This window comes from Anticarsia gemmatalis, chromosome 30 (genome assembly GCF_050436995.1).
Source record: "Anticarsia gemmatalis isolate Benzon Research Colony breed Stoneville strain chromosome 30, ilAntGemm2 primary, whole genome shotgun sequence".
NCBI lineage: Eukaryota > Metazoa > Arthropoda > Insecta > Lepidoptera > Erebidae > Anticarsia > Anticarsia gemmatalis.
This window is the reverse complement of record NC_134774.1, coordinates 4,631,160-4,874,952: the sequence shown is the minus strand read 5'-3', so window position 1 is coordinate 4,874,952 and position 243,793 is coordinate 4,631,160. Positions and strand designations below refer to the sequence as shown.

General features: G+C 35.8%; 6 protein-coding genes and 1 long non-coding RNA gene across 20 annotated transcripts; 2 read left to right on the top strand and 5 right to left on the bottom strand.

Annotated features, from left to right (window-relative positions):
* Window positions 1-279: 279 nt before the first annotated feature.
* Window positions 280-2,896, bottom strand: LOC142985494 (uncharacterized). Its single transcript, XM_076133705.1, has 2 exons — window positions 2,750-2,896; window positions 280-2,668 (listed from the first exon to the last, which is right to left on the bottom strand). The coding sequence occupies exon 2, from the start codon at window positions 2,594-2,596 to the stop codon at window positions 737-739; it is 1,860 nt and encodes a 619-aa protein (XP_075989820.1). The 5' UTR covers window positions 2,597-2,668; window positions 2,750-2,896; the 3' UTR covers window positions 280-736.
* Window positions 2,897-6,359: 3,463 nt separating this feature from the next.
* On the top strand, window positions 6,360-7,982 carry LOC142985468 (partner of xrn-2 protein 1-like). Its single transcript, XM_076133663.1, has 2 exons — window positions 6,360-6,627; window positions 7,163-7,982. Exons 1-2 carry the CDS (start codon window positions 6,464-6,466, stop codon window positions 7,314-7,316), a joined length of 318 nt encoding a protein of 105 aa, XP_075989778.1. The 5' UTR covers window positions 6,360-6,463; the 3' UTR covers window positions 7,317-7,982.
* Window positions 7,983-14,739: 6,757 nt separating this feature from the next.
* LOC142985443 (uncharacterized) lies at window positions 14,740-175,925 on the bottom strand. The gene is made up of 2 exons (XR_012960207.1): window positions 175,892-175,925; window positions 14,740-19,578 (listed from the first exon to the last, which is right to left on the bottom strand). It is a non-coding gene; the product is annotated as an uncharacterized LOC142985443 (long non-coding RNA).
* LOC142985437 (segmentation protein cap'n'collar-like) lies at window positions 14,740-200,153 on the bottom strand. Of its 11 annotated transcripts, none has more exons than XM_076133624.1 (22): window positions 199,916-200,153; window positions 172,085-172,195; window positions 116,039-116,113; window positions 114,988-115,131; window positions 113,905-113,950; window positions 84,309-84,442; window positions 83,242-83,346; window positions 56,432-56,574; window positions 55,903-55,988; window positions 55,145-55,227; window positions 53,942-54,050; window positions 36,608-36,688; window positions 32,893-33,004; window positions 28,424-28,523; window positions 27,818-27,929; window positions 27,361-27,458; window positions 26,666-26,792; window positions 25,660-25,764; window positions 24,381-24,511; window positions 23,455-23,628; window positions 22,587-22,692; window positions 14,740-22,018 (listed from the first exon to the last, which is right to left on the bottom strand). In XM_076133624.1, the coding sequence occupies exons 2-22, from the start codon at window positions 172,175-172,177 to the stop codon at window positions 21,954-21,956; spliced, it is 2,229 nt and encodes a 742-aa protein (XP_075989739.1). In that variant the 5' UTR covers window positions 172,178-172,195; window positions 199,916-200,153; the 3' UTR covers window positions 14,740-21,953. The 11 variants fall into 11 exon arrangements, with proteins under 11 accessions (XP_075989739.1, XP_075989740.1, XP_075989741.1 ...); XM_076133625.1 differs by having other exon boundaries at window positions 53,942-54,047; XM_076133626.1 differs by having other exon boundaries at window positions 25,666-25,764; window positions 53,942-54,047.
* Window positions 200,154-202,788: 2,635 nt separating this feature from the next.
* LOC142985628 (uncharacterized) lies at window positions 202,789-208,613 on the bottom strand. The gene is made up of 3 exons (XM_076133913.1): window positions 208,493-208,613; window positions 207,510-207,624; window positions 202,789-206,524 (listed from the first exon to the last, which is right to left on the bottom strand). The coding sequence occupies exons 1-3, from the start codon at window positions 208,536-208,538 to the stop codon at window positions 206,128-206,130; spliced, it is 558 nt and encodes a 185-aa protein (XP_075990028.1). The 5' UTR covers window positions 208,539-208,613; the 3' UTR covers window positions 202,789-206,127.
* A 514-nt stretch (window positions 208,614-209,127) lies between these two features.
* Window positions 209,128-219,623, bottom strand: LOC142985584 (uncharacterized). Of its 4 annotated transcripts, none has more exons than XM_076133841.1 (3): window positions 219,472-219,623; window positions 211,052-211,241; window positions 209,128-210,568 (listed from the first exon to the last, which is right to left on the bottom strand). In XM_076133841.1, the coding sequence occupies exons 2-3, from the start codon at window positions 211,230-211,232 to the stop codon at window positions 209,160-209,162; spliced, it is 1,590 nt and encodes a 529-aa protein (XP_075989956.1). In that variant the 5' UTR covers window positions 211,233-211,241; window positions 219,472-219,623; the 3' UTR covers window positions 209,128-209,159. The 4 variants fall into 4 exon arrangements, with proteins under 4 accessions (XP_075989956.1, XP_075989955.1, XP_075989953.1 ...); XM_076133840.1 differs by lacking the exon at window positions 219,472-219,623 and adding an exon at window positions 212,542-212,748; XM_076133838.1 differs by lacking the exon at window positions 219,472-219,623 and adding an exon at window positions 212,086-212,213.
* LOC142985582 (uncharacterized) lies at window positions 212,391-219,027 on the top strand. The gene is made up of 4 exons (XM_076133837.1): window positions 212,391-212,523; window positions 212,997-213,149; window positions 213,721-214,857; window positions 216,284-219,027. Exons 2-4 carry the CDS (start codon window positions 213,110-213,112, stop codon window positions 216,901-216,903), a joined length of 1,797 nt encoding a protein of 598 aa, XP_075989952.1. The 5' UTR covers window positions 212,391-212,523; window positions 212,997-213,109; the 3' UTR covers window positions 216,904-219,027.
* Window positions 219,624-243,793: the final 24,170 nt, after the last annotated feature.

The window sequence follows — 243,793 nt, the reverse complement described above, 5'->3', positions numbered from 1 at the left end:
CACCGGTCGGTAAACGATCAGTGTGTTAAGTAACATTACATAGATGTATGCAGTGTTTGAGCTGAGCGTCTCCGTGCTTCAAGTCACGGTTGTTGTTTAACATAACAACAGTTAACTCATGTCAAACGTACCAACTACTTTGACACTAGCTAGTAGCGCTCACCGGTCGGTAAACGATCAGTGTGTTAAGTAACATTACATAGATGTATGCAGTGTTTGAGCTGAGCGTCTCCGTGCTTCAAGTCACGGTTGTTGTTTAACATAACAACAGTTAACTCATGTCAAACGTACCAACTACTTTGACACTAGCTAGTAGCGCTCACCGGTCGGTAAACGATCAGTGTGTTAAGTAACATTACATAGATGTATGCAGTGTTTGAGCTGAGCGTCTCCGTGCTTCAAGTCACGGTTGTTGTTTAACATAACAACAGTTAACTCATGTCAAACGTACTATTTTGACATTAGGTTGATAAATAAACTATAGTAATTCTATCCCTTACTGACAGTTGGAAGCAAAGATAGTTTCAAGAGTTTAAATATTAAATAGTTTTCAGACATGAAAGGAAAATAGTTATATTCAATTCACATTTTGTTGAAGAATCTTAACTTAATCAACACATTTGCAACTGAAAATTTTCATTTCATTCAAAATAAAATTTTTGAGTAAAATTTTAACTAAAATATCCACAATTTTATATCAACAGACAGCATAAATGAAAGACTGAATAAAGAAAAATCATTCGAATATTTCAAAAAGTTTCTCTTTACGTTCCAAATGTATCGGTTCACCGCAATGGGCCATTAGTATAGATTCTCCAACAATCAAGTTTTCAAAGCACAGCGAACAAGCGTACATAGCATCACCGAAACACACAATTTTATTATCATCACGGTACAATCGCATCGGATTTAAAACAGTACTAGGTTGTATTTCTTTACCAGACGCTACACATTTCTTAATATACGCAGTTTTATACAAAAAGTGGACTTTTTCACAATGTTTTTGACTCAAAATGTGTTTAAGAAGACCGTCTTCCTCGTTTTCAGTACTTTCACAAGACGGACAGAAGAAAGATATCGCGTTTTTCGATTCATAACAATCGGTTACCTCACATTTTAGTTGTATACTGTGGACTTGCACGTAGAAAGTAATGCGTTCAATGGCTGGTTTTTGCAACAGTGTATTTAAAAGGCTTGTGTCTTGAAAACTGTTGTAACTTATCACTTGATCTAAAGACTCTGAGTACGCTGATAGAGTAGTGGAATCCAAAGTAAAGTTACCGATGGAAGACGTAATAGATTGGTTTGAAAGATTTTCTGTCTTTGTAGTGAGACCGGAATCGGACTGGTTTAAAGACTGGTTGTGGCAACCACATGAACATTTTTGAGTTTCATCTTCAAATGGTGACTGGTCGGTTTCATCGGTTTCCATTTCAAATAGGTTGATAAAAGCATCCCTATAGTCCGGAAAATCAAAATGTTTTATACGTTTTTTGATTGACATTTTAATATTCTTATGCATACGTTTTCCTTTATGCATTTCGAAAGTGATACTCCTTTTAATTTTTCTGTTTTTCGAAATTTTCGATTCCGTATTCTGCAAATGATTTGCTGCGAAGTTGTCCAAACAGTGTTTTAAGGATAAAAGCTGTTTTCTAAACTTTAGTTTCGTTGCTGTATCCTCCTTTTCCATTATGATATTCCAGGAATCCGGGCTCTCTCGGTTCATATTATCCATATATGTAACTTGTCCCAACATTTTAGGGATATTGGTCACGTCAGTACCAGGTAAAGCGGTCACAATGGATCTCCCATTAAATATTTTAGACACTTCAATATGAAATTGGAACTCAGACAGTAATTTTTTCAATACACATTCAACCTTTTCGAATTTCATTTGGTAATTTAGCAGTAATGAGATTCTTTCTTCTTCGTTTCTATCCATTTCAACGTCTCCGAATGATTCTGGAGTAACCGACGGTACAAGTTGGTTGTCACACCGAGATTCTACTTTTCTACACATTTTTATTTCAGATTTATCATCTTCTTTCACCGAGATGTCTGTATCGGAACATTCGGACAATGATTCTATGTCCAAATCATCGTCTGAAGACTCTGAAGTAGGGTCGAACTCAAATGACCGACTGAAATTCAATTTCCTGAATTTTTCACTGAATAAATCTGCACTTTTGCTATCCAATAAGATATGTTTCGGAGTATTTTCTATGTAAGCACTGCTTGTATGAGAAAGACTGTCCGTCATAGACTGACTTGCTTTTTTAATATCTAATTTTAAATTTTTCTTCATTCTACGGTTCTTAGAAACATCGCTAATACTAAGTAAGTCTGTATCGGACAACGAACCTTTTTTCGCAGTAAATTTTTGTACAGAAACTGGCAATTTGAGACTGGTTGCAGATAATTTTGATGTTGAATCAGGTTCTATGGCTTCGAAATCGATGTTTTGTGATTGCTGCCGTGGAACAAAGCGACGGTGAGAAAGCTCTTCATCAGGATAATCGCCAGGACTGCCCTGATCACCAGATTTAGAAAAGTATGATATATTTGAAAACATCTTACGCAAAGAAAACGCCATTTTTCTGGGCTTGTACTCGTCCGCCCACCACTATAACGACGTTTATCTCTTGTTTACAGCTGTACCAGTTATCTGCAAGACAATTACAACACTTTTATTTCAATATTTATAACAAAGAACTACGAACGAAGATATTTATTTGCATATTTTTACCGTTTCTCTCCAGTATCCGATGGATTCACGCACTTTTCTACATGTCATGACATATTGGGAAAGAAATTTTGCTATTTTTGTAACATATTACCCACAATATAACGAATAAATAATGTTTTGGTGCAACAAAAAACTTTGATTTGACAACATGAAAATCTACTTTGTGTATTACTGTGGTTATTTTAAGAGTATGTCATATGTTACAATATGGCAGCAGTTGTCAAAAGAATATTCGAGATGATTCGTTTAAAAAATGTTAGTAGCTTTTTTTCACCGCGACTCTTGCATTTGATAAGGTAATACGTCAATATTACATGCATTATAATGTTGCTATAGTAAAAAAACTGCATAAAACTTATTTATTATTTACTTAAACGGTAATTAATATGTTTATGCAGTAGGTAATTATAATTATTGTACACATATTTTAATAATTGCTCGCAGTATTTCTTTTTTTACTTGCTTAGAACGAAATATTGTGATCAACTTATATTCGAGGATAAAATGGCAGCACTAAATGTCGTTCCTTTATGCTGGGGCAACACTACCGGGAAATGCCATTAATTACCGTAAAACGGGGTGAATAGAAACGATTTTCAACTTTGGCCTAAAAATTTGTTGCGAATAACTTGTTATTTTTATTGTCAGGTTCTTTTATATCATGTCCGGCGCCATGAAGAAAGAGCTAAAACCATATTTGTCCAAAAATATGCATAATTTTACGATATTTCCTTAAAAAAATGGTCATTTTCTATTCACCCAGCGATAGGGGTTAATCGAAACGACCAAAGGGGTGAATGGAAAAACAGTTAGGGCTGCCAAAGACGACTTATCCAACATACTGGAAAGGGAGGTTGTGTGTTTAAAAATTTAAATAACCGTTGATAATTACTTTAACTCAAAAAATAAAGCAAGATAACCTAACTAACTTTCATACTATATGCAGTAGTTTGCCGTTATAACTTTGATACAATGATAATTGTGATGTTCAGAAGATTAATGACTATTAATTTTTCATTGTTTATGTTAGTGGCTTAGTTAACAACAGCCGCGCGGATCGATCTCTGAGGTTAAGCCATGCTTGCCGAGGTTGATTAGTGGATGGGTGACCATCTTATACATATCGAGTTCCTCCGTGTTTCGGAAGGCACGTTAAATTGTGGGTCCCGGCTGTCATTTTCGAAGATCTTTGACAGTCGTTAACAGCATTCAGAAGCTTGAAAGTCTGACAACCAGTCTTACCGAAGGGTATCGTGTTATCCCAGGTAACTGGGTTGTGGAGGTCAGATAGGCAGTCGCTCCATGTAAAACAATGGTATTCAGCTGCATCCGGTGAGACTGGAAGCCGACTCCAACATAGCTTGGAAGAAAGGCTAAGCTGATATAATATGTTAATTTAGTTTACAGTTTTTGACAACCCTATTTATTAATCTCTATTGACCCCTCACTCGTTTCTATTCACCCCTCACGCGTTTCTATTGAACCCTGCTATGTTTCCATTCACCCCATACTGTAGTTCTATTCACCCTTCAAACGATTCTATTCACCCCGTTTATACAAAAAAATTACTATTTCCATGATTTAAACATATTTTTTAGACTTAAAAACGTTTTTTCAATTAACAATATTGTATCTTTATAAATTAATATACATCTAAAGAGATAAACACTTCAAACAACTCATTAGAAAAGAAATCCCACTTTAAATCCAAAGTTTCTAGGGTCGATATTAAGGCATTCAAGGACGGTAGACTTTGAAGCAATTTTTTGGGTATAAATATCAATTTAAACATTTAAACAATTATAACACCGCAGAGAAGTAATATCGACGTGTAATCATTTAAAATTTGAACAAAATTCTTCAACGAGAAGTACTCAAATATTAGCCTTGAAAACTTTCCTGATTTTTTTTCTATTCACCCCGCGAATTCTATTCACCCCGTTTTACGGTATCGCGTTAAAGGACGTTATCCGTAGATGTAGCCACGACTTAACGCAATAATTTGACAACGGCATTTACATTGTCGTTTGACATTAAGCGATAACTCAAGTGGCGGTACATCAAAGGGAATAACGCGAGAATTAATGCGATAAAGCGGTCACACTACGCCAGTCAGTGTGCGTCGGAAGCTCGACGGGATCGCACGTGTTTTGTGTTTGCAATACATATGCTACTAGCTGACCCGCGCAACGTCGCTTGCGTCACTTAAGAGAATGAGTCAAAATTTTCCCCGATTTTGTAACATTTTTGTTGCTACTCCGCTCCTAATGACTAAAGCGTGATGTTATATAGCCTATAGCCTTCCTCGATAACTGGGCTATCTAACACTGACAGAATTTTTCAAATCGGACCAGTAGTTCCTGAGATTAGCGCGTTCAAACAAACAAACAAACAAACTCTTCAGCTTTATAATATTAGTATAGATATATATAAAATACAGACCTCGGTCAACGTCCATCTTTGCAGTCCGTTAAGTAAATTTTACGCCGTTTTATCGCCAAACGTCAAATCACGTTGGCCGTATTAAGTGTAGCCACCTACTTTAGCGCGTTAAAAATTATCGCGATAATTACCGCGATAATGGGCATTGGACGTTGGCCGCTAATGTGGCCCCAGCATTATAGCTTTAGGCGCAGACATCCGAAGTTGAAAATAATTCCAGCTGACTTCTTTTATATTTTGTATGTGTTTTATATTTTTATATAAATTAAAAATTTACAGTATCAATTCGCCTAATTAGGTGGTAGGGTCAACCTATCAGTTTCATTTTACTTACCCTTCACTTTACCTCCATTGAGTCATTTTCTCGGAACTAGATTATTCTCTGAAAATAAAAAAAACGAGACAAATCTTTGTGTGATGAGCACGAGTATTTGTTCTGAGCCTGGATGTTGATGTATGTATATAAGTATGTTTATCAGTTATTTGGTTACCACAGTACAAGCTCTGCTTAGTTTGGAATCAAATGAGCGTGTGTGAGTTTGACCAATTATATTTATTTATTCATTTTTTATTTATGAGGACATGACCCGTTGCAATGAAGTTTGACGAAATTTGCGAACGTTGGGAGAGCGTCTTCATCTTTCTCGGAAGAGAGGCACTGGACATTAACAAATCTAGGTACTTATACAATAATGGTCTTGTTTTTACTAATTTATTGAGCAGTTCAGAGAGTTGACATTGTCGGTATCCGATGCTTTTAACACGAGATTAACCAAATACCCGGCAATTTTACAACAATTCACCCGCGGACATTTAATTCTAAACTAAACAGAGTTTATTCCATAAAACATACAGAACATATTCATATTTATAAATTAACAACAATGCTCGGAACTGATTCTTGTGTTCAACACACAAATCTTTTTCCCGGTTGAGATTAAAACCACCACACGCTACAATGATAAAAATATAATAAAATAAAAATAATTACTAAAAATGATTTATTTACTTTACATTATAGCGTAAATGAGAAAAAATTCACACAAGTAACAACAACACATAGATATGAATATCTAAAAGTGTTGTTCTCAGTTGTTCTCATGCATAAACACTTTAGAATCGCATTTTCCTACAAGTTTTGTTAAGTATTCAGTGAAAAGAAACGCAAACGTCTTTCTCATACAAGTTGTCAGAATTATCTGCCAACAAAAACACCAAACATTGCCACCTGGTTTTCATTGATTTCCTCCCTTAAATAACAAATTTAAAACCATGAAACCAGCTATAGACATAGACTCCTTACGTACGGAACATGAATCAGACGAACAGTGGGAAGTGAGGCGCAGTTTTATGGAGGAGCACAAAGATGACTTTGAAGAAAAAGAACTGATCGTTTTGGCGCAATTGTTCACTAATATCGAGTTTTTAGGATGCAGGTATGTTGATTGTGGAGTTAATTAGTTATTTTGTAAGAAATATGATAATTACTAGAGGTTTACAGCGATTTCGTCCGCGTGGAAATACTTGCCGTGTAAATCTCGATCCATCGAGAACTCTTGGATATAAAAAGTAGGCTATGTGTTATTCTGGGTCTTCAGCTACCTACATACCAAATATTGTCATCATCGGTCCGGAATTGCGTACAAAATTCCATATATATTAGGTCGGGGAAAAAGTCTGTACCTACGCATTACAGTATGTATGAACTATGAATAAAATCTCTTTGGCTTCAAGAATCACAAATGAGTACACGGTTCATTAGGTTTCTTTCAGTGAGCTTGTGAGGTACCCAAATATTAAGCATTTTTGTGTAGAGAAAAGATTTTATTACAAGTTAATACATACTATACTGCGAAAAGACTTTTTCCCCAACCTAATATAATAATTAGTGAGTAGGCATATAGCCTACTATACAAACAGCTTTGGTCTTCACTGCTCATAGACATACTGAACTTTTAATTTTATTTTCAGATACCCACCTATAACAATGAAAAGAATAGCGACACTGTCGGAGAAAGTTTCAGCCAAATACAGAGAAAGTAGGCGAAATAAACTCAAGCGTACATTTGTTGAAGCAAGTGATGCGGCTGAACAGAAGGCTAAAAGGACTTTTAATAATAAATAGTAGTTATTATATAAATAATAATAAATAAATATCATTAGACAACTCACACACTGTCATTTGATTACAAACTAAGCAGAGCTTGTACTGTAACCAGATAACTGAACATACTTATGTACTTCTAAATACCTACTTACTTATATAGATAAATTGACAGAGCTCAGAACAAATACTCGTGCTCATCACAAAATGATTTTAAATGAAAGTTTTGGTTTTGTAGCACTTTATAAATCAAAATCACATCATTTATTAATTTAGGTAAAATATTGACACTTATGATAGTCGTTACAATTACTGAATCTACCACTAGCTCGGAAAGTGTACAGCCTTATAAGAAGAGCTAGCAACAAACTCACACACACTCTTTTCAATTGCCAAAAGTTTTACAATGATTAATACAATAATTTTATTGATCATGCGAGGAGCTGCCAACAATTATTAAACTTAATCATATTTGTTATTAAATAATGTTTAGGTAAAGTTACTATGACAAAGTAAAGATGTCATGACTGTCTCATTTATATTAATAAAGAAAAAACTGTTTAAATATTTTGTAATCTATGTTCAAAAACCCACTGATCAGACTGATGAATCTAAGTTTTCTGGCCCAATAAACAATGTATAAATGAAATTTTTCTTTAATACTTTTAATAAATAAGTTTGACAATGTGTTTTAGTTTTATTATCATTTCGTGTATAGTCCAATAATTTAGTAAATGGTCTTTTAGGCTTGCTACATACGTATTCGGTTCATGAAAAGTTCAGTTTGACATTCGATTGAATAAAAACCGAATTGTGACGATCGGACCCGAAGTAGTATAGTACTTATTATTCTGTGCCGAAGGTACCCGATCGGCATAAGTTGAGTGCAGTTATTGCTTCAAGTCGGTTTAGTTGTTCGATAAATACTGCCAAATGAAAAGTGCCGCTGCGAATATGTGTGTAACAAGCCTTAGTCGTTAGTATTGTGTGTCGAAGTACCGACAATTTCGAACAATGAAAAATAGTTAACGATTTTAAACTCTCGCGACTTGTACACATAATATTATAATGGAACGGTTATTAAACTCGGTTTAAATTAATGGTTTAATTTTCAACCGCGTTTCAGACCGTTTATTACGGAATAGAAGAAATTTATTAAATAAAAAATTGTTAAAGATTATTAAAGACCAAATGAGGGTAGGTGTAGAAACTCGCACCACAAGGCGACGCTTAGCAGCCACATCAGTCAGCCCGTGACCACGGTCGATATAATTTGATATAGATATATTTGTTGTTTCTTTATGTGTAACAAAAATAAATGGTTTTAATGATTTAATTCGAACGAAAAGTCGGTCAATAAATAAGGTATTGAAACCTTTAGTGATATAACAGTTGCAGCGAGGCGGGTAGCGGGTAGCGGGTAAGTAAATTTATATTTCTATAGATAACAGGCGCCCATAGCCAGTTGCGCTCACCGGTCGGTGAACGATCTGTGGGCTAAGCAAACCTTTGCGCGGTCATTCTATAGATAGGTGACCGCATAGTGGTATTTGAACTGGGCGTCTCCGTGTTTCGGAGCGCACGTAAATAGTCGGTCCCGGTTGTTGTCAATTAAGATAACAGTCGTTAAGCCACGTCAAAGGCCTTCGGGCTTGAGCGACTTTGACACTAGGTTGACCACTAACCATACGATAAGAAAGTAAGTATAGATCTTTGGAAGTTTCGAACGGCATGAGGTAGCTATTTCGTATGCAATACTAGGAAGAATAATATGCCACTTTGGGAACCTATGCTTTACCCCATTAAAAAAGTTACGTTTAAGATTAAGTTTCTCAGAGAAAGCGATTTTATATTTTTATTGTATGTGAACCCCTCAACTTCGCTTGCGTCACAAAATAGAGAATGCGTCATAATTTTCCCCGTTTTTGGAACATTTCTCGTTGCTACTCCGCTCCTGTTGGTCGTAGCGTAATGATATATAGCCTATAGCTTTCCTCAATAAATAGCCTATCTAACACTGAAAGAATTTTTCAAATCGCATCAGTAGTTCCTGAGATTAGCGCGTTCAAACAAACAATCAAACAAACAAACTGTTCAGCTTTATAATATTAGTATAGAACATCATCTATACTAAAGATGATGTTCAGACGGCGGCCATTTTGGAAAATGTGCTGTGCTTGGAGCCTTGAAGTTAAAAATAAGGTTCTCTCTGACCACCGCATAAAAAAAATGCGTCTAAAATTTACGACTATTTTTATAACTATGACTGACTACTTTGATAACTATGACTGACTATGATTGACTATTTTGATAACTTTGACTGACTATGATTGACTATTTTTATTTCTGTGATTGACTATGATTGACTGTAGTTATTACTGTGACTGGCTATGATTGACTATTTTGATAACTTGACTGACTATGATTTACTATTTTTATTATTATGACTGACTACGATTGACTATTTTTTTATTATGACTGACTCTGATTGACTATTTTTATAACTATGATCAACAATGATTGACTATTTTTGTAATTATGATCGACTATGATTGACTATTTTGATAACAATGACGGACTATGATTGACTATTGTTATAACTATGATTGACTATTGTTATAACTATGATTGACTATTGTTATAACTATGATTGACTATTGTTATAACTATGATTGACTATTGTTATAACTATGACTGACTATGATTGACTATTTTCATAACAATGACTGACTATGATTGACTATTTTGATGACTATGACGGACTATGATTGTCTATGATTGACTATCTTTATAACAATGATCGACTATGATTGACTTTTTTGATAACAATGACTGACTATGATTGACTATTATTATAACTATGATTGACTATGATTGACTATTTTGATAATTATGACTGACTATGATTGACTATTTTTGTAACCAGGACTGACTGTGATTGACTATTTTTATAACTATGATTGACTATGATTGACTATTTTTATAACTATGTCTGACTATGATTGACTGTTTTATAACTATGACTGACTATGATTGACTATTTTTGTAACCAGGACTGACTGTGATTGACTATTTTTATAACTATGATTGACTATGATTGACTATTTTTATAACTATGTCTGACTATGATTGACTACTTTGATAACTATGACTGACTATGATTGACTATTTTGATAACTTTGACTGACTATGATTGACTACTTTGATAACTATGACTGACTATGATTGACTATTTTGATAACTGTGATTGACTATGATTGATTATTTTTATAACCATGACTGAAAATGGTTGACTATGTTTGGCTATGACTGACTGTGATTGACTATGATTGACTATTTTGATAACAATGACTGACTATGATTGACTGTTTTATAACTATGACTGACTATGATTGACTATTTTTGTAACCAGGACTGACTGTGATTGACTATTTTGATAACAATGACTGACTATGATTGACTGTTTTATAACTATGACTGACTATGATTGACTATTTTTGTAACCAGGACTGACTGTGATTGACTATTTTTATAACTATGATTGACTATGATTGACTATTTTTATAACTATGTCTGACTATGATTGACTACTTTGATAACTATGACTGACTATGATTGACTATTTTGATAACTTTGACTGACTATGATTGACTACTTTGATAACTATGACTGACTATGATTGACTATTTTGATAACTGTGATTGACTATGATTGATTATTTTTATAACCATGACTGAAAATGGTTGACTATGTTTGGCTATGACTGACTGTGATTGACTATGATTGACTATTTTGATAACAATGACTGACTATGATTGACTGTTTTATAACTATGACTGACTATGATTGACTATTTTGATAACTATGACTGACTATGATTGACTATTTTGATAACTATGACTGACTATGATTGACTATTTTGATTACTATGACTGACTATGATTGACTATTTTTATAACTATGACTGACTATGACTAACTATTTTTATAACTATGATTGACTATTTTGATAACTATTACTGAAAATGGTTGACTATGATTGGATATGACTGACTATGATTGACTATTTTTATAACTATGATCGACTATGTTTATAACTATGATTGACTATTTTTATAACTATGATTGACTATTTTTAACTATGACTGACTTTGATTGACTATGACTGACTAAGATTGATAATGACTGACAGTGATTAACTATTTTGATAACTATGACTGACTATGATTGACTATGACACTAATCATCACACTCACTCACTGACACTAATCATGACACTCACTCACTGACACTAATCATGACACTCACTCACTCACTGACACTAATCATGACACTCACTCACTCACTGACACTAATCATGACACTCACCCTGACACTCACTCACTGACACTAATCATGACACTCACTCACTCACTGACACTAATCATGACACTCACCCTCACACTCGCTCGCTCTCTGACACTAATCATGACACTCACCCTGACACTCACTCACTGACACTAATCATGACACTCACTCACTCACTGACACTAATCATGACACTCACCCTGACACTCACTCACTGACACTAATCATGACACTCACTCACTCACTGACACTAATCATGACACTCACCCTCACACTCGCTCGCTCTCTGACACTAATCATGACACTCACCCTGACACTCACTCACTGACACTAATCATGACACTCACTCACTCACTGACACTAATCATGACACTCACCCTGACACTCACTCACTGACACTAATCATGACACTCACTCACTCACTGACACTAATCATGACACTCACCCTCACACTCACTCGCTCTCTGACACTAATCATGACACTCACCCTCACACTCACTCGCTCTCTGACACTAATCATGACACTCACTCGCTCTCTGACACTAATCATGACACTCACTCACTCACTGACACTAATCATGACACTCACCCTGACACTCACTCACTGACACTAATCATGACACTCACTCACTCACTGACACTAATCATGACACTCACCCTGACACTCACTCACTGACACTAATCATGACACTCACTCACTCACTGACACTAATCATGACACTCACCCTCACACTCGCTCGCTCTCTGACACTAATCATGACACTCACCCTGACACTCACTCACTGACACTAATCATGACACTCACTGACTCACTGACACTAATCATGACACTCACCCTGACACTCACTCACTCACTGACACTAATCATGACACTCACCCTCACACTCACTCGCTCTCTGACACTAATCATGACACTCACCCTCACACTCACTCACTCACTGACACTAATCATGACACTCACCCTCACACTCACTCGCTCTCTGACACTAATCATGACACTCACCCTCACACTCACTCGCTCTCTGACACTAATCATGACACTCACTCGCTCTCTGACACTAATCATGACACTCACTCACTCACTGACACTAATCATGACACTCACCCTGACACTCACTCACTGACACTAATCATGACACTCACCCTGACACTCACTCACTGACACTAATCATGACACTCACTCACTCACTGACACTAATCATGACACTCACCCTCACACTCGCTCGCTCTCTGACACTAATCATGACACTCACCCTGACACTCACTCACTGACACTAATCATGACACTCACTCACTCACTGACACTAATCATGACACTCACCCTGACACTCACTCACTGACAATAATCATGACACTCACTCACTCACTGACACTAATCATGACACTCACCCTGACACTCACTCACTCACTGACACTAATCATGACACTCACCCTCACACGACAATGACACTGTCTACGACAATGACACTGTCTACGACTACGTCTACGACAATGACACTGTCTACGACTACGTCTACGACAATGACACTGTCTACGACTACGTCTACGACAATGACACGGTCTACGACTACGTCTACGACAATGACACTGTCTACGACTACGTCTACGACAATGACTCTGTCTACGACAATCACTCTGTCTACGACAATGACTCTGTCTACGACAATCACTCTGTCTACGACAATCACTCTGTCTACGACAATCACTCTGTCTACGACAATGACTCTGTCTACGACTACGTCTACGACAATGACACTGTCTACGACAATGACTCTGTCTACGACAATGACTCTGTCTACGACAACGACACTGTCTACGACTACGTCTACGACAATGACACTGTCTACGACAATGACTCTGTCTACGACAATGACTCTGTCTACGACAACGACACTGTCTACGACAACGACACTGTCTACGACTACGTCTACGACAATGACTCTGTCTACGACTACGTCTACGACAATGACTCTGTCTACGACAATGACTCTGTCTACGACAATCACTCTGTCTACGACAATCACTCTGTCTACGACAATCACTCTGTCTACGACAATCGCTCTGTCTACGACTACGTCTACGACAATGACACTGTCTACGACTACGTCTACGACAATGACACTGTCTACGACTACGTCTACGACAATGACTCTGTCTACGACAATCACTCTGTCTACGACAATCACTCTGTCTACGACAATCACTCTGTCTACGACAATCGCTCTGTCTACGACTACGTCTACGACAATGACATTGTCTACGACTACGTCTACGACAATGACACTGTCTACGACTACGTCTACGACAATGACTCTGTCTACGACTACGTCTACGACAATGACTCTGTCTACGACAATCACTCTGTCTACGACAATCGCTCTGTCTACGACTACGTCTACGACAATGACTCTGTCTACGAATACGTCTACGACAATGACTCTGTCTACGACAATCACTCTGTCTACGACAATCACTCTGTCTACGACAATCGCTCTGTCTACGACAATGACACTGTCTACGACTACGTCTACGACAATGACACTGTCTACGACTACGTCTACGACAATGACTCTGTCTACGACTACGTCTACGACAATGACTCTGTCTACGACAATCACTCTGTCTACGACTACGTCTACGACAATAACACTGTCTACGACAAAAAATTGTTACATGGGACTAACATTGTTAATGGCTATACGTGTAGTATTTCATTCGCTTTCCTACACTTTCGGACTTTTATAACAGGACTGATGTTATTTATGTTATAACTAGTTCTTCTGTGAATGTGTGAATATCTTATACATATCGAGTTCTTTCGTGTTTCGGAAAGCACGTTAATTTAGTCCCGGCTGTCTTAAGATCTTTGACAGTCGTTAACAGTAGTTAGAAGCTTGAAAGTCTGACAACCAGTCTGACTTAGTATCGTGTTATAAGTCAGGTAACTGTGTTGTGTAGGTCTGATAGACAGTCGCTGCATGTACAATACTGGTATTCAGCTGCATCCGGTGATACTGGAAGCTGACTACCACATAGTTGGAAGAAAGACTAGACTAATCAGGTCGGTGTTAGGATAGTATAGAAATAAAACGAACGAATTAAAATTTCAGTTTTATATTTCTTAAAACCTATGTTACTTTACTTAATTATAATTAAACTAAACTTATTATGATACAACAGTTATTCTTGCAAATGAAAAAAGCTATTTACAGCACCTACGCAAAAAATATGCAAAAAAAATTACATATGTTTCGTAACAAAAAACTGGTTTTCTATATTTAAAGACAAATAATTAACTATTTTGGGAACTATAAGAAGTAGATTTCATTCGAAAATGCTGAACTTTACACAAATATTACATATTTTTAGCATAACGCCATCTTTTGGCAAGGAAAGATAATTCGGCATTACAATTAAAAAAAAACCGAATAGAATTTTAAGCACTCTTTTTAAACAAATTTATTTTGATAACAAAATATGTAAAATTTAATTCATAAAATAATGACAAGAATACTTCATTTATAATTTTCTTTTCTGTAAAAGAATAGATTACTTTTAACTGACAAAATTACTTTATAAAAACAACATGGTATGACATTTTGTCAGTTTAATCATAGCTCTATTCTTTTCAATTATCATAAGTTAAAAAGAGATACACATATTCGAATAAACCTTATTCTTTTTGTTCTTTACATATCTACATACTGACAAAAAGCAATTTAATAAAAAAAATCTTTAAAATTTTCTACAAAAATAACTTTTAGCATAACATATTTGTACAAATTATGTTCAAACTACTTTGACATTATCGTATGGTTAGTGGTCAACCTAGTGTCAAAGTAGTTGGTACGTTTGACATGAGTTAACTGTTGTTATGTTAAACAACAACCGTGACTTGAAGCACGGAGACGCTCAGCTCAAACACTGCATACATCTATGTAATGTTACTTAACACACTGATCGTTTACCGACCGGTGGCTACAAGCACAAATTTTGATATTTTATTTGTATAATATGTTACGCTAAAGTTGATATAAACGCCAGTATTATATTAAACCCCACAGCCAAAATTATCGTATAAAGAATTTTATAACATACTTGCTTATTATAAATGCAAAACTTATATTTTTTGATCAAATCTAGACACTTTTTTACTAATAGACGTGGTGTAAAGCTCTGATGAGTTAAACAGTGTCTTCATTCCTATACAGTTACAAAATTGATTTTCTTCTTCTTCTTATCGTATGGTTAGTGGTCAACCTAGTGTCAAAGTTGTCCAAGCCGCCCGAGAGGCCTTTGACATGGCGTTACTACTGTCATCTTAGTATAAACAGCCGGGACAGACTTTTACGTGCCTTCCGAAGCACGGAGACGCCCAGCTCAAATACCACTATGCAGTCACCCATCTATGGAATGACCGCGTAACGGTTGCTTAACCCACAGATCGTTTACGGACCGGTGAGCGCAACTGGCTATGAGGGCATTGATAGTAAGTTACAAAACACTGTATAACTAATCAGAGATTATACCACGTATATTATTAAGAATGTAGTTCACATAAGCCGGTGACGAGGTGTGAGGGAACGAAAGCACGTCGTTGTTACGTCTCCGTCACACGCACTCCGCGTATACGTCTACTGTATTTACTATTTCACTTCAAAAATGGTGAAATATTAGGTCGGCGAAAAGTCTTTTCGCATTATAGTATGTATGAACTTTTAATAAAATCTCTTTGGCTTCAAGAATCACAAATGAGTACACGGTTCATTAGGTTTCTTTCAGTGAGCTCGTGAGGTCGAGCTCGAGCTTTTTTTGTGTAGAGAAAAGATTTTATTACAAGTTCATACATACTATAATGCGAAGAGACTTTTTCCCCGACCTAATATTTTGACAGAATTTAAGTGTATTTCTAAATAAATCAGTTTTGAAATAAATAACCATTTTGATAGTCGGTTATATGATTTAAGTATATCTAATAGAATGTGTCATTTAAGCTATACGTCGACTAGGTTTAAATCAAAGTAAACGGACCGTAAGGATTTGTTACTTTATATTTATTTCTATAGTACGGCGTCAACTGGATCGGCAATTCAGTGCCATTGAAGTATATCTATCTATCTATCGTATGGTTAGTGGTCAACCTAGTGTCAAAGTTGTTCAAGCCGCAGCCTTTGACGTGGCTTAACGACTGTTATCTTAATTGACAACAACGGGGACCGAATTTTTACGAGACCACCGAAGCACGGAGACAGTTCAAATACCACTATGCGGTTACCTATCTATGAAATGACCGCGTCAAGGGTTGTTTAACACAGATCGTTTACCGACCGGTGAGCGCAACTGGCTATGAGCGCGCTAGTTCATTGAAAGTTACATAAAGGATTGCGTTTTTCAGGGGGCGTAATTTTATTTGTTGTGTAGTTGACGCATCGCTCAAATAATCTGACCATATTCTATCGGATTTACTAACCAGTACTTATTTAGAAGTCTCCAATCTTCCTGATAATACTTCTAGGCGTATTTTAAAAGCATTTTAAATAAATAAAGATCACCATTTCTCCTATTTTAATAAATATAATTTATTTTAAACAAAGCGGTCTACGCGATACAAGTTTAAAAAAAATATGCACCATAGTTTTTTTGGAGACAACAAATATTTTATTAAGATATTTATTTTAGTTATTTTGAACAATTTTGACAATTTATTTTCTTTTTTATAGACAACTCCCGTACTAAGAATTGCTCTTGTGGAGGACTTTTACAAACATACAAACAACGGACACAAAGAACAACCAGACCCGAAAAAATTATTTGTTGATCGCATAAATAATTGTGAGTGAAAACGAACCCACGACCTCTCGACGCAATGGTATCGGCGTGGCGACCTTAACCACTGCGCCACGGAGGCAGTCTAATACAGGTAAGTTTTTTATTTCATCGTATGGTTAGTGGTCAACCTAGTGTCAAAGTTGTTCAAGCTCGAAAGGCCTTTGACGTGGCTTAACGACTGTTATCTTTAACGCGACTTTTTACGTGCCCTCCGAAGCACGGAGACGCTCAATTCAAATACCATCGGTCACCCATCTATGAAATGAACTTATTACAATTTCCTTGCCAAACATGTTTTGTGGAATAAATTATTTTGTTACTTTAAATTGTTAAAATTGCTCAAAAATGCCAGATTTGTTTTGTTGTCTCCCAAAAATATTACTCGTATTCAAATCTTAAATAATAAGTTTTTTTGCAATTGAAAATTTAGTTTCAAAATTGACCTTTAACCGACTTGAAAAAAGGAGCTTCTAAATTTGAATTGTATATATATTTGTTCGCGATTATCTCGCGTTTAGCTGAACCGATTTTGATGCGGTTTTTGGCGCAGTATTTAAACCTTGTATTAGGTGCATTTAGCGGTAGTTTATCTATTCAATAGCGTTTAAACTCATATCAAAAACGCAATTGAATAGATAAACTACCGGTAAATGTAATCAGAAGCCGGGAGTTAGTGAATCTTCAGGTACCGTACCCAAAGAGTAAAAACGGGACCCTATTACTAAGACTTCGTCTGTCTGTCTGTCTGTCTGTATCTCATGAACCGTGATAGTTAGACAGTTGAAATTTTCACATATTATGTATTTTCTCACTCTATGAAAGGTTAAAGGTCAAATTTTGAAACTTTTCTTCAATTGCCTATTAAAACTAGCGTTGTGATCACACACTAATGTTAAGCACACACGCTCAGGTTTAGAAAGGGATGGGTAGCCGCGAAAATTGTGTGTTTACACCACAAAGTGCAAGATTTTTTTTTTAGTTTTTATTTGTACTCGTATTGAAAATATATTATATGCACTTATGTACATAAGACGTTATTTTTTTTATTTATGTCATATTATTTGTCAAAATTTACTTTTTTATATTTTTTGACCCGAAAAGAAAAAAAAATGACCTGAAAAATAAGATGTCAAATTTTTTTGCATTTTTTTACACTATGGTAATTTGACCTGTCAATTTTGACAGTAGAGGTCAAAGTTCAAGGTCATTTATTTTGACATGACTTGCTTCCTTCATATATTTGAAACATTTTTTATTGCACTAATATACCTATAGTATATTAATTTTTGAGTTTATAAATTTGACCTTATGTCAATAATGGGTCAATATAATCACGCCTTCTTACCATAGGGGTAGGCAGAGACCCGATAAACTCAAAGAAACTTTACTATCTTGTCAAAATTGTTAATTTGACCGTAATTTTGGTATATTTTGACAAATAATACACAACAATAAATTTTTTATTATTTATAGTATTTATTTTTAACTTATGTGCAAAATTACAATTCTACCGAAATTATTTTACATAAAAAAATTGATATATCAGTATTTTTTTACAAACATACATACATACGGACATATCGAATCTTACAAAATCTATTTGCGTACCTACACAAAAATATTTTGTTTGGGAATCGAACTTACAACCTCCATAGCAGTACAAACGACATGGTAACCATTTTAACTACTGAACTATGTTGCGTACCTACACAAATATGTTGTTTGGGAATCGAACCTACTACCTCCATAGCAGTACAAACGTCATGGTAACCATTTTAACTACTGAGCTATGGAAAGCAGGCAGAAGTATATATAAACATACATATATTAATATGCCCAGTACTTCCCACTGCTGGGCAACTTTGAAAAAAGGTTTTTATTGAGAATAGCTACCGTAAACTCATTTTGCAACCAATTTTACTATTTTTTACTTAAAAAGTAAATATACCATATATGTTTTCTATTTTATCTGCAAGATAAACTTAACTGGGACATATCTGGGAGTTGACTTAAACACTGTTAAGAAAGAGGTATGTTATTAATTATGATTTTTTTAGTATGTAATAGGGGGCGCAACCCGCACTTGGCCAGCGTGGTGGACTCAAGGCCTAACCCCTCCCTCGTTTGGGAGGAGACCCTTGCCCAGCAGTGGGACAGTAATGGGTTAAATTTATTATTATTATATAATAGGGGGCGAGCCTATTGCCATATACCGGGCACGTTACCAAACTCCGGACTACTAATATATCAATCTTTTTAAGTAAAATCTTCACCTATTTAAAATATTACCTAGACACTAATATTAAAACCATAAATAGAACTCAATACTTAAACGAAAAAAAAATAAAAATAAAAAAAAAATGATATTTTTTACAAAAATCTTTCTAAAATTACTTATTGCAACATTACAATGTCATAGACATCAGGGATTTTTTTTTTTCAATTTTTTTTTACATCTATGGTATATATGATATCAGTCGTTTGTGGTAAATTTTTTATATTTGTTTTTTTTTAAGTTTTTGAAAAATAATTTCGTTGGGCGACCCAAAAGAATGATCTAGTTAGTTGAAAAAAAATTAAGTCGTATTTTTTACAAAAAAAAGTACAATCAACTACAAAAGTTGCTTTCGATAAAAATAATTTTGAAACCCTATATTCAGAAACATGAATTATTTCATTGAAAAAACATTGAAATGTTTAAGTTCCAAACACAAATAATTTTGTTCAGGTATTCATGAAAATTTCACAAAAAAATAGGCCTCAAAAATTTTAAAATATTAAGTAACTTTTGAATCTACAAAACACTCGTCTCCGAGACTTAATTTTTTGTAACTTTTCTGTAAAAAATACGTTAAAAAACACACAATTTTTAAAATCACTAATCGAAAAACTAAAATAAATGGAATCATATTTTTGTATCACAAACAATATATATTTTTTGATGTTATAAGCACAGCCATTGCCCCAAGACTATAATAATATAGCACGGAACAACTAACACAAGAGAAAGGGACATATGAGCGTCTTATATAAAGTATGTGTAGCTATATATACCCTAGTACTAACTTGTTTGTTTGTTTGTCGTATGGTTAGTGGTCAACCTAGTGTCAAAGTTGTTCAAGCCGTGCCTTTGACGTGGCTTAACAACTGTTATCTTAGTAGACAACAACCGAGACCGACTTTTAACGTGCCCTCCGAAACGGAGACGTCCAGTTCAAATACCACTATGCGGTCAATCTATGGAATGACCGCATCAAGGGTTGTTTAACACAGATCGTTTACCGACCGGTGAGCGCAACTGGCTATGGGCGCCTCATATAAAATGGCACTAAAAGCACATAGATACAATTATTATTAGTGCAAAATAATACTCAAATGTAAAGAAATATGGCTGGTCATTTTAATTTGTTATCGTTTATACCTTTTCATATTTCAGTGTGCGTTAAATGTCATCGGCTGAGTTTGGCGACAGTCATCTATACTAATATTATAAAGCTGAAGAGCTTGTTTGTTTGAACGCGCTAATCTCAGGAACTACTGGTCCGATTTGAAAAAATCTTTCAGTGTTGGATAGCCCATTTATCGAGGAAGGCTATAAGCTATATATCATCACGCTACGACCAACAGGACCAGAGTAGCAATAAAAAATGTTACAAAAACGGGGGAAATTTTGACCCATTCTCTCTTATGTGACGCAAGCGAAGTTGCGCGGGTCATCTTCAATAATATGCCCTTTTCTCTTGTGTTAGTTATTTCGTGGAATATAGTTATATAGTGGCAAAAATAGGCTTAAATTTATTAACAAAAATGTTTACTTAAAAGCTCTTAAGTTACTATTAATGCCATTTAAAAATCGGTAACAGTATTTTTCAATAATATTGTCAAGTTCGCTATTTTAAATGTCAAAATTGATTTTGACAGTTTTTTTGCAAAATGTTTTTTTGTGACTGGGTTCTGTCAAATATGGTATAAACGTATTTTTCGAGGGAAATGAGTTTTTTTGTCCAAAAATTAGAAAAATAATATTGTAATTTCACAAAAGATATTTAAAGACAGTTTTACGATTTCTAAATAAGTATTGGATAAAACTATTTGATAGATAGAGACTGATAAAAAACATCTGTCAGATTACTATTTGATAAGTTAACCAATACTTATTTGGAAATTGTGAAACTGGTAATTAAAATTTTAATCAACAATTTCTAAAATACAATGTTTTAACTAAGTCTCCTTTCAAAGCAAGAAAAATATAATTTCACACATTCTTTAAAGAAAAATACAAAATTAAAACAAAACTCATTTCCCTTCAAAAACTTTGTGACGCGACCTGTCAAAATTAATTTTGACACATTTGACAGGTGTCAAAAATGTTTTATTTTTTGTATAAACGCTTTGTTTTCATTGCAGTAGTTTATTAGTAAGTATACATAATATTATTGCGTTGTAGTCTTTGTGTGTTTGTGTGTTGACATCTCGGGAACTGTCACTGGTCGTAGTGTTTCGCTTTCCTGTCGAGTTCGTCGTCAGATGTGCGGTTCATTGGATGATCTGAAAAGAAAAAGGGTATTTTTAGTCATCATGGCTTAGCATTTATTCCAAACTATGTTGTAGTCGGCTTCCAGTCTCTCGGAGGCTTAGTAATAAGGTCCCGTTTTACCCTTTGGGTAAACCTAATTACAGCAAAATTTAAAAAAAAGTTGTTTTTAAACATCCTAGGTACAAACTCCAAGCTATTATAGAAGATTAAAAATAGTAGGAAAAACTCAATCGTACGATCCGGATATCAAACCAACGACCTCGGCTTGGACGTTAAACACGTTAAGCTCCAGGGAGGAGGGAGAGCCAGATATAACCCCGATTCCTTTCTAAAAGTCTTTTCGCATTATAGTATGTATGAACTTGTAATAAAATCTTTTCTCTACACAAAAAAGCTCGATATTTGGGTACCTCACGCTCACTGAAAGAAACTTAATGAACCGTGTACTCATTTGTGATTGAAGCCAAAGGAATTTTATTACAAGTTCATACATACTATAATGCGAAAAGACTTTTTCCCCGACCTAATACATACATACTCACAAACTTTCGCATTTATAATATTAATAGGAATATTTACCTTGATGCTGTGGCATCTTGGGCACGAGGACGACGTTGCCGTCGGCGGCTTGTTGCAGCGAGTAGTGTTGAGAAGACACGGGTCTACCTTCAGGGTCACGCAGGTTCTGAACAAAGAGATACATAGCATTAGAAATTGTTGTATTTTATAAATAAATATCATTGTACAACTCACACACGGTCATTTAATTACAAACTAAGCAGAGCTTGTACTGTAACTAGATAACTAATAACACATACTTATATACTTGTAAATACACACTTATATAGATACATTAACATCCAGGCTCAGAACAAATACTTGTGTTCATCACAAAAATATTTGTCCCAGGTGGGATTCAAACCCACCACATACGACGGTACGATTATTTGTTTCAGTTTGTGCTGTGCGTTGATAGATCACTATGTCAGTCAGTTACCTTCCAGTTTTTTTTCTTTTTTCAAACTATTTCTTTCCCACTGTAAGGCAAGGGTCTCCTCCTAAACGAGGGAGGGGTTAGGCCTTGAGTCCACCACGCTGGCCAAGTGCGGGTTGGGGACTTTGCATGCCCTCAATAATTGCATTAAACAAATTTGTTAGGCATGCAAGGTTTCCTCATGATGTTTTCCTTCACCGTCGGAACAGGTGATCATTATTTCTAATACACACATAACTTGGAAAAGTCATTGGTGTGTTGCCTCGGGTTCGAACCGTCGACCACTTGCGTGAGAGATCCCAACTTATACGTCTACGTCATAACATGTCCTTGCTTGACAAATGTCAGCTCGATCCGTCCAGTGGTTTGTGCTGTGCGTTGATAGATCAATGTCAGTCAGTCAGTCACCTTTTACTTATATAATATTTATTATTTACAGATATATATACATACTTGGAACACATGTCGATACAGGGCCGCGAACCGCTCCTTGACGCGCTGCCTCTCGGCCAGCAGCGAGGAGTGCTCCCTCTGCGTCCTCTGCTTGCGGTCCCTCACCGTGCGCACCTCGTCCGCGAGCGACGTGATCTGGTCTAGCTTGCGTTTGCGACAGTTTTGTGCAGCCACCTGGGGGGGGGGGGGGGTTAAATGTGGTGAATTTAAGGGTGTAAAAAATAAAAGGTCAAAGGTGTAGTCAAAATTGTTGATTTAAGGGTTTAAACTTTTTTGAGGTTAACAGTTTTGGTGTAAGAGTCAAAAATGTTGATAATTTGGGTAGATGATTGAGTAAAGCGGTCAAAAATGTTGTATGTTTTGGGTAGATAGTTGACTTTTAGGGTCAAAATATTTAATTTGTTGGTCAAACTTTTTTGAGTTGAGTGCTGAAATCTGTTTGTGTAAAATTTTGTATTTTTATTTGAAAAAAAAAAAGTAGACTTCATGGTTGTGGGTAATGTTGATTATGTTGACAATGAAAGGCAAAATTGAGAAAGTTAACTTAGTTAACAATATAAGTATAAAATGTTAAGCTTCTTTAAGCTGAAAATTACTTTTTTTCGAAGCTCTCAAATAAAACTTTCAATATAAGCAAGTTTTCTTGGCCAAAATCGCTAACACAGATAATTTTATACTGATTTTTTTACAGATTCCTGTAACAGGTTTAACCTTGCACAAGAGTCAGGGTTTCCAAACAATGTAACATACTTTTATGTAAATAAAGGTTATTATTATTATTTTGCCAATCAAACAACTTTGCCACTACACCCAACAATCGCCTCAACAACTTTGCCACTACCGCCAATTCTGTCACTATAGCCATCATTGCCACAATAGCCAACATTGCCCCAACAACTTTGCCACACCAAAAAATCAGTTCTCACCTTATTCTTTCCCCGTCTACGTATATCTCGGATGAGTGACAGCTGTGCCTCGCTGAGGTCGTGCTTCGACAGACGCTCGTTGAACTCGTCCATCGGCAAGTTGATGATGTCGTGGACTTCCAGGGGTATGCCTGTGTAGAGAGAATAGGTTAGTTTGTTTGGTTAATGGTCAACCTAGTGTCAAAGTTGTTCAAGCCGCCCGGGAGGCCATTGACGTGGCTTAACGACTGTTATCTTAGTAGACAACAACCGGGACCGACTTTTTACGTGCCCTCCGAAGCACGGAGACACCCAGTTCAAATACCACTATGCGGTCACCCATTTATAGAATGACCGCGCCAATGGTTGCTTAACCCACAGATCGTTTACCGACCGGTGAGCGCAACTGGCTATGGGTGCCTCCCCATATACAGATTAGTGTGATGCAGAGAGTAATATAAAAAGTAAATTATATATTTTTGTATCAATATCAAAGAGAACTGTAATAGCCGAGGTAAAAGATGGTGCCTCCCACGCATTCCACGCAAGTGGTTGCAGGTTCAGACTCGAAGCAACACACCAATGACTTTTCCAAGTTATGTGTGTATTAGAAATAATGATCACTTGTTCCAACGGTGAAGGAAAACATCGTGCCTAACTCTACTCTGGTTTGGGACACTTGCCCAGTGAGACAGTTATGGGTAAAAAAACTGAATAAATGATTTTTTTCAATAACACCAGTGTCCAGTAGTTTATAGAATTTAAAATAATGTCCTCCTAGCCGATATACGGCTACGGCGGTCAGTTTCATTGAACCTGGCCATCTGTGCAGGACTTTGTTTATAGTGTCCAAGTGTGTGCACAATACACAGGTACACTCTCTATTACATCACTCTCATAGTTTGGTGGGACGGATGACCGACACGACCAGTGAGAGGTCAGGCGCAGGACCGACGGCTTTACGTGCTCTCCGAGGCACGGAGGTCTTCGACCTCAACTTCCTTACTCCGGGCAATCTCTAAGAAATTCTTAACAGAAAATCTCAGAAAAGACTTTTTGGCCCGACCCAGGATTCGAACCCGAGACCTCTCGCACCGCAGTCGCATATACTACCGACCGCGCCACAGAGTTAAGTTAGTTTAAAATATTGTAACAATAGTGGAATAAAATAAAAGATACGTCTATAGTGAAATGAATGAAATTGAACTATGATTCGAACCCACTTCGATCGCGAGTCCGAAAATTTTAGTAATGTATTAAAATCTATGTTATTATAATAAAGTCACAAGGTTTCACTAACACACACCTAGCGCCTTCGCCCTTTTCTCGTCCCTGGTCAGATGCTGTCCGCTGCTGGTGGCTGACGAGCCGCCGTCGGACATGCTGCCGTCTGTCAGCCGTCGTACTGTGAGAGGTCAGTTGAGAGGTTAGACAACTTTGTCTGGGGGTAGCTTTGAGTATTGGACATCTTTGTCCGGTGGTGGTCAACTTTGGTCAATGGTGGTAAACTTTGCTCATTGGTGGTAAACTTTGCTCAATGGTGGTCAACTTTGCTCAATGGTGGAAAACTTTGCTCAATGGTGGTAAATTTTGTTCAATGGTGGTAATCTTTGCTCAATGGTGGACAACTTTGCCCGGTAGTAAGATAGCCAAGGTAGTGGGCAACTTTTCCTATTTTTGGATAATTTTGCCCATTGTAGGACAATTTTGCCTATTTTTGGAAAACTTTGTCTAAGGTTACTTTGCCAGGTAAGCTAGGTTTGACGATTTCGGGGCTTTTTAGTAGTGATAGGGGTTTAAATTCATTGAAGTATTCTAACAAAACCAAATTCATAGTAATTTGCCCTGTATCGTGTAATACAGTGTGCTTATTAATTAATATAATTAATTTTTAAACGAAATAAACATTTTTAAATGAAAATTAAGCCTTTAAGGCTAGCCTTAGATACGCGGTAAGTGCACCAATACTAAAAGTAAAGCCATGGCTATTTTCTGAATTTCTTATAGCTTGACAACTTAACAGAGAGCAACTAAAAGTGACGGAGTATTACAAAAAAAATATTTTCAAAGACATGCAGCGACCACTAACACTTTAGATCAAGGGATCCCAACATATTCTTAATCAGGGACCACTTTTATATTATTCTTGTAAGCAGGGACCACTAAGTAACTATATTTAAAATAAAGTTTAATAATCTTTCTGAAAATTTAACATTTTTAATCACCACTGGTTAGGAACCACTGCTATATATATATATCGCACATTTCAAAGTTTACCAAGTTGTACATAGCTACTATATATTTACCTCTCTTGTCCCTCACGGCAGCCGGTCTCTGGTCGCTAGTGGCTAGCGGCGCGCTGTACGTGTGGTTGTGTCGGACACGCTCCGGGGCCGCGTACGAGAACCGACCCGCTGAGGGACCCACCGTGCTCTGTGGAGAGACCAATATGTTAATTATATACATACATAAATAATAAATAAATAAATTTTATCGTCTATCACGGCTATTACATACATACGTAAAAATAATACATAATATATATCACTTAAATGCTCTATGGACAAACGAATATTACATACAAAAATAAATTTAACCCATTAATGTCCCACTGGTGGGCAAGGGTCTCTTCCCGTAATGAGGGAGGGGTTAGGCCTTGAGTCCACCACGCTGACCAAGTGCGGGGACTTTGTATACCTTCAAGAACTGTTCTAAACAACTCTCAGGCATGCAAGGTTGCATCACGATGTTTTCCTTCACCGTTGGAACAAGTGATCATTATTTCTAATACACACATAACTTCGAAAAGTCATTGGTGTGTTGCATCTGGCTCAAACCTGCAACCACTTGCGTGGTACCAACTTATACCACTCGGGTACCACTGCTCTTACCCAATGTTAGAATATTTTTGTTTAATTACTACAATATCAGTTGACTTTACTTAGGTGGTATTGATATGCCCAGTAGTGGGACAGTAATAAAATAAAAGGTATTATCTTACCTGCAATAGAGCATGGCTGGAATGAGCGGTGTTGAGGTCTAAGGCGGGCTGCAGACCGGACACGTGCGGCGGCGCCAAGTGATGACGGGGCCCGAACTCTGTCTCGACAATATTATATCATTAATAATAAGGTTCAACTTAGTATAAACATATACCATCTTATTCATAATCACACTATAAACCTATTTTAGTGAAAAAGCTACTACAATATGTTTTCTCTCTTTCATTTCGCTAAGGAGTGAAAGAAACAAAACACTTTATAAGCCTTTCATAACTTCATATATTTTTATGAATAAGAGGGTTTGCGTATAAATTTACTACACAATACCAACTTTGCCACACATCACAGACAATTTTGCCCACTGTTTGTTTGTGGTATGGTTAGTGGTCAACCTAGTGTCAAAGTTGTTCAAGCCGCCCGAAGGCCTTTGACATGGCTTTGCCCACTTGAACTCACCATTATGCATATGCATGTTATCATGTTGGTACGCCTGTTCGGGACACTCGTACTTGACCACTCCGGGGCGCGCCACTGGGTCTAGGGGCTGCGGCGCGGGGGCGGGTTGCTCCTAGAAATTAATAATAATAATTATTTCCTAATATAAAAGACTAAAAAAAATTTAAAAATCTACTGAACGCCATATTTTTTCATAACTTTCTAAAGTAGGTAAAATATATGAAACACTTAGATATTACTAATCTAATATTATCTAGGAGTAAACGCTAAAAAAAGTTATAAACGTAATTTTTTCCATCAAAAAACTATCTAATACACATTCATATATAAATGAATTGTTGTTCATTAGTCTGGCTAAAACTCGTGAACGGCTGGACCGATTTGGCTAATTTTAATCTTGAATTATTTGTTAAAGTCCAGAGAAGGTGTAAAAGGTGAATAAATTTGAAAATGCGCGGTATAAAATAAAAACAAGAAAGCGTGAGCAGCGCGAGTCAGCTAGTCAACAATATAAAGTTCCTAAATACCGCTTAAAATAAAGGTCGTAAACGCCACATCATCTTCAACTAAAAATCAACTCTATTCTACTAACAATAGGGTACAAACCTGGAAGCATCGTTTGCCGAACATATGGTGTTTCTTCTGAGGCTGGTGCGGTGCTGAGCGCTCGCGTGCGTACGCGGCGTCGTAGGGACGGAACTTCGAACTGAAAATACAAATTAATTAAAACATCTATTTAATAAGTATTACACTAATTATAAGATATAAAAGAGCTTAAAAGGAGAAGCCACCAACTGTATAACATTGTAAAATCGTGTAATAACGAAATAAAAACTTTTTGATTTTTTGTTTTTTTTTTTGAAAATAATAATAAAACAATAAAAAAACAATAAATTTAACTCATTAATGTCCCACTGCTGGGCAAGGGTCTCCTCCCGTAATGAGCGAGGGGTTAGGCCTTGAGTCCATCACGCTGGCCAAGTGCGGGGACTTTGCATACCTTCAAGAACTGTTCTAATAAATAAATAAATAATATAGCGCCTTATAAAAAACACCCACTATTTACGATAAAAAATGTAAGTCCTATATAAAATGGGGAGAGCAGTGCCATCTACCGGGCACATTTCTAAACTCCAGGCTACAATTGACAAATATTCTAACGTTTATTGAAGTCTTTTAAAAATAGTAAAAACCAAATGAGGGTAGGCGTAGAAACTCGCCACAAGGAGACGACGCTTAGTCACGTCAGTCTCCAATGACTTTTCCAAGTTATATGTGTATTAGAAATAAATATCACTTGTTTCAACGGTGAAGGAAAACATCGTGATGCAACCTTGCATGCCTGAGAGTTGTTCACAGTTCTTGAAGGTATGCAAAGTCTTGGTCAGCGTGATGGACTCCAGGCCTAACCCCTCCCTCATTACGGGAGGAGACCCTTGCCCATAGGACATTAACGGGTTAATTTATATTATTTATTATTATATTAAATTAGAATATATCTACCTATGCGTTGGCTTGTTGATAGTTAAATGAAATAAAGTTATCGAACTGTATACGCCATTTTATCAGAAGTTTTCAAATATACTAATCATAGTGATATACAAATTTCAATGTGTATTCATCATGACTGACATTAATTTTTTCTTAGTTGACTTGCATAAATTTATCTATACAGATAGTAGATTTTGAGGTCTGTAAAGGAGGTCCCAGGTTCAGTTACTAGTCAAAATTGTGTTGGTAGTAAAGACGGTAGTGTATACGGTTGGTGATCGTGTGGTCCAAGATTTAATTTTCGAGTCGTGCAAAGTGGTGTAATTGCCTATGTGACAGGTCGATTGAAAATATACTGACATTTACATGTAAAAAAAAGATGTAGTTTATTATTTCATCCCGATTTTTTACTTACTCTCATTTAAATTCGTTCAGCAGTTTGGTAGTAAACAGCTACAGACAGATCTTCAACTATTTCTTTCCTCAATTTTATCTAAATCCGCCCAGTAGTTATCTCGTGAAAGTGTAAGGTTTAAACTATTCTTCTGTTCAATAGCGTTTAAACTAATATTAGGGCGGGGAAAAATCTTCGCATTACAGTATGTATGAACTTGTAATAAAATCTTTTCTCTGCACAAAAAAGCTCGATATTTGAGTACCTCACGAGCTCACTGAAAGAAACCTAATGAACCGTGTACTCATTTGTGATTGTTGAAGCCAAAGAGATTTTTACAAGTTCATACATACTGTAATGCGAAAAGACTTTTTCTAACCTAATATAATAAGCCGATTAATGCCGAACCGAAAATGTTTGTAGCAAGCCAAACACACATATATGCTTACAAACTTTCGAATTATTAGGTAGTAGGATAAGAAATCTTTAAAAAGATTATAAACTCCGCCTACTTTTAAAAAAATCCTTATTCGTCGTACACAAAAGTGGGTGGTGACAATATATACTGACTGACCAATGACAGCGGTTGTTTCATAATCTATACGACCAATAAGGAAACAGCCTTCGTTACTTTGTGATAACAATCTTATTTATAGCTTAAGATATGATATGAAAATATCTAGAATAAGGGTCTCCTCCCGTAATGAGGGAAAGAGGCTTTGAGTTTATACCATAGGGTCTATCTAAAATAAAAAATACATTGGACCTATAATGTCCCAACGCTGACCAAGTGGGACTTTGCATACCTTCAAGAACTGTTCTAAACAACTCTCAGGCATGCAAGGTTGCATCACGATGTTTTCCTTGCACCGTTGGAACAAGTGATCATTATTTCTAATACACATTTCGAAAAGTCATTGGTGTGTTGCTTCGGGTACAAAAATCTTTTAAAGACTTTTATATTGTATACAATACACAGGTACACTCTCTATTCCATCACTCTCATAGTCTGGTGGGACGGTAGACACGACCAGTGAGAGGTCAGGCGCAGGACCGACGGCTTTACGTGCTCTCCGAGGCCCGGAGGTCTACGACCTCAATTTTCTATCTCTTCGAAATTCGTACCAGAAAAGCTGTGAAAATAGTTTTTGGCCAACATGTATGTATGTGAATGAAGCAAGGGAAGTTTGTAAGGATCGTACCAAGTGACGTTCTTATGTCTTTCTACCCCTATGAGAAGAAGGCTTGAATATGAATCTAACATTGTTAATGGCGAAACGTGGCTGTATTTCATACACTTAAACCTTCAAGTATAATAGTTATGATCGAAGATATAGACAGAGGTTTAATCCGTTTTTCTTAAAGACAACTCCCGCACTAAAAATCGCTCTTGTATCTGTACTTTTACAAACATACAAACAACGGACACAAAGTACAACCAGACCTGAAACAACTATTTGTGGATCGCATAAATAATTGTTTCGGGTCTGGTTGTCAGGTCGGGGAAAAAGTCTTTCCGCATTATAGTATGTATGAACTTGTAATACCATCTCTTTGGCTTCAAGAATCACAAATGAGTACACGGTTCATTAGGTTTCTTTCAGTGAGCTCGTGACAAATAATTGTTGCGTGTGGCGACCTTAACCACTGCGCCACGGAGGTGGTGTACGTGATAATAATATTTATTTATTGTTGTTATAATATATGCTGATTAATCATTTACTTAGTCTTAAACTATGTGTCATAAAAGATTAGAAATTGCTAAATAATGGTACATGATGTCATTCAGAATTTTGGTCATCCATACTAATCCATACTAATATTATAAATGCGAAAGTAACTCTGTCTGTCTGTCTGTCTGTCTGTTTGTCTGTCTGTCTGTCTGCTACTCAATCACGCCTAAACTAGTGAACCAATTTGCATGAAATTTGGTATGGAGATATTTTGATACCCGAGTAAGGATATACGCTATATATCATCACGCTACGACCAAAAGGAGCAGAGTACAAGTAATTAATGTTACAAAAACGGGGAAAAATTTCACCCATTCTCTCTTATTGGACGGAAACAAAGTTGCGCGGGTCAGCTAGTATACTACAATTGTATAATCATCAGCCTTTCTTCCAACTATGTAGGCTTCCAGGCTCACCGGATGCAGCTGAATACCAGTATTGTACATGCAGCGACTGTCTATCAGACCTCCACAACACAGTTACCTGACTTATAACACGATACTAAGACTGGTTGTCAGACTTTCAAGATTCTGACTACTGGTCGAGTCAAAGATCTTTGAAAATGAAACCTGGGACCTACAATTTAACGTACTTTCCGAAACACCGAGTCAATCATCTACAGAACAACCTCGGCAAGCGTAGCTCAACCTCAGAGATCGATCCGTGCGGCTGATATTTCTTTAGTCACTCGGTTTGTATAGTTACCCATCCAGTGACCAACCTCGACAAATGTAACTTAACCTCAGACGGTATTAATCCTTTTGTTTTGTTTACATAAACATAGTTCATTTAAAACACTTCTTGTCATTGAAAATACTACTTAAATATACTAATAATAAGGTGTATTTTAGAATGACAAAACAGAATACCTACTCCCAATAATCATGTTTATCACATTCAAATATAATCTTTGTTGAATAAATATAGAGAAATTGAAGTTTTTTAAGTATTAAACAACAAATATTTTAAGCCAATCGTATAAGCAGTTTTTGACAAAATTTGGTACAAACTAACATAGGGGGTCAAATATAGACCCCTTTAATTCTCCAATCTGCAACACACCAATGACTTTTCCAAGTTATGTGTGTATTAGAAATAATTATCACTTGTTCCAACGGTGAAGGAAAACATCGTGATGCAACCTTGCATGCCTGAGAGTTGTTTAGAACAGTTCTTGAAGGTATGCAAAGTCCCCGCACTTGGCCAGCGTGGTGGACTCAAGGCCTAACTCCTCCCTTATTACGGGAAGAGACTCTTGCCCAGCAGTGGGACAGTAATGAGACAAATCTATACTAATATTATAAATACAAAAAATTCTTATTCAATATTTACTAATCTAACTTATACTTTCTATTACTTTAACCCTGTCCCACTGCTGGGAGACCCTTGCCCAGCAGTGGGACAAATAGAAAAGCCCTCCTAAATAAAAAAGTGTCAGTATGTATGTGTGTTCTTACCTATGAAACTCCTGTGCCGAATCGCTGCCATCGCACCACTCTCCGTCAGACAGAGATGGCACTCTCTCCGAGCCCATAGAGGACACCGCGCTGTCCGATGCACTGTCTCGCTCTGTCGACAAACAATAAAAATTAATAAGTTTAACCTAATGTCCCACTGCTGGGCAAGGGTCTCCTCCCGTAATGAGGGAGGGGTTAGGCCTTGAGTCCTGTTGACAATCAATAACATTTAATAAGACATCATCTTCACCTAGCCCATAGCCAGTTGCGCTCACAGGTCGGTAAACTTTGTGTGTTAAGCAAACTTTAGCGCGGTTATTTCATAGATGGGTGACCGCATAGTGAATTGAAAAACTTTTAAAAGTTTTTTTTGCAACGTCATGGACGCCAATTTGTAATACGATACTTTAAAAAAATAAGACAAAATTAAGTTTAGACACGAAAACTGTTTACAAAAATATAGACCCCAAGAAAATCTATCAAAAATATAAACTTCCAACTTTTTTCTAGTTGACCCCCTCTCAAATATTTTGCTAAGTCATTGACCCCAAAAAATTATTAAGTCAATGACCCCAAAATATTTTGCTAAGTCACGGACCCCACTTTTTTTTAAATAGAAAAAATATTGACCCCAAAAAACAAACCCTAATTTTTTTCACAAAAATATACCGGAAAAAATAAAGACCCCAAAAACTTTACAACAAGAAAAAACCGCGAAAAAAAATCGCAAAATCATTGTCAACAGAAAAAAAATCTAAAAAAAATTCAACTTAACAAAACATAAAATAAACAAATTAAAAAAATAAATATTAAATAAATAAAATAAATTTAAATATCACCTTACACCACGATGGTTTGCTAGAGGGTGCTAATATAAAGTAACAATGTCATGAAAAAAATAACAAAATAAAATAATGTTTTTGTTTAATCTGATAAGAATATTGGTGGTCATGATTACTCACTGATAACGGAGGGGCGTGGCCCTTATCAGCGCGTGTGAAAGGTCAAATCTACGTAAGAAAGGCCTTATCTATACGAGCCCAAATTATCCCACAGCATCCCTAAAGGAAGGGTAGAAAAAATTGTCTAGCCTTTCTTCCAACTATGTTGTAGTCGGCTTCCAGTCTCACCGGATGCAGCTGAATACCAGTATTGTACATGCAGCGACTGTCTATCAGACCTCCACAACACAGTTACCTGGCTTATAACACGCTACTAAGACTGGTTGTCAGACTTTCAAGCTTCTGACTGCTGTTAACGACTGTCAATCTTTGAAAATTACAGCTTAGTACCACAATTGAAAAAGACAAATATACCTATGTCATTTTCACTCACACATGGTCATTTGATTCATACCAGTTGAATTGATTAGTTATACAGTGTTTTGTCACTTACAAACAATTTTGTAACTGTATATGAGTGAAGACAAACCACTGTATAACTTATCAGAGCTTATGCGAAGTTTATAAGCAAAACTGCATAACTACAGACTTTAAGGCGCTTATAGCTAGTAGCGCTCACCGGTCGGTAAACGATCAGTGTGTTAAGTAACATTACATAGATGTATGCAGTGTTTGAGCTGAGCGTCTCCGTGCTTGAAGTCACGGTTGTTGTTTAACATAACAACAGTTAACTCATGTCAAACGTACCAACTACTTTGACACTAGCTAGTAGCGCTCACCGGTCGGTAAACGATCAGTGTGTTAAGTAACATTACATAGATGTATGCAGTGTTTGAGCTGAGCGTCTCCGTGCTTCAAGTCACGGTTGTTGTTTAACATAACAACAGTTAACTGATGTCAAACGTACCAACTACTTTGACACTAGCTAGTAGCGCTCACCGGTCGGTAAACGATCAGTGTGTTAAGTAACATTACATAGATGTATGCAGTGTTTGAGCTGAGCGTCTCCGTGCTTGAAGTCACGGTTGTTGTTTAACATAACAGCAGTTAACTCATGTCAAACGTACCAACTACTTTGACACTAGCTAGTAGCGCTCACCGGTCGGTAAACGATCAGTGTGTTAAGTAACATTACATAGATGTATGCAGTGTTTGAGCTGGGCGTCTCCGTGCTTTAAGTCACGCTTGTTGTTTAACATAACAACAGTTTACTGTCAAACGAACAATCTTGCTCGGTGAGGATAATCTATGACCGTTGCTATCAAGAAAACTGCTTATTCAATACATTACTCATTTGCTGAGTTGACAAAATATGGCCAGTTGGCCAACTGATAAAGAAATATGGTTTACAGATAATCTAATCCGAGAATTTAAGGTTATTTACCCTAAAGAAACTGATAGGTACTCTAAATGATGCAATTGTAGATCACATTTTCAGCAAGTCACAATGAAAATTCAGTTTTTTATCTTTCACGTAGAATTACGTCACGTATGTTTATGCAAAGCTTTTTTTTAGTAACAGGAAAAACAACCATGACTTTCAAAAGCTGACTATCTTAGTAAAACTACTGATTATGAGATTCTGTTCCCGTTTCGCGTGATTCTAACTATCTATATAGTAACCTTCTTTTCACAAACACACTATAAACCTATTTTAATTAAAAAAAACTACAAAAATATGTTTTCTCTTTTTCATTTCGCTAAGGAGTGAAAGAAACAACCGGGACCGACTTTTAACGTGCCTCTCCGCACGGAGACGCCCAGTTGAAATACCACTATGCGGTCACCCATCTATGGAGTGACCGGGCCAAGGGTTGCTTAACCCACAGATCGTTTACCGACCGGTGAGCGCAACTGGCTATGGGCGCCTCGCATATATATGTACAGTACATATGTACTGTGCTTTATATATAGTCATGTTCGTTATCAAAACTTTTTCGGCACGCGCGAAACACGATATATATCTTATATAACACGATTATATCAGCAACTGTTCACGGCAGAAATAAATAAAATAAAAGTATGCATGACTTTTAAAATTTGCAGTTATTGACTCAGTGCTAGGGTGATCGAATGATGATGATTTCTGAGGTACATTTAGCGGTAGTTTATCTATTCAATAGCGTTTTTTTTTTACATGAGTTTAAACGCTATTGAATAGATAAACTACCGCTAAATGTACCTCAGAAACCGGGGGTGAGACTGCGACAACAACTCTCACACTTGACATTCCTCGTTCCTTGACCACGTTGTTATAACAACAACGTGGTCACCTCGCCGCAATAACAGAAGCGCCGCGGGTGGTGGGTTTGAATCCCTTCCGGGGAAAATCTTTGTGTGATGAGCACGAGTATTTGTTCTGAGCCTGGATGATAATGTTTCTATATAAGTATGTATTTAGAAGTATATAAGTATGTTTATCAGTTATTTGGTTACAGTACAAGCTCTGCTTAGTTTGGAATTAAATGACCGTGTGTGAGTTGTCCAATGATATGCATTTATTATTATTATTTATTTATCATTATTTCTAACTAGCTAAACCGCGCAGCTCCTCTCACGCTTTTTTCTCTCTATAAAAGCTTTCCCGTTTTTTAAATACAGTTTTACAAAAACAATTCTGGTCTGGTCAGGTTTGTTCTTCCATCAGGCACAAACGCGCCCAAACGGTTCTAAACTGCATCTCTCTCACTCTTGTGTTAAAATTGTTCAAGCCGAAGGCCTTTTACGTGGCTTAGATTAACATTACAATAATTTAAGATTAAATTGGAAAATAAAAATAACGAAAAAGGTAGATAAATATAAAGAATACTAACCTGTCATCATCATATGAGAATGATTGTGATGCGGGGCGTGGTGCGCCGCCGCCCCATCCAGCATTCGCATCGTGTACATGCCTGCAACAAACAAAACAAAATATTAATACATTATACATACTTTAATGAAGCAGTTACATCCGAGTGGTCTAAATTGTGCAATCCACGCAAGTGATCGACTATTCGAACCTGAAGCAATATACTTAGTGTATAAGAAATTCGCTTGCGTCAAGAGAGAATGGGTCAAAAATTTTCCCGTGTTTGTAACATTTTTTCCAGGTACTCTGCTCCTATTGGTCGTAGCGTGATGATATATAGCCTATAGCCTTCCTCGATAAATGGACTATCTAACACTGATAGAATTTTTTAAATCGGAATAGTAGTTCCTAAGATTAGCGCGTTCAAACAAACAAATAAACTCTTCAGCTTTGTAATATTAGTATAGATAATTATCTCTTGTTCTAACGATGAAGGAAAACATCGTGATGCAACTTTGCATGCTAAAATTTGTTTTATACATTTCTCGGGGGCATGCTAAGTCACGCTGGCCAAGTGCAAGTTGGGACCCGCACTTGGCCAGCGTGGTGGACTCAAGGCCTAACCCCTTCCTCAAATTCGGGGACTAATTAATCAGGGCTTACATGACATTTATAAGTAAGGTTGCCGGATTCAGGCTGATAATTTCCTGAACATTGGAAATGGCAAATGGAAATCAGAGTTTTGGTCCGGTCTGAGACTACACTTACATAATAATATATTATTAATATTATTTCTATAACCAACAAAAAATAAACGACGTAGTATCGTGGTTAAAAACTAGTATTTTTTCATTGCGGGACAATAAAGTGAAATTATTGGACACGAGACAACTCGCAAAATTTAACGCAACCCTAATTATATTAGGTCGTGAAAAAAGTCTTTTCGCATTATAGTATGTATGAACTTGTAATAAAATCTTTTCTCTACACGAAAAAGCTCGATATTTGGGTACCTCACGAGCTCACTGAACGAAACCTAATGAACCGTGTACTCATTTGTGATTCTTGAAGCCAAAGGGATTTTATTACAAGTTCATACATACTATAATGCGAAAAGACTTTTTCCTCAACCTAATAAGTAAGACAGTATGTTTTCAGTACGAATGGGTGTGTCCGCACCTAAAGCAAAATACCTATATGTTGCAAAATATTCCATCTGGTTACGGTCCAGTATCTTATCTAATCAGATTTATAACGCAAGGCCATTTGAGCGCTGATACGGCCTACTACCAGGTGGGACAAGCGATAGATTGCCAACTAATCGACTTTGAAATACTTTTGCTAATCGCAATAAGTAAGTCAGAAATTTTAAAAAGAAGATTTTGCATACAATATTTTCGTATTTATACATACAATAGCTGACCCGCGCAACTTCGCTAGCGTCACATAAGAGAGAATGGATCAAGATTTTCCCTCGTTTTTGTTACAATTTTTATTGTTACTCTGCTCCTACTGGTCATACCGTGATGATATATAGCCTATTGCCTTCCTCGATAAATGGACTTTCTAGCATTGAAATAATTCTTCAAATCGGACCAGTAGTTCCTGAGATTAGCGCGTTCAAACAAACAAACTCTTCAGCTTTATAATATACAAAAACGGGGAAAAATTTGACCCATTCTCTCTTATGTGACGCAGGCGAAGTTGCGCGGGTCAGCTATACTATATAAATATATCAAAGTTTATGAGAATAGATGTTTGTTCATTCGAAATTTTGCGGAAAAACTAGCAATATCGTAGGTCATTCTTAGTGCAAAAATATTTAGGAAAAACCGTTTAGCAGATGGTAGAACACAGGTGTGATATAGATAAGTTATCAGTTTGATAAAGAACTGGTTACGACATGACGACATTTAAGATTAGTATTGATAAAAACAATTATTATTTACTAGTTTGTCCACGCAATTGGTCAGCGTGGTGGACTCGAGACCTAACTGCTCCCTCATTACGGGAGGAGACTCTTGCCCAGCAGTGGGACATTATCATAGCCTTTTTTCCAAACTATGTTGGAGTCGGCTTCCAGTCTCACTGGATGCAGCTGAATACGAGTGTTTTACATGCAGCGACTGTCTATCAGACCTCCACAACCCAGTAACCCGGGTTATAACCTTCGGTAAGAGTGGTTGTCAGACTTTCAAGCTTCTACTACTGTTAATACTATCAAAGATCTTCGAAATTGACAGACGGGACCCACAATTCAACGTGCTTTCCGAAACACGGGGGAACACGATATAAGTATAAGCCGGTCACCCATCCACAGAAAAATCTCGGCAAGCGCGGCTTAACCTCAGAGTTGGATCCGTGCGGCTGTTTTTAACTAAACCACGAGCTCCTCAGCAGTGGGACATGAATAGGTTAAATTTATTATTATACTTATTTTGCTAGCATTCCATCTGCGACTTTTTTCGAAATTTCACGCCCTTCGGGGTGGAATTTACAAAAATCCTCTCTTAGTGCTCCTCTACACTTGCTAAGGAATGTTCATAGCAAATGTCAAGTTTGTACGCTCAGTAGTTTCGACTGTGCGTTGTCCATCAGTCAGTCAGTAACGGAATAGTAACTCACTAAGTCACTGATGTTCTAAATTGTGAATTTTATATACCCCTAGCCGCAAACCTTGCATACTCTCTACTAAGTTGTCAAACTAGCTCTGATTAGAATCTAGTATCCAACGAATATTATAAATGCAATCATTCCTAAGTATGGATGTATGTTTGTTACTCTTTCACGCAAAAACTACTAGACCAATCTCAATAAAATTTGATACACAGATAGCTTATAACCCATATCGACATATAGGATACTTTTTACCCCGGAAAATCTATTCACGCGGACACAACCGCGGGTCGAAGTTAGTGTATTTAAAGTGCAAAAGTCCCTCGTTGGGCGCCACGTGTAAAGTATTGGACTTTGTTTTTTATCAACTGATAAGTGATAAGACAGCACGCGTCGATACTGTGATTATCATATGAGGAAGTAATCATTGTTATTTATAATAAAACAGAATTTGTTTGTCTGTGTGTGCGGAACTACGGAACTGATGGACTGGTTTTGAAAAAAAACTTTGTTAAACGGAAGCTGTGGTAGTCAATAGTGTATGTGACTGCCTCGGGTTCGAAACCTGGGTCTGGAGAAAAAGTATTATCGGTTAAGAACTTCTCGAAAATGCCCAGAGTTCGGAAGTTGAGGTTATAGACCTCCGTGCTTCGGAGAGCACGTGTCGCCTATGGTCCTGCGCCTGACCTCTCACTGGTCGTGTCGGTTATGTGTCCCACCAGACTATGAGAGTGACGTAATAGAGAGTGTACCTGTGTATTGTGCACACATTTGGACACTATAAACAAAGTCCTGCAGTTGGCTGGTTTCAATGAAACTGGCCGTAACCAAATATCGGCCAGGAGGCCATTATTATATAAAAATAATTTAAAGATTAATTTATCTAAATCTCTTAACATTATCATAAATGTTTTAAATATTATGATTTTGCTGTTTTTTATCGAAATTCTGACTCAATTTTACATTGTTTTTGCTGCGAATAATAAATAATATAATCTATATTGCATCACAGATTTTTTATACCACATACTTGTCAAGTGCGAGTCGGTTTTTATAGTAAAAAATTACCAATATTATAAACTCTAATGTAATTCTTTTTTTTTATTCTTTCTGTTACGCTTTCATAAATAGTTGAAATGACTTGAATAAATTGTAATGCAATATATTCTGAGTAAAGATTTTGATGATAGTTCTCGCAGGTAAGGTAAGGTACCAAGCGTATAATATTTTTTTTTTGTATTTTTCCAAATAATTATCGTTCAGTATTTTTTACATGAAAGAGTAATACACAAATATACATTCATCTCAAACTTTCGCATTTATTCATCTCAAACTTTCGCATTATTCGTCCGCGTGGAAACCCTTCCCGTGTAAATCCCGATCCCTCGGGAGCTCCGGGATAAAAAGTACCCTATGTGTTATTCTGGGTCTTCAGCTACCTATATACCAAATTTCATTGTATTCGGTTCACTAATATTTGCGTGAAAGAGTAACAAACATCCATACGTATACATACATACATTCTCACTAACTTTCGCATTTATAATATTAGTATGACATTCTATCCTAGCATCCTTGTAGCATAGCTACACAGTACATTTCTAGTAAAAAAATCTCTAAAACAAACACCCGACCAGTCGCAAATCGAGAATTTTAACAATTCTTATCATACAATCAACTGACTGGAAACAAAAGACCTTAATTCCAAGTAAAAAATTGTTAATCTTAACAAAAACCTTGTTCAAATAAAACAAGAAAGTCATACATAACGAATAAATGATAAAAATATGTACAGTCAGCATTACATCAAAGAGATAAGTTGTATTTGCAAATGGCCTTAGGGACATACATATTATCACGGCTGTACAAACTAGCTGAACCGCGCAACTTCGCTTGCGTCGCATAAGAGAGAATGGGTCATAATTTTCCCCGTTTTTGTATTTTCACTGGTACTACCGTGTCCTACCTGTGGCTATATATCATCACGCTACGTCCTATTGGTCGTAGCGTGATGTTATATAGCCTATAGCCTCGATAAATGGGCTATATAACAGTGAAAGAATTTTTCAATTCGCAAATTTCAACTGTCTAACTATCACGGTTCATGAGATACAGACAGACAGACAGACAGACAGACAGACAGCGAAGTCTTAGTAATAGGGTTCCCGCTTTTAATCTTTGGGAGGTAAAAAGAGGACAATTAGTCAAATATAAGGTCGGGGAAAAAGTCTTTTCGCATTATAGTATGTATGAACTTGTAACAAAATCTATTTGGCTTCAAGAATCACAAATGAGTAGGTATTTTTCATTAGGTTTCTTTCAGTGAGCTCGTGAGGTACCCAAATATCGAGCTTTTTTGTGTAGAGAAAAGATTTTATTACAAGTTCATACATACTATAATGCGGAAAGACTTTTCCCCGACCTTATATATTATGCACTCTTATAGAAGTTCCGAGAACATTTCTTGTGACTTGTAAAAACCCATTTTATGCAAATATTGTTATCATTATTTGCTAAAAATGTAAATATATATTTTCTTTCATATCTTACCGTCATAAAATTTGTAATACTTGTTCAAATATTCCACTGGATCCGAATACATTAGCGGGCCGAGATACGGCGCCATCGCATAAAATGGCGGGGAGTAGTAACTCGCAACCGTCAAATCCATATTTAAATCTTCGAAAATCTCTTCAATCCTTTATAATATTATCTTTATAATATCAATTTATTATCGAAATAACTTTCATTTATCTATTCCGATAGGTATTTAATTGAAATAATTAAGTTTTCAATCCGCCATTTTCTTCAGATTTTCCATGACGTAGAAGTCATGCCCTCGTTGGCAAAACCTTAGGTACATACAGCCATTGTTATCTTGAACAAACGGTACTATTGATTCACGGATCAAAAAATAGTCTATATTTAAACGAATACAAGCAAAAGTTATATCTTTTCAGTACTGAAATAGACACTTTTATTAAAGATTCACAAGTCGTCCGTTGCCTTCGTAAAGCCATACAAAGTCGGCACATGCATAAACTACATTCGCTATGCACCTTTCTGCTAAACAGTGTCCTTTGAAAGTATGGCATGGGTATTCCTTTGCAAACTTTAAAAAAAAACCCAACTGTCACTCGTAAAAATAAAAAATAAAAACAACTGTCACTTCAAATGTCAAAATTTGGCGCGAAATGTCTTTAGCCAAGTTTTTTTTTTGTTGTTTTAAAAAGTTTTTATGGCACTTCACTTTACAATGCAGATAGGCATAACAAAGAGTCTGTAAACGTAAGAATAGATGCCCATGTTTAGATATAAATTAAATTAGAATTAAAAAACAGAATCGCATTATTTTTTACACAACAATTTTGAATACAATTTCACAAACAACACTCGCGAAAACATCAAATTCAAATCAAATCAATGAGCAATTGAGAAACAATTAACTGATCAACCATTTACTCTTTGAAAACGTTAAACATAGAATGACATGTTGCAGTCATATACGACTAATATATAATTTTAAGTTAAATAGTGTTATCTTATTTACTTTAGCGAACAGTAAGGTAAATACAGAAATCCCTATATACTCCATATCGCTACGTCTGCGCTATACGACGCAAAAGTAATGACTAAACGATTTTTATCAATAATTTGGAAGTCTGATAAAAAGACCCCGCGCGGTTTTGTACGTTTTCCAACCCCCTAATTTGGCCAATTAGGGGACAATTTTTTCAAAAATAAAGTAGTATATTTGACCTTGAAATTTCAACTATCTAAATGCGAAATTTCATAATAATCGGTTTACTAGTTCAGTAGTAATAGCATAGAAGACATATTTTCTTATTTATAGTATTGGTATAAGTGCCACCGCACAACTTAAACGCACGTGATTTAGAAAGCAAACTGAATGTAGGCACAGTGCAAAAGACTCTCCGTTGACTGTTCTAACAATCGAGCGATCGAAGCGCAATAGTCCTAGCCGTCGCGTCTATGTTGTAGTCAGCTTCCAGTCTCACCGGATGCAGCTGAATACCAGTATTGTACATGCAGTGACTGTCTATCAGATCTACACAACACAGTTACCTGGCTTATAACACGATACTAAGTAAAACTGGTTTTCAGACTATCAAGCTATTGACTACGATTAACGACTGTCAAAGGATCTTTGAAAATGACAGCCGGGACCCACAATTTAACGTGCTTTACGAGACACGGAGGAACTCGAAATGTATAATATGGTCACCCGGCTAGCTGAATTGAAAGATATTGTATTATTTGATAGCAAAATAAATCATATTTCCGCGTTTAAGAATGATTTGAAAAACTTTGAAGCAAGAGATAACCGAGTGGTTTAACTTCTCACGAAATTGATGGATGATTTAAATTCAAGGCTACAATGACTTTTCCAAGTGATGTGTTTGAAATAATGATGATTTGTTATAACGGTGAAGGAACGAGCAATGTCATGTGTGAGAGTTGTTTAAACAGTTGTAGTAATGTAAAGTCTACAATCTGCACTTATAGCGGGAGGAGACCCTTGCCCAGCAGTGGGATATTAATGGGTTATATTTATTTATATTCATTATTTTATTAACCCGTGATCTGTATGACAAGATGCATGGATGTGAATGAAGCAAAATAATGCTGTGGTAATCGTAGCAAGTCTAATGCCCGGTGTCTGAGGCACATTTCAGCGGTAGTTTATCTATTCAAACTGTCATGTTTATATGAGCTTACACGCTATTGAATAGATAAACTACCGTTTATAATGTCCATCAAAAACCGGGGGTTTTATTAGTGATCTCTACCAATATGGTGAGAAGATGAAGGCCTCAAGAGAGACCCAGGCGCTGGCCAAGTTTGGAAACTTTGCATACTTTCAAGAACTGTGTTGTAACTTTCAAACATGCAAGGTTGCATCACGATGTTCTTCTTCACCGTTGGAGCAAGTGATCATTATTTAAAGTATTTTTGTATTATTTACTCATAGTCATTTGCGCTCACGATCGATAACGTGGCCATTGCTATGATCCTTACAAACTTTATTAAGCTTTTAAACTTGACCTAAAAATTTTAAGTTACATAAGGCGCCTATCAGAGTATCTTAGTTGATAAACACGAATTTAAATTATAAACTTGATATTTTCGGTAATATTTGCTTTTTAATATCAGTAGGTAAATATATTTATCAGGCCTTAGCGACATTCAGATTTTTAGAGACTTAGTATTGCACGTGTTTTTACCTGTATATTGTAGTTATAATATAAATGCGAAAATTTGAATTGGATATTTTTTACTCAATCATGCTTCATTCATTCATTGTATGGTTAGTGGCCAACCTTCAAAGTTCTAAGTTGTTCAAGCCCGGAGGCCTTTGACGTGGCTTAACGACTGTTATCTTAATTGACAACAACCGGGACCAACTTTTTACGTGCCCTCCGAATCACGGAGACGCCCAGTTCAAATACCACTATGCGGTCACCCATCTATGGATTGACCCCGCCGACGTTTGCTTAACCCACAGATCGTTTACCTAACGGTGAGGGCAACTAGCTATGGGTTGAATCACGCTAAAACTACTGAATGGATTTTGATGAAATTTGGTGTGTATATCTAAATAGAATATTATATTTATTTATTTCAATATTTGTTTCTTGTGTTAATGTAGTCTTTTGTTGTTGTATATAATATAAAATGTCATAGTAATTATAGAATAAATAAAATCATATATAATTCTAATTGAGATGAATAAATACGATACTTTTAATTCCTGGGAAATCTTTTTACGCGAATGCAATCGCGGAAAGAGTTTAGTTCAAATTAACAGTTAGTAGTTTTGACCAGTGAATTCTAAAATGGAACGAAATTATACTTTTACGTTTCAAACTATTACTGGACTCTCGGACGGCTTGAATAACTCTGACACTAGGTTGACCACTAACCATACGAAAAAAAATCCTACACATACATACATAATATCACGCCTTTTTCCCTTAGAGGTAGGCAGAGACCAAAGAACACCACTTGGTACGATCCTTACAAACTTCCCTTGCCTCATTCACATACATACATGTTGTCATACAAGACTAGTTACGAGTAAAAAAATATTAAAAACTAGCTGACCCGGCGAGACTTCGTACCGCCTAAAATATGCAAAATTAAATGTATATTTTTCTTAATATTTTTCCGTAAGAACCTTCTCCTAATAATAACAAATACAACACAAAAAGAATTAGTCAAATCGGTCCAGCCATTCACGCGTGATGCCGTGACCAAGGAAAACGGGTTTCATTTTTATATATACAGAATAGTTGACCCGGCAATCGTTGTTTTGCCATAAAAATTAAATAAAAAAACATTGTCCAGCGGACAAAATTGTGAATCTTAACCATTCTTATTCCCCTTGAACACATACACAAAAATTTCATCAAAATCGGTCCAGTCGTTTAAGAGAAGTTCAGTGACATACACACTTACAGAAGAATTATATATATAAAGATATTATTTACCTGGATGGTACATTAGAGTCCCCATATTGGTGGACCCAATATCGTATGGTGCCCAAAACATATTGATTTTTGACACCTTTCAGTTCAAACTAACACAATACACATCGTAATTTTAAAGTCAAAAAGTTTTCCAACAACACTGTTCTAAAAGTTTCTCGCAGCAAATCACTGTTCAAAAAAGTTTCGCAAAAACAAACCACTGTTCAAAAAAGTTTCGCAAAAACAAACCACTGTTCAAAAGTTTTGCAAAAACAAATCACTGATCATAAAAAGTTTTTGAAAAACATTTTTTTTTCTTTCGTTATTTTTATGTAATATGTGTGTTAGGTACGATATTTATATTATTAATGTTGTGTTATCGTAAGCAATACTTATTATATTGTTACGTTTGTGATGACTCTTATATTACTTATCTTAGAGATAAACGAATTGATTTTAAAATATAAACAAATATGGCAAAAAAATATTTGTAATTTTTTTACAAATATATTTGTATTTTTTTTTGTTAATTTTTATACACCTCTGCTCACACCTTATCGAGTATAACAGTATATTTAAGTAACATAAATTTTAGTAAAAATTGAATATGTTTTTTTTTGTATTTTACGCAAAAACGGGGCGACGAATTTTGATAAAATTTGTTAAGCAGTCATTTGGTAGTATATGCGATTGCCGCGTAGAAGTCTCGGATTCGAATCCTGGGTAAGGCCAAAAAGTCTTTTCTGAGCTTTTCTGTTAAGAAATTCTCTGAGATTTTCTGTTAGGAAATTCTCAGAGATTGCCCGGAGTTAGGAAGTTGAGGTCGAAGACCTCCGTGCCTCGGAGAGCACGTGTCGCCGTCAGTCCTGCGCCTGACCTCTCACTGGTCGTGTCGGTTATCCGTCCCACCAAACTATGAGAGTGATGTAATAGAGAGTGTACCTGTGTATTGTACACACACTTGGACACTATAAACAAAGTCCTGCACAGTTGGCCAGTTTCAATATAAAAATCAGCGAATCGGTTCGGTAAGACTGGTTGTCAGACTTTCAAGCTTCTGACTACAGTTAACGACAGTCAAAGATCTTTAAAAATGACAGTCAGGACCCACAATTTAACATGCCTTCCGAAACACGAAGGAACTCGAAATGTGTAATACGGTCACCCATCCACAGAACAACCTCGGCAACCGTTGCTCAGATATCGATCGACCCACAATTTAACGTGTATTTACCATAATAATAAATTAGTGGGCGGTGTCAGGAACTAAAGTTAGTTGGTAGATATTATATCTATACCTTCCGATAATGTTTAGATAACTGATACGACTAGATTTTGCGGATGACATCATATATGGACTTTATACGTGTACTATAGGTATATAACATTACGCATGTTGTACCTGAAGACTCGACAGAGTATGAAATAGATATTGCAGTGATAGCCGAGTGGTATAAGTTGACATCTCCCACGCAAGTGGTCGCAGGTTTGAATCCAAGGCAACACCCCAATGACTTTTCCAAGTTATGTGTGTATCTATACTATAATATATAATATATACTATACATAAAGTCCGCAAACCGCACTTGGCCAGCGTGGTGGACTCAAGGCCTAACCCCTCCCTCGTTTGGGAGGAGACCCTAACAGTAATGGGTAAAAAAAACTCCAAAGGTGTAACAATTTAAGTAGTACGCTTTTTGTACCCGACAGTTTAGGCAGAATGTGTCTATCTATCTATCGTATGGTTAGTGGTCAACCTAGTGTCAAAGTTGTTCAAGCCAAGCCTTTGACGTGATTTAACGACTGTTATTTTAATTGACAACAACCGGGAACGACTTTTTACGTGCCGAAGTACGGAGACACCCAGTTCAAATACTACTTTGCGGTCACCCATCTATATAATGATCGCGCGATATGCTTAACTCACAGATCGTTTACCGACCGGTGAGCGCAATTGGCTAGTTTTAGCTCCTCGCATGATCAATTATATTGTATCAACCACATTGTAAAACTGTTGGCGATTGAAAAGAGTGTGTGTGAGTTTCTCGCTAGCTCTTCTCATAAGGCTGTACACTTCCCGAGCTAGTGGTAGATTCAGTCATTGTAACGACTATCATAAGTGTCAATATCCATACTAATATTATAAATGCGAAAGTAACTCTGTCTGTCTGTCTGCTACTCAATCACGCCTAAACTACTGAACCAATTTGCATGAAATTTGGTATGGAGATATTTTGATACCCGAGAAAGGACATAGGGTATATATCATCACGACCAAACGGAGCAGAGTACCAGTAATTAATGTTACAAAAACGGGGAAAAATTTCACCCATTCTCTCTTATTGGACGCAAGCGAAGTTGCGCGGGTCAGCTAGTAAATGAATAAATAATTTGGTGGTGAGAACTTGTGGTCACTTGAAAAGGTTTTGTGCCCTCAATCACTTAAGTGGGAGGTGATTCTTATATCAATCTATCAATCTTTATCAGTTCACAAGCAGGTGTATTTTGGTGAAAACACAACTAGAATCAATTGTCACACTTAATCTGTGAATTTAATCTTTATTTATTTGCAAATAATTAACAATTTTATCCGTATTTCCGATAAATGATTATATTTTCTGTAATCAGAGTTTAATTAAGGGCCAAATGGGGATTGGCACGCGCACTTATATACATACACTTACTTACATACATACATACATACATATATACATCATTAGCTTAGCCATTCTTCCAACTATGTTGTAGTCGGCTTCCAGCCTCACCGGATGTAAGAATACCAGTATTGTACATGCAGCGACTGTCTATCAGACCTACACAACACAGTTACCTGACTTATAACACGATACTAAGTAAGACTGGTTGTCAGACTTTCAAGCTTCTGACTTCTAGTTACGACTGTCAAAGATCTTTGAAAACTACACCCAGGACCTATAATTTCACGTGCCTAAACACAGAGAAACTCGTTATTTATAATATGGTCACCCATCCACTGGCCAACCTTGGCAAGTGTAGCTTAACCTGAGAGATCGATCCGCGCGGCTGTTGTTACCTAAGCCACGAGCTCCGACCATAATGTCAGTTAAATAATGCATTGATTATATAAATTACTCATTTTTACAATTATCAGCAGAATTTTTTATCAAAAAAATGACTTGCTAAGCTTTGCTCTACGTAATACGATAAGGGGATGAAATTTCAGTTTTTTATTCGAGTCACTCAATGGTCTACTTCCTAATAATATGACAAATTTTATCAAAATATATATAACTCAAATATGACTGACTGACATAGTGATCTATCAACGCACAGCACAAACCACTGGACGGATCGAGCTGAAATTTGACATGCAGGTACATGTTATGACGTAAACATCCGCTAAGAAAGGATTTTGATCAATTTTACCCCCAAGGGGATAAAGTAAGGGATTAAAGTTTGTATGAAAATTCTGTCTTAAGTCACAAACCACGCGGACGAAACCGCGGCTAAAAGCTAGTTTTAATTATAGCAGTGATAGCCGAGTGGTATAAGTTGGTACCACACAAAGTGACGGTTCGAACCCGAGGCAACACACCAATCACTTTTCCAAGTTATGTGTGTATTAGAAATAATTATCACTTGTGCCAACGGTGAAAGAAAACATCGTGATGCAACCTTGCATGCCTGAGAGTTGTTCACAGTTCTTGAAGGTATACAATGTCCCCGCACTTGGCCAGCGTGGTGGACTCAAGGCCTAACTCTCTCATTACGGGAGGAGACCTTTGCCCAGCAGTGGGACATTAATGAGTTAAATTTATCTCTCAATTATCCTTTAAACATGAAAACAATGATATACACTTATAAGAGAACTAGATAAAACGAGATAAAACCAGTATTTTAAACAAATAATGACAAGCTGAATTCAAAATGGCGGTCGTAATTTAATCTTATAATCTTTACGTAAATAAGAAAGATGAAAGTCATTTGCAAAGACATGTCATATGATTTGAGGCACGTAAAAAGTCGGTCCCGGTTGTTGTCAATTAAGATAACAGTCGTTAAGACACGTCAAAGGTTTGGCTTGAGCAACTTTGACACTAGGTTGACCACTAACCATACGATAAGAAAGAAAGAAGAGGCCCTCTGAGTAACCAAAAAAGGACTTTTGCTAAATAATAAATTATTTTCTTTCTTTTTTATTCAATACGCAACTCCCGCACAAAGAATTGCTCTTGCGTCGCGGGGACTTTTACAAACATACAAACAACGGACACAAAGTACAACCAGACCCGAAACAATTATTTGTAAATAGCACAAATAATTGTTCCGTGTGGGAACCGAACCCACGACCTCCCTACGCAATGGTAGCATAAATCAGAAATAACTTCCTCGCATTTATTAACTAATTAAAAGCAAAGGTAATTTACAAAAGTGAGACCGGTGACCCCCAAACATACACTCGTGGACCCCCATACAGATATGACCCCCAGCGGTTTATAGACTATAGATAAAGAACCACTGAGCTAGGATGACATACATATGTACATATATCTTCATGGGATTATGACGTGATTCTATGTATGTACGTATGACTTATATGATATAATGGCTGCCTTCGTGGCGTTGTGTTTAAGGTCACCACGTCGCAACCATTGCGTCGGGAGGTCGTGGGTTCGATTCCCACACGAGACAATTATTTGTGCGATCCACAAATAATTGTTTCAGGTCTGGTTGTGCTTTGTGTCCGTTGCTTGTATGTTTGTAAAAGTCCCCGCGACACAAGAGCAATTCTTAGTGCGGGAGTTGTCTTTTTTTAAATAAAAAAAAAACAAAAAAAATGTATGTATGTACGCGTATATGTATTGAGCTAGGATGACATATAAATTCATGGGATTATGACGTGATTTTATTTATGTATGTATGTACGTATGTATGTATGTATGTATGTAATCAACATACGATTGTCAAGTCCCATGTTTATCCTCATATCACGAAAATTATCAAAAAAAATGATGTCATAATTTTGGATGTACGAAAAATCAATAAATATATAAAAAAAGAATAGATAATATATTATCTATGTACAATGTACATAGCTCGATAGGGGATCAGTTTATAAGTAAATAAGCCGGAAATATTATTTCCGCTAACATTTTTTTCGAAAATAAAATACGCAAAGTAATGGTCTTTTATCTATAAAAAATAGATAAAATATGATAGTACGAGACCATCCTTCGCTTGAAAATGTTGTTTATCGTATGGTTAGTGGTCAACCTAGTGTCAAAGTTGTTCAAGCCGCCCGAGAGGCCTTTGACGTGGCTTAACGACTGTTATCTTAGTGACAACAACCGGGACCGACTTTTTACGTGCCCTCCGAAGCACGGAGACGCCCTGTTCAAATACCACTATGCGGTCACCCATCTATGGACTGACCGCACCAGGGGTTGCTTAACCCACAGATCGTTTACCGACCGGTGAGCGCAACTGGCTATGGGCGCCTCATGAACATAGATTCGATAAATATAGTACCGCTATTGCACGCTAGATGGAACTGTGTACTGTTAACTAAGACCGATTCTAAAATATATTTGGTAAAAGTTGTTCCGCTATCGGCCGATAGGTAGCATTGATATGTGTTAAATAAGATTATTTCTAACTAGAGGCCGCCCGCGACTTCGTCCGCGTGGAAACCCTTCCCGTGTAAATCCCGATTCCTTGGGAACTCCGAGATAAAAAGCAGCCTATGTGTTATTCTGGGTCTTCAGCTACCTACATACCAAATTTCATCGTAATCGGTTCAGTAGTATTTGCGTGAAAGAGTAACAAACATCGATACATCCATACATACATACATTCTCACAAACTTTCGCATTTATAATATTAGTCAGAAAAAATATTCGATAAAATTAGTTCCGCTATCGCCCGATAGATGGCAGTGATATGTCGTATTATGTAGCAACTATTTAGTAATCAGTTGTTATATGATCATTTTTATAACTAAATTTGATAACCGTATTTCCGCTATTTCCTACTAAGTGGTACTGATAAAATTAATATGATTACGTACTGAAGTATTTTTGTAATTTGTTTGATGGATTAGTTCCATTATTATTCGCTAGATGGCCGATTGTGATGACTGACTGATTATGTGCCAAGGTATTAGACCAACTTTGAAATTACTTTTTGATAGAGTAAGGCTTCTTTCTTATAGGATATTATTATTGTAATAATCACAGTAGTTTGTTGCACTTTATCGCAGTGGTTAACGTGGTCACCTCGCCGTAATAACCGTAGCGCCGCGTGTGGTTCCAATCACACCCGGGACTAATATTAGTGTGATGAGCACGAGTATATGTTCTGAGCCTGTTAATGTATCTATATAAGTATGTATTTACAAGTATATAAGTATGTTTATCAGTTATTTAGTTACAGTACAAGCTCTGCTTAGTTTGGAATCAGATGACCGTGTGTGAGTTGTCCCAAAATTTTTAATAATATTTTATTTATTTATTTATACATTTGCTGTCACATATTTTGGCAGATAGTTTATCTAGCAATTACAAACTGTAAATCTAGCCTTTATTTTATTATCAGCTATAAATAAGAACTCACACGTTATTATGTCATCTTAAAACATGATTGAGATAATAGTACCACTATCTGTTACTAGATGGCACTGATATCACAGTGACAATGACACGCAATTATATCATCTTTTAAAATAATTAGATTAATACCACTATCTTATAGATACTGATGATCAAAATATTTGCAAGACAATCATGATGCTACAAAAATATTGTCTTTATATCAGTCTATTTCTTCCAACTATGTTGTAGTCGGCTTCCAGTCTCATACGCAGCTGAATACCAGTATTGTACATGCAGCGACTGTCTATCAGACCTCCACAACACAGTTACCTGGCTTATAACACGATACTAAGACTGGTTGTCAGACTTTCAAAGCTTCTGACTACTGTTAACGAATCTAAGATCTTTGAAAATGACAGCCGGGATCCACAATTTAACGTGCCTTCCGAAACACGGTAGAACTCGATATGTATAACACGGTCACCCATCCAAAGTGCAACCTCGGCAAGCGTACCTTAACCTCAGAGATCGATCCGCTAGATAGCACTAATCATAATATTTGCAATACAATCATGATTCTACGGAAATACTGTCTTTATTTTTGATAAATTGATAAAATTCAGCGCGTGCGTAAATAAATTACATCATTCGCTTATTTAGATATATAGGTATATTAATAAATAATAAGATTATAAGCTTTAAATTTATCTTTTAAAAAAATCTATTTAATTCCATGTATGTTTTATAAAAATATAACAAGGATAAACGTGAAATTGATAAAATTTACGCGTAACACGTAACGCCATCTATTGCTATAAATAGACACTAATCTAGTTAGATATCTCACCACGAGATGGCGCTTAACTAAATATGTTAACCGTTCTTATGTTTATTACATAACGTATAATATTAATGTAATTATAAAATGCTTTTTCAATTAAAATTTATTATATCTGATCTTGCATTTAACTTTTATTTGAACTGCGATTCTGAGGCATTTTATCACACTTTTTCGCGAGTGTAATTCACTTGAAAACAATGTACTAACTTTATTCTTCTCATTCCTTCTACTTAATTATAAATTAAATAAATCCATACTAATATTATAAATGCGAAAGTAACTCTGTCTGTCTGACTGTTACTCAATCACGGCTAAACTACTGAACCAATTTGCATGAAATTTGGTATGAAGATATTTTGATACCCGAAAAAGGACATAGGCTACTTTTTACTCCGGGAAAATGACGCATTCCCATGGGAAAATGGCCGACGAAGTCGCGGGTAAAAGCTAGTATTCTAAAAAAATAAGTCTTTGTTTTTCAGTGGGACTTTACAGAACGCTACCAAAACGCAATTATTATGTCAGTTATCCAATGTACTATATTTTGTTTTGTGTACCTTATTACAAATATAACTGTTTTATTATATGTTTATAGATACATACTGGGCAATGGACTCCAGACCGCTCAGTTTTTAAGTCAACTCCCGCACTAAGAATAGCTCTTATGTCACGGGGACTTTTACAAACATACAAACAACGGACACAAAGTACAACCAGACCTAAAACAATTATTTGTAGATCTCACAGGTTGCCTATTTCACTTGCTATCCTTCTAGAAACATGTACAGACCGTGGCGCCATCTGTTATCAATATAAATAAACATATAAAAGACACATACCTTCGTTAACAGCCATGTCCATGAGCTGCAGGTCCTCATCGTTGAGGATAGACTGCAGAAACCCGTCCTGGTTGGTCGGGCCCGCTGCCATCTCCCCCGTCGTGTTCTGCTTGAAGATAAATGACTATTACAAATTTGTAATTAAAACTCAGCTGATATTGTTAAGACTGAATTACAAATTAAAGTTTTCGGTTTGCAATTTTGGAAATGTAACTGACCTATTAAGGTATAATAATAATACCATAATTTTTCCTACAAATGTATCATTTCTGACATAGATTAGAAATTATGATCAGATGATTAATAAATTGAGAGACAGATTTTAATAACACAAAAAAAACATACATATATAACAAATTTAAATTCACATATAGATTTCTCCTATGTCTGTCTAATAATACATAAGAAACTGCGAAGTTGGCACGCGACTACGGCGAGTGTAACCTGCGCCGAAATTTTAGGCATTTCAAGGTAATTCCCATATCCTATTATATTCAAATTCAAAATATCATTTATCGTAAGCTTCGTACAAAGTACTTGAAACGTATTTGAAATAGTCATATATTGTACTAGCTGACCCGCGCAACTTCGCTTGCGTCACATAAGAGAATCATAATTTTCCCCGTTTTTGTAACATTTTTCACTGGTACTCTGCTCCTATTGGCCTATAGCCTTCCTCGATAAGTGGACTATCTAACACTGAAAGAATTTTTAAAATCGGACCAGTAGTTCCCTAGATTAGCGCGTTCAAACAAACAAACTCTTCAGCTTTATAATATACTAGCTGACCTGCGCAACTTCGCTTGCGTCACATAAGAGAGAATGGGTCAAAATTTTCCCCGTTTTTGTAACATTTTTAATTGCTATTGTGCTCCTATTAGTCGTAGCGTAATGATATATAGCCTATAGCCTTCCTCGATAAATGGACTATCTAACACTGAAAGAATTTTTCAAATCGGACCAGTAGTTCCTGAGATTAGCGCGTTCAAACAAACAAACAAACAAACAAACAATCAAACAAAAAAACAATATTAGTATAGATAATATAATAATATTAAGTATAGATTAAGTATAGATAAAGATTTTTTGTCCGTTTCGAGAAAGTATAGCAAAGAAAAAAAAAATATAAAACATGCAACAAGATGTTATTGCATAGGAATCGTTTAACTTTTATTTGGTTGAGCATTATACGCTGTGCCGTACCTGATAGTAGAGTGCCTCGTGTTGTTGGGGGTGTTGAGCGGCCTCCACCTTGTACGCTCCGTCTAATGGAGCCGCTGCGCCCGCTGAAAACATAACAAATGTTAGTAACACAAGCGTTTTGAGATAAAACACTATGTCCTTTGTTGATCTTGAAATATATTTTACTTTTTTTTATTTTGGGACAACCGACATACAGTTATTTATTTATTTATTTAAACTTCTTATACAATTTGTATAAAGGCGGACTTAATGCCTAAGGCATTTTCTGCCAGTCTACCTTGGGGTGATGCAGAGATTAAATTAAGTAGGTGTTTAAATTATAAAGGAGGAAAATTTAGTTGAGAAAAAAGTTATCTGATTCCAAACTAAGCAGAGCTTGTACTATGCTAACCAAATGACTGATAAACATACTTATATACTTCTAAATATACTTATATAGATACATTAACAAGCTCAGAACAGATACTCGTGCTCATCACACTAATATTAGTCCCGGGTGGAAGTCACCACACGCGGCGCTACGGTTATTGCGGCGAGGTGACCACGTTAACCACTGTGACAAACGTGCAGTTTAGCGCAGTTTCATTGGTAAAATTTTCAAATTTAATAAAGCTTTAGAAAAGAGATACCCTGTTTTGCATCCTGCCATTTGTTTATTAATATATTCGATTGAAATGAGGACTTCTATATTTTTCTGCCTACCTTTATGGGCAGAAGACGTGCTTTTTGTATGTTTGTATGTGTGAAAAGATGTTTACCGTAAGCATCGGGATGTTTTTCCGGTACTGGGGCCGGGATGGCAGCGTGGTAGTTCGGAGCGTAGCCGCCTGCCGCGCCGTGAGCACTGTGGAGAAGACATTAAATATTAACTGCCATATTTATCAAAATATATGAAGTTATGAAAGGCTTATAAAGTGTTTTGTTTCTTTCACTCCTTAGCGAAATGAGAAATAGAAAACATATTATAGTAGCGTTACAGAAATATATATGGGGAGTCAAAATTTAACGAAAATTAAAACAGTTTCAAATACCCATCAAATAATGTTAAGTCGGGGAAGAAGTATTTTCGTATTATAGTATGCATGAACTTGTAATAAAATCTCTTTGGCTTCAAGAATCACAAATGAGTACACGGTTCATTAGGTTTCTTTCAGTGAGCTCGTGAGGTACCCAAATATCGAGCTTTTTTGTGTAGAGAAAAGATTTTATTACAAGTTCATACATACTATAATGCGGAAAGACTTTTTCCCGACCTAATATTATAAAGTATATTATAGTAATACTTACGAGATATTATGCGGGTGAGGATGTTGGTGGTGATGATGATGATGGTAGTGCTGGTACTGCTCAGGGGGGGGAGGAGGGGGGATGGTCAGCAACGACGCCAGGTCCTGCCAGCGTTGCTCCACCGACATGGAGCGCATTAGCGACTGTTGACAAACAAAATAATACATTAATAATTAAAATTACAAAAAAATTGAGACAGTTTTAGGATATTCTTGAACCAGTGTGGTTTATAAGCAGTATCTATTTATATATAAATATTAGTTTCTGAGTGTGATTGAAATTCATGCTGCAACGTATATACATATAAAGTAGATTATAATATATACTGTGCTTGAAATATGGCAAAAAAGTTTTATATAAACTTTTTTGTCACGCCACACTGCTGAAAATTCTTATGGACTACAATTTTAATAATATCATATCCATTTACTATTCTTTACATAAATATTGGTTTTAAATGAGATTTACTACGAATTCAACACGAATAGCGAAATAAAATAAATTTGTTAAAAAAGACGTCGTTACAAAATCACGTCATGCAGAAATTTTAGTACCGCTATTCGACGCTGCAGTTGAGTGGCGTGTTTAAAATAACTAGTCACCGATAGATGGCAGTAGTATTACATACTAAAGTAATTATCTATTTATCTTATGAACTAAAACACGTCTTATTATTGTTACATACTTAACTACGCTCGAATACTTATTTTCCCACTTTTTCCTTAAACTACCACAAAACTAATCTCATAATCTAAAAATCTCTTAAATTCCGTTAATCATAACACAATTTTTCTTTCCGTTATTGGAAAACACAAATGTTTATGTGCACATCCAATATTGACAATTTACATTGAAAGTCGAGTCCGCCATGTTTGTTCAGAGATTTCGCGCCAAACGAGCGAGTTTACCTTGTCTATGCTTTTCTTGGTTCGAAATTTGAACATCTGTTTTTTTTTTAATTTTAGTGGTAGCCAATTCTGCAATTTTATATGAGTAATATTTTAGCCGACTTTGAAAAGGAGATTTTTTAATTGACTGTATTATTAAATGTGTGCATTGTAAATGCATGTCTGCCGCAGTGTAAGCTCAGATTCGATTCCAGGGTTAAAATATAAGGGGTTTTAAGAATCATTTTTATATAAAATAGCAAGTGGCGTTTTTTTGGTCTCTGCCTACCCTTATATGAAAAAGACGAGATATTATGTATTTATTTGTATTTATCTGCAACTTCATAAACAGAAAAAAAGGAATGCAACATTCTCAAACCGGTCACCCATCTATAAAAAGTCGCATCAAAGATAACTTTACTAATAGACTTAAAAAAAGCGGGCGCCATTTTGCAAAAAATATTGACATAACCATCTGTCATGTTTTAGATTAAAACATATAATCTATATAAAAAACCTTTAAAACTACTTTCTAAGTCTATTTGATTAATGTTATAATTATAATACTTAGTTATGTAAAACTTACATCTATACTAATATTATAAAGCTGAAGAGTTTGTTTGTTTGAACGCGCTAATCTCAGGAATTACTGGTCCGATTTGAAAAATTCTTTCAGTGTTAGATAACCCATTTATCGAGGAAGGCTAAAGGCTATATATCATCACGCTACGATCAATAGGAGCAGAGTAACAGTGAAAAATGTTACAAAAACGGGGAAAATGTTGACCCATTCTCTCTTATGTGACGCAACCGAAGTTGCGCGAGTCAGCTATACATATTATCACGCTTGTTGAAATTCTAGAAAAGAATGGTATTTGAATTGGGCGTCTCCGTGCTTCGGAGGGCACGTTAAAAGTCGGTCCCGGTTGTTGTCAGTTAAGATAACAGTCATTAAGCCTCGTCAAAGGCCTTCGGGCTTGAACAACTTTGACACTAGGTTGACCACTAACCATACGACATACAAACAACCACTCGCATTGGAGGCACAACTTAAACCACTCGGCTATCACAATTCACTACTTTATACATACATAAGATAAATTAGACCATCTTCAAAACTATCAATCATTTTGCTACAATTTTAAGTAATTACTACAGCATGCAATTAAGTTTTTGCATATTGCAACTTTTAAAATTATAATTTATTCATACAGGTAACACTTGGTCAAGTGCGAGTCGCACATTAATTTGTAAGTATTAGAGGTTATGCTCGAAATATGACAGTAATTATAAAAAATAAGTATCAGTCTAGTCTTTCTTCCAACTATGTTGTAGTCGGCTTCCAGTCTCACCGGATGCAGCTGAATACCAGTATTGTACATGCAGCGACTGTGTGTCTCTTTAATCTATACTAATATAATAAAGCTGAAGAGTTTGTTTGTTTGTTTGTTTGAACGCGCTAATCTCAGGATCTACTGGTCCGATTTGAAAAATTCTTTCAGTGTTAGATAGTCCATTTATTGAGGAAGGCTGTATAACATCACGCTAAGGCCATTAGGAGCGGAGTAACAATGAGAAATGCTACAAAAACGGGGAAAATTATGACTAATTCTCTCTTAGGTGACGCAAGCGAAGTTGCGCGGGTCAGCTAGTCTGGTATATGGCTACTGATCATAAAGTCTTTGGTATGATTCCCGAATCAAGCCTTTTCTAATTTATATTAGAATATTTCTCAATAGTAGTCCGGAGTTTGGTAACGTGTCCGGTATATGACATACTCGCCCCCTATTACATGAGACTAACATTGTTAATAGCGAAACGTGGTATTTCATTCAAGTAGAACAAGCGTATCTAACAGTACATTTTAAAAGATACATATTCTTAAACGGAATTAAGTGAAAAAAGGCCCGTTTCTCAGTGAAACCATCAGTAAATATTGATCAAACACTCGACTCAGTCAACAACGTCAGTCAGGCTTGTCATATTTGCTTGACGGCACGCGCACCGGTAGCTTAATTAAACATTCTTTATTTGAATTCAAATTTGGAATTGGAAAACGTTATAGTTTCTTTTTTTTTATTGGTTTATGGTCTCTTTCTTTTGGAGTTGTTTTTTTTTTTAAAAGTAAATTTTTGCTTTATGGTTAACGTAGTTATATACACCATAGTGTAATAAGTATTATTTCTTTACGGGACTGGTATATAGTCCTACAACTTCATAGAGACCCTTAGCATGCAGAATATATCTATATTTTAATTAATTCTGTGTATTTCCAAAATAAAATATAAAGCAAAGTCGCTTCCCGAGTCTGTCCCTATGTCTGTATGTATGTATGCTTACATCTTTTAAACTATGCAACGGATTTTGATGCGGTTTTAATTAATAGATAGGGTGATTCAAGAAAAAGGACGTTTAGTCTATAGCTCCTCGCATGATCAATTATTGTATCAACCACATTGTAAAGCTTTTGGCGTTTGAAAAGAGTGTGTGTGAGTTTGTTGCTAGCTCTTCTCATAAGGCTGTACACTTTCCGAGCTAGTGGTAGACTCAGTAATTGTAACGACTATCATAAGTGTCAATATTTGACCTAAATAAATAAATGATTTGATTTTAAAGGTTTATGTGTTAAAGTTTTTAAGATTTTTTTATACAATAACAGTTAAAAAAGAAAGTCAGCAATAACTCGTTCAATGACGTGACAATTTTCAAAAAAAGTATATTCCGTAACACAAGTAGTCTATGCTCTCGTTTACCATAGACTACTTGACATAGACTAAAGACTACTGTTATGTTTTCTAAGTGTATTTTTTTTTAAATGTCATTCTGCGATTTACAGGTTAGTAACGGAAGTATGAAGCAGTGATAGCCGAGTGGTATAAGTTGGTACCACGCAAGTCGCAGGTTCGAATCCGAGGCAAAACAATGACTTTTCCAAGTTATGTGTGTATTAGGAATAATTATCACTTGTTTCAACGGTGAAGGAAAACATCGTGAGGAAACTTTGCATGCCTAAAATTTGTTTAATACATTTATTGAGGGCATACAAAGTCCCCAACCCGCACTTTGTCAGCGTGGTGGACTCAAAGTCTAATCATTGCCCAGCAGTGGGACATTAATGGGTTAAATTTATTATTTACTAGCTTTTACCCGCGACTTCGTCCGCCACTTGAATTTTCCCATAGGAATGCGTCATTTCCCGGGATAAAAAGTAGCCTATGTCCTTTCTCGGGTATCAAAATATCTCGATACCTAATTTCTTGCAAATTGGTTCAGTAGTTTAGGCGTGATTGAGTAACAGACAGATACACAGAATTACTTTCGCATTTATAATATTAGTATAGATTTATTATTTGACTAGCTGACCCGCGCAACTTCGCTTGCGTCCCATAAGAGAATGGGTCAAAATTTTCCCCGTTTTTGTAACACTTTTCGTTGCTACTCCGCTCCTAATGACCGTAGTGTGATGTTATATAGCCTATAGCCTTCCTCGATAAATGGGATATCTAACACTGAAAGTCATTGACTATCATAAGTGTCAGCATTTGACCTATATGAATAAATGATTTGATTTTGATTTTGATTTGATTTCGAAAGAATTTTTCAAATCGGACCAGTAGTTCCTGAGATTAGCGCGTTCAAACAAACAAATAAACTCTTCAGCTTATAATATTAGTATAGATTTATTATTTAATATGCAGTCCGGCCAGTATTTCTATTTAGTAAATCAGTGTGATAATATAACATTTAGAAGTACGACGTAAGAACATATACTACGACCTTGCGCGAGTCCCAAGGTGTGACAAAATGACAGACTATCATAGATAGCAATTTAAGTCACGCGATGGTATAGACTTAATTGTACGCACGTGGCTTTATACTCCTTACTTGCTATATACAATACTTGATTCTGTTTTTCCTGAACAACTTTATCTTTTACAAGCGGACTGGCCTGACTTCTTCCAGGTTGTGGTCTTATCCTGTTGATTCTATTCTTGAGGGAATTTTGATCCCATGAATCTATACTAATATTATAAAGCTGAAGAGTTTATTTGTTTGATTTTTTGTTTGTTTGTTTGAACGCGCTAATCTCAGGAACTACTGATCCGATTTGAAAAATTATTTCAGTGTTAGTCTATTTATTGAGGAAGGCTATTGGCTATATATCATCACGCTACGACCAAAAGGCGCGGGGTAGCAACGAGAAATGTTACAAAAACGTGGAAAATTATGAACCATTCTCTCTAATGTGACGCAAGCGAAGTTGCGCGGGGCAGCTAGTCCCATATAAACCTTGTCTTTACAGTTATAAACAGAATTATACAATTTAGTTTAGTTGTTGTAAAGTTATGCGCGTAGGTACATACATTTTTATTTACCTCGATATAAATATAAATATCATTGGACAACTCACACACGGTCATTTGATTACAAACTAAGCAGAGCTTGTACTGTAACCAGATAACTGATAAACATACTTATATACTTGTAAATACATACTTATATAGATACATTAACAACCAGGCTCAGAACAGATACGAACCCGCCACAGGCGGTGCTACGGTTATTGCAGTGAAGTGACCACTTTAACCACTGTGCCAAACGTGCATTCTTTTATAATATAAAAAGCGTTATATTATAAAACTAGCTGACCCGCACAACTTCGCTTGCGTCACATAAGAGAAATCGTCATAATTTTCCCCGTTTTTGTAACATTTTTCACTGGTACTCTGCTCCTATTGGTCGTAGCGTGATGATATATAGCCTATAGCCTTCCTCAATAAATGGGCTATCTAACACTGAAATAATTTTTCAAATCGGACCAGTAGTTCTCGAGATTAGCGCGTTCAAACAAACAAACAAACTCTTCAGCTTTATAATATTAGTATAGATAATCATATCATCACACTATATTCCCACGAGGGTATATAGATACTATAACATCACTTATTTTAACATACATACATACATAAAGTATGTATTTTTCAATTTAACGAACAATAACCAAAAAAAAACTTAATAAACAGTTGCATTACAAACAAAATTAGATATGTCAAACGTGTATTAGTGAAAATTATAGAGTTAACGACTCGGGAACCGAACCGAAGACCTTGACATGACCGTGACTGAATTACTGGTGTTTGTTCCGCAGTGTTGTTTGAAAATTTATGTTTTTTTTGTATTTGCGAATGGTTCGGCAAATTTTGTTTTACCTTCTTCTTATCGTATGGTTAGTGGTCAACCTAGTGTCAAAGTTGTTCAAGCCGCCCGAGAGGCCTTTGACATGGCTTAACGACTGTTATCTTAATTGACAACAACCGGGACTTTTTACGTGTCCTCCGTAGCACGGAGACGCCCAGCTCAAATACCACTATGCGGTCACCCATCTATGGAATGACCGCGCCAATGGTTGCTTAACCCACAGATCGTTTACCGACCGGTGAGCGCAACTGGCTATGGGTACCCTCAGACTGCTATTTACAATTATATCACACAATTAGATCAGTATGTATGTATATTGCGGCTACCTTTCCTTAAATTTAAATCCGGCTTTTAAAGCAATTAATAATTTAAAATCGGTCACATAACGGATCAAAATTCAACGTCAAAATTACTCAAGAAATTGTACCAAAAAAGCTCAGAGCAAAAACAGAATCTTTGCATAACGTATAGCAAAAAAATTTAAAAATGAATGTATGAAAGAGTGTATGTACTTTCTAAGATGTGTTATATATTTATTTTGTAATTGTATATAGTTAACTAGCCGACCCGCGCAACTTCGCTTGCGTCACATGAGAAAGAATGGGTTAATTTTTTTCCCGTTTTCGTAACATTTTTTACTGGTACTCTGCTCCCATTGGTCGTAGCGTGATGATATATAGCCTTCCTCGATAAATGGGCTATCTAACACTGAAAGAATTTTTCAAATCGGACCAGTAGTTCCTGAGATTAGCGCGTTCAAACAAACAAACAAATTCTTCAGCTTTATAATATTAGTATAGATGTATTTATGTAATCGGAGGAGCTTTGTGTGAGCGTACCAAGTGACGTTCTTTAGTTTATTAATACAAGTGACGATCCTATTGTCATATACCGGCGTTACTAAACTCCGGACTACTATTGAGAAATATTCTAATAAATATATTAAGTCGGGGAAAAGTTTTTTCGCATTATAGTATGTATGAACTTGAAATAAAATCTCTTTGGCTTCAAGAATCACAAATGAGTACACGGTTCATTAGGTTTCTTTCATTGGGTACCTCACGGGCTCACTGCCCGTGAGGTACCCAAATATCGAGCTTATTTGTGTAGAGAAAAGATTTTATTACAAGTTCATACATACTATAATGCGAAAAGACTTTTTCCAGACCTAATATATTAGAAAATACCATTAGCAGCAGTGTTATAGTGGTATAAGTTGGCATCTCCCACGCAAGTGGTCGACAGTTCGAACCCGAGGCAACACACCAATGACTTATCCAAGTTATGTGTGTATTAGAAATAATCATCACTAGCTCTAACAGTAAAAGAAAACATCGTGATGAAACCTTGCATGCCTAAAATTTGTTTAATACATTTATTGCGGGCATACTAAGTCCCCAACTTTCGGCCAGCGCGGTGGACTCAAGGCCTAAACCTTCCCTCATTACGGGAAGAGACCCTTGCCCAGCAGTGGGACATCAAAGAGTCTAAAAAAATATAGTGATTTTCCCGACCGAGACTCATGATTACCAGTCTGAAAGGAAGGTTATGCCATCTATCATCACGCTATTATGACCTAAGAGAGCTACCAGCCGATTGGCAATGGACACACACAATCACCGGTAGTGCGGACACAGCAATTACAAGTTTTTGCGAATCGCTTTTTTGCGCATGTGAATGTCAAAAACAGGAAAATACATTAGTTTTAAAAGTACGAATAGAATCAAAATAATTAAAATAAATTTAAGTGCTCCTCTACATTTGCTAAGGAATGTTCATAGCCAAGTTTCTACGTTCAGTAGTTTCGGCTGTGTGTTGTCCATCGGTCAGTAAAATAATAACAAACAAATTTAACCCATTAATGTCCCACTGCTGGGCAAGGGTCTCCTCCCGTAATGAGGGAGGGGTTAAGCTTTGATTCCACCACGCTGACCAAGTATGGGGACTTTGCATACCTTCAAGAATTCTAAAGAACTCTCAGGCATGTAAGGTTTCCTCACGATGTTTTTCTCCACCGTTGGAATAAGTGATAATTATTTCTAATACACACATCACTTGGAAAAGTCATTGATGTGTTGCCTCGGGTTCGAACCTGCAACCACTTGCATGGTACCAACTTATACCACTCGGCTATCACGGCCCTTCAGTACGTATAATAGTATTTTCTTATTTATTTAAAATCCGCATTGAACCTTTTTTTCAAAGCTTTTTGATAGATGTTTAAACAACTTTGATTAATGATGTTACATTATATAATTTTGTTTATAAGAGGAAGTTATTATTAATTTAATATTAATCTTGGCAAGTATAAGAAATATACAAATCTTTTTGTTTGTTTGTTCACATTTTATGTATTATACATAGTAATAGTTACTAGATAGTTTCTATTATACGTAAACTACCTAAAAATGTACTACAAAAAACCGAAACCTAATGAGAAAACCGTAAAATTTATTTAAAAATACCGTAATTCATTCCCAAAAACCGAAAAATTGCTCACCTGGTATTCAAATACATCCATATCTCAATAATTACGAATTATACACTAATTTAAATTAAAATTACACTAATTAATTACTATATTGCACTTATAAGACTGTCCACTAAGTGGTTATTATTGCACAGATTAACATTCAGGTACTAAGACTTCACATGTTGTGTCACGTCAGTTTGACATTAAATATTATTAACATTATTAATTAAATTACATTGTGTCTTTCTAAGGTCTCTGCTGGCACTCTTGAGACATAGGCGTGATATTACGCATGTAAATATGTATTTAGTTAGTTAAAATGTTGATACTTTTAATATAAAACCGAAAAATCGTAGCTTTCTTTGAAAAAATTGTGAACTACCTAAAAAAAGTCCTACAAAAAACTGAAATATTGTAGGAAAACCGTAAAATTTATTTAAAAAACCGTAATTCTCAACCGTAAATACCGAAATATTACCGAAATTTCTCACCTGGTATTCAAACATATCCATATCTCAATAATTACGAATTATACACTAATTTAAATTAAAATTACACTAATTAATTACTATATTGCACTTATAAGACTGGTTAATATTGCACAGATTATGAACATTCAGGTACTAAGACTTCACATTATGTTTACGTCAGTTTGACATTATTTCCAAGATGGCCGCCGCACGCGCGGTGCGCGTCGTTGCGCGGGAGTTACTGATGGTCGAATATCAAATGTGCCGTTTGTGGTAGGCGTGAAGGCAGTCATGGGGTTTGGTTCCGTATATAGGTAAATTTTGTTGTATTGGTAATTTTTGTAATTTGATAAGCTGCTAATAGTTTTAATTTTATATCCTAATTCTTTTGAGATTTGATAAAAAAGTGTTGTTACTAGGTTTTTTTTTTTATTTAAATTGTTTTAGTTGTAAAGTTGTATTGGTGTTTTTGTACTGTTTTAAGTTAAGTTAATTATTTATGTTAGATCGAATTTAAATAAGTTGTTTAGTTATTTAAAAAGTGTAAATTAATATCGTATATTAACTTCCCGTAGTCTTTCGTAAAGTAAGTAAGTTTAAAAATACGCTAAATTTAACCTAAAAATTTTATAACTTCAACTGAAACTCAAACATTTCAAATTATTCTTAATCTTTACATTCAAAAGTTATTATAAAACAGTTAAGATTTTTAATTATTAAAAAATATTTTAACTATTAATATTTTTTTTACTATCAAAAATAACATGATTGCATTACAGTCTCTTTTTCACAAATTTCAAAGCGTATTTTACTTAACGTTTTCCACCATGCACTACGCACCACTAAAAGCTGTAGATCTAATAGGCGAGTGTGAAATCGCCTCGTCTGGTCATTTTCTAACGGTGACGGAGCTTTAGCCATACTTTCATGTGCCCGACATTTCGTACTTACGCTTGTTACTCATTCGAAAGCTTTAGCAAAATCTTTCGAATACGGTACTAGTATAGTACATGTTTTTAAAATGGGACCTAGATTTGCTCCTTGGGGAACACCTAATACATTTCGGGAACTAAATGAGTTCCTTGGGAAACACCTAATATAAACTTTGTCAAAATCTTTCAAATACGGTACTACTATAGCACATGTACTTAAAACGAGACCTAGATTTGTTCCTTGGGAAACACCTAGTATATTTCGGGAACTAATAGTCCCTTGGGAAACACCTAATATAAACTTTATGAAAATCTTTCAAATACGGTACTAATATTGTACCTTTATACAAAACGGGGCCTAGATTTGTGCCTTGGGGAACACCTAACATATTTTGGGAACTACATTTGTTCCTTGGAAAACACCTAATATATTTCGGGAACTAAATTTGTTCCTTGGGAAACACTTAATACAAGCATTATCAAAATCTTTCGGATACCGTACTAAGTAAAGGAACTTGGGAAAAACTTTACTTAAAATGGGAGCTAAATTTGTTAGAGAAGAGCTCCTGGTTCAGTTAACAACGCGGATCGATCTCTGAGGTTAAGCCACGCTTGCCGAAGTTATTCAGTGTATGGGTGACCATCTCATACGTATCGATTTCCTCCGAGTTTCGGAAGGCACGTTAAATTGTGGGTCCTGGTGCTATTTTCTAAAATCTTTGACATTAGTTAACAGTAGTCAGGAGCTTGAAAGTCTGACAAAAAGCAATTTTCGGAAATCAGTTTAGCCTTTCTTCCAACTATGTTGTAGTCGGCTTCCAGTCTCACCGGATGCAGCTGAATACCAGTATTGTACATACAGCGACTGTCTATCAGACCTCCACAACACAGTTACCTGACTTATAACACGATACTAAGTAAGACTGGTTGTCATAAGACTTTTAGAGGCGATACGGTACCCACAATTTGACATGACTTTCCATATTATAAGTGCAATATGAGTGATATTAATTAAACTGAAATTTCAAGTGCAATGATTTCAGAATTAAGAACAGGATGCAAAATGAATAGAAATTATCTAAATCTTAACATTACTGTTATAGACAAAAAAATATAGTCTAGAATGAAAATGAATCACCGATATTATATTTTTGAACAACTAAACTTAATTGGATGATTCTTTTTTAATATGTTTGTTGCTGTCGGGACAAGTTTTGTATGGGATCAATGGGATCCAAATTCCCATGGGAATGGGATCAATGGGATAAAATTCTACTATTATAAAATTTGTCAAGATGTATCAAGTAATCCATACTAATATTATAAATGCGAAAGTAACTGTCTGTTACTCAATCACGCCTAAACTACTGAACCAATTTGTATGAAATTTGGTATGGAGATATTTTGATACCCGAGAAAAGATATAGGCTACTTTTTACCCCAGGAAAATGGCGCTATCCCATGGGAAAATTCAGGTGGCGGACGAAGTCGCGGGTAAAAGCTCGACCGCTATTCCATGGTATTTGTACTGTAAATGTCGGTCACCCATCCACAGAACAACCTCGGCAAGCGTAGCTTAACTTGTTGTTTACTAAGCCTACTAACTTATTGAACTACAGTAACTACCTAACGGTCGTTCGAAAATTGAAAGCGGAGACACGGAATTAACCCGAAATGACACGTGTTTTCAATGATTAATGATCATCTCGCAGTAATTAACGAATTTTAATCATTTCACCATTATTATTGACACTTAGAATATAATACATTGTTGCTTTTCGTACAATTCTAATTAATTTTTGAAATGAAAATAATTTTGTAATTATATTTTAAATTTTGTGGTGAAAGGCGATTACTGTTTGTACAAACATGTTTTGTACGTCATCTCAGAAACTATTGAAGCGAAATTTGGAATTTTTTCTACTTATATAAAGTTGAATTATTCTAGTTATTTATTTATTTAAAACTAGCTTTACCTGCATTTTCGTTCGCGTGCTAAAAATATAAAAACAGGTCACCGTCAGCTGTATAAGTCGAGTCACTGATGTTATACATTCTGTATGTTGTATACCTCCAGCCGCGAACTTTGCATACAAGACTCTCTACTAAGTTGTATAATTTTTTTTTGTAACCCATTACTGTCCCGCTGCTGGGCAAGGGTCTCCTCCCGTAATAAGAGAGGGGTTAGGCCTTCGGTCCACCACGCTGGCCAAGTGCGGGTTAGGGACTTGTATGCCCTCAATAAATGACAGCAAAATATGTAGATTTAGGACTACTACGATAAATAATAGTAATACTAGTAACAAACTTAGAGTCATAATAAACAGTGAAAGTTTAACTGTAGTAAGTAACGTTAACGCGACCGTCGTAGTTAACACCGTTATAGTTAACTATTACTACAGTAGTTTATTACTTGCTTACTAGAATATAATGTTAAAATACCTACGTTTTATGTCAATGGAGCTCGTGGCTTAGTTGACAACAGCCGCACGGATTAATCTCTGAGGTTAAGCTACGCTTGCCTAGGTTGTTATGTGGATGGGTGACCATCTTATACATATCGTGTTTCGGAAGGCACGCTAAATTGTGGGTCAGGGCTGTCATTTTCGAAGATCTTTGACAGTCGTTAACAGTAATCAGAAGCTTGAAAGTCTGACAACCAGTCTTACTTAGTATCGTGTTATAAGTCAGGTAACTGCTTCGGAGAAAATGTAAAAAGTCGGTCCCAAGCCATATCAAAGGCCTCTCGGACGGCTTGAACAACTTTGACACTAGGTTGACTACTAACCATACGACAAACAAACAAACAATCCAAACAATAACCTCGGCAAGGGTAACTTAACCTGAGACATCGATCGTCGTTGTATTTACTTCACCACGAGTCTATAAAGGCTATATTTAAAATACTTTAATTAAACAACTAAAAACAACGTATACTGAGAAATAAGTTAATTATTTGTAATTTTTTGTATTCTTGTTACAATGGGCTCAGAATTGACCATTAATCGATATTTTTTGTGGTCGAGGAACTACGCTGTAGTATGACCTTCAATTCAAAAGCAATGTTAAGGTTGAATTGGTAGTTTTAAAACTAACTTTACTCTTGACTTTGTCTGAATATTTGGCGTAAAAAGTGTCTTATGTGTTAATTTAGTTTATAAACTACCTCCGTGGCGCAGTGGTTTAGGTCGCCACGCCGTTACCATTGCGTTGGAAGGTCGTGGGTTCGATTCCCACACGGGGCAATTATTTGTGCGATCCACAAATAATTGTTTCGGGTCTAGTTGTACTTTGTGTCCGTTGTTTGTATGTTTGTAAAAGTCCCCGCGACACAAAAGCAATTCTTAATGCGGGAGTTGTCTTTTTTAATAGAATAGATAGAAACTACGTGTGTGCCTTATATAACAAATTTAACCCATTACTGTCCCACTGCTGGGCAAGGGTCTCCTCCCGTAATGAGGGAGGGGTTAAGCCTTGAGTCCGCCACGCTGGCCAATAGCGGGTTGGGGAATTCTTCAAGAACTGTTTTGAAGAGTTCTTGAGCATACATGGTTATACAGGGTGTCCCAAAACTCAACGATAATCTGAGACCGGATGAAAGGCCAAGTTATAACAGTTCTGGGAAAAATAAAAAAAAAAATCCATATCACTTAGTTCAGCAATAATAGTCATTTTTCAAAAAAGTGGAAATTCCACACCCTTGGTCGCATTTTCATGTCCAGTGATCACCAATGTCTCAATTCCGGTGTGTTTTTTTTAATTTCGTAATCTTAAATAAATATGCTATTAATCGTAAAACAAATTAATGCACAAAACATTGTTAATTTAATAAAAAAAGTCAAGTTTTAGTGAGTCATGGTTCTGAAAAATATCGTTAGTTAATTTTGACGCTTCATATTGAAAAAAAAATGTACTACACTACCCTTGGCAAGTTATTTCAAAAGTTGGCGCATTTAATCTAGATTTCAAAATGGTGCAACACTTGCCACTTTTCTTTCCATTAAAAATGTTATGTTAATTTGAACGAAGAGTATCCTCGCAGATGGATCGGGCGCAGTAGTTCAATTTAAAGACCTTCTTGTTCCCCCGATCAAAATCCAGTAGATATTTTTGTCTGGGAATGCATAAAAGAAAAAGTCTATTCGATATCAATACAAAATCTATCAGAACTTCACCAGAAAATTGACACAGCGTCAAAAGAAATAAATGCAAGGAATTTTACTTGACTGGTGAAAAGGTCGTTTGTAAGGCGTTGCAGAGCCTGAATTCGAGCCAGAGGGAAACAATTCTGAATTACTTTAGTTTAAGGAAAATAATAAAATAAGAACGATGGTTCGTCCATTGTTTTTTTTTTAAATGATTATTACCAATTATGTTTATTACATTAAATATTTGTTATGGACTGACTCAATTACCTCTTTACTAAAAATAATTGCTTTCCTCTGGCACAAATACAGGCTCTGCAACGGCGTACAAAAGACCTTTTCACCAGTCGTGCAAAATTTCTTGCATTTATTTCTTTTGACGCTGTGTCAATTTCCTGGCGAAGTTCTGATAGATTTTGTATTGATATCGAATAGACTTTTTCTTTTATGCATTCCCAGACAAAAATATCTACTGGATTTTGATCGGGGGAACAAGAAGGTCTTTAAATTGAACTACTGCGCCCGATCCATCTGCGAGGATACTCTTCGTTCAAATTAACATAACATTTTTAATGGAAAGAAAAGTGGCAAGTGTTGCACCATTTTGAAATCTAGATTAAATGCGCCAACTTTTGAAATAACTTGCCAAGGGTAGTGTAGTACATTTTTTTTTCAATATGAAGCGTCAAAATTAACTAACGATATTTTTCAGAACCATGACTCACTAAAACTTGACTTTTTTTATTAAATTAACAATGTTTTGTGCATTAATTTGTTTTACGATTAATAGCATATTTATTTAAGATTACGAAATTAAAAAAAACACACCGGAATTGAGACATTGGTGATCACTGGACATGAAAATGCGACCAAGGGTGTGGAATTTCCACTTTTTTGAAAAATGACTATTATTGCTGAACTAAGTGATATGGATTTTTTTTTTTATTTTTCCCAGAACTGTTATAACTTGGCCTTTCATCCGGTCTCAGATTATCGTTGAGTTTTGGGACACCCTGTATATTGGTTGGAGGACATGTAAAAAGTCGGTCCAGATTGTTGTTAATTAAGATAACAGTCGTTAAGTCATGTCAAAGTAATTTTGTGGCTTGAACAACTTTGACACTAGGTTGACCACTAACCATACGACGATGAGTTTCATACGAAAAACAGTCACGATCACTAACGATCGTTTCAAGCAAAACCGAACGCATTAACTAGTTGGCAACTATATTTGAGCAAAACATAAATAGACCTGTCACATTTGAAACTAACCAATCGCGATGTTCCTAGCAAAAACAACGATCAAATGATCCATGGATCATTTGCTATTGATCTATAGTGTTCGATATATGAATTTGTGGAAAGTTGATCGATGTTAAGTGTGTAGTGAAGAGTTTTGGAAATGGATGGGTGAGTGTTTTTAATTATTTGTTAGTTTACTTATAGTGTAGTAGTTAATGAAGTTATTTAGACTATGGCAATGAATCGCGTAATAAAATGTTTATCTATACTATCTATACTAATATTATAAAGCTGAAAAGTTTGTTTGTTTGAACGCGCTAATCTCAGGAACTACTGATCCGATTTGAAAAATTCTTTCAGTGTTAGATAGCCCATTTATCGAGGAAGGCTATAGGCTATATATCATTACGCTACGACAAATAGGAGCCGAGTACCAGTGAAAAGTGTTACAAAAACGGGGAAAATTATGATTCTCTTATGTGACGCGAGCGAAGTTGCGCGGGTCAGCTATTAAAAATAAAAATGTTACTCGAACATCGAACCCCAGACCTTGGCACACGTTTCTAAAGAGAGTTAAGTTAACTAGATTATTTTATTCATATGCAAATTTTAATTTCATGTTATGTATGGCTGAACACTAATTACTATCATATTAAATGGTTTAATTTGATTTAAAATGTACATAACTAGCTGACCCGCGCAACTTCGCTTGCGTCACTGAAGAGAATGAGTCAAAATTTTCCCCGTTTTCGTAACATTTTTCGTTGCTACTCCGCTCCTAATGGTCGTAGCGTGATGATATATAGCCTATAGCCTTCCTCGATAAATGGGCTATCTAACAGTGTAAGAATTTTTAACATCGGACCAGTAGTTCCTGAGATTAGCGCGTTCAAACAAACAAACAAACAAACTCTTCAGCTTTATAATATTAGTATAGTATAGATATCAAGACTGTTGCTTCAATCAGTCTAGTCTTTCTTCCAACTATGTTGTAGTCGGCTTCCAGTCTCACCGGATGCAGCTGAATACCAGTATTGTACATGCAGTGACTGTCTATCAGACCTCCACAACCCAGTTACCTGACTTATAACACGATACTAAGTAAGACTGGTGGTCTGACTTTCAAGCTTCTGTCTACTGTTAACGACTGTCAAAGATATTTGTAAATAACAGCCGGAATCCACAATTTAACGTGCCTTAACTCGATATATATAAGATGGTCACATTGGTCACCCATCGAAAGAACAACCTCGACAAGCGTTACTTAACCTCAGATGGACTCGATATTTAAAAGATGGTCACATTGATCACCCATCCAAAGTAAATCTTCGGGAAGCGTTACTTAGCCTCTGATGAACTCGACATTTTAAAGATGGTCACATTGGTCACCTATCCAAAGTAAATCCTCGGCAAGCGTTTCTTTAACTCAGATGAACTCAATATTTAAAAGATGGTCACATTGGTCACCCATCCAAAGTAAATCCTCGGTAAGCGTTACTTAACCTTAGATATCGAAAATAAAATTTGAAAAATATAATAATTTTCCAACACTGTATTGGCCACCTTTCTACTTTCTTGCTATTCCTTATTATCGATCAATGATCTATGGATCGGATCTATAGATCGCGGGGTCATGCGGCAATTACGATCTATTCAGAGTCGAGAGCATTATACATCATTATGTTGTGGGTAGATTGTGAAAGGAGGGAGTGTTTGAAATTACTGGATTTTCGTTTTTGTAGAGTTATTGTTTTTTGTTGTGTTATTAGGTATTTTGGTTATTTAAGTAAATTAATAATAATTTAAAGCTTAAGATTTTTATATTGAAGGTAAATTTTTGTGGTTGAGGCTAAGGTTTTATAACTGAATTAGGATTTCGGATTTTAATATACATATGAAATTGTTTTAATTTATATAATTTAGTAACATATTAAAATGTTTTTTTACGGAAAAGGACTTCGCTTAGTAGTGAGACAAAATAAAAGTTTGGACCAATTTATTAAAATAACTAATTATTTATAAAAAGTACACATTTTGCTAAAGTTCTAATATAAAAATAATATAAGAAAACATTTTAGACTTAAGTCAATATTATTACCATATTTACATGTAAATTAACGCCATTATAATTTAAATAAAAACTGATTTATTATAAGAATTACATAAGATTTTAATACACTCTTAAACTCAAAATTGCTCACACTGACTTTTGAACGTAAAATCAGTCATATTTCAAAATGTCTATTCACATTCTAACAGCCACATACGAACGGTATACTACGGTACAATTTGAACAACTTTCATCTTTGTATGTATGTATGTATGTATGTAAAATAATTGTGTACGATTGAAATTCATTGATTGTACAGTAATAATATAATCAAATAACGGGATTTGACAAATTAATATAAAAAATATTCGGAAGTAATTCTCTAACAAGGCTTTAATTTAAAACGCTATTGATTGAAGTCGTGGGTTCGATTCCCACACGAAACAAATATCAGTGCGATCCACAAGTAATTGTTTCGTGTCTGGTTGTACTTTGTGTCCGTTGTTTGTATGTTTGTAAAAGTCCCCGACACAAGAGCAAATCTTAGAGCGAGAGTTGTCTTTTTTTAAATACATAAAAAGGGTTAGAAGAAAGGCTAGGCTATCATAACTTTAACTCTTGCATTGTAAAAAAGAGAGTAGTGATAGCCGAGTGGTATAAGTTGACACCTCCCACGCAAGTGGTCGCAGGTTCGAACCCGAAGCAACACACCAATGACTTTTCCAAGTTATGTGTGTATTAGAAATAATTATCACATGCTCCAACGGTGAAGGAAAACATCGTGATACAACCTTGCATGCCTAAAATTTGTTTAATACATTTATTGAGGGCATGCAAAGTCCCCAACCCGCACTTGGTCAGCGTGGTGGACTCAAGGCCTAACCCCTCCCTCATTACGGGAAGAGACCCTTGCCCAGCAGTGGGACAGTAACGGGTTAAATTTATTGTAAAAAAGGCAATTTCCAAAAGTACTCTTAAAATGAGAGTAAATACTTCTCTCATCTCAAACTGAGATTGGAAACCATAGTCTACCACAACGAAGACAATTGTAAGTTAAATTAAGCCCGTGTTTTCATACAATTACATACTATTATGGTTCATTAAGAGGCCGCCATAGTGTTTGACGTCAAAGAAAATAAGTAGTGTGGCATGACGGTTATCACTATAAGGTAGGCAGAATAAGTGATTACTTGCTTCTGGACTTATATTCTGACAAGTGAGTAGATCTATCTATCGTATGGTTAGTGGTCAACCTAGTGTCAAAGTTGTTCAAGGCCTTTGACATGGCTTAACGTCTGTTATCTTAATTGACAACAACCGGGACCGACTTTTTACGTGCTCTCCGAAGCACTGTGTCGCCCAATTCAAATACTAGTATGCGGTCACCCATCTATTGAATGGCTGCGCCTAAAGTTGCTTACGGGCAGAGGAAGGTTTATGTGTAAAATTTGTATAGATTTTTTTGTATAATAATTGTTTGAACCGGGAGAAGACGGGGCCGGCCGCTAGACTAATATAAATTAAAAAAAGACCAATATCACTTTGATCAACCTGGGAATAGAACTCAAGCCATCGTAGTTAGCAGTCGAAAACACTACCGCGCCACAGAGGCAGTCTCACTTTAACTATTATATATATAAAAAATTATCAATTTGTCATTCCGTCTCACAGGTGGGCATCACCTGTCGTTTTCTGTCCAAACATTATCCATCACTCGCTCTTTAAAGTTAACCGACTGCGGAATAAAAGTTAATGATGTTTTACATACTTTGTTTTAAGAAAAGTAGACAATAGGTTAGTTGTCTTTCAGTCAAATCAGCTACTCTTTATGAAATGTCAAAAACACAGTATAGAAATATGACATAGTGACGTCACTATTGCAGATTTTCGTTGATATCAAATAAGTGTCTAATAAAATGTTTCAGTCTGTATTAATTACAATTTCAACATTATTTACTAAAAATACATAGTCTGAGCATTTTAGATGAACCTTTTACGAGTACGAGTTTAATAATTTTTCGTTAACCCAGTCAACTACCCAATTTGCTTTGTCTATACAAATTTGAGTGCCTCTGTGTAAGATGTTATTGGTCTTTTTCTAATTTATATAAGACCAGAGGTCGCTCGTGACTTCGTTCGCGTGGAAACCCTTCCCGTGTAAATCCCGATCCCTCGGGAACTCCGGGATAAAAAGCCTATGTGTTATTCTGTGTCTTCAGCTACCTACATACCAAATTTCATCCTAATAGATTCAATAGTATTTGCGTGAAAGAGTAACAAACATACATACTCACAAACTTTCGCATTTACAATATTTGTAGGATTTTGGATATCAAACTTCAACCTTTCTCTTTATACAAGAATTAACTAAGCAACGCAACCTCTTGAAAACATTTTCGAAATGTCAAAAAAACAATTTGACATTTTTGACAAATTATTCGATGACAGTTGCCAGACACAGGTATGTGTTTTTTTCAGCCTACTACATGACAGTTCAGGGTTGCCATTGTTAAATATATGTTTGGTTAAACCGCTAATGGTGATTTTGTGAAGTGGTAATAGTTTTGTGAAATAAAAAAATATCGTGACCGCCTTTGTGGCTCAGTCGGTAGTACATCCGACTGTTGATCATCAAGCCTCGAGTTCGATTACCAAGTCGTACAAAGCACTAAGGTTTTATCGTATGGTTAGTGGTCAACCTAGTGTCAAAGTAGTTGGTGCATTTGACATGAGTTCACTGTTGTTATGTTAAACAACAACTGTGCGTGCGGGTCGGTAAACGATCTATGGATTAAGCAAATCTTGGCGCGGTCATTCCATAGATCGGTGACCGCATAGTGGTATTTGAACTGGGTGTCTCCGCGTTAAAAGTCGGTCCCGGTTGTTGTCTACTAAGATAACAGTCGTTAAGCCACGTCAAAGGCTTGGCTTGAACAACTTTAACACTAGGTTGACCACTATCCATACGATAAGAAGAAGAAGACTTACTTGTCTGATGTACATTTAGTGGTAGTTCATTCAATAGCGTTTTTTTATATAAGTTTAAACCCTATTGAATAGGTAAACTACCGCTAAATGTACCTCAGAAACCGGGGATAACTTGTCTAATGTACATTTAGCGGTAGTTTATCTATTCAATAGCGTTTAAACTCATATAATAAATAGTTTGAATTGATAAACTACCTCATATAGGCACATAGCTCGCAGAACCGACGGCCGTTGGGGCAGAAAGGTTCTGGAGTGGCGACCACGAACCGGGAAACGTAGTGTTGGCAGGCCCCCCACAAGATGGACCGACGACCTGGTAAGGGTTGCCGGAGTCCGATGGATGAGGGCGGCCCAGGACCGGTCCTATTGGCGCTCGATGGGGGAGGCCTTTGTCCAGCAGTGGACGATTCCCGGCTGAGATGATGATGATGATGATGATAAACTACCGCTAAATGTACCTCAGAAACCGGGGCAACACACTGATCGTTTACCGACCAGTGAGCGTCTTAAAACATTTATAACCAAGTTGTTTTAAAATACTATAGTTTTTTGTTCGCTTGGTCAGTTGATATTGAACTTTGATACCAATTATAAAGGTATTAGAGACTAAATTCGTCTATTATTTGTTTTGTATACTTTTTGCGATGTGATGTCATTTTTTCTTTGAAGTTTCCGTGTATCACTACATACTAATATCCTACTAATATTATAAATGCGAAAATTTGTGAATATGTATGGATGTTTGTTACTCTTTCACGCAAATACTACAGAACCGATTACGATAAAATTTGGTATGTAGGTAGCTGAAGACCCAGAATAACACATAGGCTACTTTTTATCCCGGAGTTCGGATCGGGAATTACAGGGGAAGGGTTTCCACGCGGACGATATGGCGAGCGGCCTTTAAACTATTGCCATAACTATAGTTACATTTAAAACCAATTAGGTCGGTCTTAAATCCTTTTCAAAAGTCCCTGCATATGAAAATATGCAACGTAACGGACAGACAGATCGCACGATAGGCCCTTAATAACATCTTAAAATGCTGTATCATTCTCGATTGTGTTTCAGTCGATCGATAGCGCAGTGTCCCGTCGCGAAATTAAATGGCATATGTTTGATATCCCTTTGGAAAACGCCGGCTTTATTGATAGGTTTAGAAGTCTAAAGTTTGATGCCTGAGTCGAATTTTTTTTTTATTGGCGCAGTGGTTTAGGTCGCCCCGCCGCTACCATTGCGTCGAGAGGTCGTGGATTCGATTCCCACACGGAACAATTATTTGTGCGATCAACAAATAATTGTTTCAGGTCTGGTTGTACTTTGTGTTCGTTGTTTGTATGTTTGTAAAAGTGCCCGCGACACAAAAGCAATTCTTAGTGCGGGAGTTGTCTTTTTTCATAAAAAAAAAAAATATCGGTGATGTGTTGTAAAAAGGTCAGGTGCTACTCTTAACCGACGGTCCTGTATGACAACATGTATGTATGTGAATGAAGCAAGGGAAGTTTGTAAGGATCGTACCAAGTGACGTTCTTTGGCATCTGACTACCTCTATACGTGCCCTCCGAAGGACGGAGACGCTCAGTACAAATACCTCTATGCGGTCACCCATCTATAGAATGACCGCGCCAAAGTTAGCTTAACCCACAGATAGTTTACCGACCGGTGAGCGCAACTTGCTATAATATTAATTAGTAATCAAAAGGTCTTCTGCTTTCTTGAGTCTTTTAAAAGATTTAATACGCTCAAATGATCTTAATATTTGCATCAATGAATTCAAATGAAAGTATCAAAAATATTATAACTAGTTTCAAGCCGCGATTTCACCCGTGTGGTAGAAAAATCCATGAAAAAATATTATATCTATACTAATATTATAAAGCCGAAGAGTTTGTTTGCTTGTGTGTTTGTTTGAAGGCGCTAATCTCAGGAACTACTGGTCCGATTTGAAAAATTCTTTCAGTGTTAGATAGCCCATTTATTGAGGAAGGCTATACATCATCACGCTACGACCAATAGGAGCAGAGTAGCAATAAAAAATGTTACAAAAACGGGGAAAATTTTGACCCATTCTCTCTTATGTGACGCAAGCGAAGTTGCGCGGGTCAGCTAGTGTATTAATACAGGTTATCCTACTAATATTATAAATGCGAAAGTTTGTGAGTATGTATGTATGTATGTTTGTTACTCTTTCACGCGAATACTACAGAACTGATTACGATGAAATTTGGTATGTAGGTAGCTGAAGACCCAGAATAACTCATAGGCTACTTTTTATCCCGGTGTTCCCGAGGGATCGGGATTTACACGGTAAGGGTTTCTGAAGTCGCGGGCGGCCTCTAGTAAACTATATTTGTGCCAAATTTCATTAACGCTCACCGTTCGGTAAACGATCTGTGGGTTTAGCAAACCTTGGCGCGGTCATTCCATAGATGGGTGACCGCATAGTGGTATTTGAACTGAGCGTCTCCGTGCTTCGGAGGGCACGTTAAAAGTCGGTCCCGGTTGTTGTCTACTAAGATAACAGTCGTTAAGCCACGTCAAAGGCCTTCGGGCTTGAACAACTTTGACACTAGGTTGACCACTAATCATACGATGAGAGAGAGAGTAGTTTTGGCGTGAAATTATTTATTTAAGAAATCAGAGCATTTTCTTGTTAAATATTTCAACAAGTTCTTGTTAAAGTTAACTGTCAGTTATGTTTGTTTAACCGAGGAATTTTAACTTAAGGTAAATATTAAAATGTGTGATTAAGAATACAGTAGCCGGATTTACGAATATTTAAAACTTATTTTAGTGATGTTGTTTGTCGATAATTTGGGAATTTATCGATATAATTATACACTAACCCTCTTATTCATAAAAATATATGAAGTTATGAAAGGCTTATAAAGAGTTTTGTTTCTTTCACTTCTTAGCGAAATGAAAAAGAGAAAACATATTATAGTAGTTCTTTAACTAAAATAGGTTTATAGTGTGTAGTGTAAGAGGGATAGTAACACGCCTGTTATACCTGAAAGGAGCTGAAAGTGTAGGCATAGGTACTGAAATACATCCACGTTTCGCCGTTAACGATGATATAGGGGGCCAAATTCCGAGTAAATACTGAGAACAGTGTTATATTAATGGGAAAACACTAATAGTATATTAAATCCATATGTTTATTGAGCTGTTTTACCGATGTACATGTAAAAAAAACTATATTTAAAGTCTATCATATTTGCGTATAGCGTATAGCCCCATTGAGTTATGTTCTTTCTTATATACAGTTAACGTTATAACCAAAGTTTTTGACCAGACAACTAATCTTTTAACAATAATGAAAGCGTGATTTTATATGTGTATGCATGTAATATTCGTTAAATTATTTCTTTTCTGCTATATATTGAAACTTTCTTCTGCTTCCGCGAATTTTTGTTAATATTGAATTTTATGCTAAACTAGCTGACCCGCGCAACTTCGCTTGCGTCACATAAGAGAATCATAGTTTTTCCCCGTTTTTGTAACATTTTTCGTTCCTACTCCGCTCCTAATGACCGTAGCGCGATGTTATATAGCCTATAGCCTTCCTTGATAAATGGGCTATCTAACACTGAATAATTTTTCAAATCGGACCAGTAGTTCCTGAGATTAGCGCGTTCAAACAAACAAACAAACAAACTCTTCAGCTTTATTATATTAGTATAGATATCCCCATTGAGTTATGTTTGTTCTTATATACAGTTAACGTAATAACCAAAGTTTTTGACCAGACAACTAATCTTTTAACAATAATGAAAGCGTGATTTAATATGTGTATGCATGTAATATACGTTAAATTATTTCTTTTCTGCTATAATATTGAAACTTTAATGTCCTTCTTTGCATTTTTGTTAATATTAAATTTTATGCCAAATTTCTGCGCTAAAAATGCGGCCTTTTATTAAAATATCGATATAAGAACATCACTAAAATACAAAATACCGACATGTTCTGTTTATTTAGGGGTGCCACTTGAAATATTGTAAGTGTCCGAGTTTTTATAACAGCGAGGCAAAGGCATAAGGTATGCGGCCTATGACGTCACGGCCGTGGGCGGGACTACCTGACAATATGTGTATAATTTGTGACTCATTTCAATCGGTCTAAAACCATAACTTTTAAACTCTCGCGTTGCAGTTTAATGAATAATAGAATAGCGCTCATAGTCAGATGTGCTCACCGGTTGGTAAACGATCTGTGGGTTAAGCAACTCTTAGCGCGGTCATTCCATAGATGGGTGACCGTCATGGTAATTGAGCTGGGCGTCTCCGTGCTTCGGAGGGCACGTAAAAAGTCAGTCCCGGCTGTTGTCTACTAAAAAACAGTCGTTAAGCCATGTCAAAGGCCTTTGGCTTGAACAACTTTGACACTAGGTTGACCACTAACCATACGACAAAAAAAACTTAACTACCATAGTCAGTATTCTGCTCATCCTATTTAAATATCAGTCGTGAAACTTTCTAACCAAATACCAAAAGCTAAATAATTTCAAATATGTAGTGATGTACTCTGTCGGCAGATAGCGATACTCAATCGACTGAGATAACAATCGATTATGATACACCGATCATGACCAGAGGTCGTGACTTCAAATCCCGGCTGTTGTTAAGAATTTTGGACTAAAAAAATGGATTTGGTATTTGTAATCGTTGTTATATTAGGTCGGGGAAAAAGTCTCTTCGCATTATAGTATGTATGAACTTGTAAAAAAATCTTTTCTCTACAAAAAAAAGCTCGATATTTGGGTACCTCACGAGCTCACTGAAAGAAACCTAATGAACCGTGTACTCATTTGTGATTCTTGGAGCCAAAGAGATTTTATTACAAGTTCATACATACTATAATGCGAAAAGACTTTTTCCCCGACATAATATGTAGTTATTGTAAATTTGATATATTACTGTCCCACTGCTGGGCAAAGACATTCCTGAAATGAAGAATAAAAAAGTTAGGCCTTGAGTCCACCACGCTGACCAAGTGCTAAAGAACTCTCAGGCATGCAAGGTTGCATCACGATGTATTCTTTTACCTTTGGAATAAATGATGAATAAGTATGACCGATTAATATAATATGCAAAAAAATATTCTATACTTAAACAACATTTCACGAAAATCTCTTTTGCAAAAAAAATAGGTATCATACGAGTATCTGTATATCAAATTTCATCAAAATCCGTTCAGCAGTTTTCGAGAAATTTAGTTACAAACTTCGCATTTTCAATATTTTTATTTATCTTTGCGGTCAAAAGCAAAGAATTAGTATTCAAAAAAGAAAACCACCTTTTCGGTAGCTTTAAACAATTAAATACAAATTGTTCACAATTTGTCCGTCTGTATGTTTTTTGTACGAAATGATTGATTATTATTTGAACTGTCTGTGAATGAACGAGAATGGTCCAAGTGAATGTTTCTAATATTATAAATGCGAAAGTTTGTGAGAATGTATGTATGTTTGTTGGCCTTTTATGCAAAAACTAGTGTACTGATTTAGATGAAATTTTGCGAGGCGATAGTTTATAACCTGTTTGTTGACTGTCTATCAGACCTCCACAACACAGTTACCTTATAACACGATACTAAGTAAGACTGGTTGTTAGACTTTCAAGCTTCTGTCTACTGTTAACAACTGTCAAAGATCTTCGAAAATGACAGCCGGGACCCACAATATAACGTGCCTTCCGAAACACGAAGGAGCTCAATATGTATAAGATGGTCACCCATCTACAGAACAACCTCGGGAAGCGTAGCTTAACCTCAGAGATCGATCGATCGATGTACCTAATATATTTTTTTCATGTAACTACCCTATTAAACGCGTAATTCTTTAACTTGGACTGCTATATAACCCTACATCGTGTGTGGTAAGAGCCGTGTGACATCGCTTCATTTATCATCGTCTGTGGGACAGAGCCGAAACCTGCTCAGTTTGGGCTCAGCCGTTTTGTATGTGTGTTTATGTGGTTGTAAGAGTGCAGGCTGCAGGTGTATTATTGTATTTATAGAAGGTAATTCACATGAGAAATAAGATTACTAAGTTTACGTGAGTAGGTTAATTATTCGATTTCGATTCGACTAAGCATATGCTGTTTATGTCACAATGTTAGTTACCGTACTCCAACGGCTTGACCGATTCTCATGAAATTTTGTGAGCATATTGAGTAGGTCTGAGAATCGGCCCACGTACCATTTTTCGTACACCTAAGTGATAATGCTTGTCCAACGCTAACATTTTTTTAAAATTTATATGACAAAACAACGTTTGCCGGGTCAGCTAGTAACAAATAATTCCTTGTATTTCCAAAATAAAGTATCTGTATCAAACAGGCCACCGTCAGCTGTATAAGCCGAGTCACATTCTTTAGCTGCGAATCTAGGGTGTTTACAAAGTGGTTGTATGGACACTGACCTGGTTATGGTAGTGCGCGAGGGGGTGATGCGGCACATGCCGCATTGCGGGGTGCAGCATCTCTCCGCTGCCGCCGGCGCTGCCACTGCTGCTGCCCTCTATCGCCTGTATAAAACACTAGTATTAACATACATACAGACATACATACATACAAACAGACATAAAATCACGCCTTCTCCCCATAAGGGTACGCAGAGACCATTAATATCGCATCAAAAATATCAACCACAGGAGATATTGCTGGAAAAAACAGTTTCTTTGCTCGATTTTGGTTGACAAGAATGCTAAATAATTTAATTAAACTGAACTCAAAGCTTTTTATTTTTATAATACAAATACTATCTATACTAATATTATAAAGCTGAAGACTTTGTTTGTTTTTTTGAACGCGCTAATCTCAGGAACTACTGGTCCGATTTTAAAAATTCAGTGTCAGATAGCCCATTTATCGAGTAAGGTTATCCATACTAATATTATAAATGCGAAAGTAACTCTGTCTGTCTGTCTGTCTGCTACTCAATCACGCCTAAACTACTGAAACAATTTGCATGGAATTTGGTATGGAGATACTTTGATACCCGAGAAAGGACATGGGCTATATATCATCACGCTACGACCAAAAGGAGCAGAGTACCAGTAAAAAATGTTTCGAAAGCGGGGAAAATTTTGACCCATTCTCTCTTATGTGACGCAAGCGAAGTTGCGCGGGTCAGCTAGTCATATATATGTATCAAATATGATATAATAGATATGTGATTAAGATGAAGTCAGAGGTGCTATACACCCACGTTTCGCCATTTAAATTGTTTTTATGTAAAAGAGGTAAGCTTTTAAGGGTGTAAGCTTATTGCCATATACCGGGCACATTACCAAACTCTGGGCTACTACCTGTAGCTGTGACTCCTGGGCAAGAACCTCCTCCCAAAAGAGGGAGGGCCAATATTTAATACATGTTTGCTGTATGACAAAATGTGTGATACCAACTTATTTATTTGTATGTAAACCACGTCTTGTAACACATTGTCTGCAAAAAATATAATTTGAGTTTTAAAAACCCTTTTCCTCACCTCAACAGGTTCATTCTTAGTATCAGCCTCGTCTCCCAACTCCACGAGCTGGAGAGCTTCCTCAAGAAGGTCGAACCTCGACTCCTCACTGCTCACCAGCTCCCGAGGAAGGTCACCCTGGATCACGTACTCGCCTGGAAACAAACAACACCATGTTAGTGTTTGTTTAGTCAAAAACAACAAAATTTATTCTTATTCCTAAAGGACAACTCCCACACTAAGAATTGTTCTTGTATCACGGGGACTTTTACAAACATACAAACAACAAACACAAAGTACAATCAGACACGAAACAATTATTTGTGAATCGCACAAATAATTGTTCCGTATGGGAATCAAACGCACGACCTCCCAACGCTATGCTAGCGGCGTGGCGACCTAAACGACTGCGCAACGGAGGCAGTAAAAAAAAAACAAATAATTTTTCATTCAGGTCAAATATTGTCACTTATGATAGTCGTTACAATTACTGAATCTACCACTAGCTCGGAAAGTGTACAGACTTATGAGAAGAGCTAGCAACAAACTCACACACACTCTTTTCAATTGCGAAATTTAGATCTTTGCTTAAAAGACTTATAGAAGTAAATAATAATAACATCCTCCTGGCCGATATTCGGCTACGGCGACCAGTTTGATTGAAACCAGCCAACTGTGCAGGACTTTGTTTATAGAGCCTAAATGTCTGCATAATATACAGGTATACGCTCACTATTCCTTTACTCTCATAGTCCGGAAGAGTAGAGAAGCACTAAGAGAGGATTTTTGAAAATTCCCTCCCGAAGAGGGTACAATTTTTTATATAAAAGATCAGCAATAAAAATGACGCAAAAACGCAAAATTCCACACAGACGAAGTAGCGGGTAGCCGCTCGTAATATAATAAACGTGCAATGAAAGTTCAATAGTTAAAATCAAGACACATATTGTCACTCAGACTTAAAAAATACCAGTAGCAAATAAAAATTATTCTACCTATCAACACTCAATCGTTCAATTCATAATCCTTTCTAATCCCTACACCATTTATTGTGACCACTGTACGGTCTACGGGACCGTATAAAAACTGACTTGTGGACTGTGGTCTACCAGACCACAATAGGATTAGTTAAGTGACAATATTGTGAGACTATAAGCTTCTGGTCCCGTTATTTTTCTTTACAAACGTCAATGTGACAGGTTTTTTCAGTGATGGTACTGATAAGTGCTTTTTGTGTGCTAATTAGGGACTTTTAAAATTTAGGATTTTGAGTTTGAATTACAGAAATATGGTCTGTGTGATTAGAAAAGCGATTTAATAAAAATAAATATGGCGTTATTCCCGTACATCCATACTAATATTATAAATGCGAAAGTAACTCTGTCTGTCTGTTACTCAATCACGTCTAAACTACTGAACCAATTTGCATGAAATTTGGTATGGAGATATTTTGATACCCGAGAAAGGACTACTTTTTACTACGGGAAAATAACGCATTTCCATGGGGAAATTCAGGTGGCGGACGAAGTCGCGGGTAAGGCTAGTTATTAGATAAATGAGTACGACTGGAATGGAGCTGTATTGTACGTGAATCGAAGTTTTAGACGTATAATATATTAAAAACATGTGATTAAACTTCAAAAACATTAATTGAACTAGACTAAATTTAAACCAATATGGACAATGAAAGTTCCAGCACCGTACGTTAAGTTTTGTGAATACAGAAGTGTTAACAAAGTACAGTCAATCTGGGTAACTTTGATTCATTTGGGTTTTTAGTGTTATTCAAAGTTCGCAGAACTGAAAAAAGAATTGTAAATTGTGCTGGTTTCATAAGTAAAAATAATCGAAACTAATTCCACTGTCAATGTTACCCAAATGAATCAAAGTTACTAAGATTGACTTTATTAAAATGAATTATTAAATTCAATTGGATGTTTTATCGAAGTTCTTTGTCATTTTAGGAAACTAACGCTTAACTTTCAAGCATTTATAAATCTAGATCATAGAAAGAATATTCTTGTTTAACTCATGTTAAATTTTGCGAACACTAAAACGTAAGTTCTTGAGGAAAAACCACAATTATGCTGATGCGCATCAAAGCTCTGCTAAAAACTTAAAATATATAGGGTCTTCTCATAATAGCTAGTAATATTATAAGAGGCGATACTGCTAACAAATCTGATCAAGAATCCGCAAAAAAATATTTTTAGGACATATTTTTTTTGTGGATTCTTGATCACGGGTAGTATCGCCTCCCAAAATATCACCAACTATTATTTTCTATTTCTATTTATTCATTTATTTCAGGCAACTGAGGCCCATAGAAAATACAATAAACAAATTACAAATTTAAAGTATAAATATACTAATACATACATAATTAATATAATTTATAATTATACACGATTATGAGAAGACCCTATATTACTGTGTATTGTCTTAAAACCCCACAAACATACAGACCACAGTAACCAACAATACATTAAAGACTATCTTTACCATTTCTAAGAACAGCAAGAAAAAATCATCAATTATGATTTACGGTCTAACCCTTTGGCTACCGTAGAAAATCGTCGGTCTGCCGGACCGCATAGTAAAACAGATTATCACCGGCGCTCAAAGGGCTAAATGATTTATTATACGAGTCGTAAATTATATAAAATAAAGAACTTTTTTTTCGGAAGCCACAAGGGAGGCTTTGGGACCCGTATGGCGGTGGTTTTGCCAATTTTTTTGTGTGATTTCAAAGCCGTTTGTCGTTTTTGCGGAAGCCGAAAAGCGTGAAGTGAACCGCAGTAGTTGACTTTGTGTACAAGTTACGGTAATAAAATTAATAAGAATTAACTGTTATGCCCATAGCCAGTTGCACTCACCGGTCGGTAAACAATCTGTGGGTTAAGCAAACCTTAGCGAGGACATTCCATAGATGGGTGACCGCATAGTGGTATAATAACAGAGTGTCTCCGTGCTTCGGAGGGCACGTAAAAAGTCGGTCCCGATTGTTGTTAATTAAGATAACAGTCGTTAAGCCACGTCAAAGGCCTTCGGGCTTGAACAACTTTGACACTAGGTTGACCACTAACCATACGATAAGAAGAAGACTTCTACCTACTTCTTAGAGCATAAAAAACGTGTTTATAAGCAAGTATATATACTAAAAACTCTCTACATTTAGAATTTTACCTTAGCAAGTAAGTATATTTAACTAAAAAGACCCTACATTTAGAATTTTGCGTTGGCAAGTAAGTATAATATTTAACGAAAAAGTCTCTCCACTCAATATTTTACAGAAAAACCCACAAGAACACACTTATATGAATACAAAGAGTATTTTTTCAAACCTGTTAACCCACGCGGACCCTAAATTAAGACCCGTACAGTCTTTATAATTGCAGCCTTCTGATTGGTCGACAACATACCAATATGGCCGCCCGGACAAGGTATAATTATAATATGTTTTTTATAATTTATTACGGTCCTGTTTTTATATGATTTGTGTTCGACTCCGTGGCGCAGTGGTTTAGGTCGCTGCCAATGCGTCGGGAGGTCGTGCGTTTGATTCCCACACGGAACAAAATGATTTAGGTCAAATATTGACACTTATGATAGTCGTTACAATTACTGAATCTACCACTAGCTCGGAAAGTGTACAGTCTTATGAGAAGAGCTAGCAAGAACAATTATTTGTGCGATCCACAAAATTGTTTCGGGTCTTGTTGTGCTTTGTGTCCGTTGTTTTTATGTTTGTAAAAGTCAACGCGACACAAGAGCAATTCTAAGCCACGAGCACTATGCACTATTTTACGAAAAAACTAACAGAAGGGTTTTAAACCAATTCGGTATAATATATCTTTTATCCAAATACTTTTTATCCAGGGAAATCTCTTTACAGACACAAGTCGCGAAAAACAAACTATGCTGTAGTTTATTTAAAGTGTGTTGTGTACAATACACAGATACACTCTCTATTACATCACTCTCATAGTGCGAATGCGACTTCGTCTACGTAAAAAGATTTCCAGTGGTAAAAAGTATTCTATCTAGTAAAAAATCTGTAGTATTTGCGTGAAATAGTAACAAACATCTTCAACATCACAATCTTTCGCATTTATAACATTAGTAGGTTTCAAACAGAAGAATTAAACAACGTATTTTAAAATCGTACTACAAATTGATCTAAATTTAACCAAACTAAATTCGTACTAACAAAAATAAACTCATTACATAATATTCAGTTAAAACGTAACCTTGACAGTGACTGTCACGGGCCGAAAGTGAAGTGATCTATCGATCATAGATCTATGGATCTATAGATCATTGGCGTGTCCGTCTCGCGTATTGTCAATTACATCGGCGCTGAATCGCAATTGAATTGTATAAAAAAAATACAAGGAAAGTTTGTGTTGGTTTAAAAATAGCGTTTAGGAGGTTTTCCTTGTTTTTTGGGCATGATAAACTTATATAATAATACGCCTGTAATGCTAGAAGGTGTTGGCAGAAGTGAAATACACCCACGTTTCGCCATTAACAATGTTAGTCCCACGTAATAGGGGGCGAGTATGTCATATACCGGACACGTAACCAAACTCCGGACTACTATTCAAAACGATCTATTAAAGTTTTGTCCGACCAGGGAAATAGTTTTTAAAAGGATTTTCTTTAATAAATGTAACCCATTACAGTCCCACTGCTGGGCACGTGTCTCTATGAGAGGTAGAGTACATCACAGTGATCAAGTGACACTTTACATTACTACAACAACTGTTTAAACAACTCTCACACATGACATTGCTCGTTCCTTCACCGTTATAACTCCATTATTACACACATCACTTGAAAAAACCATTGGTTCTTTACAAACCTACGGTCACTTGCGTGAGATCCTATACCACTTGGCTGCTATCCATACTAATATTATAAATGCGAAAGTAACTCTGTCTGTCTGTCTGTCTGTCTGTCTGTCTGTCTGTCTGTCTGCTACTCAATCACGTCTAAACTACTGAACCAATTTGCATGAAATTTGGTATGGAGATACTTTGATACCCGAGAAAGGACATAGGCTACTTTTTACCCCGGGAAAATGACGCAATTTCCGGGAAAATTCAAAAAATGCAACGAAGTCGCGAAAAATCAATATTATAATGACATTGTATTAACAAAATTCCGTTGTCATGGCAACTGTTTTAATGGCGGATATGCCTTAGCGCGACTTCGTCATATGAGATATAAATTATTTTGAGAATATTTTTCGTGAAAAAAAAAACATATTTTATATCATCACGCTACGACCAATAGGAGCAGAGTAACAGTAAAAAGTGTTACAAAAACGTGGAAAATTCTGACGCATTCTCTCTTATGTGACGCAAGCGAAGTTGCGCGGGTCAGCTAGTTTCCCATAAAGATAATAAAATTAATTACGAAAGTTAATAATTATAAGAACAATAAAATTATTTTTTTATCTTAACACAAATCGTATGAAAGTTTTTAATGTATCTATGGAAACTTTTCTTTTTTATGACATTTTAAGTGAATTAACAGTGTTTCAGAAGACACGTTAAATTGTTACCGGTTGTCATTTTCAAAGATCTTTGACAGTCGTTAACAGTAGTCAGAAGCTTGAAAGTCTGACAACCAGTCTTAGTATCGTGTTATAAGTCAGGTAACTGTGTTGTGGAGGTCTGATAGACAGTCGCTACATGTACAATACTGGTATTCAGCTGCATCCAGTGAGACTGGAAGCTGACTCCAATATGGTTGGAAGAAAGGCTAAGTTGATGATGATGCTGTGAGGAGGGTTTTAGTCTAAATTCTCTAGCTTTCCCTCGCGTGGAAATTCACCTCCTTCAGACAGTTATTTCCAAGAGTCCTCTCTTAGTGCTCCTCTACACTTGCTAAGGAATGTTCATAGCAAATGTCAAGTTTGTACGCCCAGTAGTTTCGACTGTGCGTTGTCCATCAGTCAGTAATGGTAGTTTTATATTAATAATACATTAAAGTTATATATAAATTGACTGAAATATAATAATTGTTGAAAATGTCTCTACGATTTAGCTTCGAGTTTACAAAAACAATATGTCTGCCGGGACAACTAGTTTATATGAAAACAAGATGGCCGACTAACGAATGTCAATTGACAACAATTGCTCTCAATTATTAGTCTTTTACTATTGGTTTGACAATAGGGTAGTTGACCATAGTCAAATCTAACAATCTTTATAGATCTATACTAATATTATAAAGCTGAAGAGTTTGTTTGTTTGAACGCGCTAATCTCAGGAACTACTAGTCCGATTTGAAAAATTATTTCAGTGTTAGATAGCCCATTTATCGAGGAAGGCTATAGGCTATACATCATCACGCTACGACCAATAGGAGCAGAGTACCAGTAAAAAAAATTATAAAAACGGGCAAAATTATGACCCATTCTCTCTTATGTGACGCAAGCGAAGTTGCGCGGGTCAGCTAGTACATAATATCACGTCTTTTTCCTATAGGGGTTGGCAGAGACTAAAGAACGTCACTTGGTACGATCCTTAAAAACTTCCCTTGCTTCATTCATACATACATGTTGTCATACATCTTGTTATTATACTAACTATTAATAAAATACCTATTTTTGAATAAAGACTGACTTAAGATCATCGTGTGCGAAGTACTCGTAACCGACGGTCCTGTATGACAACATGTATGTATGTGAATGAAGCAAGGGAAGTTTGTAAGGATCGTACCAAGTGGTGTTCTTTCGCCCCTATGGGAAATAGGCGTGATTTAAGTATGTATGTATGTAGTTAGGCCACTGTACATTGACAAATTGAAATCAATTGTGTCCAATAAAGTTATATTGAAGGAGCAGCTATTTTAGATTTCCTGTCAATCTTAATAATTTGAACCAGAAAGGGAATAGGCATACATCCTACTAGTATTATAAATGCGAAAATTTGTGAGAATGTATGTATGTGTGGATGTTTGTTACTCTTTCACGCAAATACTACAGAACCGATTGCAATGAAATTTGGTATATAGGTAACTAAAGACTCAGAATAGCACATAGAACACCTTTTAACTCAAAAAATATTAATATTTCGACAAAATTTACAAACTAATCATTCTAAAAGTACTGCGAATTCTTTGAAATATCATAAAATAAATTCTCACGAAAATTGATGCAGCAGTTTCATACATCAACGAAACATACATACCAACAGATTTCAAATTAAGAATTACAATTTAAACTTCGAAAGCTCGACCCTAAACCGGTTACATTCCTTTGTAGTGGAAACTGTGAAACATATACCCGTCTCTTTCTCGCACAGAGCTTTTTGTTCTAGAGTGAGTGGGATGGCGATATATGTTTTTTGTTGGTATAATTCTTATTATGTGTTTTCCTTGTGTATTAGTATATAATATTATGTGTTGTTATATTATGTGCAAAAACTTGTTGAAATGTACGTCATTGTTCAAAGAAAAAACTTAAAATAATGATACGGGTATTCGTTAATTTGAAGTTTCGTTAACTAGTCATTACCCGCGACTTGGTCCGCATGTTAAGATTAACGTACATACATAATATCAAGCCTTTTCCCCATAGGGGTAGATACAGACCACGATCCTTACAAACTTCCCTTGCTTCATTCACATACATACATGTTGTCATACAGGACCGTCGGTAAAAGATTTCTTAGCGTGATGATATATAGCCTATAGCCTTCCTCGATAAATGGGCTATTTAACACTGAAAGAATTTTTCAAATAGGACCAGTAGTTCCTGAGATTACCGCTTTCAAACAAACAAATTCTTCAGCTTTATAATATGAGTATAGATTAGATACTAAAATATCTGTATATTAAATCTCCTTGGTAAGTTAGTGGTCAACCTAGTGTCAAAGTTGTTCAAGCACGAAAGGCCTTTGACATGACTTAACGACTCTTATCTTAGTAGACAACAACCGGGACCGACTTTTTACATGCCCTCTGAAGCACGGAAACACCCAAACTCAAATACCACTATGCGGTCACCCATCTATGGAATGACCGCGCCTAGAGTTGCTTAACCCACAGATCGTTTACCGACCGGTGAGCGCAACTGGCTATGAGCGCCTCAAGTATATAAGTTAAAAAACCCTTTTACATTATATAAGGGTGTGAACATTGCCCTCGCGGCGGGAGGTCGCCAGTTTGATCCTCATTCAAAGCTCGACGCCCGCTGGGTACCGAAAGGCAAAAAGTATAAGTATATAATTTAAAATGGATTTTTAATTAGTTTAGATTATATAAGTACTTTATTTAAAGACATCTACCTAATAATTTTTTTTTTGAAATTTATAAAAGCATCTCAAGTTAAATCAAAATTTAATTAAATTTGATAATATTTTTGGCTGCTTTTACGCCGCAAGGGTTAAGAGTTCGATTCCCAGACGGGACAATTATTTGTGCGATTCAAAAATAATTGTTTCGGGTCTGGTTGTACTTTGTGTCCGTTGTTTGTATGTTTGTAAAAGTCCCCGCGACACAAGAGCAATTCTTAGAATTCTTAGTGTAAAGTTGTTATTTTCCAAAAAACAAAAAAATACCCAAAGAAAATATCAAAAATTATTCACTATTTCAAAACATTGCTTCATAAGAATTACAACTAAAATTATTCGTTCAGAAACCAAACCACTTTTAAAAGACACTTTAAACATTTTCAATTCAAAAAACGAGTTCTTTCCGAACGTTTTTTCTCCTCGGCCCTTTTGAATTTCGAACAAGTGTGGGCTGTTCTCAATTTAAAAGTCGTGGTTGAGTTTTTTTTTGCTTTTTTTTCGTCCGTATTTTGATTGTATCGATATTGGAATACTAAAGATTTGAAGCTAAGGATTTTGAGTTAAAAATATTACAGATTTCGTTTCAAATTGTATTGAATTAAAGAAACAATATCAATTTATAAGCTCAAGCTAGATTTTCGTTAAAATAAGTATTATATATTTTAGATCATATCGGTGATGTGTTGTAAAAAGGTCAGGTGCTACTCGTAACCGACGGTCCTGTATGACAACATGTATGTATGTGAATGAAGCAAGGGGAGTTTGTAAGGATCGTACCAAGTGACGTTCTTTGCTCTCTGCCAACCTCTATGGGAAAAAGGCGTGATATTATGTATGTATGTATTATATTAGATCATTATTAATAGTTCGGGGTTTGGTAACGTGCCCGCTATATGACATACTCACCCCCTATTACATGAGACTAACATTGTTAATGGCGAAACGTGGGTGTATTTCGTACATCTTCGGGTATAAAAGGCGTGATATTATATCTGTCTGTCTGTCTACATATCTATACTAATCTATACTAATATAATAAAGCTGAAGAGTTTGTTTGATTGTTTGTTTGTTTTAACGCGCTAATGTCAAGAACTACTGGTCCGATTTGAAAAATTCTTTCAGTGTTAGATAGCCCATTTATCGAAGAAAGCTATAGGCTATATTTCATCACGCTACGACCTATAGGAGCGGAATAGCAACGAAACATATTACTAAAACGGGGAAATTTTGATCCATTCTCTCTTATGTGACACAAGCGAAGTTGCGCGGGTCAGCTAGTATAGTAAATAGTGCAAAAAAGTGCCATCAAACGCGAACAAACCCACATGAAAAAATACACATAATAGCATAACTAAATAAGTACAATAATATCAAAATTCCATTGAAATTTTATCCCAAGAGCCTGATCGATAATTTTATAAATATTTTGACATTTCATAAGTCAACTTATGATTGATCAGTCAGTAAACGACTACTGTTCAATAATTTAGCGGGAAAAGAAGAAAAAAAAGATGGCGGATCTGTCAAAAAGATGATTTTTGAAAATTGATTTGCCTGTACTCATGGGATTTCGATACTAATATTATAAAGACGCCCATAGCCAGTTGCACTCACCGGTCGGTAAACGATTTGTGGGTTAAGCAACCGTTGGCGCGGTCATTCCATAGATGGGTGACCGCATAGTGGTATTTGAGCTGAGCGTCTCCGTGCTTCGGAGGGCACGTTAAAAGTCGGTCCCGGTTGTTGTCTACTAAGATAACAGTCGTTAAACCATGTCAAAGGCCTTTCGGGCTTGAACAACTTTGACACTAGGTTGACCACTAACCATACGACAAACAAACATAATTTAGTTTAGTTGTTCAAAAGTAATACGCGTACAGACATGTCGGTGATTTATTTTTAGTTCTATAGTATCACTAGATTAGACCCACGGTATAATCCGCGTATCAGGTTACTATCAGTCAAATCAGCTACTCTTTATGAAACGTCAAAAACACATTTTAGTATAGAAATACGACATAGTGACGTCACAGTGTCTTATTTTCGTTGGTATCAAATAAATGCGTGATAAAATGTTTCAGTTTGTAATAATTTCAACATTATTTACGAAAAATTACGTAGTCTGAGCATTTTAGATGAATCTTTTACGAGTACAAGTTTAATAATTATTCGTTAACTTAGTCGACTAACCAATTGTTGATAATATTGGCATTTACATTATTTAATACTAGCTGACCCGCGCAACTTAGCTTGCGTCCAATAAGAGAGAATGGGTGAATTTTTTCCCCATTTTTGTAACATATTTCACTGGAACTCTGCCCCTATTGGTCGTAGCGTGATGATATATAGCCTATGTCCTTTCTCGGTTATCAAAATATCTTCATTCCAAAATTCATGCAAAATGGTGCAGTAGTTGAGGCGTGATTGAGTAAATAAATCGATAAATGGACTATCTAACACTGAAAGAATTCTTCAAATCCGACCAGTAGTTCCTGTGATTAGCGCGTTCAAACAAACAAACAAACTCTTCAGCTTTATAATATTAGTATAGATTGCACTGGCAAGGGCTTCGGACGCAATGATATTTTCCGGCGTCGCTTGTTCAAAATATTCATAAAATGTATATGCTATTGCATCTCCATACACAATGAATTCAGCAGTTTAGCCGAAACACCGTGACATAATTTATAATATTAATATCAAAATCCTGTAGGACAAGATTCTCTCTATTCTGTCGTATTTTCGGTTAGTGGTCAACCTAGTGTCAAAGTTGTTCAAGCCCGAAAGGCCTTTGACGTGGCTTAACGACTGTTATCTTAGTAGACAACAGCCGGGACCGACTTTTTACGTGCCCTCGGAGACGCCCAGCTCAAATACCACTATGCGGTCACCCATCTATGGAACGACCGCGGCAACGGTTGCTTAACCCACAGATCGTTTACCGACCGGTGGTAAATTTAACTTAGTACAGTCCCACTGCTGGGCACGTGTCTCTTTGAGAGGTAGAGTACATCACAGTGATCAAGTGACACTTTACATTACTACAACAACTGTTTAAACAACTCTCACACATGACATTGCTCGTTCCTTCACCGTTATAACAACGTGATCATAATCCTACTGCTGGGTACATGTCTCTATGAGAGGTAGAGTACATCACAGTGATCAAGTGACACTTTACATTACTACAACAACTGTTTAAACAACTCACACATTATATTTTCCTTCACCGTTATAACAAGTCATTTAACCGCATATTAGAAACTAGCTGACCCGCGCAACTTCGATTGCGTCACATAAGAGAGAATGGGTCAAGATTTTCCCCGTTTTTGTTACATTTTTTATTGCTACTCTGCTCCTATTGGTCGTAGCGGGATGATATATAGCCTATAGCCTTCCTGGATAAAAGGACTATCTAATACTGAAAGAATTTTTCAAATCGGACCAGTAATTCCTGAGATTAGCGCGTTCAAACAAACAAACAAACTCTTCAGCTTTATAATATCTACTAGCTGACCCGCGCAACTTCGCTTGCGTCACATAAGAGAGAGTGGGTCAAAATTTTCCACGTTTTTGTAACACTTTTTACTGTTACTCTGCTCCTATTGGTCGTAGCGTGATGATATAAAATATGCTTTTTTTTCACGAAAAATATTCTCAAAATTATTTATATCTCTTAATAAACCTAACGAAATCGCGCTAAGGCATATCCGCCATTAAAACAGCTGCCATGACAACGGATTTTTGTTAATTCAGTGTCATTATAATATTGATTATTCGCGACTTCGTTCGCCACCTGAATTTTCCCGGGAAATGCGTCATTTTCCCGGGGTAAAAAGTAGCCTATGTCCTTTCTCGGGTATCAAAATATCTCAATACCAAATTTCATGCAAATTGGTTCAGTAGTTTAGGCGTGATTGAGTAGCAGACAGACAGACAGACAGACAGACAGACAGACAGACAGACAGAGTTACTTTCGCATTTATAATATTAGTATGGATTGAAAATCAAAATATTGAAAGTCAACAAATTATATATACTAATATGGAGATGAAATTATTCCATAAACAGTACTAGCTGACCCGCGCAACTTCGCTTGCGTCACCTGTGAGAATGGGTCAAAATTTTCCCCGTTTTGTAACATTTTAGTTGCTACTCCGCTCCTTATGACAGTAGCGTGATGTTATATAGCCTATAGCCTTCCTCGATAAATGGGCTATCTAACACTGAAATATTTTTTCAAATCGGACCAGTAGTTCCTGAGATTAGCGCGTTCAAACAAACAAACAAACAAACTCTTCAGCTTTATAATATTAGTATAGATGGAGATGAAATTATTCCTTATACAGTATAATGTTATTGGAATGGATGAGTAACAATATTTGAAGTAAAAGTAGCCATTTTGTTTTAAAGTTGCATTTCATGCTAGAATTATAAATGCGAAAGTTTGTGAGTATGGATGGATGTTTGTTACTCTTTCACGAAAAAACTACAAGACGGATTTTAATGAAATTTGTTACACAGGTAGTTTAGAATCTGTATTAACTTATATATGTTAACATATAAGATACTTTTTACCCCGGGATGTTTTTTCACACGGACGAAGTCATGAGCTGAAGACAAGAAAAATTTGAAGCACAAGAATCCTAAGCGTTTCTATTTAGGTATTTTTATTTATATTATCGTATGATTAGTGATCAAACTAGTGTCAATGTTAGTCAAAAGTCTTTGACATGACTTAACGACTGTTATCTTAGTAAATAATAACCGGTACCGACATTTTGCGTACCCTCTGAAGCACGGTGACACTCAGTTCAAATTTGTATTTGCGGTTATTACATAGATGTGTGACTGTATAGTGGTGTTTGAGCTTAGCGTCTCCGTGCTTCGAAGGGCACGGTAAAAGTCGATTAGAATTAAGCCATTTCAAGGGCATTTCGGGCGGCTTGAACAACTTTGACACTAGGTTGACCACTAACCATACGGTGAAAAAATTCCGTCGGGTAGGGGAAGAAATTATGAAATTGTGATGAAACCTTAAATGTGTGAGAGCTTTTTAGAACAATTCTTAAAGGTATGCAAAGTCCCCGCACTTGGTTAACGTGGTGGACTCAAGACCTAACCTCTCCCTCAATGCGAGATGAGACCCTTACCCAGCAGTAGGACATTAATGGGTTCAATTTATTATTACAGTTTCAGACCTGAGAAAGAACATAGCATATTTTGTATCTCGAGGACTACGTGGCTCACGAGCTTAATATCTTTACTCTTCGCAAACGAAGTCGCGGGCAAGAAGTTTACTAACATTTTCATAAAATATAAATCCTGTATAACAACATGTATGTATGTGAATGAAGCAAGGGAAGTTTGTAAGGATCGTACCAAGTGACGTTCTTTGATCTCTGCCTACCCCTATGAGAAAAGGGCGTGATTTTAGGAATTTATGTATGTATTTGTTTAAATACATTTGACACTATAATAGTGAAAAGATAACACGCAGTTTCATAGCTTTTAAGTGTTAGATAACATAACCAAAGGATGCAATAAACGTAAATAAATTAAAAGCAATACTGCCAAAATATCTCCTGATAATTTACGCGAAACTTATTCAGTAGTTATAAAACAAACTTTAATAAAAAAGGACATACCTTAATTAAAAACAAAGCGTTCCTATTTCAAACCACCAAATTTAAAAACACACACACTCCAACTACGCACTATGACACAATTAAAAAAAAATCGCAATTGTCCATGACCCAGCAGTTTTAAGCACTATGATTTTCACTTTTTTAATATTTCGGGTCAGTAAAGGACATTATTCCTTCAGGTTCCGTTCAATAATGGGCCTGTATAACTTATGTCCCTTGCTTCAAACGTTTTTTTTTTCTCATTGTTTCGTCCAACCACGGTTGCCTACAGCGCCGGTAGGCGGGGCTTAATACGTTACAACAAATATACGTTTATCTCTGTCTTTCATATGCGTTTTGTGTGTGTTAAAGAGAGATGGATATATGTTTGTTGTTGCGGTCGGAATGTCGATTTTGTTTTTTTTATTGGCAGGATATTTGATTGTGTGTGCGGGTATTTAGGTATGGTTCGTTTTTTTCTTGTTATAAGGACTTCGATTCTCGGTTGAGGATAATTTACGATTTTATTTTAGAAGTTAAGTAAGTCTTATATATGACTACGTCTTTGCCCTTTGTTTTTTAATTAAAAATAGAAGAATATTCTTTCCTCGGTAATCTATTATCTTGATAAATTTAAGCAAATTTAAGTAATATTCACTTGAAACTAATAATATATTAAAATTACTTAAAATTTCTCATTTGAAAATAAATCTATCAATATTTGGTCCAGAAATTCCATCATATCTTTCACATAAAGATCTCTCCCTTATTCATGTAAATTAATCAATTAACATAAAATTAACAATATAAAACCTTAATGTTTTATTACACTAAAACCTTCTTCAAGAATCACTCTGTCTATTGGTGAAAATATTATAAAAATCTGTTAAGTAATTTTTGAGTTAATCGTGCTTTAATAAAGAGGGACTTTTGGGGACTTTAAATCATACGATTCTCAGGACTTATTAAATTGTGGGTGCCATTGTCGAAGATCTTTGACAGTCGTTAACAGTAGTCAGAAGCTTGAAAGTCTGACAACCAGTCTTACTTAGTATCGTGTTATAAGTCAGGTAACTGTGTTGTGTAGGTCTGATAGACAGTCGCTGCATGTATAATACTGGTATTCAGCTGCACCCGGTGAGACTGGAAGCTGACTCCAACATAGTTGGAAGAAAGACTACACTGAGAGAGAAATCTTTGACTTTTGAAAGACTTTTGAAAATGTATAGAAACTATCATTAAAAGGTCCTGTATGACAACATGTATGTATGTGAATGAAGCAAGGGTAGTTTGTAAGGATCGTACCAAGTGGAATTCCCTACCTATGGCAAAAGGTATGATTGTCTGTTTGTACATACAAGAGAGTTCAATGAACTATAATCTATACTAATATTATAAAGCTGAAGAGTTTGTTTGTTTGTTTGTTTGAACGCGCTAATCTCGGGAACTACTGGTCCGATTTGAAAAATTCTTTCAGTGTTAGATAGCCCATTTATCGAGGAAGGCTATAGGCTATATATCATCACGCTACGACCAATAGGAGCAGAGTACCAGTGAAAAATGTTACAAAAACGGGGAAAATTATGATTCTCTTATGTGACGCAAGCGAAGTTGCGCGGGTCAGCTAGTATCTAATAAAGTATATGAATCTTTATATATACGCAACTAAAAATAATTAGAATTGAATAAATATACTCTTGTTATGGACATCTAAATATATACTGACTTTCGCCACGCTAGTGATAACACACCAATGACTTTTCCAAGTTATGTGTGTATTAGAAATAATGATCACTTGTTCCAACGGTGAAGAAAAACATCGTGATGCAACCTTGCATGCCTGAGAGTTGTTTAGAACAGTTCTTGAAGGTATACAAAGTCCCCGCACTTGGTCTGGCATATTGAATTAAATAATTATATAATTCTCTCTTTAAATATGTTTGTTAATGTCGAAACAAGGTTAGTATGGGATCGATATTACTATGGTATTGGAAAAAAAAATAGCAATACCCGGACAAATTAAAATAACATCTAATATACCTACAAAGGAGAATGCTCAAAAAAAACCCAAGCTGTACACAAAAGTTATGTAACTCAAAAAATTTATTATACTGTGTAATTGAATTCCCAATGTTTACCTCTATCAAATTCGATGGCTGAACATACTATTTTGCTATAACTTTTCAGTAGGGGTTTTCAATATATTTTTATATTTTTTTAAATAAGTTACCTATATAAATGTTTAATCTTTTTTGGGTCACACATTTTTAATATAGGTATGTAACTGAGTTACAAATTAAAAATATTAAAAAATATATTTTTGAAAAATGAGTCATCATCACCAGGTCATATATGTCCCCACCGAGGGGCACGAGCCTTCCCTCTTAACAAAGAGGGGGATCAGGCCTTAATCCACCACACTGGTCTAATGCGGGTTGGCAGACAATTGGAGGGCTATTAAAAGGTAGAAAAGTGTTGTCATGGTGGTAGATTGCTAGCCTATATAGCCTATGAAGCACCAAACCCTTCCATCCCTCGACTGACTTTTGCAGTATGCACGGGAAGAAATGCAGCTGGCACCTTCTATGTACTATGTAGTGATAGAATATAATTATTTTATTGTTAATTATTTTTTTTTAATCTCAGTTCCATTAAAATTAATTATTTATTAGTATTAGATATTTGCTAATACAATTATATTATTCAAAAAATAATCATTGTGATGAATGTTTGAAAAATATTTACTTTTTAAATTCACCTTTTAAATAGTAGATAACAGCAAAAAATAGTATTTAGCCATCGAATTTGATAGAGGCGAATATCTGGAATTGAATCACTCAGTATCACTAAAATTCTGAGTTACACACCGTTTGTGTACGGCCTGGGTTTTTTTCCCATACATTTTGAGCATTCTCCTTTGAAATTGAAACGGCTTGAACGATTCTCATGAAATTTTGTGAGCATATTGACTAGGTCTGAGAATCGGCCAACATCTATTTTTCATACACCTAAGTGACACATTTTTTTTATGGCATAGCCACGTTTGCCGGGTCAGCTAGTATATACTATACTATACTAGACCCGGACGAAATCTTGCCAGTCTGCAAGTACTAGTATATATAAAACAAGTATGTCCGGCCCGGGTATCAATCCTGGGACCTCTTACTAACATTCCTATCTCCGTATCAAATACACACTCCACAATAAGAATACTTCTATCAGACGCAGGTGCGAACAAAAAGTTAATTAAAAGCGAGACAGAAATATATCTCTTATTCATTTCAATACTAACGCTCACCGGTCGGTAAACGATCAGTGTGTTAAGTAACATTACTTACTGGTTTCTGAGGTACATTTAGCGGTGGTTTATCTATTCAATATTGTTTAGCGCACCCTACGTGCCCTCCGAAGCACGGAGACGCCCAGCTTAAATACCACTACACGGTCACCCATCTATAGAATGACCGCGGCAACGGTTGCTTAACCCACAGATGGTTTACCGACCGGTGAGCGCAACTGGCTATGGGCTACTACTTGCATTCTCTTCCTCTTATCGTATGGTTAGTGGTCAAACTAGTGTCAAAGTTGTTCAAGACTGTAGACCTTTGATGTATCTTAACGACTGTTATCTTAATAGACAACAACCGAGACCGACTTTTTACGTGCCCTCCGAAGCACGGAGACGCTAAATTCAAATACCACTATGCGGTCACCCATCTATAAAATGACCGCGGCAACGTTTGCTTAACCCACAGATGGTTTAACCGGTGAGCGCAACTGGCTATTCGCCTCATATTCACTACAAACACTACAATATTTACTATTGCCAGGCACCGAACTTAGTACACTTTCACTCATCGAGTCATGGTGACTGTCCATCATGGCCGCCAGTCATCGCGTTCAGCGTTTTACATGATAGAAGTACTAATATAATAATATTTAACTGCACGTTTGGCGCAGTGGTTTAAGCGGTCACCTCGCCGTAACAACCGTAGCGCCGCGTGTGGTGGGTTCGAATCCTACCCGGGACAAATCTTTGTGTGATGAGCACGAGTATTTGTTCTGAGCCTGGTTGTCAATTTATCTATATAAGTATGTTATTTGGTTACCATAGTAAAAAAAAAAAAAAAAAAATTGTATTGTACCCCGTTTTTGTAACATTTACTACTGGTACTCTGCTCCTATTGGTCGTAGCGTGATGATATATAGCCTATAGCCTTCCTCGATAAATGGGCTATCTAACACTGAAAGAATTTTTCAAATCGGACCAGTACCTAGTTCCTGACATAAGCGCATTCAAACAAACAAACTCTTCAGCTTTATAATATTAGTATAGATTGGAAACCCACGTTTCAAACCCGGGCCAAAATATGATGTAGTGGTAAAAAATATCTATACTAATATTATAAAGCTGAAGAGTTTATTTGAACGCGCAAATCTCAAGAACTACTGGTCCGATTTGAAAAATTCTTTCAGTGTTAGATAGCCCATTTATCGAGGAATGCTATAGGCTATATATCATCACGCTACGACCAATAGAAGCAGAGTATCAGTAATAAATGTTACAAAAACGGGAAAATTTATGACCCATTCTCTCTTATGTGATGCAAGCGAAGTTGCGCGGGTCAGCTATCTTATATTTAAATGTTCCATGTTACAATATTAGTTACCGTACTCCTCCGAAACGGCTTGACCGATTCTCATGAAATTTTGTGAGCATTTAGATTCTCAATATGCTCACAAATCTTTCATTCCATAGATGGGTGACCGTATAGCGGTATTTGAACTTAGCGTGTCCGTGCTTCGGTGGGCACGTAAAAAGTCGGTCCCGACTGTTGTCTACTAAGATAACAGTCGTTAAGCCATGTCAAAGGCCTTCGGGCGACTTGAATAACTTTGACACTAGGTTGACCACTAACCATACGACAGAAAACCTAGTACTTTAAAAGACTTTATAACTAATCAGAACTCACAAGTGTATTAGTAAGTTTTGGAGAAAACTAAAAATTGCCGAAATGTGATGACTGGTCGGCCATGTTGTGACGTCATCATGACTAGCGCAGCTCTTCCGGTTACTTTTTAATTTTATTTGTAGCAAAATGTTTTCGTTAACATTACGACTGTTAAAAAGAAACGATGTAAGCAGAGGCGTATGAAATACTGGCTTTATAGTGTTTGTGAGTTAGGACAGAATGTTCATACAAATTTTCATCCCTTATTTTATCCCCTTGGGGGTAGAATTGATCAAAATCCTTTCTTAGCGGATGCCTACGTAATAACATGTACCTGCATGTCAAATGTCAGCTCGATCCGTCCAGTAGTGGTTTGTGCTGTGCGTTGATAGATCACTATGTCAGTCAGTCACCTTTGAGTTTTAGATTTCCACGTTTTGCTATTAACAATGTTAGTCTCATGTAATAGGGACCGAGTATGTCATATACCGGGCACGTTACCAAACTACTATAGAGAAAATTCTAATGTAGATTAAAAAATGCCACTTTTTGATAGCGAATAAATATTTGACGATTAAAAAGAGTGTCCAGGAGTTAGTTGGCAGCTCTTCTCATTGGTCCTACCTTCCGAACTGGCGGTAAATTCACTCTCTGTATCATTGACTATCATAAGGGTCTGTACTTAACCTAAATTATTATGTATTTATAAATTAAGTCACCAACCCGCACTTAGTCAGCGTGGTGGACTTAAGGCCTAACCCCTCCCTCATTACGGGAGGAGACCCTTGCCTAACAGTGGGACAGTAATTTTTATTATTCATAAACACGCTATAAACCTATCTTAGTTAAAAAAACTACTATAATATGTTTTCTTTTAACCCATTACTGTCCCACTGCTGGGCAAGGGTCTCCTCCCGTAATAAGAGATGGGTTAGGCCTTAAGTCCACCACGCTGGTCAAGTGCGGGTTGGGGACTTTGGATGCCCGCAATAAATGTATTAAACAAATTTAAGGCATGCAAGGTTTCCTCACGATGTTTTTCCTTCACCGTTGGAGCATGTGATAATTATTTCTAATAGACACATAACTTCGAAAAGTCATTGGTGTGTTGCCTCGGGTTCGAACCTGCGACCACTTGCGTGGGAGGTATCAACTTATATCACTGCTCATATATAAAAATAGTAATATAAATAGGAGGTATCGAAATGATACCTAAACATTATGCATCTAGAATTTCTATCCACAAAATCAATAGGGCACGCTAAATCGAAAAACCAAAATGGCCGTTGCCATTTCATTAAAATAAAACGTGTCTACATCATTAATAAAAGCAAGAAAAAGATTAATGTCGGCCTCAACAAAGCCTAATAAATTAGGTGTGTAACATTCCGTAAGGGATTGCTACCCTCGGCGGCCATCTTGTGAAACGAAGCCCTCTGATTGGTCGGCTGGTTGTAATCAATAATTTCTCTCTTACACACAAAAGATCGTAAAAACCTTTTATTTGAACACTGTATTTTCGACCTTATTGATTGGTAAATAAAGTTCAATTTATATTTTATAAGTTTCCGGGTAAAACAATAGTATTGTGAGCTTTTAGGTACGTTGCGCTCATTCCCAATGTAATAGGGATACCCATCTATAAAATATCGGTGTAGAAATTGCTTTACGTTGCATTGATAACGTGTAACCACTAGTTTGGCGACTCACAGATAAGTGTCAGGTAATCTATATGACAAGATAAAATTATTAATTAGGACTACGATTTAGGCTTTTTTACAACATATGTTTAAATGTCGGAAAACCGTATCTATACTAATAATAGAATGCTGAAATATGTTTTTTTGAAAGCGCTAATCTCAGAAAATGCAAGTTCGAATAAAAACATGAATTTTGTATTGAATAAGTATATTTATTAATATGACTAGAACAAATATGTGCAAAAATCTGTCTGATTTCCACTTGATAAATTACGCGATAGTTATTCAGAAGTCGTGAAATTGGTCCGCAAGCTATTTTTTATTTATATAATAGATAATTGGAAATTTCGATGTGTGGGTAAAGGAAACTTTGGCGCGGGCACTCCATAGATGGGTGACCGCATAGTGGTATCGAAACTGGGCGTCTCCGTGCTTCGGAGGGCACGTAAAAGTCGGTCCTGGTTGTTGTCAATTAAGATAACAATCTTTAAGCCATGTCAAAGGCACGGCTTGAACAACTTTGCCACTAGGTTGACCACTAACCATACGACAAAAAAAAGAAAAAAACTTGGCTAGCACTGCTCAACCAAATTTTGCAAAAAAAATTTTTTTCCATCTTATCTTAAAAGCATCTTTGACATACTTCATTCGACTACTGCAATGCAATTAGTGACCACAAAAACCCAAAAAGGGTTTCCCTTTTTATCTCTTTAGTCGAAGTGTTAATATTATCTACAAAAGTAGCAGTTAAGCTTTGAAAGGGTTGAAAAAAAGGGTGCAATACGGGTTTCGGAACTAATTGGTGGATTGACAATTTTATTTTACAATTTTTGGAGTACATTTCTGCTGGTAATTTTTTTTAGATTGAAGTTTGACTAGATTCTGCTCGCTATTTCGTTCGCGTGAAATGATTTGTTGCAGTAAAAAGTACTTATGCTATATGTTAATATAGGTTATAAAGTATCTATGTACCATAATTCATTAAAATCCTTTAAGTAGTTTTTTCGTGAAAGAGTAAGAAATATACATACATATTCAGAGATAGATATAGACACATTCAGAGATACATTTTCAGAATATTTCGTATTTATAGTATAATAATGAGTAAGATGAAAACAAGTACCTATTGTAATTCAGTGTTTCAGACAGTTTCAGACGAAAATTCGTCTATATTATAAAAGCGACAGTCCGTCCGTAAAATTTATACGTCTGAACCTCTAAATCGATTTCGAAGAAATTTACCAATAAGATAGTGTTAGGCCCGCAGATAAACCTAGCCTGAGATTTCTTTCGAAAAACAATCTTAAAGTACTGGTATATTGTTATGGAATAATACATTTAAATGCGAGCATTAGTTTTTATAGTATCTGAACTCTAAATTTCATCAGAATCGCTAGATCCGTTTTTGTATAATTCATCCGAACAAATCCAAAAAATATTAACATGAAATACTCAAGAGCTCTTTCCCGGATTCAAACCTAAGACTCTAAAGTTAAAACTAGAACTATAAATGAATCTAAAGTTCATTGTTATCTATTTAGATGACTAATCATTTATAATAAATGTATTATCATCATATACAAGCAGTTTTCATGGCCCTACACGATTCAAAAATGACTTGAGTTCAGACCAGGACAGACTGAAGACAGACTATTCTACTGTTTTTCAAAATTCTTTAAAAAAGCCCTCCTCCAGACTGAAGACAGATTTTGTTTTAAGAACCGTCCTTTAGGAAAAATATCATTTTATAAACACCATGAAAAAAACTTGTGCACATCATCAATGTATACAAAATTACGCATTTTTAAGAATATCTCAAAATGTAAAGCAGTGATAGCCATATGGAACCCGAGGCATCACAATAATGACTTTTCCAAGTTATGTGTGTATTAGAAATGATTACTTGTTCCAACGGTGAAGGAAAACATCGTGATGCAACCTTGTATGCCTGAGAGTTGTTTAGAACAGTTCTTGAAGGTATACAAAGTCTCTTTGGTCAGCGTAGTGGACTAAAGACCTAACCCCTCCCTTCACGAGAGAAATCAAAAAATCTTTTGGCGATTGAAAAGAGTGTGTGTGAGTTTGTTGCTAGCTCTTCTCATAAGGCTGTACACTTTCCGAGCTAGTGGTAGATTCAGTAATTGTAACGACTATCATAAGTGACAATTTTTGACATAAATGAATAGATTATTTCATTTTGATTTTGATGAGACTTTTGCCCAGCAGTGGGACAGTAAAAGCTTGTATAAAAAACATTCTTTTGTACATCAGTACAGCTGTATTTTAAATATACATATCAGAAATTCTATTCATACTCGACAATGGTTGAATAATACTATATGATTTATAGTTACAACTCAATCCCGAAGGAATATATCATTAATTATGTTATTATGCATTAGTTGTTTGTGTGTGTGTGTGTGTCAATTGTAAGGGGAGTTTGTGTGTTATTGTTATAGGGGTATATAGGTAGGTCTGTAAAGTGCCCGGTATATACCAAAATGTGGGTGTATTTTTTTTCTTTCTTTCTTTTTTAATTAGGTTTTTTAATTGTGTACGTTTCATATGATTATTTTTTATATAAAAGCAAAATGCATAATACATAATTAGTTATATCAATTAGACGCAATCAGTTTATAATAATACAGTTTCTGTATTCTTTAATTCTAAAAGAGCGAACTCCCGCACTAAGAATTGCTCTTGTGTCGCGGGGACTTTTACAAACATACAAACAACGGACACAAAGTACAACCCGAAACTATTATTTGTGGATCGCACAAATAATTGTTCCGTGTGGGAATCGAACCCGTGACCTCCCGACGCAATGGTAGCGGCGTGGCGACCTGAAACACTGCGCCACGGAGACAGCCAAATACATATTTGTAATGTTTTAGAGAAAAGCTTATTTAAATACCTAAACATTTAACTCACTTATACAGAGTTATATTTGATCGAGCAGTGAGTTTTACTCGACACCGTAGCGTCAAAATTGTTTATTCGTGTTAGAGTATTACTCGATCATTCCCATCGCAAAATTCTGTATATGAGTACTGAGTTATATTCTTAAAACAAAAGGCTTTAACAATTCAGATACAACTTTAGCTCAAAGACAGCTAGATAAAGACATTCATTTCAGATCATAAAAAATCTTAAAGTTAGCGTGATTATATCATCACCCCATTTCTTTAAAGGGTACAATGCAGGATAATTTCAACATGGTCGACAATTCAAAAATATGAAATAATACTCGCAATCGATATAAAAGGGAGAGAAAGAAATAAAAAATGTTATTAATAAGAGACCAAGCCGGCGCGATGACTTGTAGAAATGTAAAAGTTCCATCGAAAATGGTCAAGCCGAATTTGTATTCTGGCATTAGGTTCCGCATGAATTGAAAAGGTTCGAACCCGAGGCAACACACCAATGACTTTTCCAAGTTATGTGTGTATTAGAAATAATGATCACTTGTTCCAACGGTGAAGGAAAACATCGTGATGCAACCTTGCATGCCTGAGAGTTGTTTAGAACAGTTCTTGAAGGTATGCAAAGTCCCCGCACTTTGCCAGCGTGGTGGACTTAAGGCCTAACCCCTCCCTCATTACGGCCTTTGCCCAGTGTCAAAGTTTTTCAAGCCCGTAGACCTTTGACATGGCTTAACGACTGTTATCTCAATTGACCACTACAACCGGGACCGACTTTTTACCTGCGAAGACGCTCAGTTCAAATACCACTATGCGGTCACCCATCTATAGAACTAGCCGATCCGCGCAACTTCGCTTGCGTCACATAAGAGAGAATGGGTCACAATTTTCCCCGTTTTTGTAACATTTTTTACTGCTACTCTGCTCCCATTGGTCGTAGCGTGATGATATATAGCCTATAGCCTTCCTCGATAAATGGGCTATCTAGCACTGAAAGAATTTTTCAAATCGGACCAGTAGTTCCTGAGATAAGCACTTTAAAACAAACAAACTCTTCAGCTAGATGACCGTGCCAACGGTTGCTTAACCCACAGATCGTTTACCGACCGGTGAGCGCAATTTGTGTGGATCTCTAAAACGTTCAACATTTGAGATCAATGCGGCCGCTTGGTCTTTAAGACCATATTATAAAGAACTCTCATCTTTAGTACAAATGTTCTTATATAAAGATATTTTAGTTTGTAGAGAACGGCGAGGAAGGTCTTAATATAGTGGTTTTTGATGTTTCATTACAAGAGAGTGTTAGGGCTGGCAAAGTATTTTGTGAAACATAGTTTTGGAATAAGTAGACAGTAAATTTATTTGCTAGATAAAGTGGCAGATATATTATATGAAAACTATAAAAAATCATTTTATAAGTTATCTGATACATGTAATTTGAAATTTCCGATTTAAGTGCGTTAAATAAAGAAATTACGTATTTAAGTTTACAATATTAATTAGAAGTAACTAGATTTTAGTTTGGGATAAAAGCTATAAAAGAATGTCATTAAAATATATTCTAGTAGTTACTTATCCATATTTATTTTCATCTACACTAATATTATAAAGCTAAAAAGTTTGTTTGTTTGTTTGGACGCGCTAATCTCAGGAAGTACTGGTCTGATTTGAAAAATTCTTTCAGTGTTAGTAAGCCCATTTATCGAGGAAGGCTATAAGCTTTTCACGCTACGACCAATAGGAGCAGGGTACGAGTAAAAAATGTCACAAAACGGGAAAATTATGACCCATTCTCTCTTATGTCACGCAAGCAAAGTTGCGCGGGTCAGCTAAGTAATCTATATTTTGCCAAATGTAAGAGCAATCTTAAGACCACGTTACCGTTTCAATTTAATATATTAGCCTATTAATTTAATATTAAGGGTTATTTGCTTTAGTGACAACCCTACCCAAGATAAGTTAGAAACATGTCTTTTCCAAAAATTGTGAGATAATCGAGTTTTTTCAACTCAATTCAAAGTTCTCAAAGATTTTTCATTTCAACTTCCAAAATTGTATCCAATGAATATTTTAAATTTTGATTTATGATTTGTAAATCTTGATATATTATCGTAACTCCATAGCCAGTTGCGCTCACCGGTCGGTAAACGATCTGTGGGTTAAGCAACCATTGGCGCGGTCATTCCATAGATGGGTGACCGCATAGTGGTATTTAAAGTGGGCGTCGCCGTGCTTCGGAGGGCACGTTAAAAGTCGGTCCCGGTTGTTGTCTACTAAGATTACAGTCGTTAAGCCATGTCAAAGGCCTCCGGGCGGCTTGAACAACTTTGACACTAGGTTGACTACTAACCATACGACAAACAAACAACATCGTAACTCCATATTTTTCTAACAAAAATACCCATTTTTATAAAGTAGGTAAGTAATACTACTTCTGCCCGCGACTGTGCTCGCGTGGAAAGATTTCCTGGAAAAAATGGGATGTATTTCTAAAATAAAGTATCTGTATCAAACAGGTCACCGTCAGCTGTATAAGCCGAGTCACTGATGTTATACATTCTGTATGTTGTATACCTCCAGCCGCGAACCTTGCATACAAGACTCTACTAAATTATTGGACAGAAAAGAGGCGCCCATAGCCAGTTGCGCTCACCGGTCGGTAAACGATCTGTGGGTTAAGCAACCGTTAGTGCGGTCATTCCATAGATGGGTGACTGCATATTGGTATTTGAACTGGGCGTTTAAGTGCTTCGGAGGGCGCGTTAAAAGTCGGTCCCGGTTGTTGTCTACTAAGATAACAGTCGTTAAGCCATGTCAAAGGCCTTCGGGCGGCTTGAACAACTTTGACACTAGGTTGACCACTAACCATACGACAAACAAACAATCATTGGACAAAAGTCAACGGTGAATCAAACACAGAACCTAACCACAATCCCCAAAAACAAAAAAAAAATGGTATAATTTCCAATTTCGTATCTACGAAACGACTAAGCCGGTACCGGTGCGGTATAAAGCAAGAAATAGCTGCGTCATAAGAGTAATGATTGCGGCGGCTAACGCAGGGGGGTAGGTAGTTCCGTAGGGGATTGAAACAATACCAAATGTAAGAGGGTCTCGTTTGAGAAAAAATATTTTTTGGAATTCTCCTTTTGCTGTGAAATTTGGAATATTTGAAAAGAATATTATAATATTTTATAAGATCGCTAAGGATATGATGACATATGGTTAGAAGGGCCGATTCTAGACTTGAGTAAAACTTTGAAATATAATAATGCTATTTTAAGCAATTATTGAAGAAAAAAACCATTTTAAGCCCTTTCTTGACCTAACTGCTAGATAGATCTAAATCTATCTAGACAAAATAAGACATACGATAAGTAAAAAACATTTAAAAATTATAAACTTTATCCATTCTACTTCGACAGCTAAACTATTGCACCGATTAAGATAAAATTTAGCAGTATTACAGCTTTTTATACAGAAAAGAACATCCTACTAATATTATGATTGCGAAAGTTTGCAATATGTATATATCTTTGTTACTCATTCACGAAAAAACTATCAAACGGATTTTAATAAAATTTGATACACAGATAGTTTATAACCTGTATTAACACATAGGATACTTTTTACCAAGAAATCTTTCCACACGAAGTCGCGAGCAAAGCTAGTATTCCATAAAACATTGACTATATTTTACCAGGTAACTATCAAATACAAACGCACTCAAATGAAGAAACTAGCTATTGTATAAATACAATCAAACTACGCTTGCTTTCAATCGCACCCCTAAATTAGGGGTAGCGATTCCACCCTTATGTATTACTAATAAATATATAGGGGTCCCACGATATAGGTAATCGTGGAGGGTTCGAAATAGGGGTAACTTACAGTACCAGTAAACGAGCTGTGTTAAGTAACATTACATAGATGTATGCAGTGTTTGAGCTGAGCGTCTCCGTGCTTCAAGTCACGGTTGTTGTTTAACATAACAACAGTTAACTCATGTCAAACGTACCAACTACTTTGACACTAGCTAGTAGCGCTCACCGGTCGGTAAACGATCAGTGTGTTAAGTAACATTACATAGATGTATGCAGTGTTTGAGCTGAGCGTCTCCGTGCTTCAAGTCACGGTTGTTGTTTAACATAACAACAGTTAACTCATGTCAAACGTACCAACTACTTTGACACTAGCTAGTAGCGCTCACCGGTCGGTAAACGATCAGTGTGTTAAGTAACATTACATAGATGTACGCAGTGTTTGAGCTGAGCGTCTCCGTGCTTCAAGTCACGGTTGTTGTTTAACATAACAACAGTTAACTCATGTCAAACGTACCAACTACTTTGACACTAGCTAGTAGCGCTCACCGGTCGGTAAACGATCAGTGTGTTAAGTAACATTACATAGATGTATGCAGTGTTTGAGCTGAGCGTCTCCGTGCTTCAAGTCACGGTTGTTGTTTAACATAACAACAGTTAACTCATGTCAAACGTACCAACTACTTTGACACTAGCTAGTAGCGCTCACCGGTCGGTAAACGATCAGTGTGTTAAGTAACATTACATAGATGTACGCAGTGTTTGAGCTGAGCGTCTCCGTGCTTCAAGTCACGGTTGTTGTTTAACATAACAACAGTTAACTCATGTCAAACGTACCAACTACTTTGACACTAGCTAGTAGCGCTCACCGGTCGGTAAACGATCAGTGTGTTAAGTAACATTACATAGATGTATGCAGTGTTTGAGCTGAGCGTCTCCGTGCTTCATGTCACGGTTGTTGTTTAACATAACAACAGTTAACTCATGTCAAACGTACCAACTACTTTGACACTAGCTAGTATCACTCACCGGTCGGTAAACGATCAGTGTGTTAAGTAACATTACATAGATGTATGCAGTGTTTGAGCTGAGCGTCTCCGTGCTTCAAGTCACGGTTGTTGTTTAACATAACAACAGTTAACTCATGTCAAACGTACCAACTACTTTGACACTAGGTTTACATGAAAAGAGGTATTTTTGAATAGTGTAGGGCTGTAAAAACTGCTTGTATATGATGATAATACAATTATTGTAAATGATTAGTCATCTAAATAGATAACAATGAACTTTAGATTCATTTCTATGTTGTAGTACTAACTTCTTATTACTATTATCATATGGTTAGTGGTCAACCTAGTGCCAAAGTTGTTCAAGCCAAGCCTTTGACGTGACTTAACGACTGTTATCTTAATTGACAACAACCGGGACCGACTTTTTACGTACCCGGAGACGCCCAGTTCAAATACCAATATGCGGTCACCCATCTATGGAATGACCGCGTCAAGGTTTGCTTAACCCTCAGATCGTTTACCGACCGGTGACCGCAACTGGCTATGGGTGCCTCGACTAACTAACTAACTGTAGAGTCTTATGATATGAATTACTTTGACACTAGGTTGATCACTAACCATACGATAAATAGAATATAGCACTTACCTTTTCGTTGATTCTGCTTTGCTCCATAGTTTTACAAACATACAAACAACGAACAGAATATTGTCTCAACTAGGAGTCGAACCTTGTATACGTTATTTATCTATATGTAGTTTCGCCTTCCGTTGAACATAATTTAAACTTATTTTCTAAATAATTTTATTTCTTTATTATTAAGCGATAGAGCTTGGAATTACTTTTAATGGAAAATATATAAGAAACTAACTAACTGAATACGGTAGTTGCCTACCAGTCAAATCAGCTACTCTTTATGAAATGTCAAAAACACATTTTAGTATAGAAATACGACATAGTGACGTCACAGTGTCTTATTTTCGTTGGTATCTAATGAGAGCCTAATAAAAAGAACGCGCTAATCTCAGGATCTACTGGTCCGATTTGAAAAATTCTTTCAGTGTTAGATAGCCTATTTATTGAGAAAGGCTACAGACTATATAACATTATGCTGCGACCATTAGGAGCGGAGTAGCAACGAAGAATGTACAAAAACGGGGAAAATTATGACCCATTCTCTCTTATGTGACGCAAGCGAAGTTGCACGGGTTAGTTAGTATTATGATATTTTAGTTACATGTACAATATTTTAAAGTATTTAGATATAAAAATCTCATCTTACCTGTCTCCGTATCAACGGTGTAGGAAAGTCCAGCCCATGGGTCATCCTGTAGAAAACATAATTAGTTTGTAGAAACTATAATTATTTAGTAAGGTACCTGGGCCAAATATGGCCAGCCAAAATATATGCCCTTTTTCATATAGAAAATTTCGTTACGCAAGCATAAATTGTCGCTAGTCCATACTAATATTATAAATGCGAAAGTAACTCTGTCTGTCTGTCTGTCTGTCTGCTACTCAATCACGCCTAAACTACTGAACCAATTTGCATGGAATTTGGTATGGAGATGTTTTGATACCCGAGAAAGGACATAGGCTATATATCATCACGCTACGACCAAAAGGAGCAGAGTAACAGTAATTAATGTTACAAAAACGGGGAAAAATTTCACCCATTCTCTCTTATTGGACGCAAGCGAAGTTGCGCGGGTCAGCTAGTGGTAAATAAATCCGAACGGCTTAACTTTCAAACCTTTCAGTTAAATAAATTGAAACATATCTGAGGAAAGGAACATAGTTTGTGGCCATATATTTCGGCTGGCCTTATTTGATATAGGTACCTTAATTCTTAACTAAGTATTTTTAAATCAATCTTTAAAAGTTTTTGAAGTAACAAACTAAAAAAAGCAAAAATTAAGAACGTCCTATTTTTTTGAATTCAGTAAAAGAAATGGTCTTATTTATGTATATTTTCCAAAAATAAACCACGGCGTAAATATAGGAGATATAAAAGTTTGAAAACCTATGATATAGGTACAGTTTGCAACTTTTTGCACGGACACCCAAGAGATGGGTGGCCGGTTAGTATAATTTCAGCTAAGTATCTAAGTAAAAATAATATGAAACATAATCAAGAAAATTGCTTGAATATTGATATAAGCGCGAAATTTTGATAGTCATGTGGAGGAGATCATGTTCCTCCAACACAAAGGGAGGATCCTCCGACCAGGCGAGGTGATCATGCCTGGTGGGCCTAGGCTGCCCGACTGTTGTAGTCGGGAACTTGTATATATAGTCAATTGCAGTGCAAACTTTGATAGCGCGATTCAGGACTACAATAGTTAAAATATAAATAATAACATACCTCCTTTATCTCGGGGTCGAGTAGAGACGCCTTAACCTTCTCAATCTCAGCGTTTTCTTCTTTCTTCTTAACAATCTTTTCTTCTGCGAGTTTTAGTTCTTTGTCTATTTCGTCTCCTAACACCTTGGTGGCTGTTGGGCCCTCCTGTTTCAAAGAAGAATAGAAAATTAGCAGAAAGTCCCACTGCTGGGCTAAGTCTTCTCCCGGCATGAACGAGAGGAGAGTGTTTATAGACAACTCCCGCACTTACAATTGCTCTTGTGTCGCGGGTACTTTTACAAACATACAAACAACGGACACAAAGTACAACCAGACCCGAAACAATTATTTGTGGTTCGCACAAATAATTGTCCCGTGTGGGAATCGAACCCACGACCTCTGAAACAATGATGTCTTGCCTCGGATTCGAACCGTTAACCACTTGTGTGATTCTTTAAAGACAACTCCTGCTAATAATTATTTTGGGTCGCGGGGACTTTTACAAACATACAAACAACGGACACAAAATTCCCGCATGGGCATCGAACCCACAACTTCCCGAAGCAATGACAGTGGTGTTGCGACCACTGGGCCACCGAGGGCGACAATTAACAATATTTTTTACAAATAATTATATTCATTGACTATCATAAGTGTCAGCATTTGACCTAAATGAATAAGTTTTCTCATCTCACTCTCCTTCCTCTTTTAAACACCTTCACAACAATCTCTGCATCACCCTAAGGTAGACTGGCAGAAAATGCCCCTGGAATTAAGTCCGCCTTTATACAGCTCTGTATATGAAGTTTAAAATGAATATTAGGGAAAATTAAGGAAAAAGTCTTTTCGCATTATAGTATGTATGAACTTGTAATAATATCTTTTCTCTACACAAAAAAGCTCGATATTTGGGTACCTCACTAGCTCACTGAAAGAAACCTAATGAACCGTGTACTCATTTGTGATTCTTGAAGCCAAAGAGATGGTATTACAAGTTCATACATACTATAATGCGTAGTCTTTTTCCCCGACTTAATAATAAATGGTTTGATTTTGATATTTCTTAACTTACCGGTTGAACAGGGTCCTCGAGAGAGAAGCCCATATCCACATCCTGCTTCCAAAGTACTTCGATAAGGTCCATATCCTATAACAAAAAGAAAAAAATATCAATTAGTATAACTAATATTATAAAGCTGAAGAATTTGTTTGTTTGAACGCGCTAATCTCAGGAACTACTGGTGCGACTTGAAAAATTATTTCAGTGTTGGATAGCCCATTGATCGAGGAAGGCTATAGGCTATATATCATCACGCTACGACCAATAGGAGCAGAGTACAAGTTAAAAATGTTATAAAACGGGGAAAATTTTGACCCATTCTCTCTTATGTGACGCAAGCGAAGTTGCGCGAGTCAGCTAGTTTAGTATAAAAATAAATAAATTTAACCCATCTATCTATCATATGGTTAGTGGTCAACCTAGTGTCAAAGTTGTTCAAGCCCGAAAGGCCTTTAACATGGCTTAACGACTGTTATCTTAATTGACAACAACCAGGACCGAGTTTTTACGTGCCTTCCGAAGCACGGAGACGCTCAGTTCAAATCAAACCACTATGCGGTCACCCATCTACAGAATGACCGCGCGGTTGCTTAACCCACAGATCGTTTACCAACCGTAATTTAATATGTATTGTATTATAATTAAATATAGAAAAAAACTTGAGAATAAATAACGAAAATATGTATTTCAACACGCGCCAAAAATATTAAAAAAGGCAAACATAAGAAAACAATGTAAAAAATATCATTAAATAATGAGATGTCAATGGATTTAAAAACAAGATGGACACTCAGATATCCCGCGCTTTTTGTTGGCAGCCATATTTGAGATGACAAGCATAGATACGGATTTTTTTCATAATTAAAGACTTGTACCTGGAATTTCGCGGTTGAGTGTTTAAAAGGGAATCTTGCAATTTTTTTGAAAATGATTTAGCATTTTTTTGGATAATTTGAAAGATTTTTCGCTTATTGTTGTTAGTTTAATTTACTATCGAAATAAGTAATTTTGCTAAATTTAACAAAAAATTGGAAAAAATAATACTCTTTTCGCTAATTATTGCAGTAATTACTTATGTACTAATTTAAGATAGCAAAATTAGATACATTTCAGAAATATTAAGACTGCTTTAACCGGCTAAATATAAGATAATTTATTTGATGGAATTTTGTAACTTATTTTCATAATTTTTCTATAATTTTATCTAGCAGTTAGCTTAACTGACACTTCTTCATAAACTGTGAAATGAACATAAAAATTATGATATGATATTAATAAAATAAGTTCTTTGGTATCTGCCTACTACCTACGGAAAAAGACGTGATATTATGTATGTATGTGAGTTTGTATGTATTATAATACAATTATTACGCTAACATTAAGTTTTAATTTCCGTTAATATCAAACAAAAAACTATTACTCAAAATTCTACTTTAAAGAACGCCAAATAAAAATAATTAAAACGCCATCTTAATTGGCCGAATACAAAAATTTATAATCTACAGTAAACCTCTCTTACAAAAAAATATAACATACAAACACAAGCATAAATCAACTCTATTCCTTCAACATAAAGTATATTTTTAAGTAATTCGTTCCTTTAGTTACGACTTTATTCTTTTAAATCAATTCAAATATTGAATTTCTATTCTCTTAATTTTAAAAACGTCTTATGTCCAAACCTTTTTCAAACTAACATGAACCATATTTCACAAGTAATAAAATTGAAAATCGTTTGTTAAATTGTGTACAGTTTTCCCGCCCAATTTAAATTGCCGGTAGGGGTCTAGCAGGATTTTTATTGATCAAAAGTCTTTGTGAATCTTTTTTAATTAGGTTTTTTAATTGTGTGCGTTTTATATGATTATGTTTTATACGAAAGCAAGATGTTTAATACATAAGTATGTATGTTATATCATCATAAGACGTTTACTATAAAAGTGTGATATATGAGTAGGTGTATTGTTTAATCCTAAAAAAGACAACTCCCGCACTAAGAATTGTTCTTGTGTCAGGACTTTTACAAACATACAAACAACGGACACAAAGTACAACCGAACCGAGGGAAACGAACCCACGACCTCCCGATGCAAAGTAGTGGTGTGCTAACCACCTTAACCACTGCATTTTAATTTACTACAAAAGTGGTTTTTCAACCAAATATGTGCATTTGCTTCAAGTAAAATGTTATATTAGTTTTTACTACAAAACAAAATGCATACAGAAAGACATAGCGTATTTTTTTATTTATTATTTATTAAACTCAAATAACAGTAAGTCACTCTACTACCGGTCTTAGAGAGTAAAAGTACCAATTACAATAAAAAATGTGCTAAGAAAACGTCGGAAATCTATTGAAATGCTTATTCATGATGAAATTGTAAATTTCAAACATCTAGCAAGAATCTACAAAGTCAACACAGTAACGCCATCTATTGTGGCTTTGAGGAAATACGTTTCCTTGTGTACACGCCATCTATCGGTTTGAATTTGGAAGTTTTGAGTAGATGCCATCTAGCGGCAATTGTTACGAACTAGTCAGATAAGAGTAAAGCTTGGTAAGTTGCGCTACTCGACGGCAGATGGCGCACAGTTAAACAATCTTGTACGTAAGGCCCAGCGCAGACCAAGAGGAGCGCAGCGGAGAGGATATTTTTAACGCACTTGAAAATCAACTTTAAAATCATTAAAATAAAGTGCATAATTGTTTGAACCTGAAAAAAAATGCTCGCGCGTCCTCGAGGATGCGCGGGTATCCGCGCGCATACTCGAGGACGCGCGAGCATCGTACGAAAAATTTTAATGTTGTTACTGAGTTTAAAGAGAGAGAAAGTCATTTTTATTCTTCTTCAGTCAAAAGAGCAATTATAATCATGGCCCAGTCCACCATCGTTGACGAATTTTCACGAAAACTGGCCTGTTTAATGAAGAATGGTAACCTAGAAAGTTTTCCTCGCGCAGGCTCGAGCAGTCGCGAGCATGCTCGAGCATCCGCGAGCCGTAAAGAAAATGCTCGAGACCGCTCGAGGATTATTCCGGTCTGTCTGCGCTGGGCCTTAGTCATACAAGATTGTTTCTCTATTCGAGTGAAACAATCTTGTATGACTACGTATTCTAGTAGGAAATAACTTCACTTTAAATTATTACTTTCTACTATTGGATTAATTGCGTACTTAATACATACTTATATGATAAAACTATTTGTTTGAATGTTAAACTTAGAAGAAAATGTCGCTAAAGTTGTGATAGCTACACAAACGTAATAAAACAACTTAAATCATTTCCAGCAACGTAAACACAAAAAATAAAACATCGCATTTGCAAAACAACACAGAAAAATAACAACCAAAAACCGCATAAAACCGGCTACAACAAAAAATAACACGAAACGTAAAAAAACAAACACATTTAATACCACTAGCAAGTCGACAGATGGCGTTAGTTCCATAAAAAATCTTCTAGAACATACAAATCTCAAGGAAAACAGTGTTTTTTTGCTCGACAAGGTCAGCAGCGGTCAAGGTAACACAAGGTCAGGAGCAAATGGCCGAAATAGACAACACCCCCGCAATGCGTAACATTTACGATTTGTGGCGAAACATACGTCAAAATCTTTTAAAGAAAGCATTCAGATAGATGTTAGAGAATTTGGGTAATTTTAGCGCCATTTTTTACAATCATTACTATTGAATATTGACGAAAGTAAGACTTAAAAATACGAAACTTAGTTCCCACCGCATCCGCTAGGGGCGCTGATCAGTTTCTCATACAAACGATAATGCTAGAAAATTGAACCACTGTGGGTTGCATGGGTTCGAAATTATCATAGATTTTTTAAATTTGAACGTGGTTTCACTGGTTACCGAACGATAGTGATGATAATTGCCATATGACAGTAAAATTAGGGATTAATTTAGCATTGTAGAATTCATCTCAATGTAGACTGTAGAGAAATAAACGAAAAGGTATCCAAACTTAACACAATTACTTATTTGTTCGCTAATTAACATTCTAAAGTTGTTAGTTTAACACATTACTACCTCAAACCATAGACTTAAATAAATAAAATAAATAAAGGACTATGGGCAAAAATGTATGGGCTCCGTCCCCACCTACCAACAAACATGGAACTGATACCAACGTGTTCATAAAGTGCCCCCTATTTAATTAAAATCCTTTGTTTTTGATAAATCAGTGGGAATATATATTAAAAAAAAAATGTAATTATTATTTAACGTATATTTTTATTTTACATTTGTAAGTTATTTTAACATTATTGTTATATTACAGTACTAACTCATATGTATAATAATGTCCTCCTAGCCGATATACGGCTACGGCGGTCAGTTTCATTGAAACTGGCCATCTGTGCCGGACTTTGTTTATAGTGTCCAAGTGTGTGCACAATACACAGGTACACTCTCTATTCCATCACTCTCATAGTTTGGTGGGACGGATAACCGACACGACCAGTGAGAGGTCAGGCGCAGGACCGACGCCGACGGCTTTGCGTGCTCTCCGAGGCACGGAGGTCTTCGACCTCAACTTCCTAACTCCGGGCAATCTCTAGGAAATTCTTAACAGAAAATCTCAGAAAAGACTGTTTGGCCCGACCCAGGATTCGAACCCGAGACCTCTCGCACCGCAGTCGCATATACTACCGACCGCGCCACAGAGGCACTCATATGTATATACTTATATCATTTCCATTATATGGTTAATACATGTTATTGATTACATATTTCAATAATTATTTTTACTCGTCAATTATAATGCTGTCTAACAGATGCGCTGGCAGATTAAAATCTGATCAGATCTAAAATCGTGGGTTGGAGAGCGGGGGGAGGGGGTTATTTTGTACCCAGCTATCTTTATGTGCATGCGGCGTCCGCCGCTGTGCACTAATTAATAAATAAATGAGCATGTATTTTGGAATTAGTCGTCAATAATACGTTAACGAGATATTTGTTTAAACGTAAGATACTATGAGAACCCCATGCATTTGGGCAATGTCGCCATAGTATAAAAATATCGTCTTGCCAAGATATATCAATTGAGCTACATTTCATTTTTGTTGATGGGTGGGGACGATTCCGCCCATAGTCCTTTAGCCCATTAATGTCCCACTGCTGGGCAAGGGTCTCCTCCTGTAATGAGGGAGGGGTTAGGCCTTGAGTCCACCACGCTGGCCAACTGCGGGTTGGGGACTTTGCATGCCTCAATAAATGTTTTAAACAAATTTTAGGCATGCAAGGTTTCCTCACGAAAAAGAACATAGACTTACTTTAAATAAATAGCTACGAAAGAATCAATAACAAAGTACGAACAAAAACGTAATTGAAATTACGCGTAACTTTATTGTAAGTAGATACTTATATAGGTACTAAATGGACAATGGCGTCATATTATTTACTTAATTTACCGTCAACCGAACAGCCGAGTGCAATGAGCGTGTATAAAAGATAAAAATAGTTCATTACAATATCACAATTGATAAGAATTCTTATCTAAACAGGTGCTAACATATTGGTCTAGCGAAAGGAAAATGTTAGTTCGCTTTTTTGTCAATAGATGGCATTAGTCTTTGAATGTGTTAAGGAAGTTTTTTTTATTAATCAGTTTATTTAATTGCTGGATTTAAAGTTTAAAGTCCTTAAATAAATGTGGAAATATTTATTATCATATAAACAGTGATTAAAAATCAGAACATAAATTTTGTCTTCAACATTACGATGTCAGATACCTTAGTTCTTTTTTTAGCTAATAGATGGCACTGTAATTTAATTATCGTAAGTTAAGAAACTTTGTTTATAAAATAATATATAGCGTTGTACTTTTAATTCAATTAAATTGACTTTTTATACGTTTAAAATGCTTGTTCAAGTTAATTAATAATAATAATAATAATAATTAATATTGGTGTTATAATACAATTAATTAGTTCAGCTATGTCCCACCCATAGGGCATACAATACATGCAGATACACAAAAACAAAAAATTAAATTAAATAGAATTGAAATTAAAATACAATATAAAATTAATTGGATTATTTCATAGTATAAAAGAGAAAAACAAAAAAAAATATTTTGACCAATGTAAATATGGATAGTAATGTCTAGAACGATAATATAAAAGCAGAGGATACTGAACACATCATGATTGAGGTATCGTGTAATGCAGCAGTGACTTATCAGATAAATAATCTTTAATTGAATAATAACATTTATTCACCAACAGGTTATGTAATTTATTTTTAAAAGTGGATACTTCTGTTACTATTCTGATTTCTTTTGGTATATTGTTGTATATAATTGATGCTGTACAGAATACACTCTCATGCATTAGATGAGTCTTACAAGCGACTAATTGTAATTTATCTTTATGTCTTATGCGTCCGCGATAATTGAATAACTTAGGATTATTCTTAACAAATAATGCAGTCTCCAAAATGTACAGACTTGGCAAGGTAAGAATTTTCATACTTTTGAAGTGTGGTACACATGAGTCTGTACCGTGCAAATTAGAGATGGCCCTTATACATCGTTTTTGTGCTACAAATGCACGGTCTTTATCTACACTATTACCCCAGAATATTACGCCGTACCTAAGGGTTGAACTGACGTAGCCATGATATGCGGTCAAAAGTGTTTCTTTATTTGAAACTTTTCTTAAGCGATTGAGGGCATATGAGTACTGACTTAATTTTTTACAAACAGAGTCAACGTGTAATTTCCAGTTAATTTTGCTGTCTATATATAACCCTAGAAATTTTGTGACTTCTGTTTCTTCAATGTCGCTATCAAGATATCGAATTTTTATAGGATTTGTGCGATGCTTGCGTATTTTAAAATTCATTATTTTAGTTTTATTGATATTAATGTCTAAATTATTCATTTTAAGCCAGTCTATTATTGTGATTAATGATTGATTTATGTCAAGTTCTAAATTATCGAGATTATAATTGTTAAATAATATTGTGCTATCGTCAGCAAACAGTGTGATGTCATGATTTATTGCTAAGGGCATATCATTTATATAAAGGAGAAAGAACAAAGGGCCCAGGATACTCCCTTGTGGCACACCAAATTGTGCTGTTCCTGCTTCAGATTCATAGACTTCTTCAGTCATTGACAGTGGGTTTAGCTGACGAATCTGTGTGCGTTGTTGCCTATTTGTAAGGTACGATTTTACCAGTTCATATACATTACCTCTTATACCATATGCATACATTTTTTTAAGGAGAGTTTTATGCTCGACACGGTCAAATGCTTTTGACATGTCCATGTATAAGGCTATAGCCGGTAATCCTTTGTCTAAATTATTCAGAACTTTTTGTAAGAAGTTGTATACTGCAACATTTATAGATTTATTTTTTCTGAAACCATATTGACTAGGCGTTAGGATATTATAACTTTCCAGAAATCCGTATATGCATTTGTATATGTATTTTTCAAATATCTTTGCAAAGACAGTTAACAGAGCTATGGGCCTATAATTACTCATATCTGTTTTATTACCTTTTTTAAACACTGGCTTTATAACAGCTATTTTTAGTTTATCTGGATAGATACCGGTCTCTATGCATATATTAATAATGTGGCTTAATGGTTTAGATATGACACTAGAAACATCCTTGACAATATTTGTCCTAATACCATCATAGCCCACGCTGGTTTTATTTTTCAAAGCTAATATAATATTATTTATGTCATTAGGAATAGTTGGTGCCATGAAGATTGAATTGGAATTATATGTCAATTTATTATATGAATTATTAAGTGAAGAAATCTGGTTTGTATTATTTATGTCAAGAAAATGTTTATTGAATGTTTGGGCAATGTTTAAAGGACCGTGTATGATTACCTCATTATTAATTAATTGTTTTATGTTTTCAGTTGGATAATTACATTTTATATCATCAATCACTTTCCATGTTGCTTTACATTTGTTTGCGGCTTTGCTTATGAAATAATCATTTTGAGCTTTTTTTGTCAGATTTATGATAGTTTTGTACTTTTTTGCATAAGTCTTAAATATGTTCTTATTTGATACACTGGGCTTGGTTCTGTATTGCCACAAAAGCTGACATTTGCGCTTGCTACATATCTTTAGTCCGCGTGATATCCATTTCGGTCTAGGTTGATGATAAATCTTGGTTTTTACTAATGGAAAGCAAAGTTCATAAAGCATAGTAAAGTTCTCATGAAATTTATTATAAGCACTATTTGGATCCATACAGTTATAGACGTCATTATTGCTCAGTTGACCCAAATATTTTTTGAATATTTCTCGATTCTCTTTAGAGTAAACTCGTTTTATCACATACCAATACTTTGTTAAGCACGTTTTCTTTACCGGTATTTTGAGAATTTGGGCATTATGGTCTGATAAGGCCAATTCACTGATAGTGCCTGTACATGCTTTAATGTTGTGGGCTATATTATCTATACAGGTTTTGCTACCGAATCTAGTAATTTGCTTAAATTGTAGTTTTAAGTTAAACGTAATTAATAGTTCCTTGAATTCTGTCGATAGTTTAGTTTGCTTTAGAATATCAATATTAAAGTCTCCACACAAGACAATTTTTTTATTGTTTAAGCATATATTATTCAATATTTTATTTAATGTGGTGAAAAAGTTTCTAGTACAGCCGATTGAATGGTTTGGTGGTCTATATATACATATAATAATTATTTTATGATCTAGTAACTCGATTGCAGAGCATTCTAAAATGTTGCTAATTGCGAGATTGCATATATCGTGTCGGGCTTTAGATTTTAAATTGTTTTTCGCCAATATACATGAACCTCCATGTCTGTTTGTTCGCATAGAGTAAGAAACCAGACTATAATTAGGCATTGTAAGGTATTTTTCATCGCCATCTATCATGTTGTGTTCAGTAATACACACTATGTCAACATAAACACCACTAGTCATTAATTCATTTAGGCAAACGGAGAGCTTATCAGATTTGTTTATCAATCCATTAATATTCTGATGTAAAACAGTAATAGAGTTATACACGAAATAAATTATTTGAATCTATACATTTGGTTAAGTCAAGTCTATCATTTTCCAAAGTCTTATTATTTCTACATTCTACATTAATAATATTGTCAATTGGTAAATTATGGTCATAATCTAAGTTTACTTGAACACATTTGTCTTCAAACAGCTTTTTGCTCATTAACTCTAACTTATACTGTGATGCTTGAGTATGGTAGTTTATACACAATATTTCTTTTAGAAGTGATCTTGCAAGATTAAGTGCAAAGTGCCGTCTATTTGGTAAGGTTCGCGCGTAATCCATATCCATATACATTACATTTCTATATCTATTACATATAAAACGCAGCAAGTAATTAATTTTAGATTCATTTAAGAACTTGTTATGTGGTACTTCGCTGACGATAACATTAGTGTTGGCTGTAGACGACAACCAGCGATGTAAGTTTATCTCGATGTCATTCGGATTTCGATCCCAGCATCCACCTAATACAATTACCCATATTTATCTTGCTAAAAATTTACAAAGAACTTTTAGTTCGTAACTTTATTCAATAGATGGCGTTGTACTCAAAGACTGGTATTCTGATGTAATATGGTGTGTTGTATGACTAACCGAATGATTCAGTTTTAAATACGTATGTATGTGGAAATTAATAATACTAGGTTTCTTTGTTCTTGTTTTTACTATTATAAGAGGTAAGAAGTAATATAATACTGTATGACAACGCCCGGGACAAATCTTTGTGTGATGAGCACGAGTATTTGTTCTGAGCCTGGACGACAATTTATCTATATAAGTATGTATTTACAAGTATATAAGTATGTTTATCAGTTGTCTGGTTACAGTACAAGCTCTGCTTAGTTTGGAATCCAATGACCGTGTGTGTATTGTGCACACACTTGGACACTATAAACAAAGTCCTGCACCGTTGGCTTGTTTTGATGAAATTTGACAGAGACAAAAGACATTATCGAACCCTTCGTTCATAGTATGGTTAGTGGTCAACCTAGTGTCAAAGTTGTTCAAGCCCGAAGACCTTTAACATGGCTTAACAACTTTTATCTTAATTGACAACAACCGGGACCGAATTTTTACGTGCTCTCCGAAGCACGGAGACGCCCAGTTCAAATACCACTACGCGGTCACCCATCTATAAAATGTCTGCGACAAGGTTGCTTAACTTACTAATCGTTTACCGACCGGTGAGCGCAACGAGCCGCAAGCAAAGGTCTCCCATTAAGTTAATTTTAAATAGTCATAGTGATTTGACTTAAAAGTAAAAAATCACAACAATTACTTATTATAATCTTATCTTATAAAATATTGCATAATATTACGAAAATATGAAGCAATAATATATTAGACGTCTAATTATTTAATAAACATGCTGACGTGTCTGATTTTAAAGAAATTGACCTTTAAAACGTCCCACAGCTGGGCTAGGATCTCCTACTAAATGAGGGAGGGGTTAGGCCTTGAGTTCACCACGCTGACCAACAGAGGATTATAAGTCTTTGCAAACCTATTCTATCATTTCTTTTTACAATACGATAGTATAAATAAAACCCTACGTATAGCCATTAACAATTAATATTATAATTTTTATAAAAAACAACTCTCGCACTAAGAATTGCTCTTGTGTTGGGACTTTTACAAACATACAAACAACGGACACAAAGTACTACTAGACTTGAGAAAAATATTTGTGGATCGCTCAATTGTTCCGTGTGGGAATCGAACCCTCCCGACGCAATGGTAGAGGCGTGGCGTCCTTAACCACTGCGCCACTGAGGTAGTCAAGTTTATATGAAAAAAAAAACATTGAATTTAAATTTTAAATCTAAATCAAAGCACGTGAAGTATACGAAATCTTTTTTAAAAAACCAAACTTTCTCGCGTCATTTTCAAAATTAGAATTACAGAATACAAGATGGCGTGTACCGTTAGGCGACCGTTTGAAACTTTGACTTCAAAATGAAACATGTATGATTGAAATAATATGATGATTGTTGAATTTATTACATACACAATAAGTTTTGACAGATATTTTACAAAATACACTTTATAACTTTTAACTTTCAACACGTAAACGTTCCTTTTGAATCACTCTATCTATTAAAAAAAACTGCATCAAAATCCGTTGCGCAGTTTTAAAGATGTAAGCATACATACATACAGACATAGAGACAGACGCGGGAAGCGACTTTGCTTTATACTGTGTACTAGCTGACCCGGCAAACGTTGTTTTGCCATAAAAAATAAATAAAAAAACATTGTCCAGCGGACAAAATTGTGATTTATAAACCATTCTCAGATCCCCTTGAACACACACAAAAAATTTCATCGAAATCGGTCCAGTCGTTTAAGAGAAGTTCAGTGACATACACACTTACAGAAGAATTATATATATAAAGATATACGATCAGCTGTGACATACACAAGCCAACTGCGGGCTTAAACCATAATAATAAATATTACCACGTGCATAGAGAACATGTGTTGACTTAAATGGCTTGTTGACAAACAAACGGTCGGTAGTATATGCGACTGCGGTGCGAGAGGTCTCGGGTTCGAATCCTGGGTCAGGCCAAAAAGTCTTTTCTGAGATTTTCTGTTAAGAATTTCTTAGAGATTGCCCGGAGTTAGGAAGTTGAGGTCGAAGACCTCCGTGCCTCGGTGAGCACGTAAAGCCGTCGGTCCTGCGCCTGACCTCTCACTGGTCGTGTCGGTTATCCGTCCCACCAAACTATGAGAGTGATGGAATAGAGAGTGTACCTGTGTATTGTGCACACACTTGGACACTATAAACAAAGTCCTGCACAGATGGCCAGATAAAATGAAACTGACCGCCGTAGCCGTATATCGGCTAGGAGGATATCACATGTATGAAACACACGCTCCCTATTATATGGGACTAACATTGTCTATTATGGTTATTTCATTAACAATCAGGCTCAGTACTGTGTTCGACAGAAAACACGACAAAAAATTACTAGTACTAACAAATTTTGAAATTATTTATTGAAATTTTCTTCAAAAAATATATGCTAAACATTTTAAAATCGCTGAAAAAACTATTTCTTAACTTATATCTACCTTATTTCAACCCTGTAATAGATAGCGAGACTGCTTATTATCAATAACAAATCAATTCTATTTTAAAATCGCAAATACATTGTCTTTTGTGTTTACAAATCTAAATATAGATGCACACGTGTCGTTTTCTACGCAAGACTTACATACATACATACATACATACATACATACATAGATACATCCTACTAATATTATAAATGCAAAAGTTTGTGAGTATGTATGGATGTTTGTTACTCTTTCACGTTAATACTACTGAATGGATTACGATGAAATTTGGTATTTAGGTAGCTGAAGACCCAGAATAACACATAGGCTATTTATACCGGAGTTCCCGAGGGATCGGGATTTACACGGGAAGGGTTTCCACGCGGACGAAGTCGCGGGCGGCCTCTAGTATCAAATATATCATAAAAATATCATTGGACAACTCACCCTCGGTCATATGATTGCAAACTAAGCAGAGCTACCTACATACCAAATTTCATGGTTATCGGTTCAGTAATATTTGTGTAAAAGAGTAACAAACATCCCTTCAAACTTGCATTTATATTATTAGTAGGATAACAATTCAAAAATCTCTTGGAATTCTTGTATGTATGTATGTATGTATGTATATATTTTATTTATCTTAAAACAAAGTACTGAACATGTGTGTAATATAAATCACTTTCAGTTTCAATACACACGGACTTTCATTTACAGCGTAATTGGCAATTGTTCAAATTATATGTTGTTTAGCCAAATATAGTGTACTAGCTGACCCGTGCAACTTCGCTTGCGTCACATAAGAGAGAATGGGTCAGAATTTTCCCCGTTTTTGTAACATTTTTTATTGCTACTCCGCTCCTAATGGCCGTAGCGTGATGTTATATAGCCTATAGCCTTCCTCGATAAATGGTCTATCTAACACTGAAAGAATTTTTCAAATCAGACCAGTAGTTCCTGAGATTAGCGCGGTCAAACAAACAAACAAACTCTTCAGCTCTATGTTTTAGCGCATATACATAATATAGTTATCTTTATATACTAGCCTAAATTTAATCAGACTAGCTTTTCTTCCAACTATGTTGTAGTCGGCTTTCAGTCTCACCGGATGCAGCTGAATACCAGTATTGTACATGCAGCGACTGTCTATCAGACCTACACAACACAGTTACCTGTCTTATAACACGATACTAAGTAAGATTGGTTGTCAGACTTTCAACTCCCGCACTAAAATTGCTCTTGTGTCGCGGGGACTTTAACAAACATATAAACAACAAACACAAAGTACAACCAGACCCGAAACAATTATTTGTGGATCGCACAAATTAATTGTCCCGTGTGGGAATCGAACCCACGACCTCCCAACGCAATGGTAGCAGCGTGGTGACCTAAACCACTGCGCCACGGAGGTAGTCCAAGTCTCTTCCTCAAATCTCAAATACCACTATGCGGTCACCCATCTATGGTATGACCGCGCCAAAGTTTGCTTAACCCACAGATCGTTTACCGAACGGTGAGCTCAACTAGCTACGGGCGTTACAATCAAGTCCAAGAAAACCTTGCTACCTACCGTACAAAGAAAAGAGCTTTTAAAATGCATTTCAAAATAATTATTTTGAAAATCAATACACCTGAAAGTCTCGCCTGAATATATGACCTAGGTCCCAAAATCCAGACGTCTAGGTCTCCCACCCCAAGAGCAACGCCCTCTCTTTCTTTCCTTATGTCTAGGGTCCTATGAGGTCAGTGAACTTAGGACAGATTTAAGGGCTAACTTACCCCCGAATTCTGAGGAACGTTTAGCGGTAGTTTATCTATTCAATAGCGTTTAATATGTGGGTTAAGCAACATTTGGCGCGGTCATTCTATAGATGGGTGACCGCATAGTGGTTTTTAAACTGGGCGTCTCCGTGCTTCGGAGGGCACGTAAAGTTCGGTTCCGGTTGTAGTCGATTAAGATAACAGTCGTTAAGCCACGTCAAAGGTCTTCGGGCTTGAACAACTTTGACACTAGGTTGACCACTAACCATACGATAAGAAGAATACAAAAGTTAGTTCACTTTTACGAGTTAATCTATACTAATATTATAAAGCTGAAGAGTTTGTTTGTTTGTCTGTTTGAACGCGCTAATCTCAGGAACTACTGGTCCGATTTGATTCGTAAATTCTTTCAGTGTTAGATAGCCCATTTATCGAGGAAGGCTATAGGCTATATATCATCACGCTGCGACCAATAGGAGCGGAGTAACAATATTTTTTTTTTACAAAAAGAGGGAAAATTATGATTCTCTTATGTGACGCAAGCGAAGTTGCGCGGGTCAGCTAGTGTAGTATAAATAGAGTCGAAATAATCTTTTAGTTTGCCAATATTTAGAAGTCATTGACATTTGAGATAAATGTTCAATGTCATTCTTATCAGAACGACTCATTATCTTTATATACATATAATAATACATAATTACTTTTATGTATTGTTCCTATGTTCTTTCACTCAATGATTAAAGAAGGGAGATTTATTCCCATATTTTTTGTCTTATAAAAAGGTCAGGTGCTACTCGTAACCGACGGTCCTGTATGACAACATGTATGTATGTGAATGAAGCAAGGGAAGTTTTCAAAAAGCAATTTTCAGAAATCAGTTTAGCCTTTCTTCCAACTATGTGGTAGTCGGCTTCCAGTCTCACCGGATGCAGCTGAATACCAGTATTGTACATGCAGCGACTGTCTATCAGACCTACACAACACAGTTACCTGGCTAACACGATACTAAGTAAGACTGGTTGTCAGACTTTCAAGCTTCTGACTACTGTTAACGACTGTCCAAGATCTTTGCTAATGACAGCCGGGACCCACAATTTAACATGTCTTCCGGAACTCGATATGTGTTAGACGGTCACCCATCCACAAATCAACCTCGGAAAGCATGGCTTAACCTCAGTAAATAGTTTAGTAAATTGACATATGGTAGAATCGATGGCTACTACCATGTCTATAATCGATTCGTCCAAGGCTAGGTCTATCTAGGTCACCTAACAGCTGTTAGTGTTTATACGCATGCACTAGGTTACCTAACAATCTATCAAGGGTACAATTTGAGGCGCCCGTAGCCAGTTACACTCACCAATCGGTAAACGATCTGTGGGTTAAGCAAACATTGGCACGGTCATTCCATGGATGGGTGACCGCATGGTATATGAACAGGGTGGAGAGCACGTAAAAAGTCGGTCCCGGTTGTTGTCTATTAAGATAACAGTCGTTAAGCCATGTCAAAGGCTTGGCTTGAACAACTTTGACACTAGGTTGACCACTAACCATACGACAAGAAAGGTACCGTCCCACTGCTGGGCATAGTTCTACCGAAATAAGAAAGGTTTTGCCCACACTGATCAAGTGACACTTTACATTACTACAACAACTGTTTAAACAACTCTCACACATGACATTCCTCGTTCCTTCACCGTTATAACAACGTGATCATAATCCTACTGCTGGGTACATGTCTCTATGAGAGGTAGAGTACATCACAGTGGTCAAGTGACACTTTACATTACTACAACAACTGTTTAAACAACTCTCACACATGACATTGCTCGTTCCTTCACCGTTATAACAACGTGATCATAATCCTACTGCTGGGTACATGTCTCTATGAGAGGTAGAGTACATCACAGTGATCAAGTGACACTTTACATTACTACAACAACTGTTTAAAGGGAGATTGTAAGGGAGCCCCTTGCAAAAGACAGTAATGGGTTATTTTTTATATTGAATCGTCGTACGATTTAATTATAATTGTTAATTACATTCGTAGTAATGTTTTGTATGTAAATTAAGTAAGTGCGTATTTATTTAATGTGTGTGTGTTTAAGGGATGTTATAAGTTTGACGTGTCTGTCTGTCTGTCTGTAACATCATAACTCCCAAACGGATGCAGTGATTTCAATTTAGTTTTTTTTTGTAATAAAGGTTACTTATGTGCGAGTGTTCTTAGACATGTTTGATGAAAATCGGTAGAGCCGTAAAAAAAATGTAGGCGGTGAAAGTGAGGGGAGGAAAGGAAATTTACTCGGATGGGGTCTCAAATAGCTTAGTATGATGAGAAAGTTGGTGGTGGGAACATCAGAACGGCTTAACCTAACTAGCCAATATATAAAAAAGTATGAAAAAAATGTATAAAATCGTTTTTTTTTTTAATTTTTAATTCATAGTTATAACACAAAAACTACACCATAGTCACGCAGTTAACCAAAAATTCTGAAGTCCGTCTCGGTAAATTAACAGTTCATTGACCTCTGAGGTTGAAAACCGCGGAACGGCCAAAACTAACGATCATGAAAAGTATTAACGCACCGTCTTTTGCAAACTAAATCATTTACAGCCGAGTGGTTTAAGATTGCACCTCCCACGTAAGTGGTCGAGGGTTCGAACCCGAGGCAACACACCAATGACTTTTCCAATTGTGTGAGACATAATAATGATCACGTTGTTATAACGGTGAAGGAACGAGGAATGTCATGTGTGAGAGTTGTTTAAACAGTTGTTGTAGTAATGTAAAGTGTCACTTGATCACTGTGATGTACTCTACCTCTCATAGAGACATGTACCCAGCAGTAGGATTATGATCACGTTGTTATAACGGTGAAGGAACGAGCAATGTCATGTGTGAGAGTTGTTTAAACAGTTGTTGTAGTAATGTAAAGTGTCACTTGATCACTGTGATGTACTCTACCTCTCATAGAGACATGTACCCAGCAGTAGGATTATGATCACGTTGTTATAACGGTGAAGGAACGAGCAATGTCATGTGTGAGAGTTGTTTAAACAGTTGTTGTAGTAATGTAAAGTGTCACTTGATCACTGTGATGTACTCTACCTCTCATAGAGACATGTACCCAGCAGTAGGATTATGATCACGTTGTTATAACGGTGAAGGAACGAGCAATGTCATGTGTGAGAGTTGTTTAAACAGTTGTTGTAGTAATGTAAAGTGTCACTTGATCACTGTGATGTACTCTACCTCTCATAGAGACATGCTAGTGGTACAGTTATGGGTTAAAATTATTATCTACTAGAGGGCCGCGACTTTGTCCGCGTGGAAACCCTTCCCGTGTAAATCCCGATCCCTCCGGAACTCCGGGATAAATAGTAGCCTATGTGTTATTCTGGGTCTTCAGCTACCTACATACCAAATTTCATCGTAATCGATTCAATAGTATTTGCGTGAAAGAGTAACAAACATACATACATACATACTCACAAACTTTCACATTTATAATATTAGTAGGATTTACGGATCCCTATATAAAATAATATGTATTATTCTTTTGACTTCATAAATATTGTTTATTATTCAACAAAAGTAAGTAGGAAATACTATAGCTGTCTTTGTCTCTCCTATTGCTTTGGCTATGTAAGAAAGAGGCAGGAAATAATGCCGTTATGTACCGTTTCAAGGCTTATACGCGTATTATGAAACAGAACTTTGTTTGTTGTTGGAAAATTTCAGAAAATATTGAACAGATCTTAATAATTAATTTACTTATAGAAAGTTACATTATTCCTTAATAATTTCGAATATATTTTACAATAAAAATAGTAGAAATTCTCTGAAAATCTATAGTATAACTTATAAGAAAAGAGTGTGTGTGAGTTTGTTGCTAGCTCTTCTCATAAGGCTGTACACTTTCCGAGGTAGCGGTAGATTCAGTAATTGTAACGACTATCATAAGTGTCAACATTTGACCTGAATGAATAAATGTCTATGCTTGTTCAGAACAAAGATGGCTGCCATTCTGTTTACATAATCTATGCTTTAATAAAACCGAATAAAAAAGCAACCTTTGATCACAAACATTAAAATTTCAAATTTCAATAAACAATCGCTGAGCATAAAACGGAACTCTCTTTCGTTCACTACAAAAACACATACAAAAGAAAGAGACAACACTATATCTATGGACTCACCTCTTGCGTCAGCTCGTCTCCCGTATGATGGCCTTCATCAGCTTCTACCTTCACATCAGCATCACTAGATACATCCATATCACTCACTCCTGAAGAACTAGCAGTAAAACTAGTGCTAGCTCGCTCTCTCTTTACACTTAGAACCAATTCCTCTTCAAACATCGGAGCCAGCTCGTAGACTTCAGAATCTAATGGAGTATTCTCCATTAAGTACTGTTCCAGATTTTCTTGTTGATGTTTCACATCCAAGTACTCCAGATCGGCCTTCAAATCTCTATCTTCGTCTCCATATTGCTGTAGGTCTGCTAAATTCTGCTGGAAAACAGAATTCGGCTCGCCAATTTCCACTTCAGATTTCGTATTGAAATAAGGCATGAAATCTATCGCGTTATCATTATACAAGTCGTCTTCATCTCGCTCCTTTTTGACGACAACCTCGAAATCATTTTCCGTTTTTATTTGCATCTCGGTAGGTTGCACCAAAAATTCATTGACATCGAAAGACTGCGTTGCTATTTCAGCAAATATATCAGCGGAATGGTTCGACAGGAAATCAGGTGACAGTGTAACGACCGCATCGGGCTGAGTGTCTTCATCCTCCTCCTCAATTTTAACCTCTTCAGCCACATTTTCGTCTGCAGATACTAAGTCCTCATTTTGTGCGACCGGCGGCGGTGCCAGCACCGGCGCCACTGTGTCAGTCGCGACGTCGTTTAATAAATATGTATGAAGTACAGGTCTTGTTCTTATCCGGTCATTATATTCTAAATAAGAATTACCATATCGGCCCAAAGCGTTCAGCTCTTCAAACAATTCTCTTTCATAATTAATCAAGACGTTATCCAGAGATTTCGGATGGATGAATCGTGGTCTGATTAGAGTTCTAGCTTCATGTTCCGGGGACCAATCGGACCCGTTTGAAATGTGGAGACCAGCTATCATTTGCTGGGTCTCATTCTCCAAATAATCACTAGGGTCTACCTTTAACAAGCTGAGGACTAAAGCCAGTCGTAACAGCTCGTCACCGTAGAGTTTCTTCAAAGAAATCATGGTTGTTTAAATAAAATTGAGCACTTTTTGAGATCGGGACGTAAAAGCGAAATAACTGCTATATAGTCCTTTTAATTTTATTTATATATGTCGTCTTCTTTTTGCGTTTTTCCGTCATTTTGGGAACCTCACTTGCTGCTACAGTTTCTGACAGTACACATTGTGGTAGAAAACATTTTTGCACTGTTGTTTTTAAAGTTTTTATCACAAGTTCACTGTAATTATTCGTTTTACACTTTGCTAGAGCAGTCTTTTTTATATTATTTCACTGGTACCTATTTAAATTGGGGTAAATATTTACTTCTGTATATAATTTATGTGAATAATATAAAATTACTTTGGTAATGTGTCTTGTTTTTCACGTAAATTACTTTGGACCTTATAATCATATTAAAAGTTCCTAAAGAATTTGGAAGTCAGTCAGTCCAAGCTTCTGACTACTGTTAACGACTGTTAAAGATCTTTGAAAATGACAACCGGGACCCGCAATTTAACGTGTCTTCCGAAACCCTGAGGCACTTGGTGTGTATAATATGGTCACCCATTCACTAACCAACCTCAGCAAGTGTAGCTTAACCTGAGAGATCGATCCGCGCGGCTATTGTCACTTAGCCACGAGTTCATACAAAACTATGTGACAGTATTGTCATAATACGCAAATTATCTAACCTGATTTACATTTTGACATTTGACATTTACTGTCAAAATTTCCAGAGCCCGTTGGTTACTTAACAATTCAATGAATTAATTAGAAATTCTAATTAAATAAGTATCAATTGTTTTATAAATGACTAGCTATTTCCCGCGACTTTGCGTAGTTTGTAACTTAGGACAGAATTTTCATACAAATTTTGACACCCTATTATATCCCCTTGGAGGTAGAATTGATCAAAATCCTTTCTTAGCGGATGCCTACGTCATAACATCTACCTGCATGACAAATGTCAGCTCGATCCTTCCAGTGTTTTGGGCTGTGCGTTGATAGATCAACTATTTCCCGGTTTCTGAGTACATTTAGCGGTAGTTTATCTATTCGATAGCGTTTTTTTAAATGAGTTTAAACGCTATTGAATAGTTAAACTACCGTTAAATGTACCTCAGAAACTGGGGGTATGTTAGTCATTCACCTTTCAGTTATATATATTTAGAAGGAAATATATGTACATAAATGAAAACGTTCTAGAAAGACATACACAGATCATATCGGTGATGTGTTGTAAAAGGTCAGGTGCTACTCGTAACCGACGGTCCTGTATGACAACATGTATGTATGTGAATGAAGCAAGGGAAGTTTGTAAGGATCGTACCAAGTGACGTTCTTTGGTATCTGCCTACCCCTTTAAGAAAAAGGCATGATTTTATCTATACTAATATTATAAAGCTGAAGAGTTTGTTTGTTTGTTTGATTGTTTGTTTGTTTGTTTGTTTGTTTGTTTGAACGCGCTAATCTCAGGAACTACTGGTCCGATTTGAAAAAATCTTTCAGTATTAGATAGCCCATTTATCGAGGAAGGCTATAGTCTATATATCATCACGCTACGACCAATAGGAGCAGAGTACGAGTGAAAAATGTTACAAAAACGGGGGAAAACTCTCTTATGTGACGCAAGCGAAGTTGCGCGGGTCAGCTAGTGTATGTATGTAATTTTTTGTAGTAGAAATTTTGTATGTAGAGTTTCTGTCTACCTTCATAAGAGCAGGTCGTGATAATATCACGCCAGTTATAATCTATAGTGTAGGCAGATGTATATTTAGTATCTAGTCTCTTTCTACCCCTATGGGAAAAAGTTGTAATTGTATGTATAAGGTCGGGGAAAAAGTCTTTTCGCATTATAGTATGTATGAACTTGTACTTAATAAAATCTTTTCTCTACACAAAAAAGCTCGATATTTGGATACCTCACGAGCTCACTGAAAGAAACCTAATGAACCGTGTACTCATTTGTGATTCTTGTAGCCAAAGAGATTTTATTACAAGTTCATACATACTATAATGCGAAAAGACTTTATCCCCGACCAAATGTGTATGTAAAATAGTGCTACTTTAAATTAATTTACAATTACGTATTATTATTTTCAAAGAAAAATATACTCTAATGTAAGTAAATAAACCGCAAATTAAATATACAATTTTCATAGAAATATATACTTTATTTCACCTCATATATAAACTTAAATTGCTAAGTTGAAACACAAATAATTTTGCAAAGAAAACTGACCTTTATTTCAAGAAACAATAGGTTTGAAATTCATTTGTATTTTTAAGTAAATTATAGTTCTATTATATGTACTAAAGTTAGAATATATTAAGAAGTTTATTGACCTTTTGAGTTTAGTCAAAAGAAATTCTTTGCATGCAGAAAGCGTGATAATATAACACTAGTTTCTGCCTGCAATTTCGTCCGTGTTTATAGATTTCCCGGGGTAAAAAGTATCCTATGTGTTAATTTAGGTTATAAACTATATATGTACCAAATTTCATCAAAATTGGTTCAGTAGTTTTGACGTAATTGAGTAACAAACATACATCGAAACTACCAAATTTTCGTGTTAATAATACTAGTTTCCGTCCCTAATTTGTCCGTTTATATAGATTTTCGGAGGTAAAATGTTATCCTATGTGTTAATACAAGTAATAAACTATGTATGTATCAAATTTAATTAAAATCTGTTCAGTGATTTCGGTGTGATTGAGTAACAAACATAGTCAACAAGTTTATAATAAAAAAAAATGATAACTAATTTTTTATCTTAAAGATCTTTATCAGAGCAAGGGCATAATTTAAGTGTCTTATAAATTACTTTTAAAGCAATATTTATTGTATCATTACGTAAACAAATTAATTTAATTAATCTCTCAATAAAAACGCCACTTGTAAAGAAAAAAACACGACCCAATTTTAAGCTACTTTATATCAGCTCAGACTTTCTTCCAACTATGTTGTAGTCGGCTTCCAGTCTCATACGCAGCTGAATACCAGTATTGTACATGCAGCGACTGTCTATCAGACCTACACAACACTGTTACCTGGCTTATAACACGATACTAAGTAAGACTTTTAAGCTACTGACTACTGGTTACGACTGACAAAGACCTTTGAAAATTACCCACAATTTAACGTGCCTTCGGAAACACGGAGGAACTCGATATATATAATATGGTCACCCATCCAAAGAACAACCTTGGCATACGTAGCTTAACCTTAAAGTTCGGATCGGCTGTTGTTACTTAGCCACTAGCTTTAAACAAATAAATACTGATTAAACAAACACACTACCGACATTTCTGAATTAAATAATTTTATTTTTTATTGTTATAGCGCCAACAGAAATACATCTTGTGAAAATATCAACTGTCTAACTATCACGGTTCATGAGATACAGACAGACAGCGTAGTCTTTGTCATAGTCACATTTTACCCTTTGCGTACGAAACTATAAATGTTCAAATCCGATAAAAATGACACATTACCAAAATAATTAATTCATATCAAAAATAAAATCATAAACTGACTCATTTACTTTTAAATCCACGAAACCACACCACTACGTCAAAAAAAAAACACAAAACACTATTTCCAAAAAAAAACACTTCAATTTAAAAAAGAACACAAAAGAAAAAAAACTAAACGTCAAATTTTAAAAACAGAAGTAAATATTTTCCCGCCGCGAGAGCACAGATTAACAAAATCCTTTGTTTACGTTTTTAATTCGTTCTGAAACGCGCGCTCTCGGCTACGACCGTCCGCATACTGCCAAAACGACGCGAACAATAAACCATGATTCACTACGCACTTATATTTTTCAGCTAATTTCGCTACAATACTGTATTTCTGTAGAAGAGCTAAGAAACAAAAGTTGCGCGCATCGATCTGTCAAGTTAAGCTACGTTTGCCAAGGTTTGACTTTGGATGGGTGACCATATTATACGTACTGAATTTCTTTGTGTTTTTAAAGGCACGTTAAATTGTGGGTACCGGCTGTAATTTTCAGAAGATCTTTGACAATCGTTAACAGTAGTCAGAAGTTTGAAAGTCTGACAACCAGTCTTAGTATCGTGTTATAAGTCAGGTAACTGTGTTGTGTAGGTCTGATAGACAGTCGCTGCATGTAAAATACAAGTATTCAGCTGCATCCGGTGAGACTGGAAGCCGATCCAAGCCTTTCATTTAAATCATAAATATCCATATTAACATGAAATAACTATCACACACTTTATATGCACGTGTACTAAATATCTAATAAACATATGTATTTCGATAAGAAATGCGACGTAATAGAATATCCATACTAATATTATAAATGCGAAAGTAACTCTGTCTGTCCGTCTGCTACTCAATCACGCCTAAACTACTGAACCAATATGCATGAAATTTGGTATGGAAATATTTTGATTCCCGAGAAAGGACATAGGCTATATATCATCACGCTACTACCAATAGGAGCAAAGTACCAGTAAAAAATGTTATAAAAACCGATTTTTTTTTTTTTATTTCCCGATTGCCGATTGTACTTCAAACACTTTAGCTATCTTATCAATATCCTATTATGACAATCTTATAGAGATAAGAATATAACAATGATTTTTTATGTAAATTATCTTTCAATAGTCGTCCCAAGTCATTAAACTTTCTTGATAAAAAATATACGAAAGCATAAGTCCATTTCACTCAAGTGCAATACAATAGATATAATAACACGTTTTTAAAAGTGTGAACTGGAATTAAAACAAATAAATTTTATTGGACAACTCACACACGGTCATTTGATTTCAAACTAAGCAGAGCTTGTACTGTAACCAAATAACTGATAAACATACTTATATACTTCTAAATACATACATACATACTTTTAAAGATAAATTGTCAAAATATTAATTAAAATCAGTATTTTGACAATGCAATAATAGCTTTGAGAGCCCAGTGGTATAATTTGGTACCTTTCATGCAAGTGGTCGACGGTTCAAACCCGAGGCAACACACCAATGACTTTTCAAAGTAATGTGTGTATTAGAAATAATGATCACTTGTTCCAACAGTGAAGGAAAACATCGTGATGCAACCTTGCATGCCTGAGAGTTCTTTAGTACAGATCTTGAAGGTATGCAAAGTCCTTAACCCGTATATAGCCAGCATGGTTGACTCAAGGTCTAACCTTATTTTGACCTATTCCAAGCGTAGAACATTTGCCCAGCAGTGGGACAGTAATGGGCCAAAAAAAAATAACCCATTAATGTCCCGCTGCTGGGCAAGGGTCTCCTCCCGTAATGAGAGATGTGTTAGGCCTTGAGTCCACCACGCTGGCTAACTGCAGGTTGGGGACTTTGCATGCCCTCAATAAATATATTAATAAATTTTAGGCATGCAATGCTGAAAGGTTTACTTCTTTGATAATAGTCAATGAAAACTTAAGAATTTATGGTTTAAGGTCAAAAATATAGTGTCTATTTGACCTCTAAATGCTCATAGGACATAAATAAATAATGTATCAACACAAAGGACCGGTGATCAGGTCGATATATCCAGATATGTCCTATTATGGCGACGCCGTGAGTCAAGCAGCGCCGGCCATCTTTGTACAGTTCAATTGCATTTGACGGACGAAAATGGAAGTGAAATCATTATGGGAACGTGTTTTTTATTGCGCAGATTATTGATATTTTTGTTGTAAATGAAAAGGAGAGTTTTTGACTGAAGTTTATAAGTTACTAGCTGACCCGCGAAACTTCGCTTGCGTCACCTAAGAGAGAATGGGCCAAAATTTTCCCCGTTTTTGTAACATTTTTTACTGCTGCTCTACTCCTATTGGTCGTAGGGTGATGATATATAGCCTATAGCCTTCCTCGATAAGTGGACTATCTAACACTGAAAGATTTTTTTAAATCGGACCAGTAGTTCCTGAGATTAGCGCGTTCAAACAAACAAACTCTTCAGCTTTATAATATTAGTATAGATTAAAAGGTAAGTCTTTTCTTTTAGATCGAAGTTAAAAAGTTATTAATAATATTAATATTTTTAGTAAGTATATAGTCCTTTTAGTAAGGCTCATAGCCAGTTGCGCTCACCGGTTGGTAAAAGTAGGTAAATCAACACTTGCCGCGGTCATTCTATAGATGTGTGACTGTATTATTAAACTGAGCGTCTCCGTGCTTCGGAGGGCACGTAAGTCGGTACCGGTTGTTGTAAATTAAGATAACAGTCGTTAAGTCATGTCAAAGGTTAGGCTTGAACAACTTTGACACTAGGTTGACCATTTGTCCCTATAGCAATAATTTGGACTCTCGGTTGACTGTTCTAACAATCGAGTGATCGAAGCGCAATAGTCCTCGCGGACCAGCCTTGCAATTATTTCCAAGCGGGCCGGAAAATCCTCCATTATGATTTAGAGAAATTGTTTAAGTTGCTTGCAGGAGTCGGACTAATATTTGAGTGACTCAAAAAGGTCATTGCATTCCATCTTTTATTAGATCGACCTTGAATGCAAGAAATCTTGTAAACAGTTTTATAATATATAAATTACTGTGATTTATGTCTATATTTTTCAGGTTTCATAGCAAGTGCATTGACTGGTCAGCAATTTATTTAGAACTAGCAACTCTGAGGAACGGATAACTAACACGACCAGTGAGAGGTCAGGCGCAGGACTGACTTTACACGCTCTCCGAAGCACGGAGGGCTACGACCTAAACTTCCTAACTCCGGGCAATATTTAAGAAATTTTTAACAGAAAACGTTGACCCGGGATTCGTATTTGAGACTTCATGATCAGCAGTCGGATACACTACCGAAATTAAATTTATTTTGTGAAGATATTCTTAAATATTAAATTGATTGTAAATCGTAACGCCGGGAGAGGACCTCCTAGAAAGACATACACAGATCATATCGGTGATGTGTTGTAAAAAGGTCGTGCTACTCGTAACCGACGGTCCTGTATGACAACATGTATGTATGTGATAGCAAGTAAGAAGTTTGTAAGGATCGTACCAAGTGACGTTCTTTGGTCTCTGCCTATGGAAAGAAGCCGTTTTTTTGTTTGTATGTATGTATATTCTTAAATAAGCGACTCTCAGAAACTTTCCAACGTCGCAATGTCAAAAATGGTGTCAATTTAAACATTTTCGTACAACAGGTTAATTTAAGACTTGCTTAAAGAAATTAAAGTATTACTGCAATTGCGCAAAAAATATTTTTGAGGTTAATGTGAATTTATAGTGTTTGTTTTTTATAAAAATAATTGTGTTTTCATTGTTTTTGGGTAGAGTGTCTTATGTATGTTATAGAAGGATAATTAAGCTTTTTATTTGTGAAAGAATTTTGAAAATTGGTTCTGTAGTTTTTGAGAAAACTATTAACAAAGCTAAAGTATTTTTATAAACTCATAGCCGTATGGAATACACCCACGTTTCGCTATTAACAATGTTAGTTCCATGTAATAGGGGGCAAGCTAGCCATAAATGTTTCCAAACTCTTCCGTTACTGTCTGACTGACGGACAACGTACAGTCGAAACTACTGAGCGTACAAACTTGACATTTGCTATGAACATTCCTTAGCAAGTGTAGAGGAGCACTAAGAAAAGATTTTAGGAAATTCCTCCCCGAGGGGGGACTTTTAAATGAAAGTTGAGCAATAAAAAATGTTGTGAAAACGAGGAAATTAAAGTCCAAGCGAAGTCGCGGGATGCCATTAGTCTAACATAAATAAGAAAAGACCAAGTTGATTCAACCCGAGACCGAACGATCAACAGTCATATACACTACCCACTGCGCCATAGAGGCGAAACTATCTACGTATTAATCAGCTGTTTCCACGACCGTGAATATCTAACCTAATAATAAATGAAAACTCTTTGTTTCAGCCCCACATATACGAAACGCGCAAAAAGTGTTGACCTACCAATTTAGTTAGACCCCTCATTTCTTTGTACTTCTATGGGGAGAGGGGTCAAGTGATATTGGTACTTGGAAAATAGCCATTGGAGGGAAACGAACGCTAAGTCATTTCAATATCAGAATAAAGGTGAAATTTATTTCTGGCTGGATGCGTTATGATCTGTACCTCATTTTAAGAAAAAAAAGTTTATGGTTTTTTTATTGTTTTTGATTCTATATTTGAATTTACGATGTTTTTTTTATTGTTAAGTGAATTTGACATGTTGCCAGTGTGTCAATGACAAATGTCATATACAGTTAGGTCAGTTAGTTTGACATAAAAATATATAGGGTGTCCGGTGGCAGAATTTGGATTTCAAAATCAGATAATAAGAAAACTACAAAATATTTATTTTTATTTCAATGACAATAATAAAGCAGGGAAGTGCGGGTTTTATTTCTTAAAAATTATGTCGTCCAAATGTTGACCGTTACGACGGACACACTCTTGGAATCGTGCTTCAGTATTCCGCGCCACTCGCTGGAGAAGAGACGTCGGGATGCCATTCACCTCGCGAACGATATTTTCTTTTAATGCTGAGATGGTCGGGGCTGTTTCATAAACTTTACTTTTGAGGTACCCCCACCCCATCCCCCACCAGGTGGCCAGATCTTACTCCGATGGACTTTTTTCTGTGGGGGTACCTCAAAAGTAACGGTCAGCCCCGCCGACCATCTCAGCATTAAAAGAAAATATCGTTCGCGAGGTGAATGGCATCCCGACGTCTCTTCTCCAGCGAGTGGCGCGGAATACTGAAGCACGATTCCAAGAGTGTGTCCGTCATAACGGTCAACATTTGGACGACATAATTTTTAAGAAATAAAACCCGCACTTCCCTGCTTTATTATTATCATTGAAATAAAAATAAATATTTTGTAGTTTTCTTATTATCTGATTTTGAAATCCAAATTCTGCCACCGGACACCCTATATCTAAGAAGAGAGAATATAACTGTCCCACTGCTGGGCAAGGATGTCCTCCCAAACGAGGGAAGGGGTAGCCTTGAGTCCACCACGCTGACCAAGTGCGGGGACTTTGCATACCTTCAAGAACTGTTCTAAACAACTCTCAGGCATGCAAGGTTACATCACGATGTTTTCCTTCACCGTTGGAACAAGTGATAATTATTTCTAATACACACATAACTTGGAAAAGTCATTGGTGTGTTGCCTCGGGTTCGAACCGTCGACCACTTGCGTGGGAGGTACCAACTTATACCACTTGGCTTTCGAATCCTACTGCATTAAATTTACAAATCGTTTGTGAAAATGATCAAAGGATTTTGTGAGATGCATCTGTCATGAGTGTATGTAAACAACTTTTGTTATATACAGATGTATATAAGACTCATATATGTTGTACATAAAGACTAATGATAGATGATAGATGGCAATCTATACTAAATACTGCCTCCGTGGCGCAGTGGTTTAGGCCACCACGCCGCTACCACTGCGTCGGAAGGTCGTGGGTTCGATTTCCACACGGACTAGATTTTGCCTGCGACTTCATCCGCGTGGTTTGTGACTTAGGACAGAACTTTCATACAAACATCCTTCCCCTTGGGAGTAGATTTGATTAAAATGCTATTTAGCGGATGTCTACGTCATAACATGTACCTGCATGACAAATGTCAGCTCGATCCGTCCAGTGGTTTGTGCTGTGCGTCGATAGATCACTATGTCAGTCAGTCACCTTTGAGTTAAAATATATATTTAGATAGATAGACATGACGGTATTAATTAAAATCTAGATAAATGGTTCATGTCCATAATATAAATTTAACCCATTACTGTCCCACTGCTGGGCAAGGATCTCCTCTCGTAATGAGGGAGGGGTTAGGCCTTGAGTCCACCACGCTGGCCAAGTGCGGGTAGGAAAGATATAATATAAGAAAATATAAGGTAAAATAGATTTTACTGTTTCATCAAAATATTTTGAAAATGATAAATTATTATAAAAGTCAACATTGTATTCATAATTTTATTATTCACATTATTTTCCGAGAAAGGTTTTGGCAGAGACAATTATAGAGTACTTGGCACTACGCCATTTTGTTTTAGTTTTACTTTCATTCGAGGTCAGTTTTAATCAATATGGAGGTATAATGTATTATAGGCCGTGTATCAAATAAACACCGCAAGGATTGGTCTCTCAAGTTAAGCTACGCTTGCCGAGGTTCGACAGTGAATGGGTGATCTATACTAATATTATAAAGCTCAAGAGTTTGTTTGTTTGTTTGAACGCGCTAATCTCAGGAACTACTGGTTCGATTTGAAAAATGCTATCAGTGTTGGATAGTCCATTTATCGAGGAAGGCTTTAGGCTATATATCATCACACTACGAGTCAGAGTACCAGTGAAAACTGTAACAAAAACGGGGAAAATTTTGACCCATTCTCTCTTATGTGACGCAAGCGAAGTTGCGCGAGTCAGCTAGTCATATATAACCTTATACCACTCGGCTATTACTGCTACTATTCAATTAACTAAGAGATTAATTTTTACAGTCTTCTTCTTATCGTATGGTTAGTAGTAAACCTAGTGTCAAAGTTGTTCAAGCCGCCCGAAGGCCTTTGACATGGCTTAACGACTGTTATCTTAGTAGACAACAACCGGGACCGACTTTTTACGTGCCCTCCGAAGCACGGAGGCGCTCAGTTCAAATACCACTATGCGGTCACCCATCTATAGAATGACTGCGCCAACGGTTGCTTAACCCACAGATCGTTTACCGACCGGTGAGCGCAACTGGCTATGGGCCATTATTTTAACTGTAATAAAATCAATGAAAGCGACATTTTCTTTATTCATTGGTGTTGCAACTTCAAACAAAAGATTATTTAAACAATATGTAGCGCATATTGTGTAATTCATTGTTTCCTAATGGCCACACTTCGATTTGTATGTTAGTAAATTGTATTACCGATGCATTTTATTTAATAAACTAGCTGACTCGCGCAATTTCGCTTGGGTCACATAAGAGAGAATGGGAGAAATTTTTCCCTGTTTTTGTAAAAAAAAATACCCATATTCTGCTCCTATTGGTCGTCGCGTGAAGATATTTAGCCTATAGCCTTCCTCAATAAATAGGCTATCGAACACGAAGGAACTCGATATGTACAAGATGGTCACCCATCCACAGAACAAACTCGGCAAGCGTTGCTTAACCTCAAAGATCGATCCGCGCGGCTGTTGTTAATTATCAAAGCCCATCCACAGAACAACCCCGGCAAGCGTTACTTAACCTCAGAGATCGATCCGCGCGGCTGTTGTTAATTATCAAAGCCCATCCACAGAACAACCCCGGCAAGCGTTACTTAACCTCAGAGATCGATCCGCGCGGCTCTTGTTAATTATCAAAGACAGTATTTAAACCTAAAACAAAAATGCCGCCGAATATTTTACGCGCTTTCTCTACGTTCTACGTTTACGTTCCGACTTTCTAGTTTTATTCGCAAACTTTCTAATTTTTCGCAAGGGCCATATAAATGTATAACGGTAGGTATTTTAATTTTTCTTTTTTGGCGCGAAGTTATCCAATATGGCGGTTGACGAAATGTCAGGTGCTACTCGTAACCGACGGTCCTGTATGACAACATGTATGTATGTGAATGAAGCAAGGGAAGTTTGTAAGGATCATACCAAGTGACGTTCTTTAGTCTTTAGCTACCTTTAAGGGAAAATGCGTGTTTTATGTATTAATTTAAATGGTTAGCGGCTACAGTAAATTTTAACTTGCTCTAACAGTGAAGAAAAACATCGTCATGAAACCTTGCATGCCTAAAAATTTGTTTAACGGATTTATTGAGGGCATGCAAAATCCCCAACCCGCGCTTGGCCAGCGTGGACAATAAAAAAAGCGTGAATACTAATGATTTACTTTCAATATTACTGCTTACTTTATCGTAACTTATCAGTACAGAAAAACCACAGCTGATACAGTATACACCGGAAGAATGTAACTTTAACACTATAACTATATATTTACCTACTACAACTTGTAACTCGCTATAAACTCTGAAAAATATATTTTTTGTTGTATAAATAAAATCGTTTCGCCATTAACAATGTTAGTCACATGTAATAGGGGGGTGAGTATGTCATATACCGGGCATATTACCAAACTTATGTAGAAAATATTTAAAGAAATTAAAAAAGACCAATAATACTATTTTTTTAACCCATTTCTGTCCCACAGCTGGGCAAGGGTCTTCTCCCAAACTAGGGAGGGGTTAGGCCTTGAGTCCACCACGCTGGTCAAGTGCGGGTTGGGGACTTTGCATGAATGTATTAAACAATCTATACATATAATAATTTGTTATTTAAATAAAGAAAAAAGTCGTAATAATCTTTCTAAATAATAAAATTCAGATGCATACAACCAGTTTTCAAACACAATATTTATTCGTCTCAATCTCAACAGCATTGGCAACCTTGAACTCTCGGCGGTCGTTCGTAAAAAAAAACAACGCGATGACGTAAAAAGTGGCGGGAAACGCCATTTTACTTTTGCATATTTGTTTTATACTAACTTGTGGCCCCGATTTCGTATGGCTAATAGATGTCCCGTGGTAAAAAAGTATCCTATGAGTTAATTTAGGTTATTAACTATCTGTGTATCAAATTTCATTAAAATCCGTTAAGTAGTTTTTGTGTGAAATAGTAGCAAAACATACATCTATCCTTACAAAATTTCGCATTTATAATATTAGTAAGATTTTCTTTGCTTTGGCCGCAATGTAATAAAATCTAGCAAAAATAATGATTGCGTTATTTCATGTAAAAGATTACCTATCGGTCTACATATAAAACTCTTCCGTTACTGACTGACTGATGGACAACGCACAGTCGAAACTACTGAGCGTACGAACTCGACATTTGCTATGAACATTCCTTAGCAAGTGTAGAGGAGCACTTAGCCGCCTTACGCACTAGCGGTTAACCGCGGGAGCGGCTAGCCGCGCGGTTATAGTTTAATATACAACCGCCTGTGAACCGCAACATAACCGCCAACAATTTTGTCAGGCAACTGTAACCGCGCGGCTAGCCGCTCCCGCGGTTAACCGCTAGTGCGTAAGGGGGCTAAGAGAGGATTTTTGGAAATATCCCCCGAAGGAGGTAAAAAGGGTGGTTTTTTTTATATGAAAGATCAGCAATAAAAAAGTTTTATGGAAGTAGAGGAAATCGCGGGCGGCCGCTACATTACACGTGATTTAAATTCGCAAAATACGGTAGCCATTTTGTTTTCATCACTTACGTGTTTTTTCCCCATATTTTTTTGGATGTTGTATAAAAAAACTTTGTCGTTATGTTTGTGTTAATACGTTCAAAGTCCGAAAAGGCTGTGTTAATGTTTATTTCAAATGATAACTGGTTAAGAATAAAGATTTATCAATACTAATATTATAAAGCTGAAGAGTTTGTTTGTTTGAACGCGCTAATCTCATGAACTGCTGGTCCGATTTGAAAAATTATTTTACTGTTAGATAGTCCATTTATCGAGGAAGGCTTTAAGCTATATATCATCACGCTACGACCAATAGAAGCGGAGTACCAGTAAAAAATGTTACAAAAACGGGAGAAAATATGACCCATTCTCTCTTATGTGACGCAAGCGAAGTAGCGCGGGTCAGCTATATAAAAGAGAAAGGGTCATAATTTTCCCCGTTTTTGTAACATTTTTCGTTGCTACTCCGCTCCCATTGGTCATAGCGTGATGAAATATAGCCAATAGCCTTCCTCAATAAACATGCTATCTAACAGTAAAATATTTTTCAATTCGCACCGATAGTTTCTGAGATTACCGCGTTCAAACAAACAATCTCTTTAGCTTTATAGTATAAAGTATAGATTATAGTCCTCAATACTTTTGTCAGCCGCGCATTTTACCCACAAGGCACTCTACTAAATTTTCAGAGTTTAGATTTAATCACTAAGCATACTATCCATACTTAATATTATAAATGCGAAAAGTAACTCTGTCTGTCTGTCTGTTACTCAATCACGCCTAAACTACTGAACCCATTTGCATGAAATTTAACATGGATATATTTAGTTACCTAAGAAAGGAAATAGGCTACTTTTTACCCCGGGAAAATGACGCATTCCCATGGGAAAATTCAGTCAAAGTCGCGTTTAAAAGCTAGCTTGTTATAATTTGTTAGTATATAAGCGTTTCGACAGAAAGCAGGCGTCTGTATTTATTTACGCTCGTACAAAGGTGACCATGACCGGACGCTCCGGACATACGTGTTTATCACAAGGAAATTGGTAAAGCGTTAGTTTTATGCTTTCACGTGATACGCTATATCATTATAGATTGAAGAAGTTTATAGTATCGGTCACCGGTTAAACGATCAGTGTGTTAAGTAACATTACATATTTGAGCTGAGCGTCTCCGTGCTTCAAGTCACGGTTGTTGTTTAACATAACAACAGTTAACTCATGTCAAACGTACCAACTACTTTGACACTAGCTAGTAGTAAGTAAGTTAAGTAATATTACATAGATGTAAGTGGCCACCCATCTTTAGAACGCCCGCGTTACGTGCCCCTGACACTCAAATGCCACTAAGCGGCGACCCATCTATACAATTTCCGCGCTAAGGTTGCTCAACCCACTGATCGTTTACCAAACGGTGAGCGCAACTGGCTATGGGCGCCGGTGAACGAAACTACGATATTTTAAGCCTGCACTTGACTTTGAAAATGTCTAAATATATTGAACGCATTCTGAATAATCTTGTGTCAAGGTTTTAAACTAGATTTCTAATTTTATTTACTCGAACTAAGACGCTCATAGCTAGTTGCGCTCACTGGTCGGTAAACGATATCTGGGTTAAGCAACCTTATCGCGGACATTTTATAGATGGGTGACCGTTTTGTGATATTTAAGCAATGCGTCTCCGTGCTTCGGAGAGCACGTAAAAGTCGGTCCCGGTTGTTGCCAATAAGATAAAACAGAAATATTGTTCTAACCACTTGGCGATTAAAAAGAGTGTCCAGGAGTTTGTTGGCAGCTCTTCTCATTGGCACTTCCGAACTGGCGGTAAATTCACTCTCTGTATGATTGACTATCGTAGTATCAGCGTTTGACCTAAATGAATAAATGATTTGATTTTGATTTAACAGTCGTTAAGCCACGTCAAAGGTCTACGGGCTTGAACAACTTTGACACTAGGTTGACCACTAACCATACGATAGATAGCATTCAGTACAAAACTCTCATAGTTACTTATATTGTGAGTCACTATCAGCTGCAAGACCATAGAACCTCGTGCCAAATGCCTTGCAAAGGACAACCACTACACACCCGAGTATGGAAACTTCAATGTTACCAACTGTTTCTATGGCTTTAGTTTATTTATAGCTCGTTTATACCGTGTTTAGTATAAGATCTATATAAGTATACTAGCGGACCCGACCATTTATCTATTACTAAGTAGAACCTGGAGGTAATTAAGTACGACAAAAAAAAAAAAAAAAACAAAAAAAAACCATTGACACGAAGAAGAAGAAGAAGCGGACCCGACAGTCGTTGTCCTGTCTACACGTCTTTAATTTGAAAATTTTAAACTTTTTTTAATAATCTAAACCATTCTCAGATCCCCTTGAACACACACAAAAAATTTCATCAAAATCGGTCCAGTCGTTTAAGTTCAGTGACATACACACTTACAGAAGAATTATATATATAAAGATATTTAGAAGTATATAAGTATGTTTATCAGTTTTTTGGTTACCATAGTACAAGCTCTGCTTAGTTTGGAATCAAATGACCGTGTGTGAGTTGTCCAATAATATTTATTTATTATTTATTAGATACTAGCTGACCCGCGCAACTTCGCTTGCGTCACATAAGAGAGAAAGGGTTATAATTTTCACCGTTTTTGTAACATTTTTTACTGGTACTCTGCTCCTATTGGTCGTAGCTTGATGATATATAGCCTATAGCATTCCTCGATAAATGGGCTATCTAACAGTGAAAGAATTTTTCAAATAAGCTTTTTGGACGGAGACCCTTACCCAGCAGTGAGACAGTAATAGGTAAAAAGGTATAACCTAAACAGGGAAATGCAAATAAACGAATGCAGAAAATAACACCACGGCATTGAAGATTTTGGAAAGCGTATATAAACATATTTACTTGAGAACAAAGAGTTTTCCTAATTTATTTATAGTGCAAGGTAAAAGCAAAGATTTCACATCTCCGGTCATTTCAAGGTAATTCTTTGTGATAAATTTAAGTACCTTTCATATTAGCTGTCCATTTGGACATGAGACGAGACGAATGCCAAGCGAGACCATAATGAAGTCGCGAGCTTTTTCAAACCATTATTTTATAAGATACCACATAGCTGACACGCGCAGCTCCGCTCACGCTTTCTTGTTTTTATTTAATACCGCGCATTTTCAAATTTATTCAACTCTGGACTTCCACAAGTGATTCAAGACCAAAATTAGCCAAATCGGTTTCCAGCCGTTCACAAATTTTAGCGAGACTAACGAACAGCAATTCATTTTTATATATATTATATAGATTTAGAAATAGCTGATAGATCTAGAAAGGTCGGGTAACAAATAAGATCCGTTTAGCAAATTACCAAACCGATTCAGATAGCGATTTCAGTGAACCAAAAATTTTTTATCCCGAAATTTCCATGACATCGGTATTTAAGCGATAAAAACCGGAAGTCATTATTGGGTCTTATTCTATCTTTTCTTATATTATATAAAGCTGAAGTGTTTGTTTGTTTGAGCGCGTTTACATTAGGAACTACTGGATCGAATTGAAAATACATTTTTGGTTTGGTTTAGTCCATTTATCGAAGAAGGCACACGCTATGGCTAATAGGAGTGGAGCAGTAAACTTAACTACATGCGTATTAATAATAAACTTATATAAAGTCCAGTGTAAAACTTCTTTTACACCATGAATCATGTCAGAATGTGTTAAACATATTTATATAAGGTTGAATTCAAGGTAATGCCCCATTTCGCCGACATTTTGAATTAATTTCACTGAGGGAATGCATTGTGAGGACGATATTTTGGCAGGCGTTCTGTTACAGTTATTCTTTAGCTGTTGTTTTCATTAATTGGGGAAACAAAATTATGTTTATTCATTTTAAATATTCCCCAAGAACAGTGATAGCCGAGTGGTCTGAAAATGCACCTATTAAAGTGATACCCGAGTGGTATACGTTGGTACCTCCCATGCCAATGGTTGATAGTTCAGACTGAACCAACACACCAATGACTTTTCCAAGGTATATGTGTATTAGAAATAATGATCACTTGTTCCAACGGTGAAGGAAAACATCGTGATGCAACCTTGCAGGACCAAAGTATCATCACGATGTTTTCCTTCACCGTTAGAACAAGAAGGAGAGTTCTGTATATGTCTTTCTAAGGCGTTCCCGCCTGTCGTTTCCATTTTCGTTGGCACAGTAAATCAAATGAAAATCTATACTAATATTATAATCTATACTAATATTATAAAGCTGAAGAGTTTGTTTGTTTGAACGCGCTAATCTCAGTAACTACTGGTCCGATTTGAAATTCTTTCAGCGTTAGATAGCCCATTTATCGAGGAAGGCTATAGGCTATATATCATCACGCTACGACCAATAGGAGCAGAGCACCAGTGAAAAATGTTACAAAAACGGGAAAAATCATGGCTGTCTTATGTGACGCAAGCGAAGTTGCACGGGTCAGCTAGTTACGAATATATTTTCTACTAAAAAATCTCTTTCAGTACTGACTGACTGATGGACAACGCACAGTCGAAACTACTGAGCGTACAAACTTGACATTTGCTATGATCATTCCTTAGCAAGTGTAGAGGAGCACTAAGAGAGGATTTTTGGAAATTCCTCCTTGAAGGCAATGTAATTTACGCGGATGAGGCCGCGGGCGAAAAGTTAGTTATTTATAAAAGCCCTGAAAGCGCATTATTACAAACACGCGTTTATATTAAAGGTCAGATTTATTTCTGTAGTTCCTGCAATATTCTGGAAGAAGGATATTTACGTTAAAATCACCTTCAGATGTCATCAAATATAATGGTGGTGTGGAGGTCAGGCTCTTCAAATGAGGAGGACATAAATTATAAATTTCAACAAAATTGTCCCGCTGCTGGGCAAGGATCTCGTCCTGTAATGAGGGATTAGTTAGGCCTTGAGTCCACCACGCTGGCCACGAGGTTTGGGGACTTTGCATACCTTAAAAAACTGTTCTAAAGAACTCTCAGGCTACTTCAGGCTACGGCATCCGGCGAGACTGGAAGCCGACTCCAACATAGTTGGAAGAAAGGCTAGGTTGATGATTCTAAAGGTAGACGGTAGCCATAAAGTTGAGAAGTTACAAAAACAAAATATGATCGAATTGAGAACCGGTTAGTCGGAGGTGCCCACAGCCAGTCGCGCTCACCGGTCGGTAAACGATCTGTGGGTTAAGCAACCGATAGCGCGGTCATACCACAGATGGGTGACCGCATATTGGTATTTGAGCTGGGCGTCTCCGTGCTTTGGAGGGCACATAAAAAGTCGGTCCCGGCTGTTGTCTACTAAGATAACAGTAGTTAAACCACGTCAAAGGCCTTTGGACTTGAACAAATTTGACACTAGGTTGACCACTAACCATACGACAAACAAACAGACAGAAATGAGTCAGTAATGACTTAACTGCTTGCTGTAAGTATTTCTTTGTTTGCGGTCATTCCATCTCCCTCCCACACTGGAGGCATTGACACTGCTAATGAGTGTGTGGGACAAAACATTTGAAATACGGATTATATACTGAGGTTTTCAAAGTTTTGAGACGAAGATGTGAATATTTTTAGTGAGGAGGAACGTGGTGATCATGTTCCTCCAACACAAAGGGAGGATCCTCCGACTAGGCGAGGTGATCATGCCTGGTGGGCCTAGGCTGCCCGGCTGTTCTAGTCTGGAGTTCTGGAGTCGGCGTCCAGTCAAACCGGACGCAGCTGACTACCAGTATTTTACATTACGCGACTGTCTACCTGACCTCCACAACACAGTTACCTGGGTTATAACACGATACTAAGTAACACTGTTTGTCAGACTTTCTAGCTTTTGACTACTGTTAACGACTGTCAAAGATCTTTGAAAATGACAGCCGAGACTTACAATTTAAGGTGGCTTCGTGATATGTATAATATGGTCACCCATCCACAGAACAACCTCGGCAAGCGTAGCTTAACCTCAGAGATCGATCCGCGCGGCTGTTTTTAAGCCACGAGCTCCTCCTTTGGGTACTTGATATTGGAGTTTTTTTTTTATTGAAATAAAAGTATTTTTTACATATGTGGTAACAGATAATTTAAAGAGTAAATAAGTTTGACAGCCACTGTACGTAACATTGAATATTTTTCTTTATTGTCCTTCAAAAGGTAGTCGTTATGAAATAATGACTTGTTCTAGAAAATTCTTTTGAATTAAATTAATAGGATTACAGTACATGTGTATGAACTAAAGGTGATTGAAAACAATAATAATAAGGTTTAATATTTCACTACTACTAATGCGTACTAATATTATAAATGCGAAAGTGAAACCTGTCACTTTTATGCCGAAACTACTGAACCAATTTGCATGAAATTTGGTATGGACATATTTTTATACCCGAGAAAGGACATAGGCTACTTTTTACCCCAGGAAATGACGCATTCCCATTGGAAAATGCAGGTGGCGGACGAAGTCGCGGGTAAAAGCTAGTAAAGAATATTTTTCTCATGTCCTAATTACAATAATCTATACTAATATTGTAAAGCTGAAGAGTTTGTTTGTATGTTTGAACGCGCTAATCTCAGGAACTACTGGTTGGATTTGAAAAATTCTTTCAGTTATAGATAGCCCATTTATCGAGGACGGCTATAGGCTATATATCATCACGCTACGACCAATAGGAGCAGAGTACCAGTAAAAAATGTTACAAAAACGGGGAAAATTTTGACCCATTCTCTCTTATGTGACGCAAGCGAAGTTGCACGGGTCAGCTACTTGTAATATGTATGTCTCAAAAATAAAAATTTACAGCTGCATAAAAAAGCATTACATTTTTAGGTCAAACATTTTGCAAATGAGGTGTTACGAGAATGTTTTGGCGCGAAAAAGACTCGTGTTCTAAATGTGGAATAAAAAAACAAAAGTGACGTTCTATTTTTAAATGCTATGACGTTTGTGTTTGCGTCATGAAACAGTTGACAGACGGACATTGAAATATGTGCGTAAATTATTATTTATGTTTAAATACATAGCTATAGATACACATAAAAACAAGCCTTCTTCCCATAGGGGTATATAAAGACCAGAGAACACCACTTGGTACGATCCTTACAAACTTCCCTTGCTTCATTCACATACATACATGTTGTCAAACAAGTGCTATTAGTATTTTCTAATTAATATTTTCAATGTAGCGCGTTCAAACAAATAAACAAACTCTTCAGCTTTATAATATTAGTATAGACTAGCTGACCCGCGCAACTTCGCTTGCGTCACTTAAGAGAATGAGTCAAAATTTTCCCCGTTTTTGTAACATTTTTCGTTGCTACTCCGCTCCTAATGACAGTAGCGCGATGTTATTTAGCCTAAAGCCTTCCTCGATAAATGGGCTATCTAACACTGAAAGAATTTCTCAAATCGGACCAGTAGTTCCTGAGATTAGCGCGTTCAAACAAACAAACTCTTCAGCTTTATAATATTAGTATAGATGTATATGACTATAATGGAGGTCTGAAGGTTTGTATCATTACTTAGTTACAAGGAAACTCTTTGTACATAAATAAAGTATATACTGTTGCTTATATACTTAGTTAGTTACTTCCGAGTGTGTTGCTAAGAGGTATAAGATTCAATAACATTAGTAGTCTTATTCTAAAAATAAATGCGTGTTTGTTTATCCTTGCTTCGTGTGAAAACGGATGAACCGATTTGGATGAAATTTTATTAAGTGATAGATTAGGTCAAAGGAAAGAAGAAATGCCATTTTAAACATGAAATAACTTCGCGGATAGTCAAAATTCTATATTTTTTGGGTTTATAATTATTATATTTTACAGACTGGTGAGCGCAACTTGTTCTTTACGTACCCTCCGAAGCAAGAAAAGAACTTAATTCGCGTAATTCAAAAATACATGCGCATTTAAACTACACATCCACAGATCGTTTACCCTCAGCCGAGCGAAATAGTCTTTTTACGTGCCCTCTGAAGCACAAAAAAAAAATTTTTTTTTTAACCCATTACTGTCCCACTGCAGGGCAAGGGTCTCCTCCCAAACGAGGGGAAGGCCTTGAGTCCAAAAAATGCTTAATTCGCGTATTTTTTACGCAGTTACAAAACTGAAATATTGTAGAAGGTAAACTATCTAAGGTGATTGACAAATAACAAAATGGCGGAGAGGTCATTGTACCCTTACGTCACGGTGTATAAATATCACATGATTTTAGTGTAATTGTTGATTTAAGATCTTTGATTACGATGTGAAATTATTTTGAATAATATTTGCTAAACTAACTTTGAAAGAGGCCTTTGCTCAGCAGTGGGACTCAGAAATAGGCTAGATAAAAAAAAACTAACTTCGGTCTCTGCCTTCATCTATGGGAAAAAGGCTTATTAGAGGCCGCCCGCGACTTCGTCCGCGTGGAAACCCTTCCCGTGTAAATCCCGATCCCTCGAGAACTCCGGGATAAAAAGTAGCCTATGTGTTATTCTGGGTCTTCAGCCACCTATATACCAAATTTTATCGTAATCGGTTTAGTAGTATTTGTGTGAAAGAGTAACAAACATCCATACATACTTGCATTCCTACATTCTCACAAACTTTCGCATTTATAATATTAGTAGGATTAACATAATTATAGGATGCTTATACTAAGAGTTAATTGTTTCAGAGAATTTTTCATCAGGTCAAAGTAATGCAAACAGAAACCTCCTTTTTCACCTTTGCCACAAAATCTTATGCCAAAATTTGACGTATAACATCACGTTTAGAAACGCAATAAAACATTAACACATTTTATGACGCGAGGTGAACACACCAGTTATTGAACGAAACTAATTTGAATTTAGAATCACGGTTTATGAACAAAAAAACGAACAATGGAATAAGAAAAAAATAAATATTTTTTTAATAAAAAGCTTTTTCTTACTTTTTTTTTATTAGATTATCACTATTTTGAGACACTAATATAATAGTTTGTTGCGCTCACCGGTCTGTAGATGATGAGTAGGTTAAGCAATGTATGGCGCAGTCATTCTATAAATGGGTGACCGTACGGTATTTGAACCGAGCGTCTCCGTGTTTGGGAGGGCACGTCAAAAGTCGGTCCCGGTTATTGTCAATTAATACAACAGTCGTTAAGCTATGTCAAAGGTCTTTCGAATTGAACAACTTTGACACTAGGTTGACCACTAATCATACGACAAAATAAAATAAATATACAATCCGATAAAATTAAAAATAGCGCATTCGTAACTAAATTAACTTTAATATAGGTAATTATTACGACAAATAAATAATTATTCGCACTCACAGTTCATAGTCTAACACGTGAATATAAAAGTAAACGACCGGCATTAAATTAAAACTCCGCCATTTTCTCCAAATTCGTTAAATCGAACCTAAAACCTTTCAACAATCTCGAAAACTAAAATTCATTGAAATTTCGTAAGGAGACCATGAGGTCATCAAATCTATACTAATCTATACTAATATTATAAAGCTGAAGAGTTTGTTTGTTTGAACGCGCTAATCTCAGGAACTACTGGTCCGATTTGAAAAATTATTTCAGTCTTAGATAGCCCATTTATCGAGGAAGGCTTTAGGCTATATAACATCACGCTACGACAGAATAGGAACAGAGTAGCTGCAACTAATAGGAGCGGAGTACCAGTAAAAATGTTACACAAACGGGGAAAATGTTGACCCATTCTCTCTTATGTGACGCAAGCGAAGTTGCACGGGTCAGCTAATGTATTTATATGCTTAGATCTTAAAAAAGTAAACAACGGATTTTGATGCAGTTTATAATGATAGGTTAGCAATTCAAGAAGAATATTTATGTGTAAAATATATAAAGGTTTTAAAGTAAAATAACTAGCTACTTAACGTAAAAATACGCCATATTTCCCGAAGCATCTGTTTATTTTTTACGCGCCAATATTTTTAGGCTTTACATCAAACAGCCAAAAAGCGCGGGTAAACGACCGCCTGTGACCGAACGATTGCAAGGACGTTCTATTAAAATTTGTTTACTCTATGGATTTCACGTGTTTCGTATAGGTAAAATGGCTACCTCTAAGGCGCAGTGGTTTGAGTCGTAACGCAGCTACTATTGTGTAGGGAGTTTGTGGGTTCGTTCCCATAATTGTTTCGAGTCTGGTTGTACTTTGTGTCCGTTGTTTGTATGTTTGTAAAAGTCCCCGCGACACAAGAGCTATTCCTAGTGCTGGAGGTGGCTTTGAAAAAAAATAAAAAAATTCGAAGAGAGCCTTAGCTTCCACGATTTATCTATATTATAAAAAAATATTATTTGTATTTCCAAAATCCTCTACCCGCACTTAGCCAGTGTGATGGACTCAAGGTCTAATCCTTCCCTCATAAGTGGAGGAGACCCTTGCCCAGCAGTGGGACAGTAATGAGTTAAAAATACTTTCACACCTGTTATACCCGAAGGTGTAGACGTGTATAAAATTACTTGTCCTAACTGATAATCATCGCACAGCCTAAACTATAGAAGTTAAAAACATGAAATTTGAACAAGAGGGGCCTTTTATAATATAGGCAACCGCTAAGAAAGGATTGTTTAGTAACCCTCCCCTAAGTGGGTAAAATAGGAGATGAAAGTAGATGTCTAAAATACACCCACATTTCGCCATTAACAATGTTAGTCCCATGTAATAAGGGGCGAGTCTATTGCCATATTAAAAGAACAAAAAAGAACCTTACGTATCCCTTTAAAACTCAGTATAAAGTCACGTTTGAAATTTAAACAATAAACAATATGGCCGCCACTTCAAAGAAAGCTTTGTTGCCTTTTGTAAAGAGGAAGCCTTAAACAATCTATTGTTATAATTTAATTACTAGTCAAAAAGTTTTTCGGTTGCTACGCACGTGAAGATTTAGCTAGCTTATTGCCCGTGGTTTTGTCCGCGTAACTAGATTTCTAGGGGTAAAAAGTATTTTTTTTAACCATTGTCCCACTACAGGGCAAGGGTCTCCTCCCAAACGAGGAGGTGTTAGGCCTTGAGTACACCGCGCTGGCCAAGTACGTGGACTTTGCATGCCCTCAATAAATGTATTAAACAAATTTTAGGCATGCAAGGTTTCCTCACGATGTTTTCCTTCACCATTAGAGCAAGTGATCATTATTTCTAATACACACATAACTTCGCAAAGTCATTGCTGTGTTGCCTCGGATTCGAACCTGCAGCCCCTTGCGTGGGAGGTAAAAATTTTAACCACTCGGGCTACCGTAAAACGGGGTGAATAGAAACAATTTTCAACTTTGTCCTAAAAATTTGTAGCGAATAACTTGTTATTTTTATTGTCGGGTTATTTTATATCATGTCCGGCGCCATGAAGAAAGAGTTAAAAGCATATTTGTCCAAAAATATGCATAATTTTACGATATTTCATTAAAAAAATGGTCAATTTCTATTCACCCAGCGATAGGGGTGAATCGAAACGACCAAAGGGGAGAATGGAAAAATTGTGTTTTAAAACGTTTTTTCAGTTAACAATATTGTATCTTTATAGATAAATATACACCTAAAGAGATAAACACTCCAAACAACTCATTAGAAAAGAAATTCCACTTTAAATCCAAAGTTTTGAAAAAAATGTATGGACCAATAAGGCATTCGAGGACGGTTGACTTTGAAGCCATTTTTTGGGTATAAATATCAATTTAAACATTTAAACAATTATGACACCGCAGAGAAGTAATATCGACGTGTAATCATTTCAAATATGAACAAAATTCTTAAACGAGGAGTACTCAAATATTGGGCTTGAAAACTTTCCTGATTTTTTTCTATTCACCCCGCGAATTCTATTCACCCCGTTTTACGGTATCACTGCTTAAAAAATATATTATGCGTTCATGCTTTAACTAGGTTAATAAGAATGCATTCATATATTTAGACTTTCACGTACTCTCACTGGTCTGGTTTATAATTAAAAATAGTATTGTAGTCTATGACTGTTGGCATAGAGACGCATCACAAGTAAGTAGGGTTATATGAAATTTAAAACATATTAGACATTGTGCTAGGTCTAATTTGAATTCTCATTATCTTACCCCGGTTTCTAAGTACATTTAACGGTAGTTTATCTATTCAATAGCGTTAAAACTCATATAAAAAACGCGATTGAAAAGATTAACTACATCAATACTAAGTTTGTAAGGTTTGTACCGAATGGCATTCTTTGGTCTCTGTCTACCCATTGAACTATTCCTATATAAATATTTTAGGAGTACCTAATATTAACTGTCAACTCAGTGATAGCCGAGTGGTATAATTTGACAGCTCCCACGCAAGTGGTCGCAGGTTCGAACCCAAGGCAACACACCAATGACTTTTCGAAGTTATGTGTGTATTAGAAATAATTGTCACATGCTCCAACGGTGAAGGAAAACATCGTGAGGAAACCTGGCATGCCTAAAATTTGTTTAATACATTTATTGAGGGCATGCTAAGTCCCCAACCCTCACTTGGCCAACGTGGTGGACTCAAGGCCTAACCCCTCCCTTATTACGAGAGGAGACCCTTGCCCAGCAGTGGGACAGTAATGGGTTAAATTTATTTTAATATTAACTTGACATACTTGTCAGTCAAAATTCGTGTGCATAGAAAATAAATAAATCTATCAGTCTCTTATAGTCTAAGTTCACTCTCTGTAAAAAATAAATGAATAAATGATTCGATTTTGATTTTATTGGAACATTTAACACATATTTTCCAAAAAAAAAATTACTGATTAATTATTCAGATATATCCTCATCATGATGACCTGGCAATAGGCATTCTACAATATTCATTAAGAACAGATTAAATATAAATATTTTAAGTCATTATTAATAAGCATTTTCTTTGTAACAGCAACTATAATCTCTTTACTTTTTAGGTAGTAACTAAATACTGTAAGAGTCAGTTTTATGTCTTACTAGAAGCCGCCCGCGACATCGTCCGCGTGGAAACCCTTCCCGTGTAAATCCCGATCCCTCAGGAACTCCGGGATAAAAAGCCTATGTGTTATTTTGGGTCTTCAGCTACCTATATACCAAATTTCATCGTAATCGGTTCAGTAGTATTTGCGTGAAAGACTAAAACATCCATAGATACAAACATTCTCACAAACTTTCGTATTTATAATATTAGTAGGATAAATAATTTATGTAGACATAAAATAACACCTTCTATCCATAGGGGTATGCAGAGACCAGATAACCCTATTTCTTACAAACCTTATTAACTTTGTGCGATCCACAAATAACTGTTTCGGGTCTGATTGTACTTTGTGTCTGTTGTTTGTATGTTTGTATAAGTCTCCGCGACACAAGAGCTATAATTATTAATGCAGGAGTTGTCTTTTCTAACAGAAAAAAAATCACAAAAATAAAAATGTTTTTTTAATATCTACCCACAATTTTTTTTTATGGATATATAGCTAATAAAAAAGAAACTAGAACATTTCAAGTACAAAGTAAATAAAATATAAGGCCATAGATTAAAGTACAGTTAGCAGTAGGCAGCATAGGTTTATTACCTTGGCCTAAATACTGGCTGTTACATTAAAACTGTAGTGTAGAGAAAATTTTGTCTGTGGTTTGCAGAAATTGGATTTATTTTTGGTTTAGTATGCTTTTTTGTTTTTAGGAGGTAGGTAAATGTGTATTATTATATACTTACGTATATATAAATGAATATTATGTAAGGCTTAAGGCTATATTTTTTTGCCGAGATGCTTTAAGTTAACCTACACGAGTTAAGTAATAAGTTATGTAGATACTATTTACAATACATTTACAGAAAAATATGGATAGATTTTCAGTGGTAGTCTCCTAGTACTCCTTTTAAATCTAAATGTTAGATTCATAAATAGGATTAAATCTACAAAGGAGATTTAAAAATAAATTTCCTTTCAAGTTTTGATTTGAGCTACCTATATAGTTATATCTTGTTGATATATGGCGATTGCTTGGCCTGTATGATAACATGTATGTATGTGAATGAAGCAAAACAAGTTTGTAAGGATAAAAGCAAGTTGTGTTCTTTGATCTCTAACTACCCCCCATGGGGATAAAGCATGATTTTGTATCTTTTATTTTATTTATCTATCCCCTATAACATCAAGACTATTATACTGGAAGTTGAAGGCAGAGATATGTCAAATACACCTATATTTCATAATTCACAATGAAATTTATTAAGTACTAGCTGACCCGCGCAACTTCGCTTGCGTCACTTCGTTACTACTCCGCCCCTAATGACTGTAGCGTGATGTTATATAGCCTATAGCCTTCCTCGTTAAATGGGCTATCTAACACTGAAAGAATTTTTCAAATCGGACCAGTAGTTCCTGACATTAGCGCGTTCAAACAAACAAACAAACAAACTCTTCAGCTTTATTATATTAGTATAGATTTCGTGAGTCATAAAACATTTTCTCATTCCGGGAAGGCACACTTGCCTAGCAGTGGGACAGTAGTTTAAAACTTTAAAACTTACTTAAGAAATATCTATAATAAAACTCTATGCTATAATTGTTTTTATAATCCACAGATAAACATCAACTAGCAACAAAAGTCATTCAAGTTCATATTGTAATTAATGCAGCCAAAAACAATACTTAATTTACATATTAAAATTATATATTGCAGTCTCGTAGGTAGTAGTGAAAATTTTGGCATTCATTGACATTAAACATTATTCTGAAAGTCAAAGTTGTTTTTTCTTTTAATCCTAATAGTAATTATAAGTTTTTGTATACATACATACACAAAATCATACCTTCTTCCTGTAGGCAGAGACCAGAGAACATCACTTGGTATGATCATTACAAACTTCCCTTGCTTCATTCACATATACATACATATTGTCATTTAGGTTTTTAATATACAAATTAGGTTCTTCTATTACATGGGACTAGCATTGTTAATGTCTAATTATAAAGGGGTTAGGTCTTGAGTCCACCACACTGGCCAAGTGCGGGGACTTTGCATGCCTTCAAGAAAATGTGCTAAGCAAGTTTTCATCTCAATGATTTTCTTCATCATTAGAGCTTAATAATTAGTTAGGTCTATAAGAAAGGTAAATGATAGAATTTGGTATACATAGAAGAAATAATTTCTACCTAAATACTTATAAATCATTTCTCAGTTTAAACAAAGAAAGCAAACTTTATTAGATAATAATATTCAGTATCTATGTAGGTATTAAGACATAATTAAAACATGAATTCAATATTTTCTTTGTGTAACTGCAATATATTACAAACTTTCTTTTGTGTCAAGAAAAATACTCTAAATTACTGATCAGACTACTGACAGTTTACTGCAAGCATTATTTAAAGATTTCTTGAATAAAATTATGAAATAATTGGTAGATATAGAAGGAAAAATCTTGTTCAGTATTTCTTGTTATTTGTCTTCTAACTTCTTATAGGAATTGTGTAAGACCTTTGTTATGTAGTACTTTATTAAAAAAGTTTGAGAGTAGAAATTAGTTCATGATAACTTTTCAAACGTAGGTACCTGTAAAAAAGTTAAATTCAATGGTTTTGTTGTAGTAATTTGTGTTTCAGAAGTAGTTTAAATAATATTTTAAGTCAATAAGAGTCTAATTGGATTAAATAATAAAGTTTAAACCCTTTTTTATTGGTTAATAAAATTATGGCGCGCATAAATGACGTAGGTACATAGACACGTAAAATATTCTTTTTTTTATAGACACATTACACAAAGGACAGTGTTTATTATTCCTATGCAAAATTTGTAACCTCTTCGAAAGTTGTGTTTAGGTTAAAAATTTAAAGAAAGTATTTTATTTACGTAGACTGCTGTAGCAAAGGTTCGTTGCGCTCCGTTACCTCCAATAACGGAATATAATCCACGAAAACAGGTAAAAGCACTTGGAAAACAGCAAGGTTTACTGTTTTTAATAACGTTTCACTTATCACAATAGTTTACACACGTAATACACAAAAATCCGGTAAAAATCCACACTCAAATCGCAGGTATGTCTGCGAATTTCACTTTAAACACAATTTGAAGGTAATTTGTAAAGATATTTAATGAAATAACATCGAAAAACAAGATGATACGACGTCGGAATCGGTTTGTGACTGACTTCGCCACGATCGAAGCGAACAAAACGTGAAAAGCACACGTCATGCAGACGTTTAGAAAGGGACAGCGCTATACAATAAAAGGTGAAGTAACATCGTTGAATAGATAACATCCGTCTGATTACAAAAGGTTACATTATACATATCTATTGTTTTTCTAGAAATTAAATAATGTATACGAGAAAATTTATGGAAAAATTTTAAGCTATTTAAACTTATTACAATAACAGAAAAACGAAATTTACATTATGAGCAACGCCATCTATGGTCGAGTAGCTGCATTATTTTTTCAATGTTTCGTAAATTTTTCACTAGATGGCCTTAAAGATTGAGATATTTACCTTATCTGTAATGATATTTAATTAGTTTGTCAATTTCCTGGACTTTTTTTGCTGTGATCGCGCAGGCTAAAGTCTAAACTACGTACTTTGTAACCTTCATTATACAACATGCACGTTTTCCAAGCAGGTCAATATCATTTCAATTTGTAATTACCTCGGCACTACAATTACCTATGTCTTGTTATATAAGTAGACACTAGGAAGCATAGAACAAACAAAATACTTTAAGATATCTGTTATCTTCTTGTAAATAATACAAACACTGTTTAAATTATTCTTATCTAAATGTTTTCAGACGAAATAGTCGATGGGCCCTTTTTGAACGAAGATAAAAAAATTAAGTATTGCTCGACTTACTATTTAAACAACTATGTTTGCATTCGTATTAGTATGTAAATATATGTTTTATAACGTCTATCTATGAACTTATACAACGTGTCCCAAAACTCAACGTCAAAACGAAAACCTGAGCTAGGCCGAGTTGTGTTGGCTCTCAAAAAATAATTTAAAAAAATCTATCTCGTGTAGTTTAAAAATGACAACCATTTTTGTAAAATTGCCACCCTCTGATGAGTTTGGTCTACTGTGGCAACAAATGACGTCTTTTCTAGTTCTTTTTTTATGTGGAGTATTCTTAAGTAACGCTCCTACAAAATTCAATTCATTATTTGTACACAACTTCATTGGAATATTGGAAAATATCCCTTTTATGGCGAATTATGCCGTGTAAATAATTTCATCACTCAACTTTGACAGTCTGTCCTGAAAAATAATTATACTACGTTTTTTCGGCATGGACCTTCAAAAATTGGCGCATTTAATGAGCTTTCGAAAATGGTATAACACTTACTAAATTATTTCATAGACGATGAGAAAATAAAAAAAATCTTAAGATAGTCGATATTTAACGTATTATTATTTCGTCATAAAACTTTCTCAAAATTATTCTAATGTCATCTAGGCGTTCTGTGAGGTGTAATTAAAGAGAAGTAATGTTTAATTATTGACGATTAAGAAAAGGTTCATTTAAATAATCATTACATTTTTAATAATAATTGATCCTTATTTAAACAATCCCAAATACAATAAATGTCACTAACACCATGAATGTAGCGTCACTATCCGTCCCACTCTTAATTTTTTTCGTCGCTTAATGCGACTGCCGACCAAGAGGTCTCGGGTTCGAATCCTGGGTCGAGCCAAAAAGTAATTTTAGAGATTTTCTGTTAAAAAAATTCTCAGAGATTGTCCGCAGGTAGGAAGTTGAGGTAAGGGATCTCCGTGCCTCGGAAAACACGTAAAGCCGTCGGTCCTGCGCCTGACCTCTCTCTGGTCGTGACGGTTTAGCCGTCCCACCAGACTATGAGAGTGTACCTGTGTATTGTGCACACACTTGGCCACTATAAACAAAAACCTGCACTGTTGGCTGGTTTCAATGAAACTGACCGCCGTATCCAAAATCTACCAGGACAACATCATCACAGAATGCTTAGATGACATTAGAATAATTTTTAGAAAGTTTTATGACGAACTAATAATACGTTAAATACCGACTATCTTAAGATTTTTTTTATTTTCTCATCGTCTATGAAATAATTTAGTAAGTGTTATACCATTTTCGAAAGTTCATTAAATGCGCCAACTTTTGAAGGTACATGCCGAAAAAGCGTAGTACAATTATTTTTCAGGACAGACTGTCAAAGTTGAGTGATGAAATTATTTTAACGGCATAATTCGCCATAAAAGGGATATTTTCGGATTTTCCAATGAAGTTGTGTGCAAATAATGAATTGAATATTGTGGGAGCGTTACTTAAGAATACTCCACATAAAAAAAGAACTAGAAAAGAAGTCATTTGTTGCCACAGTAGACCAAACTCATCAGAGGGTGGCAATTTTACAAAAATGGTTGTCATTTTTAAACTACACTAGATAGATTTTTTTTTATTATTTTTTGAGAGCCAACACAACTCGGCCTAGCTCAGGTTTTCGTTTTGACGTTGAGTTTTGGGACACGTTGTATAGTACAATCACTACATAGTATCAAAATCGCTTCCCGCCGTCTGTCTCTATGTATGCCTATATCTTTATAGCTACGCAACGGATTTTGATGCGGTTTTTTTTTATAGAAGGAGTGATTTAATGATGTTTATGTAAAGACTTCTGTATAAAATTAGCAAGATCTAGTTAAATATATTATATTTTTAAGTAATTACATGAAAAGAAAGCATTTTTTTTATTTTGGCGGTAAATTGTATTAATAAACAACTGTAAAACGTCATATTCATATTTTTTTTACAATGAATTAAAAAAAAGTTTCTCGCGGTATTTTTCCTGTCACATATTTTTTAATTGTTGTCTCGAAAAGAAAGTAATGTAATTTACAATTCTGTCTAATGCCCCGTTGCATTAAATGTATTCTAAATTATTTATTTATGCGTGTTTCTTACATAAATAATGATAGGACTCACTATTTCTACTAGAATAGCTTACAACTGAATTCGTGGCCATTGTTTTAGAATTTAAACTTAAAATAAACTAAATTAGGTACTTAAATCGATTCTCACGTCCGTTTTAATTAAAAACGAATTTATTGGTGCCGGCAGTTTTATCAGCGCCATCTATTGTTCCTTTTAAGAACTAAACTTGAAGTTGATATTTTTATAAAGTAAATATATATATACGTGCTATTAAATATTGTTTGTCTGAATATAGCAACAAGTCGGTGTAAAAGGCTTAACATAATTATAAGAGACTTAATCAAGCGTGTGACGGAGACGTAACAACGACGTACTGTTTCACTAAGATATTAATACTATTACTTATTCTGTGATTATAATAGGCATTTTGTCACCTTCTATCAAAAGTTAAAGCAGTGATAGCCGAGTGGTATAAGTTGACACCTCCCACGCAAGTGGTTGCAGGTTCGAACCCGAGGCAACACACCAATGACTTTTCCAAGTTATGTGTGTATTAGAAATAATTTTCACATGCTCCAACGGTGAAGGAAAACATTGTGAGGAAACCTTGCATGCCTAATATTTGTTTAATACATTTATTGAGGGCATGCAAAGTCCCCAATCCGCACTTGGCCAGCGTGGTGGACTCAAGGCCTAACCCCTCCCACATTACGGGAGGAGACCCTTGCCCAGCAGTGGGACAGTAATGGGTTTAATTATATTTATAATTATAATAGGTATATCAAAAGTTGAATAAAGTTGTGCGACCAATTATTTGTACGATCCACAAATAATTGTTTCGGGTCTGGTTGTACTTTGCGCCCGTTGTTTGTCTGTTTGTAAAAGTCCCCGCGACACAAGAGCAATTCTTTATACGGGAGTTGCCTCTTTCATTATTAAAAGAGGTAACATACAGATTTAATTAGTCTTAACATTATTTACAATATGTTTACTACTAAGTAATTCTGAAAACATTTTCCTCTTAACACAATAATAATAATTAATTGCGTAATTAAACAACAATAACTGTAATATCACTATGTCATAATAACAATTTGCGTTTCAAATAAATAAAAAATGGCAAGTAAGCTTTAGATAACATACAAAAATAAATATTTTTCATAACAACAAAAGTGTATTTTATTTCATCGTATGGTTAGTGGTCAACCTAGTGTCAAAGTTGTTCTAGCTTGAAAGGCTTTTGACATAAATATAAATCACGCCATTTTCCCAGAGAGGAAGGCAGAGAGTGCAGAGACCAAAGAACGTCACTTGGTACGATCCTCACAAACTTCCCTTGCTTCATTCACATACATAAATCTTGTCATAACTTAACGACTATTGTCTTAAATAACAAACAACTATTTAAATAACCGGGACCTTTTAAAAACCTTTGAAATACACATAAATACATTTATATAAAATTCGCGCCAAAATAACTTAATCCACAGATAATTTACCGACCGGTGAGCGCAACTGTTCACGAGCGTCAAAATGTAGTACAACGCCATCTATCCGTTTCAACTTGCAACTTTCGTATAGTCATCATTGCACAATATTTTATTGTTTGCGTCAGACCTCGTCATCGTTGTATTGATAGTAATTTGATCTTTGACCATTATTTAAGCTTTGCTTCGCAATTTAATAGTTAAATAACTATTGTTTAGTTCAAGATTAAGGTTGTAGATTGATATATTTTCTACTAGCTGACTCGCGCAACTTCGCTTGTGTCACATAAGTGAGAAAGGGTAAAATTTTCCCCGTTTTTGTAACATTTTTTACTGGTACTCTGCTGCTATTGGTTGTAGCGTGATGATATATAGCTTATAGCCTTCCTCGATAAATGGGCTATCTTACACTGAAAGAATTTCTCAAATCAGACCAGTAGTTCCTGAGATTAGCGCGTCGAAACTAACAAACTCTTCAGCTTTATAATATTTGTATAGATGTGTTTGTTTCTATATAATATAATAATATATACTTACCCGTAATGTTAGGAAGAGGTACATATATGAAATACACCCACGTTTCACCATTAACAATGTTAGTCCCATGTAATAGGGGGCGAGCCAGTTACAGTATTGCCATACAAAAGTCAAAGTAACACATAGTACAATAGTCGTTATTTTGAAGGGCAAACTAAAACTTTTTGAAACAGTTCAAAACTTTAAATGGGAATTCCCTTAAGTTACAATTTTCGAATTGCATCTTTTTATTTTTAAAGGTGCGAATGATACAGCCAGTTGCGCTTACCGGTCGGTAAACGATTTGTGGGTTAAGCAAACCTTACCGCGGCCATTGTATAGATGGGTGACCGCATAGTGGTATTTGAACAGGGCGTCTCCGTGCTTCGGAGAGCACGTAAAAAGTCGGTCCCGGTTGTTTCTACTAAGATAACAGTCGTGAAGTCACGTCAAAGGCGCGGCTTGAACAACTTTGACACTAGGTTGACCACTAACCATACGATAAGAAGAAGTATATATCCGGGACTTTTTTATATAAGTACATTATGTAATGTCCAAATACACGCAATACAAATATTAACTAAAAATCAACAATTTTGGGATTCCGTACAAGCAATGATAAATCATCATTAAAGACATACACAGATCATATCGGTGATGTGTTGTGAAAAGGTCAGGTGCTACTCGTAACCGACGGTCCTGTATGACAACATGTATGTATGTGATAGCAAGGGAAGTTTGTAAGGATCGTACCAATGACGTTCTTTAGTCTCTGCCTAACATTATTAGAAAAAGGCTTGATTTTATGTACATATGTACTAGTTTTGCCTTCGTCCGCGTGGTTTGTGACTTAGGACAGAATTTTCATACAAACTTTCATTCCCTATTTTATCCCCTTGGTGGTAGAATTGATCAAAATCCTTTCTTAGCGGATGTCTACGTCATAACATGTACCTGCATGTCAAATGTCAGCTCAATCCGTCCAGTGGTTTGAGCTGTGCGTTGATAGATCACTATGTCAGTCAGTCACCTTTGAGTTATATATATTTAAATTAATATTACCTTAAAGTTCATTAAAATCTGTAAAATCGGACGTTGGTATAGCATAATTTTAATATTATTATATATTTAAATGCAGCGACTGTCTATCAGACCTCCACAACACAGTTACATGGCTTATAACACGATACTAAGTAAGACTGGTTGGTCACAAAAAATCTAAAATAACATTTAAAACCTTCTTAAATCAATTACAGTTCACACTTGCCTATATACTTTTTATTTAAGCGTGTTATATGTCAGTATATACCGGCCATGACTTTTTACAAACTTATAAAAAACCTCTTATTATTTACTCGCATGTAAAAAGTATATACGCAATTGAACCAATCAATGTTTTGCAAAGAGGCCCGCGTTATACGAAGTGCTAAATAATATATATGGTCTTAGGTACTAGAGACTATTTACGTTCACCGGTCGATAAACGATCAGTATTAGGCCGCCTTTATACTTATAGTAAAAATTCTTCTTCTTCTTATCGTATGGTTAGTGGTCAACCTAGTGTCAAAGTTGTTTAAACCCGAAGGCCTTTGACGTGGCTTAACGACTGTTATCTTAGTAGACAACAACCGGGACCGACTTTTTACGTGCCCTCCGAAGAACGGAGACGCCCAGCTCAAATGCCACTATGCGGTCACCCATCTATGGAAGAAAATCGCTCTCTCGGAGCGCGCTGCTTTCCCGCGCGTAATCCTGTACGATACTAAGAACGTGCGATACAGTGTGTGTGTGTAAAGGTGACTATTACAAACATGCAAACAACGGACACAAAGTACAACCAGACCTGAAACAAGTACTTGTAGAACGCACAAATAAATTGTTCCGTGTGGGAATCGAACCCACGACCTCCCGACGCAATGGTAGCGGCGTGGCGATCTAAACCACTGCGCCACGGAGGCAGCAGACAACATCCAAGAACTGTTTTAAAGAACTCTCAGGCATGCAAGGTTGCATTACGATGTTTTCCTTCACCGTTGGAACAAGTGATCATTATTTCTAATACACACATAACTTGGAAAAGTCATTGGTATTAGGTATATTGCCTCGGGTTCGAACCTGCGATCACTCGCGTGGAAGGTGTCAACATATACCGTATAATTTAGATAACAATCATTCGACGCTACTCAATGACAAAAGGTGTGTCTATCACACATTTCCTTATAAATTACTTGAACAGAAACGATAAGATTATTTTATTTGGATCACTGCATTTAGTACGCATGCACGTATTATTTCCTTATTTACTTATTATCTATTATGTAGTGTCTATACCTAAAATTTTGTGTAGAAATGCGTTTCAAGGACAATATATAAAAGATAGCATTATAGAACAATATAACACTATTTTACGGGCAAAATAACTTGCTGTGTTCTGCCGTTTTTCTCCGTTTGCCACAAGCAACAGCTTTTGCGAAATTATGGTTAGTCTATAGAAAAGTTTAATTTCGGCTTGCGATTTTCAGAGGCCGCCATTTTGGGAAAAGGGGTCAGGACCGGGAGCAAGGGTGATGACCCCACAAACTTGAACTTAAGGTTCTGTTGACCTTGTTAATTTTTATGTTATGGCAACACATAAAAAAAGGGAACTAAAGGTCGGCGGCCTATCCCCCGGTTTCTGAGTACATTTAGCGGTAGTTTAACTATTCAATAGCGTTTTTTTATAGTAATTTTAACGCTATTGAACAGATAAACTACCGTTAAATGTACTTCAGAAACTGGGGATGAGACAAGTATAATAAAACATGCGCTATTTCCTTAAACTTAAACGTTGTGTGTTGTGTATAATTATGTGGGTACAGGTAAAAACAAGTGGTTATCCTACCTGGTTGCTGTTCATCTTCTTGGCTATGGGAGAGATGTCCTCAGGATCAGGACTGAGGCTCCTCATGGTGGGCAGCACGTCGTCCATCAGCATTTTGGAGTCTTGCTGTGTCTGGAAGAAAAAGTTTCTTATGTTTCAAGCAATAAAAAATGGCGGTGATTATTTTAAATTTGTTTAGTAGGGAGGGTGCTGATTGAATAAAAAGATCTATCCCAACTCTCTCTTATATAAAAAAAGAAATCAATTACCGAAATGTATGTGTGCACATAACTTTTGAACAACTAAACCGAATTGGATAATTCTTTTTTTAACATGTTTGTAACTGTCGGGACAAGGTTTGTAACAGTTGTCTGGTTAGTGGTTACAGTACAAGCTCTGCTTAGTTTGAAATCAAATGACCGTGTGTGAGTTGTCCAATGACATATTTATTTATTTATCTCGCCGCCATAACCGTACGGCTGTTCAAATCCCGCCACACGCAGACTTACAACACATTTGTGTGATGAGCATGAGTATTTGTTCTGAGCTTGGATGTTAATGTATCTATATAAGTATGTATTTACAGGTATATAAATAAGTATGTGTTATCAGTTATCTGGTTACAGTACAAGCTCTGCTTAGTTTGAAATCAAATGACCGTGTGTGAGTTGTCCAATGATATAGACAAACATATTAGCAATTGATTTATCCTTGAAGAGTTTTTTATCATATTGTTTTGGACAATAAATAATACGTACTGTAGCAGTTATCAAAGGTCAGACACTAAGATGGGAACGTGTAACTATTATATACTATAACAAACATACATACATAATATCACGCCTGTTATACCAAAAGCTGTAGGCAGAGGTATATGAAATGCACTTACGTTTCGCCATTTTTTTTAAACACATCTCCCGCTCTAATAATTACCTACTCTTGTGTCGCGGGGACTTTTACAAACATACAAACAACGGATACAAAGTACAACCAGACTCGAAACAATTATTTGTGGACCGCACAAATAATTGGCCCGTGTGGGAATCAAACCCATGACCTCCTGACGCAATAGTAGCGGCGTGGTTAACTAAACCACTGCGCCACGGAATTAAACATATATAATATCACAAATGCTATTCTTGTAGGCGAAACGTGGGCGTATGAAATACACCCACGTTTCGCCATTAACAATGTTAGTCCCATGTAATAGGGGGCGAGTGTGTCATATACCGGACATAATACAAAACTCTCGGCTACTATGACTTCATGGAAAGATGTTCATGGGTAAAATGTATCCTATTTCTTTCAAATTTCGTTCAGCAGTTTTGGCGCGTAACTAACAATAAGCTCCATTTATAACAACTAGCTTCTACCCGCGACTTCGTGCGCGAGGTTTGTGACTTAGTACAGTCTCTTAATCAATACTAGAACTACATGCCAAATTTCAGTTCGATCCGTCCAGTAGTTTGGTCTGTGCGTTGATAGATCACTATGTCAGTCAGTCAGTCCTTGAGTTATATATATTTAAATGGGCTTTATCTATACTAATATTATAAAGTTGACGAGTTTGTTTGTTTGAATTCGCTAATCTCAGGAACTACAGGTCCGATTTGAAAAATTATTTCTGTGTTAGATAGCAAATTTATCGAGGAAGCTTATAGGTTTTATATCATCACGCTACGACTAATAGGAGCAGAGTACCAGTAAAAAATGTTACAAAAACGGGGAAAATTATGACCCATTCTATTCTATATGACGCAAGCGAAGTTGCGCGGGTCAGCTAGTCCTTCATAGAGAGTCCACCGTCAGTTTACCGACTTTTAAAAATGGAGGAAGTCCTCAATTCTGTATTATTTATGTTTATAAAAAATCTGCCCGTATGTAAGAGAGAGACAGACGTATATTTATCTATACTTTTCACAAACATCGATCATACTAGGTACACGAGATAAGATATAAAAATGCTATCTCTAAATTGTAGTGTTTAGATAACGTATAAAACTGCACCTGTAGTGAAAAACTTCAGGAATTACAAATATTCAAGGTTTTGTAACGATGTTTGCCTTCGCCGTTATAAAGATAAAGAACACTAACATTTGCGCGCGACGTTCGTCCACGTGAAAAAAATGTGCTATAAAATCGAGAAGCAAAAATATAAAGTAGGTATGGGAGCCCACTTGAATATATATTTTACTAGCGGAGTAGCCCGACGTCGTCTGGGTATAGTTTTATTCCGTTGCGTCCATTCCCGTAAGAATTTTGATCCCATCGATCCTATACAAGTTTTGTCCTGACAGTTACAAACATGTTAAAAAAAAAGAATCATCCTATTCGGTTTACTTGTTCAAAAGTTATGCGTGTAGGTACATAATATATATTTCGGTAATTCTGCTTTTTAGTAAAGTTTGTTAGGTGTTCACATAAACTCTAGGATGATCAAAGTTAGTTGCGCTCACCGATCGATAATCGATCAGAAGGTTAAGCAACCTTACTGCGGACAGTACATAGATGAGTGACCGAAAAATAGTATTAGTACTGAGTGTCTCCGTGCTTCGGAGAGCATGTTAAAAGTCGTCCCCGGTTGTTGTTAATTAAGATAATAATCGTTAAGTCATGTCAAAGGCTTTTCAGGATTGAACAACTTTGACACTAAGTTGACCACTAACCATACGATAAACTATTCTTTAATTCTATCAGATAAGTAATCGGGCACGTATTTATAAGCTCCCACAAGCCTCCAATCACTTCCGTGGCGCGTGTTCAATATAATTCTTATTTATAATAACTTAATAATATAATCTTACATAGTAACGATTGGCTGATAAGATTTGTTCTTATCAATTGTTTAATACGATCAGTTAATTATAGTGTAAGGGTAGCAACATATTAACTGGCTTACCCCCGGTTTCTGAGGTACATTTAGCGGTAGTTTATCTATTCAATAGCGTTTCATTAGCCTTTTTTCCCAACTATGTTGTAGTCGGCTTCCAGTCTCACCGGATGCAGTTGAATACCAGTATTTTATGTGCAGCGACTGTCTATCAGACCTACACAACACAGTTACTTGGCTTATAACACGATACAAAGTAAGGCTGGTTGTCAGACATTTAAGCTTCTGACTGCTGGTAACGAGTGTCAAAGATCTCCGAAAATAACAGCCGGTACCCACAATTTAACGTGCCTTCCAAAACACGGAGGAACTCGATATGTATAAGATGGTCACGCATCCACAGAATAAATGTCAAATTAATGAACATTTTACGAGAACAAATTTAATTTAAATTCTTACAACAATTGGCATTTATAATATTACTAAGTTAAAAAAATATAAATATATATTTACTATGTACTATATACCTTATCTTATATAAAAAAAAAACCTTTATTTTTCATAACATGACATCACTTCTATTTCAAACTGATTAAGAAATGACTGACAGTTTTTAACAGTACATACACTATAATTGAAATATGTACTTGTTTTTTTGACAGGTCAATTTATTTGACGACTAGCTGACTCGCGCAACTTCGCTTGCGTCACATAAGAGAGAATGGGTCATAATTTTGCCCGTTTTTGTAACATTTTTCGTTGCTACTCCGCTCCTAATGGCCGTAGCGTGATGATATATAGCCTATAAACTTCCTCGATAAATAGGCTATCTAACACTGAAAGAATTTTTCAAATCGGACCAGTAGTTCCTGAGATTAGCGCGTTCAAACAAACAAACAAACAAACAAACAAACAAACTCTTCAGCTTTATAATATTAGTAAGTATAGATGACTAGTGAAACCCAACCCGCACTTGGCCAGCGTGGTGGACTCAAGGCCTAACCCCTCCCTCATTACGGGAGGAGACCCTTGCCAGACAGTGGGACATTAATGGGTTAAATTTATTTATTTATGATTAGTGCCAAATTGACAATATTTAACTAGCCAGTGTTGCCATGAGATAGCCGAGTGGTATAAGTTGGTATCCACGCAAGTGGTAACAGGTTCGAACCCGAGGCAACACACCAATGACTTTTCGAAGTGTGTTTCAGAAATAATTATCACTTGTTCCAACGGTGAAGGAAAACATCGTGATGCAACTTTGCCTAAGAGTACTTTAGATCAGTTCTTGAAGGTATGCAAAGTCCCCAACCCAGTGGCCAGCGTGGTGGACTCAAGGCCTAACCCCTCCCTTATTACGAGAGGAGACCCTTGCCCAGCAGTGGGACATTAATGGTTTCAATTTATTTTTAGTGTTGCCATCCCGAAAAAAAGCAGCCCTTTTCTTTTTTTTTTCATTAAAATATTATCAATTTTAACCCGGGGAATATGTGGCAATAGGCTCGCCTCCTATTACATGAGACTAACATTGTTAATGGCGAAACGTGGGTGTATTTCATACCATAGCTTGCACCTTTGAGAATAAAAGGCGTGGTATTATCTATGTAAAACTGTGTTGTGGAGGTCTGATAGACCGTCGCTGCATGTACAATACTGGTATTCAGCTGCATCCGGTGAGACTGGAAGCCGACTACAACATAGTTGGAAGAAAGGCTAGACTGATTTATAGGTAGTCTACAAAAATATATCCATACGAAAAATATGTAACTATTTTTTTTTATCAGAAAGATAAATTTATTGTATTTTTCCTGTAAAATTGTTTTTGTATCTTTTATCTAGATAATAAATATAATTAATTAATGTTTTGATTACTAAAAGTGCTTAATTTTGATAAATTATATTTTATAATGTTTGGACAACTGACACACGGTCATTTGATTAGAATATCTCGTACTATGGTAACTAGATTACTGATAAACATACATATTTACATATATTATATACCTACATCCGCATTTCAGTTTCAGTATCTTAGCAAACAAACAAACAAAATTCTTTTTTGCTTTTTTTAAAAAGACAACTCCCTCACTAAGAATTGATCTTGTGTCGTGGGGACTTTTACAAACATACAAACAACGGACACAAAGTACAACCAGACCCGAAACAATCATTTGTGGATCGCACAAATAATTGTTCTGTGTGGGAATCGAATCTACGACCTCGTGACGCAATGGTATTGGCGTGGTGACCTAAACCACTGCGCCACAGAGGCAACTCAAACAAACAAGATTAAATATTTATTTGGATTTTAGGCCTAAAAACATATTGCCATCACATTTTTTAATCATAGGCATAGATTTCCTTAATTTTCTATACTAATATTATAAAATTATAGAGTTTGTTTGTTTGAACGCGCTAATCTCAGGAACTACTGGTGCGAATTTAAAAACTCTTTTACTGATGGATAGCCTATTTATTAAGCAAGGCTACAGGCTTTATAACATTACGCTACGCCCATTAGGAGCGGAGTAGCAACGAAAAATGTTACGTAAACGGTGAAAAATATGACCCATTCTCTCTTATGTGACGCAAGCGAAGTTGCGCGGGTCAGCTAGTATGTGTTTATTATGCTTTTGACCATAATCTAATCCATTATTATAATAATTTTCAAATAAAAATAAATAAATCACCAAAAGGACGATTTAATATATTTTAATTGTTTTTTTATTAATATTTTTCCAACCAACCAAAATGCGAAAGTTTGCAAGTACGTATGTATGTTTGTTACTCTTTCACACAAAAACTACTGTACAGATTTTAATGAAATTAGGTACACTGATAGTCTATAACCTGGATTAACACATAAGATTTTCACTTTCTATATTTTCGGTAATTTCAGCTGAAAAAACTGCCATTATCATTTTAGTAATAAATATGATAAATAAAAAATAATAAATTTAACCCATTACTGTCCCACTGCTGGGCAAGGGTCTCCTCCCGTAATGAGGGAGGGGTTAGGCCTTGAGTCCACCACGCTGGCTAAGTGCGGGTTGGGGACTTTGCATGCCCTCAATGAATGTATTAAACAAATTTTAGGCATGCAAGGTTTCCTCACGATGTTTTCCTTCACCGTTGGAGCATGTGATAATTATTTCTAATATAAATATGATGTCATTATAAAAACAATAAATTCTACCACCTGTAAGTATTAAACCAATCCTAGTAGTTTTTACGAAGAGATAAGACTTATATCAGTATTTTGTCAAAAATGATAGATTATTCCTAAGATAAGGGAGCTGTAACAATATACGAGTGTTTATCATAAGTTTATTTGTCGTATGGTTAGTGGTCAACCTGGTGTCAAAGTTGTTCAAGCCCGAGAGGCCTTTGACCTGGCTTAACGACTGTTATCTTAGTAGACAACAACCGGGCCCGACTTTTAACGTGCCCTCCGAAGCACGGAGACGCCCAGTTCAAATACCACTATGCGGTCACCCATCTATGGAATGACCGCGCCAATGGTTGCTTAACCCACAGATCGTTTACCGACCGGTGAGCGCAACTGGCTATGGGCGCCTCTCAAAAATGATAGATTATTCCTAAGATAAGGAAACTGTAATAATTTACGACTGTTTATCATAAGGTTCTAATTGAGGCGCCTGTAGCTACTTGCGCTCACCGGTAAACGATCTGTGGGTAAAGCAAACTTTAGCGCGGTCATTTCATAGATGGGTGACCGCGTAGTAGTAGTAGTATTAGAACTGGGCGTCCCCGTGCTTCGGAGGGCACGTAAAAAGTCAATCAAAATAACTTGAAATATACAGGATAAAATGCTATCTTGATTGACAACAACTGGGAACGACGTTTTGCGTGCCCTCCGAAACACGGAGGAACTCGATATGTATAAGATGGCCACCCATCCACAGATCAACCTCGGCACTCGTTGCTTAACTAAGCCACGAGGTAAGTCATCAAGGTAAATGACAAAAGGTTTTATTATAAATACTATTTATAACGGATTTTGACACAACCTTAGTTACTAACTAGTTGACCCGCGCAACTTCGCTTGCGTCACATAAGAGAGAATGCGTAAATTTTTCCCCGTTTTTGTAACATTTTTCGTTGCTACTCCGCTCCTAATGACCGTAGCGTGATGTTATATAGCCTATAGCCTTCCTCGATAAGTGTGCTATCTAACAATGAAAGATTTTTTCAAATCAGACCAGTAGTTTCTGAGATTAGCGCGTTCAAACAAACAAACAAACTCTTCAGCTTTATAATATTAGTATAGATTTTAACCTTAGTTACTAATTAACATGAAAAGACGATTAGTGACATGTGTATAAACAAGTTTGTGACAAAAATGTGCCTATGAGTTTCTATACATAATTTTATTTATTTTTTATTTTAATTTACATAGTATCGATGTCATATGTATATGTTTCCGTAAGAAACTATATGTAAGGTACCTAAGTCAAATATGGCCAGACGAAAAATATGGCGAACATACCATGCATGTTTCACTTTGACCGACACTTAGTAGTACCTACTAGTATATATCCATACATTTAAACTCTATCGTTGCATGTTTAATCTATACTAATATTATAATCTATACTAATATTATAAAGCTGAAGAGTTAGTTTATTTGAACGCGCTAATCTCAAGAACTGCGGGTGCGATTTGAAATATTCTTGCAGTGTTAGATAGTCCATTTATCGAGGAAGGTTATAGGCTATATATTATCACGCTACGACCAATAGGAGCAGAGCAGCAGTAAAAAATGTTACAAAAACGGGGAAAATTTTGACCATACTCTCCTATGTGACGCAAGCGAAGGTGCGCGAGTCAGCTAGTGTATGTATATGAATGAAGCAAGGGAAGTTTATAAGGATCGTACCAAGTGACGTTCTTTGGTCTCTGCCTTAACTTATGGGAACAAGGCGTGATATTATGTATGTACCTATGTATCTATTATCATATAGTAGGTATAGATAGCAAAAACAGTATTTTGGGTGTAAACTATTGTGATTTAGCGTACATAGATTTCTAATCTTATAGAATCTAAGCATTTAGATATTTATTTAGGTCAAATTTAGTAATTTAACTGTGCTATTCGTATGAAACGTCAAAATTATTGACCTAATTTCGCAAAAATATTTGACACCTAAATTGACACTATGGATATTAATTTAATACTATAAAAAGAGTGAGATTGTAAGATTGCTTGTAGAATTACTAGAATTAAATTACTTAGTTTTAGTTAAGTACAATATTCAAAACATTTTTTCTTTTCAAGAATTCTGCCTTTTGCGGGATTTCTTTCCACAACACAAAAATTAAAAAAATGGGGTGACTATTATTTAAAGAAGTCACTGTATTTCATTTTCATGATAAAATAACCAGTTGCGTTCACCAGTCAGTAAACGATCTGTGGGTTAAGCAACCTTTGGCGCGGTCATACCATAGATGGGTGACCGCATAGTGATATTTGAGCTGGGCGTCTCCGTGTTTCGGAGGGCACGTAAGAAGTCGGTCCCGGTTGTTATCTATTAAGATAACAGTCGTTAAGCCATTTCAAAGGCCTTAGGGCATCTTGAATAATTTTGACACTAGGTTGACCACTAACCATACGATAAGAAGTGATAATAAACACAAATTTATTAAACTGGTATAACTATTAAGTAAAGAGGGTACTGTTTGTTTGTCGTATGGTTAGTGGTCAACCTAGTGTCAAAGTTGTTCAAGCCGCCCGAGAGGCCTTTGACATGGCTTAACGACTGTTATCTTAGTAGACAACAACCGGGACCGACTTTACTTTACTTTTACTTTAAAGAGGGTACTGAATTTTATTTTCATGATAAAATAACGCTCACAGACACTATATAACTTGAAAACTTTAAATGAACACATAGGATACTTTTTACCTCTGAAAAAACGTTCCACGCGAACTAAGTCTCTGGCTAAAACTGGTTTAAGCCAAACAAATAAAAAATCAATCAAGAATCGAACCTGTGATCTTTATCTTCAGTTAACAAGAGCTATTTTAAAACGTTCAATTTAACTGGTAGTCTAAATTTAGCTTGTCACCAAATTTTTAGAGTATTGTTCAAATTCGGTGAAGCATGAACCGATACTATATAATGCATGTATTACGTCACATTAGGGCTGTAAGAGGGGTCTATAGGATGTGAATTGGAGTTTTAAATATAAAACAACAATGTGACAAAAAAAGTTAACTGCACATTTGGCGCAGTGGTTAAAGTAAACTCGCCGCAATAACCAAAGCGCCACGTGTGGTGAGTTCGAATCCCGGCCGAGACAAATCTTTGTGTGATGAGCACGAGTATTTGTTCTGAGCCTGGATGTTAATGTATCTATATAAGTATGTATTAAGAAGTATATATTTATCAGTTATCTGGTTACAGTACAAGCTCTGCTTAGTCTATAATCAAACGACCGTGTGTGAGTTTTCTAATGATATTTATTTATTTAAGTTTCAGCACCGTGCGTTTTGTGGATACGGAAGCGTAAGCAAGGGTTCTATTATTTTTTTTATAAAACTGCCGCACTAAGAATTGGTCTTGTGTCGCGGGGACTTTTATAAAGATCGCACAAATAATTGTCCTCTGTGAGAATCGAACCCACGACCTGCCGACGCAGGGGTCCCAGCGTCTTGTCTCCAACTTAACTGGCGTTCAGTTTTGCGGACCTTGAAACTTAAGTTCTTGAGGAAAATCTGCAGTTATTAAAACGCGGACCAAACGTTTTGTTACAACCCTACGTCATACTTAAAAAGTAAAAACAATTATCATGCCTTTTTATACGAAACTGGTTAAAACCGGCGAATTCGTTCAAGTGGAAAGAACTGTCATAATAAAAAGTAATAAAATCAGTCTAGTCTTTCTTCCAACTATGTTGTAGTCGGCTTCCAGTCTCACCGGATGCAGCTGAATACCAGTATTTTACATGCAGCTACTGCGAATTCCACCCTGGACAAATATTTGTGTGATGAGCACGAGTATTTGTTCTGAGCCTGGTTGTTAATGTATCTATATAAGTTACAAAGTATATAAGTATGTTTATCAGTTATCTGGTTACAGTACAAGCTCTGCTTAGTTTGGAATCAAATGACTGTGTGTGAGTTTCCCACCCTCGGTTTCTGAGTAAATTTAACGGTAGTTTATCTATTCAATAGCGTTTTTTTTGTATGAGTTTTGACACTCTTGAATAGATAAACTACCGCTAAATGTACCTCAGAAACCGGGGGCCAATGATTTTTATTTATTACTAGCTGACCCGCGCAACTTCGCTTGCGTCACATAAGAGAGAATGGGTCAGAATTTTCCAAGTTTTTGTAACACTTTTTACTGTTACTCTGATAGTCGTAGCGTGATGATATAAAATATGCTTTTTTTTTCACAAAAATATTCTCAAAATTATTTATAGGTATCTCTTAATATAACGAAATCGCGCTAAGGCATATCCGCCATTAAAACAGTTGCCATGACAACGGAATTTTGTTAATTCAGTGTCATTATAATATTGAATATTTGCGACTGCGTTCGCCACCTGAATTTTCCCGGGAAATGCGTTATTTTCCCGGGGTAAAAAGTAGCCTAATTCCTTTCTCGGGTATCAAAATATCTTCATACCAAATTTCATTCAAATTGGTTCAGTAGTTTAGGCGTGATTGAGTAACAGACAGACAGACAGACAGAGTTACTTTCGCATTTATAATATTAGTATGGATTTATCTGCGTCCTTAGTAACAAGGAATGATTTAATACACGTGTAAGTGTGTATTACCAATAGTTTTTACACACCCGGCCTTGTGATCTAATGAGTGGTATACACTTATACAGTTTTTGCGATTTTTCAAACAAAAACCTTCACAGTTCTCATTAATCTCGCTACAAAATTTAGACATGTTGATTGCAGCTTTTTTGTATGTATGTTTGTTATCTATACTAATATTATAAAGCTGAAGAGTTTGTTTGTTTGTTTGTTTGAACGCGCGAATCTCGGGAACTACTGGTCCGATTAGAAAAATTCTTTCAGTGTTGGATAGCCCATTTATCGAAGAAGGCTATAGGCTATATATCATCACGCTACGACCAATAGGAGCAGAGTACCAGTAAAAAATGTTACAAGAACGGGGAAAATGTTGACCTATTCCCTCTTAGGTGACGCTCCTATTTGTCGTAGCGTGATGATATATAGCCTATAGCCGTCCTCTATCAATAGGCTATCTAACACTGAAATAATTTTTCAAATCGAACCCGGAATTCCTGAGATTCGCGCGTTCAAACAAACAAACGAGTCCTCAGCTTTATAATATTAGTATAGATTATCAGAAAAAAACAACTGCTTTTAAAATAAAAGCCTTGAGAATCCTTTTAGGCTTTTGTTAGGTCAAACGTAATTAATAACAACCTATTATTAATACACCTTGTAATGAGACGACGCTAATTTTAATTGCAAATTATTCGCGAGAATTTTCGAATTTGAATAAACTTAAATAAATATTTAGAGACGCGAGCCACGCTCACCGGTCGGTAAACGATCAGTGTGTTAAGTAACATTACATAGATGTATGCAGTGTTTGAGCTGAGCGTCTCCGTGCTTCAAGTCACGGTTGCTGTTTAACATAACAACAGTTAACTCATGTCAAACGTACCAAATACTTCGACAAGTTTTGACAAGTTGGTAAGGCGGTTTGATAAGGGTGTTACTATCTATAATTCTGTCCGATTATAGAGGTAGAATAGAAACATTCGGGCATAAGAGTGCTACTAACTAGTGTCAAAGTAGTTGGTACGTTTGACATGAGTTAACTGTTGTTATGTTAAACAACAACCGTGACTTGAAGCACGGAGACGCTCAGCTCAAACACTGCACACATCTATGTAATGTTACTTAACACACTGATCGTTTACCGACCGGTGAGCGCTACTAGCTAGTGTCAAAGTAGTTGGTACGTTTGACATGAGTTAACTGTTGTTATGTTAAACAACAACCGTGACTTGAAGCACGGAGACGCTCAGCTCAAACACTGCATACATCTATGTAATGTTACTTAACACACTGATCGTTTACCGACCGGTGAGCGCTACTAGCTAGTGTCAAAGTAGTTGGTACGTTTGACATGAGTTAACTGTTGTTATGTTAAACAACAACCGTGACTTGAAGCACGGAGACGCTCAGCTCAAACACTGCATACATCTATGTAATGTTACTTAACACACTGATCGTTTACCGACCGGTGAGCGCTACTAGCTAGTGTCAAAGTAGTTGGTACGTTTGACATGAGTTAACTGTTGTTATGTTAAACAACAACCGTGACTTGAAGCACGGAGACGCTCAGCTCAAACACTGCATACAACTATGTAATGTTACTTAACACACTGATCGTTTACCGACCGGTGAGCAGTTTTTTAGCAAACACTTATATTTTTTCGTTAATACATTTAGTAATATGCTTGAAATATTAAGCAATAGTAGGTATGATTCATATAAATTTGTATGTCAGAATGACTATTAGGATTCTTTTATCGTTTCAAAGTGCAAGCTTGTTAGTATAATCTCGTTTATAATTGGACTTAAGCATTTAAAAAACGTGTCTTCCTTATTTATTCCTAGAAATAATTATATTACACTATCTTTATTCGCGACTTTTTTCTTGTCAAAAGATTTTGGAAGTCTTCTTTTTATCGTATGGTTAGTGGTCAACCTAGTGTCAAAGTTGTTCAAGCTCGAAGACCTTTGACGTGGCTTAACGACTGTTATCTTAATAGACAACAGAAACCGACGTTTTACGTGCCCTCCGAAGCACGGAGACGCTCAGTTGAAATATCACTAAGCGGTCACCCATCCATGGAATGATCTCGTCAAGGTTTGCTTTACGCAAAGATCGTTTGATTTGCCGTTTGTGTCAAAATATGAAAATACCGTTTATTGTTTAGTATAATTTAGACGACAGACTTTACACTATTAATAAATTTTAAAGAGAACATAACAGTAAAATAATACCTGTTTTAAAGTTGTTTCACGTTTGGCGCAGTGGTTAAAGTGGTCACCTCGCCGCTATAAACGTAGCGCTGCGTGTGATAGGTTCGAATCCCACCCGAGACATCTTTGTGTGATGAGCACGAGTATTTGTTTTGAGCCTGATTGTGAATTTATTTATATAAATATGTATTTAGAAGTATACAAGTATGTTTATCAGTTATTTGGTTACCATAGTACAAGCTCTGCTTATTTTGGAATCAGATGACCATGTGTGAATCGTCCCAAAATATTCATTTACTAGCTGACCCGCGCAACTTCGCTTGCGTCACATAAGAGAGAATGGGTCATAAATTTTCCCCGTTTTTGTAACATTTTTCGTTGCTACTCCGCTCCTAATGGCCGTAGTGTGATGTTATATAGCCTAAAGCCTTCCCCAATAAATGGGCTATCTAACACCGAAATATTTTTTTCAAATCGAATCATTAGTTCCTGAGATTAGCGCGTTCAAACAAACAAACTCTTCAGCTTTATAATATTAGTATAGATGATAAGTCAATGCTGATGACCGTTAGTTACTAATGTAAATATATTTTTAGATTTCGATCGTTATTTAGTAAATTAGTTTGTGTAATGTTATTTTAGTTAAAGGTTAAAGTTCATATGTTATTGACAGAAATTACTAACCTTCTATTTTTTGAAAGTTCAGTTTAACATCTAATATATAAAATTCTCGCGTCACAGTTTTCGTTGCCATACTCCTCCGAAACGGCTAGACCGGTTTTGATGAAATTTTGTGAGCATATTGAGTAGGTCTGAGAATCGGCCAACATCTATTTTTCATGTCCCTAAGTGACCATTTTTTTATTTATATGGCAAAACAACGTTTGCTGGGTCAGCTAGTACTTCTTATAAACTGAAATAATTTAACATGAGGCGTTCATAGACTGTTGTAATCACATGTCGATAAACGATCAACGAGTTAAGCAACCATAGTGCGGTCATTCCATAGATGGGTGACCGCGTAGTAATATTTGAACTGAGCCTCTCCGTGCAAAAGTTGATCCCGGTTGTTGTCAATTAAGATAACAGTCGTTGAGTCAGAGGTTTGAACAACTTTGACACTAGGTTGACCACTAACCATACGATGAATTAATGAGTAATAAAGTCATTAATACATATATATGGTATATGTGTGGGCATTCGAGTTACATAACTTAGAAAATGTGGGGCAAAATAGTGATACATAGAATTGATTATCGATTTCACAGCTTATATCTATATTTGTTTGTTTGTTTGAACGCGTTAATCTCAGGATCTACTGGTCCGATTTGAAAGATTATTTCAGTGTTAGATAGGCCATCTATCGAGGAAGGCTATAGGCTATATATCATCACGCTACGACCAATAAGAGCAGAGTACCAGTAAAAAAATTCTAAAACGGAAGAAATTATGACTCATCCTCTCTTATGTGACGCAAGCGAAGTTGCGCGTGTCAGCTAGTAAATAATAAATTTAAGCCATTACTGTCTCACTGCATGGCAAAGGTCTCCTCCCGTAATAAGGGAGGGGTTAGACCTTGAGTCCACCACGCTGGCCAAGTGGACTTCGCATACCTTCAAGAACTGTTCTAAAGAACTCTCAGCCATGCAAGGTTGCATCACGATGTTTTCCTTCACCGTTGGAACAAGTGATAATTATTTCTAATACACACATAACTTGGAAAATTCATTGGTGTTGCCGCATGGTACGTGCATGCATACACCACTCGGCTATCACTGCTATATCAACTAATACTATTAAATTTATCAAAATCGGATCAGGAGTTTTAACTTAAACGGGAAATTTCGATTTTCGTTTGATTAGATAAATAGACAATTTGTTTGTTTGTAGATAATGAATTTGCTGATGGCATGGTTGTAAATACAATGTCCTCTGCATGATCAATTATATAGCCAGTTGCGCACACCGGTCGGTAAACGATCTGTGAGTTAAGCAAACCTTGGCGCGGTGATTCCATAGATGGGTGACCGTATAGTGGTATTTGAACTGAGCGTCTCCGTGCTTCGGACGGCACGTAAAAAGTCGGTCCCGGTTGTTGTCAATTAAGATAACAGTCGTAAAGCCATGTCAAAGGCCTTCGGGCGGCTTGAACAACTTTGACACTAGGTTGACCACTAACCATACGAATAATAATGATCAATTATTGTATCAACCACATTGTAAATCTTTTGGCGATTGAAAAGAGTGTGTGTGAGTTTGTTGCTAGCTCTTCTCATAAGGCTGTACACTTTCCGAGCTAGTGGTAGATTCAGTAATTGTAACGACTATCGTAAGTGTCAACATTTGATCTGAATAGATAAATAAATATCATTGGACAACTTGGTTAGCGTGGTGGGCTCAAGGCCTAACCCCTCCCTCATTACCCGAAGAGACCCTTGCCCAGCAGTAGGACAGTAATGGGTTAAAAAACATGAAAATACTTATCTCAGAAAATCAATATCGAATTTCCGTAGTTTTAAAAATATTATAATAATGTAATTAGGAAACTTGGTGGCCATGATTCTGACTTTATTTATTACATTTAATGTATGTAATTTTAATGTAATTCTATCGCTTAAATCACGGTGTTTTTCAAGGCTAGAAATCCATATTTAATTTTGAATTTATTTAGTTTTTTGATAAAACGAATATTTCAACCATGAGACTGATTTTGGAACTATAAGGCTTAGTAAACAACAGCCACGCGGACTGATCTCCGAAGTTAAGCTACACTTGCCAAGGTTGTACTATAGATGGGTGACCATTTTATACATTCGTGTTCCTGCGTATTTCGGAAGGCGCGTTAAATTGTGGGTCCCGGTTTCTTGATTGTCGTTAACAGTAGTCAGTAGCTTGAAAGTCTGACAACCAGTCTTAGTCGTCAATCGTGTTATAAATCAGGTAACTGTGTAGTGGAGGTCTGATAGACAGTCGCTGCATGTAAAATACTGTCTAGCCTTTCTTCCAACTATGTTGTAGTCGGCTTCCATTCTCGCCGGATGCAACATAATACCAGTATTGTACATGCAGCGACTGTCTATCAGACCTCCAAAACACAGTTACCTGACTTATAGCACAATACGAAACACGGAGGAACTCGATATGTATAAGATGGTCACCCATCCATAGAACAACCTCGGCAAGACTTAACCTAAGAGATCGATCCGCGCGGCTGTTGTTAAAATGTAAATATGAATTCAAAAATGCTATTTCGTGTTTTTTAAGTATACAGACACTACAATAACAGATAATATCTGTATGTGCGTCAGTCGCTATATAACACATAATTATAGTATATAACATCAATTGAACACAAACATGAGATTATATAGTACTTATCTTGTGCACATGTTCAAAACGTGTGTTTCAAGTGTGTAATGAGTTAAATTATAGAGTGAGGTTAAGTGACCACGCTAAGGTTTATTATGTGATGGGTGATCGTAAAAACTGCGTTTTTTAATATACTTATCTAATGGAAATGTTCGAAACGAGTATTCAGAGTGAATAATGAGTTAAATTATAGAGTGAGGTTACGCAATGATGCTAAGGTTTGTTATTGGGTGGGTTAGAAACCTGAGCTGATTACTAAATTTGTACATAGTGTTAAAGGAAGACAAGGAAAGGTGACATAATAATAACAGGTCGGGGAAAAAGTCTTTTCGCATTATAGTATGCATGAACTTGTAATTAAAACACTTTGGCTTCAAGAATCACAAATGAGTACACGGTTCATTTGGTTTCTTTCAGTGAGCTCGTGAGGTACCCAAATATCGAGCTCTTTTGTGTAGAGAAAAGATATATGTCATGAGGGGTCAGGCGATCCGTCGTCGAGCTCATTCTGGGCTCTCTTTTCCTTAGGGTTCACTAGCTTTTTTTGCCATTACTGTCCTATGCTGAGCAAGGGTCTCCTTTCATAATGAGGGAGGGGTTAGGCCTTGACCACGCTGACAAAGTGTAGTGACTTTGCATACCTTCAAGAACTGTTCTAAAGAACTCTCAGGCATGCAAGGTTGCATTACGATACATATATTTGACCGAATATTTATTTCCGTATGTAACTTCTGACTTGTGACTGTACTTATCTTTTAAATATTGACCTATAAATTAACGATTTACGTTGTAACAAAAAATACATTATTTGCTTTGATAATTTTTAAGAGGTATCATTATTCCGTCGCTCTATACTCTTTTAATCTATACTAATATTATAAAGCTGAAGAGTTTGTTTGAACGCGCTTATTTCGGAAACAACTGGTCCGATTTGAAAAATTATTTTAGTGTTAGATAGCCCATTTATCGAGGAAGTCTGCTATTGGCTATATATCATCACGCTATGACCAATAGGAGCAGGGTACCAGTAACAAAAGGTTACAAAAGCGGGGAAAATTTTGACCCATTCTCTATTATGTGACGCAAGCGAAGTTGCGCGGGTCAGCTAGTCACCGATATGATCTGTGTATGTCTTCCTAAGGCGTTCAGTCACAGCGTTTCCATTTTTATAAGTATAAAAATACGCAACTATATAATTACCGAAAGGCAGTGATATCCGAGTGGTATAAGTTGACATCACTCATACAAGTGGTCGACAGTTCGAACCCGAGGCAACACACCAATGACTTTTCCAAGTTATGTGTGTATTAGAAATAATTATCACGGTGTATCAGTTCCAACGGTGAAGGAAAACATCGTGATGCAACGCCCAACTAGCACACAAGCTGCTTATACAGTCGTTATACAGCCTGATAGTTGCATAAGAGTCGTTCAAATGCTGTACAATTCTCTATAAGTTGTATACTAGCTATTTAACAAACCCTTTAACAGCTAGGCGGGACAGTAGCCGTTTAGTAGGAAACTAATGACTTATAGTGATATATGAGCATGTAATTGCATCGCTAGACAGCCTAGGGAAGTATAACTGAGTTAATGGAATCTTCTATAACACCGTTAACTGTATAAGGGGACTTTAGGAGATAAAGGAGTTTAAACGGAGTTATGCGTTGCGCTTATAGCGCTCAAGAGCGTAAATAAGCTTTTTGTAATGCCTTAGGTTCTATAACAGATTTTTTTAGGGCTAGTGTATTACTCATCTATAAAAGAGTTGCGTAGGTCTTTAATAGCGCCTTGAGCGTTATATCAGATATTTATATGGCTTCTGTACGGCAAATAGATGTATAAGGTATCATTCAAAACATTTTTACAGCCATGGGGATTACAAAATTATGTTAAGCACCTAAAGCGCTATAACCGAGTAATATACCTTTATACTAAAGCTTAAAATTATTATCATAATATATTTACATAGGTGCAGTGGTGGTTCAGTCTGTCAACTGTTTTTAAAGAATAAATAAAATAAATAAAATAAATAAAATAAATAAAATAAATAAAATAAATAAAATAAATAAAATAAATAAAATAAATAAAATAAATAAAATAAATAAAATAAATAAAATAAATAAAATAAATAAAATAAATAAAATAAATAAAATAAATAAAATAAATAAAATAAATAAAATAAATAAAATAAATAAAATAAATAAAATAAATAAAATAAATAAAATAAATAAAATAAATAAAATAAATAAAATAAATAAAATAAATAAAATAAATAAAATAAATAAAATAAATAAAATAAATAAAATAAATAAAATAAATAAAATAAATAAAATAAATAAAATAAATAAAATAAATAAAATAAATAAAATAAATAAAATAAATAAAATAAATAAAATAAATAAAATAAATAAAATAAATAAAATAAATAAAATAAATAAAAAAAAAATGATTTTCAAACTATTTTAATATTCAACGACTGACCCCTAAAAGTACGAGTAAAATGCTGGTGTGCGACCAAAACAATTATATTGAAGCACTCCTATGCCACAACTGCAGAACCTTGAGGTCTACAACAGCAAACACTAGAGCCTTTGTACAGCTTAAGGCGCTAGAGCAGATGTAACCAACTCTGAGAGGTGCTTGATCGAGACGCCATTACAGCATTTGGTAAACATATTTTTTGAGGTTATTACGATCTTTTGAAGATCATATAAATCTATAGCCTGGTAACGTTAACACAATTAAAATCATTTTTTATTACCTATAACCCTAATTAAACTATCTGTAACCCTCAAAGTCTTATTTATGTTCAAAATACAATTTCCAAATCCACATATCTATATAATTTTTGCATTTAAAACTGAATATTTTGAGGGCGCATGAAAATATTGACGATAATATACATATATATTGACAGCAAACTGGCACTCGCACTTTCATATCACGTACACAAAGAAATAAAAGCGATAGACTACTTGTTATTTTCATAATCCAATCCGTAAAAATAAAATGTCTCCTCATTTGTCACTGATGATTCATTTTAATACAATATATTTAGTTTACACCATAATAAACCGACCATATTACTAATTTAGAGCGTTAGCATTTATAACCGTTACACAGTAGCGCTAAAATAAGGTAAAGGTGGTATAATCGCGTTGCAAGAGCTTTTTCGAACGCTCGTGGCGCTAACCACCTCTGTACAACAGCTGGTAAGCGCCACGAAGCTGCGAAAAAGCTCTTGTAGCGCGATTATACCACCTTTATCTTATTTTAGCGCTCCTGTATTACTACTATACTACGTACTATTATAGTTACTATTTACGACCACTGTAGATCCAATGTCGAGCTATAAGCTGGACAGTATGGGCCTATTTGACGCTACAAGAGATCTGTAGCCGCTTATAGAACCACTATACTTCTTACTAAGGAGCCTAAGGCGTTATAAAAATCCTTTAACCGGCCATTGTGCAGCTTGTTATAGCGCTTGTGTGCTAGTTGGGCGTTGCATGCCTGAGAGTTCTTTAGAACAGTTCTTGAAGGTATGCAAAGTCCCGAAACCGCACTTGGTCAGCGTGGTGGACTCAAGGCCTAACCCCTCCCTCATTACGGGTGGAGACCCTTGCCCAGCAGTAGGACAGCGGGTTAGAAACCATATATTATGGCATACTACCGTTTACCCGCGACTTCGTCCGCCACCTGAAGTTTCCCATGGGAATGCGTCTTTTTCCCGAGGTAAAAAGTAGCCTATGTCCTTTCTAGGGTATCGAAATATCTCCATACCAAATTTCATGCAAATTGGTTTAGTAGTTTAGGCGTGATTGAGTAACAGACAGACAGACAGAGTTACTTTCGCATTTATAATATTAGTATGGATATGGATAGTATATAGTACGTATATAGTATAGTATGGATCATACACATTTCCTTCTACACGGTCATCGAAGAAAGTCAGTGACAGAAAATCGATCGTTTTGAATAATTAATATAGAAACCTTGAACGTTAATTCGTACGGACAATCAATAAAACTATGTATTTATTTATATGTTATAATGTTATTTTAACTGTTATAAGTCGCCCATAGTCAGTTGCGCTCACCGGTCGGTAAACGATCAGTGGGTTAAGCAAAACTTGTCGCGGTCTTTCCGTAGATGGGTGTCCGCATAGTGGTATTTGAACAGGGCGTCTCCGTGCTTCGGAGGGCACGTAAAATGTCGGTCCCGGTTGTTGTTAATTAAGATAACAGTCGTTAAGCCACGTCAAAGGCCTTGGGGCGACTTGAACAACCTTGACACTAGGTTGACCACTAACCATAATACAAGAAGAAGATTTATATGTTATAATATTATTTTAACCGTTATAACAATACGAGCTTAGTAACAACAGCCGATTAAACGGTGAAGTTAAGTAACGTTTGCCAAGGTTGGTCAGTGGATGGGTGGCCATATTATACATACTAAGTTTCTCCATGTTTCAGAAGGGTCCCGGCAGTCGTGGTCAAAGGTCTTTGACAAACGTTAACAGTAGTCAGAAACTTGAAAGTCTGACAACCAGTCTTAGTATCGTGTTATAAGCCAGGTAACTGTGTTGTGGAGGTCTGATAGACAGTCGCTGCATGTACAATACTGGTATTCAGCTGCATCTTTGAGACTGGAAGCCGACTACAACATAGTTGGAAGAAGCTAGGCTGATTAATGTTTTTAAACTCTCGCGACTAGTACTCAATTCTGAATTTATTAAGCTTAACGCCATCTCTTAACCAATTTCGGTACTAATAACACGTGTCCCGTCGTTATATTCGCACAACAGTGTTCACTGATAACACATGATAAGAAAAACACAGCAAATGATAACGCTATCACTCTTATCACTAGACTATAGTAAATAAGTGCTTATATAAGTGTGTTTAAGTTAAAAATTCTGTTTCGTTCATTAAGATATCTAGTAGCATTTAAAAAAAAATAAAAAAAATATTATTGGACAACTCACACACGGTTATTTGATTCCAAACTAAGCAGAGCTTGTACTATGGTAACCAAATAACTGATAAACATACTTATATACTTCTAAATACATACTTATATAGATACATTAACATCCAGGCTCAGAACAAATACTCGTGCTCATCACACAAAGATTTGTCCTGGGTGGGATTCGAACCCACCACACGCGGCGCTACGGACTACGACGCTACTTCTTTTTAAATGAGAATGTTTGTTTAAAACGTAATAGTCTAACTTTTCTTTGGATGTTGTAGTCGGCTTCCAGTCTCATACACAGCTGAATACCAGTATTGTACATGCAGCGACTGTCTATCAGACCTCCACAACACAGTTACCTGACTTATAACACGATACTAAAACTAGTTGTCAGACTTTCAAGCTTTTAACTACTGTTAACGACTGTCAAGTAACTTTTCAAATGACAGCCGGGATCTACAATTTAACGTGCCTTCTATAACTCGGAGTAACTCGGAATGTATACTATGGTCACCCATCTACATAACAACCTCGACAAGCGTAGCTTAACCTCAGATATCGATTAACGCGACTGTTGTTAACTAAGCCACGATATACTGCAACTACATTTTGATAAAGCCGTGCTTGTCTGAAAGTTCTTTAGAACAGCTCTTGAAGGTATGCAAAGTCCCCGCACTTGGCCAGCGTGATGGACTCAAGGCCTAACCTCTCCCTCATTACGGGAGGAGACCCTTGCTCAGCAGTGGGACAATAATCTATACTAATATTATAAAGCTGAAGAGTTTGTTTGTTTGTTTGTTTGAACGGGCTAATCTCAGGAACTACTGGTCCGATTCGAAAAATTCTTTCAGTGTTAGTAAGCCCATTTATCGAGGAAGGCTATAGGCTATATATCATCGCGCTACGACCAATAGGAGCAGAGTACTGGTGAAAAATGTTACAAAAACGGGGAAAATTATGTCTCTTTTATCTGACGCAAGCGAAGTTGCGCGGGTCAGCTAGTTATTATATAAAAATGGATTAGAAGTATAATTGCACTCGAAATAGACAGCACTTAGGCAATTCAAGTACCTACTAATTATAAAGCATTTAAAACTACTTGAAATAAAACCTTTTCAAGACTATAGCCCATAGCCAGTTGCGCTCACCGGTCGGTAAACGATCTGTAGGTTAAGCAAACCTTAGCGCGGTCATTACATAGATGGGTGACCGTGACTGTATTTGAACTGAGCCTCTAAAAGGTACGTAAATATCGGTCTCGGTTGTTGTCAATTAAGATAACAGTCGTTAAGCCATGTCAAAGGTCTTCGGGCTTGAACAACTTTGACACTAGGTTGACCACTAACCATACGATAAGAAGACGACTGACGGTAGTGAATATGACTGTTGATCCTGAGTTCTCTGTTGATACCCGGGTCGGGCAAAATGCTTTTTCTAATTTACATCTACACTAATATTATAAAGCTGAAGAGTTTGTTTGTTTGAACGCGCTAATCTCAGGAACTACTGATCCGATTTGAAGATTTTTTTTAGTTTTAGATAGTAAATTTATCAAGCAAGGCTGTAGGCTATATATCATCACGTTACGACCAACAGGAGCAGAGTACCAGTAAAAAATATTACAAAAACGTGGAAAAAATTCACGCATTCTCTCTTATGTGACGCAAGCGCGGGTCAGCTAGTTTATATTAAAATCCTACTAATATTATAAATGCTAAAGTTTGTGAGTATGTATGTATGTATTTGACTGCCTCCGTGGCACAGTGGTTAAGGTCACCACGCCGCAACCATTGCGTCGGGAGGTCGTGGGCTCGATTCCCACGCGGAACATTGTTTGTGCGATCCACAAATAATTATTTCGGGTCTAGTTGTACTTTGTGTCCGTTGTTTGTATGTTTGTAAAAAGTCGACACAAGAGCAATTCCAAGTGCGGGAGTTGTTTAAGCACAAAAAAATGTATGTATGTATGTATGTATGTATGTATGTATGTATGTATGTATGTAACAGCGCAGACTACTCGAGGCGTAATGACCAAGGCCGTAGGTAACTGTCCAAGAAATTTATAAATATAAGAAAATAAAAATGTTCATCAAAATTGTTCGAAATGTTTGCCGACATTTTAGTAAAACACTTGTTTCAATATTAAATCGAATAATTAATTTTAATAAGGTTAGTAAGTAACGAATATACAGATGGTCTTTAAAGCAATTTTGAAAATTTTATACAATTGACATGGCGGCCGATATTTAGGAACACCGGCCAGTTATATTAAAACTGGCCAGGAGCAAAAAAAGTGTGTTTCTAAGTGTTTTTACAATACACAGGTACAAAATGTGCCTTTTCGGTCGATATTAGGCTACGGTCAGTTTTATTATAACTGGCCACATGCATAAGATTGTGTCTAAATATGTGCATAATACATAGTACATTTTATTTGTGCGATCCACAAATAATTATTGTTTGTATGTTTGTAAAAGTCCCCGCGACACAAATCAATTCTTAGTACGAGAGTTGTCTTTTATAAAAAACAAACAATTTACTGACCCAGGATTCGAACACGAAACCGTCAAATCTCACTACTATCGATATTACCCAAAAACTTGTATGGTACTAAGCCCTATTATACTTTACTCGACTCGAGAATTGAAGTCTATACCTCGTGGTTGGCAACTAAATAACCAATTTCAGAATATTTAACACACCTTGCAGGAAGAGGAAAAATTGGAGTTGACAGTTGTGTAAATTGTAAAAGAAATTAAAATGGCGTCCCAAGACCAAATATAAAAGTTAAATATAACACGTAATTGCATATTAATTAAATAGAAGCTAATATGTGATAGTCGAGTGGTATAAGTTGGTACCTCCCACGCAAGTGGTTACAGGTTCGTACCCGAGACAACACACCAATGACTTTTCCAAGTTATATGTGTATTAGAAATAATTATCACTTGTTCCAACGGTGAAGGAAAACATAAAAAAATCTTGTAACAATTATGTTAGGTCGGGGAAAAAGTCTTTTCGCATTATAGTATGTATGAACTTGTAATAAAATCTCTTTGGCTTCAAGAATCACAAATGAGTACACGGTTCATTAGGTTTCTTTCAGTGAGCTCGTGATACCAAATATCGAGCATTTTTGTGTAGAGAAAAGATTTTATTACAAGTTCATACATACTATAATGCGAAAAGACTTTTCCCCAACCTAATAAAACTAGCATTCCGCGCGCAGCTCCGCCAGCGTTGAATTTCACGCCTTACGGGATAAATTTCCAGAAATCCTCTCTTAGTGCTCCTCTACACTTGCTAAGGAATGTTCATAGCAAATGTCAACATTTTACGTCATTTCTTAGATGGGTAGTCGTTCAGTTACATTTGTAATTAGCATTTTGTTACGAAAGGCACATAGTCGATGCTGTTGTCAATTTAAGATAAGAGTCGTTAAGTCATGTCAAAGGCACGGCTTGAACAACTTTGACACTAGGTTGACCACTAACCATACGATAAGAATTTCCTTTCTTATTATAGAAAATCAATATTTCTTTGAATAATTGTTAAAAGCATTTGCCACCCACGCAATTGATTGAAGGCAAAACTATGACTAATGGCTTTTCTAAGTTATGTGTGTGTATCCTAATATTATAAATGCGAAAGTTTGTGAGAATGTATGTATGGATGTTTGTTACTCTTTCACGCAAATACTACTAAACCGATTACGATGAAATTTTTTATATAGGTAGCTGAAGACCCAGAATAACACATAGGTTTTTTATCCCGGAGTTCCCGAGAGATCGAGAGTTACACGGGAAGGGATTCCACGCGGACGAAATTGCGAGCGGCCTATAGTTATAAATTATGATCACTTGTTATAACGGTGAAGGAAAACATCGTGATGCAACCTTGCATGCATAAACCTTTTGAAAACAGTTCTTGAAGATGTACAAAAACCAATTAGATGCTCCCAATACACTTGTTATCTTGCTTACTAGCACCTTAATATATTGATTTAATTTATGTTATGATCAAAGTGTGTTCGGTAGTGTTGGTAGCAGCTCCTTACATCATCAATGATTTATACCTAATAGAAATATTGTTAACACCATTTGGCGATTAAAAAGAGTGTCCAGGAGTTTGTTGGCAGCTCTTCTCATTGGCCCTACCTTTCGAACTGGCGGTAAATTCACTCTCTGTATCATTGACTATCATAAGTGTTAGCATTTGACCTAAATGAATAAAAAAAAATGCTTAGCCCATTGATCGTTTACCGACCGGTGAGCGCTACTAAACCTGTGGCTGGTTAAATAAGGAAAATAATAGCAAATAATTGTATATTGTTGTCTGACGTAGAATGCAATGATGCGTCATGAAACAGGGATTTCCAGGTTTTATTCCATTCATCAATAAATAAGGTTTTAACTTTTTATAGTTTCGGAAAGAAAGGTTTTTTTGCGATTTAGAGTAAATTGCACTCCCACACAAGTGGTTGATTTTGTACCCGGGATATCACACCAATGGCTTTTCCAAGTTATGTGTGTATTAGAAATAACTATCACTTGCTCTGACGGTGAAGGAAAACATCGTGATGCAACCTTGCATGCCTGAGAGTTAGAACAGTTCTTGAAGGTATGCAAAGTCCCCGCACTTGGCCAGCGTGGTGGACTCAAGGCTTATTCCTTCCTCATTCCGGGAGGACACCTTTGCCCAGCAGTGGGACATTAATGAGTTAAATTTATTTTTTATTATTTTACTGACTGCACAGTCGAAACTACTGAGCGTACAAACTTGACATTAGCTATGAACATTCCTTAGCAAGTGTAGAGGAGCACTAAGAGAGGATTTTTGGCAATTTCCTTCCGAAGGGAGTGAAATTCCACGCGGGCAAAGCCGCGGGTGGAGTTCATATTAGTGAATCATATGAAATTGCATCTTTATGAAGAAAAAACAGGAAAACCACGTGTATACGTGAAGGAATGCACTCTTTACTAAACCGTCCTGCTAATATTATAAATGCGAAAGTTTATGAGGATAGATGTATGTTTGTTACTCTTTCACGCAAGAACTTCTTGATGGAATTTGATAAAATTTGGTACACAATTAGTTTATAATATGAGTTAGCATATAGAATACTTTTCACTTATGGAAATCTTTTTAAAACGGACGAAGTCGCGTATAGAAACTAGTTACATTATAATTGCGAAAGTTTGTTAGAATAGATGTATGTTTGTTGTTTTTTACGCAAAAACTACAAAACAGATTTTGATGAAATTTGGCGCACGTGTAGTTTATAACCCCTTTTTATATTTTGGATACTTTTATCCCAGAAAACTCGTCTGACGCTGCCTGAATGCGATCAGAAGCTAGTAGGGTTTAAGACTGAACTAATCTAGTTTCACTCGCAATCTTTCACCCCCTTTTTAACCTTTTAGGGGGTTGATTTTTGCTAAGCAATATAGCCTATGTTTGAAACTGGGTTTTCGATTATCTTCATGCAATTTTTTATCATAATCGGTTTAGTGGTTTAGACGTTAATACAATAGACAATTAGTTTTGCATTCATAATATTAGTAAAGGTTTATGACTGACTTCTGTTCCTGAATTCGTCCAAATATTTCAATTTCCCAGGATAAAAAGTGTCTAATGTATTAATCTAGGTTATAAACTATATGTATACTGAATTTCATCAAATTTCATTCATTATTTTTTGTATGACAGACCAACAAACATGCTACCGACTGTGACCGCATGGAAAGATTTTCCAAAGTAAAAAGTATCCTATATGTCAATCCAGGTTACAAACTACCCTCTTATCAAATTTCATACAAATCCCCGTACATAATTAATTGCTAAAATGTTTAGTAAATAAGATTTTGCAATTATAATATTAGTACAATGGCCACCCATCTGCTAACAAGCCTAAGAAACGTTGATTAACCTTGGTATTAATGAAGTATGTCGTCACTACCATTTACAAATATGTCTTAATACGATTTTAAATCATTTATAATTGCCTAAAACGCCTACAAAATTAAATAAATTTAAATAGATATTTTGATAAATACTTTTCCGTATTTATCTAAACGATTAAAATAAATTATCGTGACGTAATCGAAACGCAAAAAAAATCGACTTTAAATTCGAAAAAAAACCGTACTCCATTTTGAAAAACAAGAACGAAATTTTCTTTTAAATAAATTTAAATTACCTACGTTTTAAGAAAACTTTTCGTAAATATGCAAAAATGATGTTTTCTTAACCACATGTGAATTGAAACGCCAAACACTACGAGCGAGTGTTAGAGCGAGACAAAACATAGATATAGGAATAGCGTCATAAGTGCGAGAGAGAGAGAACAACTAATTGACACATCTAATAGGTCAACTTTGATTAGTTCACAATTCAGTACAAATCATTCACTATCTTGTTATTACGAAAATTCGCGAAAGAGATGTGATTTTTTCTCTCTTTCTTACACTTATCTTTATTTTTTTATCCTCTCGTTCTGGCATTGAAAAAGTTAGATAAGTTTTTTTATCTCAATAGTCTGTTTGGAATACTAAATCGTAGTAGCTTATGTTAAAGGTTTCGTTTCCTTATTTAATTCAAACATGTGACTTTCACTTTCAACAAAATATACTAATTTTATTAAACAAATGGCGACTTACCGTTTAAAAAAGGTGAAATAATCCAATAAAATTTCAACCACAACACAACACAGCACACCAAATTATTTAATGGAACTTTTTCGCTTCGAAAAAGTAAACAAAGTTACGATGTTATACCAACAAATTGAGGAGACGCGGGAAACCGTAGAAATACGGAACGTTCAACTGATATTTAAATCGGCCGGGTTATACGGGGAACTACGATCGCGCGCGAAGCGAGCTGTCAACAGACTGACATACTCAAGGCATGCTATCGTAAAAATGGCGTCATATTAAATTTTTTATGTATATTTATAAATTATAAGTATGATAACAAGTTATATCACATTTTTTTAAGTTTCTTTCTCGATTTCGTACGTTTAACTGTTATCATTGTAAAAATAATAAGATTATTTGACTAAATAGTTCCTGGATTAATTAAAAGATGGCAGTGTGTATTTTGTGATATTTTTTTGATGTTTTTTTGTACTTAAAGCAAGGAGTAGTTTTTCTAGGTTATGTAATTTGTAACAGCACGTTTGGCTCAGCGGTTAACGTGAACACCTCGCCGTTATAACCGTTGTTAGGTGTGGTGGGTTCGAATCCAACCCGGGACAAATATTTGTGTGATGAGCACGAGTATCTGTTCTGAGCTTGGTTGTTAATGTATCTATATAAGTCTGTATTTAGAAGTATATAAGTATGTTTTTCAGTTATTTGGTTACAGTACAAGCTCTGCTTAGTTTGGAATCAGACGACCGTGTGTGAGTTGTCCAATGATATTTTTTATTTATATGCAAAGGTAAGCAACATCCAAATCGATCTCTCAGGTTAAGCTTCGCTTCCCGAGGTTGATCAGTGGATAGGGGACCATTAACATATTGAGTGGAAGGCACGTTAAATAGTGAGTCCCGACTGTCATTTCAAAAAAATTTTTGACATTCGTTAACAGTAATCAGAAGCTTTAAAATCTGACAACCAGTCGTAGTATCGTGTTATAAGCCAGGTAACTGTGTTGTGGAGGTCTGATAGACAGTCGCTGCATGTACAATACTGGTATTCAGCTCTTCTAACAACTGATCATAACTATGTATTTACTAATTTACTAATTGTAGTGTATTTATAAGCAGGAAAAACTATGAAATAATAATATTTATTTGTCCGAACTGTATATCGAACTGGTGACCTTATTATCAGCTTTTATCTTTGGACCACTAAGATGATACTACATTTTTTATATTACGATCCCATTTTATTGTGTGTGAAATAACACAAATAAGTTGATGTATGTATGTGAATGAAGCAAGGGAAGTTTGTAAGGATCGTACCAAGTGACGTTCTTTGGTCTCTGCCTATCCTTATGAAAAAAGCGTTATTTTATCTATGTATGTATGTATGTATTAAATGTATTAGGTCGGGGAAAAAGTCTTTTCGCATTATAGTATGTATGAACTTGTAATAAAATCTCTTTGGCTTCAAGAATCACAAATGAGTACACGGTTCATTAGGTTTCTTTCAGTGAGCTCGTGAGGTACCCAAATATCGAGCTTTTTTGTGTAGAGAAAAGATTTTATTACAAGTTCATACATACTATAATGCGAAAAGACTTTTTCCCCGACCTAATATGTATGTAAGTATGTTTGTGAAATTTACTGATTTGCGACTAATATTATATCAAACTCGCAATTATAAATTGTAAGATTTTTATCTTTTATTTATTATTATATTATTATATTATACTTATATTATATAGATAAATGTATGACCTAAATATACGATTATTATGACAAATTTATTTATTACATAGATGATAAAATAAGAAGCTCGTGGCTATATAACAACAGCTGCGCGGTTCGATTTCTCAGGTTAAGTTATGCTTGCCGAGGTTAATCAGTGGATGGGCGACCATATTATACACGGAATCTCTCCGTGTTTCATATAGCACGATAAACTATTATTTATGGTGTACAAATAATAGTCTAGCCACCTGAATCATCTGCAATAGATGGACACAGGCCAATGATGGTGTACAAAGTGTGGAAGTCGAACCCACGACCTCCCGTCGCTATGGTAGCGGCGTCGCAACCACTGCGCCACGGAGGCAGTCAATCCTTAAAGCCAACTTTCTAATCCCCGGTTTCTGAGGTACATTTAGCGGTAGTTTATATATTCAGTAACTTTTTTCAACGTCAACGTGTCACTGAACTTCTCTTAAACGACTGGACGACTTCAAGGGGATCTGAGAATGGTTTAGATTCACAATTTTGTCCGCTGGACAATGTTTTTTTAATAAATTTTTAATTTATTAGACAGGACAACGTCTGTCGGGTCCGCTAGTATTCTATATAAGTGATTCGTTAATATAATCATATTTTTGTAAAAACTGCTTCGTCATGGTCATATTAATTCATATTATTATGTAACAACTCAATATACAATCGTCTTGTTTGAATTAAAATATTAAATGCCTAAAAGCCTAAGAGGGGGGCGGGGGAGTGTGGCCGGTTAGGGGAGGTTCCCCCAGCCGGGCCAGTAAGTGTTAGAAAATTATAGATTTACATATTTTACATAGTCTTGTTCTGCAAATCGTTTATACCATTAAACGTACCTTATTTAGTTTCTGCCTAGGTTCTGCTTCTATGAGGAAAAGGCGCAATTTTTATGTATATAAACTTACCTTGAATGTGACAACCATCTAGCCCAAAGATGACTTCCTAAAATTTATTTTTACATACTACATGTACACTAAGTAACCTGAAGGGGCAAATAACTCTATGGAAGACTGTAAATTAAAAATAAAACATACAATAAAACAAACCATTTAGATTCATACCTAATTTAATAAATAACTTATAGGGGCACACGCCACTCCTAATACTAGATTATTAGGGGCACACGACAACATACAATTCTTACACACTCAAAATAAGTTTAGACACAAAGAGGCATGATTTCTCTCTTACAAAGTAACCTTTGACCATATAGTCCGCTTAGGGGACCACAACATACCCCTTACTAACCAACTTAACCAAATATATTGTCGTACCATATCAAATTCCATCAATTTGGTACGGTACGACATGGTAAATAACAATAATCTCTGTTTTACACTGTCAAATATAAACTTATGACCCTAATTTAGACACAAAAGTGGCAATAATATTGTTTGATAAATTAGAACAATCTCTCTTTTACACACTCATTTATTATATATTATTACCTAAATAGATAATTATTATAATGTACCTACAGTATTGCATTGGGGTAAACCTGTAAAAATAGTTGTAAGGATGAATAAATAAATAAATAAATAAATATATGACCCTAAATTTAGACACAAAAGGGGCACATGCCCCTAAGGGACCACAACATTGCTCCCCTTACTAACCGACTTAATTAAATCAATCAAATGGTTAATCTGTATCGCGTGGTTAGCGACCTGCTCATACACGTTAATATGTTCTATCGGCTTCCATTCCTCATAGTACCTAGTTAAGGAAGCTGAAAAATCATTTATAACATTAAACACATCTTCTTTAGTCTCTGCTTACCAATATGGGAAAAATGCGCAATTTTATTTATGTTTGTAAACTATTAAATTACTTAAAGATCGCTTTTTAAAATACACCAAGTGTAAAGTGCTCTAAAGGAGCGCATGGCCCCATTAAAGACTAGTAAATATCATAATGAAACGAACCATTTAGATTCATACTTTATTTCATCAATAATTTAGGCACATACCCCTAGTGTACTTAATCTAAATTGACCCATAGGTGCTCCTATAGGCAATTCGGTATAATATTGTTTGATAAATTACAATAATTTCTCTCTTTACAGACTCAAATATGACCCTAAATTTAGACACAAAAGGGGTACATGTCCCTAAAAATCTATACCTACGACCCTATTTTTTACTCTTTAGGGGCACATGCCTAGGGGACCACAACATTACTCCCCTTACTAACCGACTTAATTAAATCAATTAAATGGTTAATCTGTATCGCGTGGTTAGCGACCTGCTCATACACGTTAATATGCTCTCTTCTCTTCTCTCTTGCCCGAAGATCGCTTTCCAAAATCTTGATACTCACTAAATGCAAAGTAGTCTATAGGTACAAGGTCCTATTTAAGACTATATCTTAAATCTCACAGACACAATTAAATGAGCTATTTAGATTCATACACATTTTAATCAAAATATCTTAGAGGGGCACATGCCACTCCTAATACTAGATTCTTAGGGGCACACGACAAAACACAATTCTTACAAACTCAAAATAAATTTAGTCCCAATGAGGCACATGCCACTATAAGACCGTAAAACGATAGTTTCTCCCTTAAAGACACAAAATTAAGTTTGGCCATATAGTCCGCTTAGGGGACCACAACATTACTCCCCTTACTTATTCAAATCTATTGTCGTACCATATCAAATTCATCAATTTGGTACGGTACATGGTAAATAACAATAACCTCTCTTTTACACTATCAAACTTAAACCTATGACCCTAATTTAGACAGAACGGTACGTGCCCCTAAGGGACCACAACATTACTCCCCTTACTAACCGACTTAATTAAATCAATCAAATGGTTAATCTGTATCGCGTGGTTAGCGACCTGCTCATACACGTTAATATGTTCTATCGGCTTCCATTCCTCATAGTACCGAGTTAAGGAAGCCGAAAAATCATTTATAACATTAAATTTATCTTGTACTTCTCCCATCAAGTGAAAGTATAGCAATTTAAACAGGTCCATTTAGCATTATTTCTGACAAAGATTTTTCCTTTAATCCCTACTTACACACTCTGTTTTAAGTTACCGAAAGGGGCACATTACCTTATTAGAGCCTATGCAACATCATGACAAAACAAACCATTCAGATAATACACAATTTAATCAATACCTTAGAGGGGCACATACCACCCCTATTACTAGATTCTTAGGGGCACATGACAACATACAATTCTTACGCACTCAAAATAACTCAAAAGACCCAAACTGGCACATGCTAATGTCTCTCTTACAAAGTAACCTTTGACCATATGGTCCGCCTAGGGGACCACAACATTACTCCCCTTGCTAACAGACTTAATCAAATCAATCAAATGATTAATCTGTATCGCGTGGTTAGCGACCTGCTCATACACGTTAATATGTTCTATCGGCTTCCATTCCTCATAGTACCTAGTCAAGGAAGCCGAAAAATCATTTATAACGTTAAATTTATCCTGTACTTCTCCCCTCAAGTAAAATCAAAACATGTCAATTACTACGGGTAAAGATTTTTTCCTAAAATCCTTACTTACATGCATTACATCCCTACCTACTGCGTTTTAAGTAACTTAGAAAGGCACATGGCCCTATTAAAAACTAGTATACATCATAATAAAACGAACCATTTAGATTCATATTTAATTTAATCAATAACTTAGGCACATACCCCTAGTGTGCTAATTACTGGCTGAAATTGACCTATCAATTTAGTATGGTAAATTACAACAATCTCTGTTTTACACACTCAAATATAACGCTAATTTAGACACAAAAAGCGGTACATGTCCCTAAACATCTGTACCTATGACCCTATTTTTTTACTCTTTAGGGGTACATGGGCATGTTTGACCATATAGTCCGCCTAGGGGACCACAACATCACTCCCCTTACTAACAGACTTAATCAAATCAATCAAATGATTAATCTGTATCGCGTGGTTAGCGACCTGCTCATACACGTTAATATGTTCTATCGGCTTCCATTCCTCATAGTACCTAGTCAAGGAAGCCGAAAAATCATTTATAACATTAAACACATCTTCTTTAGTCTCTGCTTACCAATATGGGAATAATGCGCAATTTTATTTATGTTTCTAAACTATTAAATTACTTAAAGATCGCTTTTTAAAATACACTAACTGTAAAGTGCTCTAAAGGAGCGCACGGCCCTATTAAAGATTAGTAAATATCATAATAAAACAAACCATTTAGATTCCTACTGAATTTAATCAATTACTTAAAGGAGCCCCTAGTGTACTTAATCTAAATTGACCCATAGGTGCTCCTATAGGCAATTCGGTATAATATTGTTTGGTAAAATACAATAATTTCTCTTTTACACACTCATATATAAACCCTAGGCCCTAGATTTCTAACCAATTGAAGCACATGTATGACCCTAATCTTACACACTCATATATGACCCTAAATTTAGACACAAAAGGGGCACATGCCCCTAAGGGACCACAACATTACTGCCCTTACTAACCGACTTAATTAAATCAATCAAATGATTAATCTGTATCGCGTGGTTAGCGACCTGCTCATACACGTTAATATGTTCTATCGGCTTCCATTCCTCATAATACCTAGTCAAGGAAGCCGAAAAATCATTTATAACATTAAATTTATCCTGTACTTCGCCCATTAGGTACCCTACTTCGAAAGTTGTTGAGTTTTTGTAATGTGCCCTTATTAGTTCAGCCCTTTTGACTTTGAGGTCACTATCGCGGATCGTTTCGTACATGAGACGGAATAATTTCATTCGCATGTTGGCGTCGTCGGCTGCACTGTCTGGGGTCTCTGGGGGACCTGCTTGACGGCGAAGGACGAAGGATTCTATGCCTACTCGTCTGTAAAAGAAAAAAAAGCGAAATTTATGCCTTAATCACACGTACTGAACAAACCAGCGAGACAGTGTTATCGGCCGAATACTCGGTGCGTCTAAAGCGCAATACACATTGAGCCCGCCGGGCCGCCGACATATGTCGGCAACTTTTTGTTGGCGACATATGTCGGCAGTCACTAAGGGCGCGTTCCCACTATGTCGTAACGATTAATTTATCGTTGTACGATTGTCGTCTCTAGCTGTTCCTATTATAACTGTTGTTTGTCGTCAAAAAAAATTATCGTTTAGTGACTGTCGTATCTAGCCGTCCCCACTATCACGATAATCTGTCGTCACTGCAAAAAATGTCGTAGACGACAGTAAGTCGTGTCGTTCTATATGTGAACTATACATACGAAACCTTCCTCCTTTTTGAAGTTGGTGAAAGAAATCCTTGAGTTAATATATTTATGTAACATGCACTTTAAAAGTGTGTTTTGCACACGTAAAATAACATTTTGTAAATCACTATGTAAACCAATTTATATATTAATTTGTTAATTATGTTTCAAAATATGGCCGAACTTCATTGATCGGATAGTTAGAAGGCAATTTAATACTTACATACTAATTAATTAATTAATATACGAATAATTACATATTGTTAGAATCGAGCTACTAGTCTCAGCCTACCCCTATGGGAAGAAGACGAGATCTTATGTACATACATATATTTAACACTTGCCGACCCGCGCAACTTCACTTGCGTCACATAAGAGAGAATGGGTCATAATTTTCCCCGTTTTTGTAACATTTTTTAAACGTACTCTGCTCCTATTGGTCGTAGCGTGATGAAATATAGCCTATAGCCTTCCTCGATAAATGGGCTATCTAACACTGAAAGAATTTTTCAAATCGGACCAGTAGTTCCTGAGATTAGCGCGTTCAAACAAACAAACAAACAATCAAACAAACAAACTCTTCAGCTTTATAATATTAATATAGATTACCTCTCAGGCCTAGTGGTAGTAGTAATTTCTTTATTTTTCAGCATCAGCAGCTTCACACTCCAAGGTGCTTCTTTCAGTATCATTTCAGGAGTTTTAGATTTCATGTCCTGGGATACTGAGGAACAGAAATTATTCAGAGTATTTTTAACAATAACTAGAGCTCGTGGCTTAAGTAACAACGGCTGCGCCGAATTTTCAGGTTAAGCTATGCTTGCCGAGGTGGTTCCGTGGATGGGTGACCATATAAAACATACCGAGTTCCTGGCTTTAGTAACAACAGCCGTGCGGATCGATCTTTCAGGTTAAGCTACGTTTACCAAGGATGTTTAGTGGATGGGTGAGCATATTATATAAACCGAGTTCTTCCGTGTTTCGGAAGCCACGTTAAATTGTGGGTCTCGGCTGTAATTTTCAAAGATCTTTGACAGTCGTTAACAGTAGACAGAAGCTTGTCTGACAACTAGTCTTAGTATCGTGTTATAAGTCAGGTAAGGTTGTGAAGGTCTGATAGACAGTCGCTGCATGTACAATACTGGTATTCAGCTGCATCCGGTGAGACTGGAAGCCGACTCCAACATAGTTGGAAGAAAGACTGAGCTGATCGAGTATTTTGAATACTTAAATCTTTGAGTATTGAAGACTTGCATATGAAAGACCCTACTTTTTCTCTCAGTGGAACTATGAGACGTCCATAGCCAGTAGCGTTCACCGTTCGGTAAACGACCTGTGGGTAAAGCAAACGTTGGCGCGGTCATTCCATAGATGGGGGGCCGCATAGTGGTATTTGAGCTGGGCGTCTCCGTGCTTCGGAGGGCACGTGAAAAGTCGGTCCCGGTTGTTGTCAATTAAGATAACAGTCGTTAAGCCATGTCAAAGGCCTTTCGGGCGGCTTGAACAACTTTGACACTAGGTTGACCACTAACCATACGACGAGAGAGAGAGAGGGTGGAACAATTATAATTTCAATAATTAAAATTACTTACTTGCCATCACGAAAACTGAAAATAATATTGTTATTGAATGTAACATTTCTTCAGCTATGTTTCAGATTAATAAACACTATTTTAAAAAGGTTCATTAAACATTAATTGCCTCGTAATTTAGTTATTTTTACTGCCATGTAATTACAAACGATAAGACAACTAAATTCACGGTTTTTTACGTAAAATATCCGGAGTTCGATTCCCAATTTCAACAAATATTTGTACTATAGACAGACTTTAGAATCACTCATAGATTTACTAACTACTTACTAAAAGATGATCGTTTGTCGCTCTTTCGAAACAAAACGGCTGAACCGATTTGGATACAATTTAGCCAGGCGATAGTTTTTATCCTAGAGATTTTAATTTCAACAAGACTCCTTCATCATATTATTAGCGTCGAGAGGTTGTGGATTCAATTCCCATAAGGAACAATAATTTGTGCGATCCAGAAATAGTTGTTTCGGGTCTGGTTGAACAGTCAATTTGGGTAACTTTGAATTATTTGGATGATGAAAATGATTCAGTTACCCAAGTTGTCTGTACTTTGTGTCCGTTGTTTGTATGTTTGTAAAAGTCGCTACACAAGATCAATTCTTAGTACGAGAGTTATTTTTAAACAAGCAAGTAAACCAAAAATTCCATTTTATTACTATAAAATTTCATTTCAATAATGACTAACAGACAGAATGTCCTGCTCCATACATACTTGGTCTACCAGACTTGTATCACTTAGAAAAAATGTTTCGGCATCATTCAAATCACTTTTTGACATAATCACCCGTCTCTTAGGCATAAAAGGTGATGGGTCAAATGTATAAGACTTAGGTTCTTCATAATCAAAACCGAATACTTGTAAAGAATGATTCGAAACTCCATAGTTTGATTCTATAGTATTCGAAATTGTTTTTCTAGTGCTACTAACGGCTGAGGACTTGCTAAAATTCTTAATTTCATTCAAATCTGATTTCGTTTTCTTGCTAGATTTTGTACTAGCTGATAGCAGACGTCTTCGTTTATACATACAATTGAATACATCACCGTCTGAAGGTTTTTTTGAACTAGAAAAATGTATGGATTTCTGACTGCGTCGTTTGTTGCGGGCCATTACTTTTAACGCTTGATAGAAATTCCTAGGTTCTTCAAAGATAATGTCGTCCATTCTCAATTCCTCTTTTAATTGATTTAGTAAATTTTTTTTCTGTTCTTTCTTGAAGTATTTTTTGTTAGCCGAAGTTTGGTATATGAAGCTTCGAGTAGGTGGGATCGGTTTTTTCTTGTATTCAAATGATTCAGATTTCATTTTCTTTCTTCGCATAGTCGTGGATGGTGCAGGAGGCTTTTTAAAAGACTTTTCGTCAAACCAAAGGTCCCTTTCATTCGGTGTGATACAATAAACATTAGTAGGATCATCATCGTCATATCCATCTGTACATTTTAATTCATTATTTTTAATATCTAACTTATTGGCCACAACTTCATCGATTTCTAGCACATTCTTTGAAGATATTTCGCTAAAATTCAAAGGTTTTTCAGCTTCAGTTTGTACGTTGTATACATTGAAAGTCGTTTCAAGTAAATCGACGAAGAAATTTAGTATTTTTGAATCATCTTTTTTCGAATCGTTTGCTATCAAAGTCTGTGGTTCATCGACTAAAGTTACTCGTTTTTCTTTAGACCTAACTTTCGTTAAATTACTGTCTTTCTTTACCAACGGTGGCAAAAACTCTGACCATTTGATCATTTCTGGGTCTTTAACAGAATTATTTTCAGAATAATTTGATGGAGTCTGATTTATACTCTTAGTCGATTGTAAAACTACTACGTGATCAAGCTCAAAATTTCTATTATCGTTTAACACTCTGGATCTGAATTTAGGTTTTCTTTTAGTGCTTAAGTCTCCTAAATAGCCGTCTTCGAAGTCTTTTTTTCGTTTGATTTTGGCTTTCTTATTGAAGTACGGGTCGTTGGCCTCAGTCAGTTGGGTCCCGGTGGTAGATTTTGATAAGATCGTGAGGACTGAAGCAAGGAAGCGCTTTCTTCCAGGCCGTGGTATTGGTTTTTGAACGCTGGCTCCTGGAAAATAGGAAAAATAAGTATTTTAAACTCCAAAATAACTACGTCTACGGCAGCCAGTTTCGTTGAAATCAGACAACTGTTCCGGACTTTATTTATATTGGCTCTATTCCATTACTCTCATTATATTGGTGGGATGGCCTATAACCTCAACATCCTAACTCCGAGCAAATTTCTAAGTAATTCTTAACAGAAAATCTCAAAAGACTTTTTGGCCTGACCCAGGATTCGAACCCGAGACCTCTCGCACGGCAGAGCATACTCTACCGATCACGATACAGAGACGATATTAGGTGCCTTTACACATACGCTCTTTCACGTGTGAAACAACAAAGGAAAGAGCGCTCGCCGCGCTCATCTGTCAAGCCCGCGAAGAAAACGTGAGCGAAGAGCGCGCCGTCTTTCCCGTGCGTAATCCTGTACGCGCCTAATCACACGCGAAAGAACATGTATGTGAAGACACCTATTAGCAAGGTTACTCACCAGGGTTATTCAGCGACATATTAGTATTCTTCTTCTCGACATAAACTCCTCTCTTCTTAGTTAGTGGCTGTATTTCTGCATTGCTTCTCGTCTTCTTGTCACTCCGGCGCGTTTCAGACTTGGAAGTAATCGCGCTATTTGACGACTTGGATTTTATTATTGCGTTCTTTATGTTACCCATTGTTAGAAGCTGTAAACAAAATTTAAACCGTTAACGTCTCATTGCTGGGCAAGGATCTCCTCCCGGAATGAGGGAGAGGTTAGGCTTTGAGTCCACCACGCTGGCTAAGTGTGGGTAGAAGAACTGTTCTAAACAAATTTCTAGTAGTCTAAGTCTTAGTTTAAAGACTGTATCATAGATTAGATATATAGATGATTCGAACCCCAGGCAAAACACCAATAACTCTTTCAAGATATGATGGTATCGCAGTAATATTAGGTCGGGGAAAAATCTTTTCGCAGTATAGTATGTATGAACTTGTAATAAAATCTCTTTGGCTTCAAGAACCACAAATGAGTACACGGTTCATTAGGTTTCTTTCAGTGAGCTCGTGAGGTACCCAAATATCGAGCTTTTTTGTGTAGAGAAAAGATTTTATTACAAGTTCATACATACTATAATGCGAAAAGACTTTTTCCCCGACCTAATATATAACTCAAAGGTGACTGACATAGTGATCTATCAACGCACAGCACAAACCACTGGACGGATCGAGCTGACATTTGGCATGCAGGTAGATGTTATGACGTAGACATCCGCTAAGAAAGGATTTTGATTAATTGTATCACTAAGGGGATGAAAGTTTGTATGAAAATTCTGTCTTAAGTCACATTCTAACTGCACGTTTGGCGCAGTGGTTTAAGCGGTCACCTCGCCGCAACAACCGTAGCGCCACGTGTGCTGGGTTCGAATCCCACCCGGGACAAATCTTTGTGTGATGAGCACGAGTATTTGTTCTGAGCCTGGATGTCAACTTCTCTATATAAGTATGTATTTAGAAGTATATAAGAATGTTTATCAGTTATTTGGTTACCATAGTAGAAGCTCTGCTTAGTTTGGAATCAAATGACCGTGTGTGAGTTGTCCAATAATATTTTTTTTATTCTACACAGACGAAGTCGGGATAAAAGCTAGTACATATATTTCCGTACCTGTATTTTTACAACATTGTAAAATAATTATATTATTACTATTAGTATTGTGTAGCCATTTTAAAACCTATTTAATATTTATTTCAATAATTTTGACATATTTTTTGTGTTGAAAATTTTTTGATTTGACATTAATTTTTTTTTCGTAATTCTTTTATGGTTTTTTAGTCGATGACTTTTTAATGACATTTTTAATTAATTTTGTACTTTTTTGAAGTGGGAGTTAAAAATTACGAAAATATTTTTTGTTTGATAAAATTTTCTTGTGATTTCTGCTTTGATATCAAGATATTAATAGAACCATGCTACGATTATGAAAGGTAAGTTAAGCCACCCACCTCAAATTTTCATCAGTCTAGCCTTTCTTCCAACTATGTTGGAGTCGGCTTCCAGTCTCATACACAGCTGAATACCAGTATTGTACATGCAGCGACTGTCTATCAGACCTCCACAACACAGTTACCTGGCTTATAACACGATCTTGCCTACATCAAATACGAAAATAAAATTACAATTTTTTTCATATTTTTTTTGACAACACCCATGGCCTACTAGATAAGTTATGACACCATTATTGTACACAGTCCTGGGTTTGATTCCCAACAGGTGCAAATAGGTCTGTGAGTATGTTCCATGTATGACTAGTTTCGATTGACCCGTGGCGCAGTGGTTTAGGTCGCCACGCCGCGCCGCTACCATTATTACGTCGGGAGGTCGTGGGTTCGATTCCCACTCTGAACAATTTTTTGTGGTTAGTGTAAGTGCGTAAACAAGTAATCCTTGTCTATTACAGATACCGGACTAAACGGCTGTATCAATTTGGACGTAATTTATCATAGTGATAGATAACGTCCAAATATTCTAACCAACGAGATTTGAAAAAACAGGCTGCCTTTTTTTTCAAAAATGTCAAATTTAGTGAAAAAGTTGACTAAAGCTACTAATAGTAAGTATTTACAAACATACATCTATACTAATTTACATATACTAATATACTAATATTATAAAGCTGAAGAGTTTGTTTGTTTGTTTGTTTGAACGCGCTAATCTCAGGAACTACTGGTCCGATTTGAAAAATTCTTTCAGTGTTAGATAGCCCATTTATCGAGGAAGGTTATAGGCTATATATCATCACGCTACGACTGATAGGAGCAGAGTACCAGTAAAAAATGTTACAAAAACGGGGAAAATTTTGACCCATTCTCTCTTATGTGACACAAGCGAAGTTGCGCGGGTCAGCTACTAAATAAAATCACGCCTATTATACTTGAAGGTGTCAGCATAAAGAATTATTCAATTTAGTTTAGTTGTTCAAAGTTTAAGAACATACGTTTCGATGACTTATTTTTATTTATATAGACGTAGAGAATATAATTTGTATGAAAAACTTTTTACTTCAATAATATTTCAAACGAAACGTTTTGAAAACGAAAGAAAAATCTCATTGGCTTTGACATCTTTCAAAAAGCATTATTTACAAAATTTATTGATAGGAAATTCAAAATTTGCAAAATTAGCAGGTGAAATGGACAAGAGATTTCGGAAGAACGATCAGGATCAGAAAAAAATCGATATTGTTAAAGACAGAATCGATTCGAAGATATTTTCAATCGATAACCACCGACAATTCAGACGATACATAGAAAACGAATATGACAATTTAAGACCGAGTGATTTTGAAAGAGATGCTCAAAAAAACGACCATATGAAACCTGAAAGGGTCAAAGAACAGGGTAATTTAAAAACTTTAATCAATATAGTGAAACGGCCTAAAAATTTCGGTAATTTGGAGAACAAATTAGTTGAAAAAGCCAAGAGTAATGATAGACCTCTCTCCGTTGATAAAATGAGAAAATTAAGAGACAATTTCGAATATAAATCAGTAATAATGGACCCAGATAAAAAGGTGAAAAGGAATGTGAGTTTAGATACAAAAGTTTTTGATAAAATTGACAAAGATAATCTTAAACTTGAAGAAAAACGAATTAAAAATGCTAAGAAACATGATGACAGAGTAAAAGAGCTCAATGAAATGTTGGAAACTGAAAAAATTATTGCAAAAATTGATACTACAGAAGCACATATTAATGACGATGCAAAGACTATAATTTTAGAGACAGCCAATAGCCCTAAATGTACAAAAAAGTTTAAAACAACTGAAAAACACAAGGACGAAGACAGCAAATTTACCGACGAAAGAAAATTGAAACCGAACCACTCTAGTCTGAAAACTAAAGACTTAGATATTAAAAGAAAAGATAGCCCTAAACCTAGGATAGATCTAGACAAGAAAGCTAAAAAAACTGATGCCGTTAGCAAAGTAAAAGACAGGGGAGATTTGAAATTAGCTAAAGTAGACAAGGTAATTAAAAAAGGTAATGATATTGTCAAAATTTTAAATCCCGATGGTGATACAGTGGCTAACAAAGCTGAAAAGGTGAAACTAGATATTGTTATGACGTTACCAGTGAAAGAAAGAACTAAGAACGAGAAAGAAGTAAAGCCTAATGATGTAAATAAGAAAGTAGTTGAAATGCCGCCGAAATTGCAAGGAGTTGTTAAGAATAAAGCTAGGTGGTCTCCTGTAAGGTTCAGGACGCAGGTCCGGAAAGATGAGACTTGTAAAATTGGAGAGAAGAATCAGGAGAAATTGGGTAAGTTGAAGTTCTTCAAGATTCTTTTTCTTTCTTTCTTCTTTCACTAAGAATAGCTCTTGTGTCGCGGGGACTTTTACAAACATACAAACAATGGACACAAAGTACAACCAGACCCGAAACAATTATTTGTGGATCGCACAAATAATTGTGTAACAGGTTGTTTGTTAATCTAAGTAAGTATGTATTTAGAATTATATGTATAAGTATGTTCATCAGACGTTATGTGGTTATCGTACAAGGTCTATTTAGGCTAAATCAAATGACTAACACTATACCGTAAAACGGGGTGAATACAATTCGCGGGGTGAATAGAAAAAAAATCAGGAAAGTTTTCAAGGCCAATATTTGAGTACTCCTCGTTTAAGAATTTTGTTCAAATTTGAAATGATTACACGTCGATATTACTTCTCTGTGGTGTCATAATTGTTTAAATGTTTAAATTGATATTTATACCCAAAAAATTGCTTCAAAGTCAACCGTCCTCGAATGCCTTAATATCGACCCCCTAAACTTTGGATTTAAAGTGAGATTTCTTTTCTAATGAGTTGTTTGAAGTGTTTATCTCTTTAGGTGTATATTAATCTATAAAGATACAATATTGTTAATTGAAAAAAACGCTTTTAAACCTAAAAAATATGTTTCAATCACAGAAACAGTCATTTTTGTGTATAAACGGGGTGAATAGAATCGTTTGAAGGGTGAATAGAACTTATAGTATGGGGTAAATAGAAACATAGTGGGGTTGAATAGAAACGCGTAATGGGTGAATAGAAACGAGTGAGGGGTCAATAGAGATTAATAAATAGGGTTGTCAAAAACTGTAAACAAAATTAACATAAACAATGAAAAATTAATAGTAATTAATCTTCTGAATATCATTGTATCAATGTTATAACGGCAAACTACTGCATATAGTATGAAAGTTAGTTAGGTTATCTCGTTTTATTTTTTGAGTTAAAGTGATTATCAACGATTATTTCAATTTTTAAACACACTACCTCCCTTTTCAGCATGTTGGATAAGTCTCCTTTGGCAGCCCTAACAGTTTTTCCATTCACCCCTTTGGTCGTTTCGATTTACCCCTATCGCTGGGTGAATAGAAAATGACCCTTTTCTTTAAGGAAATATCGTAAATTTATGCATATTTTTGAACAAATATGGTTTTAGCTCTTTCTTCATGGCGCCGGACATGATATAAAATAACCCGACAATAAAAATAACAAGTAATTCGCAACAAATTTTTAAGACAAAGTTGAAAATCGTTTCTATTCACCCCGTTTTACGGTATGTCACTTGTTCAATGATATTTATTTATTGACTAGCAGTTAAATAAATACCCTGTATTGTCCAGATAATAAGACACATTTACACACAGAAAAATTAATAAACGAAATAAAATCGCTAACTTTACAATTTATTTCAGCTGAAAACAAGCATCATTCTTCAGAAGGCACTCAAACCAACTCTACCTACTCAGATTTTCGTAACAAGAAGACTGAAAAAGACCCACCAGTACGAAAAAGACCAATTATCAAAACGATTATGACAAAAAACGGTTCAATGAAAGTTTATAAAGCAGTAACTTTTGAAGAAAAAAAACCACAGCCTACACCCTTAGAAATAAATATTCCGACAGACGTAGTAAAGAAAAATAAGCCGCCAAAATTTGACAGTTCCCTAAAGTGTAAAATAACTGTCAGTAAGGCTAGTGTCAAAGTCAAGCCGGATGTCAAAGTCAAAGTTTCTAAAGATAAGAGAAACAGGAGAATGTCTTCGCCGGATTATTCTCGACATTCCCCGCCAACTGAAGTTGCGATGTGGGCGCCATCTTGTATTACGAAACACACGAAACCGTATTATGAAGCGTGGGTGGATACAACTTTGACAGCTGTGTCAAAAGCGCCGAAAGAAAAAGTTTTATACGAAAATGATTATTTAGATACTTTTACGAGCTGCGTAGAGAGACCATTTACACCCGAATTAGTTTACTCGCAATACGCAGACGAAAGGTATACTGGCAAAATTAAAATCACGCAAAGGTAGCATTTTTTTTTAACTTCAATTTAAATATTTTTGACAAATTCCCAGCTTGTTTTTGGTTTAAAAGCGAAGTGTGGATGTTAATTTTTTTGCTAGTACCGCTCACTGCTAGATGGCGTTCATAGTTTAACATTTAAGTTTTTAGTATGATTTGTAGTTTTGCTACTCAACGCTAGATGGCAATTGATGTTTGAAGGATGCAACAATTTCTGTCAGCTATTTTGTTAGAAAATGTTTATTATTACAAAAAAATTGCTTCGTGAATGCTTTTGATCAATTTTTAGTATCGTGAACGTGTTAATATCGGTGTTAATTTTGTAAATTTTCTTAAACAAAAATACGTGCCACGAAAATCGCATCTTAATGCTGTTTACACTTTTACATAGATGTCGCTTAACACAATTTTAAGCAATCGGGGGTAACAATTTCCATGTCACAATGTTAGTTACCGTACTCCGAAACAGCTTGACCGATTCTCATGAAATTTTGTGAGTAAATTTACTAGGTCTGAGAATCGGTCAACATCTATTTTCATACCCCACGGTTTCTGAGCACATTCAACGGTAGTTTATCTATTCAATAGCGTTTTTTTGTATGAGTTTTAACGCTATTGAATAGATAAACTACCGCTAAATGTACCTCAGAAACCGGGGGTAGGTGAAACTTTTGATATTTATGGCAAAACAATATTTGCTGGGTCAGCTAGTAATGATAAAAATTATGCTGAACTGCGAGATGAAATTACTTGAAATCTATTAACCATCGATGAATTCGCTGAAACAACTTTACACATCGTTGCAATAAGTGAACGAACGGCATCGATGCTACAAAATCACATAATAATATTACTTTTTCGTTTTCCAGTAATTTCATTCGCTAATAATACTAGGATTAAAATAAATCTATGTGCTAATTAATTACACATAATAGTAGATTTTATCCGAATATTAATTCGTTCAGTAGTTTTTGCGTAGTAAAGTCTTCTTCTTATCGTATGGTTAGTGGTCAACCTAGTGTCAAAGTTGTTCAAGCCCGTAGGCCTTTGACGTGGCTTAACGACTGTTATCTTAATTGACTACAACCGGGACCGACTTATTACGTGCCCTCCGAAGCACGGAGACGCCCTGTTCAAATACTACTATGCGGTCACCCATCTATGGAATGACCGCGTCAAGCTTTGCTTAACCCACAGATAGTTTACCGACCGGTGAGCGCAACTGGCTACGGGCGCCTCCGTAAGTAACAAACATACTCGTACATACTTAGCCCTAAATTTCGCGTTTAATTAGTGTTAAAAATTAAAATATTTTGTAATTAAGCAGCGCCTCTAGTGAGTGATATAGCAAGTTTTCAAACATATCCAATAAATATATTTTACCAAAGGCGTTTATGAAAAAGGTAGAATATTGAAGCATATTTTAACCGTCTTCAAAAAGGAGTGTGTTATCAATTTTAGTCTTTTTTAATCTTGTTTTCTACCTACTTGAAAAAGGAGAAAATTCTCAATTTCACTGTCCTTTTTTAACTTTGTTTAATCGACTTTAAAAAAGAGGAAATTCTCAATACATTTGTGCTTCTTTTAAGCTTATTTCAACCGGCTTTAGAAAAGAGCTAATTCTCAATCAGTTTGTACTTCTTCTAAGATTGTTTCAATCAACTTCAAAAAACAGAAAACTCAATTCGTTTGTACTTCTTTTAACGTTGTTTTCTACCGACTGCAAAAAAGAGGAAATTCTCAATCAGTTTGTACTTCCTTTAAGCTTGTTTCAATCAACTTCAAAAAAGAGAAAACTCGATATGTTTGTACTTTTTAAACCTGTTTCAATAGACTTTAAAAGAAGGAAATTAGTAATTATTTAGTACTTCTTTTAAGCTTATTTCAACCGGCTTGAAAAAGGTGAAAATTTTCAATTAGTTTGTACTTTTTTTTACCTAAGGAAATTAGTAATTATTTTGTAATTCTTTTAGCTTGTCACACAAAACACTGTTTAACTAATCAGGGCTTACACGACGTTTCTTAGTAAGATAGAAAATTTTTCTCGACAAATGTTTTTTTAGTCTGTGGTGTTATGTGAACGTCAAAATTATGTCAGTGAAATAATTATTAATTAGTTTTGATGAATAATAAATGATTTTCATAATATTCTGTGATTTTTCTAATATTTTGTATTGTCTACCTATTTACGATATAAGTTACAAGGAAAGTTAAATCGTGGGTCCCGGCTGTCATTTTCGAAGATCTTTGACAGTCGTTAACAGTAGTCAGAAGCTTGAAAGTCTGACAACCAGTCTTACCGAAGGGTATTGTGTTATAACCCAGGTAACTGTGTTGTGTAGGTCTGATAGACAGTCGCTGCATGTACAATACTGGTATTCAGCTGCATCCTGTGAGACTGGAAGCCGACTCCAACATAGTTGGAAGAAAGGCTAAGCTGATATACAGGTAGTTTTAAGTTTATGGTATTGAAAAAATACTCAATTAGAATTCCTTTTGAAATACTTACCTTCGTTGTTCTTGAATTTTACGTTCCCCTAAATCCAAATAAATATTAAGAGAATATCGTCACTTACCTGAACTTGATGGTTCTATAGCTTAACGACATTATTTTCTACAATACCACAAATAATTACCATAGCTTCGCTCACAATTAAATTGACACTTTCACAAATACTGTTAGAATTTAATTATTTTAGGAATCAGAATATTGGCGTGGTTAATAATGTCAAATGACGCTATTAAAAACTATTGTGGGTAGTTTGAAAACCACGTTTGCATTTAACTGCACGTTTGGCGCAGTGGTTAACGCGGTCACCTCGCCGCAATAACCGTAGCGCCGCGTGTGGCGGCTTCTGGTTGTAATCTATATAAGTATGTACTTTAGAAGTACATAAGTATGTTAGTATAACGCCAGCGACCCGCAGACTTATACAGCTGACTATCTATCTATCTATCGTATGGTTAGTGGTCAACCTGGTGTCAAAGTGGTTCAAGCCGCCCGAAGGGCCTTTGACATGGCTTAACGACTGTTATCTTAATTGACAACAACCGGGACCGACTTTTTACGTGCCCTCCAAAGCACGGAGAAGCTCAATTCAAATACCACTATGCGGTCACCCATCTATAGAATGACCGCGCCAACGGTTGCTTAACCCACAGATCGTTTACCGACCGGTGAGCACAACTGGCTATGACGATGACCTGTTTGATACAGATACTTTATTTTGGAAATACAAAGCACTTTTTGATGTAATCTATTTTAATCATACGTGCCAAGGCTCTCCACCATATTATTTTCATTTAGTAAATACTTCAAAAAACCCTTTACTGTACATATATATACTTGTCCATGGTCCTATTAACGCCTAAGATTTATGTAATGTTACTTTTTACATTAAGTAGTAATTGCTATTGGAAAAATTTCAGGCGCTGCAATTTCATTGTTTGCGTCGTTAAGATTAAAAACTGTTAATCGACTGCAAAACAAGAGGAGGTTCTTACTTTTACTCTGATTTTTGAAAGAAGTTTTTCAACTTCTAACTTTTTTCCATTTTTCCAACGATTTTTTTTACCCTTTAACTGGAGGAATCGGTTATTTTTATACAAAAGTAATGGTTACAATAATTACTGTATACTTACAGACTTACCCATTATTCTTTTAATCGTAGACGACGTTTTCCAGCATTTTCGAAGGTTACACCTGAAATTGCGTTAGTTTGGCTAAGCATTCAGCCACAGAGTACCTACTTTATATAATAATCTCCTCCCAGCTACAGCTTCCAATTTAATTAAAACTTGCGAATAGTTCAGGATTTTGTTTATAGTGTACAAGTGAGAGCACAATACACAGGTACACTCTCTATTACATCACTCTCATAGTCCGGTGGGACTTATAACCGACACGACCAGTGAGAGGTCAGACAAAGCATCGGTTTAACGTGCTCTCAGCACGAAGGTCTACGACCTCAACTTCTTAACTTTAGGCAATCTCTGAGAAATTCGTAACATAAAATGTCTAAGAGACTTTTAACCCGACTCCCGCGGGATTCGAACCCAAGACCTCTGGAAAATATTCGCAAAATTCTTAGCAGAATCTCAAAAATTACTTTTTGGCCCGACCGGGGATTCAACCCGAGACTTCGCGCCGTCGCTTCCACCAACTGCGCTGGGATAGTTTATTCTATAGGAAATAAAAAAAAAACCATTTAGTTTATACAAAAGATCATTTATTAAATCTTAATATACATTTAGACACATTTAAAAGCATCAGAAACAAATACAACTCATTTTTTATAAATAGACCAATGTTTTTCACACAATTGGCCTTGCAACACACATATTGAGTTCGGCATTAATCGGCCTAGGCGTGCGGCAAAACCGAATGTGTAGATGCACTCCGGCACAAGCCGAACAAGTGAGTCGAGTCGGTTTTGTTGTTCGATCAATATTGCCAAACCGAATATGTTTATAGCAAGACTAGCTGACCCGCGCAACTTCGCGTGCGTCACATAAGAGAGAATAGGTCAAAATTTTCTCCGTTTTTGTAACATTTTTCGTCGCTACTCCGCTTCTATTGGTCGAAGCGTGATGAAATATAGCCTATAGCCTTCCTCGATAAATGGACTATCTAATACTGGAAGAATTTTTCAAATCGGACCAGTAGTTCCTGAGATTAGCGCGTTCAAACAAACAAACAAACAAACTCTTCAGCTTTATAATATTAGTATAGATTTATAATATTAGTATAGATTAGCAAGCCTCAGGAAGTAATTTTATTAAAAATCTTTACATAAACGACCCTTATTAAGGTACTCTCCTGATAAGGGGTAGGTTTTTAAATAATCACCTTTACAGACACTCTATCGCGCATGAAATAACAATCGCGCGTGAAAGAGCGCATGTGTAATGTCGCGTTCCCACTATGTCGTGACGACAGATGATCGTGTAGTTTTAAGTGTCGTGGCTTATATGTTTAAATGGAGGTGTTCACACATAGAACGACACGACTTACTGTCGTCTACGACATTTTTTGCAGTGACGACAGATTATCGTGACTGTGGGGACGGCTAGATACGACAGTCACTATACGATCATTTTATTTGACGACAAACAATCATAATAATGGGAACAGCTTGAGACGACAGTCGTCCAACGATAAATTAATTGTCACGACATAGTGGGAACGCGCTCTAAGGGGAAAGGAAAGAGCACGCGCCGCGCTCATCTGTCAAGTCCGCGAAGAAAATCGCTCTCGAAGAGCGCGCTGCTTTCCCGCGCGTAATACTGTACGATACTAAGAACGAGCGATACAGTGTGTGTGTAAGGTGCAGCGCAGACGGCACACTTTTTGTGCGATCGAGTCTGTGTACTAATGTGGTAAAGTCTATTAAAAACTTAAACTTACCGTATTTTGTTTTTTCTTTAGACTCATACATGTCCAAACAGTTGCGGAATAAACAATACAGCACACTTCATCCCACATTTTTCTTCTTAAATGTCTATCATGATATTCTGCAGACTCGATCGCACACAAAAAGTGTGCCGTCTGCGCTGCACCTTAAGGTGACTAATGAATAATTAAATACAGTTTAAATAATATACTTATTTCTAAGTCTTTTTATACATTATTTTATTTTTACGTACATATAAAAAACCTAGTTTAAACCTAGTCTCCTACTTAAGACTTTATACATTTTCAAGTCGGTTTAAAAATAGGATTTCTAAACTTTTTGATGGCGGTAAAAAATGGGTGGTATGATTTAGAAATTCGGAGTTCAACATTGTCAAAGTAAGTAACAAATTTTGTACATGTTTAATAAAAAATCGTACACATTATTTTCAGTGCTTATGACAAGTAAACTAGAAAACATGTAAACTGTACAATTATAAAGAAATATATATTCTTAAATCAAAGTTTTTTTTTTCCATCATCAGATAATTAAATTTAAATGAAATAAAAACATTTTCCATCTCAATATAAGTTTTACACTTAACGAGAAACACAACTAACATGACACTTTCAGTAAACTATCATGGATGGACTGAAACCTTAACTAGTGAAACCCTGTATTTCAGGACACCAGCACACTCAAAAGAGTGTCCAGGAGTTTGTTCCCAGCTCTTCTCATTGGCCCTACCTTCCGAACTGGCGGTAAATTCACTCTCTGTATCATTGACTATCATAAGTGTCAGCATTTGACCTAAATGAATAAATGATTTGATTTTGATAAATGATTTGAAAATTCGAGAAATAACATAATCACGCTTGTCGCAGTGGTTCACGTGGTCACCTCGCCGCAGTAACCATAGCGCCGCGTGTGGCGGGTTCGAAACCCATCCGGGATAATATTTGTGTGATGATAGACAGTCGCCGCATGTAACATACTGGTATTCAGCTGCATCCGGTGAGACTGGAAGCCGACTACAACATAGTTGGAAGAAAGGCTAGGCACATATCGGTCATTCGTCAATTTGGTTTATTTATTTGTACGTTTATTCATTCCCTCATTCGGTCATTGCACTACTCGTTTGGTATTGCGAGGCGCCCGTAGCCAGTTGCGCTCATCGGTCGGTAAACGATCTGTGGGTTAAGCAAACCTTGGCGCGGTCATTCCATAGATGGGTGATCGCATAATGGTATTTGAAGAGGGCGTCTCCGTGCTTCGGAGGGCACGTAAAACGTCGGTCCCGGTTGTTGTCAATTAAGATAACAGTCGTTAAGCCACGTCAAAGGCCTTCGGGCGGCTTGAACAACTTTGACACTAGGTTGACCACTAACCATACGACAAGAAGAAGAAGGTAATGCATTCATTCATTCATCTGTTCATTCCTTCATTCATTGAAGAATTCGTAAATTATTTCATTTATACTTTCGTGTGTTAATTCGTTATTTCATTCATTCAACACTGAAATGTATATTTAAAATTTGGTCTTTACTTAATCAAATATCATCACAATGGACCATGACGTAATGTGTCAGAAATGTCCAGAAAGTATAATTGAATCATTAATACTGAAATATTTTCGTAAAATTTGACCATAACGTCTTGTTTGACCAATTCTATTAAAACAAGCCAACTAAATACCATTTTGACATTTGATAAACGAAGTGGGTCTTGATTTAGGTAAAAATCATGACAATGGACCATGACGTAAATTGTCAGAAATGTCCAGAAATATTATATTGTTTTAGAAGAGAAATTAGGGTGCCTTGACACACACGCTCTTTTGCGCCAAACCACTAAGGAGACCATTTGCGTGGGAGGCACCCACTTATACGACTCAACCTCCTCCGAGGATACCGAAACACTTTGTCAAAAGAGAACTTGTTATTTATTCAATGGGTCTTGATTTAGATAAATATCATCACAATGGACCATGACGTAATGTGTCAGAAATGTCCGATTATTGAATGACAGATTGATAGAAATTACTGAACGATGGCAAGAAGTAATGGTTCAGTGTAGTTTATTCAGAGTACCATAATATGCTCAAGATTTTAACGGAAATGGTCTTGATTTATGTAAATATCATCACATTGGACCATAATATAAAGTATCAGAAATGTCCAGAATTTTTAAAAAAATTAATTATTAAAAAGGACAACAGATCGTATAACGATCATACGAGTTTCATCGTAACTTAACAGAAGGTAAAGAGCATAATTCTCAAGTCAGTCATCAGCTCCTCTCTCTACCTTCTATACTGAGTCTTGATTTAGATAAATATCATCACAATGGACCATGACGTAATGTGTCGGGAATGCCCAGAAATTTGTGATTTTAAGTATGGCACTGAAGTGAATAAATTGTGAAAACTTTTGAGTATTCCTATCAACACCATTTTGATTCAACCCGAAACATGAATTTGGTCTTCATTCAATCAAATATCATCACAATGCACCAAGACATAATTTATCAGAAATATCCAGAAAATATTGGACATATGTTTTCAGTCACCGTTCGGTCTGAAACTATAAACTTCGCTTCTTAAATATACAAACCTAAAATTGCATTTGAACTCGCATTGCAATCGCGACAATCGCAGAAAGATACAGTACAGAAAATCATACTGTAATTAAACACTACGAAGTTGGTCTTTATTCAATTAAATATCATCACAATGGACCATGACGTAATTTATCAGTAATGTCCAGAAAACGTCATCATGAAATATATACGGCTTATTGGCAAAAGTCAAAAGCAATATCCAGACTGTGTCACATGTCTATGCAACGCATGCCACCGCATGCCGCTGAATAAATTCACCAACATGTTAAAAATGTTGTACCGATCATTGTTACATTTCATTTGATCAATCAAACATTGTAGTGAGCTCTACTTAGCTACAGCGCTAACCCAAATGCCTCTTTAACTTTAAAATGAAATTAGCGCTAATCTGGCACTTCATACATAAGCGGGTCTTAATTTATGTAAATATCGTCACAATGGACCATGACGTAATGTACCAGGAATGTCCAGATAAACTGTGTACATACAGCTTAATAAACGCGGAGATAATGTTTGAAAGATATCCAGAACTTTCAACTCCAACGAACTTCCATATATTGATACTACATGTAAGGACGTAAAATATACGGATATGAAAAAACCTCTGAAGAACAACTCACTTGGTGGTTACCCAATCATTTAAACTTTGGTCTTTATTCAATTAAATATCATCACAATAGACCATGACGTAATGTGCCAGAAATGTCCAGAAAAGCTATAACGTTAAGTATGACAGTGATGTGTATAAATCATCAAGAATCATAACAACAAGACACACACTCACACAAAAAGACGAAAGTAAAATTGTTCTGATTGTTTACTATGTTCAAGCATTATCATACTCGTACCTATTAATATAACATTCCAAGTTGGAGAATACAATAGTAATCCGACAAACTATTACTGTCCAAATATATGTAGCTTGTTCTTTATTCCATGGGTCTTGATTTACGTAAATATCATCACGATGGACCATGACGTAATGTGTCAGGAATGCCCAGGAAACTGCATGTGTTGTATATTAACCATGGGAACGCTTGTCCCTCCATGGGAACAATCAATTTCACTATAATGGTCATCACAGTTACGAATCCAGGATGAACATGTGTTAGAACTTAACGAGAATGGTCTTTATTCAATCAAATATCATCACAATGGACCATGATGTAATTTGTCAGAAATGTCCAGAAAATGCTAAGTATGTGTGAAAGAGAAATTATCGCCCACGCTTCTAAGCGTTACATTAGTCTTAACTTTGTGAGGATCGAACTATACTACGGTCCCTGGGAGGAAAATAATGTGGAATATGAACGAATTTGGTCTTTATTCAATCAAATATCATCACAACGAGCCATGACATAATGTATCAGGAATGCTCGGAAAATATGCCGAATACCGTGTGAAATGATGTCGCTATAGAATACAGAACTACAACAATAAATCCTGAACGATGTCGAGAAGTCAAGCTACGTATCCACACACACGTGTGCCGCGGGAAGTAGTGGCGGGAGAATACTGAGTAGAAGGACCGCGGCGGACTGTAGGAGCCTCTGAGGGATTCAGAAAAGAGTTCTTCAGTAGCATTTATGAGCAACGGGTTCAACTACTAGGAAATTATGTGAGTGAACAGAAAACCGAAAAATATAGTACAATTAGGAATTGGTCTTTTTTCAATCAAATATCATCACAATGGACCACGACGTAATGTGTCAGAAATGTCCAGAAATCCTATTAATAGGCAGGTAACGTACCACACACTTATTAACCATTTGTATTAGAAGTACAAAGACATGGTAAAAAACATCAAAATACACCCTATACGCGTATTCAATTAATCTAAGACTCAACTTGACAAATATTGAGGTTATCACTGGTTATTTTATAACATATCATACGAGTACCATTTCGACATTTGATAAACAAAATGGGTCTTGATTTAGGTAGAAATCATCACAATGGACCATGACGTAATGTGTCAGCAATGTCCAGTAAATCGGTACTACATTATGGTCGTCAAATATTAATGATTATAAACATTCAACTACACTTACAGCCGAAACTGTTACATAAATCTTTCCTGCTGATATTTGTTGAACCTGCCACTATGAAACCAAGTTACATTAAAAGTAAATTAATTTGATCTTTACTCAATCAAATATCATGAGCAATAAACAGACTGGAAAATAAACCGCTATTCCGAATTGGCCTTGATAAACGAAATGGGTCTTGATTTATGCAAATATCATCACAATGGACCATGACGTAATTTGTCAGGAATGTCCAGAAAATCTGCCAGATGCTGTCTGAAATAATATTTACATAATTGAAAACACAGCAAATATCATTGTGAAATATAATACAATAAGTGTCTGGTCTTTATTCAATCAAATATCGTCACAAAAGACCACGACGTAATTTGTCAGAAATATCCAGAAAAATGAAAAGCATATGTAGTAAGTTAGTTAATAATAGTAAAAGTTAGATTGAGAGTTTACTGCAGGTGACTGCGGACCCTAGTGCGACTAGAAACGACCATTTTGTAGAAATATCAATTATGAAGCACTACTGAATCAGAACGAAAGCGTCGACTGTAGAATTAAAATACAGTTCAGAGAAACTGGTCTTTATTCAATCAAATATCATTACAATGGACCATGACGTTACGTGCAAGAAATGTCCAGAAACTGTAATACGCTTTGAAAACGTTGAGAAACTCTTAAAACGGAGACATCAATATCCAGAAATGAGCCGATATTCAGAATTTGAACCTTGTTAAACGAAATGGGTCTTGATTTATGTAAATATCATCACAATGGACCATGACGTAATTTGCCAGGAATGTCAGAGAAGGGCCCGGAACCTACTTTTTAACAGGATACTGGAACCGGTTGCTCCACCGTTTTGTCTCATAAATATGGACAGCATATTCTCTGGCGTACTTCCCAGTACTATGGCAAATGAAGCTTACTATATGGTGGTACCGGTCCAAAAGAGCTAAATAAATTAAATGGTCTTTATTTAATCAAATATCATTACAATGGACCATGACGTAATTTGTCAGAAATGTCCAGAAAACGTCATCATGATATACATATAGTGCAGTCAATTAAGCTTAAATTAGGTAAGAATCTCGGAATTCGAGATACCCAGCTGTAAGTCTGTAAATACTTGTATATTGACATCCTAAAAGTTGTCTCAAAACCTACATATGGTAGGGTGTACGCAACTATAAAATTTCAAGGTCCAAAGTCCCAAAAACCGTTTTTTTGAGCTTTTTTTGTAAATATCTCATTTCCTATGGAATTTTTGCATTCGTATTCATTACCAATATTGTACAGTATAAAATTCTCTACAAATTTTGTTTGAATTTTTTTTTTTACGGTGAACCGTTTTCGAGATAGTGGGGGGAGAGCGCGCGGTCACAGGATCATTTCAAGTCAACCGGTGCCTCCGGTCGAAGATGCGCCATATATATTATAGTTGATGAACTATCGATAAATCAATGATTAATAAATATTTGTCAATTTCTATTAACTATTACATTATTTTTTATCATTTTTTTCATAACCTATCCACTTTTTATTCAGTATTAATTAACTTATCAATTTTATAGTTGCGTACACCCTACCATATGCAGGTTTTGAGACAACTTTTAGGGTGTCAATATACAAGTATTTACAGACTTACAGCTGGGTATCTTGAATTCCGAGGTGAACTTACTATAATGAATGGACTATACGGCTTATTGGTAAATGTCAAAGCAGTACCCAGACTGTGTCACATGTCTATACAACGCATGCCACCGCATGCCGCTTAATAAATCCACCAACATGTTGGTAAAAATTTCAGATTTTGGCCTATCTAAGTTTTCAAAACTGACCTTCGTTGCGTAAACTTAAATGGTCTTTATTCAATGAAATATCATCACAATGGACCATGACGTAATTAGTCAGGAATGACCAAAAAATCTCCGTGATACTGACTGAAATATTATTTTTATTATAGAAAATACAGCCAAAATACCATTGTGAAATATAATACAATAAGTCTGGTCTTTATTCAATCAAATATCATCACAATGGACCATGACGTAATATGTCGGAAATGTCCGGAAAACGGTAAATATGTAGTTGATGAACCAAAGTAACCATTACATTGAACTTGATAAACGAAATGGGTCTTGATTTACGAAAATATCATCACAATGGACCATGACGTAATGTGTCCGAGATGTCCATAAAGTTCCTATATGAAGTATAACAGTGATGTGCATAAAACGTCACAAATAATGACAAGAAAGCACACAGAGCTCAAATAATTAGTAAAAAACATTTCACAAATAATTATAGTAATTCAGCATTATAAATCTGGTCTTTATTCAATCAAATATCACCCCGATGAACCATGACGTAATATATCAGAAATGTCCAGAAAACGTTAATTGTTTATTAAGCCTGAAGGCCGAGATCATCCTCGATCAACATCTAGATAGAAAATTGACCTATCGAAGGACAAATATCTTGTAGGTCAAACTACATCATCGAGGATGACGAAAAGACGTATTAATGTTCATTAGAGATTCTTCTACATTATAGAAATACACTGAGTTAGAACGCTTCTGAAAAACATACACATAACATTCGATATTGTCATATAGCATTAGGTAATTTATATTATTCAGTATGAAAACATGGTCTTTATTCAATAAAATATCGTCACATTAGACCACGACGTAATGTGTCAGAAATGTCCTTGAATTGATGGCTGGATGGAGGACCTAGATGCAGATCTATATTCTGAACTTGCCTTGATAAACGAAATGGGTCTTGATTTAGATAAATATCATCACAATGAACCATGACGTAATGTATCAGGAATGCCCAGAAAGTGGTAATAAGTATGCTTTTGATGTGAATAAATTGTGAAAACTTTTGAGTATTCGTACCAAGACAATTTTCATAAAACCTCAAACATGGATTTGGCCTTTACTTAATCAAATATCATCACTTTGGACGATGACGTAATATATCAGAATTGTCCACAAAATTTAAGTTAATAATAATAATGTGACAAAATACAATTAAGGTTGTTCGTACGCTTGAAGTAACTCTGCGTTACGTCTGTCGCAGACCATAAATATGTGGAGATGAAAAATATATAGAGTATAGTTCAAGGAAACTGGTCTTTATTCAATCAAATATCATCACAATGAACCATGACGTAATCTGTCAGAAATGTTCAGAAAATCTATTAATAGAAGGGAACGTATCACACACGCTCCTACAAAACATTTGAATTAGAAGTACAACGACACGGTAAATAAAATCAAAATACACCCTATATCATGTGTATTTAATTATGCTAAGACTCAACTTGACAAATATTGAGGTAATCACTGGTTATTTTACAGCATATCATATAAATACCATTTCGACATTTGATAAACGAAATGGGTCTTGATTTAGGTAAATATCATCACAATGGACCATGATGTAACAAATCAGAAATATCCAGAAAATCTATTATGGCTATTAAAATGAATAAAATGACTTAGTCGCGAGACAGTCTCTGGCTGTAGATGACGGCAATTTCAAACATTGTCAAAGACGCAACCACTTGACGAATAATACATGCAATCGACTGTCTTTATACCTCTCAGATTAACAGTACCATTTTGAAAATTTATAAACGAAATGGGTCTTGATTTATGTAAATATCATCACATTGGACCATGACTTTATTTGTCAGAAATTTCCACGAAATGTCAAACATGTCTTATCGTTACATTTTAATAATAAAGTAATTAATATCACGATGTATTATTATGCAGAAATGTTCAAAAACGTTAAGCTTAACTATGTATGATCAAGCATTCAATTGAACTTGCCTTAATAAACGAAATGGATCTTGATTTATGTAAATATTATCACCATGAACCATGACGTAATATATTAGGAATGCCCAGAAAGTTATAATAATGAGTAGAAGTGAATAAAAAGTGAAAACTTTTGAGTATTCCTACCAAGACAATTTTCATTGAACCTCAAACATTAATTTGGTCTTTATTCAATCAAATATCATCACAATGAACCATGACGTAATCTGTCAGAAATGTTCAGAAAATCTATTAATAGAAGGGAACGTATCACACACGCTCCTACAAAACATTTGAATTAGAAGTACAACGACACGGTAAATAAAATCAAAATACACCCTATATCATGTGTATTTAATTATGCTAAGACTCAACTTGACAAATATTGAGGTAATCACTGGTTATTTTATAGCATATCATATAAGTACCATTTCGACGTTTGATAAACAAAAAGGGTCTTGATTTAGGTAAAAATCATCACAATGGACCATGACGTAATGTGTCAGCAATGTCCAGTAAATCGGTACTGTACTACATTATAGTCGTCAAATATAAATATTTATAAACATTCAACTACACTTACAGCCGAAACTGTTACATAAATCTTTCCTGCTGATATTTGTTGAACCTGCGACTATGAAACCAAGTTACGTTAAAAGTAAATTAATTTGATCTTTACTCAATCAAATATCATGACCAATAAACAGACTGGAAAATAAACCGCTATTCCGAAGCCTTGATAAACGAAATGGGTCTTGATTTATGCAAATATCATCACAATGGACCGTGACGTAATTTGTCAGGAATGTCCAGAAAATCTGCCAGATGCTGTCTGAAATAATATTTACATAATCGAAAACACAGCAAATACCATTGTGAAATATAATACAATAAGTGTCTGGTCTTTATTCAATCAAATATCGTCACAAAAGACCACGACGTAATTTGTCAGAAATGTCCAGAAAAATGAATAGCATATGTAGTAAGTTAGTTAATAATAGTAAAAGTTAGATTGAGAGTTTACTGCAGGTGACTGCGGACCCTGATGTGACCAGAAACGATAATTATGTAGAAATATCAACTATGAAGACTACTGAATCAGAATGAAAATAACAACTGTAACGCAACTCCAAGAATTAAAATACAGTTCAGAGAAACTGGTCTTTATTCAATTAAATATCATCACAATGGACCATGACGTTACGTGCCAGAAATGTCCAGAAACTGTAATACGCTTCGAAAACGTTGAGAAACTCTTAAAACGGAGACATCAATATCCAAAAATGAGCCTATATTCAGAATTTGAACCTTGTTAAACGAAATGGGTCTTGATTTATGTAAATATTATCACAATGGACCATGACGTAATTTGCCAGAAATGTCCAGAAAAACAGCGTTGTACATTGAGCCTAAACAAGTAGATCAGCTTATAAGGATATCCAGAAAGCCACTAGCGAGGGAGAGAAGGGCTCGGAACCTGCTTTGACATGATACTGGAACCGGTTGCTCCACCGTTTTGTCTCATAAATATAGACAGCATATTCTCTGGCTTACTTCCCAGTACAATGGCAAATAAAGGTTACTGGATGGTCATCTAAATTAAATGGTCTTTATTCAATTAAATATCATCACAATGGACCATGACGTAATGTGTCAGAAATGTCCAGAAAATGCTAACTATGTGTGAAAGAGAAATTATCGCCCACGCTTCTAAGCGTCACATTAGTCTTAACTTTGTGAGGATCGAACTATACTACGGTCCCTGGGGAGAAAATAATGTGGAATATGAACGAATTTGGTCTTTATTCAATCAAATATCATTACAACGAGCCATGACATAATTTATCAGGAATGCTCGGAAAATATGCAGAATACCGTGTGAAATGATGTCGCTATAGTATACAGAACTACAACAATAAATCCTGAACGATGTCGAGAAGTCAAGTTACGTGTCCACACACACGTGTGCCGCGGGAAGTAGTGGCGGGAGAATACAGAGTAGAAGGACCGCGGCGGACTGTAGGAGCCTCTGAGGGATTCAGAAAAGAGTTCTTCAGTAGCATTTATGAGCAACGAGTTCAACTACTGGGAAATTATGTGAGTCAACAGAAAACCGAAAAATATAGTACAATTAGAAATTGGTCTTTATTCAATCAAATATCATCACAATGGACCATGACGTAATGTATCAGAAATGTCCAAAAAATATATTTTCAGTCACCGTTAGGTCTGAAACTCTAAAAACTTAGCTTCCAAAATATGCAGCCCAATAATTGCATTTGAATTTGCCTCGATTAACGAAATTGGTCTTGATTTAGGTTAATATCATCACAATGGACCATGACGTAACAAATCAGGAATACCCAGAAAGTCTATGATGTTGTTGATGATGAAGTCGCGAGACGGTCTCTGGCTGTGCATGTCGGCAATTTCAAACATTGTCAAAGACGCAACCACTTGACGAATAATACATGCAATCGACTGACATAATACCTTTCAGATTAACAGTACTTTTTAGTAAAATTGATAAACGAAATTGGTCTTGATTTAGATAAATATCATCACAATGAACCATGACGTAATGTGTCAGGAATGTTCAGAATATCATTGGTATGCTTCGATAGCGAGATATTGATTATTATCTGTCTACACTAGCACATTTATTTATATTTTAATTTAATTAATAACTAAGAAATTTCGTATAAAAGACAACATCTATTTCAATCACACAATTGCTTGTGAAGCTTAATCAAAGCCGAGCCTCCAACGCCGCAATGATCAACTGTCAGTACGATTTTGGTCTTTATTCAATCAAACATCATTACTATAGACCATGACGTAATATGTCAGAAATGTCCAGGAAAACAGCGTTATACATTAATACTGACATTAACTTGGAGATCATCTCTGCAGGACATCCAGAAAGACAACTAACCTCAATAGAAAGAGACGAGGTTCAGGACTGATGACTGAGAGACCTCACTTGATCAAATATAGCTCTAAGCACAATAAAGATCGTGGCAGCTGTAGTCTTTTTGAACGTTGAATATCCACCAGCCGTTCCATTAAAATCACATTGACATTTGTATTAAGTTGTATAAAAAAATGGTCTTTATTCAATTAAATATCATCACAATGGACCATGACGTAATCTGACAGAAATATCCAGGAAACATTAAACATATCTTCTTACTTACTAGACATGTTTAGAATTCTTGAAAATCCACTCGAAGAGAAGACTGATATATTATGAATTCTTTATCAGAATGATAAAGAGTTCCGTCATACTCTAACACAGTCCGGAGTAGTCCAGCAGGGGAGCTACCGCTTTTTTTTGCACATTCAATGAATTTGGTCTTTATTTAATCGATCATAATCACAATGGACCATGACGTAACTTGTCAGGAACATCCAGAAAAATTAAGACATGTCTCCTTACTCATCAGAAATGTTCAGAAACCCTAACGGGATTTATACCCAAGTTGATTTCATCAACGAAAAGGGTCTTGATTTATATAAATATCATCACATATCATTGGACCATAACGTAATGTGTCAGAAATGTCCTTGAATTGATGGTTGGATGGAGGATCTTGATTCAGACCTATATTCTGAACTTGCCTTGATAAACGAAATGGGTCTTGATTTAGATAAATATCATCACAATGAACCACGACGTCATGTGTCGGGAATGTTCAGACAAATGTTCGATAATGCAGTACATGAGGTACATTTTAATACTAACACGTTAAAGTCAGTATAGAATAAGATGGTAACTAGCAGTCAAATAAGCTATTCAAAGTCGAAAACGCTTTGTTATATTCATTAATGTTACGTGATATCATATTTTTTAAAGTAATGGATCTAGAAGTCAACGAACACTTGAACAAGACTGGTCTTTATTCAATCAAATATCACCACTTTGGACCATGACGTATTGTGTCAAAAATATCCAGAAATTTCATTGAAATAGAGAACTAAATTCGTTGAAATCAAAAAATAACCATTTGTTCAGAAAAGTATAATTAACGCATCTGCAGTTAAATTACATTTTAACTGCAACAACTACAAACTTCTGAAGTATATATATACTAGCTGACCCGCGCAACTTCGTTTGCGTGTATCCCGCTACTTCGACAAATACAGTCAACGCACCAACACATATTGGATACTAATTTTCAATTCACAATAACTTCTCTTTCCCTTAACCGCGTTTAAAATATTAAAATGTTTTTTGGTTTCTGTGACTCTTCTTTGATCGCCCCCCCTATCAGTTTTTGGAAAAAATATTTAAGTAATGTACAGATTTTTTTTTGTCTTATATGTATAGATCAAAGTCGTAGTACCTACTTTTTAATATTATTTATTTTTTATGTACCGTTTTTTTATATTTTTTGTTTTTTTTTTATGTACTTACCTACTTTTGTTATATACATCTCTTTTACTTATTTTTTATTTACATTTATTCTCTACTTTTACTTATTTTTTATTTACATTTATTTTTAGAAGATTAACTTTGTCTACATTTTTTGAAATATAATATAAGGTATACATACATTTTCATTTTAACGATGAGAAAGGTTTCCCATATATTTAAAATTAAAGACTATCTACAATTAAAAACTACCTGTAGGTAGATATACATGTTATTTTTTTTAATTTTCCTTTTATTTTTTATTTATTTTTTTTTCTTTACCTTTTTTATGTATTAGATTTTACTTTATTTATGTAGGTACACTATCTATTTTAATTTTTGATTTAGTACTTTTTGTATCTTTTATATTCCTTATGGACTTTTTTTTACTTTTTATTTACTTAAAACAATAAATTTTTAGAAGATTAACGTTGTGTACCTACATTTTAAACTTATTTACTTTTTACATTTTTATTTTATCTTAACAACAATTATTATATTACAGAATGTCTTTATATACAACGTTCACAGCTTTTTTGTCATTAGACAATACAAACATGTTTTCTCGAGAGGTTACTCTTGAAAGAGCGACATACAGCTGGCCATGTGAAAAACAGTCAACGCTCAAATCTAAGCCTGCAACGTTGAAGGTTTGACCCTGTGCTTTATTAATGGTCATTGCAAAAGATGTCTTTACCGGAAACTGTAAACGTTTAAATTGGAAGGGTAAATCCGATGGTATCAGGGGGATTCGGGGAATCAATACATCTTCTCCGGTACCACATCCTGTGAGTATTGTGCACTCTATTAAGAATGTTTTCAGTGATTTTACCAGCAAACGCGTGCCATTGCAAAGTTTAGGTGGATTCAGGTTTCTTAATAAAAGAACAGGACAACCTACTTTCAACTCCATTTTGTGAGGAGGGAATGCAGACGGGTTCAAAGAGTTAAGAAACTCTGTGGGAAAATGAACAGCTTCTACCAAATCGACAACAGTATCGACTGAGTAGTATATTTTTGTCGGTGCATCAATCTTTGAAAGAATCAAGTTATTTACTTTATCTACTTGTTCGTTAGTTGGTGACAGAATCGCTCTTTCTTTAAACCAAGATATTGTCTTATAACTTATGTTTTCAATGTCAGGATAGACATTGTTGACTAACTCTTGGATGTTGTCTATCAAAACACAAAGGTTTTCTAAGTTAATCCTTCCCTCACTTTGTGTTAACTCTCCATTGCCAACTTTTAGCAGCATCTCTGGAAAAAGCCTGTTCTCACCTGAAGATGACGAAACCCTCATATTAGTTTTAAGCTCTAATTTATTGACATGTGGCCATAGGTTGGATCTTTTTAACGACCCCCGCCGCCGCGGCCGGCCCGTACCGTGCCGCAATACTAATATCGTGAAATCTCCTAAACTATATGTTTAAATAACACACTGTAAACTGCAAAAATAATCTAAATTAAATGCTCGTGATGATGAACTTACTTATTTTGATAAGGATATATGTATTATTGGTTATATCACCAGTTAAACATCACCCAACGAATTAAATGTTTTTTTAATACAGAAAAGTAGTTTTTGTGACTTAAATAAAAGAGCTGGATATATGTCATCGCGGACTTTTTTGTAGAACTAATAAAGACCAATGTTTTTGCTATACATTGTTCTTACTTGTATCCAACGGTATAAGCGGCGCACGCACAAATGCAATCTTCAATTAGATTTTTTTTCTGACTTCTTGGACATAAATCGCTATAACTCAGCTAATATAGTTTTAATGTATTTCAATTATATATAAAAACCTGTCGGAGAAAATACTCTTTCTATTAGTGAAAACCGCATCAAAATCCGTTGCGTAGTTTTAAAGTTTTATGCATACGAAGGGACTACAGACAAAATGGGCGACTTTGTTTTATACTATGTAGTGATAATCTTGTAATTGTCCATGGTGTCGCCGCTATCGCCTGCTAATATTCTTGAGATATTGGCTAAGACACGGTCTTTATTCAATCAAATATCGTCACAATGGACCATGATGTAATTTATCAGAAATGTCCAGAAAATCTCAAAATATCATTAATTTCTGTCGATGAGTGTGAACGTATCGTCCACGCTCCTTTACAAACATTTTAAAAATTTCATCTTACACGCGAAATGAGATCAAACAACATCCTTTGTTCAACGTATTTAACCAATAGAAAGTCCAACTTGATGAATAATAAATTTACTGGTCGACAATTATGGGCTTCGATGTACTATTTTGACACTCGATAAATGAAATGGGTCTTGATTTAGATAATTATCATCACAATGGACCATGACGTAATTTATCAGAAATGCCCAGAAAAACTTTGTTATACATTAATCCTTAATTTAGAGATCATCTTCGAAGGGTATCCAGTAAGACTATTGACCACTAAAGATGGAGAAGGAGTTCGGAACCTACGTTTTAACAGGATGCTGGAGACAGCTGATCCACCTCGACTCATGAATATGGACAGCTTAATCTCCGGAGCAATGAGGACGATGAAGAAACAGTGTCTGTGTACAACGAGGATCATAGCTGTAAAATACCCTTCAACAACACGCCCATTACAGGAAACCATGTGTTATCACTCAACAGTCATCTCTGAAAAACTGGTCTTTATTTAATCAAATATCATCACAATGGACCATAGCGTTATTTGTCAGAAATGTCCAGAAATTATTGTGATTTTGTAGCATCGGATACATGCATTATGAATACAGAAATTTTATTATTTAAACTTTAAGTAAGTACGCCAAATCGGACCTTTCAAGAAATACGTATTAGAAAAAATATGGGAGCATGACCGTAGTGCGTCGATAAAGTATAAACATGATGTAATCTATCAGACAAGACCGAGCTCCCTAATAACGTGGCAATAATCATATTAGAACAGACTTTTAACGAAATTGGTCTTTATTTAATCAAATATCATCAAATTGGACCATGACGTAATATATCAGAAATGCCCAGAAAATCTTAATTGTTAAATGTGATAATAAAATGTACAAATAATCATGAATAATGGTAGAGAAGCACAATCAATTACAATATTTTAATCAAATATGAGATACACGTTGTAAGAATGTGTCAGAAATGTCCAGAAAATATGAGACATGTCTTCTTACTACATTTTATTAATGCAGTTAGATTTTGACATATTTTAATTCAGAAACGTTAAAAACTCTTAAAATCCCCATTATTCAGCACGGCATTCAAATTAATAAGCCAGTTAAGATGTTATTCTAAACTTGTCTTAATAAACGAAATGGGTCTTGATTCAGGTAAATATCATCACAATGAACCATGACGTAATGTGTCAGAAATGGTCAGAAAATGTGAGACGGTTCGAAAACGTTGAGAAACTTAAAATCAACCTTATTCGGCTATAGCGACATTTATTCTGAACTTTCCTTGATAAACGAAATGGGTCTTGATTTAGGCAAATATCATTAACAATGGACCATGACGTAATATAGCAGAAATGACCAGAAAAACTGAGTGGTATATTTTAACCGTAGACATTTAAAAATGTTAAGATAATAATAGTACAAGTTAGAGTGAGTGCTAACTACAGGGTGTCTGTCCCGGACACTAGTGTCAACAGAGCGACATTCACAGAGGACTATCCATCATGAAGTTCATGTTTACACTGAACACTATATTTTAACAACGCACTAACTTAAAGGTGTACGCGTAATTTTTGTGTTACGTTCAACATGGCCGTTTTCGAATTTTTTTTTTAATCTTAGGTCAAAATGCCATTGTGAAATATAATACAATAAGAGTCTGGTCTTTATTTAATCAAATATCATCACAATGGACCATGACATAATGTGTCAGGAATGCCCACGAAACAGCATGTGTTGTATATTATCCATGGGAACGCTTGTCCCTCCATGGGAACAATCAATTTCACTATAATGGTGATAACAGTTACCAACCCCGGATGAACATGTGCTTCAAGAACTCAACGAGAATGGTCTTTATTCAATCAAATATCATCACAATGGACGATGACGTAATATGTCAGTAATGTCCAGAGAATTTAAGACATGACATCTCACTAATCAGAAATGTTCAGAAACTCTGAAATCCTGCACTCAAACAAAGAATCCAAAACGGGAAAAATATATTGAGCATGCCTTGATAAACGAAATGGGTCTTGATTTATGTAAATATCATCACAATGGACCATGACGTAATGTGTCAGAAATGTCCAGAAAATCCGTAATTTGCTGTGAAAGCACAAAGTGGATTAAAATCAAAAACAAAATACGACTTAATTAGATCATACAAGTTATTGAATGAAATTATTTACGTAAATATTATTCTAATGGGCATAAGCTGGATAATTAAAATAGATGAATCTAATTGTTAGTGATATTGGTCTTTATTCAATGAAATATCATCACAATGGACCATGACCTAATGCGTCAGGTATGCCCAGAAAATATCAATGAATCTTAAATACTGAAATATTTTCGTTGAATTGGACCATAAGGTCTTGTTTGACCAGTTTAAATTGATCCAAATGAAAATACCATTTTGACACTTGATAAATGAAATGGGTCTTGATTTGTGTAAATATCATCACATTGGACCATGACGTAATTTATCAGAAATGCCCAGAAAATATGAGACATGTCTTCTTACTACATTTTATTAATGCAGTTAGATTTTGACTTATTTTAATTCGGAAACTTTAGAAACTATTAAAATCCCCATTATTCAGCACGGCATTCAAATGAATATGCCAGTTATTGTTATTCTAAACTTGTCTTAATAAACGAAATGGGTCTTGATTCAGGTAAATATCATCACAATGAATCATGACGTAATGTGTCGGGAATGTTCAGAAAATCATTTGTATCCTTCGATAACGAGATATAGATTATTATCTGTCTACACTAGCACATTTATTAATATTTTAATTTAATTAATAACTGAGATATTTCGTATAAAAAACAACATCTATTTTCAATAACAAAATTGCAAGTGAAGCTTAATCAAAGCCGAGCCTCCAACGCCGCAATGAACAACTGTCAGTAGGATTCTGGTCTTTATTCAATCAAATATCATCACAATGGACCATAACGTTATGTGTCAGAAATGTCCAGAAAAACTATTGTGAAAATTACGAAAAACATGTCAAAGATGTTTAGGTTAGATACTTTCAAAAGTGAGAAGATGTTCAGTTATGGCAGAAACTTCTCCACCTTTTTATATTAAATGAATTTGGTTTTATTCAATCAAATATCATCACAATTTATTCTCCACAGAAATCTGATATGGGGATTCAAGGGAGGTCGTCATTACCGAAATTGATTTGATGAACGAAATGGGTCTTGATTTAGCTAAATATCATCACAATGGACCATGATATAATGTATCAGAAATGTCCAGAATTTTGAAAATGTTTATTTTATTAAAAAGGACCACATTCCAGATAATCTATGTATTAAAGTCCGAAGAAATTAAACATGATACAGCAATAGCCATTTATCTCTTTTCAAAATGGCATCATTGCTCAGAGCAACTGGTCTTTATTCAATCAAATATCATCACAATGGACCATGACGTAACAAGTCAGAAATGTCCAGATAACGGTAAAAAGTGTTTAAATAACGTTTTGTCTCTGACAAGAGGAATCTGACGGAAGTATCATTATCTAATAGATAACAATCATTACTTAATCTGGTAGCTTCAGTTATATTTAGTCATTTTATAACATGGTCTTTATTCAATCAAATATCATCACAATGGACCATGACGTAATTTATCAGAAATGTCCAGAAAATATCGGACTCGTCTAGTCATCTTTTGAGCGATATGTTATATCGCTCAAAGAATTTGATGGAGATACGATAACCGAAATTGATTTGATAAACATAATGGGTCTTGAATTATGTAAATATCATCACATTGGACCATGACGTAACGTGTCAGAAATGACCAGAAAAACTATAGTATGACAGTGACGTGTATCAATTTATCAAAAAGTCACGTAAAGAAAAACAATTATTTACACTCAATTAATAGTTACACATGGACATTAAGCCGGAGAGTTTTTTTTTAGTTTGCTTTAGATAAGAGGTTGGTCATTATTCAATCAAATATCATCACAATGGACCATGACGTAATGTGTCAGGAATGCCCAGTAAATCTATCTATGGAAACCTATTGATATAGATATTTTTGTCTATATTTCTTTGCTTAAACTATAATATAAACTTTATCAGAAATGTCTTTATTGAAATCATATTTTAACTGAAGCTACCATTGCAGTGTATGAATCCCTTCACATAGAAATCATGTTAGCCTTTATAATTTATCACACGTATGTATGGGCAATAGAAACAGATCAAATATTCTGAATACTGAACTTGATGAGGAAAACGGGTCTTAATTTAGGTAAATATCATCACAATGGACCATGACGTAATGTGTCAGAAATGTCCATATATCCTATGATGATCATCAACATTTATAAATCTACAATGATCTTATAGTTTTGAAAGTGGTGAGTCAATGTGAGACCATGACGTAATGTGTCAGAAATGTCCATATATCCTATGATGATCATCAACATTTATAAATCTACAATGATCTTATAGTTTTGAAAGTGGTGAGTCAATGTGAGACCATGACGTAATGTGTCAGGAATGTGCAAGAAGTGTTAATAAGCATTTTAATAAGTTCTAACTCCAACGTTAAATGTTCTTAAATATTTAAAAAAGTCATATTGTGGAAATGATAACAATATCAGTTAAGACCTTTTTTAACGTTTTCTGTTCATAACCATGGCCTTTATTCAATCAAACATAATATTGGTGAACCATGACGTAATTTGACAGAAATATCCAGAAAATTTAAGACATGTTTTCTCACGAAATGTTCAGAAATCTGCACAATATTCTGCGCTGAAATCAAGCGACTGGTAAAAAGGTTTTTTCTGAACTGTCCTTGATAAACGAAATGGGTCTTGATTTAGGTTCATATCATCACAGTGGACCATGACGTAATTTGTCAGAAATGTCCAGAAAAACTTTATTGTTAATTGAGACGGTAAAATGTATTAATTGACCCGAAACATTTTCTACGGTTGACAGTATTCTGAAGTAGAAGCTCAACTTTGTGAGAATGGAGTTGTACTACGGTCCCTGGGAGGAAAATAATGTGGAATATGAACGAATTTGGTCTTTATTCAATCAAATATCATCACAATGGACCATGACGTAACGTGTCAGAAATGTCCAGAAAGTTAATGTCCGCAATATTACAATCGTCACAAATAATGACAAGAGAGCACACGACGATTCAACGTATAAGCTTGAAACTAACCACGTTATTGTGATTAGACATTATTAAATCGACCATTCGTTCTAATGGGCCTTGTATTCATTGAGTCAAATGAGCAAACATTTACAGAGTTGGCCTAAATAACCATTATATTCAACAGGATTAATGAAATGGGTCTTGATTTATGTAAATATCATCACATTGGACCATGACGTAACGTGTCAGAAACGTCCAGTAAAAACTATAGTATTACAGTGACGTGTATCAATTTATCAAAAAGTCCAGAAAAAAAAACATTCAATTAATAGTTACACATGGACATAAAACCAGAGATTTTTTTTTTAGTTTGCTTTAGATAAGAGGTTGGTCTTTATTCAGTTAAATATCATCACAATGGACCATGACGTAATGTGTCAGCAATGTCCAGTAAATCGGTACTGTACTACATTATAGTCGTCAAATATAAATATTTATAAACATTCAACTACACTTACAGCCGAAACTGTTACATAAATCTTTCCTGCTGATATTTCTTGAACCTGCCACTATGAAACCAAGTTACGTTAAAAGTAAATTAATTTGATCTTTACTCAATCAAATATCATGAGCAATAAACAGACTGGAAAATAAACCGCTATTCCGAATTGGCCTTGATAAACGAAATGGGTCTTGATTTATGCAAATATCATCACAATGGACCATGACGCAATGTGTCAGGAATATCCAGAAAGTATCAGACATGTCTTCTCATTATATTTCAATAAAAAACTGAGATAATTACCTATCATATCACTCACGTACGTTCAAACACCCTGAAAACTGCAATCAAAATAATAGAATACCAGCAAGCATTATATTGAACTTGCCGCGATAAACGAAATGGGTCTTGATTTATATAAATATCATCACAATAGACCATGACGTAATTTGTCAGGAATGTCCATAAATCCTATGATGATCATCATTTATAAAACTACAAAGATCTTATACTTTAATAGTCGTTAGGTGATCGCTCATGTCAACGTGCTAGCAAGTACTTTGACGTGATACATTTTACAGCCTCGATCGATACGCATCCCTACACACATCGATTACTATGAAATAATTTGGTTAATATAATAATTTGGCCTTTACTTAATCAAATATCATCACAATGGACCATGACGTAATTTATCAGTAATGTCCAGAAAACGTTATCATCAAATATATACGGCTTATTGGCAAATGTCAAAAGCAATACCAAGACTGGGTCTCATGTCTATACAA

Coding starts and splice junctions, on each gene's coding strand:
- LOC142985494 (XM_076133705.1), bottom strand. CDS start 2,596: ATGGCGTTTTCTTTGCGTAAGATGTTTTCAAATATATCATACTTTTCT.
- LOC142985468 (XM_076133663.1), top strand. CDS start 6,464: ATGAAACCAGCTATAGACATAGACTCCTTACGTACGGAACATGAATCA. Junction 6,628..7,162: donor ATCGAGTTTTTAGGATGCAG/GTATGTTGATTG, acceptor TTTTATTTTCAG/ATACCCACCTATAACAATGA.
- LOC142985437 (XM_076133616.1), bottom strand. CDS start 135,132: ATGATTTCTTTGAAGAAACTCTACGGTGACGAGCTGTTACGACTGGCT. Junction 83,347..84,308: donor CTAAGAATGAACCTGTTGAG/GTGAGGAAAAGG, acceptor TGTTTTATACAG/GCGATAGAGGGCAGCAGCAG. Junction 22,693..23,454: donor TGTATCGACATGTGTTCCAA/GTATGTATATAT, acceptor CTCTTTGTTCAG/AACCTGCGTGACCCTGAAGG.
- LOC142985628 (XM_076133913.1), bottom strand. CDS start 208,538: ATGTTACATTCAATAACAATATTATTTTCAGTTTTCGTGATGGCAA. Junction 207,625..208,492: donor TTCAGTTTTCGTGATGGCAA/GTAAGTAATTTT, acceptor TCTGTTCCTCAG/TATCCCAGGACATGAAATCT. Junction 206,525..207,509: donor ACTACCACTAGGCCTGAGAG/GTAATCTATATT, acceptor TTTCTTTTACAG/ACGAGTAGGCATAGAATCCT.
- LOC142985584 (XM_076133838.1), bottom strand. Junction 210,569..211,051: donor TATGTCGCTGAATAACCCTG/GTGAGTAACCTT, acceptor CCTATTTTCCAG/GAGCCAGCGTTCAAAAACCA.
- LOC142985582 (XM_076133837.1), top strand. CDS start 213,110: ATGTCAAATTTAGTGAAAAAGTTGACTAAAGCTACTAATA. Junction 213,150..213,720: donor GTTGACTAAAGCTACTAATA/GTAAGTATTTAC, acceptor TTGCAAAATTAG/CAGGTGAAATGGACAAGAGA. Junction 214,858..216,283: donor GAAGAATCAGGAGAAATTGG/GTAAGTTGAAGT, acceptor AATTTATTTCAG/CTGAAAACAAGCATCATTCT.